Raw genomic sequence first — 288,358 nt, 5'->3', positions numbered from 1 at the left:
ATCATCTTTTCTTCCATTCTTCACTCCTTTCCTTTCTTCCTCCATGCCTGCGTTCCTTTCCTTCTTTCTTTCTTCCTTCCACAAATAAGCATTGAGCATCTTCTCTGTATCAGGTATTGTGCCAGGCACTGGGAATCCAACAGTGAGCATGCATATAGCCTCTCCCCTCATAGACTCACAGTTGGGAGGAAGTTCTGTCCCTTTGGCTGGTGACTTGAAGGGCCCTATGTGGGTGCCACTGCCACTTAGTTACCATTCCAGAACTGCTCTGTAGGCACTCCTGCTCCTTCCCATATTTCCAATCTTTCCCCATATCTCCATCACCTAACTTTCAATATATTAGTAGAGTTATCCAAAAGTTTACCTCCCAGGAAGGAAAGGATTGATTTTGCAGAGTCAACTTTCTTTCTTATGACATTTAATTAATATGCCATCTTGTAACACATTATCAGACACCTTTTTTTTTTTTTGAGAGAGAGAGAGAGAGAGAGTGAGAGCGAGAGTGAGTGAGAGCACAAGCAGGGGAGAGGCAGAGAGAAAGAATCCCAAACAGTCTCCATGCTCACAATCGTGAGATCATGACCTGAGCCAAAATCAAGAATCGGACGTTTAACCAACTGAGCTACCCAGGCACCCAAAGACTTTTTTTTTTTTTTTTTAACCTGGTAATTATATGACCATGAGGTTAATCATTTTTTTTCCTGTTCTTAGTACAATCCCTGCTTTTTACATAAATTTTGGCTTACTCACAGTCCGCTGCATACACTCCTCCTTCGTTACACACAGAGAAATACATATTTATACTTTATATGCAAAATATACACAACAGAAGAAACAAAATGGCCAAAAATATTAACATCTACTTTCAAAATTAATACAAATTTTGATGCATTTTATTATATGTATCCTTTTGTATTATAGTTACTTTTTAAATAGTTATTTTAAACTTTTCACTTTGACTCACGAACTTTTACAAATGTATCATTAACTAACTATTCTTTTTGATGCTCAAAAGAATCACAACGTGGCCAGTGGGAACCCTCTTATATTGGCTTTAATGCCCAATCAGCATGATTTCAAAAAATTTTGGAAGCATCCTTTTCTTGGATGTTATAAGCCCCTCTTGATTTTCCCCTGCTCCAAGACATGGAATTGACAATGCTTCAAAAAACCTTGGTTTCTTCTTAGGAGCAGAACAGAATCCAAAATCTGGATATTGGGTGTGTAAATCAATTTGGTAGTGAGTAAAGTTGTTTCCAGGTGACAGACCCAAAGATTTTTCTTTTTAAATCCATCAGTTTGCATTAAAACTTTCCATTTTTGGGGCACCGGGGTGGCTCAGTTGGTTAAGCATCTGACTTCGGTTCAGGTCACAATCTCACAGGTTATGAGTTCTAGCCCCGCATTGGGCTCTCTGCTGTCAGTGCAAAACCTACTTTGGAAACTCTGTCACCCTCTCTCTCTGCTCCTTCCCCGCTGTCTCTCTGTCTCTGACTCTGTCTCTGTCTCTGTCTCTCTCTCTCCCTCTGTCTCTCTCAAAGATAAAACATTTAAAAAATAAAATCAAATAAAACTTTCCATTTTTATCCAGCTGGAAATTACTTTTGTTCTAACATAAAAATATACTTCCTTAATTTACCATATACTTCCTTTTTTAACCTCTAGCCAAATCTATAATTATAACCTCTTCTTCTTTATAATTTTTATTTGAATCACCTATCACTATTCAGAAGTCTCTTGATTAGTGCAAATTTGTTTGCATTCTTTTTTTGGTCCAGAGTAAATTTAGTAAGAAAGGTTTTCCAGTTAACTGTTCTTATCTATACCCTGGTTACTTATAAATGACCTATGTTCTGCCTCAATTCTAATCCTTTTTGGAAGCACCTGGATGGCTCAGGCAGTTGAGCATCTGACTCTTGATTTCAGCTCAAGTCATAATTCCAGGGGTTTGGGATTGAGCCCTGCCTCAGGCTCTGTGCTGAGCATGGAGCCTAAGATTCTCTGTCTCTCCCTCTGCCCGTCTCCCCTGCTTGTGCTCCCTCTCTCTCTTTCTCGCTCTAAACATAATAATGATAACAATAACAAATAACCTTTTTTGCAAGAATCTTGATATAAATATAAAATAAATGAATAGTTTAGTATTGTAATCAAGTAAAACTTGATAACAAAGCAACTGACACATATTTCATGATTTGTTATTGTGCTAATAAGATAATCCAGCATGTATGGAAAAGTTTATATAAATGATGATAATTACACATGAAGATGGTATGTTAAGGTTCAGATGGTAGAAGAGATGGAGAAAAATTAGAAATACGGGAAGGAGCAAGTTACTCTGAGGGCCCACTGAAGAATTCTGGAATGGTAACTCAGCAATACCAACATAGTGCCCTTCAAGTCATCCGCAGAAGGGCCAGGGCCTCCTCCCAACTAGAAGTCCAGGAAGGAAAGGCCTACCTGCATGCTCATTGTTAGGTCCCCTGTGCCTGGCACAGTATCTGATACAGAGAAAATATTCAACACATACTTGTGGAAGGAGGGAAAGAAGGAAGGGACGGGGAGGGGCGTCTGGGTGGCTCAGTCAGTTAAGCGTCCACCTTGGGTTCATGTCACCATCTCATGGTTCGTGAGTTTGAGCCTGGCGTCGGGCTCTGTGCTAATAGCTCAGAGCCTTGAGCCTACCTCTTATTCTATGTCTCCCTCTCCCTCTGCCCCTCCTCCACTTGTACTCTGTCTCTCTCTCAAAAATCACTATGAAAAAAATTAAAATAAATTTTAAAATAAGAAGGAAGACATGGAGAAAGGAAGGAAGGGAGGGAGTGACTAATATATATGGCATGTTTATATTTCCAATCATTCCAAACAATTGGGCCAATACATAACAAAAAGCAATACAACCAATTATGTAATACTAAGTAAAACTTTAAAAATACATAATTTCAGGAAATTCTCTGTGAAAGGTGTAGGCATGACAAGTAACACTGATAGAGCAAGTAAAGTTTTTAAGTTTTAACTTTTAATTTTATTTTATTTTAGAGAGAGAGAGACAGAATGGAGAAGAGGGTCAGAGGGGGGGAAACAGAGAGATAGAGAGAGAATCTTAACCAGGCTTCGTGCTCAGCATGAAGCCCAACGCTGGGCTCTGTCTCACAAGCAGGAGATCATGATCTGAGCCAAAATCACGAGTCAGATACTTAACTGACTGAGTCACCCAGGTGTCCCAAAGGTTAATGATTTAAAGGAGTCAAGCTTCTACATAGTGTTCCATTTGTATGAAATGTCCAGAATAGGCCAAATCATACAGACAGAAAGTTGATTGGTGGTTGAGTAGAGCTTGGAAGAGGGGGAAATGGAGAATGACTGCTGATGGATTTCTTATGGGAGTGATGAAAACGTTCTAACATTGATTGTGGTAATGGTGGCACAGCTCTGAAGATATTGAAAACCATTGAATTGTACACTTTAAATGGTGAATTGTATGGTATGTGAATTTTATCTCAATAAAGCTGTCATGAAGGTGGGAGCAGCCTGATGTTTGCCAGTTCAGATTTAGAAGGTGCCACTAGCCCCCTGCTATGGTCAAGAATCAACTATAAATAACTCCAACCTATTAAAATAGCCAAACACAAATAACCTATAACCTTGGCCAGTATGAGGTGGTATTATTTTACTTTGGGATCTAGTGGTATTATTTTAATTTGGGATCTAGTAAAATCTGTAACCCTAGAAAAGTATCAAAATAAATATTACTTATAAATATAGAAATAATGAAAAAATAAAACTATGGTTTTAAAATTTTCAAATTCGATTTAAATGTAGCTCTAGCCTTTGTGATTATTTGACTTTTGTGTTTCTGTTGGTCCTTTGGTGTGTTAGGATGTTTGAAATGTTCAGAGAGGTGATCATATTGGATTTATGAATGTAATTTGAGTTGTTTAAGGGAATTTAATTACGTTTTTGCAGTGATCATGAAGATAAACTCCCCAGCACTCATTCACTCTGGGATAATTAGTAAAAGCCAAATGGCAGTCCCATTCTCCTTGCCAGCGATTGGTCTAGGAATAGGCATGTGGCACAGCTTTGATCAATGAGTTGTAAGTCAAAGTTCACCTAGGAATTTCTGGGAGAGGTTTCCACAGTTTTGTGCCCTGCCCCCCTACATCTCCCTAAGAGGAAATAAAAGAGTCTCACCTCCTTCTCTGAATTGTTGTGTCTGGATATGATAATGTCATGGCAGCAGCCACATTGTGACAAGCCTGAGGGTGCTGCCAATACACAGAAAAGGGCAGAACCCAAGAGAGCCACAACAAAATGGAGCTGGAGCCCAGCTGTACCACAGCCACAGCCCACCCCACCTCAGAGCTTCACGTTGTATGAGATAATACATTTCCTTGTTATTTAAGCCACTTTGAGCTAGGGTTTTCTGTTATTGTCACCCCACATAAATATAAGTTGCAACCCAGAGATAGTGCTACTAGGAATTTATCCAAAGGATACAGGAGTGCTGATTCATAGGGGCACATGTACCCCAATGTTTATAGCAGCACTTTCTTTTTTTCTTTTTTTTAAATTTTTTTTCAATGTTTATTTATTTTTGAGAGACAGAGACAGACAGAGCACGAGTGGGGGAGGGGCAGAGAAGAGGGAGACACAGAATCTGAAGCTGGCTACAGGCTCTGAGCTGTCAGCACAGGACCCAATGCAGGCTCAAACCCACAAACTGTGAGATCATGACCTGAGCTGAAGTCAGATGCTTAACCGACTGAGCCACCCAGGCAACCCGCACCACTTTTAACAATAGCCAAATTATGGAAAGAGCCCAAATGTCCATCAACTGATGAATGGATAAAGAAGATGTGGTTTATATATACAATGGAATACTACTTGGCAATGAGAAAGAATGAAATCCTGCCATTTGCAACAACATGGGGATGTAACTGGAGGGTATTAGGCTGAGTGAAATAAGTCAGTCAGAGGAAGACAGATATCATATGTTTTCACTGGCATGTGGAACCTGAGAAACTTAGCAGAGGGGGGAGGGAAGGGGAAAAATAGTTTCAAACAGAGAGGAAGGCAAACCATAAGAGACTCTTGAATGTGGAGAATAAACTGAGGATTGATGGGGGGCGGGGAAGGGGGAAATGGGTGATAGGCATTGAGGAGGGCACTTGTTGGGATGAGCACTGGCTGTTGTATATAAATGATGAATCATGGGAATCTACCCCCCAAACCAAGAGCACACTATATACACTATATGTTAGCTAACTTGACAATAAATTAAAAAAAAAAAAAAAAATCAATGACTTAAATAAAACACCTGAAAGCATAAAACTCCTAGATGTAAACAAGAAAGAAAGTTCCTTGATAAATAAATAAATAAATAAATAAATAAATAAATAAATGTTATAATCAGGATTTAAATGTAAAAACATAATTTAAGAAATTTTTATTTTCTATGTTTTATTAAGCTTGTAAATTTGATAAATTGTGCATCTGTCATCTTGATACTGGAAGTTGCAGTGTTCCTCTGCACACACAGAAGCCCTTGGACTTTAAAGAACCTAGAAATAGTGCCAAGAGATAAATTTCAAATATGGATTCATCCCCTGGGGGCACCTGGGTGGCTCAGTTGGTTAAGCGTCTTACTCTTGATTTCAGCTCAGGTCATGGTCTCACAGTTGTGGAATCGAGCCCTCTGTGGAGCTCCATGCTGAGCACAGAACCTGCTTGGGATTCTCTCTCTCCCTCTCTCTCTGCTCCTCCCCTGCTTGTGCTTTTTCTCTCCCAAAATAAGTAAAATAAACATTTAAAACCATTTTTTTAAGAGAGGGATTCATCCCCTTGATCCTCATATGACGACCTGCTGGTTACATGACACATGTATTCAACTGTAGCATTAAGTATAAACTCAGAAAAGACATAATCAGCAGGAGTCACAGATACTGACTTCTTCTGGTATCATTTCTGGTGGAGGAAGAGAGGTTATAGGAAACCCAAAGGAACAAAACACTAGTAGCCATGCTCTCCATCAATGACCAAAGAGGATTTCACAGGCCAAGAGTCCCCAACTCAAATGCCTTTAGGGTTCAGGCAATTTCCGTGACTGAAATTGAGTGGAAGTGAGGCAGAAGGAAATGGTGGTCCCATCTGCAGGGAGCACCTCCCCACTCAGACTGATGATGCTAATATGAGAAAAACCTACAGCTTCAGTGTTGCCAGATCTTCCCTTTTCCAAGAAAAGCCAGAAACCTGGATCATGTGAATTTTTAGACCAGGGTAACCAATTCAAGTTCAAAAACAAAAACAAGACATTGTGTGGCCAAACAGAACACATCTATAGGCTATCCATGGGCTGCCAGTTTGCAAACTCACCCCATACGTTTGCAGCATGTCCATAGAGTAGACAAGTGAAAAAGTTGAGACATCTGCCCTGTGTTGCCAGGGAGAGCAAACATTTCCCTCCCACAGGTGCTTTTTAGACATTTACATTCAGGGCCGCATAGCTGGAAAGATGTGATTCCTACCAACAGCCCAGCAAGGATTACCTGCAAAACACAAGGCACCTACGGAGTGATCTGTTTACTTGGGGCTGTTTAAATGTTGTCCTCTGCTTAAATTTTGAAGACCGACAGGACACACAATTTGCATTTCAATCCTTGCCAGAGCCAAGTTGGGTAACAGGGATTAGCCACCAATGTGATCAGTCCTGCTGAACTCCTTTGCTGTGTTCCTAGACTTTCTAAACTAGGAGCAACCATTCACTTGCAAATGAAAAACTGAGAGAGACTGAGACTGCTAGCCCCAGTGAGATAGGAGTCTTAGGAGAGCTGGAGTCTCATCACAGGGCTCTGGAGATTCCCAGCATCATCCGGCACAGTCGGTGGTCTGCAGGGATCACACAACAAATATTCTCTGGTTTCTTGAAGATTAGAATAAACCCAAGGCCTGTGAATGCCTCTGACTCACAGAAAAGTGTGCTCATTTTCATGGGTCTATTTGTGTATTATTTTAAAATACGTGTGATATGACACATTATAGCAGGAGGACCTTAGGTTAGATATTAAGAACAATTTCCTGACTAACAGGTTCTGAAACATTAGAGCAGGTTACGAATGAGGAAGTAGAGGCTCCATCTCTGCTGGACATTTCCGCTAGGGTAAACGCCTAATTCTGTTGGTCAGATGTTATCACTGAAGTCAGTGGTGTTTGTGTGATATGTCTTCTCTAGTCTGCTCTTCACTCTTTTTTTTGGTAAAGATTTTATTTTTAAGTAATCTCTATACCTAACTTGGGGTTCAAACTCACAACCCTGAGATCAAGACTCACATGTTCTACTGACTGAGGCACGCCCGGCTCTTAACTCTTTTTTTTTTTTTTTTTTTTTTTTTTTTAATGTTTACTTATTTTTGAGAGAGAGAGAGAGCCAGCAGGGGAGGGGCAGAGAGAGAGGGAGACACAGACTCTGAAGCAAGCTCCAGGCTCTGAGCTATCAGCAGAAAGCCCAATGCAGGGCTCAAACCCATCAACCATGAGATCATGACCTGAGCTGAAGTCAGATGCTTAACCGACTGAGCCACCCAGGCGCCCCCCTGCTCTTCACTCTTAATAAGAGCTGCCATTTATAAAGGGTCAACATGCTCACTGTTGTAAGTCCCTTATCTTCCGAAGTCCTCAAGGAAATCCAGTAAGATAAATCATCCCCATTTTACAGATAAGGAAGCTGAACCTCAAGAGATGAAATAACTTGCTGAAGTTCACCCTGGCAGGGCTAGAATTAGAACCTAATTCTGTGGCATGACTTCCAAGCCCAGGCCCTTTCTGTAAGGCCATGTTGCTGCAGGTCCTTTGGCAGAGCACCTATGACTACCTGAGGGGAAAAGAGACCAAAGGCAGGTTCAGGCAAAGAAAATATTATCCAAAACAGTTATGAGAGCACTGCTGAGGTCCAAAGAAGAAGCCAGTGTCAGGAATAAAGATAAGATGCCAACCAAGGAGGAGACAGAGACACAAAGGGGAGGCAAGGTCAGATCCTGGAAGTCAAGGGATATCCTTCTAGAAATGAGTTTGCACTGACTTGGACAGTCCAGGAAGTGAATTAGTGAACAGGGAGTTCCTTTTAAGCAACACCCAGCTTGTGTTGCCAAGCCTGTCAAGCACCAGGCTGGGTGCTGCTGACCCGCCCAGCTCAAATTTTCCTTTGGTGACTCCTGACTTGCTAACAATGCCCTTAGACAATTCCCATTCCCACCGTCCCACCCACCAGCAATTGTCTGTGATGTACAGGAGCTGAAACACTGTTTCCAACAACGACTCTGCAAGGTAGTCAGGTGTTTATGTTCAGGTTCAGAATACCTGTAACGGTGAAACTTCCCTTCTCTAAAACATTGTCCCTTTTGTTTCTGCCCTGCTAGGGCCCGGGTTCCCTGAATAGCATCATTGCTACAACATAAGAGAGGGCAGGCTGAAAATTAGTGGGCCCCTACAACCCCGATATATGACACGTTAAGCCACACTGCCTTTCCTACTTAACACTTGTGGCTGAAAAGAGTTTCTCCATCGTAGAATCAGCCAAAGAGCAGCTCCAAGAAAACTCTGGAGAGTTTTCAAGAGATAATCTGGGTCCCTTTTTTGTTCTATTGAAGTATAATGAACATACAGTGTTACATTAGTTTCAGATGTACAACATAGTGATTTGACAATTCTGTACATTCCTCAGTGCTCATCACCAGTGTGGCTACCATCTGTCACCATACAATGTTATTACAATCTTCTTGACTGTGTTTCCCATGCTGTACTTTTCATCTCCGTGACTTATTTATTTTATAACTGGAAGTTTGTACCTCTTTTTTTTTTTTAATGTTTATTTATTTTTGAGAAAGAGAGAGACAGAGCACGAGTGGTGGAAGGGGCAGAGAGAGAGGGAGACACAGAATTCGAAGCAGGCTGCAGGCTCTGAGCTGTCAGCCCAGAGCCCGAGGCAGGGCTGGAACTCACAAACTGGGAGACCATTACCTGAGCTGAAGTCAGATGCTCAACTGACTGAGCCACCCAGGCACCCCTGGAAGTTTGTACCTCTTAAGAGCTTGTTTTCCCAAACTCCAGTTGGCCTTAGCAGCTCCAGACTCTGTGCTCAAATAGGAAATCTAAGGAAATGAGCTTAACCACAGAGACACAGGAGAACAGACTCACTGGGCTGAGCTTCCAGCTGTTCGACTAGAACTCATAGCCACTTCCTTTCATCAAACTCAAAACTTCCTGGAAACTCAGGCCTCCGGGATCAGGAGGCAGGCTCAAACCTACCCTTTGGTCAGTGCCTTTGGGAAGTTTCTTCATTCAGTCTGTGCTTTCCTGAAGCACATTCCTCTGTAATAAGGTCAGGGAGAGAAAAATAAAGAAGAAAACAAACAAACAAACAAACAAACTTTTCTTTTTTCTGACTGGTCTTAGCTTGGCCAGGTCAATAAATCAATGCAAGGACACATCTGCCTGAAATTATTTCTCTCACCCCACTCTCCACTCACTATGGAGAAAACCAGAGCTGTCTTATCTATGACTCCAGTGGAAGGCTAAAGCTCTCCAAAGACTTCTCAGAGTTTGACCTATGGATTAACAGAATTCTGGGGAATGCTTTGGATGTAGGTTCATTCAGTTATCACACAATCATTTATTGGGTAGCACCTATTTTCTAGGTGCTGAGTTAGGAGAGGTGAGTACTCCAGAGATGACTACAGCACAGACCCTGCTCTCTAGCTGCTCAGAGTGTGGGGGGAGACAAAGCACGACTTAGATGAGTGTAGATAGAAGGGAGAAAACGCTAAATGCCTCAAGAGAGCGAGAACCACATAATAATCATTATTTATATTTGAATGGGACTTTCTGAAGTCCGTTTCCTTCTATCAACTCATTTGTTCCTCAGCACACCCGTGGAGGACATCTACAGTGATTCTTCTTCAGCATCCTCTCACTGTCCTGATAAATGTAACCCGACTTCTCACTGGAGAATCTCCATCTACCCACTGTCATCCCGTGTGCTGCTGCCAGGACAACCCCCAGTATCTGAGGTAGGACAAATCTCCTGGGTCACAGCCAATCTGAGCATCCAATTCTCCTGGCTGTAGTGACCACCTCAGAGACAGGAACATGACCTAAGGAAAGCAACGAGAATTTAGTTGGAACTTCTGCAAAAGAAGTTCTCAGGCTTGTCCCCTGCAGTTGAAGAAAAAGACTCTGGATTCTGGGACTACTGCCAGCCGTTTTGTCACTCTTTGAACTTGAGCCTGAAGGAGGCAGTAAAAGGCAGAGCTGACAGAACAAGAATGTAAATGTCCTGATGATATCATTTGAGCTTTGAATTCACCCATGCCTGAAGCCATCTCTGTCCCTAGACCTATGTAAACCAATAAGTGCACTTTTGTTAGAAGCAATTTGGTTTGGGTTTTCTGTCACTCCAAACAAAGAGTCATAAAAAAGGTTCTAACTCTGTGAGATAAATATTTCCATCTCCATGTTATAAAAGAAAAGCCGAAGGTCACATACGTAAAAAAGGGACAGCTAAGAAGTAGCAGAGCCTTGTCTGCAGCCCACAAGTCCTGATATCAATTTGCAGGACTTTGAAAGACAGGGTGGGGGCGCCTGGGTGGCTCGATCTGTTAAACATCTGATCTGTTAAACATCTGACTTCGGTTCAGGTCATGATCTCGCAGTCAGTGAGTTCCAGCCCCACATCGGGCTCTGTGCTAACAGCTCAGAGCCTAGAACCTGCTTCAGATCCTCTGTCACCCTCTCTCTCTGCTCCCTAACTTGCTCATGTTCTCTTTCTCAAAAATAAATAAAACAGAAAGAGAGAAAGAAAGAAAGAAAGAAAGAAAGAAAGAAAGAAAGAAAGAAAGGTTGGATTTCACCAGAGCTGATGGCAAAAGTACTATGGGTAAAAGGAGCCTTACATGCAAGATTGTGGATATGAGAAACTCAGGGGTAGCTGGACAATAGCAAGTACTTCGATTTCTCAAATGCATGGGGTGTATAAGAAAAGATAACAGAACATATATTTATGAATAGAATGTTTGGGGAACTTGTAATTTATTCTGAAGCTCAATAATTTCCAAATGACCAGAGAGAGAGAGAGAGAGAGAATGAGTGGGGAAGGGGCAGAGAGAAAGGGAAACACAGAATCGGAAGCAGGTTCCAGGCTCTGAACTTTCAGCACAGAGCCTGACGTGGAGCTCCAACTCACGAACTTGGAGATCATGACCTGAGCTGAAGTTGTATGCTTAACTGATTGAGCCACCCAGGCACCCCTCCAAATTCCACTGTATTAAAGATTGACTTCAAGTGACCAGAACTCAATTTTGGCTAGCTTAGTTGTACAAGATCTTGAGGATGAGGCTTATTGGCCCAGGAAAGAAGACTCAAAAGAACCCAGTGAGGAGAAAGCATCAAACTCTTTGCTTTGAGTTCCAAAATGGTAGCTTGAAACCAGGACAAGATCTCTCTGAGACTGAAAGCAAGAAAGGGAAATTCTCAGGAAGCAGAAATCAGAGTCAAAGCTAGCATGGTGAGCAGAATGTGAAGCTGGAACAGAATAGGCCTTACAGATTAAGGATGAGATTTTAACATTGGTGTGGCAACAGAAGATGGGGCCTTGTGCCCTGGCAAGTCCTAGACTTGTAACAAAGGTCCTACATGCTCTCCATAGGAAGATAGAAAAAACCTGTTTACCAGCCAGGGGAAGGAGCAAGAAAACTTGCCATTGGCCTGGGTCACAGGGAGAAAAACAATCATCTGTGATAAATTGGAACCCCAGGGCTGTTTCTGCACTAGCATGGGACCTGAACTCACAGGTATATCAGGTCCTGTGCATTATCCATCAGGTGCAGGTCACAAGATGTTGAGCAATATACAAACAAATTCATACCTAGATAGCATAATAAAATTGGAGAACATCAATTACAAGAAACAAAAATCTATCATCTATGAAAAAAGACGAGAGTACCTACAAAAGACTAGCAAACTGAATGTAGTAAGCTACTTATCAGCGACAGTTATTGCCAGAAGACAAAGAGGGATCTTAAAACTGCTAATCTATTGAGCTACAAAGGACAAGAATGAGAATCAGAAGAGTGCCAGGTAATCAAGCAGAGTGATGTTTTAAGAACCAGGCAGTAAGGCAGCATTATTTACCATAACCAAGACATGGAAACAACCTAAGTGTCCATCAGTGAATAAATAGATAAAGAAAATGTGATTCACAGACACACATGCATATATATACAATGGAATATTATTCAGCCACATAAAAGGAAATCTGTCATTTGTGACAACATGGATAGACCTTAAGGACATTGTGCTAAGTGAAATAAGGCAGAGAAAGACAAATACTGTGTAATTTCACTTATATGTAGAGTCTAAAAGATAAATAAATAAAAAACTCATAGATACAGAGAACAGAGTGGCTACCAAAGGTGAGGGTTAGAGGAGTGGGCAAAGCAGGTGAAAGTAGTCAAAAGGTACAAACTTCCAGGAGCATCTGGGTGGCTCAGCTGGTTGAGCATCTGACTTCAGCTAAAGTCATGACCTCACAGTCCATGAGTTAGAGCCCTGTGTTGGGCTCAGTGCTGACAGCCCAGAGTCTGGAGCCTGCTTTGGATTCTGTGTCTCCCTCTTTGTCTGCCCCTCCCTGGCTTGTGCTCTGTTTCTCTCTGTCTCTCAAAAATAAATGAATGTTTAAAAAAAATTTTTTTAGAAAGGTACAAACTTCCAGTTAGAAGATAAATAAGCCATGCCGATACAACATAGAGCATGATAACTAATTAACAATACTGCATCATATATTTGAAAGTTGCTAACATAATAGATTTTATAGGTTCTAATTACAAGGAAAATATTGTAAATATATGTGGAAATGGATGTTAACCAAAACTATTGTGGTAATCATTTGCAATATATACATATGTCAAATCATTATGTTGCACACCTAAAACTTACATGATGTTATACATCAATTATATCACTATTAAAAAAAAAAGGCAGTAACTTATGTCAAAACCAGCCAAATAGTCAAGAACATTAGGACAGAGAAATGTCCATTAGGGTTGGCAACATAGAGATCATGAGTGAATCTGACTTAATGGTTTCAATAGAGGGGTAGAGGACAGAAAGCAGGTGTGAGGAGGTTGACGTCAATACAAGGAAGTATATTTATATCTCCAAAACCCCTTTGCTTCAAACCCCTTTGCTTCACATAGCAATGACATTTAAAATGTAAAAAAAAATTTAAAAATTAAAAATAAAAATTATTTTTTAAAAAGACATAGCTAACTCTTACATATCTCCATGAACCAAAAATGGAATAGAAACACAGTACAACAAGTGGGGTGAAGTCTCAGGCTTAGGGATTCTAGGTCTAGAAATTGGACAGTGGCAGCTGGGCAAGAGTTCAGCTTCTGTGGGGATAAAGTGCTCCCCTCAGTGTAGGAGACTGATGCTCACAGCTTGAGACCAGAGGCTGATGTAGGCTCCACAGCTTATTTAAAAAAAAAAAAAAAAAAAAAGCTGAAGAAAATAGCTGTCAATTTGTGGGTGCTGACTTTATTTGAGCCCAAGGAGGTAAGAAACAAAGAGAAATTGTCAAGTCGTCTTGTCTACTGGCTCCATAACTAGATCTGCCATATCCCTAATATCCAGGGGTGGAAAATCATGATTAGGGGCCCTGGCTCTGGACTGATGACCAGACAGTCAGATGGAGGCATCCTGGGAAGGGAGGAGAGAAAGTAAGAGAAACAGAAAAATCAAACAAAAACAAATACTTTCTCACTCAAAAGCTTACAAATCGTAGTTCCAAAACATATGAAAGAACTAATGGTGAGGAAGCTAGACTTTGAAATTAACAATCCAATCACACATTTTCTCAAATTTTCTCTGGAAATTTGGAAAAGAGTATAAAAAGACTTTAAAATAGTATGTTGAAAATGTTCAGAGATGAATGTACACCATTTCAAAAAGGAAAGTGTGAAGCAAAAATAAGCAGAAATGAAACAAATATAAATGATAACCAATTAGAAATCCTTGAAATGAAAAATACCCTAGGAGTGCCTGGCTGTCTCAGTCAGTGGAGCGTGTGACTCTTGATCTTGGGGTCGTGAGTTAGAGCCCCACGCTGGGGGTAGAAATTGCTTAAAAAATAAAATAAGAAGAGAAAAATACCCTAATTGAAATCTAAGAGGCCATAAATGGAAGAAATTGTAGAGTCATCTACTCTCAAAGAGTATATTAGAAAATTGGAAGAGAGAACTGAGGGACTCACTCAGAATGTAGCTTGAGATAAACAAAAAGAAACAACAGTTAAAAATATGAAGGGAGTGCCTGGGTGCCTCAGTCAGTTAAGAGTCTGACTCTTGATTTTGACTCAGGTCATATCTCATGGTTCACAGGATCAGGCCCTGAGTTGGGCTCTGTGCTGACAGCACGGAGCCTTCTTGGGATTCTCTCTATCCCTCTCTCTGTCCCCCCACCCCGCAAAATAAATAAATAAACCTTTTTTTTTTCTTTAATGGAGTATAGGGGCACCTGGATTAAGCATCTGACTCTCAATTTCTGCTCAGGTCATGATCTCAGGGTCATAAGACCGAGCTTCTGCATCAGGCTCTGCACTGGGTGTGTAGCCTGCTTGAGATTGTCTCTCTCCTTCTACCTGTCTCTTTCTCTCTCTCTCTCTCTCTCTCTCTCTCTCTCTCTCAAAATATGGAGAATAGATTAAATATGGTTTAAAGGTTTAAATATGTATATAATAGGAATTCCAGAGAAAGAGAATTGAGAGGAATGACAGAAAAAAACCAATATTTGAAGAGAAAATTACTGAGTTTTTTTTTTCCAGAATTGAAGAAAAAGCCCTAGGAATGAAAGAAATTTACACTCAGCCAAATTATTATTCACACGTGTTGAGGGAGGGGAATCTCATCATATAAAAACTAAGAAATGTTGGGGCACCTGGGTGGCTCAGTCGGTTGAGCATCTGACTTCGGCTCAGGTCATGATCTTGTGGTCTGTGAGTTCGAGCCCTGCGTCGGGCTCTGTGCTGACAGCTCGGAGGCTGGAGCCTGCTTCAGATTCTGTGTCTCCCTCTCTCTCTGCCCCTCCCCTGCTCATGCTCTGTCTCTTTGTCAAAAATACATAAAACATTTTAAAAAATTAAAAAAATAAAACAAGAAATGTTTGCTACTCACAGGGCCTTTACTAGATGAACTACTAGATTTTTATTCTAACACATACATCTGTTCATGTGTTAGCATCTCCAAAATCATAATGTGTATTACAATCAACCGGCAACTTTTATTCTTAGTTTTGTTTTCTCTTTAAAATGTCTACATTTTTATTTGCTTAGTTTTCAATGTACTTATCCTAATGTGCCATTGGACATTCGATCAGCTGTGCAAATCTCCTCTCCAGGGTATTTATTCCCCTTAGGGAATTTATTCCCCTCCTCTATCTGTTCCATCTACTTGAAGAAGTCTCCCCTGGAGGCTTCTGACTTGCTCCAGAACGTACCGGCTGTTCTCAAAGCCTGTGTCATCATCATCACCTTAGATTTTCCACTCAACATCATTTTTGAGGTTTCCTTCTCTTCTCTCTTGTGATGAAGACCAGTTCTTCTGGTTCCCATTATTCCTCCCTCTTGGTTTATCTCCTTGTTTTGGTGTAGCTAATTCTCCTATTATGTCCCAACAGTGCACTGGAAATAACATTTTTTGAGACTTTGCACATCTGAAAATATTTTTTTCCTACCCTCACTTGATAGCTTGGTAGGGTTAGAAATCTAAGTTGGAAATTATTTTTTCCTCAGCATTTTGAAGGCATTTTCCCATTGCCTCATAGTTTTCCATGAGAAAACTGACAATTCAGAGGCATCCTGAGCCATGAGCCTTTGTGGAAAACTGTTCTTTCTGTCTAAAAAGGTTTTGGAAACATCTCCTTGCCCACACTGTTCTAGAATTTCTCCATGGAGTACCAATTTTTATTCATTGATTTCTGGCACCTGGGGATTTCCCTTTCTTGCTCCCAAGCTGCCTTGCTGATATCGTCCTGTCTCGGGGCTTTAAATACCATCTATAATGACAACTAGCAAGTTCTATATCCACACCAGACCTCTCCAAACCTGCATAGTTAGCTGCTCCTTGACATCTTCCTGGGTATGTCCAATAGAAACCTCAAACTTATCATTTCAAATCTGAACTCCTAATATTCCCCCTAAACCTGCCCCTCCCTCAGCCTTCGCTTCTCAATAAATGTCATTTTTCCACATGCTGAATCTGAAAACCTCAGAGTTACCCTCAACTCTCTGTTGTGGCACACCCGCATTCAGTGCTATCGGCAAATCCTCTCAATCCTACCTTCAAAACATACCCAGAAACCAGTGAATTCTCACCATCTCCATTGCCAACACCTGGTCCAAACCAGCATTGCATCTTGCCTCAATTATTAGTTTTCAATTCAGTGGTATTAGACTGTCACTGTGGTTGCCCCCAGTAAATTACAGCTGCTGTATTCATGTTCTTAAGGGGCCCCTCCCCTCAAATCTGGGCTGGCCCTGAACCCTGCATTAAATAAGAGAATGTGGGGGCGCCTGGGTGGCTCAGTCTGATAAGCGCCCCACTCTTGATTTTGGCTCAGATCATGACCTGAGCTGAAGTCAGATGAGCCACCTGGCCACCTGGGCACCCCCAGACTTTTACATTTTTAACAGACTGTTAAAAAACAAAAAATGAGAGGAAGAATACACGACAGAGACCATGTGTGACCTGCAATGCCTAAAATATTTACTATCTGGCATGTTACAGAAAATGTTTGCCAACCTCTGCCCAGCACAGTCTGGCCCCTTGATGACTCTGGGTTCATCTCCTCCCCTTGCTCGCCCATCCCTGGCACTCACCTAGCTCCAGGCAGACTGGCCACCTGGTCATTCCTTGCAGTTTCTTGCAGTTACTCCAAACAGCAAGGCACGCCCTTGTCCTGAGGTCTTTGTTCTGCCTTTTTCTCTGGAATGTTCTTCCCCCAGTTAGCTGTCCAACACCTCTTCCCTCAGGTCTTTATTTGAGTGCACCTTCTCAGTGAGGCCTTATCTGACCACCTTATTGAAAATTACTATCCCCCTGAATCCCTAACTCTCTCTGCTTTATTTTTCTCTATATCAGGTCACTGTTGAATATGTACCTTTTACTTTTTGTTGCATTGCTTATTTTCTATATTCTCCCACTAAAATGTAAATGTGTAGACAGGAATCTTTGCTTTCTTCACTGACGTATTCTCAGTGACTAGAGCTGTTCCTGGTGCATTGTGGGTACTCCATGTGTATTTCTTGCATGTCCTTATGAGTCATAAAAACAATCACATCCCTCTGTTTTCTGCATAGCACTTGTCACCAGCTGCAAATGCCATATGTCGTGGTCTGTCCATGAACTCCATGAAAAGTGGGAAATGCAAAGCAGTGCTCAACAAATATCAAGTGTCCAATGTAGTATTTATTCCATAAATAAATACACATCCCACACAACTTTTCTTTACAACTTTTTTTTAAAGTTTATTTATTTTGAGAGAGAGAGAGAGAGAACCCCAAAGCAGGCTCCAGGGGAGGGGCAGAAAGGGAAGGAGAAAGAATCCCAAGCAGGCTTCTGCGCTGCCAGCATGGAGCCCGACGCAGGGCTTAATCCCAGGAACTGTGAGATTGTGACCTGAGCCAAAATGAAGAGTCTGACACTTAACTGACAAAGCTACCCAGGAACCCCATCCCACACATCTTTTAAAAGAGTGAATGGGAGGGGTTCCTGGGTGGCTCAGTCGGTTAAGAGTCTCACTTCGGCTCAGGTCATGATCTTGAGATCCGTGCGTTCGAGCCCCGCGTCGGGCTCTGTGCTGACAGCTCAGAGCCTGGAGCCTGTTTCAGATTCTGTGTCTCCCTCTCTCTCTGACCCTCCCCCATTCATGCTCTGTCTCTCTCTGTCTCAAAAATAAATAAACGTTAAAAAAAAATTAAAAAAAAAGAGTGAATGGGAAGTAAGGAGGTAGAAACATAGTAAGTTAACAACTTTTTTTTTTTACTTTTTTTAAAATTTATTTATTTATTTTGAGAGACAGAGCATGTGGGGGAGAGACAGGGGCAGGTGCAGAGAGAGAGACAGAGAGAGAACCCCAAAGCAGGCTCCACACTGTCAGTACAGAGTCCTATGTAGGGCTCAACCTCACAAACCGTGAGACCATGACCTGAGCCAAAATCAAAAGTCAGTCGCTCAACCAACTGAGCCATCCAGGCATCCGAAGTCAACAACTTTTTCAAGAATTTTGCTGTGAATGGAAGTGGAGAAATGGAATGGTGACTGGAAAAGGATATAGGGTCAAGGGAGGGTTACAAATGGGGATAAAAGGAATAATCCAGATTGACACATACATTATTAGCATAGGAAAACGAAGAGGATTAGGGAAACAGTTCTTGAAGAGGTAAGCAACAGGATGCAGAGCCTAGGAGGAGAGGTTGGCTCCTAATGGGCAGAGATCTTTCCTTCCCTTGAACTGACATGTGGGGGGTGAAATTAAGGGGTGGGCGGGAGATTGGAGATTTGAGAAGAGAAGGCAGAAGAGTGTGGAGACACAGACCTTCCTAGGGAAATGTGAAGGGACAGCCAGGCAGTCATCGAGGGCTCATCTGGGGTCAATAATAATGAATTTCAACAAAAGCAGTCACCCCATTTGTAATTTTTCTTAAGCTGCATCCAGCTACTTGGTTGCAGGTACAGAGAAGACAGAGTTAGGTTCAGTCAGGGTGACTGCAGCAAAGCAGTGATTCTCAGTGCATGGTCCCCAGACCAGCAGTGTCAGAATCATTAAAAGCTGGTAAGAAATGCATATTCCCAGACCTCACCCCAGACCTCCTGATTCAGAAACTCTGCAATAGGGCTCAGCAATCTGTGCTTTTAGAAGCCCTTCAGATGATTCTAATGCTATGCCCAGTCAAGGCTGATCAGCACTGCAATAAAAGGAAAGAAGAATGAGAGAGCTAAGGATTCTTATAAGGGAATAATTATAATGGCAGGCTATAGAGTCTAAATTGTAAAAGAAAATAAGCCATGAGGGGGCTGATCAATAATGATAAAGTGGTGACATCAATGTCTTAAAATATAATAAGATAAATAATTATAATACGGTGGATTTATGTTCTATTGCTGCCATAGCAAATTACCACAAATTAAGTGGCTCAAAACAACAGCCATGGTGGGACACCTGGGTGGCTCAGTTGGTTAAACATTTGACTCTTGATTTTGGCTCAGGTCATGATCTCACAGTTCATGGGTTTAAGCCCCGTATCAGGTTCTGTGCTGAGAGCTCAGAGCCTGGAACCTGCTTCTGATTCTGTGTCTCCCTCTCTCTCTGCCCCTCCCCTGCTAGTGCTCTGTCTCTCTCTCTCAAAAATAAATAAAAATAAACATTTTTTAAAAATCATCTCTTTAAACAGGAAACCTATAGTAAGACTTTGTGTCTCCCCCTGCTCTATACATATTTCTGTTAGGTTTGAAGCACCACATTGGAAATGGGATAACTTGGCACATGTTGAGGTGTTCCAATTTAGATATATGTAGAATGGGTCCAAGGAATAATCACAAACTTTATTACTTCTTTCCGTTCCAGACTGCTGTTAAAGAATGGGCTGCTTCAGAGGCAGAATCCTGTGATAGCAAAGCAAAGAGAAGTTTGGTAGGAAATACTAAGAGTGGAAGCATCTTCTATCATCGGGGTACAAACTCAGGGCAAGGCTCTCTTGCCTTACCTAGCCAGTCAATTTAGATCTAGAATTCAGGTGACATGTGTTTGATGGAAACACATGTTTATTGAAATCAAAAAAATAAATCCTGGGGACACTTGGGTGACTCAATCAGGTAAGCATCCAACTTCAGCTCAGGTCATGGTCTCACAGTTCATGGGTTCCAGCCCCACATTGAGCTCTGTGCTGGAAGTGTAGAGCCCAGAGCCTGCTTTGGATTCTGGGTATCCTTTTCTCTCTGCACCTCCCCAACTTGTACTCTGTCTCTCTCTCTCTCAAAAATAAATAAACATTGGGGTGCCTGAGTGGCTCATTCGGTTGAGCGTTGGACTCTTGATTTTGGCTCAAGTCATGATCCCAGAGTTATGAGATCAAGCCCCGAGTTGGGCTCTTTGCTTCGTGTGGAGCCTGCTTGGAATTCTCCCCCTCTCTCCCTCTTTCCCTCTCTCCCTCTGCCCCTTTGCCCTGCTTGCACAAACTCTCTCTTTCTCAAAAAAAAAAAAAAAAAGATACAGTTTATTTTTTATTTTTTTAATGTTTATTTCTGAGAGACAAAGAGACAGAGCGCCAGCAAGGGGAGGGACGAGAGAGAGGGAGACACAGAATCCAAAGCAGGCTCCAGGCTCTGAGCTGTCAGCACTGAGCCTGACATGGGGCTCAAATTCCTGAATTGGGAGATCATGACCTGAGCCAAAGTTGGATGCTTAACCGACCCAGGGGCCCCAAAGCATTTTATTTTTTTTTAATTATATTGGCAGGGCACCTGGGTGGCTCAGTGGGTTAAGTGGCCAACTTCAGGTCATGATCTCATGGGTTATGAGATCGAGCCCCACGTCGGGCTCTGTACTAACATAGCCTGCTTGGAATTCTCTCTCTCCCTCTCTCTCTCTGCCTCTTCCCCACTGTGCTCTCTCTCTCTCTGTATCAAAATAAAAATAAACTTAAAACAAGTTATATTGGCAAGGCATATTAAAATTAATATTTTTATGTTCCAAATTCTGAGTATATTGGGTTAAATAAGATGCCTCTATGAAAGAAAAAGATACAAGTAACATTAATTTGTTAAGTCTTGGTAAAGCCTTTCTTGGTATGTTTCCCAGAAATTGAAAAGTGAATGAGTTTAACTGGGTAACAAATCCTTTTGAAAGTCAGGTGGTTTACAATTCCTTAGCTTTCAACAAAACTGAAAATTGAGTTATCAGCTGATAGGTTATTAAAATTAATTTTTGATAATAGGTTGCCATGTGATTTTTGGCACATAACTCAGAAGGGGCACAAATAATCGAGAAAGACTGCAATAATAAAACCCTTTCCATTCTCATTTACTTATTATTTTATTTATTTTGAGAGAGAGAGACAGGGCAAGCAGGGGAGGGGCAGGGAGAGAGGGAGACAATGAATCTGAAGCAGGCTCCAGGCTCTGAGCTGTCAGTACAGAGCCTGATGTGGGGCTTGAACTCACTAACCACAAGATCATGACCTGAGCTGAAGTAGGATGCTCTCAACCAACTGAGCCACCCAGGGACCACTCATTTACTTATTTATGTAAACAAGGTAATATTTAACCACCAATACATGGGCTAATAAAAACACAGGCCCAAGAGAGACATTTTCACTAAAATTTTTTTCTTGTTAATAATTATTTATAATTTATAATATATTGCTTTGATCAATTGTGTACTAATAATAATTGTAATGCTATTCAGTCCAAAAGAAATTTAGCACCTGTAACCTAATGATCATAGGAAATTTTTTTATTTCAAATCTTATATATTTTGTTATTACAAACAAGAATAATAAGGTAATCAGTAAAAGACTTTCAAGGATAAGAATATGTTACATCAAGATAAAATATTGTGGGGAGAAGGGCAATGGATTTTACAAACTCAAGAAAAAAATGGCACAAGATAAAATTCCAACTTTAAAGAAGAACTTGTTTGTCCGTTTTTTTAAAAAATGGATAATGGTAGGGGTGACTGGGCGGCTCAGTCGGTTGAGCATCCGACTTTGGCCCAGGTCATGATCCCACCCTTCGTGAGTTTGAGCCATGTGTTGGGCTCTGTGCTGACAGCTCAGAGCCTGGATCCTGCTTCAGATTCTGTGTCTCCCTCTCTCTGCTCCCCCACTCTGTCTGTCTCCCAAAATAAACATTAAAAAAATTATTTTAAAAAAATGGATAATGGAAAAAAATTTTTAAAAAATGGATAATGGTAGGCACTGAGCTGCCATGGTATTTAGAGTCTTTTTTTTTTTTTTTTTTTTTAAGTAGGCTCCATGCTCAACATAAGGCTCCAACTCAGGACCCTGAGATCAAGAGTCACATGCTCTACCAACTGAGCCAACCAGGCACCCCTACGATGGTATTTAGTTTCTATTAGATACATTTTTTATTAAAAAAATTTTTTTTATATGTTTATTTATTTTTGAGAGACAGAGCATGAGCAGGGGAGGGGCAGAGAGAGAGAAGGAGACACAGAATCAGAAGCAGGCTCCAGGCTCTGAGCTCTCAGCACAGAGCCCGACATGGGGCTTGAACCCACGAACTGTGAGATCATGACCTGAGCCAAAATTGGACACTTAACCAACTGAGCCACCCAGGTGCTCCTCTGTTAGATACATTTTTTAAAGGTTTTATACCAATTTTATTTTATTTAAAAAAATTTTTTTAACGTTTATTTTTGAGAGAGTCACAGAATGCAAGTGGGGAGGGGCAGAGAGAGAGGTAGACACAGAATCTGAAGCAGACTTCAGGGTCTGAGCTGTCAGCACAGAGCCTGATGCAGGGCTCAAACTCAAGAGCCGTGAGATCATGACCTGAGTCAAAGTAGGATGTCCAACAAACTGAGACACCCAGGCACCCCTGTAATAGCAATTTTAAATGTCAGTATATGAAATAAGCCAGAAATTATTATATCCTCTGAAATTATTCAAGCTTATGATACAAATTCTAAAACTGATTTTGGAGAACACAGAAACTCGAAAGTTCAAAGACTGCTGGCTGAAGACAATAGCAGGAAATATCTGGCCTATAGGTGCATCAATGTATCTTTGCTGAATTTAATTAGCAGCAAAGGTAAGACTAGAGGCAGGAGACCAATAGGAAATTGTTACCATAGTCCATTCACTCTGAATATTAATTGATGGCCTGACTGGCCAGTCTGTGCTGGGAGCTGTACTATGCTCCTGACATCAAATAATAACCATGGCCTTGCCTTCAGGAGTTCACAGGCCTGGAGAAAGAGAATGAGGGCTAAACACGGCAGGAATATCGAGGGTGGAGTTCAGCAGACAGGTGTCAATGTCTGTGTTTTTACCCATATTTTCCTTTTTCTTAAGTTTATTTATTTTTGAAAGAGAGAGAGAGAGAATGCATGCAAGCAGTGCAGAGAGAAAGAAAGAGAGAGAGAGAGAGAGAGAGAGAGAGAGAACCACAGCAGCTTCCCAGCTGTCAGCACAGAGCCTGATGTGGAGCTCTTAGATCGTGACCTGAGCTGAAATCAAGAGTCCAACTTAGCCACCCAGGTGCCCCAACCACCAATTTTTTAAAAACAAAAATAAGTCCTGCTCATTTTAAGAATTCAAATAACACCAAATATAAAAAGTGAAAGGTCATCTTTGTCCCACACCATCCTTCTTCTGCAACCACAGTTACATAACGGGATGATTTTTATGATACCACACCCCAAGTAGGAAAGGATGTGGAGTAAGTTATGCACACAGGCACATGCTCAGTGTAGGTTAAGGATGAAACTGCTATATCCTTTGTGTATCCTTTGCTTCTGGATTCCGGGGCCCAGTGAGCTTTGTGCATAACCCCTGCAGGCAGATTTTCTTCCTGGGGCAGTGCTAACCCTAGTTCCAATTCATCTCACCCCTTTCTGAAACTTGCATGTTTGAAAACCCTGCTGGTTAACCCAGTTGAATCTCTAAATGGTCTAATTAGTAGGTCTTCCCAGCACCCCCTCCAGGGGCCAGCACGTCCTGTCTCAGAACTTGACAGACCTCAGTTCACAGGAGGTGAGGGAGGGAAGGGAAGGATGAGTAGGCTCTCAGTCTACACAGCTGCACTACAGAGCTGTTTGGGAAGCTTTGAAGCTCGGAGCCCACATCTGCTGCCCTCCTGGGCAGGAAGAGAGCAAGCTGTATTGGCCAGGGGAGCACCAGCCATTCACTTCACTCTTTTTTCACTTTTCTCACTTCTGAGATGTTTGGCAGTTCATACAACAAAGGCAGATGATAAAGTGTGCCTATAGAGTGGAAAAACGTGCAGCCATTAAAAACACAGATTGTGGAAGCGCCTGGGTGGCTCAGTCGGTTAAGCAGCCAGCTTTGGCTCAGGTCATGATCTCCCAGTTCATGAGTTCTAATCCCATGTCGGCCATTTGCTGACAGCTCAGAACCTGGAGCCTGCTTCAGATTCTGTGTCTCCCTCTATCTCTGCCCCTCCCCACCTCGCACTCTGTCTTTCTCAAAAATAACAACAACAACAAAAAATTAAAAAAAATAAAAAACGCCGATTATGAAGGCAGTAAAATGTTTATGGTATGCTAAGGAGAAGTAGTAAATCGTAAGAACAGTTCTTAATATACAATTACTGTAATTACTATACTGCTACAATCACATAATCCTATGTGTACACATAAGAGAGCTGATATTAAAAACAAAATTAGTTATTGTTGTTAGGCCTATTAGTGGGATTATGAGTGGTTTTGCAGGTTTTTTTCTTCACACACACACAGACACACACACACACACACACACACACACACACACAATTTGCATTCTTTTTTTCCTTAAAAGGAACACGTTTTAACTTCCTGGGCACATCGGCTGAGGAAAATCCCAGCCCAGTGAAGTCAGCACCTAAGTTCCCCCAGAGACTCCGATGCCTGAAGGGAGAGGTCCTGGGCTAAGCATGTGCAGAGGGCTGCCCCAGAGGCCGAAACCAAGTGTAAATGAGACATGTGGTATTTGCATGACTAACCCAGGGAAAAAACCCACCAGAGAGTTATTTCTATTTAAGCACAGAAAAATGCAGAAGTAAATCTCCTTGAACCTAACTTGACTTTAAAAGGAAACCAAACTTGCCTCTGAAGTTTTTGCTAGGTGGGGGGTGGGAAGACCTTTTGTAAGGAGAGAGAGTCAAGTTCAGGCTCCAGTGACCTTCACCAGAGAACCAAACTCTTTCAAGGGCGGGGGGGGGGGGGGGGGGGGGGGGGGGGGGGGGGGGGTCTAGATTCCTCAGTTAGTGCAAAGGGTTCTGAGTTCATAAACCCACTGAGCCTTCACTTTAGACCAGCCCTGCTTAACCAAGCTAAGTTTGTGAACTTTGGTAATCATAAAAGCTACAGAACTTCTTCCAGAAAAGTGTACATCAGCCCAAAAATTTGAAACAATTTCAGGGTTTTCATTGATCCCACTCTCCCAAATCCTAAACAATCCTACTTATCCCCCAGATTAAGAACTCCTACTGGGCCCGAGTAAATACAATGTCTCACAAGTATCTAACATGAGCGCTATTTTTCAAGCCTGTTAATAGGACTGTAATGAATAAATACAAATTCATTTAAAAGAAATACTGGATTCAGAGAGTTGTTGTTGTTGTTATGTTTTCCAGAGAGACAGTAAGTGGGTAAGTCCTGGAGCATGTTGAAAGTGTTCTCCTATCCCAGGTGTCCCTCATCCTGCAGAAAGACTGTCTCTTGCTAGCGGGTCCCCTGCCCCAGGACCCAGGCATTGGAGGGCGTGGGACTCCGGATCTCAACCTTGGAGGATCTGCTAAAGCAGACCCTGGCTTTTCGGGATTTTTTGTTTTTGTCCCACCGAAATGCTGCAGCTGCTGGTTGGTTCACATGTGTTTTAGGTTTTATTCTCCAATTACGACCGGGTTTTCCGGACGTGGACTGTCAGCCCGAATCCAAAGAGTTACGGGCGTGGGCCTGAGCTCGAGGTGCAGCCACTGAGGTCGCTGCGGGCGAGCACCCCGGGGTGAGCCGCTAGGGGCCCTGGCGTGGGCGGCATGTCCTGCCCGCGAGCTCCCTCCCCTGGGCGCACCGGGGCGCCGGGCCCTGACCCGGGGAGTTCACCGGCTTCTTGCCGGAGGGGCGCGCAATGCGGGGCAGCAATGGCGCTGGGAGCTCTGGCTCCAGACTCGCCGTGACCTCGCGCTGGACCGCGCGGGGCCCGAGGCTATGCACTCCCTGAACATCCTCGATCTCCGCGGCTGGCGGATTAATGGGAAGAGGCAGGAGAAGGGTGCATAGCGCAGCCCATTCCCCATTGCTGCCAGCTCCAGGACCATCACCCCTCCCGGCTCTGCACTCATTTCCGGAGACGTTCAAAGACCCTGTTCAGTGATTTCGACACTGGCAACCAAACAGGGCTGGTTCTAGGCGCCTGGGGCTGGCTCATACGGGGCTCATCTAACAGTATCTGGCACACAGTTAAGTGTGTGCATCTGTTGAATAAATCAATTATTTTATTTTTCACGTGTGAACCGTGTCTGCTTCAACAGCACTCCCAACAGCGAGCCCCCTGTTAGGAGTGGGTATAGTCAGTGATGTGCGAAGAAGGGTGAGGAAACAGCTGGGGACGTGGAGGGAAATGTGCGGGCCCAGAGAGCAGCTTCTCAGCGCGCCCGAAAATCAGCTTCCACAACCTGTCCGGGCGTTGCGCCTCGGTGCGGCAGATTTCCGCGCGGAAGGTCAGAACAGCAGGCCGCCTGTCCTGGGGTCAGGGGGGTGGAAAGATGCACAGAAGAGAGGCCCAGGGGTGACACTCCTCACTCGACAGCAGGGTACAGGTCCGGCTCTACTGGGTACTAAAGACGTGGGATCGGAGAAGCTCAAGGCCAGGAGTCCTGGACAGAAGGAAGCCCCAAATCTTCCCGCGGGGTGCAGAGCGACACTTCCACTTGGCTGGAAAGGCAGATACCACAGTGGTGAGCGCCCTTGCTGCCCCGTCTCCGGCTTCCCTGGTCCTGGAGGACAACGTCCGCCTCCAGGGGGCGAAATGTTCCTTCCTTTCTTCCGCGCAGGGGTTGAGATCTAAGTTAGAAGCTGAGCTCAACGGAAAAGAATGAGACTGAGCCAACAAAACGTGTATATACATAATCCTGATGGGACAAAGAATAAAGCAGTACCACCAAACACGGCAGTAAGGAAGGATTACTTAGTAAGGAATGAAAATTGGAGGGGGGGAGGGCCTAAGCTCCACATTATGCATCAAAATAAACTCCAAGAGGATTAAAATGCGAAATATTTTAAAGAACATAGAAAACACTACATTAAGTGGGATAAAACAGTTAAGTTTGTGGCTAAACGTCAGCGTTCTCGAGGCTTTGTAACAATAGAAGAAACTTCAAAAGAAGACTAACGTTTACAAACTTAAAACTGGATTTTAAAAAGACAAAAGCTTGAGAAAAAAATGTTTGCGCCAAATAATAATCAGAAAATGCCAAAATGTATAAAAGCTTGTTTGAATGTAGAAACAATTAACAATAAATAGACAAAGAAGGAAAATAATGCAATTCATAAGGAGAAATAGAATTAGTACCCAAGAACATGGGAAAATGTTTGTGGTTCTTGACAATCAAAAATTGTACATTTAAGGGGTTCCTGGGTGGCTCACTCGGTTAAGCACCCGACTTCCGCTCAGGTCATGATCCCCCAGTTCATGGGTTCAAGCCAGCCCCACGTTGGGCTCTGTGCTGACAGCTCAGAGCCTGGAGCCTAGTTCAGGTTCTGTTTCACCCTCTCTCTCTGCGCCTCCCCCACTCACACTCTCTCTCTCTCTGTCTCTCTCTCTCTCTCTCAAAAATAAATAAACATTAAATTTTTTTTAAATTTTAAGTTTAAATTTTAAACTTAAAACAACCTTGACATAGTACCTTACATTTACTAAAGTAGCAAAGATGTTTAAGACTATAATGCATAATATTAGCAAAGTGGTAAAATTAAACAAAGTCATGATAGCTTCATACAGTTCTTTTGAACAGCAATATGATGATCTTCATTCATCCAGCAAATAGCTATTGAGGAGTAATGGAGAACAGACAAAAAACATACACTGCATGAGGTGGTGATCACTTTAAGAAGAAAAACTGCTAGTGATGGGACGTGCTGTTTGACTCTGGTGAGGGTAGACTTCTCTGATAAGATAGCATTTGAACAGAGACGTGAACAAAGCAAAAGAACAAATCTCGTTCATATTTGTGGGAAGAGTGCTCCAGGTTAGAGGGAACAGAAAGTACAAAGCCTCTGAGGCAAGAGCATATGACTGGTAGAACACCATTTGATTCCTTTTCAATCATGCAGAAATACTTGAAATATTTTAAAAATTGGTTTACTTTATATGCATATTACGGCAATGATGAATTCATTACACTGAAATGATATATATAGTAACCAACAAAACCTTAGCCTCCATGGAAGCTGACATTACAAAAAGATTGCCTCACCCCCATCCTCTTCCATAAGATACTACTCCTTCATTTTCAGTACACTCAGCACTTTTCTAAATGAAGTATCCAAAGATATGAGTATTGCCACAGTTCATGGAAAAGCTCTTCAAAGTAAAAACAAAACAAGTGTTGGTTTTTTTTTTTAATGGGTTTATCCTCTGCCCTGAATTCCATACTCAAACATCTGTCTGTCCACTTGACCTCTCCAAACGGATGCCACACTGAAATGTCCAAAACTGACCACCTGTTCTCCATCCCCCCATCACACATACTTCCCCCACACACACCACAAAGAAGACTCTAACAGTCTTCAAGTCTTCATCTCAGTTAATAGTAAGTTAATTCATTCATTTGCTCAGACCAAAAACATGGAGTCATCCTTGACTCTTCTTTCCTTTAAAATCAAGTCAGGCCATGTCAGTCCTCTATTTAAACCTGTTCTTGTCTCCATCAGATGTAAAAGCTGAAGTGCTCACCATGCCCTAAAGGCCCAGTCACCTTTCTGACCTTTTCACCTTATACTCACTAGCCTTTCCATCACTCCCATCTGTCAGACCAGCCTCCTTGCTGCTCCTCAAACACACCAGGCGCATGCCTACCTCAAGCCCTTTGGACTTGTTCCCTCTACCAGGAATGCTTTTCCCCTCCAGACTCTTGTGTGATCAGTGCCTCACTTCCTTCAGATCTTTACTCAGAAGTCAAAGCAACTTTCTCAGTGAGGCAAACATACAAAAAACACCCTGCTTTGGATCTTCCAGTTTATCAGAATCTAAAAATCTATCTATCTATATCTATATCTATATCTATATCTATATCTGTTTTTTCACTGACATATCCCCAGTGCCCAGAACAGTGCCTGCCACATGATAGGTGCTTGATAAATATTCACTGAATAAATGAGAGGGGGAAGGGAAAGAAGATAACAGTGTGGTAAAGATAAGAGACAAGGAGAAACATTAACAGAAAAGTAACTTAGGGATACTGCTTAAGAATACAGGTTGATAGTGCAAAAGATTCTGCAAAATATAAATGAATGCCTGGGTCACCAAGATAAAAGCTATGAGCCATATATTCTCTGACAAAGATTGGCTCCCTCCCTGGCTCCTAGTTTATTTACATCCAGCTCCATCGTCAGAATCACGGTCTTCTGAGGGGTAAGAACACCCAGAATCTACACCATGCCCTGCCCCACAGACACACATTGGCCCTGAAAGGTCATGTGGCAGAGCTGATGGGACAAAGGGATGCCCAAGATTTGTAACAGAAAATTCAACTCAAATTAGTTTAAATCCTAAAAGGCCTTTATTGTCTCAGAAGCAATGAGTACTTGACTAATGGTTTGATCCAGAAATTCCCAACATCTTCAGGAGCTTGGACTCTCTTGAGACTCCCTCAGTTCTGCCCTCTGCTGCGTGGTGGCCTTGTTTTACTCTATTTTTCCTATGGGTACAGAAATGGCTGCAGTTCTTTCAGGTGGTACATCCTTATACCACACCATCCATACAGATTACTGGGCTTCAATCTATTTGGGCCAATGTCTGTCATGTGCCCATCCCAAAGCAACTGCTGTGGCCAGAGAAAAGCCAACAGGCAGAGGAAGGCAGAGCTGGCGTAGGTCCTTCCCTGCACCAGTCAACTGGGCGAGGAGAATGAGGTCTCTCTAACTGGTTAAGGACATACTGTTGGGGCTGGAAGTGAAGTCAATCCTACCTAAAAAGCATGGCTCTTCTATAGAGGGGAGAAGGTGGCATGGATGAGGGACCTGCCACAAGACCCACAACAAAGGCATATCCATTCAGGGCTGGAGGTGCTGGATACCACTGTCTATTTCTATTCTTACTGGGGTCTAATTACCCATCCCTTCACCAGGGCCAAGCCATGCAAAGGCTCCCAAATAACGTCACTAAATTTCTTTTGGGAACCTGGTACAAATCCCTAAATAGCACAATATGGAGGTCATTTCAATCATGGTCTCCTTTGGTTCCTGGTCAATCAGCCGCACTGTGCCCCTTCCCTCCCTATCATCCCAGGCTAACTCTCCAAATGCAAGTGAGTTCAGTAACCTAGCTTCTCCTGCACTCTTGGGCTGATGCCGCTCCCTGCCCTGCCTGCCACTACCCCCAGCCTCCTGAGCCTATCACCTGGAACCTTTGTTCACCTACAGAAAGGAGCTCCTTCTACTTTCTGCCTTAACTGAAATCTGGCTGAAGATATGGCTTCCCTTGCTGACCTCTTGAGACATCCCAACTCATTCCAATAGCCCACTTTCCATGGTACAAGGAGGACAGTGATCAGCATCCTTCCACCCCTCACTGCCTCTCCTGGATCACCACTCTTCTTTGAGACTGCCATCTCTTCCTTGGCACCGCCATCTACCTACCTCCAGATATTCACCGAGGACTTGAGCCCCTGGCTCTCAGAGTTCTCGGGGGAAATGTTGCCACCATCTTAGATGACTTAGTGTCTCTGAGGATAACACATTCTACATCTTAATTTTAAAGTCTCTGACTCCCTTGTCTTCAACGACCTTTGCCCTTCTTTCCACTTGGGGCACTTATCCCCTTGGCCACACTCTGAGCCTTGTCATCATTTAGAAGTGCTACGCTCTCTGCCAAAATCCCATTCTCCAAACATAGTTGCTCTTGCAGCTCTTCTTTCCTTACTTCACTGCATCATTTGTCTCCTTTCCTTCCAACTTCTTGTCATCACACAACACTGAGCAATAGTGGGGAAAATTTCATCCACCTCTGGACTGGGGCCAGGGTCTCCAGTTTCAGCCCACTCACATTTGGATTCTCTCTTTACTATATCCATGAAGCTGCTCTTTCCAATGTCACCAGAAACTTCATATTGTTAAGATAAAGGGACACTTCAAGCCTTGTCATATTAGTCTTCTTCTCTACGTTGACCAGTTCCTCCTCATTCTTGAAATTCTCCTCTCCTGCACTACTGAGACACCAGTCACTCCTCATTTTCTTTTATCTTCTTAGAGGCTCTTTCTCCATCTTCCTCACTAATTCCTTTTCCTCCATCAATCCCATGAATATCGCTGTTCCAGGGTGTTGCCCTGGGTTTACTTCTCTCATTTTACAAATCTTTGTCAGCTTATCTCACAAAGGTTTCAATAACCACTCACTCAAATACCAATGATGCCCAAGTCTACACCTTTGGCCTTGCTCCATAGCTGATTGTCCTTTGGATATTGCTACCAGTGTGCCCCTCAAAGAACCTTAAACTCCACATGTCCAAAACTGAACTTTCTATTCTGTAACCTCAATTCTCCATTCTCTTCACTAAAACATCAGACCCTGTGTGAAATAGCAGAGTCTACATTAAGACCAGCAGGTGCTGCCTCTCTCCTGGACAGAAAAGGAAACTTGAACCATATTCATTATTATGAATTTAAGATGCATTAAAATGTCCCAAACATTCTTTTTAGTCAGGAGGTCGGTAAATATAAAACATGCATAATCCTGAGTTGCTCAACTGTGAATTCTTCTCCCACGAATGATTTCAGGAGGAAATGTTCTGCCGTGGCCAGCTACCCATCTTGGGTCGGCAGTTGACCCAAGTCATGAACTGTGGAAGAGGACCTAGGTGAGCAGGTCCAGTGCAATTGTTTGCATGTTCACAAATGAGTTTTGCTTTATAGCAAATATTAAGCTTTCTATGAGAAGAGACTGGGTCACACATAAAGCTAAAAATAGATGGACACTCCAGGAAGGTGCCTAGGTTTCTGGGTTTCATAGCCTCTCCTGAACTGTGGATTCTCAGAGTAAGGGACCAGCTTTTACATAAGTGAAGTTTCCTAGAAAGGTGGATGCCAGCTCTGGTAATGGAGCTCCCAAAAATGGCTGGAGGGCAAAACAAACCCTATTGACGCGGTTCCTCTGACAGATGCAGTGTAATCTGAGGTCTGAGGATGAACAAAGTTTTGGACAACATTAATTTAACCTATTTAATTTGTCATCTGTGTGAGAACTCTTGGTGCATGATGCAAGAAACTAAAATCTAACCAACTGCTTTAAGAAAGAAAGGACAGGATCATTGAGTGTTTCAAGCATCAACTAAACTAGAGGAATGGGAGTTTGACCTTGGTCAGATACAACTGGCACTGAAGATTCAACATCTGGTTTTCTTCACACCCTAGGTTCAACTTTCCTCACTACAGATTGGATTCCTTGGTGTGACTGACTGCCAATAGCTCCCAGGCCTCTCTCACATCCCACCTGTCCCCAGCAGACAGGGACTAGACTATTCTCTCTTTGCTCTGAGGAAGGATTCTGCCTGGCAGAGCCTGCTTGGGATTCTTTCTCCCTCTCTCTCTGCCCCTCCCCTGCTTGCTCTCTCTCTCAAATAAATAAATAAACTTAAAAAAGAGAGAGAGAATAGCATCTTTGACAGAGCAGTATTGTGTGGCAGACAGGCAAACAAGCTGTACATTATAATTATTGCCCAAATCACCTGGCTGCATACGTCCCTTTAGCTCTTAATGGAACCATGTGATGTAATCCTGTTCAGTAGAGGTCAAGTTCTATCAGTAGAATTCTTTCTGGAACTGCTGTGGTGTTACTTTGCACTAAGTAGTTATTAGAAAGTTGATGTTCTCACCATAAGGAACCAGGAAAATGAAGCAGGTCAGGAGGAAATGCTGGGAGTCTGCTGCTGCTGTCATATGTCAGTCTTGACACACCAGGAACCTCACAAAGGGATTAATCCAGGGACCCTAGGATCTTTGGCATACATTTTCCAATCACACAACACCTAGAATATTTATGGCTGCCAGTTTAGAGAAAAACGTTGCACCAGTTAAACACTTAATTGCAACCAATACCTCAAACTCACCTCAAAATAACTTACTATTTTGTAAAATTGCAAACTCACTTCAGAATACCTTGGAACCGAACCAGGATTGGCTTCAGGGATTGATACACTGTCAGGTCATACTGTCCTCCTTTCTCAGTTCTATTTCCATGTTGATTCACTCTCTTCTCCTATAGATAGGCCTTTTCTAAGCAGTGGAAAGCTTGACCAACATAGCAATTGGAGCATCTGCAAGGTTCCAGGGAAAACTGCATTTGGCCTAGCCCAGATCATATAAATGCCCCTGTATTCAAGGGAGAGGTCTTCATTACCAGAAATGTACAGGGATGATCACTGGATGAATCTTTGCCAGGTAGGTGACTTTTCAATTTGTGTTGACTGCCTATTATCAGATATTTTTAGGTTTTTTTTTTTTCTGATTATAAAATAAAGGCTCAGTGTTTAAAATCCGTAAAGTTCTGGGGCACCTGGGTGGCTCAGATGGTTAAGCTTCCGATTTCAGTTCAGATCATGATCTCGCAGTTTGTGAGTTCAAGCCCCGCGTCAGGTTCTGTCCTGACATCTCTGAGCCAGGAGCCTGCTTCTGATTCTGTGTTTCTCTCTCTCTCTCTGCCTCTCCACCACTCACACTCTGTCTCTCTCTCTCTCAAAAATAAATATTAAAAAAAATTTTTTAATACAAAAGTTCAGAAAGGAAAAAGGGGTGGGAAATATCCCATAATTCCACCACTTAAATGACAGCCAATGTTAGCCTTCTGTTCTCTGGTTTAATGCTTTAAAAAATATCGCTTATATATAATTTTGCTTCCTGATTTTTCACTTTAACATGCATTTCCCCAAATCATAAAAATTCCTTGAAACATTGCTTTAAAGAGCCATATCCTATACTCTGAAAACTTTTTAACCACCTCATTCAGAAGGAAAGAAGGCAGCGGAGTGAGTCAGCATTCCTCCCATACATGAGCTCTGTCCTCAGGCACTTCAGTTCATAGGATTCAGTCCTTTCAGAAAAGGAGCCATCATACTGGAATTCCCCTCCCCCATTTCCTGCATTCCTCTAAACACTTTCAAACTTGTCTCATCCACATCCATCTGCTCTAGGCTTAAAGGATTTCCTATGAACTTGGTTAGTGGTTCAAACACTTTATTTACTTTCTTTTTCTTTAATGTTTATTTTGAGAAAGAGAGTGTGCGTGTGCGAGAGTGGGGGAGGGACAGAGATAGAGAATCCCATGCAGGCTCTGAGCTGTCAGCACACGGCCTGACAAAAGGCTCCATCTCAGGAACTGTGAGATTATGACATGAGCTGAAATCAAGTCAGACGCTTAACCAACTGAGCCACCAGGTGCCCCTAGACAAACACTTTTTAATTTTTTTTAATGTTTATTTATTTTTGAGAGAGAGAGAGAGAGGGAGACAGAATCCAAAGCAGGCTCTGCACTGTTAGCACAGAGCTCGACCCAGAGCTCAAATTCACAGATCATGAGATTGTGACCTGAGACAGTCAGATGCTTAACTGACTGGGCCACCTAGGCGCCCCTTAATTTTTTTATGATGCTTTATATTTTTTTAATGTTTATTTATTTTGAGGGAAAGAGTGTGAGCAGGGGAGGGCAGAGAGAGGGAGAGAGAATCCCAAGCAGGCTCTGAGCTGTTAGCACAGAGCCCAATGTGGGGATTGATCCCACGAACCATGAAATCATGACCTGAGCTGAAATCAAGAGTCAGAGGCTCAACCAACTGAGCCACCCAGGTGCCCCCCAAGGCAAACACTTTAAATTTGAATCCTGAAACTTTGTAGCAATATCATCTGGGAAATTCCTTTTACCTATCTAAATCTCATATGCAAAACGGGGATTTTGTCATAGTTTTTATGAGGATTAAATTATATGTTTGTAAAACACTTAGCACATAATAGATGATCAACAAATGGTAGTAAAAACAGCAAAACCCAGTTCTCCTCTAACTATAGTCCTCTCCTCCCTTGCCCTTCTCTCTCAAGCCATGTTCCTTGAAAATGATTTATACTTGTTGTCTCTATTTGCTCATCTCCCATTTATATCCCAATTCACTCTAATCTGGCTTTTGTTTATCCCTCTAGTGAAACTGCTCACCAAAGATCTCCACTCTAGATGCCTTCAGGGAGCTTTGAGTCACTTCTTAATCTTTTCTGTATATAGTCACACTTAATTTCTCCTTCAAACTTCTCTTTTAGTTTCCATGACACCAGACTTCCCAATTTTCCCAATATTCAGACTGCCCCTTCTTTTCTCTTTGTTGCCTGCATTCTTTCTTTTAAATAGTATTTATCAACTTCCACATGTCTTGAAAAAGCAGGCTTCTTTGCTATAACATCTGAGTCAGAATTCCGTCTTTTCTACTTACCAAACTGAGTTCCTAAGTTATTTAACTTATCTCAGCCTCTTCATCTGCAAAAAGGTGACCCCTCTCTGGATAATCATCCTAATGGAGGCATTGTACACTGAATTTCCCATTGGCACAATGGATTGGTAGGCATAAATTGGAATTCCAGACCTGGAAACCCGTTTCATAAGAATGTCAAAACTCAAAACAAATATAATGCTCTTCAAAATATTTATTAACCATATAAAACTAAACAATATGAACTATGATATAAATGTTCCTTGAGGTATTTTTCTTCATAGGCTGGACTGGCCGAGGATTCTTAGACTCTTAGTTTAATGAAGTTTGGACAGAACATGTCATCTTTTCCTGGTAAATCTTCCTAGAGCATACATAGATATTTTTCCTTACTCCACAGACCTTTGAACTGCATTGAAAATTAGGGTCATCTGCCACAAAGAAAAAAAAAGTTCAATGATGTTCAGATGAATGCTTCTCAAAGTTTTTAAAAGCTTAATGTTGGGAAAGGGTAAGTTTCAATGATGTCTTACTCCTCCAGTTTTACAAAAATCTACCTTGCTGAGCTTCTGAGAGATTTCTAACAATACAACCAGGTTTGCAGGAGAAACTTCTAGATCCACTCACTCTGCAATGTCAAATCAGTTCATTGATGCTTTTTACGGTTCTACAAATGCCTTCAAAATACTGAATGAGGCAGGTTCCTCCAAATTCCTAGTTTCAGGCTTCACTTAGGATTTTCACAATATCCAAAACACTTTCAAAATTCTTTTTTGATCCATCCTCCTTGTCGACCGCTTTCATTGGCCTTTAAAAATTTCACAAATAAATATACCTTAAGGATGCAATGACTTATTTGATCTGTTGGCTAAAGTCAGGGAGATGCTTTGTGGAGATGAACTGGGAAGGAAAACTACTCTAATGTCAGGATGCTGCTTCTGCTTTAAGAATTAGAAGACAGCTTAAAGCATTAAGCTGTTAGCAATATTTTAAATGCCATTATTTCTTGACCTCTGGAACAGAGTGAAAATGAAAACCAAAGCTTCAGAATTGGCCCTTCAAGACATTAGCTCACTAATTAAAGGGGACTGCCTTGGATTCGTGACAAGTTAACGTAAGGCAACAATTCCATTTGCACTCAACTGCAATGTAGGATTCCTCCTACCCAACTGCATAGTCAATATTTAAAATGCTTCTTCCTTACTAAAGTAAGCTTTCCAAAACAGTTTTATCTGTTACATATGTCTCAAAAAATAACAGGCATTTAACTTTGCATTCCAGTTTTTTCTGGAAAATTCTTCAATGCTTCAATAGTAGCAGTTGTAGCTTCCTCCTGGTGTTATGCTAACAAGTTCTCATTCTGTTATAAAAACAAACAAAACCTGTTCAGTGTGCAGTGTTCCCAGCTAATGAAAACCCTATTCCCATGTGTCCATCCACATGTCCATCCCATGTGTCCTAGTTCAGGCCCTCTTTACTCTTACCCTGAGTCAGAACAATAGCTGTGAAACCAGTCTACATGTAATCCCCTGCATCTACTCACTGCTCTACCACCAGCATCTTCCCAAACTATGTAATTGTCCTTTGAGCTACCACTCTAACTGTAGAATCCCTCCAACATAGCACTTACTACATTTTATTGTCATTTTATGTTTACCTGGGTCTCCCCTATTTTATCCTGAGTACCAAGGGGCAAAGACTATTTTTTACTGGTCTTTGGGCTACTAATTAGCACATAGAAGGCACTCAATTTAAGTATCCGGTGGTGAATGAATATAAGCCCAACTCTCCTCAGCTTTCAAATGGTTTAAGAATTCCTTCTTAGAAAACCAATTTTTTCCTACTTAATCTTTTTAAACAATATGTGAAAATTTTACTGCAAATATCAACTTGATGAAAAACACCTGATTTTTTTTCTTTGAAGCTAGTGCACTTGAAAAATGTACCTTGACTTTGAGTGATCCCAATATACACCAATTATACTTTTTATAGCTTTGTCATCAGTGACTACTGAAATGTGTTACCTACTCCAGTCTTTGCAGCTTTTTAGGCTGTCACCCACACTGATCAGCTTTCTTCTCTACTGTTCCTGCCTACACTAATTCCTTTCACACCTCTAAAATGTGCATTTTAGCATGCCATAGGCTTAAAAGCTGAATAAAGTTATTAGAAATGTTTATAGTGGGAGAAATAGACCCTAATCAAACAAATCGTTTACCCATGATCAGAAAGCACAAGGATCTTGTAACATCTTTTTTTGTGTGTGTGTGACCTTACTCTGGTTCTAATCTACATTAGAAAAAGATGTCACGTAGAATTAGCACTGTTTATCACTTGAATCTGCACTCTTAATTCTTAAAAAATCCAGCCTAGTTCAACTGAGTTACAACCTCATTTTAAAGCTCTCTTCTGTGACTCAGCTCAAATTAGAAAATTATGAGTCATTACATCCACTTAATAATCTAAAGCTATTTTAACCTACATTATATTACATTTCTAGCAGATCAAATGTATAATATACAATGTGATGAACAAATATTAAATATGACAAATGAAAAACATTTATGATTGATGGACAAATTTTTCTTCAATCACAAAATGTAACTGATGTAGACTAAAGCTCATCATTAAACAATAAATGTTTCATATTCTATCAAAAATGTGTCCTCTGCTTTTAGTACTTTATATACATTATACTCTAAATGTTAAAATGTGATAGTAGACATAAAATAGTAGAAAACAGGCATCACAAGATTTAGACAATTATGGTAAGCTCAGAGTGACTTTTAATATGCCAATCAATGTTAGTAAAACACAAGTCAAGCAGACATGTGCAAACATGTTTCAAACCAAAATTAATAGGCAAACATACGACAGACAAATTCTATATTGTTTTTGCTTCTGCAATGTCTGGTTAGCCAGTATTATTAGTCAAATGGCTAATCATTGATAAAATATATTTTGTGAAAAGCTTGGAATAGTCAGAAGTCATTCTGGCATTACAAACAGCTATGTACACTATCGCCAAGATTAGTTTATATACACAAATATTGAAGAGAAACCGGGGAAAACATTTAAAAACAGACTAACAATACAATCAAGTACAAAACTTGGGTGGAGGGAGAGAACATTTTTAAAAAGGGTCAGGGAAGGGCATTATCAGGAAAAATTACAAAACCAGTAATAATTATACTACATTAATACAGCAATCCAAAAGGGGAAAAAAAAGGTGCATTACTCCAATGCACTAGCTTCAAAGTTCAAAGGAAAAAAAGGCAAATAGCTGCTTGTCATCAAGAGCAGCTACATATTTCACATAATTGTTTTCCAAAAAAGCCTATTAACAACAATGATTGTTTAATGCTACAATTTTACAGCAAGGACAAAACTAAAATAGCAGCAAATTCACAAGGCAATACTTCCACAGAATTATCATTCCATGGTTCATGCAGTGCCTACAAAGTGCTCCCAGTTGGATATACAAGTATAATTCACAATTAAAAAAAAAAAAAAAGAAATAGAAGATTGACACACAGGTACACTGAAGGCTGAGTAGTACTGAGTCTCTTAGCATTTCCCTTTTCGAAGGGAGAATATGTTTGTAATAAAGCCCTTGAGTCCTTTTTACAGGTCACTACAGGGAAAGTCACCTTTTATTACAATGCAACAGCAAACCATAAGCAGCACACCACCACAGTGGTTAACCCTGGAAAGGCTGGTGTAACATCCAACAGTGACTGACATCCTACAGAAGACAGACTAGTAAGACTAGACGAAAGCCTGATATAGCACTGGTCAAAATACAGCTTTCAACTGTAATTCACAAGTAAAAGTCCTAAAGGTATTTCAGTAAAACTACTGACACCGATTGAGAAAGTAATTTGCAAACTGGATTCTAGCAGTGATTTCAACCTAGCTTCCTCTTGTCACAGTTTTTTGGGGGAGGTGGGAAATGAGTAGTTCAGTATATGGTAAGGCTGACAGAGCGGTTCATTTTCTTTCCAATAAGTCGAGATGTTCTATTACTCTGGGTGGTGGACCTAGTGGTCATCCGATCAGTGAAGAGTGCTCTTTCCTCAGCTGCAGCTTTTGCCATCTGGGCTTTCTTGAGTTCTCTAAGAACATAAAAATAGGAAACAAGACTTTTCACCTATTGTTTTAATCCCAGGAAGGGATCATAGGAGGCCAAACATATAACTATATTGTCAGTTGGGAGATCTTAGCATGTCATCATTATTCTAAAGATATAACTGAGGAAAAAACTACAATATTAACTTTGCTTTTGCTCAAACAACTTAAATTTATGATTTTATTTTGTGCTCTCAAAATTAAAATATCATATACACTTGAACACAAGTAATAAAGATGCTAATAAAGAGGACAATAAATCTTACATAATTTCAAACAACACTACTAATTTATATTGTGAAACTATCTCTATATAATAGAGATAAAAGGAAAATTCTACTTCCTATTTGTATGAACTATGATGGCTATCAAACTAGTGGCAAATAAACCTTTTAATATTTCAAGACAGTTTTATTAGATTAAAATCAGCAATAAAGCAAATGAATTAGAATTAACATTCCAATCATTTTAGTGAAAATATCAAAGGTCATTCAGATCAAATATGAGACTCATTTACTAACCTAATTGACATGAATTTAATCCTTTCATAAAAATAAACAAAAAATGAAGGAAAATGTTAATTTATGGTGAGCGTTTAGGGGGGAAAAAACCTGTACAGGCTCACTTAGCTTTTGCCAAAGGGATTGGGGATTATTACCACTTGCAAATACTTGCTAGTCTTAAAATTTTTTTTAAGTCTAGGGGTGCCTGGGTGGCTCAGTTAAGCATCTGACTTCAGCTCAGGTCATGATCTCACAGTTCGTGAGTTTGAGCCCCATGTCGGGCTCAGAGCCTGGAGCCTGCTTCGGATTCGGTCTCCCTCTCTCTCTGCCTCTCCCCCACTCACACTCTGTCTCTCTCTCTCAAAAAATAAAATAAAATAAAATAATTAAAATTTAAAACATTTCTTAAGTCCATAATTTCAAAGTTGAGGAACAATACAAATTAATAGATCACAAACACTAATTTAAGGCAGAAATCCCCAAATTTTAACTGTATAGCATACCAGACCACCAGAGCCTTCACTGACAAAAAGCCTAAGTCATCTCATTAAAATTTGAAAATGAAAGTTAAAACATTCCAAAAACCCTCACTTACTTCTGCAAAAGTGAATTTTTGAATTTTTCAGCATTCAATTCTATTCGTAATTGTTCTGCACTTTTTCTAGAAGCAGATAGCAATACTGAATGTTTTACCAGTGCCATTGCTGAAGGTCTTTTCTCTGGGTCTGGATGAATCATAACCTTAAAAAAGATAAGTAAAATTAAGGTAAAGACAGGCAATTTAATAAAACATTAAACCATTTCAATAAAAAGTGCTTTATATACAAAAAAAAATGCTCACTTTTAGCAACTCTGTAAACTCTTGGGAAAGCACTTGTGGAATCCGAGGTAATCTACCCTGTCTGATTTCATGCCATTGATCTCCATTTCTAGGAAGAGGTTCAGCACCAGCAGCACACACCACTGTGAGGGCAAGGGCAAAAATATCCGCTTTTGGTAGATGGGTATAGTTCTGTAAAATTAAAAAAAAAAAAAATTTTTTAAGGGAATATAAAAACACCCAAAATAAGGTAAAATTACAGTGATGGCTTAAGTGAGAAATAGAACTAAATTGAAATATCCAATGCCACATTTAACTTTTAAGACCTATTCAGAGAAAAAGCTAAATTTGAGGAGTTTTTTTTAAATTACAAAGTAATACATACTTTGGGAGGGGAGTGGTAAATACATTTCTAAAAGTAAATGCCTTCTCTTTTTCAGTGGTTTGATTCAACTCTTAGAAACTCCTATCCTTCTGGGGGCATTCATATGAAAACACAAAACACATATATATGGACAGGTTACAAATATACATACACATATAAAAAGAACAATGGGATCATACAATTTATTTGTTCTACATGTTCCACTTGCATTCAAAACTCTTACCACGAAATATTTTGTCACTTTTTTTTTTTTTTTTGGTCACACTCTTTTTGAAACAGTACTATTAACTATATGTCATTACTTATTTTTGTTCCCTTACTGCTAAACACTTACTTACATTGTTCTCAAATGGGAATTCTGGATCAAAGGGTACAGGATTTTAAAACATTGATAGACACAAACTCTTTGATCTCCAAAAAGGTTATGGCATTTTATAGTTCCAATAGTAATGTATGAGAAATTGTCTTTTACCACAACTCCACCATTGTTGAATACTGTAAATCTCTGCCTCTACTGAATTTTGCTAAATTAAATACCCCAGCTAATGGTTTAGGCTTTTTTTTTTTTTTTTTTGACCATTTTACCTATTATTAGCTTAAAAATTTAATGTCTGCATTGTTATAAAGCAAACAGGATTATTAAAGAAAAAAAACTACCTCCTGCAAAACTTCATTAGCAAGAAAACGGCTATCACCCTCTTCAACTTGTGGACTAGAGATCCTTGTTACATGACCAAGATCACCTATAAGTATTAAAAAAAATAGAGTCAAGAGTTAAACAACCTCTTACTTTATTTTAAGGTAATAATCTGGTCATCTTTTTTTCTTACCTATTTTAAACATTACTTTGTTTGATGCCCAGTCATCTTCATCTCCTTCTTCAGAGGCAGCATTTGGGATTGAGGTTCGAGATATGAAAATATTGCCTGTCAAACAATTAATTATGTAAGCTGCACTAACAATTAATACTATAACCAAAGCTCAAAAAACAAGGCCATGCAACAGAATCATCACAAAAGCTTTCAAATACAGATTCTCATATGTTCTACCCCAAAAGCCAATGAGAGTAAGAATCTCAGGGGATAGGAACTGGGGTTATATTTTCTAGGAACATATTTTCTTGCCTAGTACTGATCTTTGAACACTTGGAAACTACTGCATTAGACCCTTGTCATCTACACATTGATCTTCGGCTTTAACTACTTAGAAACAATACAAAAAGTAATAATGTAGTAATTTGTGATGCTACAAAATTATAAATTTTAACCTAATGCTACAGGCTGGTGCAAAACATACAAATAATAGAACTTGAATTTGGCTAACCATACAGCATCTACATCCCAATGTAGCTCTGTGGTTCATTTCTGCTGTACACATACTTTTTTTCTTTAAATTCTAGTAAGTTTATGATTGACATAAGTTTCAGTGACAGTTTTCACTTTAACAGTTCTACCAATGTAATACTGAGTTCATAAATGTTATATTTACTGAAGTCATCTTTCCAACTTCACTTTATTTATAGGACAACTTACTTTACGATGGTATTTGTGAATTTGAAATTTTAAAATTCACATGCCTTACTATTTTCAACTTTTGGTACTTATAAGGGTCCACTGTGTTCGTCTGACACTTAATACAAGGTGTGAGTGATTTAAATCTTACTAATTCATATTTACTGCCTTCAGTCCAAATATTATATTTTCCCTTTTGAAAATAAAAATCTGAGTTGTTTATACATAGGTAAGAAATTCTTCATGTAACTTACAGAATTAAAGTAGGTTGTGTAAAATGATTTAATTTCTCATTAATCACACATTTCCACAGACAAAAAAACAAAAACCAAAAACTTCATTAAAGTCAACTTAAAAACACCTAGCTATGGGGTGCCTGGGTGGCTCAGTCGGTGAAGCATCAGACTTTAGCTCAGGTCATGGGCTTATGAGTTCTGTGCTGACAGCTTGGAGCCTTCCTTGGATTCTGTGTCTCCCTCTCTCTCTGCCTCTCTCCCACTTGTGCTCTGTCTCTCAAAAATAAATAAACACTGGGGGTGCCCAGGTGGCTCAGTCGGCTAAGTGTCCGACTTTGGCTCAGGACACGATCTCACAGTCTGTGAGTTCAAGCCCTGCATTGGGCTCTGTGCTAACAGCTCAGAGCCTAGAGCCTGCTTTGGATTCTGTGTCTCCCTCTCTCTCTGCCCCTCCCCTGCTCTGTCTCTCTCTCTCAAAAATAAAAACATTAAAAAAACTTTAAATAAACAAACATTAAAAAAAAAACCACACACACACACACACCTAGCCTAAAATTCATACTTGAATTCATCAACCTTTTAGCTTTAACTTCCACTTTGTAGGAAATACAGAGGAAAGAGGAATAAGCTAAATGATGCAAGGGAGGGGCACCTGGGTGGCTCAGTCGGTTAAGCGTCTGGCTTTTGGTTTTGGCTCAGGTCATGATCTCATGGTTTTGGGAGTTCAAACCCTGCACTGGCTCTGTGCTGACAGTGTGGAGTCTTCGTGGGATATTCTCTCTCTCTCTCTGCCCCTCCTCCGCTCATGCTGTCGCTCTCTCTCAAAAATAAATAAGCTTTAAAAAATTATAAAAAATTACGGCGCCTGGGTGGCTCAGCTGGTTGGGCATCTGACTTCAGCGCAGGTCATGATTTCAGTTTGTGGGTTCGGGCCCTGCATCTGGCTCTGTGCTGACAGGTCAGAGCCTGGAGTCGGCTTCTGATTCTGTGTCTCCCTCTCTCTCTGCCCTCCCCCATCCACATGCTCTCTCTCTCTCAAAAATAAACATAAAAAAAAAAAAAAAAAAGGATAGAAGCAGATGCAAAACATAGTCCTGAAATGGATACTAGTATGGACAAATCAGCCATCAAGAACCTGGGACACCTGGGGAAAATTTAAGCATGATCTGGGTATTAAAGGAGATGAAAATTTACTGAAACAAAAAGGTAGAGGTGACAGATGACAAGTTTTAAAACAGTATGTACATTATGAGGTTATTTTAACAAAATGAGAGGGATTTGCACTAAAATGCCATTGTAGCATGCACTTGCATCTTTTTAATATAAGATAATCATACTGCATGTGCCATTTGTTTTCTGCATAATACAGTAACACTTTCATGGTATATAGGCTAGAAATACCACGTTTGTATAGGACTTAAGTTTCCAAAAACATGTTCACATATCTCATTTGATTCTAACAACCCCATTACCAGTACCAGCATTACTTTAGGATTATGGTTCATAGCCTAGCAGAAGAGAAGGTCTTTAATTTTTTTTTTTTTAATGTTTATTTATTTTTGACAGAGAGAGACAGAGCATGAGCAGGAGAGGGGCAGAGAGAGAGGAAGACACAGAATCCGAAACAGGCTCCAGGCTCTGAGCTGTCAGCACAGAGGCCAACACAGGGCTCGAACTCACAGACCGCGAGATCATGACCTGAGCCGAAGTCGGACGCTCAACCGACTGAGCCACCCAGGCACCCTAGAAGAGCAGGGCTTTAAACAACAGATTCTCAGTCTCCCCATCAGAGTACTACCTAGTTCATGACTATACAGTTCCCGTAAGACGTGGCAAATTTTTCCAACTTTTAATAAAAATTAGTTTATTGTCTCAAATATTTTGGGAAAACAAGGGAAAAGGTGTCTGGAAATCATAAAACAATACTTACATGTGGCTCAAAGTTCTTTTAAAACTAACAATGAAAAAACACAGTAAGATGTATGTATATATACACATACATACATATAAAGTTTATTTATTTTGAGCGAGAGAGAGAGAGCACGAGCTGGGAAAGACACAGAGGGGGAGAGAATCCCAAGCAAGCTCTGTGATGACAGCGCAGAGTCTGACTGTGGGGCTCAAACTGACAAACCATGAGATCATGACCTGAGCCAGAATCAAGAGTCAGATACTTAACCAACTGAGCCACTCAGGTGCCCCATGGACGTGTATGTTTTCATGTTGTTTTAATGAAATCATTTATTCTCTATAACACTAAAGAACACAGGTCAGAGAATTTGTAATACTTACTAGGCTTTATATCCATGTGAACCAAAGACATTGAATGAATATACCTCAAGCCCCGGCCAACTTGCAAAAGGAGATCCTTCAACTCTGCTTCTGTAAAGTAACTCATGCTTCTATAGTTTTCACTTATGGCATCAGCTAAACTTCCACCTAACGAACATGGAAAAAATTAGCAATTTCTTCTTTCTGAAATATTTTTCTCCATCTTTACTGAATGTTCACAAACTCAACAAAGAAAGTGACATTTTATAAGACCTATTCCCTCCTCCTTGTTTGTGATATCAAAATCTTACTCTTTCAATAAGTAATATACTCACATAGGTACAAAATATAAAGTCTCTGTGTCATCCAGATACCCCAGCATCATACCTGGTTCTTTTTCCCAGAATAAACCAATGTTATTTGTTTCTTATATATCTTTTTCAATTCCTTTTTATACAAATGGTAACATTTTCATGATCTTGAAGATCATTCTTTACTAATACACAAAGACTACCTTGTTCTCTCCTAAGTCTCTATAGAATTCCACTGTATAACTGAATGGTAAGGAACTAACGAATCTCCTGAGGAACATTTTAAAATAATTTCCTTTGCTACTATATACTACGGTCTAAGAAATAACCTTGTACATTGGTCATACAACATACATTTAATATATCTCATAGAAAAAAAACTACTGGCTTTTAGAGTATGTATAATCATAAAACAATACTAGTATGTGGCTCAAGTGTGTGTGTGTGTGTGTGTGTGTGTGTGTGTGTGTGTGTGATACTAATCTTATATACAGGATAAACTTTTATAGCTAAGAGGGTTTTGGAAGACAAATCTGGGGCAATTTTACTTACACACACACAATCCCCCATAGAGAAGTCTGTACTAATGTATACTCCCATCATTAATATATGAGAATACTTGTTTTCCCACACCCTTGACAGTAGTCTATAAATTTTATAGGTAAAAACCAGTGTCTTAATATAGTTTTAACTTGCTTTTATAGAATCAAACCAACCAGCTAATTTGTTTATACTTTTAAAAAACTTTGTAAGTTTATACAAGTTTTATTAAAAACATTGTAAGTTTATAACTTATCTTAAAGGAAAAGAGGAGTTTTACAAAGCAAAACAAAACAAAAACCAAAACAAACCACATCTGTTTAAAGCTTAGTTAGGAATAATAAAATCAGAGCCAGGGTAATAAAATCAGGGAGGTATACTGATACATGTTGTTAGTCAGGAAAGGCTAAATAGCAAAATGTCCAATGTGTTTTAAAAATAAAAATAAATCACACACCTCGATATTTTAGGCTTAAGTATATTCTCCATACTTGTACAAATTTTGAACTTCAGGAAAAAGAGGGCTTAGAAGAGAGGTCAATAAGCTTGTCAGACAAGTGGGCTTGAAGTCCTAGACCAAGTTTAATAAGATAGAATACAGCTGCTTTTTAGTGGGTCCAGCACCTATAGCTAGGCCAGTTCCTTCTATCTCATTGCTGAAAGAAAGAGAGAGGTGAGAGAAGAGCAAGACACTCAACTGATATTTCAGGTTCTCTTCCCCTATCCATCAATATTTTTCCACACTTGTTTACCATGGGTAAAAATTTCAGTCTCTCACCAAACCAAGACAAAAGACTTAAAATGCAAATGAGTGTTTGAGATAATAAAGAAACTTAGTCATGGTAAAGGATTTCAATTAATCACCATGTACAAATGAAATAACAGAATCATTTCCCTGTGAAACTATGGAAAAGGATTTGAAGATCAGGTCTATTGTTAGGACATTCAAAGTTTTATGTGGAGAGAAGAATGGTGGCAAAAGGACACAAAAAAAGAGTTCACAAATGTATCTAGATCGCCTTATTTGCTTTCATTTACATAGAATGAACTATACTGAGGCAATCCTGTTTCACACAGGTCTATTTATTTTTTAAAGATCTGTATATTCTTTGTTTTATACTGTTCCAAAATAATAAACTGCTTCAGAAGATTATTTTATAATTTAACTTTATACCAGGACAAGGTTTTGTTTTTGTTAGGACAAAGTCTTCATAATGAGAGGTTAGCAAGACAACTCACCTCTCCCTATCCCCCCAGGACCAAGAGTTTTCTCAAAATTATTTGAATTACACCACCACATATTTATTTGGTAGATTGTTACAAATTTGTGATCCCGGACTGCTACGGAAATCCTTGTTAAGAGGACCAGCCACATCAAAGTGAGAGAGAGAAAGAAACTAGAAGATGGCATCTAGCAAACACGGAGTAGAGAAGACATGGTCAGACGGCCCTATATTAAGTGCAGTAACTGAAAAATGAAGGTTAAAAACGGGAAGAGTCCACAAGGCCATGAGAGACAGCTACACACATATTTTGATATGAATAGAAACATTTCAAGAGATGTGTGAAACAAATTAGCAGCAATGCTGTATACTGAGCACTTAATTCTTTCAAGTGTAGAGAATAAAATGACAGTTCAGTAAGAAATTAGGCATGAGAAAAGGCTCTTTTACTTCTGTTTTGTTCAATGTTTTTAAATACTGAAAATCTGAATCCACTACCTACACCACTTATTTATTCACAAGCTATGAGATGGCTGGTCTTATTTAAGGAAAAAATAATGAAAGTCAACAAAAATAAGTAACACAAACATAAATCATTGTTATCACCTCTCAACTATTCACTAAATTCTAAATTCTCTACTATTCAAATATACAGAAATGGAAATCCAGTGTATATAATGATTTACCTATTTAATAACAGGTATTTATAAGAACCAGAATTGAGACCAGGGTTTTGACTAAGGTTTAATGAAAAAAGGGGGGAACCAAGTTGGTCCTTAAAAGACTTGCTGAAATCGAAAGCTCTCCAGAAGTCCAAAACTGAACTTCTATAGATGCTTGTTTTGTTGGTTTGGAGGGGAAATGAGGGAGAGAGGCAAAGCTAGAGAACTAAAAGAGTGTAACATAATAAAGTCTGAGTGGATTCTAGTGGTACACTAGGCTGGATAAACGGGAATGGGGGCAAGATTATAGAATACTTTGGACAAATGGCTGAAGTTAGAACAATGGAGAGTCACTGTCACTGGTTTAAACCAGTATCAGTTTTAATAGCACATAAAATGAAATGGAAAAGGAAGACTAGATGCATTGAACCTGCGTTATTAACTACTATATCCCACATACACTATGCTACATGCTATGGATGCTAAAATATATATGGCAAGTCCACTGTCCTCTCCAAATCAGTGTGACTAACATGCACACAATATGCACAATTCTACTACTGAGGTAAAAGGGACGTTTACAATTTTTACTTAACATCAAGGTAGGCAATGAACTTGAAATTCATGTTAGGCTCCTTGATCTTTGTATTTTAAGAAATAAAAGGGGGGAGCGCCTGGGTGGCTCAGTTGGTTGGGTGGCCGACTTCAGCTCAGGTCATGATCTCACGGTTTGTGGGTTCAAGCCCCGCATCGGGCTCTGTACTGACAGCTCAGAGCCTAGAGCCTGCTTCGGATTCTCTCTCTCTCTCTCTCTCTCTGTCTCTCTCTCTGTCTCTCTCTCTGTCTCTCCCCTGCTTGCACTCTCTCTCTCTCTCTCAAAAATAAACGTTAAAAAATTTTTTAAATAAAATTTAATTTAAAAAAATTTATAAAAAAAGAAATAAAAGAAACACAGAATTAAAGTAGGATTTCAGATAAAAATAAGTATTTCCTCGGTGTTCATTTTTCTGAGCTCACAAGTTTCAAACAGAACAATGTATTACTCACCATTACAATACTCATTCTGTATAAGCATATGATCATCTTCTGCCCATGCAGAGAAATATCGAACTACATGAGAATGTTGTCCAAGCACTGCATGGGCATATACTTCCCTCAAAGCGTTCTGCCTAGGAGAAATTTGAGATTGATAGAATGGTACATCATTTTTATTCAAGCCTAAACTGAATTAATTTATCTGAAACTTCATAAAAGAAACTTGACTTGTTATCTATCATTATGCTGAAGAAATAACTTCCTTGAGAGGGAGGGTGTTAAGACTCTGTACCAGATTTTTCTAAAGGCTTCCATTAAAGAAAAATGCTAGTTACAAAGAAGGAACCTTGCTGGCCCTAGGACTTGGGAAAAACAAAACTCCATTTTACTGTGAATTCATGGATGCTCCCAGAAAAAAGAAATTTAAGTTAGCCTTCAAAATCAGACTACTCATATTATTTTACCAAGTTCAGTAAGAATTAATGGCACAAAATGAAAAGGATCTGATTAAATTATTATGGCTTCTCAAAAGTGAGAGAATTAATTTCACTACTTGGTTATGTAAAATCTTAACATTTGCAACACCATAGGGAATAAGAGTAAAAGACAAAAATTTTAATACGTACTCATCGACGGAGCCAGCCAATGGCTTTTTTGATCGCTTAATGGCATAAACGCATCCATCCAGCCTCTTCACACACTTAAACACAGAACCAAATTCTCCAGAGCCAATTTTCTCTAGCTCATGAAATTCTGTTGTATACCGTGACTTCATATTGCTTTCAGTAATTGTGATTCTCTGCAATAAGGGGTATATTCACAAAGACACGAAAATGATTTTTTGCTATAATAGCCCTATGTGTGAAATTTAAAAATCATTACGTTTTATGTTTGAATGCGTATTTAACATGTATATATGGTTACTTGTTAAGTAAGAAGTCGAAAATGAAATTTCAGAAACAATAAAAAAATAAAAAGCTATTTACTTTAGCAGGTCTTGTTTCATCTTCAAACTCATAATCACTGGCTTCCATATCTTCACCACAAGAACTGGAAAACATTATGTATGTTTCTATCAGATCTGACAGACACATCAACTAGAGATCCAAAACTTTATCTGATAGATGTACAGTGAAAATGCATTTTAATGAATAAAAACAGACAAGAAAGCACTTAATTTTGTAATCATAAGATATACCTCAGCTGATTAAAATGCTGTCCCTACTGAAAAAAAATGCAGATTAACTACAAGCCAATACCACTGCACATATCAAAATTTAAGTCTTTCTAAATAATAAATAACTCTCTCTGCCTGCTTCATTTTGACACCAGATTTCCTACAAGCCATCTAGGCTTTTTATTCCTTCCTTTCTTACACCACTTCTTCTCCACAGCTGATTACTTCCCACCTGCCTCTCCTGGGAAGCAAGTGCTAGTAACAGAAAAATTTCAGAGTATAAATTTCCATGTCATTCAGATGAAATTAAATTTTGATAAGTACCACAAATCAACCTTGGATGGTTAGGGAACCAAACTAAATAACTTACTCATTCCAATGTGTTCGCTTTCTTCTACGACACTGTCCTGAGGAATGAAGTAACACAGAATCTGGGGTAAAAGGATTAATATTCACTTGAGGAGTCTGTCGCATGTCAAATTCCCTTTTTCCTGATTTTTCTGTATCCATGAACAAAGAACCACCTCGGAGTTTAACAGAGCTGGAATCAATTCCTCGAGCTTTGGAGAGCAAACTCTAGGGCAGGAAAAGTAAAATTTTAGTATCTAAATTCTATAGACCGCTTTCTCAACCCAACCTTCAACAAGCTTTTCTCATGGCTGATAGTGCAGGTCAAAGCAACACACAATCCACCGCATCTCAAGCAAAATAAAGTGCTTAACTTGAACAGTGAAAGGTGGATACCAATCACCTTTTCTGAAAAAGACAGCCACATAAAATAGGTCTCTAACACTAAAAAGAATAGAAATGCAGACTAAAATTAAGTTTATTCTAGAGTTTAAACTCTTTCAATCCATCTAAAAATACAAAGCAGTCAGGGAGCCCCATAAAAGCTCCCTCCCGCCCCCCCCCATCCAAATAGGGCTTTCAAAACCAACTTCGCTGGACTCCTCCCCACGCTTCCAAAGGGATCTTGCCTTGGGCATGTCCTTAATACACAAGAACACTCAAAAAACAAAAAACCAAAAAAACCCACACTTCTTCCCAAGGTCTATGATTAACCGCACTGAACCCGACTCACTTACAAGGTCCATTTTCCATATTACTCTTATAAACATGATACTTGTCTTCAGTTCAGGTAGGGTTCATTTCAAAATCTGTTACTTCTCAAGTTCCACAAGTGGCAATCTGCATACTCACTTGCCACTCAAAAACAGGTGCTGAACACCTCCTTCATTGTGATAAGTTATCAGCAGTTTGAAAGCACAAGGGTCCAAACAACACCACCACTGCTGGCTTTAACAGTTGGGTTGTCCCCAATCATTAGTCAGGCTGACCACACATAGGCACTGCAAACCCAAGGGTGTAAACAAACGCTTACCCGATAAATATGCACGGATAGATTCTTAAAAGCTACCCTGAATTAAGGAATCTTTACGACTGGAAATGCTTGGAAGGCCAGCCTTTCCTCCCAAGTCGAAGCGCAGTCACCCTGCATACCTCCAACTTAACCCCTTAAGGCCACATGACACGAAACGGTAAGCGCATGAAAAAATTTTTTAACCGAACTCCTGCGTGTGCCGCCCAAATTACAGGGCACCTCACTGCGTTTAAAAGGCACCATATGGCTGCCGCCCTCGGGAGTGTCAGGTGGCCGCGCCAGCACCACTCCAACATCTTTCCAAACCACGTTATATCAGTGCCACACTCCGGGCTGACACGCTCGGCACGGCCCCGACTCGACCGGCGTGAAATCGTCAGCCACCTGGACGGCGCCGATCTTGAAAGATGAAGAAGTTCCAGAAGAGGCCCATTGTTCAGTTACATAATCTTAACGGACAACTTCTGGGCAGGGCCAAAAAGAGGGGCTGCCAACTTTTTGTTGCGGCTCAGGGGAGCGAGTGGGGGTGCGGCCGGGCGGTTATGTAACCGAATCCGGGGAGCGCCGCGCTCGGCTCCTGGCGCCGCGGCCTTTTTAAAAGGCTGGGCGGGCGCGGGCTCGGGGCGCCCGGGCCCCGCGTCCTCTCACCTTGGGCGTGTGCGGCGTGTCGAAGAGCCGCAGCTTGCGGAAGGTCTTGTGCGGCGGGGTGCCGGGGTGGTCCGGCGGCGGCGAGCAGGGGCCCTCGCTAGCCCGGCGCGCCCCGCAACCGCGCGGGGACGCGTCCCCCGAGCCGCCGCAGCGCACCGGCGAGAACGAGCTGCCCAGGAAGTAGGCGGCTGCCGGCGACTTGACCGGCGATGAGGAGCCGAAGCCCTCCTCCTCCCATGAGTCGCCCTCGGCCCCGCCGCCCGCCGCGTCCGCGCCCGGACAGGCGCCTCGCAGCAACATGTCCTCCTCCAGCTCCCCGGGGCTGCCGGGGGCCGGGCCGGGCGAGCGGCGGCGCTCGGGCCCGGGCTCTGTGGGGCTCCGCGCGGGCGGCAGTGGAGAGTCAGGCTCTTGAAAGGCCGAGTCCTCCCCCGTGCTGTGGCCGCTGCCCTCCTCCTCTTCCTCCTCCTCCTCCTCCTCACAGTCGCTACAGGGCGAGAAGATCAGCTTCTGCCGCAAAGTGCAAGAAGCCCCGGGACGGCGGGGCGGCGGCGGCTGCTGCCGGCTTAGGAAGCTCATCTCGCCCTGGGGCCGGGGCCGAGGACCGGAGAGCCGAAGCCCGCGGAGTCGAGGACTCGGGACGGCCTAGGGGGCGGGTCCGCCACGTGCGACTGGGCGCGCCTGGTCGCCGCGGTGGCGGACTTGCGCGGCGGTGGGCTGCGGCTCCGGAGCGCTCGGGACTGCGGGCGGCGGTGGCGGGGGTCGGCAGCGGCGGCGCGGACTGTCCAGCGGAGGCGGGGCGGCCCGGGCGCCGAGGCTGGTGTCCCCGCAGGTCCAGCCGCAGGTTCGGGCTCCGCGGCTTCCCGCGACCGTTAACCACGTGAGTGCCCAGCCCACCAATCCCCGCCCAGCCCGGGGTTTGAAAAAAAAGGAGGGCGCGACGTAGCCCGCGGGGGAGGGATCAGCTACGCGATTTTGGCGCGAACCCGCTGGCTCCGCCCGCCCTCGGCGGCCAGGCCTGGGCGGGCGGGGCGCCACGGGCCTATGAGGGAGTCCGACCTCCGGGAACCCAGCCGGGCACCGCCCGGTCGGGGCCGGACGGGGCAGCCGAGGCGGCCCTCTGGGAGGAGCGAAGGGTGCTAGGCTCGACTAGGCCCAGCCGAACGCCACCCTGGAGGCGGCTTGCTCGTGGTACCTCAGCGCTCTCGGGTCTGAGGTGGGGGCCAGGGAACACTTCTGGGTTCCTCCGGGTCGGGGCGAGCAGGAAACCACCGTGGCTCTCCTGCCAGTCCCGTGTCCTTTCGGTGCGAGCCGCTGGGGGCGTTGTAGGCGTGGCTGTAGGCAGTCACGTTCCCCGGTAGAGGTTTGAGCCGGAAATGGTGACTCGGGCCTCTGGAGCTTTGCGAACTGAGCGCGTTGCTTAGGCCGGACCCAGAAATCAGCAGGAAGGCCCACAGACGAGAGTCGGAGGCGGGGGAACGGCTGTGGGGAAGGCCTGTGGAGCCTCAGTTTCCCCCCAGGGTGGCTGTTAGGGTCGGGTGTGTCCCCAGCGAGGTGAGTTCCCCCAAGCTGTGGCAGTCCACCCGAGACTTGTCCAGAGTAAATACCAGCGGCACCAACAGTCGGCCCCAGCACGAAACCAAGTGCTCACCACGCGGCCACGGTGTTTATATTTGTTTGCCAGCACGTGGGCAAGTGTTGGCAAAACGGATTGGCCCACCTCACAGCAAACTTAAATGCACCTTGAGAAGAAATCACTCTAGTGCCCGGTCAAACTGTGATCTCATCTGGCCTTTAGAGTCGCACAGGAAAGTTTCTGGAATTTTTCAGATGTAAATAACCCCGTGATGAATATTCTGACTCCTCGCGTGGTTTTTTTTTTCTGTGTTGTTTGAGGTTTTTTGTTTTTTTTTTAAAGATAGATTCATAGAAGTGAGAATTACTAGGTCAAAGGATATAAACTGCCAGACTGACCTCCAAAAGAAAACAATTTACTTTCTCACTAGCAGTGGATTAGTGTACGCTGCTCATGAATTCTGGACATAAGTGGATATTTAATGTTTGTTAATGTAATTTTTTTAAATGTGGTGTTGTTTGTTTTTTGAGAGAGAGAGAGCAGGGGAGGGGGAGAGAAGGGGGAGACAGGATCTGAAGTGGGCTTTGTGCTGACGGCAGAGAGCCTGACTCTGGACTGGAGCTCACAAACGTAATATCATGACCTAAGCGAAGTCCATGGTTTAACTGACTCAGCCATCCAAGCCCCCTAATTTTGTTGCTTTGACTCATATGGTTGGACAGTTTTCATGTGCCAGTGGCCACTTATGTTTATTTCTATTGTCAGTTTTCTTATTGTAGCACTTTATGAATATTAACACTTGACCATATATGTTGTTCTAACACTTTTCAAAGACTGAACTCAAGCTGAATTTTTAATAATGGAAACACATTTTAGTACTTACCACATGGACCAAGAGCACAGTGTATATACATTGTATGTTAGCCAATTTGACAATAAATTGTATTTAAAAAAATACCACATGGGAAATTCCCTGATATCACATACTTGAAGATGCAGTGAGGGGAAAACAGCTGTCTTCTCCGGACATTTGCTTTTGTGTCTTTTTTGTAGGTTAATCCAAATTTAGTGTTAAGCTCTTGAAAGACTGGAACTCTACCCTTTTGTTATGTTTCAAGGGGAGGCATTCTCTGATCCCTGGTGGCCAAACCCAAGGAATGATTTTTAGCACTCTTCCTACAATACCTCCTCTTCTTCACTCCTGATGGCAATATAAGCCTTTGATGTGGATAGTTGACCATATTGAATTGCTTTTCTTAATTTCATGTAAGTGTAAATAAAAATAACTTTAGGGGCACCTGGGTGGCTCAGTTGGTTGAACGTCTGACTTTGGCTCAGGTCATGATCTCACAGTTCATGAGTTCAAGCCCCACAGCGGGTTCTCTACTGTCAGCACAGAGCCTGCTTCAGATCTTCTGTTCCCCTCTCTCTGCACCTCCCATGCTTGTACTTTCTCAAAAATAAAACATTTTAAAAAATTAAAAAAGTAACTTCAGAAAACTACTCTTTATTGATCATTAGCATGAGTTGTATGTAAAACTAGTGTGTTTCCTAAGAACTTTAAGGGGCACCTGGGTGGCTCGGTCGGTTAAGCGTCCGACTTCGGCTCAGGTCATGATCTCTCGGTCCATGAGTTCGAGCCCCACGTCAGGCTCTGTGCTGACCGCTCAGAGCCCGGAGTCTGTTTCAGATTCTGTGTCTCCCTCTCTCTCTGACCCTCCCCCATTCATGCTCTGTCTCTGTCTCAAAAATAAATAAATATTAAAAAAAAAACTTTAAAAAAAAACAAAAAAACTTTAAAGCCCAGTAGATAACTTCTCCCCAACTAGAATGTTGCTTCTAAGCCTGTTCTATGTAGGAATTCTGTATCCTCTGAGGCTATCCATGCAAGCTCACTTCCCCTCCCCCCTCACTCTTTCACAACACCCTGTTATTTCCTTAACAGGCTTATATCTATCTCAAAGTGTGTTGGTTGTTTATTTATTACTATCCCCTTCTAGAAAATGAGTTCCCTGAATATAGGAACCTTTTCTATTTTGTTTATTGCAGTATTCTAACATGGCTTACATGCTCAATATCTTCTGAGTGATAATAGAGCCCTTATTTAAATATTTGTTGATTGGCTTACTTTTCTATCCCAATATAAATTCAAATGGTACAGAAGTACCCCAGCTACCTCTTCTTGGAGGTAAATACTCTTTTAACATTTTTTTTTTCGACTCTTAACCATGCCACCTGTCTGCTTCCTTAAACTGGGAGGTCCTTGAAGTAGATTAGAGCAAAAGGGCCTGGCTTCCAAACGGGGAGGGAAGAGTTCTTGGTCCACAGAGCCAGTACTTTGAATTCTTGGCACCAAGTTCTGCCCACAGAATGGGAGAGGTAAATTTCCATAGAATGACTGAAGGAAAGAAAGAATTTCTTTAAAAGTTGGAAACAAGATTCAGTGGGAGAACCATTTCTTCTATAAAGCCTTTTCTTAAGTTTCTCCACTTCTAGGTAAAAGAGACACTCCGGGAACCAGGTTTTCTAACCACACTTGGCATGGACTCTGTAACAGTCTTTGTTTACTGGTCTGGCTTCCCTTCCTTCCACCCAGGGCTGAGATCAAGTTTTATTTGTCTTTAGAGCACCAGCGACCAGCAATGTGCCTTGGCCCCTGAGAAGGTACTTAATAAATGTTTCTGGAATAATTGAAAAAAAGCTGGTGTTCTTTAAAACAAAAGTGCCAAAATGAGTATGAAACCAAGGCCCTACCTCCTCTAGCTGAGAACATGGCACAATGTTATGGTTTAACTGCAGCAATGCCCTAACTGAAATTCTAAATGATTGTCCTGATTTTTTAAATTTCATGCTTCTCTGAGTACAGCACTCACTGTACTGGAGGGATGGAGTTATGCCCACCTGCCCGGGGCATATCTAATTCAAATTTCCTGTTCTTTCACCACCCAATGTTCCTAACTGAAATGTTGCTAGGCAACCTTTGCAGAATCCACAAGTTTGTGGTAATGTTGTAATAACTGAGTAAAAATCTTGCCTCTAGGTGTTGGGAGAACAAACAACCTGTTTATCCCCTTTAGACAGATGACTTAGCAAGTATAAGGCTTTAATGCCACTATTGTCAGCCCATTCACCTCCCTTAGCACCAAGATAAGCAAGATTCCTGCCTTGAAGATTTATAATTGAGATTCTAAATCACCCTCTCAAATACTTTTTTTTTTTTTAAGTTTATTTATTTATTTTGAGAGAGAAAGCTCAAATCCTGGAGGGCAGAGAGAGAGCCAAGAAGGCTCTGCACTGTCAGCACAGTTTGGGGCTCGAATCCACCAACCATGAGATCATGACCTGAGCCGAAGTTGGATGCTTAACCTACTGAGCCACCCAGTTGCCCCTCAAATTCTTTTAATATATGCAAGTACATAAATATATGTTCATATTCTTATTAACATAAGTCTTGCACTTTGAATGAAATATCTTTTAGTTCTTAGAGACTAATTTTTCACAGTCTGCAGACGTGTTTCATGAGAATAGCTAGGCTTTACCCAAAGCTGAATCTTTTCTAGTTTATGCTTTTGATTCTGGAGAAATAATAACTCTCTCTAAATAGGAGCCTATTCTGATAAATTTCTAATTTTTTTGAAAAAGAAGCCATGTTGGTCAAATGTGTTTTTCACTTAACAAATACTAGCAGGGGCAGTGGAGGGGGAGGGGGGTTGCGAGAGGTGCCTGGGTGGCTCAGTCAGTTAAGTATCTGACACTTGATTTCAGCTCAGGTTGCAATCTCTAGGTTTGTGAGTTTGAGCCCTGCACTGGGGGCTCTGGGATTCTCCCTCCCTTTCTCTCTGCCCCTTCCCCCCTCCCCCTACATCTATCTCTCAAAGTAAATAAATAAAATTTTAAAAATACATATTAGGGACGTGTCTGGCTGACTCATTTGGTAGAGCATGTGACTCTTGATCTTGGGGTCATGAGTTTGAGCCCCACATTGGGTGTGGAGTCAACTAAAAAAAAAAAAAAAAAGAGTCAACCAGGCGCTCCCCAGACCAAATCTTTAAAAACAAAACAAGAACAAATACTATGCTAGTAAAGTCCAACTGTCTTTTCTTCATCTTCCTTGTTATCTTTGCTTTTTCCCTTCCACTGCTTCTCTCAGCAAACTTCACCTTACTTCCACCCAGCTCTAACTGCCTGTTGGCCCTGGCAGTCCAGGTCTCAGGCTAGAATGTGGTACTCCTATCCCTGCTCCTATTTGACTTCTCAGGTCTAGGTTAGCTTTCTGTACTCTTGTCACTTGCCTTCCTACCCTCTGATGGATAACATTGTTTGAACGTTTTACCACGTGTTCATTAGCTCACCCTGAGAATACAGTATAATCTAATTTAATTTCTCTTTAGTTCAATGGGTTAAGTGTGAGACTAGTGCTGTCCCTTACAAAGAATGTTCATACAAAGAGTGTTCAATAAATGTTATGTGTTGCTTTTAATTATAGCAATGTTGTTTGAGACTAATCCATACTTGTTAATGGCTTTATAAATGGTCAGTAAATGGAACATGTAACTCCTGATGTCCCCAAAATAAGTTTGCTTAATATGGATAGACAGTTGAGATTGTATACAAATCAAGTCAGGACAGATATAGTACAGTTGATCCTTGAAGAACATGGAGGCTAGGGGTGCTGACCCCTTGCAGTCAAAAATCAGTATATAACTTTTGACTCCTCCAAAACGTAACTAATAGCCTACTGTTGACCACAAGCCTTACTGATAACATAAACAGTTGATTAACACATATTTTGTATGCTATATGTATTATATATTACAATCTTACAATAAGTAAGCTAGAGTAAATAAAATGTTAAGAAAATTGTAAGGGAAGGGGCGCCTAGGTGGCTCAGTTGGTTAAGTATCCAACACTTGATTTTGGCTCAGGTCATGCTCTCACAGTTTGTGGGTTTGAGCCCCACCTCAGGCTATGTGCTGAAGTGCAGAGCCTGCTTGGGATTCTTTCTCCCTCTCTCTCTGCCCCTCCTGTGCTCTCTCTCCCTCTCTCAAAATAAATAAGTAAATAAACTTAAAAAAAAAAAAAAAAGATTGTAAGGGAGAATACATTTTCAGTACTATATTGTATCAATAGAAAAAATCCATATATTAGTAGACCTGCAGAGTTCAAATCCATGTGGTTCAAGGGTCAACTGTATTGATATAATAAGAACTTGAGAAGTATGGCTCAGGAACAGTGGCCAGTTGAAAGCTTATATTTTAATGAAATAAACATTATTTCTTGTCCTGCCTAATTAATCCTTAATGACTACTAACATACTATTTCTGTTTATGCTTTTAACATTTATATAAGGTAGATCAAGTGCAAATTTCATTATATCCTTTAGGTGTGGATTATATTAATTATATCGGCTGCATACAAAAAGTTTGAGGACCTAAGATTTTCATTCAGTTTTTGCTTAGGGTCTTCAGCTGTGAGAGACCACGCTGGGGCACTCAAAAGCTGTATCTGCATGTATACAATACCTTGCCTATAACCAGCCTTCTTAGTGAAAGCAGCCCTCAGGCCTACTCCCAGTTATTTTAGCCCTTACACAGGCTTCCTAATCTTGAAAGAATTGATAGTCCACTGCAATCAGTCAGGCCTGTGGCAATGATACTAACTTCAAGACTTTTCCCCAGAGAAAATACTGACCACTGACAGTATCATCCCTAGATAAGAAAGGAGTTCTCAGTTAACATATTTAAAACTATAGTTCTGTAAAGCAGTTAGCCAAAACATCATGCTTCCTCTTTGATATTTTTAAAACTCCTTTCTACTGGGATGGAACTGAGTAGCAGCATTTTCTCCAATAATGCTTTGTTTTTCCTTTACAGAGGCACAAAGCACTGCTTTTCTCTATGCTCTTAGTGAGTTTCAATAACTGAAAAGGTCACTTCACAGAAATGTTATAAAAAGGAGAAATCATGAGTGCCCAACAGAATGCTGGTGCTCAATACACATTTGAGCAATTGATTAATTGCCTCTTGGGTTAGTGACATACTCAGGAAATGACCTGGATGACCACAAGGACTGCCAGTTGTTTGCTGACCACACTGTGATTATTTAAACCAGCTTTCTTCTTATTACTGCATCACAAAAGATGTGATGACTCTTCTTCAGTGAGTCAAGGGGTTCTGTCTCATTAGGAGAGGGAAAGGAGGAGATAAGGCAGACATCCCATGCTGCTCTTTTGTGTAGCAACAGAAGTGTTTGGGTATTGCTGTTTTGATGACTCAGTAGTGAGTCACTTTTAAAGTTCTGTAAAAGGCCATGTTCAGCTCAGACAGGATTAAGATGAGCTCATTGGGTAAAGAGTACCCAGTAGTGTGTGATACCATCAGGTGATTGGTGGTGTAAATATGAATGTGGAAAAATCATACCAGCAAAGATGAACTAGTTCCTAAATGCAGAAATCAACTGTACTTGGCAGTCATCTTTTCAATGCCTGCTGTGTTCAAGCACCATCCATGGTTCAAGCACCCACTCCCCATTACCTTTATAAAGGTCAGAATATGATAAATGTCTTCAGTGCTACAAAGATCTGGGGTACTTGAAGGAGCTGGGAAAGGGATACTGCCAGCTATATGGTAGGCACTGAGCCAGATGCTTTACATATTTATCTTATGTACTCTTTTTAAAAAATATTTATTTTTGAGAAAGTGTGAGCAGGGGAAGGGCAGAGAGAGGGGGAGACAGGATCCAAAGCTGGCTCTGTGCTGACAGCAGAGAGCCTGATGCAGAGTTCAAACTCACAGACTGCAAGATCTGTGAGTCACCCACAGTCACCCACCCAAGATCTCAGCCAAAGTTGGGTGCTTAACCAACTGAGTCACCCAGGTGCCTCTAACTTATTTAATCTTTAAAGGAACCCTTTGAGAGAGGTGTTTTTACTCACATTTTATAGAACAAAATGAAACCCAGATAGGTTCAATGTCTGCACATACAGCCATAGGGCTAATATTCCTGAGACTGTATTACTACTGGCTTAAAGATTAGCTCTTTCTACCCCAGCAAGAATGGGGTAAGGTGAGAGTGATAACTAATTGGAAGACTTGTTGAAGCAAGGTTGCTGGACCCAGCTGATGGGCCAGACAGTTATGTAGTGTGATGCTAGAGTCTGGACAGCAGGGCACATTATCTTGTCTGGTGGGAACGAGGGAAGTGGGATCCAAAGAGAGTTAGACTTGTGCCTTTACTTTTTTGTTTTAACATAGAAAACCCACATGTATTTTAAATTCTAAAATCAAGAAGAAATATTACAAAAATTGATACTGTTGTATGTTGTAGAGGATATGGGGAAATGCATTCTTGTCTACTATGGGGGTGGGTGTAAATTGGTACCATTTTTAAAAGATTAGTTTGATGTTTTCTGTTATAATTTAAGTATTTATACTCTTTGACCTAGCAGTTCTACTGAAATGTTTATATAGATCTGCAAAAAATATGTAAAAGAATATTTATCACTGTATCAGTTCATTCAGTGAATACTTAGGGAGAGTCCTCTATGGGCTTGGCACTCCTCTGGGCACTGTGTGAAACAAAACAGTGAAACAAAACAAAGTCCTTTCAGAAAACTTTTGAGGCCTCTGGTGGAGACAGACAAGGCATATAAATAAACAAATGTACAAAAAAATATCAAGTAGTGATAAGTGCTGTTAAAAGGGGAGAGGGTAAGGGATTATGAAGTGGTAGAGGGTTGGAGGGAAGTGCTATTTTAAGTAGTGTCATCTGGGAAGACCTTTCTGAGGAGGCAACATTTGAGCAGGAACCTGAATGAAGTGAAGGAATCAGCCAAATGGAGATCTGGAGGAAGTGTATTCTAAGCATTGTTTATAATAACAAAAATTGGAGGCCATCCAAATGTCTGTTAAATACTAAGTAATCACAGTCTGAAAAATAATAAGAGAGCTATATGTACAGAATGAAAAGATATTTAAGATATAATGAAAAAAATGTCACAAAAACTGCATAATAATTCCATTTTTAAGAAAGTAGCCTAAGCAAATATATCTATCAGAGGGAAGACATCTAGAGAAACACACAAAATGCCAAAAAACCTGTTACGAGGGGTGCCTGGATGGCTCAGTCAGTTAAGCTTCCGACTTCAGCTCAGGTCATGATCTCATGGCTCGCCTCATGAGTTCAAGCCCTGTATTGGGCTCTGTGCTGACAGTGGGGAGCCTGCTTGGGATTCTTTCTCTCTCTTTCTCTGTCCCACCCCCTGCCCCCAAGCTTGCATGTGATCTTTCTCTCTGAAAATAAATAAACTTAAAAAAAAAGGTGATTTAGAAGCTACTAGAAGGTGTGTGTGTGTGTGTGTGTGTGTGTGTGTGTGTGTGTGTGTAATGCATCTTCCCAGGCTGATGCCAGCAGAGGTGTACTGGGGGGTATGGCAACCTGGGACCTCGGGCCTTGGGCCTGAGGGAACCAGTGGGATTAGATGGTGCTGGAGTCACACCACTGGAGGGGGAACACTGCACAACCACACTCCACACTGTCTTTGGAATGCCATCCCATTTCTGTGACCTCCCTCTTGTCCCCAAGGAGTCACAGGGTCACAACCTATGCAGGACAACCATCAGACCAGACAGCAAGCATCCTTATTAGCTCCTTAGCAACCTTCTTCCGGAAAACTCATAAAACAATAAGCACAGTGAGGTCAGAGCACCTGTCCATCTCAGTCATCATTACCTTGGGAGCGAGACACGTAGGGTTGTCTCTGCAAAAGTTGGGGGAATATAGAGTGAGCAAAACAAAGAGCCTGCTTAGCCCTGTTTTACAGACACTGAGATGGATCTGGAGAAGGAAGGGGATGGATGATGATAATTTGCTGAGGGACACCTGGGTGGCTCAGTGGGTTAAGTGTCTGACTTCAGCTCAGGTCATGATCTCACGGTTCGATCCCCACATCAGGCTCTGTGCTGACAGCTCAGAGCCTGGAGCCAGCTTCAGATTCTGTGTCTCCCTCTCTGTCTTCCCCTCCCCTGCTCGCTCGCTCTCTCTCTCTCTCTCTCTCTCTCTCTGTCAAAAATAAATAAACATTAAAAAAAATTTTTAGGGGCGCCTGGGTGGCTCAGTCGGTTGGGCATCCGACTTTGGCTCAGGTCATGTTCTCACAGTTCTTTGTTCGAGCCCCGCGTCGGGCTCTGTGCTGACAGCTCAGACCCTGGAGCCTGTTTCAGATTCTGTGTCTCCCTCTCTCTGGCCCTCCCCCTCTCACGCTCTGTCTCACTGTCTCTCTCAAGGACAAATAAACATTAAACAAAAAAAATTAAAAAAAAAATTTTTTTTTAAAACCTGTTACGAGTGATTGCATGGATTGAGTGAGAGAACAAATCAAAGTGCCTAGGTGCCAACTGAAGAGAGAGTCAGGAGGAAAGCCTCTGAAACAGGATAGGGTGGACAGAATTATGACACAAGTCCTGAAGTCCCATACCTTTGCTTTTTCTGATGTACTTGGAGCTCTCCTCTCAGGTCCCTGATGTCTGAACCCTCCTTTTTCCTTGCTTCCCCACATCCCTATCCCCCTCCTCTAGTTTTGCTTTTGAGAAAGGAGCCTGCGATTCTGTTTTCTTAGCCTGGTACTCCATCTGGACTGGTTTTCCTGCCCCTTCCAGACAAGCAACTTTATGCTCTGGCTGCAGTCTGATGAGGTGCTGATAAGGAAGAGGGCTTCCAGAACCCCTCTGATTTATTATAGGCTCACTTCTAAGTGCAGAATAAAAAGGCTTCATCCTTGGTTACCAGCTTCAGAATATTAACTGAGCCAGGGGCTCAGGTCGGGGGATAGGATTGCTCACACACACTCCCACCAGTGTTGACCGAACCACCTGCCTTACCATCAAGGTTTTTGAAGCAGCTAAGCTGTAAGTGTTTGATGCCCACCCCTACTCCCATCCACCACTACCAAACTCTGCTGACTTCGGGGCGCTGTGTATCTGTATGCTTGTCAATCAGTTGTTAGAAACAACACAAGAGCACAGAGAAATGCCCAGTAAAAAATAAATACTCAAGAAGTCAGGGTGCCTGGGTGGCTCAGTTAAATGTCCAACTTCAGCTCAGGTCATGATCTCAGCTCAGGTCATGAACTCATGATCAGTTCCTGGGTTCGAGTCCTAATTCAGGCTCCGCACTGGCAGTATGAAGCCTGCTCAGGATTCTCTTTCTCTGTCTCTGCCCCTTGCTCTCACGTGCACTCTCACGTGCATGTGTTCTGTGGTCTTACATAGTTTCTGATATTTTTTCAGTTAATTATCTTGGATTTCTAGGTAGATAATCATGTAATTTATAATAATTTTCTTCCAGTATTTAGACTTATTTTTTATTGTCCAATTGCATTAACTAGCACTTTCAGAACAATATTAAATAATAAGAGAGGTGTTCAATGGCCAGTTAGCTCAGCTGGTTAGAGCATGGTGTTAGTAATAGGAGAGGTGGTGAGCAGCCTTGTCTTGCTCCTGACTCTAATGCGAATATTAAGAGTAATACCGGAGTAGGTTAGGTGTCAGGCTGGCTCAGTAGATAGAGCTTGCAACTCTTGATCTTAGGATGTGAGTTCAAGTCCCATGCTAAGTGTAGAGCTTACTCAAAAATAAATAAATAAATAAACATGGGGTACCTGGGTGACTCAGTCAGCTGAGCATCAGACCCTTGATTTTGGCTCCAGTTTTGGAATAGAGCCCTGTGTCAGGCTCTGCACCAAGTGTGGAGTCTGCTTGAGATTCTTTCTCTTTCTGTCTCTCTCTCTGCCCTTCTCCCCCGCTTTCGTGCTCTGAAAATAGTTAAAATTAAAATTAAAAAAAGTAAAGACAAGAGTAATACTGGTTGATGAATGTATATGTGTGTGTGAGTGCACACGCACAGGATTTACACCTGTGTTATGTTAAAAAGGTCTTTTCCTTTTATCAGAATATTTATGAGGAATGAATATTAAATGATATCATATTTTTAATGTTTCTCTTATTTATTCTTTTTCCTCTTTTGATTTATCTATATGGCAAATTAGATTAATGGATTTCCTTATGCCACTCTATCCTTCCTGACATAAATGTGCTTAGTCAAGTTGTTTTCAAATCCTGCAAAATAATGTTAGTATATTTCATTTAGACATTTTGCATCTGTAGTTTTAAATCGGACTGGTCCATGAAGATTGCTGTACAATCTTTATAAGATTTTGGCTTCGTGAAACACTGGGATGTTTTACTTCTTTCTCTGTGCTTTAGGATAGCTTTAATAGTAAGAAAATGATTGATTTCCTGAAAATCTGAAAGAAGTTGCTCATAAACATATCTAAGTTCTGCTTTTTTTTCTTCTTTCTTTCTTTCTTTTTTGGTATATAGCTTTTGACCACTTTTGTCCAAGATTATTTATCTGTTTAGATTTTCTACTTACTTTGAGTCTCTATTGGCCATTTATATTTCCTTCAGTATTGTCCATTTCATTCAGATTTTAAATAGTATTAGCATAGGATTGGGCAAATGTTGATTGAATCCCCTCCTTTGTATTTCTCATCATTTCTTTTTATTTTTATTTATTTATTTATTTATTTATTTATTTATTTATTTATTTTAAATTTTTTTAATGTTTTATTTATTTTTGAGACAGGGAGAGACAGAGCATGAACAGGGGAGGGTCAGAGAGAGGGAGACACAGAATCTGAAACAGGCTCCAGGCTCTGAGCTGTCAGCACAGAGCCAGACGCGGGGCTCGAACTCACGGGCCGCGAGATCATGACCTGAGCCAAAGTCGGCCGCTCAACTGACTGAGCCACCCAGGTGCCCCTCTCATCATTTCTTCTGTACCCATCTGTAAACCCTTTCTCATTCCTAATTTGTATATTTATATTTATGTTTTGCCTTTCTTTTTTATTATGTTAGCTAGTGGCTTATCAGTTTTGTTTGCTTCCTCCCATCCCAAAGAATAGATCTTAGATTTATTCATCAATTATGTTGTTTTCCTGATTTTGAAATAATTAATTTTGCTTTGTTTTTGAAAACTTTTTTAACGTTTATTCATTTTTGAGAGGGAGAGAAAGAGAGACAGAGTGTGAGCAGGGGAGGGGCAGAGAGAGAGGGAGACAACAGAATCTGAAGCAGGTTCCAGGCTCTCAGCTGTCAGCACAGAGCCCAATGCGGGGCTAAAATCCACGAACCATGAGATCATCACCTGAGCTGAAGTCAGACGCTTAGCCGACTGAGCCACCCAGGAGGCAACCACCGTGGGATCTTTTTAAGTGCAGGGCCCTGTGTACACACTCATGAAGCTGGCCCTGCCAGCATGCCTCTGGGCTCTGTTCCTATCCCTAACTCACCTCCCCGCCGAAGGTACCCACCCGCCTGACTTCAGATAGCAAGAATAGCTCTGCCTGTAGTCTTCTGTGTCTAACTCCTATTGCCTAGTATTATGTTTGTGAGGATCATCCGTACTTTCACATGTAGTTGAAGTTTATACATTCTCATTGGTGTATGGTTACAACTATGTAATTCAGTTTTGTAATTCAGTTTTGGTTTCTCACTGACTGAAGAATTGTTTAAGACAACTTGAAAACTTTTCTACTCTGAGCACACTAGGCCATGGACCAACTTCCTAGTTTTAGGCTCTTTTCCTCTGAATGAGTGGGTCCTTCCTTACTCATAGAATGTATAGTATGAATAAGAAACAGTGAGCTTTATTCCCTCCTCATGTTCTTCTGATACACAGTGAGAAAGAAAGAAGAAGTTAGCTGAATTCATTTTAACATTTACTGGCGTCATGATCTTTTACAACACTGGAGAGGATTTGGAATGGTGAAGGTGTGTTAGGAGAGCATTTCAAACCTTATGTGGTATTGGTCCTCTCTCTCTTTTAAAGAGTAGCCATTCTCCTTTTCGTTCAAGGCTGCCATGAATTTGGAGAGTGAGATGTAGGAGATCCTGAACATTTTGCCAGTGAGCTGCTTGCTTTCACTCTTCTCTTCAACAAAATGAGTAGTTTTTCCCCCCCTTTTTTTATTTTTTTATTTTTTATTTTTATTTAAAAAAAAATTTTTTTTAACGTTTATTTATTTTTGAGACAGAGAGAGACAAAGCATGAACGGGGGGAGGGTCAGAGAGAAGGAGACGCAGAATCCGAAACAGGCTCCAGGCTCCGAGCTGTCAGCACAGAGCCCGACGCGGGGTTTGAACTCATGGACCACGAGATCATGACCTGAGCCGAAGTCAGCCGCTTAACTGACTGAGCCACCCAGGCACCCCTCCCCGCCTTTTTTTAAAGATTATTTATTTTTAAGTAATTTTTACACCCAGCATGAGGTTCGAACTCACAACCCCAAGATCAAGAGTCATAAGGGGCGCCTGGGTGGCGCAGTCGGTTAAGCGTCCGACTTCAGCCAGGTCACGATCTCGCGGTCCGTGAGTTCGAGCCCCGCGTCAGGCTCTGGGCTGATGGCTCGGAGCCTGGAGCCTGTTTCTGATTCTGTGTCTCCCTCTCTCTCTGCCCCTCCCCCGTTCATGCTCTGTCTCTCTCTGTCCCAAAAATAAATAAAAAATGTTAAAAAAAAAATTAAAAAAAAAAAAAAAAAAAAGAGTCATAAGCTCTTCCAGCTGAGCCAGCCAGGTGTCCCCAAAATGGGTAGTCTTTTTATTTTTCTTTCTTTAAAAAAGTTTTTATTAATTAAACATTAATTTTTAATGTTTATTTATTTTTGAGAGAGAGAGACAGAGTATAAATGGGGGAGGGTCAGAGAAAGAGGGAGACACAGAATACCAAGCAGGCTCCAGGCTCTGAGCTGTCAGCACAGAACCCAACACGGGGCTCGAACCCATGAACTGCGAGACATGACCTGAGCCAAAGTCGAATGCTTAACCAACTGAGCCACCCAGGTGCCCCCAAAATGGGTAGTCTTAGAACAATAGATAGGTGGGAGGCAACGGGCAAGCATCTACTCACTCCCAACAGAAGATGGCTGGTGGTGATAAACAGCGGCTAAGTTACAATGGCTACAGAATGCCCCGAGAGAAGTGTACAGTTCAAGGCAGATGGCCTCCCCATATTTACTAACACTCTGTCCTGGACAGGCACCCTTCATTTAGCGGATTGTCACCAGGGCGGACCAGAGAGTGTGTGTGTCTTGTTCTACTCCTAACCCAGGGTAAACATACATACCTTCAGTGGAAGATGGCAGCAGATATACAAAGATGGAAGCAGGAGGATACATACCTGCAAGAGAACAAGTGGTAGCAGTGTTAATCACATGGTTCAGAAAATGAGAATGTCATCAGATGGTCTGTGGCTGTAGTTCTGCATCTATCCTCAGTTCTACTCACTACTCTCTTGCCTCAGACATAAGGCTGTCCATAGCTAGTGCTCCAGAATGGGAAATATCACACTGAACTACACGGTGCAAATAAAACTTCTATTTTATGATCCTGTTCTTCCAAAATTAGAGCATTTTTTTGTTTTTCTCTGGCCTTTTTTTCCTCCTTGGTTTTAAAATTAGAGTTATGGTGCTCCTGGGTGGTTCAGTTGGTTGTGTCCAACTCTTGATTTTGGCTCAGATTATGATCTCATGGGTTTGTGGGTTCGAGCCCCACACTGGGCTCTGCACTGATGCAGAGCCTGCTTCAAATTCTCTCTCTACTCCTCCCCCACTTGTACATGCTCTCTCTCTCAAAATAAACAAACTTAAAAAAAATCCGGGGCGCCTGGGTGGCTCAGTTGGTCGAGTGTGTGACTTCGGCTCAGGTCATGATCTCACAGGTCATGAGAGTAAGCACCACTCTGGCTTGTCTGCTGTTGGCACAGAGCCTCTTCGGATTCTGTGTCTCCCTCTCTCATCATTCCCCTGCGCTCTCTCTGTCTCTCAAAAATAAATAAAGCATTTTTTTTTAAATTAAGAGTTATGTACCTTTCTGTTACTGTTAATATACAGTCTCATTTATATTTTATTTTCAAAATCAATAGTTTTCCAGTCGAAAAATAGAGAACAGGGTAGATAGATCCTGTTCTCTTCATCTCTGACAGGGAAGAGAGAAGAGCAGATATATGACATGATCAAAATAGAGCACTAGTGGAGGACAGAGGAAGGTCTTTTGTGCCTTTTCCACTGCGCTGGCTCCTACCAGGGCATCAGCACTCCCGGACCGTCAAGGGAGAAAGTACATCTGCAGGAGGAAGTCACTACCTGACCATCCTCAGAGTCCCCCAGCTGGGAGGGTGGCCTCCCTCTTGCTGGGAAGGACTCTCGTGCCTCAACTTGCAAAGAGAGGAAGACCATCAAGCCAGAGCACCTATGTGCTTTAGAACTCTAAACTCAGTGACCAGAAACAACAGGAGTCCAAGGAAATCTCTGTAGAAGGTACAAATGCCAGTGGGCCATTTGATAGTGTTGCACTTGTGAGAGCTGCCAGTGTGGGTGGGGGCCTTTCCATGCCTTTTTATGAACTAATCCTGAGTAGAAGATCCTGGTTGCTGTTTCCTCACAGCCTGGACATCTGTGGTATGACTTCTCTGTTGACTCCCTTGCTCCTGAAGGAGCTCCAACGCCAATGCCAATGAATAGATGAGAATGAATGGGACATGGAGAACCAGAACAGGGATGGAGTTTCACCTCTAGTGGGCACTTCTCTTAGAAACCCTCCTGGTCCCTGGGCCGGGTTTGGCTGGACCAGTGGCTTTGAACTCTCAAGGCTAAAATACCCTGTGTAATTAGTTTCCTGTTGCTGCTGTAACAAATTGCCACAAACTTCTGGTTTAAAATCACACACACACACACACACACACACACACACACACACACTCACAAAGACACAAATTTATTCTATCATGTTTCTGGAGGTCAGAAGTCAGAAATTAGCTGCCAGGGTTAAAGTCAGGGTACATCAGGGCTGGTTCCTTTTGGAAGTTCTGAGGGAAAAATCCATTTTCCTTGCTTTTTTCAGCTTCTAGTAGCCACCTGTATTCCATGGCTTATGGCCTCTTTCTCCATCTTTGAGTCACATCACTCCAATCTCTGCTTCTGTCACCACAGGACTTTCTCCTCTGTCTCTTCCCATATTCCTCTTATAAGGACCACATCGGGTTCACTCAGATAATCCAAGATTGCCTCCCCATCTCAAGATCCTTAATCACATATGCAAAGTCCCTTTAGCCATAAACAATAACACTCACAGATTCTGGGGATTAGGACATGGGGGGGCATTATTTAGCCTACCAAATCTTACGACCAGTCCACCCCAGGAACTCCCAGAGCACCCCACTCAGAAGCCTCCCGCTCAGTGCTGAGGCTTGGAGGAGCCTGATACAAGACTCTCCCATAATTTATCTAAGTGGTCCTCCATTAAGCTGTTTTGAAACTTTTGCTATTATGAGCAATGTTGCTTCAAGTATTCTTGACATCACTTGACATCACTTCTCCACACGTGAATATATCCTTAGGGTACATTATTAGGAGTAGAATTGTTGGGTCAAAGGACATGTGCACTTTAAACCTATTTCCCTATATCCTTACCAATAATAAATCAACTTTTTAATATATGGGGTACCTTAATGTCTCAGTCGGTTAAGTGTATGACTTAGCTCAGGTCATGATTTCGCCGTTCGTGAGTTTGAGCCTCTTGTCGGGCTCTGTGCTGATAGTTCAGAGCCTGGAGCCTGCTTTGGGTTCTGTGTCTCCCTCTTTCTCTGCTCCTCCCCAACTCATGCTCTGTCTCTGTCTCTGTCTGTGTCTCTCTCTCTCTCAAAAATAAACATTAAAAAAATGAAAAAAAATTTATTTGGTCGATATGATTATAAAGCCAAAAGTGGCTGTCAGATTGGGCAAGGAGATAAAACTCGTCTCCTAGGTCTGATGTGGGCATGTCCTTCTCAGTATCATCCCAGCGATCTGAGGGAGGCAGTCAGGGTCGTTCTCTTCCCATCACTCACCCTGTTTTCTCCCAGCATGAAATAATTTCCTTCCAGGTAGAGAAAAGAGCACCTCGCCCTCTACCTCCAGCCCAGGCACAGCTGGTTGAGTCAGAAGGAGGTGGTGAAGCAAGTAGTGTATAGTTGTGGATTGCTCCCTGGACCTACATAGCACCTCCTGCTGGAGACTGACTTCAAGGCTTATCATAGTGCCTTTAATTCATTAACTAGTTGCTTTCTTTTTGACTCTGAAATACCCACAATAGCAAAGCCAGCTTCACAATAGCAAAGCCAGCTTCACAATAGCGAAGATCATTTTTGCATAAAAAAAAAAAATGGTCCACTTTTCTACTGTTCCTGATTTTCTGTTGAAAAGAACATTAAGCAATTTCTGGATGTTAGGAAAGCCCTAAAACAGCTGAGAGGCTGCTTGCTTGATCAGTTTATCTGGGTAAAAGATCTGGTGAATGTTAAGAGCTGCTCTCAGGACGCTTATCGATTAAAGCCTGCCACTGGCTTGGAGCAAAACTTTCCTATTTAAAAAGATAAGACAACCTCCTTGCCACAGCAGAGATTTTACCCCTGCTTTCTCCATAGAATTGTCTGGCTGCCACGGGGACTGAGTCTGTAACCCAGGTTAGAGCTGTTTTTCACAACGCTTTGTTAGTCAGGGTTGTACCTAATGAAGCAAAATGAAACCCCTGCTTGGGGACTGGAGGGTTCTCTGTGCCTCTCAAGCCAGGTGAGTTTAGAGCTGGAGGGAGCAGCTACAGGTCACCCACTGCTCTGCAAGGCCTCCAGGAGTTATGGGGGAGCCGAAGTTCCAGGTTATACTAACGGAGCCCATACTCTAAAAGGAGAAACAGATAATATATTTCCAAAACACAAGTCATACCTCTTGTGTGACAGTGAAAAGAGAAGGATTGATGGAAGAGCTTTCCCCAGTAGGGCAGGCTACATAATCTGTGGGACTCAGTGCAAAAAGAAAATATGAGCCTCTTGGTCAAAAAACAGGAAAAAAGTTCTGTTAAAGGTATGTATAAAGCCAGACACAAAAAGACAAATAGTGATGCCACTTATATGACATACTGAGAATAGTCAAATTCATAGAAAGTGAAAGTAGAAGGGTGGTTGCCGGGGGCTGGGGGTGGGGGGGAGGTGGGAGTTCTTGTTTCAGTTTGGGAAGATGAGAAAGTTCTGGTGATGGATGGTGGGGATGTTTGCACAATGATGTGGATGTGCGTAATAACACTGAACTGCACACTCAAAAATGGTTGAAATGGTAAATTTTATGTTATATGTATTTTACAACCACCGCCCCCCTGAAGGAATGCATGAGCTTTTTCCTTATTTTGAGGTCTCTCTCTCTTGACTTGTGATGGTGTTTTTTATTTGCTATCTAGCATCATTCTAGGTAAAGAAAAATTAATCTTAAATTTTTAGCATGAATTTTACCTTTCATCTTTATATTATGCAATGCCAGGGTTTTGTTTTGTTTTGTTTTGCTTTATTTTGTTTGTTTTTGAGAGGGAGAGAGAGCGGGGCAGGGGCAGAGAGAGAGGAAGATAGTCTGTGCTGATAGCAGAGAGCCCCATGTGGGGCTCGAACTCACAAACCATGAGATCATGACCTGAGCCAAAGTCAGACCCTTAACGGCTGAACCACCCAGATGCCCCTGTAATGCCAGTTTTAAATAAAAATATCATAGTGTTGAACTTGTATTTGAAATCACTGAAATTACATGATTCAAATTTTGTGGCTCTTCCTAGAGGGCACCTCAAGCTGGCTAGAAGGATCAAACACCAGCCAGGCTCAGGAAAGGTGGAAGGAGGAAGTGAGGACCCCCAGGTGCAGAGCCTATAGAAAGAGTCCTCTGGGTCATGGGACTTCACAGGTGCCTGAGGTGGTGCCGGTCTGGGCCTGACAGCTATCAGGTCCCCCTTCCCACAGGCCTACTCCTCCAGCCCATGAGAAACAGGCTACTCCCAGGGATCTTCAAAATTCAGAACTGGGACACACTCAGTACAGGGTGTGCACGAGGCCTCATCCCTGTCAGGACTTGGCTAACGTCAGCTGCCCACCTCAGCTCTGTGCTGCTGCCTGCCTGGAGTGAGGATGGCCGCCACCACGCCTGACTCCACAGGGGCATGTGCCTGACACTGACCTGTTGAAAGCAGAGGGCAATTGCAAGTTGAGGGAGAGACCAGGTCAGGTAAGGGAGTGACAGAGAACCCATCCACAGAGGCTGCAGGTGAGACTGTGTCCCATTGCTCCATGAGACTTCACCTGCAGAACACACATTCAGGGGCACCTGTGTGGCTCAGTCAGTTAGGTTAGGCAACTGACTTCAGCTCGGGTTATGGTCTTGAGGTTTGTGAGTTCAAGCCCCATAATGGGCTCACTGCTGTCAGCCCAGAGCCCTCTTTCGTTCCGTTCCTCTGTCTCCCTCTCTGCCCCTCCCCTGCTTGCATTCTCTCTCTCTCTCTCTCTCTCTCTCTCAAAAATAAATAAACCTAAAAAAGAAAGCACGCACAAAGATAAAACTATTAAGAATTCCAAGATTGCAGGGGCGCCTGGATGGCTCAGTCGATTAAGCGTCTGACTTTGGCTCGGGTCATGATCTCATGGTCTGTGGGTTCAAGCCCCATGTCAGGCTTTGTGCTAACAGCTCAGAGCCTGGAGCCTGCTTCAGATCCTGTGTCTCCCTCTCTCTCTGCCCCTCCCCCATTCACGCTCTCTCTGTCTCAAAAATAAGTAAACGGTAAAAACAAAATAAAAAAAAAAAAATTCCAAGACTGCAACCACAGTGCATTAAATCCCAAGTGCAGAGTCTGGTCAACTGTACTGGTCACAAGTCCATGAGGCAGCCTTGTTCCTCAGTCAAAAGAGAAGAGGGTATTTGGCTGGAGTATTCTTCGTAAGATCTCTGAGGAAACCTAAGTATAGAGAGTGCTTAAGTGGAAGGGGCTGAGGCAGCCTTTTTGCACTTCCCACATGCTCCCTTTCCCTCCTTGGCAACAGACTCCAGCTGTGCCCCTTTCCATTTTGCCCTCTGCTTTCTTACTGTTGGGATCTACTGATAGTTGACTGGTCTATAGTCTTTTATATATATATATATATATATATATATATATATATATATACATATATATATATATATATATCTTTTTATATTTATTTATTTTTGAGAGAGAGAGCGTGACTGGGGGAAGAGCAGAGAGAGAAGGAGACACAGAATCCGAAGCAGGCTCCAGGTTCCGAGCTGTCAGCACAGAGCCTGATGTGGGGCCCGAACTCATGAACTGTGAGATCATGACCTGAGCCGAAGTTGGATGCGTAACCGACTGAGCCACGCACGTACCCCAACTGGTCTACAGTCTTATGTGAGCTAGGAAACACTGGAACACAAATTCCTCGGAGTCCAGTCCATTTTAGTGCTGAATGCATGGTTTCCCGACATTACTTACCTAGTCCTGGAGCTGCCGTGCAGGAAAGGCAGCATGGGATATCACCCAAATGACCACCCCGAGGTGGAGGGGCACAGAGAGCTGTCCGGCCTTTGGGGCAGCTGCCACCTTTGGAGAGTTGAGGAAGCCAAGTTCTTCTCTTACTCTATTTCCTAAATTCTTAATGACTGCAGACTGTAGGCAATGTTCTTTTTCTCTGTAGTGGCCTCAAGTTGTATCTGGGAGAGTGAGGGGTTTTCTTGGACTCAGTTTTGCCTTGAGCAACTGCCTGGATCCCATTGCAGTTACGCTCCAACAGGCTCCATTTGTAAAGTACTTGTGTTTCATCAAGGGTCTTTGGGGACTTTCCAACTTTGGAGGGCTCCTTTATGCATCCTACACTCTGAAGAAACCCTGCACCAGCTTAACTAGCAACTGTCTGCACATCAGCTGGAGTCTTCCCTTGGGGGAAATGTGCCACCACCCATCCCCAGGAAGGCAGGTAGGGGACAAACCAGCAGCGTCCCTCTGCCCTTTTCTCTGGTGCCGGTAGGAAGGCATTTTCTTTGGAGCTGAGGGATAAACAGGCCTGCCAGCAGAGTCCAGCTCAGCCCTGTCCAGTCTAGCTGGCAAAGGAGCTGGGGTGAGGGAGAAAGCCTGGAATCTGAGCACAGGCAGTAAGGGGCCCAGGGAGGCTGATAGGGTGGGCTTGGTCCTGGGAAGCACAGCAGGCCTAGCTGGGCCCGGCAGAGGAGCCCCGTCAGCAGCCAGGACTGGGGCTGGGAGGCCAGAGCACCACCCTTTGATTTTGCAGATCCTCTTCTTCCTCTGCCTCCCCATATCAGCCCCTTTCTGAGCCTTAGCAGGCCTTAGCTGTGAGTTCTTTGTGTGCTTTAAGGTCTCAGGCAAGAGAGAAGACCGGATCTGTGTGTGACTAAGACCCTTTCTAATGTTAAATATCTGTGAAGAGCTTTGAAGGGAAAGCAACCAGTCGCCTGCCCAACCCTGAAGGGTTTCCCATTTCAGATAAGTAAGTCATGACCCTTTTTTAGCAAGACTTCAAAGAACCTCATCAAAGATAACATTTGTATTAAATACAACAGTACATTTTTTCCCTTTTTACCATAAAGCTTGAAATGAAACATGAGAGCGGCATTTCAGCTCTCTGGCAAACAAAGCACAGTGAACACGGTGAAGGAGGGATTACTGCAGGGTAAGCCTCCCCCTCCTTTCTTTTTTGGAACTTGGTGGACCCTAAGCTAAATTTCTGACATTAGACATGGTTTTTCGAGTGCTCTGGTCATTGGGCAATCAGAAAATACCAGAGCTCATCTTGATAATCTTTGCCGCAAGCATCATCTGAGAAGGCAGTTGTGGTGTGGTGAAAGCACACTGGACATGGGGGTCAGACTGGTTTCTCTGGGGTAACTGGGTGGCTCAGTTGGTTGAACATCCGACTCTTGCTTTCGGCTCAGGTCGTGATCTCCCAGTGTCATGAGTTGGAGCCCTGCATTGGGCTCCATGCTGACAGTGGGGAGCCTGCTTGGGATTCTTTGTCCCTCTCTGCTCCTCCCCCACTCATGCCTGTGGGCACTCTTTCTCTCTCAAAATAAGCAAAAAAAAAAAAAAAAAAAAGCCTGGGTTCTCAAGTCTTTGCCTTGCCTCTTCACAGTCAGAGGGCCTGGGTGGAGACACAACTTCTTTGGACCCTCTGTTTCTCCTTGTATAAATGGGGATAATGGGGATAATAAATCCCGTATATCTCACAAAATTGTTAGAAGAGCATAACAATGTATGAAAAAATACTTATTCTGTGCTTGATAAACAATATACTCTCAATATATGTGTGTTGGGTTATAACTGATGGCATTTGTGCTCTTTTCTACCACACTCTCTCCCACACCCATACCACGTTAATAAAACAAATATAAAGGTAACATTTTAAAAATTGCTGTATTCAAAATTAATAATAAACTTTAGGGTAAATAAGCTTTAAAACAAAAGTACATAAGCAAAAATAAATAATTTACACGGACCCACTAACCTAATTTTCAGAGGAAAGCCATGTCCAATTACAGCACTACTATCCCGGGCTCCAGCCTATGGTCAAACTTTGATAGTTCATTATTTTTAAAAAACAGTAACAAAAAAAACTGAACGCTAAGTAAAATCTTTAACAAAACCAAAGCACTGGATTTAACTTTTTAATTTTAAATAACCAAACTTTCTCATTTTATACATAATCCAATGTAATGGATCCAATTCAATATAATTAGCATTTCAGCTTGAAGAGTTGGTATTTTAACAGGGATGGAAAACTATAATGAATAGTTTTCAAACCGTGAGGTACAAAAAAAAAACCAGACACGTATACAGTAGAACAAAAACTGCAGACACTCTATTAACTTGGGGAAATATTTGAAGGCTTTACATCCTTTATTATCCATGATGGCTTCTGGAATTGATTGTTTGAAGTATAGAACCTTTAACATTTTAGATACAGCCTTTATTTTATTTGTCACAGTAAGTTAAAAATCCATCATAAGACTCCATAAGACTTTGCTGATCTTGCATGTGGACTCTAGGAGTTTGTGAACTGATAAAAGAGTAACATGAAAATTTACTGTATTGCCCTAATTTCATACATCCTTGTACACAATGAATCAGTTTGGGAATCTATTCCAAGGGTTATATACACAAAAGTGTCAAGAATAAAATGTTCTCCACTCTTGCATAAAAACGTGTACAGTATTTCAGGAATGGAAAAATTCTAATTTTCCTGGGCCCGGGTTCCTGGGTGTCTGCTGCCCGAAGACGAAAGGCTCCTCCTGCTGCGATGCTCCACTGTTCTGAGGATTAATCATCCAACCCTGGTGTTTCTCCTTGTTGGATCCTAGATGCTATTCTGATGGCTTCTTCCAGAGATGGCTGTTCTCCAAGCTGAAACAGGAACAGACACAAAGCCACAGTCAAGATAATACCGAAGAAACAGTATATGCCCGAAGTAAAATCTCTGTAATTCTGACACCTGGACTCGTTAAGATACGACTGCTGATCCAATCATTAAGAGCACACAAAAAATTCTTGCAGGAGAATAATGTAGTTTCTTACTTTAGGATTTTGCAGTTTTGTTTTGTTTAAGTAGGCTCCGTGCCCAACCTGCAGCTTGAACCTCATGACCCTGAGACTGAGAATTGCATGCTTTACCTACTGAGTCAGCCAGGCGCTCCATCTTTCTTTAGGATTTTCTTTTAAGCTTATGTTATTTAAGCTTATATCTTTTAAGCTTATATATTTATTTTGAGAGAGAGAGAGAGAGAGAGACAGCAAGGGAAGGGCAGAGAAGAGGGGAGAGAGAGAATCCCAAACAAGCTCCGTACCATCGGCCCAGAGTCCCGACGTGGGCTCGAACTCACAAACTGTGAGACCATGACCTGAGCCGAAATCAAGAGTCAGATGCTTAACCAACTGAGCCACCAGGCACCTCTTCCTTTAGGACTCTGATAAACCTTCACTCATGCAATGGACAAAAGATGCTCATCTTTTCCAATGGAGGTATTCAGAGAGCTTCCTGAGTCTTTAGCTTCTATACCATAAACTAAATTAAAAACAATGGTTGGCATTTTCCTGAGTGTGTTCTAACTCTTTTCCAAGTAAATACATGAAAAACAACTCTTCCCAAGGAAAGGTAATCTGTATTCTAGACTGTCTGCCTGAATCCAGTGACTTCCCCAAGAATAGTTTCTTCTGTCTTCTGATGTTCCCCCAACATAAAATAGGGCTGTGCAGTGATTCTCAGAGGACTAATTTGGGTCTACGTTTATACTAGGTTCATTTCCCAAGTGCTTTTCAGAATCCTGCCTAATTAGACTTATTTTGAAAGTAAAGATAGCTGGCTGGGTACATACTGGGATGTATACCAGAAGCTTTGTTTTTCTTACTATAAATCCCCCTAAAAAATGTAAAGATAATAGCGAACAAAGTGCCAGTCTCTTTGAAACCACCTCAAACACAGCAATTTCCTTCTAGTGGCTAAGTGACACAGATTAGTCTGTCCCCAGCCTCCCCTAAAGGTTCTGAATAAAGCACAATGTGCAAGGTTGAGAGCTAGGAAGTAGCTCTCCTTCCTGTTGACTGAGGACAGCTGCTACAGAACTCACCTGAACTGCAATCTGGGTGCCATTGGATGTTGCCACTAAGGTCAGAGGTCTGGTTTCTGTGGTTACTAAATGATGGCTGTGCTGTTGATGCCCCATTTCTGATGAGGCAGTATGGAATGCTGCCAAGTCCTGAGCCACAATTGCAACCTTAAACAAAAAATACACAAAATAAAGCTATGATTAAATACATTAAACTCCATTTAATGCAAGGAACTGTCTTGAAATTTGAAAGGAAAAACTCCCTTCTGACCACAGACTTGTAGAAGCCTAAAGTTGGAAGAGAACTTCTATATTGTCTATCTTAGACTCTTTTTTGTTTGAAGAAGTTGAGGCTCAAAAAGAAGGCATTTATCTAAGCTTATGTGAACCAATGACATAACAGGGTAGAGGACACTTGGCAGGTAGGTCTGCTACACCAGGCTTCATTAACCAGGACAGACGTGACCATGCTTAGGATCTCCTACCCTAAGTGGCTGCTTGGTATGTTACACATGTAGAGTAATTCATATCTCAAATGTCTATTTATTCCTGAGTTGGGATCAGTGAAACATAATATATACTATTTTCTCTTGTTTACCTGATGCATTTTTTTTAATTAAAAAAAACTTTTAAAAAATTTTATATATAGAGAGAATGAGCAGGAGAGAGGGGTAGAGGGAGAGAGAGAATCTTAAACAGGCTCCATGCTCAGCACAGAGCCTAAGGTGGGGGTCAATCCCACAACCCTGGGATCGTGACCTGAGATGAAATCAGGAGTCAGACGCTTAACCAACTCAGCCACCCAGGCACCCCTACCTGTTGGGACTTAAAATTAGATTTCCATTTAACTAGGAAAACTGAAAAGACTAGGGATTGACTGGAAGGGATGACAAGGGAACTTTCTGGGGGTGATGAAAATGTTGGGGATGGTGTTATATGCGTGTGTATGTGTAACAACTCACTGAATTGTAAATTTAAAATTTGTATATTTCACTGCAAATTTTACCTCAATTAAGAAAAAATAGATCGTGAGTCGATCTGAAAAACATGTTCAACCTCATTAATGATCAGACAAATGAAAATAAAAACAGAATTCAACTTCTGCTTGTAAATTACACAAGTATGTTAAAAATCTTCAATGCTAGCAAGAAGAGTACAGTGAACCAAGAAAGCTTTTAGATCCATGGTGCAATTGTTAAAACTTTTTGGAAGAAAAATTGGCAGTATGTAGCAAACAGCTTAAAATACTTTATATCATTAATCCAGTAATTCCATGCTAGAGTTTGTTCCTATGAAGATAATCAAAGGCTTATACAACAATTTATGTTTGTGGAATGAGTTAATGAGTTCCATTTGATAGATTATTTTACAAATGATAAGAATCCTTTTACAAGAACATTTAATTGGTATGAGAAAGTGCTCAGAATGTAGTGTTAGATGGATGACAGGCATACAAAATTATAATCCTAATTCTGTATACATACACACACACACACACACACACACACACACACACACACACACACACACACAAAGTAAGTAGTCCTAAATGTTGAGACTAGTTATTTTACAACAAAAGATTATAGCTGATTTTTAGTTTGCATCTCTATTTTTAATTCTTCTGGAAATATATTTGCAAGTGGTATTAGTGGATCATATGTAGTTCTATGTCAACTTTTTTTTTTTTTTTTTTTATGTTGGCTCTAAGACCGATGTGGGGCTTGAACTCATGACCCCAAGATCAAGAGTTGCATACTGTACCAACTGAGCCAGCCAGATGCTCACTATGTTCAACTCTTTGAGGAACTGCTATACTGTTTTCCACAGTACTGGCACCGTTTTACATCCTGTGAGCAATCCACAAGATGTCTCTGCATCTTCGTCAACACTTGGTACTGTTTTCTGGATAACAGCCTAAACTAATGGGGGTGAAGTGGTATCTCACTGTGGTTTTGATTTGTGTTTCCCTAATAACTAATGATGTTGAGCATCTTTTCATATGCTAATTGGCCATCTGTAAAACTCCTTGGAGAAATGTCTATTCAAGTCCTTTGCTCATGTTTAAATTGGATTGCTTGTTTTTTTGTTGCTGAGTTATAGGAAGTCTTTATTCTAAATATTAATCCTTATCAGATACATAATTTGCAAATATTTTCTCTCATTATGTAGAATGTCTTTTCACTCTCCTGGTAGTAGCCTTTAATGCACAAAGTTTTTAATTTTTAACAAGTTTAATTTATCTATTCTTCTTTCATTGCCTCTGCTGTGATACATAAGAAATAACTGTCATACATAAGAAATAATTTCCCAATCCAATATCATGAAGATTTTCATCTATGTTTTCTTCCAAAAAGTTAATCTTTATATATGATATAAGGTAAGGGTCCAACATCATTCCTTCTCACGTGGATATTTTTTTTACCAGCACCATTTGTTTAAAAGACCATCCTTTCCCACTAGTCAAATTTTAATTGTTGAGATTTAATGGACTATATATTTGATGGTTTACTTCTAGACTCTTTATTCTATTACATTAAGAATATATATTACTTTTATAATCTGAAATTAACAAAAAAAATTAACAAAAACTAGATACTGTCTGTACCTGCGAACTAGGTTTTCAAGGCACCTGGAAAACTGAGGCTAAGAAATCCAATGACCTTAATTTAAAAAAAAAAAAAAAAAAAAAAGGCAGGGAAAGACCACCTGCTTTCTTCCTGTGCATGTAAAGAAATAGGTAATTTAAGGGTTACAGATAATTCAAAGGTGGTGTCTGGACACCCCAAGTGGATAGTCATCAGCTGCCCAATGGCCTACAGTTGCAGCAGAAGGAGATGTGGCAGCAGCTGGTCCTCAAGGGAAACCCCCGCTCCTGTTGTGATATCCCTGCTTGCTGAAAGCTGCCTGCCTTCATTCCAGCCCTCAAAACTGCCTCTCCTAAAATTTTCCTAGTCCCCAGGCTACAGATAAGCTACAAAAGAATGCTTGGTTTAGGGCCACTATTCTTACAGACCTGCAACTATAACTGGTACAAGGTGTATTTACCCAGGCTGTGTCATACACCCAATCCAGGAAGCCTAGAGCCATGGAAATGACTGGGACCATTCCGTAAGACAGCCTGAAAGCTAGTGGCTGGGTTTCGAGTTAGTTTCTGTTTTTGCATCGGGTATAGTTAGCAAACAATAAAAATGCATGAATCTTTAGGTGTTCTGTTGAGTTCTGACAGTTAGATACATCTGTGGAACCACCACCTAAAACAAAATAGAGAACAGTTCCTTCATATTCCATTCCATCAATTTCCTTCCCCCAGTCAAGCAGCATTTTCTGATTTCTATCACCATGGATTTGTTTGGTCTGTTCTTGGATTTCATGTAAGTGAAATCGTGTAATATGTATTCTAGTGGAATTGCTGGGTCGTGGAGTATAAGAAACCACCAAACAGTTCTCCAAAGTGGTTGTATCATTTTACACTCCCACTAGCATGTACAAATATTTTAGCTGCTTCGTATCTTTACCAAATGTTAGTCAAGTCTTTTTTATTTTAATCATTTTGAGCACTTTTTTGTGTCATTGGCCGTTCTTGAGTCTTCTTTTATGAGAGGTCTGTTCAAGTGAGTGGTCAAATGATCTGCTCATTAAAAAATTTTTTATTTAGGGTGCCTGGGTGGCTCAGTCATTAAGCATCTGACTTTAGCTTAGGTCATGATCTCACAGCTCAGGAGCCCATGCCCCGCTTCGGGTGAGCCCCACTTCACTCTCTCTCACACTCTCTCTCTCCCTCTCTGCACCTCCTGGGATTCTCTCTCTGCCCCTTGCTCACTTGTGCACCCACCCGCCTCAAAACATACATTTTTAATTAATTTTGCTCATTTTTTATGGCCTATTATTCATCTTTTTATTGTTGATTTGTAGAAGTTTGTTACCTATTCTCAATTCCACTGTTAGATATATATAGCGTGAATGTTTTTCTCAGTTTGAGGCTTATCTTCTTCTTAAGAGGCTTATCTTACCTTTTTCCCAGTTTGAGGCTTTTCTTAATGGTGTCTTTTGGTGAGCAGAGTTAATTTTGACGAAGTTCAATTTATGTTTTTTTCTTTCCTTGGTAGTGCATTTTTAGGAAATCTTTAGCCAAGTTTGCAAAAGTATTCACTTCTCTTCTAGAATCTTTATGATTCTGAGTTTTGTATTTCAAGGTATAGAAGACTTTCTTTCAACCTTGTTCTTTTTTCTTGTTTTGTTTATCATAGGTCCTTTCCATTTTCATGTATATTTTAAAGTGAGATTATTTAATATCTTCAAAAAAGCCTCTGGAATTTTGATTGTGATGGTATTGAATTTATAAATGAATGAGAGCTACTAATTTTGACAGACTCTTTCATTGAACATGGTAAGGTACCTGCAGTGAATCTCAACATTGCTGTCAGCATAGTACAAGAAGATGTAAAATGTATTAATATCATGGATTTTAAGGGAAATGAAAAACTAAAACTACAGAGAGATACATGAGATTGGCAAAAATCCAAAAGTTTGGTACCTCTGTATTGACTATACAGAAGGGAAGAGGCGGTCTCGAATGCTGCTGGTGGTACTGTGGACTGTACAACACTAGAAGGGAAGCTTGGCACTACTTACCCCAATTACAAATGCATGTATCTTTTCACCCAGCAACTCCTCTCTAGGATTTACCTGGCAGACATACTCACCCATATGCAAAATCACATGAGCACACAAAGTTACATGTTTGAAACAGCACAAGACTTCGATTAGGGTGTTCATAGAGTAAAATATGAGACAGCTTTAAAAAAGAATGAGGAAGCTCTCTACATAATGAAATAAACATTTTCTAGATGTATCATTAAGTTAAAAAAAAAACAACCCAAGGTGAAGAACAGTATAGTTTACTACCATAAGAAAAACAAAAGTGGAGAAGAGGACTATTTCTATTATTTGTATATGCCTAATGAATGGCTGGAAGACTACACAAGAAACTAATAACAGTGGATTATCTCTATGGAGGCAAGAACGAGGTTGATGGAGGCAGGGGTAGGAGGGAGACTTTTCACTGCATACCTGTATATACTTTTTGATTTTTGAACTATGTGACTATATTATTCAAAATATTAAATAAACTTTGCCGATGAATTTTTCCTAAGTATCTGGTGAACACTTTATGAACCATTAATGAACCCTTAATATATACCTAGGCTTTATATTAAGTACTATGTACGTATTATCTCATTCAATCCTTATATCAACCTCATGGTGTAGATGCTACAATCACTCCTGTTTTACAGAGCAGGAAAACCTCAGACTCAGAAGGTCATGTGGCTAATAAGCCGTAAAACTGGAATTCAATCCAAAGTGTGTGAGATTAACCACCACACCACCCTGTATATCTATGAAATAGTTTTGATAATGATATATGTATTGATTAATATAAAAAAATAGCAATCACCTGCTGCCCTTCTGTGCCCTCAGCAGTAACCATAGCAACAGAGTGCGTTCCTGCCGAGGAGATGACTGCGTCGTGAGCTGGGACCGTGATAGGTGTGCCATCCTGCGTTACCATCGTGATGGTATTGCCAATGGCTTGCATGTCAGCTTGAGATATGTTGACCTGCAACACAATGCATTTTACATATCAGTCTGTTTCTTGTTCTATTTGGCAATTTTTAGTAAGGACTAGGCCTAGTCCTTAAATAAGTCTACTCTGTGGAGCAAATAAGAATTCTATAATGGAATAAACTCTTTAGAAAGAGATCGTCAGAAAAACTTTTTATTTTTTAAAGATTTTATTTTTAAGTCATCTTTATGTCCAACATGGGGTTCCAACTAATAACCCCAAGATCAAGAGATCAGGGGTTGCATGTCCTACTGACTGAGCTAGTTAGGTATCCCCAAACTGATTCTTTCTTTCTTTATTTAAAGTAGACTTCACGCCCAGTTCAGAGCCTAACACAGGGCTTGAACTCATGGCCCTGAGATCAAGACCTAGCTGAGATCAAGAGTTGGATGCCTGGGGCACCTGGATGGCTCAGTTGGTTAAGCATCTGACTCTTGATTTTGGCTCAGGTTGTGATCTCATGGTTTCGTGGATTCGAACCCCGTGTGGGGCTCTTTGTGCTAATTGCATGGAGCCTGCTTGGGATTCTCTGTCTCCTTCTCTCTCTGCTCTTCCCCTGCTCATGCTATCTCTCTCAAAATAAATAAATAAACTTAAAAAAAAAAAAAGAGTTGGACGCTTAACCGATTGAGTCACCCAGGCGCCCCAAGCTATTTCTTAAATGCACTTCCTCCTCTCCATCTCTACTGCCAATTTACACCCTTACTTTTTCCTTGTCTGACTTTCCACAATAATACAACTTCTTTTTAGGTATCCAGTCTAACCCTTTCTTAAGCCATCCTCTACCTTGACACCTTTTTAAAAGAACAAATTTCATTATGCTCCCTGTTCAAATCCCCAGGGCCCCCCATCACTAGAGTTTAGACTTTTTACATGGTATTCATGACCTTTTGCAATCTGGCCTTTAACAGCATCTCTAGACTCATCTTCCACTACTTCTAAACCAGCATCTGGCATTCCAGCCACAACTAATCATTTGCAGTCCCAGAGTGTCATATTCTCTTCCATTTTCCTGGCTTTTCCCTTCCCTTCACTCTGCCTGCCAAACGCATGAAAACTCCTCAAGATCCAACTAAATGGGGGGCACCCGGGTGGCTCAGTCAGTTAAGCATCCAACTACAGCTCAGGTCATGATCTCGCTGTCCGTGAGTTCAAGCCCTGCATTGGGCTCTGTGCTCACAGCTTGGAGCCTGGAGCCTGCTTCAGATTCTGTGACTCCCTCTCTCTCTGCCCCTCCCCCACTCGTGCTCGGTCTCTCTCTGTCTCGAAAAAATGAATAAATGTTAAAAAAAAAAAAAAAAGATCCAACTAAATGGCCATTCTCTAAAAGGGTCTCCAAGATTCCTTCAGGAATAATCATTTACTCCTTCCTCCAGGCTGCCACTGCACTTTACACATTCCTCAATTACATACCCATCATAAGAGGTTATTGTTCATTTAGAAATATCTCTCTCCTCGACTATGATACCCCCCCTTCCTATATTCCCCACATTCAGCCTACCAAAGTATCTGGCATTGGGTAGACATTCCATAAATGTTTGCTATTTAACTGACTAAAGGAATGGAAGAGAAATCTAATCCCTGAAGGAAATGGGAAGGTTACATCTGGAGAAAATACATCGGGATAAGGAAAATAGCTGCTCTGGAACACATGAAGGGGGATGAGGCCCACTTTATGTGGTCAGAGAGAAACCAGGAGTGGCTGACATAGCAGGAGGTTCCAGTCTGATAAACATTAGAATTACCCAACAATGGAACAGGCTGCTTCTTTTGAAACTGCCTTATCTGTTTGGGGGCTCCTGGAGAGGGGAATTCTCTTGGGAGGGAGGGAGGGAGGGAGGTTACATCACATTACTTCCAGAGGGCCTCTGTCTGTGATGATCTAATTCAAGAAAAAGTCTTAGGATTGATGCTAAATTAAAACCGGGTTAGTAAATATGTTTAATCTTGCACAGCAATCAGTGGACAAAGAATACTGTGAGGGTGAGGAATTAGTGCCATCAAAAGTGAGGGGGAAGGGAATGAATGGGATGGTACAAGCACTTTTAATTTCCAATCCTGAATATGTGCTGCTTCCTAGTTAGCATCAGCATGGTAACAGTTATCAACACAAAGGGCAGATTCATCATGGGAGGTAAGCTCTGAGAGAGACAAGTAAGGAGAGAGTTCTCCATGGAAAAGACAGTTATAGGAGGATAAAGAACCCCATATGCTCATTTCTACCAGGTACTAAGACAACCTTAGTTGGAGCCTAAAAATAAAATCAAGGGGCGCCTGGGTGGCGCAGTCGGTTAAGCATCCGACTTCAGCCAGGTCACGATCTCGCGGTCCGTGAGTTCGAGCCCCGCGTCAGGCTCTGGGCTGATGGCTCGGAGCCTGGAGCCTGTTTCCGATTCTGTGTCTCCCTCTCTCTCTGCCCCTCCCCCGTTCATGCTCTGTCTCTCTCTGTCCCAAAAATAAAAAAAACGTTGAAAAAAAATTAAAAAAAATAAATAAATAAATAAAAATAAAAATAAAATCAAGTCTGGATTATTTTAGGCTAGTGGCATCTAGAAACGTTCAGAGAATAACCATTATACTGCTTTTCCTGGGGAAATCAAGATACCTTTCTATGAATTCTGGGAGATAAGTTAAGTGAACTTCCATGACTCCAGGGAGGGAGACAGACACACTTCGGAAATTTTATAAGTTTTGCCCATCACTGACTTCCCAGGATCTTTTAATGATCAACCCCTCAGCCAAGGCTCTGTTGGTTTCTCAATCTCACCTCCTGGATCTAATCAGCTACTAAATCCTATCCTTTCTCTGAATTATATTTTCACACAGATCCTTTACTTTTCAAGCCCTCCATTTCACTGTGGTTCTGACCTCTACCACCTCACCTTTGAGCTATGCCAATAACACCATGGGAATGCTGGACTCACAACCATGCTGTCTCTCCTAATGTTCCTGTATGTAGCCTCTTTCAGCAGACTACTAGAAAGCCTTCGGGAGATCTAGCATTGCTTGCAAGCTGATATTCAAGGCTTTCCTCGATTAAGGCCCAACCTGCCTTTCATGCCCATGTTCAGAGAAACAATATTTAACTTGTTTGGCTTTTGGTGGATACTTACATGCTGAGTCCCATCCTGGGATATGAGTGTAACTTGTTGACTCAACCCAGACTGGGTTACTGTGGCTACTTGTGTAGACACAACATCATCCCCTTCTACACCTGTAACATATGTGATCTGGGACCCTTTAAGAACATCTTCATTTTGACCTATTTAAAACAAATGAATCATTTATTTGACCAACCAAGCAAGCTGTTTAGAAAACAGAGGATATTTTCTTTCTTTCTTTCTTTTTTTTTATCACTTTGAATATTTACTTTTTCCCCAAGTTTTTACTTTAATTCCAGTTAACACACAGTGTTGTATTTGTTTCAGGTGTACAATACAGTGACTCAACAATTCCATATATCATCTGGTGCTCATCATGACAAATGCTCTCCTTAATCTCTATCACCTATGTAATCCCCCATCCACCTGTCCTCTGGTAACCATCAGTTTGGTCTCCAGAGTTAAGATCCTGTTTCTTGATTTGTCTCTCTTTCTCTTTGCTTGTTTTGTTTCTTAAATTTCACATATGAGTAAAATCGTATGGTATTTCTCTTTCTCTGACTTATTTCACTTAGCATAATACTCTCTAGCTCCATCCATGTCATTGCACATGGCAAGATTTCATTCTTTTTTATGGCTGAATAATATTTCAGTGTGCTGGTATAACACTCTGAATTAGTGTTTTTGTATTCTTTAGGTAAATAGCCAGTAGTGTCATTGCTGGATTAAAAATAGCTCTATTTTTAACTTTTTGAGGAACCTCCATATTGTTTTCAGAGTGGCTGCACCAGTTTGCATTCCCACCAACAGTGCACAAGGATTCCTTTTCCTCCATATCTTCACCAACACCTGTTGTTTCTTGTGTTGTTGATTTTAGCCATTCTGACAGGTGTGAGGTGATATCACATCATAGTTTTGATTTGCATTTCAAAAACAGAGAATACTGTAAATATGACAGACATTTATACAAATTAAAGTGTATACATGCTATAGTCCAAATCATATGGCTTCTAGCACCTCCTTTTAATTCCTCTACCTTTACTTTTGTAAAGCCAAGCCAAATCAAAGCAGACCAAACCAAACCTTTCCACATCAAATTTAAATATTCTAATTTTGGGAGACCACTCTTATTCTTAATTGGAGTAATTATGTGATACTGTGCATGTGTGCTGGGGGGCAGGGGGAGTACTGAACAGGAAGACTGCCTGGCAAATACCCTTCCAACATGGCAAGTATGCTAAGTTCTTGCAGTCACTTAAGAAGCTTTTAAATATGATAACACAATCTTCATAAACATTAGCCGCAAAACCAGAACGGTGTGTAAACAGAACCTACTAATACTAAATTACTTACTCTTTAACACAAGTGATTGACCACAAGTCATCAGTACACAATGACCACATTGTGTAAAGACAATGTAATGGCACATTATCTGGGGAGAGGTTAATCATTTAATAAGGGACAGAACAGGAGCACCCATCCACTTCCTTAGGTCATGAAGAACCAGCAAGTAGACAGCAATTTCAACAGTCCATTAGTGCTATACTTGGCAACCAGGAAGTCTGCTGATCTATTTTTTCATCACTTTTCACCTCCCAGGAAGCCAGAAGGAGGGTAAATATGTTTTTTTCTTCCTTCAAAGAAGGACTTATGCTAATTTAACACTACTTCTCAAAAGTTAGTGGCTGATGCATGCATTCCTATGGCTATTGTCATCATGGTAAAATCTCCAGTCATTATTTCATGTCTTTTTGTTCTGTTTCACAGCTATTTATATACCATTATTCCAATGGGCTACCATACCTAGAGAATTGTATGAGAGAAAAGGAGTACAAATCCATCCCTATTCTTGGAAAAATAATCTTTGTTTATTATTTTTGAAATAAAATCTGTATCATTATATTACAGACTACTTTCTAAAATACAAGAAATTCAGACAATCTGAAAAATCAGCACTAAAGGAAAAGACTGAAGAAGCTTTAGAAAGGAAGAATTTCAAAACCTAAGCTTGTCCAGCCTATTTAAAAAAAAAAAAAAAAGCCTACTTTCTAACTGCAAGGATTCAGCAGTTGTTGGGTTTTCTAACCATGCCCACTTACAGTGTTTTGGCTAGAAAGTACTATAGCATTCAGGACTGAAGGAATTGTTATTTTCTCACCATCACATGACAGATATCTGAAAAAACAAATTAGAACTACAGGGAATCATTTCAGCAGGGAGTGAATGATCTGTTCTTTCCCTTACTCTCCAACACTTCAATATAAGAAGGAGAAAATATGATTTATTTTAATTTTTAAGTCTACTTTGTTTAGGAGGTACTCAGTGAAATAGGAGGATGGCCCAGGCTTTGTTTTATTGGGTGTGTGTGTTGTTTTAAGAAAACCTACTCACTTAGTTTACCTATTTACCTATGCTAAGTTACTTACGTGATATCATAGAATGTGATCCTCTAAAATATTTTTTCCTCAAGAGTTTATTCTTATGAAATGAATGTTTTTGTCTCCTTACAACAATACTGAATAGCACATGAATCAACTAAAAGTTATTTGGGAGTGCTCTGCCATTCTCATGCTTAAGATAAACATCCTTAGGGCACCCGAATAGCCTAGCTGCCCCTACCTTGCTCTCCAGCCTCATTTCATACTGCCTTCCCAGGCAGAAGTGCCACACTGGCCAGGCTTCTTTTAGTCTCTCCAATTTACTTTGCTCTCCCCAACCTCAGGGCTTTTTGTATTTGCCATTCCCTCTATTCAGAATGTTCTCTTACCTTTGCTCCTTATTTCCCCTCTCTGCGAAATCCCTGCGTCTCCACCTAATTAACCCCTATCCACTCTCTAGATCTCTCGTAGTAGCTGTTACTTTAACCTATGTAAGAAGTGTGTCTAGCTAACCTGTACTGAATTTAAAAATACCAGAAGGCTCACACTGCTTTTGCAGGGGATGTATTGCAACTATTTGCATTCACATCCAATTATATGTAGGGGTCACTTTATTAAGCAGCAAAATAACTCACATCACTCAACTTCAACTCAAACCAAAGCCTAGACTGCTCTAGACAACAGGGGGGCAGTGGGTAACACGTGCCCTGCTCTGCCTCCAGGTGTGCCAGGGTCCTCTGCTCCTGCAGCTCAGGCCACTGTCACTTGAAACACATGTGCTCTCAAAGTTGGAAGGTTCCAGGGCTTCTTTAGGGATAATTACAGCTTTTCTTGCCAAACGGAAGCCATATTCAAGAGGCAAAAAACCCTTCATCACGTATGTAAGCATGACCGAGGTCTGGCACCACAGCCTGGCCATTTCTCAGAAGAAAAATAGCAATTCAAGCTGGGTATCCTAAATCCATTTTATTCCCATCTTTCTGTTTCTTTAACAAGAGGAGAACTAAACAGGGGTAAAAAGAAAAAGAACCTCCCAGGCTAGATTAACTTCCCTTCTTATACATCCCACAGCACCAAGTACCATTTTTTGCTACCACTTATTACAGTTGTAAATTATATATTTGTGTGATTATTTGAATGAAACTTTATGATCTGAGAAAATGCTATGCATCATAAATTATGGTAGCTGTTGATTCCCAGAGAGAGAGATTTATTGGAAAGAACACTTACCTGGGGGAGGCTCAAAGAAGGCTTCCTGCTCCTCCTCGATGGGCTCAGTGTCATTGTGGGCCGTCCGTTTGTGCATGGCCAGTGTGGAGATCTGCTTGTAGGTCTTCCCACAGTGATTACAGTTGTATGGTTTGGAATGAGTGTGAACAACATGATGTTTGTACAAACTGGAATATTCTGTAAACCTTTTGTCACATCCAGGGACTGTACAAACATATGGCTTTTCACCTAAGAACATACACACATACACACAAAAATCAACTTTTACATATATGAAGGCATAATCAATCCATTCCTCCCATGGGGAAAAAAAGCCTCTAATGGCAAAAATAGATGTCTATCAAATCTCTCTTTTTTTTTTTTACAATTTATTTTTGATAGAGAGAGACAGAGCACAAGTGGGGTAGGGGCAGAGAGAGAGGGAGACACAGAATCCGAAGCAGGCTCCAGGCTCTGAGCTGCCAGCACAGAGCCTGACACGGGGCTCAAACTCACAAACCACGAGATCATGAACCTGAGCCAAAGTCGGACGCTCAACTGACTGAGCCACCCAGGCGCCCCCCCTTTTAAGTTTTATTATCTATTTATTTTGGGAGAGTCCAAGTGGAGGAGAGAGAGAGAGAGAGAGAGAGAGAGAACGAACCCAAGCAGGCTCTGCACCAGCAGCATGGAGCCATACCTGGGGATCGAATCCACGAACTGTGAGATCATGACTGGAGTCTAAACCAAGAGTCAGACACTTAACCAAATGAGCACCCAGGTGCCCCAATGAACTGTCCAATCTCTTTCTATACTGCTATGAGGCAGAACACAAAAAAAGACTCCCTATGATTTTGTCTTTGTTCAAAAGGCTGTCTACATTCTAAGTCTTATCTCATGCCCGAATACCACTCTTCCCTTCATTTCAAGGGATGAGAAAAGTAAGGATAGAGATGTTGCCCAGGGTAACTCTAAACTTTGATAAAACTAATTTATTGTTACCTATAACTAGACAAGTCAGTAACATTAATGCTGTATTAAAAATGACAATAATAAATGCAATGATTACTATAACAAATGCAGCTTTCCCTAAGGGTTTTATAAGGATAATAAAAAAGGTCTAGAAAGTCTACTAGACATAGTCTGAACACTTCAGTAAATCTAAAAGGACATATTCATATAATTTCTAAAATGTGCATACACATGTGTGCATACAAGTGCATGTCTTACTTTATTCTCATTTTATACCTTCCTTGGATAACTGCATTTTCTTGTATGGTTCTAAACACAGTAAAACCACCCATAAATAGTAAAAAAATCTTACACTAATATAATCTGTAACATAAATCTTGAATATAAAGTAATGGGAAATTGCTTCCTGTCCTCTGCCCAGTCTATAGTCTCAAACTAGGGCAAGGTTAAGTTCTTATCTTGGTAGATGATCATGGGAGACATGTGTTGAGGGCAAGCCCAGGCACGGAAAGGGCAGGCAATTCCAACAGAAAACCAGTCCCATTGATATTTAGGCTGGAGCAGAAACCGCCACTAGGTGGCACCAAACCACAGTCAAGATGTAAATGATTTGAATTGCACTTTGGAGCTCCCTACTGGTTATCTGCATAGCCTCAACTGGGTCATCTAACCAACCTTGCAAGAGTGGATTGAATTTTACAAGGCTGAATCTTTGTACTCCACTTACTGCATAATGCGGGCATTTACTATTATCATCTACCTGATGATCACTAGTCAATCTTTTCTACCTCTTGGGTCAGACCAACATTTCTAACTGCCTACTGCACCTCTCTACTTCAACAATTCTCAATCATGTACACATATGAAAGACCTGGGTTTTTAAAAATATAAACTGATGCCTGGGCCTCATCCCAGTAAAATTATGTCAGCACTGTGCAGATAGAATATGGAGAATTCTATTTTTAGAAAGCGAATTCAACAGGCAGCCACATTTAAGAACACTGCTCGGGGAGCCAGTCAGTTAAGCATTAGACTTTGGCACAGTTCATGAGTTCAAGCCCCACACTGGGCTCTCTGCTGTCAGTATGGAGCCTGTTTCAGATTCTCTGTCCCCCTCACTCTCTGCCCTTCCTCTGCTCTTGTATGCATGCTCTCTCTCTCTCTCAAAAATAAACATTAAAAAAAATTAATTAAAAATAAAAGCACTGCTCTTCTTAAATGTCCCAAAGATCAGTATAGCTAAACTTAATGTGAGCATCCCTCTTATTGGAATCTAATTTGCCCATTAAACAGGTGAACAGCAAACTTTCAGGTAATGAGTCTATATTCCATTTGCTTTAAATGGGTAAAATAATGTTTTCTCAGCCCATCTAAAAATCCCAGCCAATTTCCCCAAATATCATAAAAAGGCCCTTAAGCACCTGTGTTATAATCCACTAGGAATGTTTACATAATATTAAGATAATATAGATAAAATACCAATTATCTAGGGGTGCCTGGGTGGCTCAGTTGGTTAAGTGATTTGATTTTGGCTCAGGTCATGATCTCACGGTTTGTGGGTTCGGGCCCTTTGTCAGGCTCTTTGCTGACAATGCGTAGCTTGTTTGGGATTCTCTCTGTCTCTCTCTGGCTCTCCCTCACTCGTGCTCTCTCTCTCTCTCTCTCTAAAATAAAAAAATAAACTTAAAAAAACCCCAATTATCTAATTATTTAACAGTCAATGAACTCAGTAGTGGGTATATGTCTGTGTGTAACACACAATGATACAGTAAGTATCAGACAGGAATTCTGTTTTCCTTCTACACCACAAACATGTAAAAATCAAATCTCTTAAAGACATAAAAGGAATACAAATTATAGTAGCAAAATATCATTTTTCTTCTAATCTATGGTTTTCTTTTCCAGGCCTCTGGGTTTTCACAGTCTTTTCCGTTTTCTTAGAGAACACTTTAATAATGTAGGAAACATGGTGATGGACTCAGTCTAAAAGTCCATTTCCCCTGGGAAAGCCTTCCTTGAATACTTCTCCATTCCCACAGAGACGGCTGCTCCCCCTCTCTACTCCCATAACATCTTGTCCACGCAATGGGAGAAACTGCACTCTGTAGCAATTAACTATCTGCCATCTCTCCCCAGTTCTACTGCTCTGGACTATGTCTTATCTGTCTCTGTACCTCTGATGCCTGGCAGGGGAACACACAACAGATGCTCAGTCTGCTGACTAAATGAATGTATACATGCTAATGTGAAGTTTTTTTAAGTTGCTTAATCCCTCCCCACCATGCCAAGTGGTAGGAAGGAGAGAAGGAAGGAATTACTTGGAAATGGGTTTATGGAAGAAAGATGGAAGGCAAAGAAATCAAAAACTGTTACCTGTGTGTATCCTCACATGATTTTTATAATTGGTTGCACTGGCAAATGCCCTCCCACATCCTGGTTCTGTGCAATAATAAGGTCTTTCTCCTGTGTGTGTCCTAATATGCACTTTTCTGATATTTGATGTTGTAAAAGACCGACCGCAGCCTTCAAAGGGACATTTAAAGGGCCTTTCTCCTGAAAATACAAAAAGGAATAAATTAAATAGTGCAAAAATACATAGAAAATTGAAATGTCTTATCCTTCAATTCTGCCTAGGATCATACTCATAGAGTCCTTCTGCACTTCCCTTTCAGGTTTTTTTCCCCTATGAATAGCGTCTTCTACTCCCAGCTTAAATTTATATAGGAGAATCTGAATATTATTCAAAACTTATCATTGCACAACTTTCCAAGAAGGAATCATCCAGATGGGCATATTAAAAATGAGCTGAGAAAAGCAGAGAAAGAAATATCATAAAGAAATACAAAAGAAAAACACAGTTAGGGGTGCCTGGGTGGCTCAGTTGGTTAAGTGTCCGACTCGGCTCAGGTCATGATCTCACGGTTTGTGGGTTCGAGCCCTGTCTCGGGCTCTGTGCTGACAGCTCAGAGCCTGGATCCTCCTTCAGATTCTGTGTCTCCCTCTCTCTTTTCCCCTCCCCCCATTCATGCTCTGTTTCTCTCCGTGTCAAAAACAAATAAACATAAAAAAAATTTAAAGAAAAAAAAAAGTTAGGAATAAGAATTATGTTAGAAAAACACCAGAATCCCCAAAAGCTTATCTCCTATTTTATTTATTCTGTAATACTTCAAAGAAAAATGTATGTTTTTTAAAAATCCAGTGTCTAGCACATAATATGCATCACATATACTTGCTGAATATATTACTATTACTATTCTCATAAACTAAGCTTATGAAAAAGTCTATCCTGCCAATTATATTTCTTTTCTTCATACCTGCTTTATACAACCTCAGAACCCAAAGGGCCTCTAAACTGTCAAGCATGAAATAATAGCCTTTGCTTTTGATGCTTTTTTAGAATGAGTTCGAATTAAGCAACAACTCTTGTGATATATAAAAATCTCTGTGTATAGATAGATAAATAGATATAGATATTTACCCGCACATATAAAAGTGTGTTATTTTTCTTTTGGTCAAGTAAAATTAAGATTTTCCTGCTGGTAAAAAAAACACTCCAAAAGATTTCTGCCCTCAAATATGAAATCATTTAAAAAGGAGCAGGAATCTCTGATCCTTTCTTTAGAGAAAGTTTTCTTTCAATATGTTAACTTCAAGTAAGTACTTTGTCTTGGGTAAGTCCCTTCTCCTGTCTGGATCTAGACAACCTTAACCTTTTCCCGGCTCTGCTGTGTTGGGATGATAAGGAATCAAGAGTTCTAACAATTCCCATGGTGATATATACACTACTACACTACTCCTCTGACTCTATAGGACCTTGCTTTATTTTTGCACTGAAATCACTTGTTTGTAAAAGTCATCCCTAAAGCCCCCTTACACAACCCAACTTTTTACCAATGAAAATACTTACGATTTAAAAACTGATACACAAATATGTAGTTTGCTAAATGCATACTATCAAAGGAATCACAATTTCAACGTTTTGACCAAATATTAATAGAACTAGATTATGGTTTTATATAACTTTTACATAACAAGTTGGCATTATACGGTAAATCCAAATAGAATTTGCAGGAATTTGGAAAAACATGCTTCTGATACAATGGATAAAAATAAGTACATGAATGAAATAGAAGCAGAGACCTACAGCTTTGTTTGTAAACACTGTATAGTCATGTATTTTTTTTTAAGTTTATTTATTTATTTTGAGAGAGAGAGAGCACAAGCAAGCCTGTGAGCAGGGAAAGAGCAGAGAGAGAGAGAGAGAGAGAGAATATGAATCCCAAGCAGGCTCCACACTGTCAGTACAGAGCCTGATGTGGGGTTCGAACTCACAAACTGTGAGATCATGACTTGAGCTGAAATCAAGAGTTGGATGCTTAAGTGACTGAGCCATCTGGGTGCCCCCTGAACATTAAAAAGCAAAGCGTATCTGGGATCAAATTTGAGCTAAAAGTTAAACTTTAATGAATGGACAAATCCTCCATGGAAATTTGCTAAACTATTTCAGAATACTTAGTAGCACCTGGGGACAAAGTTATCACACTATGTTTAAACCATCTGTAGTAAAATTTCAAACTAAATTATTAAGCTATATATAATATGCTTAATCAATAGCTTGTAACAGTACCTCTTATCAACAGTTTCTGGAATCTTTCCAGCTCTCATCCAAAGCAAATAATTACCTTTATAATTGGTTTTCCAATTCTACAAATAATCAAGTACAAGAAAGGGAGGGAAGGGGAAATATAAACAAAGTACCCTTTAGGAAAAGGAGAGAAGGAAGTTTAAAGGGAACGAGATATGATCACAAGGAAGTAACAAGCCTTTCTTTCTGTGGGGCTGTTAGGAGTTCATTTTCTTAAGCAATAGCTTAATATAGGAGAAACAACGCTGAATTGAGAAGGAACTGGGTGCCTTAGGTTCTGGTCTCAGTTGGGCTAGTACATAGACATGCAATCCTAGGTAAATAAGCCTGCTGCTCAGATAATACCTGCAAACTGAATGGGCTGGTTGTCTATGACCATTGTTCACCTTTTTTTGGGATATGGACCCCTTTGAGATTCTAAAAAAAAATATGAGCCCTCTTCCTGGAAAGAATTTCTGGAGTTTAAGAGAAGTCCTTGAAGCTAACTCTGAAATGTCCAGGGACTCCTTCCCCAAGTCCCCTCCCTGCAGATTAATTCCTGACCTGAAAAAAAAAAAAAAAAAAGTCCTGGCCTACATACAGTTATTTGTTTATACCAGTACCTGTATGAGTTCTTATATGTTTCTGTAGATCTCCTGAAGTTTTGAAAGACTTAGTACAATTATCTTCTGAACACCGATATGGCTTTTCTCCTGTATGAGTTCTGACATGACTTTTTAATCCATAACCTTTAAGAAAAACGTAAAGAAATTTAATTATATGAGACCCCTCTAAGCATGCCCACTGAGATTAAACTATTGAAAAATATAGTAAACACCAAGGATATAATACTAGGCAAACACAACAGAACAACCATTAACAACGTGTAAGAGTGTAACAGCTAAGGACTGTCCTGCTGGAAATGCAATACTTTCATCTCTGTCTAGAAGAGGTTCTATATGTTTCTTTTTTTAAACGGCTCCAATCTTATTAGACGTTCACAACTCATACCCCAAAAGCTTGAAATGGAATCAAGACATTAAATGAGGACTAAGGTAGAAGTCAGGAGGCCAGGCCCCAACCCCTGCTAAGTCCTAGTTGCCCATGGTTCCCTCAGGTCTATCCTAACGTTAAAGTCTGTGTCAGCTTCTAATGCTCAGCTTTTACTTTTTTGCTAAAAGAAAGCTGAGTGTGGAGTGAAACACCAAATGCAGTAGGCAGAAATAGGCCTGAGGAGAAAAGTGAGAACAGAGAGAGAGAATAGAACAAGCAGGAGAAGAGGAAGTTAAGGGAGAGACTGAAAAACTGGTCACTGTGCATCCACAGATTCAGACAAAGGCAAGGGATCAGTTCCTACAGCTGGCCTGTCTCTGTTTGCCCCCTAAGAAAGACCAGGAAACAAAGAAAATTCATGTTTTTACCTGTTGCAAATGCTTTCCCACAGCCTAGGTGCTCACACTGATAAGGCCGGTCTCCTGTGTGTGACCTCTCATGGACCTGTCATGAAAATACAGGCATGATTCTACTTCCTTTAGGCAATTCCTCAGGTAGATGGTCTCAACATAGACCTGGTTTTTTTTTCCCTCTGTTGAATTACAGCTGACCTTTGAACATGCAGGGGTTAGGGATGCTGACCACCCCCCACCGCTGACCTCCTGTGCAGTGAAAAACCAGCATAGAACTCCTGACCCCCCCCAAAAAAACTTAACTACCAACAGCCTACTATTGAGCAGAAGCTGATAACAGAAAGTCGATTAACACATTATTTCGTATGTTATATTCTTACAATATAGTAAACTACAGAAAACGTTAAGATAATAAAAGAAAATACATTTACAGTGCTGTACTGTATTTATTAAAAAAATTCACATATAAGTGGATATGCACAGTTCAAAACTGTGTTGTTCAAGGGTGAACTGTATTTTGTTGTTTGTATGGGGTTTTTTGGAAAAACAAAAGACAACCTTTCTCAAAAACTGTAGCCCAACAGTTCTCAATATGCTAAATGCTATATGTTATGAAGGATGCATTGTAATTTTTTTTTAATGTTTATTTTTGAGAGAGAGAGAGAGAGAGAGCGAGCAAGCGAGCATGAGCCGGGGAGGAGCAGAGACAGAGGGAGACACAGAATCCAAAGCAGGCTCCAGGCTCTGAGCTGTCAGCACAAAGTCCAACGTGGGACCCGAACCCACGAACCATGAGATCATGACCTGAGCTGAAGTCGGACACGTAACCGACTGAGCCACTCAGGCACCCCAAGAAGTACTCATTTTAAATAAGGAACAGGAGCATTAGAGGTCTGAGTTTTCCTACAGTGGTCAAAGGTGTCTGTATGGAACATATACATAGCGAGAGCTAGGATCAGAGCATAGACAGAGGCCACGCAATGTAAGGTTAAGAGTGTGGCGGCTGCTGCTACAGGGGCCTTGCCAGGAGGCAAGGCTTCACCATGAGGTGTTTGCCTTCTCTAAGCCTCAAAGTCCTTTCTGTAAAGCCAAGACATAACTATATCTAGTGTAGAGGGCTGCTGTGACGAATGATCATGACAATGGCCAACATCTACTGAATCTTTACCATGCACCAGGTCATTCTTTTCAGTACTGGTACGTATACAGTATCTACTTATTTATTTCTCACAAGCACTGTGTGAGGAAGGTACTTTTACCATAAGGAAAAAGGTACTCAGATGCTAAGTAACATGTCATGGTGACACAGCAATAAGTAATGGAGATGGGCTCTAGGGCTGCGACTCCAAATATGCTAAATGTTTTTAGCCTTGCTAAAAGCAAGACTTCTGCTTCCTGACACACTAAGTTATTCAATAAATGTTAGCTATGGAGTTGTGGTATGTTGTGTTTAGCTGCAAGCAAAATACCTGGCCTATATATTTGAAACATGAAACACATTAACACCAACTTCTGCTAGATTTCAGCAAATCACTGTTAACAGAATGATTACACATACATCTCTCATAAAATTATATAAATTTCCCATTTGACAAAAATATATTCAAATATATAGAGTATCTACCATGTGCCTGGTGGTATTTTGGACATTAGGGAGACAGAGATGAAGAACACATAATCCAAGCGCTCAGAGTTGAGAGTTTCTGAAATCTGCGTATGGCTTCACGTGATCTGTGTAAGAGCATGAGCGTGTGTCTATATCTTGGTAAGTGAGGGAAAACAATGGCATTTGAATACTACAACTCTATCATGTTGGCATTTAATGTCCTAGGTACTGTCATAACTAAATACAGCATTTCCTTTATATATACCTTAAGATGATGAGCCGTTGTATATAATTTCCCACATCCATCATATTCACATCGAAATGCCTTCTCTCCACTCTGCTGAGACTTAGCAGTTACTCTTGTTGCATGTCCTTGTAAGACAATCTAGATGAAACAAAAAGTACGACTGAAATTATTTACACGGAAATAAAATAGATGAAATTATTATTTTCAGAATAAAAAAAGATAAAACTGCAATGTGCGTTTCCAGATTCAGATCATCATTTTACAAAGATTCTATCATGTTGAGCCAGCTAGGTTAATTCTGTTCTGTGACTGAAGTCAGCGGCTGTGGAAGAAATCAAAAGGAGATCCACAAGGGGGCATAGCTAGAGCTCACAGATCTATTCCCATTCTAGAAAAATCAACCCAAGTAGCATCTCCATTGTATGCAGGTATTCCATGATGTGCTCAAGGGATCTATCTATCTATCTAGATAGATATATTATATATTATTTAGGACATGTGCCCTAAAAACAATGTAAAGAGCACTTTCAATTTCAAAAGCATTTCAAAGCAATGGAAAAGAGAGGCTTATGACATTGGGGTCCCCTGCGGGAGACATTACAATCCATATGATCCTACTCCGTAACCTTTATTCAGTAGAAGATCATTTTTCTGGGACTCAACACCACGAGACTTCAAACAATTGTACTGATTTTAGAAGCTTTTTAAAGACAGCCACCTATTTTAGAAATTAAGATACCATAAAAATGGAAGACTGACTTTCTACTCTGCAGGCCCTGGGGTGACAGAGCTGTAGGTTAGGACGAGCTGTCTCGAAGTGAAAACAAGGGGTGGAGGTGAGCAGTCCAGACAGAAGGGAGAGTATGACCAAAAGTATGGAAGGGTGCCTGGAGAAAGCGGAAACTTACTATGAGACTGTCATGTCTATATGACAGAATGAATAACAGGAAAAAGGGAAGATTAGGACCACATTTGGGAAGAGCTTTAGATGCCATTCTGAAGAGTAAACCTCGATAATGAAAGCAAAGGCAGGCATTAAGAGTTTTCTTTAATGGGAATGCAAGCTGGTGCAGCCATTCTGGAAAACAGTATGGAGGTTCCTCAAAAAACTAAAAATAGAACTACCATACAACCCAGCAATTGCACTACTAGGCATTTATCCAAGGGATACAGGTGTGCTGTTTCGAAGGGACACATGCACCCCCATGTTTATAGCAGAACTATCAACAATAGCCAAAGTATGGAAAGAGCCCAAATGTCCATCGATGGATGAATGGATAAAGAAGATGTGGTATATATATACAATGGAGTACTCCTTGGCAATCAAAAAGAATGAAACCTTGCCATTTGCAACTACGTGCATGGAACTGGAGGGTATTATGCTAAGTGAAATTAGGCAGTCAGAGAAAGACAAAATCATATGACTTCACTCATATGAGGACTTTAAGAGACAAAACAGATGAACATAAGGGAAGGGAAACAAAAATAATATAAAAACAGGGAGGGGAAAAACAGAAGAGACTCATAAATATGGAGAACAAACTGAGGGTTACAGGAGGGGTTGTGGGAGGGGGGATGGGTTAAATGGGTAAGGAGCATTAAGGAATCTACTCCTGAAATCATTGTTGCACTATATGCTAACGAATTTGGATATAAATTTAAAAAAATAAAAAATAAAACAAGTTAAAAAAAAAAGAAAAACAAAAAGTTTTCTTTAAGTTTACTTATTTAAGTACTCTCACACCCAGTGCAGGGCCTGAACCCAAAACCCATGACCCAGAGATCAGGAGCAACGCATTTCTCTGACTGAGCCAGCCAGTTGCCCCAGGCATTAACATTTTTAAAGTAAAGGATTGACCAAGATCAGCTCTGTGTTTTAGAAAGAGAACTCTGGTAATGGTGTGAAACAGTGAAAGACAAAAGAGGCAAGGAGAGTAAAAGAAGCTTGTATGATCATGAATATGGAAGGAAAAAGTGATGAAAACCAGCCTAGGACAATGACCATGGAATTCAAAGCAATAGATGATTCTGCAGCTATTTTAACGGTGAAGACGGACAGAATCCAAATTTCAAAAGCTAAATTAATAGGCTAATGCTATAACAGGTATTTCAGGGCTCTATTGGTTATTTCAGTAAAGGATGTATATAGTCTTTGTGAAAAAAAAAAAAACCTGATATATTACCATGAGGGAAACGTCTCAAAGGCAACAGAGAAGCTAACACCAGTGAAATACTAACCATCTTCTAAAACCATCTACAGAAAATGACTTTATTACTATCTTGCTTAATGTACGTTCTGAGAATTAAGAGATAACCTTAGCTCTGCCATAAATTCACTGCGTGACCTGGAGCAAGTCATGTATGGCTTGTTTGCCTGTCTGTATAGAGAACACATTGTACTAAATCAGTGATTTTTTTTTTTTTAACATTTTAAAAATTCCTTTACCAGATGAAATCTTACACAGCAGTCTACTGTGCAAAAAGATAAAGACATTCCTGCTTCTGCTGGCCCAGGCAGGCATGGGTAGCTCTGCTAGTCCCTGAGGGACCTCAAAGAAACCCTAGGATCCCACCCCCGCAAAAATCAGAGCTTGAAAACTGCTGTACAAGAAGACAGTGCTAAGTCCCTTCTAGCTTTAGCATCTTAGAGTTCTGAGAAGGTGCAAATCCCACTGGTAAATAAAGGGCTGGATCTGAGACTGAATTCCAAAGTGACTTCGATAATACAAGAGGTTAACTACCATTTATTGAGGAGGTGCTTTATGTGATGCGCTGTGGTGGGTGTTTTGCATGAGCTGTCTTACTGGTCCTCCAAGACTATCCAATGAATTAAATATTTCCTGTGATTTACAAATAAGAAAAATGAGGCTCAGGGTAGTTAAGTAATGTAACTTGCCCAAGGTCCAAGGCTGGGAAATAGGACTTGAAGCAGATTAGCTCTAGAGTTCACTCTACTAATCCCCCAGTGTTCAGGATGCAGTAACCCAGCAGTAACGAACTGGCAGAGCTCTGTAGTCAGAGAGGGAGAGACCTGGCAGGTTTGAGAATAACTGGTCATTTTACTGCCTAGTTCAGGACTTAAAATTCCATTTATTATAAAGTCCTGATGCACACAGCAGACAGAACTTTTGTTATTTGATGTGGGTAAATTTCTCTCTTAGGATGTAAATAATTTATACTCTTGAGGAAGGATAAAATGAAAGCAACTTGAAGAATTTTTTAAAGTATGTTCTCTTTCAAGAAAGGAATTAATCAAAAAAGTATGGCAACAGAGGGATCTTTAGGGAACCATGAGACACCTCAGAATTGCCAGGAAGATTTAAAACACAAACAAAAAACCTCCAGAGATTTCTACCAATGATTACTATTGGGTAGTGGTCCCTTCACTTTTTATTTTTACCTCTACACCATTTGGATTTTTTTTTCAAGTATACATACAATTTGACTCGTTTTTTTAATGTAATATTTTTTTTACTTGAGTATAGTTGACACACAATGTTACATTAGTTTTAGGTGTACATCACAGTGACTGAACATCTCTATATGTTATGCCATGCTTACCACAGCGTAGCTACCATCTGTCACCATGTAACACTATGATAATACCACTGACTATATTCCCCGTGCTATGCCTTTTATTCCCTCAATGTATTCATTTCCATAACTAGAAGCCTGTATCTCCCCTCTCTTCCACCCATTTTGCCCATCCCTCCACACACCTTTCTCCTCTGGCAACCATCTGTTTGTTCTCTGCATTTATAAGTCTGATTCTCCTTTTGGTTTGTTAATTTATTTGTTTTGTTTTTTAGATTCCACATATAAGTGAAACCATATGGTATTTGTCTTTCTCTGACTTATTCCACTTGGCATAATCCCCTCTAGGTCCATCCATGTGGTCACAAGTGGCAAGAAATCATTATTTTATGGCTGCAAAATATTCCATTTTATGTATCTCACAATTTCCTTATTCATCTATCAATGGGCACTTGGGCTGCTTCCATATCTTGGCTACTGTAAATAATGCTGTAATAAACGCAGGGGTGCATATATGTTTTCAAATTAGTGTTTTCAAGTCCTCTGACCATTTTTTTTTAATTTTTTTTTTTAACATTTATTTATTTTTGAGAAGAGAGAGAGAGAGAGAGCATGAACAGGGGAGGGTCAGAGGAAGAGGGACACATAGAATCTGAAACAGGCTCCGGGCTCTGAGCTGTCAGCACAGAGCCTGACGCGGGGCTCGAACCCACAGACCGCGAGATCATGACCTGAGCCGAAGCCGGACGCTTAACCGACTGAGCCACCCAGGCGCCTCCCTCTGACCATTTTTAATCAGATTATTTGTTTTTCTGGTGTTGAGTTGTGTAAGTTTTTTATATATTTTGGATATTAACCCTTGATTGGATATATCATTTGCATATTCTTCTCCCATTCAGTAAGTTGCTTTTTTGTTTTATTGATGGCTTCCTTTGCTGTGCACAAGCTTTTCATTTTAATGTAGTCCCAACAGTTTATTTTTTATTTTGTTTCCCTGGCCTTAGGAGACACGTCTACAAAAAATGTTGCTGTGGCCAAAGTCAAGGAAATCACTGCCTATGTTCTCTTCTAGGAATTTTATGGTTTTAGGCCTCACATTTAAGTCTTTAATCCACTTTGAGTTTACTTTTGTGTATGGTAACAGACAAGCAAAGAAATAAAAGGCATCCATATTAGAAAGAAGTTAAACTTTCACTTTTTGCAGATGACATGATACCATACACAGAAAACCCTAAAGATTCCACAATAAACTATTAGAATAAGTGAATTCAGTAAAGTAGCAGGATACAAAATGAATATGCAGATTGGTTGTGTTTCTATATACATTAATAACAAAGAAGCACAAAGAGAAATTAAGAAAACAGGTACATTTAGAATTGCACCAAAAAGAATAAAATACTGGAATAAACCTAACCAAGGAGGTAAAAGACCGATACTCTGAAAACTATAGAATGCTGATGAAATAAACTGAAGACAATACACAAATGGATTTTCTAAAAGCAAACATGATTACCTTTTTTTAAAAAACCAAGTATACAGCAGCTATCTATATAGTAAGTTCATTGGTCATTTTGGGGTTTTTCTTTGTATTTTTCTGAATTAAAAAAAAAAAAAAACAACCTCTAAAAATATTATTAAAAAAAAAAATTCCTAGGTTCTATCTCAGACCTACTGATCAAATCTCTGGAAACTGATCTCAGCCATGAGTTATTATTTTATTATTAAAAAAATTTTTTGGGGGGCACCTGGGTGGCTCAGTCGGTTAAGCGGCCGACTTCGGCTCAGGTCATGATCTCGCGGTCTGTGAGTTCGAGCCCCACGTCGGGCTCTGTGCTGACAGCTCAGAGCCTGGAGCCTGTGTCAGATTCTGTGTCTCCCTCTCTCTGACCCTACCCCCATTCATGCTCTGTCTCTCTCTGTCTCAAAAATAAATAAACGTAAAAAAAATTTAAGAAAAAAAAATTTTTTTTAATGTTTATTTATTTTTGAGAGAGAGACAGAGACAGAGCGTGAGTTCAGGAGGGGCAGAGAGAGAGGGAGACACAGAATCCGAAGCAGGCTCCAGGCTCTGAGCCATTAGCACAGAGCCTAATGTGGGGCTTGAACCCACGGACCACGAGACCATGACCTGAGCTGAAGCTGGACGCTCAACGGACTGAGCCACCCAGGCGCCCCAGTAATGAGTTATTTTTTAAAAGTTCTGTAGCTCAATCTCATTTTTGTCCCTGATTAATAACTACTGATTAAATACCTTTCTTTTAGAGATGAAGAGGCTCAGAAAAGCAAGGTTCATTTCCTCAAGATCACATAGTTAGATAAAAGCATAGAAAATACATATGAAATATGATCCACATTCAAACTGCCTATATCCACAGGCAGGTTTGGGGGTAATTCTCCAGCCTACTTTCTGGGAGAATCTGCCACCCCACCCATAGACCCTGATAACCAGAAAAGATGGTGTATATAAGGCTGGCCAGTGGTCTATGCCCTATGTGGCCTAGCTTATAAAGTCAAGCTAATTTTGATAAGTCAAACCCACAAATTTTCCCTCCCTGGAACATGACCTAGGAAATAAAGGAAAATCTTGAGTTGGCTTTGGGTGGGAAGCCTGAGACAACAAGGCTGTGATGAGCTACATGTAAACTCAATGATACAAAAAGGAAGCCTGTCTGCAGAGAAAAGAAGGGAGCAGAGATGCCACGGAGGAGGCGAGGAGGAAGAGAAAGGAGTGGGATTAACCTCCGGTCCTGACTTCTTTGCAATTCTGGTTCCTGTGAAGCCCCACAGTTGTTCAGCAGTTCCTGTTCTCTGCTTCTTACAAGCTCTGCTGTATCCTCATAATATATCTCTTTTTTCCTAAACTGGCTTGACTGGCTTTCTGTGTTTTCCAACTATTAGAGCTCTGATTAAAAGTACCAAGCCAAAGAACTTTGATCTCCAATATAAATAAAATTAGTTTCAAATGAAGTCAAAACTAATGGCACTCATGAAAAAAGTCTTAGTATTCTAATACATAAAGCATCAACAATGTTATATAACGCTGACAAATTATGTTCTCATATATTAGCTAGAATCTTAATCAAATGAAAATCTTATTTGGTTTTCATAATCTCATAAGATGGGTAAGGCAAGATTATTGTTATTTTCATTTAGTGGATAAGAAATCTCAGATCCAAAAAAACCCCAAAAACCTCAGATCTAGAGAAGTCATGTAATTTGCTCAGTCACACACCTACTACATGGCAAAATAGAAACTCTACTTGGATTTTTTATTATACATGTGTGCTACTTGAACCCCATCAGCCTTACAGTTCTCACAAATGAACACATTGGCATTCTTAAGTAGAGTACTTTGGATCAACGTTTTCAAATTGGGCACCACTGATATTTTGAACAGGGTAATTCTTTCTGGGGGGGCTGTCTTTATGTCTTGCAGGACATATACCCACTAGATGCCAGTAATACTCCCCCAATTGTGGGGGCGCCTGGGTGGCTTGGTTGGTTAAGCGTCCAACTTCGGCTCAGGTCATGATCTCATGGTCCATGAGTTCGAGCCCCGCATCGGGCTCTGTGCTGACAGCTCAGAGCCTGGAGCCTGTTTCAGATTCTGTGTCTCCCTCTCTCTCTGCTCCTCCCCTGTTCATGCTCTCTCTCTGTCTCAAAAATAAATAAACGTTAAAAAAAAATTAAAAAAAAAAAAAATACTCCCCCAATTGTGACAACCCAAATTGTCTCCAGACATTGCCAAATGTCTCCTGGTGGGGGCGGCAAAACTACCTCCATATGAGCACAGCTGCTTTACAATACTCTAGGTCTTTTTTTTTTTTTTTTTTTTTTTAAAGTTTATTTATGTTGAGAGAGAGCCTGATCAGGAAAGGGGCAGAGACAGAGAATCTCGAGTGAGCTCTCTGCTGACAGCCCCAACCTGGGGCTCAATCCCGTGAACCATGAGATCATGACCTGAGCTGAAATCAAGAGTCAGAAGTATAACTGACTGAGCCACCCAGCACCTCAAACTCTAGGTCTTTCTTGTCTTATGACAAGAAATTTGGTTTCATGTAAGAGATCAGCTCAGCAGCACAACTAGTATGTTTATATTACAGATGGAAGAAAAAGTTCTCAACTATAAGCATCAAAATGAAAAAAGTCTAGAGCTTTGAAACAAGACTATTTACAAAAAATCTGCTTTAGCTACAGACTTTTTATTGTTCAGCCAGGCACAGAGTTACAGTTCTTAAGCATTCTAGCACAAGTAGGAGTACCAAGAGATAAGCCAAGAAGTTACAGGTGCTGTTTATTTGCAGGGGTTCTTTTGGGATATTTTGACCCTTTAATACTATGTACTGGGCTCTCAACCTCAAATATGATACTAAACTATATCAAAGGAGGGAGGTTTGGGGCACTTGGGTGGCTCAGTCCGTTGAGTGTCTGACTTCAGCTCAAGTCATGATCTCAAGGTTCATGAGTTCAAGCCCCACACTGGACTCACTGCTGTCAGCATGGAGCCCACTTCAGATCCTCTACCCCCCTTTCTCTGCCTCTCCTCTTGCTTGTGCACACTCTCTCAAAAATAAATAAACGTTAAAAAAAATAAAGGATGAAGGATTCGTGAATTTCTGGTCCAGCACTAAAATGATGAAAAGAAATTATGAATCACAAGTGCAAACCACATATATAATTAAAAATGTTCTTGGGGCATCTGGGTGGCCCAGCCAGTTGAGCTTCTGGCTTTGGCTCGGGTCATGATCTCATAGTTTGTGGGTTCAAGCCCCACGTCAGGCTCTGTACTGCCAGCTCGGGACCTAGAGCCTGCTTTGGATTCTGTGTCTCCCACTCTCTCTGCCCCTTCCCCACTACGCTCTGTCTCTCTTTCTCAAAATTAAACACTTTTTTTTTTTTAAATTTTTTTTTCTAGCAGCCACATTTAAAAAACAAATAGAGGGGCACCTGCGTGGCTCAGCCGGCTAAGTGTCTGACCCCTGATTTTGGCTCAGGTCACGACCTCACAATACATGAGTTTGAGCCCCGCATCAGGCTCTGTGCTGGCAGTGCAGAGCCTGCATGGGATACTTTCTTTCTCTCCCTCTCTGCACCTCCCTTGCTCACTCTCTCTTGCTCTCTCAAAATAAATAAACAAACATTTTTTAAAAAGTAACAAGAAACAGGGGAAATTAATTTTAGCAATTCTTTTATTTAACCCAGTATGTCTAAAATATTATCATTTCAACGTGTAATCAATATGAGAAATTATTGAGATATTTTATATTCTTTTTTTCATAATAAGTTTTCAAGTGCTGTATATGTATATTACACTCACAGCACATCTTAATTCTGAGTGGCCATATTTCAAGTGCTCAACAGCCACATGTGGTTACCATATTGGACAGCCTACATCTAGTCTGTAAAGGAGGGGTACAAAGAGCAAAGGAGAAAAGGCTACAGTTGCAAAAAATCCTAGTCAACTTCCTTCTGTTTCTTTGTCTATTACCACCAACACCAAACGGTTATATGTCTGCGGTAACAGGGCTTTTTATGACATTTTGCTTTAGCAATACTGAATTCCTAGTTATGTTTTTGGATCCAGAAATTAATTACTGCTGGCAACAGATAGACTTTAATGATAATAGTATATTATAATGTTACACAACCCAGTGGTAAATTCACTCATTTTTTACAAGACCCATTCTGTATTAGTTTACTACAAGTGTAACTCTGTCTCTCCTTAAAAATGTTCCATTATTTGGGGCGCCTGGGTGGCGCAGTCGGTTAAGTGTCCGACTTCAGCCAGGTCACGATCTCGCGGTCCGTGAGTTCGAGCCCCGCATCAGGCTCTGGGCTGATGGCTCGGAGCCTGGAGCCTGTTTCCGATTCTGTGTCTCCCTCTCTCTCTGCCCCTCCCCCGTTCATGCTCTGTCTCTCTCTGTCCCAAAAATAAATAAAAAACGTTGAAAAAAAAAAAAAAGTTCCATTATTTAAAAACTTAATTGTTAGTCACTAATAGGAGATAGACTCTAAGGCACTGACCTACATCTCTTGAATGTATTTACACTACGCTTGCATTTTAGTAGAGTATGTCTTAGGTGGATTTGACATCCTGCAGTTCAAAAAATAGTTCTCATTTTATGAATTCAAACACTTGAAAAATTTGCCAAGAATCACACAGTTGCAAAGCTGATGGGCTTGGTGAATTGCAAACTGTATTTATACTACTGCCGCTTCATGATACCATCTCAGAGAATAAACAGAAATACTAGCTATTCAGCAATGTTTAGAAGCATGAAATTTCTACCAGTGATTTCAGTTATTTTACCATTTATTATTATTATAAATGTAAAATCTTCTTGATAACCCCTAAAAGTATCACTCCATGTTATTAAGTGTGATGCTAATGCTCAAGTTAAAATCGTGGCCCTGAAGCAATAATTTTAGAATAGGAGTTAAGTATGATAAAACTCTCAAAGAATGCAAACAACTACCATAGGGGAGGAATCAGCAAAATATTAGAGATAACTGCTGATATTTTCTCAAGGAGCAGAATTAAAGCAAGAATGTGCTACACTAATTATATACAAGCTCCAAGACACCCACCCAAACATGTCCCCCACAAACACAAAATTCAAAACAGAAGCTTTAATTAATCTAAGTTTTGGATTTTTGACTTGTAGATGTCCCAGGAAGCATCTGTGACTGCTTTGTACTTCCTACAAAAAGCTTTCCACAAAACTTTTAGAGACACTGCTGCTCTGGGCTGTTGTCTGGATAAGAGATGACCAATGACTGGACCCAGGGTGAGCATCTAAAGCAAAGTCAGCCAACCCGTGGCCCAGGAAGCAGTCTGGTACAAAAACCATAAACAGTTTTACTCAGTAGGAACAATGATGACTAGCTAGGCTGGACCTTCTCTTCAGAAGTTGAAAAATAGGGTATGCAGGGAATCAGATGGGAGTGGAAGAAACAAAAAGACACAAAGAAGAAAGTAGTGAGGGTGAGTGAGTCCCCAAAAAGGTGGAGCCCTAGAAAAAGAATCCACAAACAACCATGGGTGGGGGCAGTCAGAAGACCATCTGGTCTCCAAAACTGCCTTGGATTCCAGAGCATAAACTTCATTTGGATTTCTGTGATATTTCTATTGCTTTAGTGCCACTCTGCAACCACACATAATGAATCCTGAAACCTGGGGTAGTTCAAGAAAGCTACTGCCTAATACATACACTCTTTCTCCGGAAAGATTTTCCTAGAGAGGCAATGATTTAGCTATTGCTTTCATCCACAGAAGGGCCTGGAAATGCTAAGGGAAAGAGATTCTTATATAAAAAAGTAGCTTCCCACACCTGCATTTTCTTCTCTTGCTCATTCTCTCCAATTATTCCAGTACCTGCTACACTTTCACTTCCATCAATGGACACCTGTAGGAATAAAATAAAGCTTAACAAAGTTTTACATTTTGGTATTTCTTTAGGTTGGGTGACAAGTACACAGGGATTCATTATCATTTATTTTTGTGTATGCTTGAAATTTTCTACTATAAAAAGTGGGGGGGAAACCCTTTTAGTCATATGAAAGATATATGTTCAATATAGGGAAAAAAACCCAGCCCTTCTGATGTAAAATGTAATTGAGACTTTCCTTCATGTTTTCCAATCTCTAATTTCTGTTTCTTAATTCATAAGCTGTTCCATCTATACCTTATTTTTTCTTTCGCGGCACTCATCCTTGAATATACATCTTTTTGTGAGTTATCTCTCACCATTTCTTTTCTAGAAATTCTTATTTCATTCCTTTTATCTTTATTCAAATAGTTTTTTCTACACTTCACTTCTTTTAAGATAAATGCTGATCTTCTCCTAGAGGCTTATCTGATTTTGACTTTGAATTGCTAGTTTCTTATTTGATCAAGTATGCTTTTTAATTTTATTTTAATGAAAAATAAAGAAGCCATATCTGGGATGTTCTTGACATTGTAAAATGCTGTACCTTTGCTGCATACTGTTCCAAAGCACTGATGGTGTCGGGGTCAATGGTGGCATCCCCGGTGTGCAGACCTGCTACTGTGCCGTCAGCCTGAATTGCCAAGATGGTATCAGACTGCGGGACTTGCACTGCGTGGTGGATGTATGCTGTGGTGCCGTCTTCCAGCTGAACTGCCTGTAATGCGCTCTGGTCATAACTATCTGGGGGAGTGGAAGAGAATGGCATTAAATTAAAGGAAGTCTGACAGAGTTATATGTTTAAAGGAAGAAGGGAATGAACTTTCACTGAGTAGTTCTATGAGCACCGGTCCACGTGCCTAACATGTGTGACTTCGTTTAATCCTCACAACAGTTCTGTGAGAGGTGGGTATATTCACCACTCTCATTCCATAAAAGGGAAACTGGAGGTTTGGGGAAGTAAAGCCACTTTTCTTAGGAACCAGAAAATTTCAAAAACTAACAATTAACAGTCAAAATCAGTATGCAGAGGAACCAGGATTTAAACTCATGTCAGTATGACTCCAAGATCCATGAGCTTTTTTTCCTTCTAAATAGTCACACCAAGATATATACAGCATTGTGAAATAATGAATCTAGACAATTACAATGAACCTGTGATTAAGTCCCACTGCTAAAGAAAAAAATTCAGGGTTTACTTGTTCTCAACTTTAATTAAACAAATTTACTTATAAGTTTAAGTATCCTAAATTTTAAAAAATTTCTCCCTTTGGTTTCACAACTACAGTCTTTCTAAAACATGTTATATCATTCTATAAAATATTTTATAAGGTAATAACAGCTAACATTTATTGAGCATTTACTATGTGACAAATATTGTTCTATGTGCTTTACAAATGCTTGCACACATTTTGTCCTCACAACTACCCTATGATGTGGATACTTATAATAATACTCATTCTACAGATGATGAAATTAAAGCACAGGGAGGTTAAATAATCTGAACAAGGTCACATAGCTAAAAGACGGCTGACCCAGATTTGAACCCGGATAGTCTGGTTGCAGAGCGGTGTTCATTACTCCTATGCATTCCACCTCAAAACCCTGGTCCTCCCTACACGAAATTAATATAAAGCATGAACACTTCTGTCCTATTTGCTTCAAATAAAGTTTAAGATTTTATTTAGATTTATTTATTTATTTATTTATTTATTTATTTATTTATTTATTTATTTTTAGAGAAAGAGCATGCAAGCATGGGAGAGGGGCAGAGAGGGAGAAAGAGAACCTTAAGGAGGCTCCATGCTCAGCACAGAGCCCAACGAGGGCTCAATCCCATGACGCTGGGATCATGACCTCCTGCACCAAAATCAAGAGTTGGAATGCTCAACCGACTGAGCCACCCAGGTGCACACAAATGGTGCTCTTTAGTTTTAAAGACCAACACGACAGGCAAAGGACTTTGCTTTAAAAAAAAAAAAAAAACATTTAAGAGGAAAAAAATCAATAACTTTCAAATGCTTAATTTCATATTCGAAAAGCAGCCTCTATTTAAAGTTTTCTATTCCAACCTGTTACTTGACAGTTCAAATTGCTAGAAAGTTTTTCCTTGGACTGTGCCAAAATCTGCCATATTTCAGAGAACAAACACAAATCTTCTTTTACATGAAAGCACTTCAGCATGTAAAGGCAGGTCTTATTTTTCCCACACTCCCATTTCTCTCTTCCTATTTCCAAAGTTATTTTACCTTTGGAGGTGTGGTGAATAAATGCTGTAGTTCCATCTTCTAGCTGCACTGCTTGACCATCCTCTAAACGCAAACTGTCCCCTGCTCAAGAACAATGCTTACATTTAGATCTCATGTCTTCTAAGTACATTCTGATAACTCAGCAGCAAGAGTCAATAAACCATTAAACACATTATAAAGACCTATACGTGCTTTATGAGTCCTTGAACGTTTAGTATTTTCAGTAAAGCTGCTCTAAGTAAGTGCTTAGTAAAAAGATATTAGAACACTTGTTTTGGAAAATATACTAGAGAATTAGGAGAGTTGAAAGAAGGGAAAAAAAGAAGAAAATGAGAGACATGTAGGAATTAGTTCAAGTGACAGAAAGATTCACTTAGGACTGTTGTCCATTTATCTCTGGAGCGTAGTCCAGTAACTTCTTTCGTATCATTTTTTTTTTTTAACGTTTATTTATTTCTGAGAGAGACAGAGACAGAATATGAGTGGGTTAGGGGCAGACAGAGAAGGAGACACAGAATCCAAACCAGGCTCCAGGCTCTGAGCTGTCAGCACAGAGCCCGACGCGGGGCTCGAACCCACAAGCTGTGAGATCATGACCTGAGCTGAAGTTGGCCGCTCAACCGACTGAGCCACCCAGGGGTCCCAGTCTTTCGTATCATTTTTGAGAGAATGTCTCAATGAAGTCAAAATGGTCTTTAGATCCTCTCTTTGACACATGCGGATCTCCCCTTTCAAAAGGAAGACTAGAGACCTGAACCAAGTTTAGGCAGTAAGAGGCAGCTGGAGGTAACAAATCGTGAAGCATGAGAATCAAGACGGTAAGTAAGTATCAAATACTTACTACTTTTAGGTATGGGTACATGTTGAACATAGGCAGCAGAACCATCCTCCAACTGAATGACCTGGCCATCTATGAGTTTTCCATCTGGAACAAAAGATTTAAGCCAATAAATTAGCACAAGCAAAAACTTTAAACTTTATACAATTTCAAAATGATATCAACTATAAAAACATACACTACTTAAGATCATGTTCATCTTGATTCTTCCCTCAATGTTCTGAAGCAATTCAAAAACACATCCAGTGATCCTATAGAAAGCAGAAAATCCTCCCTCAGCCATTCTTCCTCCCCTCCAACTTTCAGTTAAATAAGTTCAAGAGGAAGAGTGGCTCATCACAGCAAGCTACGTGAGCTGAATCTCTATTTACCTTTTGGAGCCACTTAGGAACAGTGACCCTGACTACAGAGAAGCTGAACCTGGGAATACTGGCAGATATGTCAGTGTATGTGAGGCCAGTTGTCATTCTCATTCCTGGGTGCCGTAAGTCCCTTGACTATGTATGCATGTGCTCAGTAGGTGTCCATAAAAACAAGGAGTTTGAGAATTGGGTTATTTCTTGGAGCGAAGGAGACACTGATTTACAGTTGATGCTAAATAAACAAAACCAAACGTCTATACTTCTATGCATGTTTTGTAAAAACATTAAATAAATAATAACCTCAAGTAAAAAAGCAAGAAAGGTCTTACTAGAAATAGGTTGGGGACACTCCCCCACTCTCCCTTTAATTTTCACACCCCAGAGTGTATTCCAAAAATCTCAAAGGGAGTCCCCAAATTATCAAAACAAATTTAAGTTAACCTGAAACTATTTAAAAATTACCATATGCAATGGTAATATGCAACGAGGCATCTTTAGGATGGACTGGGAAGGGGGGTAAGCTGCCAGGTGTTCGAACTCTGAGGTTATGAATTGCTGGTATTAACCCATGGGCTGTATATGAGGCACATACCTTTAGAATTGTGTTGTATATAAGCGGTAGAACCATCTGCAAGTGTTACTGCTTGCAAGCTTACACCTTCCATATTTTCTAAATTGTCACCATCTATTATAAAAAAATAGTTATTTTCTTTAGATAACTATCACATGTATGTGCTGTTTAAGTTAAAAAACTTTTAATGAAAATTAGGCATAAGGCAGATTGCTTAAGACTCAAATGGGATTTATTCTAGCATTTATAAAAAAGATTTCCCTGCCCTATTGCACCCAGTATCCACAGCAAGAAAAGAAAGGCTTAGTTTTGGTCACGTTTGCTAAACAAGGAAGAGGGAAGTAAACACAGTGTTGTGAGTTTTCATTCTCCCTTAAGATAAATGATATTTCCAAACCCACGTGATCCCTTCACACAAAACTGCTCACCTGCCACCGTTACTGCCTCTGTCAAGCACAGGGTAACATGTTGAGCCTCCATTCCTCCTCCAGGAAACTCTGTCATTCCCTGAGAATCTCGATTTATTTGGGCTAACAACATTTTCTACCTTGAAGAAAAATATAGGCACTTGAGAACAAAGAACAATGCATATGAAATAAAAGCTACAAAGAATATTTATCAACCACAAAAATTTGCTACAGAAGTAAACAGAATTCAAAATAGGCTGAAATTTCACTTAATTTTAGTATATGTGCTGCCAAAACGAGCACAATGAAATTTCACTTAATATGCAGGGTTAAGAGTATTGACCCAAAGTCCAGAGCACGCCTTTCATATTCATCAGTAAACTACTGAGCACACTGACAAGTCTTGCCTATCAGTTTTGTAACATATCTAAAGTTTCCATAATCAGAGTTCTTTGGGTTTAACATAGTTGAAGATCCCCACTTATTCCCACAGTCCTGTTGAGTCAGTCTTCAGAAATCTATCCTGAATCTGGCCACTTCTCAGTTTGCCATTACTTCCCTGATTCCAGCCACTACCACCTCTTGCCCACGTTACTGCAACAGCATCCTAACTGGTCTTCCTGCCTCCATTGTGACCTCTCCAGTCTCCTCTCAACACAACAGTCAGAGTGCCCTTTTCTGGTCAAAACCTTCTGGTAACTTAGAGTAAAACCAAAAGTCCTTATGCTGCCCTATGAGGCCAATAATCTTGTCCCTCATTTCCTACTACTCTCTACCTCATTCATTGCATTTCAGCCACATTGGTGTCCTTGCTTTGCCCCATAGTGGGTGTTCTGTTGCCTCAGGGCCTTTACATTTGATGGTCCTTCTGCCTGAAACATACTTCTCCGTATCTTCATTGGTATTCCCTGATCTTCTTCAAGTCTTTGCTTAATGTCACCCCAATGAGAGCTTCCTTGTTCACCTCATCTCAAACTGCACCTCCCACCTCCAAACCATGATATACCCTAACCTTCTTCCCTCTTTCATATTTCTGCATAGCACTATAACATATTACATGTATTTACTTATTTTGTTTGTTTCTTATCTATCCTCCCCACCCCACCCACCCACCTACAATACACCAGGATTTTTATCTGCTTGCTCACTGCTGACTCACAGGTCTAAAAAGTACTTGACACACAGTAGACACACAATTGGTGCTGAATAAATGGATGAATGATAGCTCTTTTACCAATTACCACCACAACCCCCTTCCTCCCTTCTCTCACTTCCTGGTCCCATCATCTCTGTGTGCCTTGGGTTGTCTCAAATAGGAGCTGGGATAACTTAGCTGCATTGAGCCAAGGAACTGGACCAGAGGATCTCTCGAGGACTTTCCAAGTCTAAAGATTTTATTTCAGTGTCAATATTTAAAAGAAAAATGTGCAGATTGTAATAATTTGCAATTATATTTATGTTTATGACTACTTAAAGCATTTTTGTTTTAGAAACACTATGAACTGGGGCAGCTGGGTGGCTCAGTCAGTTAAGTGTCCAACTCTTTTGGCTCAGGTCATGATCTCACAGTTCATGAGGTTGAGCCCTGCATTTGGCTCTGTGCTGACAGTACAGAACCTGCTTAAAATTCTCTCTCCTTCTCTCTCTGCCCCTCCCCCAGCTTGCACTCTAAATCTCTCTCTCTCAAAATAAACCAAAACAAAAAAAAAAAAAAAAACCTATAAACTGTATCCTTTTATTAAAAATAATTTTTTTTAATGTTTATTTATTTTTGAGAGAGAGACAGAGCATGAGTGGGGGAGGGACAGAGAGAGAGGGAGACACAGAATCGGAAGCAGGCTCCAGGCTCTGAGTTGTCAGCACACAGCCTGATATGGAGCTCGAACTCACAAACCACGAGATTGTGACCTGAGCCAAAGTCAGACGCTAAACTGACTGAGCCACCCAGGTGCCCCAACTGTATCTTCTTTGAATTAGAGCCGGGAACTGTGGTTTAGGCTCATAGAAAAGCATCACAGCTATGGTGAAAGTCAATCAAAGGCTGACTTTTTAGGGAGTCCTGAAAGAGTCCTATCTATAACTGTTCATAGAACAGGCTGAAACTTCAACACTTCCTTGCTACCTCTAAGAACTATCAGAGAAGCCTCAAAGTATACGTTGGTATACTGCTGTTAAGACCCCTGATGAGGGGGCACCTGGGTGATGAGTCGGTTAAGCTTCCAACTCCTGATTTCGGCTCAGGTCACAATCCCAGGGTTGTGGGATTGAGCCCCGAGTCAGGTTATGTGCTGACAGCGAGAAGCCTGCTTGGAATTCTTTCTCTCCCTTGTTCTCTGCCCCTCCCCTGCTTGTGCGTGCTTTCTGTCTCAAAAATAAATAGATATTAAAAAAAAAAAAAAAAAAAAAGACCCCTGATGAGAATAGGACTGGGACAGATAAATTTTTAAAAAAACTTCTGTCACTATATAACAGAAACAAATTTAGATAAGGAAATGGAAAGAAAAACACCTATAAAGATGTAGTAAGCATTGTGATTTTTATAGTATTCACCTAGGAAATGAATTTTTAAAAGGCAGATTACAAGGTACTTTGGGTCGTGATGTTAAGAAATGTCTGAAGTTGTCATTTTCACTCAATTATATATAATCTCCAAATAACTACCATATATAACATCAAAAGGTAACTGACAATATCTGTAATAAAAAAAAGTTATTTCTTGTCTGAAAGCTGGTCAACGGTTAAATTTCTTTTTTTTTTTTTAATGTTTACTTATTTTTGAGACAGAGAGAGACAGAGCATGAGCAGGGAAGGGGCAGAGAGAGAGGGAGACACAGAATGTGAAGCAGGCTCCAGGCTCCGAGCTGTCAGCACAGAGCCCGATGCGGGGCTCGAACTCAAGAACTATGAGATCATGACCCGAGCCGAAGTCGGACGCTTAACCGACTGAGCCACCCAGGCGCCTCAACTGTTAAATTTCTTTAGGAAGATTTCAACACCTACAGTTTCATTCCTAATGGAAAAAAAAGAAAAAAATGACATTAATAGAAAGATGAATAGACAACTATTCCCTGGACATGAACTGCTGGCAAATACATGAAGTAGTGATGGGAAAAAACATTCAGGGGAGTTCAAATGGCACTACAATTACCAGAGATAATAAGTGATGGCAGGTCCCTGTTATTTTTAAAGTTCTCAGAAAGACTCTGGGATACAAAGCCCTTTGTTAGAAAAAGATCACATGGGGGGAAAAATGATAGTGAAGAAAAGAAGTAAACAAGCCAGAGATCAAACACCCCATAGTTGCTCACATATCCATCATCATGTCTTGATCATTTCTGTCATTGACATTTTCAGGTTGTGTGGAAATGAACATGTAAGACAGACACGATACCTTTAGAAAGGGCCACCTTATGAAAGGTAGTCAATTTCATGTGCTTTAGTCATGAATCATGGGCCAAAATCAGACACAGAGGAGGCTGTCCTGAAGCACTACAGGAATCTCCATGAAGACAGTGTGTAATATATAAACTTTCTGCCTTTCTGGAAGATGATGATGATGCATGTCAGCCTAAGAAAAACAAACATACTATAGAAATGTAGCAAATGTTATATACAGAATATATAAAGAAATTTTAGGGGCAGCTGGGTGGCTCAAGCAGTTAACGGTCTGACTTCAGCTCAGGTCATGATCCCAAGGTTCGTGGGTTTGAGCCCCACATCAGGTTCTGTGCTGACACCGCAGAACCTGCTTGGAATTCTCTCTCTCTGCCCCTCCCCCGCTCTCTCTCTCTCAAAATAAAGTTAAAATAAAATAAAATCTTAAAAAATAAAATAAAATGTGAAGCCCTTATATATTTCAAGGTTAGCTTAATTTGTTAGAGACCATTATTACCACAAATTATTATGAAGACATAAATCTAATGGTCCAGGTATAAAAGCAAGAACTCTAACTGAAAGTAATCTTATCACAATAAAAAATGATACAAAAAGAAATCTAGATTAACAAATCTTAGATGTTTCTTTGCATGGAGCCACACAAACCAGGCCTTCAGAAATTGTCAAACTCAGGCCCTAACTTCAGGTCAATTTCACCTAACCATAACAGAGAAGCTAGGTCTTTCTATTACCTGCTCTCAATTCCAAAATTTCCTACTATAAAAAGTGCTCTGCGGGCCACTTGGGTGGCCCAGTTGGTTAAACATCTGACTCTTGATTTCACCTCAGATGGTGATCTCATGGTTCGTGGGACAGAGCCTCTCATGGGGCTCTGAGCTGACAGCTAGGAGCCTGCTTGGGATTCCCTCTCTCTCTCTCTCTCTCTCTCTCTCTCTCTGTCCCTCCTCTATTCACACTATCTCTCTTTCTCTCAAAATAAATAAACTTTAAAAAAAGGAAGTGCTATTTCATTTAACGCTGGTCATTTGTGCTACATTGTAGGACATCTCCTAACCTGGAATGAGGAAGTTCCTTAGTATACAGCAACATGAAAACAGTGGGCTATCCTGTACATTTGATGTTTACAGAATTAGTTATACTGCTTTGGTTAGCATTTGTAGAAAACTGTCTTTCAAGTCTCTTCAGTTTTATTTAAATATACACAGGGACTAAGTACGTTCCACTGATGAAATGTAATTCAGTTAAATACAGGGCAGTTAGGATGTGCTGGCAAATGAGGTCGAGTTTTCACAGGCTCCATAGGAGGGTAAAATATAGTGATAGAATTTATACTACCAATTTTATTTTTTTTAATTTTTTTCAATATATGAAGTTTATTGTCAAACTGGTTTCCATACAACACCCAATGCTCATCCCAAAAGGTGCCCTCCTCAATACCCATCACCCACCCTCCCCTCCCTCCTTATACTACCAATTTTAACTGGGAAGAATATTCTAGTGGATGGGTGAAATGCTGAAACTTGAAGGCTTTGCCAAAGTCCAGGACCATTCAGAAACTGAGTGTTTGATACTGACTGGCAGGTAGCTGAGATAAGGTCTACCAGGCCTAAAGCTAAAAATACTTATGAGAAAAAGAGGTGAGAGCAGAGATAAGAATTTAGAAATGAACAGCTAGGTCTAATCATCAGGAATGCCAATTTTGGTGATGGTTTGATCTTAACTGAACCATTGATATAAAAAAGAGCTTTAAAAAATATGTCTCTTAAACCTCAATAGAGTAGCACCGACAACATGGGTTGGTAAGGGCACACCTGCAGGCAGCAGGTTGCTAAGCATGCCCCGGTTTGCTTTTACTGAGACTAGGGAGTTTGAGGAATAGAAGCAGCAGGAGAAAGATTCTGGCATATTCAGAAGCCACTTCTGGCACTGCTCCATTAAAAAAAGGCATAAGAAAGTCATTTGAAAACTACTATGCTAAATTGCACTTTACTTCTCTAAGATAAACATTGTATATGTTAATATTTTATTATTCAAATTGCTATTTTTACATGGGTAAGGGAAGCAAAGCATAATTGTTAGACAATTATGAAAATTACAAAGGGCATTCCTGACACACAACTCCTAAACAAAATAGATCCTCTGTCCAAAAAGGCGTTGAATAGGACACTAAATGTGGATAGTTTAAACACACACCTCTAGACAGAAATAACTAGAAATAACTATTTCTGTAGGCATCACATTTACAAAGCACTTTTCAGATCTAATAACTTATTGATAGTTAAATGGAACAGTCCTGGGGCGCCTGGCTGGTTCAGTCGGGGGAGCATACGACTCTTGATCTCAGGGTTGTAGGTTTGAGCTCCACACTGGGTGTAGAGATTAATAAAATCTTAAAAAAAATAAAAATAAAAATAAATGAAACAGTCCTTCAGCGCCATAAGAGTTCTTGAGCTCTTCCAACCTTCTCTGAACTTCCAAAGTTGTCCAGCAAACTGTTTGTTTCTTCATGGTAACTATTTAAAATACGTTTTAAGGTTTAAAAAAATGTTTTAAGTTTTTATATATTTTTGAGAGAGAAAGAGAGGGAGGGCAGAGGTGCAGAGAGTGAGGGAGACACAGAATCCGAAGCAGGCTCCAGGCTCTGAGCTGTCATCCCCGACATGGGGCTCACACTCACAAACCACAAGATCATGACCTGAGCTGAAGTCGAATACTTAGCAGACTAGGCCACCCATGTGCCCCAAAGATTTTTTAAGTCATCTCTATACTCAAGATGGGGCTCGAACTCACAACCCTGAGATCAAGAGTCACATGTTCTACTGACTGAGCCAACCAGGTCCCTCTAAAATATTTTCCATTTGCCTCAAACCTCTCTATCCCTCACTCCCTTTCCTGTTATCCCCCATTCCTTATCCCTGACACCTCATTTTCAACAAATTAATCAGTCCCCAACTTCACAGAAAATATAGACATCATCATAGAGGAATTCTTTGCCAACAAATCTATCACTTGACTGCATTTCCACATGCTTCCTCCTTCTCTCCTGCCAGATTACCTTCCTACAAGGTAAAACTAATCCCTCCAACCTACATTTCATTTGTCTTTCCTCCTTAGGGATCACAGGGACCTCTTCTGAAAACAATCCCTCTCTCTTCTAATTCCTTCCCATCAAGAACTTAAAAAGCACAAAAATAAAATCAAATAAACAATCTCACATCTGACTTAGCTACCAGTCTCTTTCCTTTTTATCTAGACTAGATTACTTTAGCTAGATTTCCTTAACAGTCGTTACTAAGAATACCTCCTGATTTCTCATTATCATCTATCTGGTTTCTGTCCCTAACTCTAAGGAAATTGCCCTGGCTGTCATGAATCTCCAATTTAACATAAAGTTCACTGGCCATTTCCTAGGCTTTCACCCAATGAAAATGTATGTGTATCTTGCAGAAAAACTTGTACAAGAATTGTCTGTGGCAGTTTTATTCATAACAGTTCCAAACTGAAAAGAACCTAAGTGTCCATCAACTAAAGAATGGATAAAGAAGTTGTGATAAATTTATATAGTGGAATATTACTTAGCAATAAAGAGGAACAAATTACTATACATACAATAACAGTGATAAATCTCAAAAGTATTGTGTTGAGGGAAAAAAGCCAGATACAATACATATTGTATTATTCTATTAATATAATATCCAAGAACAGACAAAATTAATCTACAGTGATAGAAACCAAACTGTGGTTGGAAGATTGGGGGATTTTCTTTTGAGTGAGATGACCATCTGGGCGAATACAACTGCTAAAACTCATCAAATGCATACTGAAGATTATACCTCAGATTTTTAAGAAGTTTAAAAAAGGACCTAATATGACAACAGTTAAACATTTAAAAAATGTAATGGCTATTTTTCAGTTGTATCATACTTGATTCAATACCACTGACCTTTATCTCCTTGGAACATTCTCTTGCTTTGGCTTCTGTGGCATCCACATGCTTCTGGTTTTCTCCAACTTCCTAAGCTAACCCTTTCCAGATTCTCCTATGGGGTCCTAAATATGTAGGATCCTCAAGTTTCTGTCCTAGTTTGTTTTTTCATTTTATGCACTTTTCCTCTTGAACAATCGCATCCATTCGCATGGCTTCAAAGATCTCTGAAACTTGCAAGCTCTCTAAAATCTATCTAGTCCTTTCTCTTAAAGAGCTGTTGATCTATCTATATGTCTCATTGCTTACTGGCCTCAATGACCTCCGTGGTCCATAGTCACCTCCAACCCAACAGGTTTTCCCATGAAATTTTCCTGTTGCATTTCTACCTCTAACAAATGCAGTCACCAACCCAGTAGCTGAAATCTCCCTTATTCTCCAGCCAATCACTAAGAACTATCACTCTATTTCCTAAATACCTGTCAAATTCATTCACTTCTATTAGGCTGTCTTAATTGAGGCTACCATTACCCACTTGGATTATTACATCAGCCTCCTAAAGTCCACTCCTACCTTCCTTCAGTGTAATCTCCATAGCAGTCCAAGTGCTTTTAAATCCAATCATAGCAGTTCTATCTCAAAACCTTTAGTACTCTCCCATTGCCACAGAGTGCAAACATCACAATCTAGACTCTAGTAACTTCTCCAGCAGGTTGGACAGCCATTCCAACTGGCCCGAGACTGAGGAGTTTCCCCGAATATGGGACTTTCCGCTTTAAGTGGGGGACTTGGTTTTAAAACTGGAAGAGTCTTGAGCAAATCAAGACAAGTTGGTCTTTCTATCCTCTGGTCTTGTTCTAGCCATAACCTCCTCACATTCTACATCCCACCAATATATTTTTTTTAATTTTTTAATGTTTACTTATTTTTGAAAGACAGAGCACGAGAGAGAGACAGAATCCAAAGCAGGCTCCAGGCTCTGAGTTTTCAGCACAGAGCCCAATGCAGGGCTCGAACCCACAAACCTTGAGATCATTATCTGAGCCGAAGTTGGCCACTTAACCAGACTGAGGCATCCAGGCACCCTTATGTCCCACCAATATTGACGAAAATTCTAGTATTTAATGATACTAATATTATTTAATAATAGATTAATAAGTATTAATAATACTAATATATTAAATATCAAATGATAAAGATAATAACCCTTCCATAAAACTTACTATATGCCAGACATTACTAATTCATTTAATTCTTCTAGCAATCCTATGAATAAAGAACCATTTTATCCCAGTTTTGCAGATGAAGAAAATGAAACTCAAGAAAAGTTAAATGGTATCCTTAGAGGTGCCTGGGTGGCTCAGTTGGTTAAGCATCTGACCCCTGAGCCAAAGCTCAGGTCATGATCTCATAGTTCATGAATCCAAGCCCTGCATCCGGCTCCAATTCTCTCTTCTCTCCTCTGCTCTCTCTGCCCCTCCGCTGCTCACTCTCTCTCAAAAATAAATAAACTTAAAAAAATAAAAATAAACAGTATCCTTAACTTCACAACATAAGTAGCAAAGTCAATCTTCTAACCATTTGGCCCAGCAACTCTTACATGAGCTACTGGATTATTTGACACTCTCAGAAAAGCCCAAGGCTTTATATGTACTTTTTAAATATATAAACATATATTTATTCACCAAGTCTTGATAGAAGGCCAAGCAAGGCCTTTTTCTCTGAAAATTGCGTGTATGGATTTCTCTATTCAGCATCAACTTTTTTACAAAAATCACTAGCATGATGAATTCCAATTTGGGTTACTTTATTTTTTTAATTAAATAAATTTTTTTTAATGTTTATTTCTTATTTTGAGAAAAAGAGCAAGTGCAAGTGGGGTAGGGGCAGAGAGGGAGAGAGAGAATCTCAAGCAGGCTCCATGCTGTCAGCACAGAGCCCGATGTGGGGCTCCATCCCATGAACTGTGAAATCACCAGTTGGAGGCTAAACCACCCTGGCGCCCCTCCCCCATGATCTTTTATAGTTGTACTACTTATAGAACTAAACTCCAGTTCCTTAGTCTGACATTCAGGCTACTCTCCAGTCTGGGTTCTATCCATTTTTCAAATTTCATCTCCTATTATTCTCCTATAGGTCTTTACCTTTACCATGATCAACTACTAAAAATATATATACATTTGTTGGATAAATACCCAGGACTGATATTTTGAGTAGTATATGTATACATGTACATGTGTGTGTGTATGCACATGTATATGTGTATACGTGTGTGTGTGCACACAACCCTTTAGAGACACAGAGAAGTAAAAAAGAAGTTCTTGTCTTTAAGAAACTCATTCCATGGTGGGAGACAAGTGAAAACAGGTAATTAAACACAATGTTAGGGGAGGGACCACAATAATTAGAACAACTTGGTACCACTTACCAATATTTTATTTTTTATTTTTTAAGTTTATTTAAGTAATCTCTATACCCAATGTGGTGTTCAACTCATGACCTCGAGATCAAAAGTCACGAGCTCCTGACTGAGCCAGCCAGACATCCCTACTTATCAATATTTTAAATGCAATTTTCAACAAAGTAATTCTTCTTGGGACTTATTAGATAGACACTCTCTTAAGTGTGCAAAGTTCATTGTAGTATTATTTATAATAGCAAAAATTAGTCAACAATCTAAAAGTGCACCCAAAGGACAAATTAAATAAACTATAGGACATTCATAAATGAAACATGCAGACATGAAAAAGAATGGGATATGAAATGATAAGAAATATGTCCAAGATATATTGTAAGTGGTGTGGGGGGGAAGCAAATTGCAGAAGGTATTTATGTATGGTATGACTGCGTTTAGGTTTTTAAGAATGTATGTAGGGGCGCCTGGCTGGCTCAGTCAGTTGAGCGTCCGGCTTCAGCTCAGGTCATGATCTCACAGATTGTGAGTTCGAGCCCTGTGTCGGGCTCTGTGCTGACAGCTCGGAGCCTGGAGCCTGCTTCGGATTCTGTGTCTCCCTCTCTCTCTGCCCCTCCTCTGCTCATGCTCTCCCTCTCTCTCAAAAATGAATAAATGTTAAAAAAAATTTTTTTAAATGTATATAAACATCTGCATATGCTTGTATATACATTTGAAAATTCAAGTGGTTACCTCCCAGAAATGGGATTAGGAGATATGGTGGAGTGGGTAAGGGACTTTTAATTTTTACTGTACACATTCTATAAGTTAAAAAAAATATTTACCATGTATGACTCTCATGGCTTTAAAAAATAAAACTACTTTTAAAAAAGTTATTATAAACAGAGGCATTAACAGAGTAAGGAGCACCTAACTTTTCCTCAGGGATGCAAAGATGATGACATGGAAATTTGGGCATAAAAAGATAAGTAAACATTTCCTAGGAATAGGAAGAGTAGAAAGAGCAGTCTAGGCACAGGGAAGAGCTTTTAATTGTCACCAGCTCTTCCATGGTGCCTCTGTACCCAACTAGCCAGATCTCAGTCATCATTTGAATCCTATAGTATTTGCTGTTATTTGGCTTGGAGCCCAGGTCACTATGGATACTAGTCACATTTTTATTATCATAGATTCCAACTGTATATGGCTTAATAATTTGCTGGTATTCTAACATCTGACTCCTTGCTCAACTCCTAGGCAGTTAACCTGCTGCTGAATTCCCATTTTCTCTTTTGAAAAAATGGGAGAATACCCGTCTGATAGGACTGTTGTCAGAAGTAAAATAATGTTAAAAAAAAAAGTGAAACAATGTATATAAAGCCCTTAGCACTTCAGATGTACTCAAAATATGCCAGTTTGTGTGTGTGTGTGTGTGTGTGTGTGGTTTTTTTTTTTTTTATTTAACGTTTTATTTTTTATTTATTTTTTATTTATTTTTTATTTTTTATTTTTTTAACGTTTATTTATTTTTGAGACAGGGAGAGACAGAGCATGAACTGGGGAGGGTCAGAGAGAGGGAGACACAGAATCTGAAACAGGCTCCAGGCTCTGAGCTGTCAGCAAGAGCCCGACGCGGGGCTGGAACTCACGGACCGCGAGATCATGACCTGAGCCGAAGTCGGCCGCTTAACCGACTGAGCCACCCAGGCGCCCCTTTAACGTTTTATTTTTGAGAGAGACAGAGCACAAGCAGGGGCGGGGCAGAGGAGACACAGAATCCGAAGCAGGCTCCAGGTTCTGACTGTCGACACAGAGCCTGATGCAGGACTTCAACTCACAAGCCACAAGGTCATGACCTGAGCTGAAGCTGGATGCTTAACCAACTGAGCCACCCAGGCACCCCAAAACATGCCAGTTTTCTTTCTACAGGTGAGGAAAGTGAGGTCTATGAACCTCGTTTGTGACTGTAAGGCTTGTTTCGTTATCTACTGCTCATCTCTCCTCTTACAGTCTTTATTTTCCTTCTTTTTTTTTTTTTTTTTTTTGAGAGAGACAGAGACAGTGAGCAAGGGAGGGGCAGAAAGAGAGTGAGAAAGAGAATCCGAAGCAGGCTCTGCACTGTCAGCTCAGAGGGGCTCAAACTCACAAACCCTGAGATCATGACCAGAGCCGAAACCAAGAATTGGATGCTTAAACCGACTGAGCCGCAGAGTCACCCCTCCTTTAAAGTTTAAAAACTTTAAAGTTTTTAAAGTCCAAAACTTTAATCTCCACATCCAGTCTGCCCAATTAGACTACAAGCCTTCTAAGGTAGGTACTGTGTCCTATGGGTCTTTAAAATCTTGACACCTAAGATTATATGTTCAGGGCACCTGGGTGGCTCAGTCTGTTAAGAATTGAACTCAATCTTAGGTCAGGTCTTGATCTCAGGGTGGTGAGTTCAGGATCTGCACTGGGTTCTGGGCTGAGCATGAAGCCTACTTAAAAAAAAAGTTATATATTCAATACATATCTAATGAGTTTAACATAATTCATGTTGCACAGTGCTTTACAAACGTCCTCCATTGTATACATCCAGCCATGCTGACCTTCCTGCTTTAGCACATACTGTGTCACCTATCTAAAATATCCATTCTACCACCATCCCCTTATTCTTTACCACAGAACTCTAGCTCCTTCAATAGTACTTAACAGAATTTCTAAGTGAACTCTAAGTTCCATCATGGCTGGGCCTCCATCTATGTTGTTCACCTCTGAACTCTCAGTGCCTATAAGAATGCCTGGCGCATAGTATACACTTACTAAATATTTGTTGACCAAATGAATACAATTTGTATAAGGACATGGCTAGTTAACTGAGACAGGACTAAAGACTACATCGTCTTTTATTCCAATGCTCTTTTCATGGTGCCACACTTTTTATCATATGCTACTGTATTGGGTGTGTATATAGCATATGTAAACTGCAATTAATTTTAATAATTCCAACTTCTTGTGACCATTACATCCACACTATATATAAGATCTCTATTTTTCAATACATGGCCAAAGGCATCCATCGTTAAAGTTGTGCAAAAATCGGGACACCTGGGTGGCTCAGTCGGTTGAGTGTCTGACTTCGGCTCAGGTCATGATCTCACAGCTCATGAGTTGGGAGTCCTCCATCAGGCTCTGTGCTGACAGCTCAGAGCCTAGAGTCTGCTTCAGATTCTGTGTCTCCCTCTCTCTCTGCCTCTCACCCATTCACACTCTCTCTCTTAAAAATAAACATTAAACAATTTTTAAAAAATAAAGATGTGCATAAATAACACAATAATATCCCTGCTATGCCAGGTTATGTACAGCACTCAAAATATTTTATCATTCTAGAGCTACAGACACCTTATTTTTTCCCCCAGACATCTTATATTTTAAAATGTAAAGAAGTTAAAGAGGTAGGTACTTGGTATGTTACTGAATAACTCAGCTGAGAGACTAGGCTTGAGCCAATCATTGATTCAAGTCCTAACTTTGTTGTGTAATAATTGGACAAGTTACTCCAAACTTCAGTTGACTCACCTGCAAAACAGGGAGAACTCTAGTATTTGCCTTACGTTCATAATGAATAGTTTTATGTATATATGTAAGCCACTCAACAAACCATTTAACTCAGTGCCTAGCTGAAATTAAGTGCTAAGTAAAGTGGAATTTTAGGTACACACCCAGACAAAAGTAGTTTGGAGTTAAATGCCTGTGTCTACACATTAATGGACAAGTTATTCCCACAGGCTGCAGAGTTCCCACTGCAGCATAGTTTTAAATTGGGATTAGATTTATGGAAAACTGTGGATAAAAGTGTTTTATTGTTTTCTGGTTTGTTTTTTTTTTTTATGAGGGAGAGGGAGCTTTCTCAGTCTAAATCCATCTTAAAAGCAAAATCATTTTGGTAGTACAATAAAGTTTAAAACACTATCCTAGGGGCACCTGGGTGGCTCAGTTGGTTCAGCGTCTGACTCTTGATTTCAGCTCAGGTCATGATCTCACATTTCTGAGATCCAATTCCGTGTTGGGCTCTGTGCTTGCAGTGCAGAGCCTGCTTCGGATTCTCTCTCTCACTGTCTCTCTGCCCCTACCCTGCTTGCACTCTCTCTCTCTCAAAGTAAATAAATTTTTAAAAATAATAAAATAAAATAAATGCAAATTAAGCATAGGAAGGAGCAAGGACAGAACACAACCCAAGTCTTTAAGAAATCATTATGTCCTGAAACCAAGCAGGAGCAAAAAGACTCAGAACTAAGTAAAACCTCAGATTTAAAAAAAAAAAAAAACAAAAACTTGGGGCACCTGGGTGGCTCAGTCAGTCAAGCATCTGACTCTTGATTTCGGCTCAGGTCGTGATCTCATGGTGAGTTTGAGCACCACATCAGGCTCTATGCTGACAGTGCAGAGCCTGCTAGGAATTCTCTCTCTCAACCTCTCTCTCTGCCCTTCCTCCACTCTTGTTTGCTCTCTCAAAACAAATAAAAACTTTAAAAAACAAAAATAAACATAAAAAAACCTATATAAAAATTTCAAAATTAAGTAATGAAGACCTCAGGCCTCAGAAAGTTCTCCTTACATGATCATAAACTGCATACGTTTTATAAATATAAGCTAAAGTAATACTGGAGGCATAATTCTGCAATCCAGCTAGGTCATCTTTCCATGAAGAATGTGATGAATGTTCACTTCACAACAATATCCCAACTTATACCAAAGGGCTATGGACAATTTGCAAACCATCTATTTGATAAAGACTTTTATGTAAAGAAGTCTTACAACTCAATAATAAACAATCCAATTTAAAAATGGACAAAAGATCCAAATAGACATTTTTCCAAAGAAAATACACAATGGCCAATCAACACATGAAAAAATGCTTAACACCATTAGCCACTGGGAAATGCAAGTCAATAAGAGATACCACTTCATACCCAGGCTACCATCAGAAAGACTGAGAATAGCAAGGGTTGGCAAGATATGGAATAATGGGAACACTCAAACACTGCTGAGAGGAATATAAAATGGTGCAGACAATTTGGAAGAGTTTGACAGTTCCTCAAAAGGTTGAGCAGAGTTACCATACAACTAAGAAATTCTACTCCTTGGTACTTATACCAGAGAATAGAAAACACATGTTCACGCAAACACTTGTACACAAATGTTCACAGCAGCATTATGCATCACAAAAAGTGAAAACCCAAATGTCCACCAACAGATGAATGGATGAATAAAACTTATGTCCATGCAATGAAATAATACTTGGCAATAAAGAGAAATGAAGTACTGACACAAATTAAAACATTAATGAACTTTGCAAACATTATGCTGTGAAAAAAAGTCACAACAGCCCACATACTATGTGATTCCATTTATATAAAATGTTCAGAGTAAGCAAATCTGTAGATTAGTGGTTGGGGAAGGTTTATGGGTAAATGAGGAGTAACTTAACCGGTACAGTTTCATTTTGAAGTGATGAACGTGTTTTAAAATGGATTGTGGTGATGGTAGCACAACTGTGAATTTATTAAACCTACCTAATTACATACTTCAAATGGGTGAAGTGTAAGATATGTAAGTTATATCAATAAAGATATTATTTTAAAAAAATAAAAGGGGGCTATAGAAAAAACAGCCGACCAAGTATTTGTAGATGGCCAAATAATTAATTTCCTAAGTAGTCAAAATACGCCTGGAGAAATTAGTTATGCATCGTATTTAGTGATCTGATCATCTATTCTTACTAGACACTTTAACAATGAACTTAAACTAGGCACTAAGAGCAAGTATTAAATACTGCAGATTTCTGTTAACTGCAGATTTTTCTTAGTTCAGCAAACACGTATCACCCAAAGGACAACTTTGAACCTACAATTTTTCACCACATCCCCACTTCATTATTATACCAGCTGATTAGACACTTCTAAAAGCAACGGCTGAAGTTGATTTTAAACAAATATAATGGGGTTAGCAATGGTATTCTTTCCTATTTTTTGCTTAACTTCGTTAATGCGGTTAAAACACTTAAAATGTTCAAAATAGCAAAAGCGGAGGGAATAAAAATTGGTTCCCGTTCCACGGTAACATAGTACAAAGCAACTGAAAGATTCGTTAACTCTGGCCAAAACCGAGAAAAAAGGGCAAGGAAAACTGACAATTTCCAATATTCCATGTTAGGCCTCAGTAATCTAAAAGTGGAAGAAAAAAAAAAGTGAGAAAACAAGAAATCTGTGCACGATCTGGGCGGGACGAAATTCTGGGTGCGATCCGCAGGCAGGATACCGAGAGGGCCCTTGGCCAGTCCTGCCGCCGGCGCCAGGCTGGGCTGGGGCCTGGAGCTGACCGTGCCTCGGCGTCCCAGCCGGAGGAGCTTCGCCTAGGCGGCGTCTGGGGACTCGCCCCGCGCGGAGGTCAAGCCGAGAAGCGCCTCCAGGCTCCCGAGGGCTCCACCCTCCCCTCCTTCACTCCCTCCCCCTCGGCGGTCCCCTGAGGGGAACAGGCGGGGCGCACCGCGCAGACACTAGGTTGGGGTGGGGGGGGAGGTTGCGTTCTCAGCGAGAAAAGCTCCGCCGCCCTAGAGTGGCGGCCGCGGGTTATTAATAAACTCCGCTTCTGCCCAGGCGCCGCTACCGAGGCCGGCCGTAGGATCGGCAGGGCCTGCGGCGAAGGCTGAGCAGCCGGAGTCAGAGCCCGGGCCCGAGCGGGCCCGCGCCGCCGCGCTGAGGGCGGCGGCCGGGCGGAGAATAATGCACACTGGGTAAAAACACATTTATATACGAACCTCCGAGAAAATTTTCCAACAATTCCTTCGTCCGACCACCATGCACCAGGACAGGAAACAGCCGCCCGGCCCCCAGGCCCCGTAACCCGCATAGCCAGTCTGAGGCCCGCCCCCAGCCTCCACTGGGCTGGCATTACGTCGCTCACAAGACGCTTCCTGCTTGCCATTGGCTCAAATTAAGGCGACGCGAAAGGAGACCGCCTTATTCACGCCTCCTTTTCTTGACGTCAGTTTAGTCTGGCCTTGCAGCTAGCGCCTGAGTGGCTTGTGCAAAGTGCGGAATCAAAGTTCCTGTGTCTGACTGGTTGGCAGAACCGCTCATCCTAGACCGACACCGCCTCGTTGACAAGTGATTTATGCCGATTCTGGGGCCTCAGCGGGAGGCGCCATTTTGTAGCGAGGGAGGGAGGATGGTCCTTGTGACTAGCCGGGAGGGAGAAGGGGTGACAGGCGCCATTTTCCCCACAGGGGCTAGGAGGTGGCCTTGGCTCTCCCGGTGGGCTTGCTGGAGTGCGTTCTGGAGACTGGTTGGGCTTTGCCTAGCGACTGCCGAGTGTCGCCCCGTTGGGAGGGAGGTTGTGGGGAGGGCTAGTACAGAATAAGACGCCTGACCGCTCCCTGGGGGCTCTCGGTGCCAGTTGAGGCCTTTGGTTTCGGGCGACGGCTTTGTTTTCCAAGAGCTGCTGTGTGCCGGTCCCTGGCTGCTAGGCCTGCCTGCGCTTCTCAAGTCGCCGGGGCATCATCATTCGGTGGGAGAGTGGGCCTCCTGCCCTTGCCGAAACTGCGAGGGAGCTCGGCAACGAACGGGGCGGTAGTCCTAGACTCTGCTGGGAGACCCTTCGGATGCTTTTGCGCTTTCATGTTGTTTACGTTAAAAATCTTAAGTCTGTATTGGTGTCGCTACCCTCGTTTTTTACTTTCCCTTTTGTATGTGTTGCTAATTAAAGGAAAGTTGAAAGGGTGGGAAAAACATTGACTTGGGCTCCCCCAAACCGTTAAGAATGAATACAAATTAGTTGTGAAGTTTAGGTCATAGTTTTTTGTAGCTCTCAACCCAGACTTTTTCTAAACTATTGGAAATACTAGTGTTTTCAGGAGTATTCAGTGTTTATTTGCTTTGACAAAGCTGTGTAAAGATGAGATGGTGTGAAGACTCAAGATGTGTTAAACCGAGCATTATAGGTGTAGAATGAGGGGGTTACTAAAAGAATAAGGTGGCTGATGGATTTAACACTTTTGTGACCTGCTTAGAAAAACTGGAGAGAGCTGTATGGTGTTTCATTTAGTGTCTTGGATTTCAAATGGTGATTATGGCTAAAGGATTAAAGCAAAAGGATGTTAGAGTGTTAGAGGTAGCTAGCCTGTGGAGTCTAGTTTGAGACATTAACGTTACATTTTTTTTGGCGGGGTGTGGAGGCCGACTCACCGGCCCGCCGGGTTACCTAACCAAGGCACAGTTGCATAATCGGTGCCCAAACTCCATTAGAAGGTAAATAGGACTTTGAATTTATTTTGAATACGTATTGTTTAGGAATTTAAAGTAGTTACTATTTTTTACGCCCTTGTAAAGATGAAAAATGTGACACAAAACTAGATTAGGTTACTTGAAGCTGGAGGAATAGGCTTACAAAACAAATTTGTGCCCAATGGATACATTCCCTTTGTCACAGAGATGGAGAGTTTGGATGAAAAACAAGATGTTTTAATTAATCTTTCAGTACCTTCCGGATGTTATACTTGTATAAACAGAAGTGTCATTAAAAGAATCTGTACTTTTATGCAGTTTAGCCAGTTATACTACTGAGTCCCTTGCCTTCAGTCTACTCATTAAAACACAGTATAATACAGAATCTCAAAAATAATTTAAAAATCACCCTGTAGTTAGTTGTAGATTGCAATTATAGGATATCTTTATATCCCCAGAACCTTCTGAGTGGTTGAAAAATTGGTGGTGGTGGATAGGGTGCTATAATTCTAACCTGATTGAGAGAAAAAACCTTAATTCTGATTTTGTCACAGGTAATGATACTTTGTGTTAATAGTATTTACCAGTGACTGTAGAACAGAGTTGAAGTACACGTGGTATTCAACGCCATTCATAATGTTCAGATTTTCCCCAATCACCTGTCTTCCATCTTACTACATCTCAAATTAATGGCTTAAAAATATTTCACTTCCACTCAGTGCTATTTCAAGCTCTTAGATAAAGCTGGACCATTTCCCCAATTTCCTAAATAGGCTTGACGTTTCCAGCCTCCCTTAAAAACTTCCCATCATGTTTTTTAAAACATTCCTTTCAGTACTCAAAACTTTCTGCAGAACTGGTTGATTTTCTCATATCAAGCCCCATGTTGGACTGCACCCTGGGTGTGAAGCATGCTTAAAAAAAGAAAGAAAACGGGCGCCTGGGGGCTCAAGTCAGTCAAGAGTCGACTTCGGCCCAGGTCATGGCCTTGCGGTTCCTGGGATCGAGCCCCAGGTCAGACCCTATGCAGACAGCTGGGAGCCTAGAGCCTGCTTCGGGTTCTTTGTCTCCCTCTCTCTATGCCCCTCCCCTCCTGTGGCTCTGTGTCTTTCTCAAAAATAAACATTTTTTTTTAAAAATTAAAAAGAACAAAGAAATGATTTCTGGGAGAAATTGTTATAGCTCACTTTACTAAATTCTGTAATAAATTTGAATTTTTTTATCATGAATTTGTAGATTTTATTTTCAACACTAACAAATTTAAAACCAAACTAGTTTCTTGCTCTCCTCTGGGAGTTGTGGCTGTAGATGTGTCCTAGTCTCAGAATTTGTTAACTCATTGGTAAGGTAAAACCACTTATTTCACAGTGTAATTAGGAGGATATATGTAGAAGTATAGATATGATACAACTGGTAATGTTTTGTTAGTGGCTAATTGCACAATTTCCCTTATTTTAAGCTCATCTCTAATGCCAATATGAATGCATTTTTTTTTCTTTTTACCAACTCTATTGTTGGATCAATTTGTCAACCTTTTTTGAAAAGATCACCCAATTAATGAGCTTCAGGGTTTACCAATTGTTAATGTGTGTTGTTTACTTTAGTGACAAACTAAAGGGAAAATAACACCCTCAGTTTACAAAATATAAATCTTCTGAAGCCCCTTAAGATTCCAAGTGTCCTTCTGAAACTATCTCCATGACATTCTATCATTTTGGCTTCTAATTATATTTACCTAAATCTGAAGTACAACATTACAGAAAAAAAGAAAACCAATTAATATACATAGTAGATAGTGAGCAGTCGAAGAATGCAACCAGTGGTTTTAACATGATTTTATTTTTCTGGGAAAACATTCTCTTGAGACAAGGTGGGATTTTTTTTAAGTGAAGTTCATGTCTCCAAATAAGCAGTATGATTGATACACCATTTTACAGAAAAACACTAAGTGCTGTAACTTTTTTGAGAAAAAAAGTTTGGCTCAGTCTTAAATTCTTAATACTATATATTACATCAGAAGATAAAACAGAGCTACACCATTTATGGAAAACTACAGGTAGTAGGGCTGCTGTTAGGGTGATGAGATTTAATTTTTTTTTTTTTCAACGTTTTTTTTTATTTATTTTTGGGACAGAGAGAGACAGAGCATGAACGGGGGAGGGGCAGAGAGAGAGGGAGACACAGAATCGGAAACAGGCTCCAGGCTCCGAGCCATCAGCCCAGAGCCTGACGCGGGGCTCGAACTCACGGACCGCGAGATCGTGACCTGGCTGAAGTCGGACGCTTAACCGACTGCGCCACCCAGGCGCCCCTAGGGTGATGAGATTTAAAATATGAACGGGGCACTTGGCTGGCTCAGTTGGTGGAATGTGTGACTCTTGATCTTGGAATCCTGGATTTGAGCTCTATCTTAGGCCTACAGTTACTTAATAAAAATTAAAAAATAAAGAATGAACTAGTAACAAAGTATGAGAGTACAATCCCTAAGATTGACTCCAATCTCTAGACTATTTACAACTGAATAACCGTGAGTAAAACTGTTTTTACTTTAGGAACATTTCATGCTTTTTAGAGAACTTTACCCAAATTTGACTTAAGAAAACTGAAAATTGAGGGGCGCCTGGGTGGCTAAGTCAGTTAAGCATCAGATTCGATTTCAGTTCAGGTCAGGATCGCACAGTTGGTAAATCCAGTCCCGCACTGACAACATGGAGCCAGCTTGGGATTCTCTCTCCCTGCTCCCGCCACCCCCCCACCTCTGCCCTGATCACTCTAAAAGTAAATAAACTTAAAAAATAATATATTTTGAAAAAAAAAAAAAATGGAAATAGGGGTATTCATATAAAACTCACCATTTTGAACTATACTTGAGTAGTTTTTAGCATATTCACAAGACATGCAACCTAAAATATTTTCATCAGGGTACCTGGCTGGCTCGGTTGGACTCTTGATCTCAGGGTCGTGAGTGTGAGCCCCACATGGGTATAGAGTTACTTAAATAAATAAAACCTAAAGAAAAAATAAAACATTGTCATCTTCACCAGAAGAAAACCTTCATCATCCATTAGCAGTCTTCATTACCTTTCCCACTCCCACAACCACTAATTTGTCTCTGGATTTGACAATTCTAGACATTTCATATAAATGGAACATTTTGACTTGACTTCTTTCACTGTTTCAAGGCTCATCCACATTGTAGCATGTTAACAGTACTTACTTTTTACTGTTAATATCCGACTGGTATGACTATACATTTTGTTTATCCATCAATTAATGGTTATTTGGGTTTTCACCTTTTGGCTATAATGCTATGAACAATCATGTCCATGTTTTTGTGCAAACGTGTTTCATTTCTTGTGGGTATGTACATCTAGGAGCATTTCTGTGTTCCACTATTTTCAGTCTTCTGAGGAACTGCCAAACTTTTCTACAACAGGTAAGCATTCTCAGCAATTTGAGTGTGCCAGTTTCTCTACATCCTCTTCAAACTTGTAATTGTTCACCTTCTCGATGATAGACATGCTAATCGGTGTGAAATATCTCCTTGTGATTTCCCTAGTGGCCAGTGACATTCAGCATCTTTTCCTGATACAGGTCATTTCTTTGAAGAATTTTTTTTTTTTTTTTTTTTTTTTTTTTAAATAAGCTCTGTGCCTAACATGGGGTTTGAACTCCTGAGCCCAAGATCAAGAATCGCATCTTCTACCAACTGAGTCAGCCAGGCAACCCAGGATTCCCATTTTTTCAATTGGGGTTTTTTTGTTGTTGAGTTGTAAAGATCTTCTGGGTTGTCTTTTCACTTTGAAGCAGTTTAAAATTTTGATGAAGTTCAAGTCACCTATTTTAACCTTTTGTTGCTTGTGCTTTGGTGTTAGATCCAAGAAACCGTTGCCTAATTCAAAGTCACAAAGATTAATGCATTTTTTCCTAAGAGTTTAAAGTTTGAGTGAGGTCTTATATGTAAATCTTTTAACCACATTTATGTACGGTGTGAGGGTACATACCCAGCTGTCTCAGAATCACTTGAAAAGATTATTTTCATATTGAATGGTCTTGGCACCCTTGTCAAAAATCAGTTGACCATAAACTTAGTTTTATTTCTGTATTCTCAACTTTATTCCATCAGTCAGCATAAAATGTCTATTCTTACACCAGTACCACTGTCATGGTTGAGTCCCTTGCATTTCCATACAATTTTACAATTATTTTGTCAATTCCTGTAAGAAAAAAAAAGTAGCTGGGATTTTTTAGGGATTACACAGAATCTGTAGATCTTGGGAGTGTTGCCATCATGATACTTTCAACTCATGAATATGGGATGTCTTTCCACTTAGGTCTTTTTCCAACAGCGTTTATAGACTTTATGTTCAGCTTTGCTAAATTTTTGATGCTATTATAAATGCAATTTTATTTTCATTGCTATTGTATAGGAATATAAGGGGTTTTTTTGAATATTAATCTTGTGTCTTGCAACTGTGATTAAGCCCTTAGCTCTTTTCTGTATGTGGATTCCTATAAGCTTTCTATAAGATCATGTCATCTGCAAAGTTTCACTTCTTCCATTCCAATCTGAAAGGCTTTTATTTCTTCTTCTTGCCGAATTGCCCTGGCTACACAATCTCAGGTAAAATGTTGAACAGAATTGGCAACAGGTTACTTGCTTGTCTGGTTCTCGATTGTAGTTTTTATCCTTTCATCATTAGGTCCTTTAATTAGCTTTTTAAAAAAGGTTTTTGAGGGGCACCTAGGTGGCTCAGTAGCTTAAGCATCTGACTTCGGCTCAGTCATGATCTCATGGTTCATGAATTCAAGCCCCACATTGGGCTCTGTGCTGACCGCTCAGAGACTGAAGCCTGCTTTGGATTCTGTGTCTCCCTCTCTCTGCTCCTCCCCTGCTTGCACCCTCTCTCTAAAAAAAAAATAATAAATAAAGAAAAATAAAATAAAGAAAAAAAAGTTTTGGTAATGCCCTTTTTTCAGGTTGAGGAGTTCCCTTGTATTTCTAGCTTTAGTTCATTAAACGATTTTTTTAATCTTTTATTTTTTAATGTTTATTTATTTTTGAGAGAGCAAGCGTAAGTAGGGGAAGGACAGAGAGAGAGGCACAGAATCTGAAGCAGGCTCCAGGCTCTGAACTGTCAACTCAAACTCAGAGCCCAATGCAGGGCTTGAACAACCATGAAACATGAGATTATGACCTGAGCAGAAGTTGGATACTTAACCAATTGAGCCACCCAGGTGCCCCAAAAAACTCTTAAAGAGCACCTGGATAGTGGCTCACTTGATTGTCTGATTCTTGATTTTGACTCAGGTCATGATCTTACAATTAAGAGACTGAGCCCCATGTTGGAATCTGCACTGTGGTGGAGACTACTTAAGATTCTCTCTCCCTCTCCCTCTGCCCTGCTTGCGTGCGCACATGCTCTCTCCCTCTCCCTCTGCCCTGCTTGCGTGCCCTGCTTGCGTGCGCACATGCACTCCCTCTCAAAAAGAAAAAAAAATCTTTTAAGACTCAGATAGGAAGCATTTAAATATAGGATTCAAATATTGAGTGTAACTGACAAATTTCAATCTATACACAAAAGCAAAATCTAGACGTATATATGATCACCTATGCTTAGAAGTTACTTAAAAGATACTTTCCCCTTACATACTGATAAAATCCCGGATTTCTAGCTGGGTATCTAGTTCCCTTTGTAAGAACCACATGCACCAAAGTGCAATTCCAAGAGTGGCCAACCTCATCAAGGGTAAAATCTAGATTTAGGCATGCTAATAAAGATTCACAGATAATCTTCACCAGAACTTAAAAGTATACAGAACAAAACTGACATTTTTATAATGGATAGGTTTTAATGTAATTTTAGGTCATTCATTTTACAAACATTTATGGAATGCCTACTATGCTTAAGGCATTGTGTTAGATCTTCCCAAAGATGTGGTTTAGTCCTATTAATACAGTTCTTAATGACCTTTTCTTCATGCTTGCTTCAGGGCCTACATCTGGGGCTGAATAAAGGCATATAGTCATAGGGTTGTGGTTTGGCCACCCCTGCTCTACACTCTGGTCTTTTCCAGAGGTGAGCACAGCAATCACTATCTTGATAAAGTGTGTAGCTTAGTAATCACCATTTATACCTGGAGAGAAACAGATTAACTTTTTTAAACAATGATAAATGAATACATTTTTAAAAAATAGATGGTTTAAGTTTACCCAAAAGTGAAGTTTCTATGCTTTCGTTGAAAGCCGTTAAACAAAACAAAAATTGAAACCTAAACCAAATCATAATTAACTTCTAGAAATTAAAAAGTTTAAGTTATAGGTTAGCGAAACTGTGGAAAAGGCTGTATGTTGAATAAATAGTATCTACATGCAACCAATTACAAGTCTGTAAATACTCTTGAAGTTATCCAAAGTTCTACAACCTTGTCCAGAAGCACTGACAAATACCAAGGTGCATAATCTGTAAAAAAAAAAAAACAACAAACCACCTATAATTTGATGTTAAATTTAAGGAAATACTGTGAATAACTGAGATATATATATTTGATACATTAGAAACTAACGCTGGAGTACTAGTTAATATTCACGTAATTTAATTTTAAGGTCTTTACTTTCAATTAAAATCTGTAAATGGAGATTAGATTGTATGACAGAGGAGACAATAAAAATTCTCAAAGACATAACAATACGTTTTCTTGGAATAAAAGCTCAGCAAATGAGAATTTTCATACTGTGCATGGGAATAACTAAAACCTTTATTAGATATGGTTTTCCAATAACAATGTGAAAATTGGAATTATCAATTCAAAGAGCATTGAAGTCTGAAATTTAAAAAAGTAGACTAGATATTAAGGGATAAAAGGTAAAGGAAGACGAAAATGTTTAATACTATTCAATATATCCCCTCTGTACACAATGTTGCATATATACAACTACTCCATTTTAATTTTATTGATTTTTATATAATAGTGAAATCCCCTTAAGCAACCTAGGGTATACAGATGGTGTCCAACTTGGGGGAAAAAAGTAGAAACACACTTGATTAACAGTTTTCACCCACACATTTTAGACAGACAATTTTTTTTCTTTTTTTGCCAAGATTTTCATAGTAAATTCATAAATATAGGAAATACTTTCACTCCTTCAGTGTTAAAATAGAAAACCACACAGTGCCAACAGTAGTGGCTTAATTATTGGCATACAAGAAAAGCACAACACCAATGGGTTTTCTTCATTACGCATTTTAAATATCAATATGTGCATTTGTTTCATTTTTACAATTATAAATTTCCTAGTCTGTTATAGACAACAGCATTTAATAGTTTTGAATCCATTGAGATGTTGCTTTCAATTTGAAATATTGTGTGTATACATGTATATAAAAAAATAACCCAATGTATGACTCATCTGACAGATGTTCAAGATCAATAAAGGCTTATTTTTGAACATGCAGTTAGGAGAGAGGGAAGCAAGCCAACCTCTCCATTGTCTTTGTTGCTGGCTTGTTTTTGCAGTGGTATCAATAGTGGTTTTTGGAGGGAACCGTGTGCCTTCAGCCTATCTATCTAAGATCAGATACCACAATCAACAAGAGGGGTAGGAGAGATAAGGAGAGGAGGATATGGGCAGGTATTAAATGTTAAATTTTAGAAGTGTGCATTTTGCACTGTTTCCAGATACAGGATAAAAACAGGCCAATAAGGAAAAAGTTTTATAATTAGGAAAAAACTGCCATCAAATCAAGACATAATAGCCGAATTAAGTTCTTTTAATAGATTGCATATATAGATGTTTAACCATACTCTTTTATCAACTCTTTAAGAGTAGAACTTTATATCCAATTTACATGCTTCAAATATCACCTTTCTTATTTGATACAGTAAGGTCTTGTATCCAAGTATCCACTTGTACACTGAGAGCTTTAAGAAAAAACAGGACACAGAGGGAGTTGCCATTTTTTAGCAGCAATGAAATATCACTAACCCCTTTTAACATACCGAATTCAAGTCACTATCAGAGGTGAGTGCACCACAAAGTCACCAGGTACAAAATTGCTAGTTCATTTTTAAATTAATAACTTGAAATTACCCCTGCCCCCCACCCCATTACATCCCTTCTTTTTATAAACAGCAAACATTTTGCTATTTTATACATAGGCTAGCAGGCTTGTTTCAATATGAAAGTGCTAATTCATTTACAGATTTGTTTTAATCAGTTATGTAGTGCTACAATAAATGTTCAATAATCTACATAGGAACAATCTTTGATGAATGAAAATGATGAAGATTGAATAAGGCTATCGATTACCTTATCTTATTTACATATAAAGAATAGATACCCAATGGTGAGGAAGAGACAGAAATCGGACAAATACTCATAGGTATAAAAATTACATCTACCTTTGAGCTTATACTGTAAATGAGACATTTTAAATAGTCCTGTAGCCCATGCCTATTTTTTCCTCAGAAAAAGAAAAGCTGCCTTCATGACATCCCCTCGTTTCAGATTTCCACAGTGTCACTTGAACTTTCAGTCAGAATCTTACTTTCTTCAAAAAATAAAGAAAATACAGCCCCCAAATTACCTCCCTCCCCCTCCCCCCTGCTGAAATCCCTCTGGTTTCTTTTTCAGTGCCAAGTTGCATGATCAGGTCCCACCTCCTGGGTTTTTTTGTCCATCTATTGATCAATTAGTTTAGAGTAGATAACATGAACCAGTTCTGGAACCGCTACTAGGAGGAACACAAGCTCTTCACTACAATCACACAGCAGGAAACAAAGTGATAATTCAATTCATCCCTGGTGCCGGGCCTCCAAAATTGAAAGAACTTGGCACAACTGGAGCACTGAATTTGTATCCTCCATGCTTCTCAATCATTTTGGATTCTAAAAAAACAAGTACGTGGAAGTTTAATAGAGTATTTGATCTTCTTACTACTTTGAAGAAGAGAAGAAATTGACAGACATTAACAAAAGCTTATTAACCCACTAGTATTAGCTAGGAAGTTCCAAAGTTGTCCTCTTCCCCCTTCTCTTACATAGAAATAAAAGAGGGGTACATTATATGGAGAAGATAAACTCTACTGTTGTATGCTATAGACATTAGCCAACTTTCACTTTCTGATGTTAAAAAAAATTTTTTAATAAACCTTTTTGAGTCAAATACTAAATCAGGATTTAGTCTTCAAAGGGAGTAACAGCCAATGAATCTAGTGTTGGCAAATCCAAATATAAAATACCTTAATAAGAAGCTATGCTTTCTCTATAAGGAGGATACTTCTTTTTATATTAAACTAGTTTGACTAATGGTATTAAAACCTACAGAAAATTGTTAGGCTATATATTATCTAAAATGTCCTTTTCTAAAATGCATACTGAAATGTTTAAAGATGCTAAGATGTGATGATGTCTGGGATTTCCTTTAATATATTTCTAAGAAAATGCATAGTTGTCATAACCTAAAAACTTGTTTACACTTTTAATAGAACTTTCTACTATCAAGCCATCACCGTAAGCTTAAGCAACTTTATCAAAGCTATTGTATACTGAAAGTAGTCTCCGATTACACTTAAAATCAGTGCCCTATGGGTAAAAACAATTCATTTCTTTATTCCTTCACATTTCCTTCCTTCAGAATTCCTATCACCTGCAACAATTGTAGCTTTTATATAATTTTAAATCATTTAATATAAAGATTTTAAAGCTCTATCAAGTCATTAATTGCATTAAAGAGGGGTTGTGGTCAATTGACATACCATGGGCTGCTCTTCTTTGATCAGCCAGAGTTGCTATATCCTGTAACTGTTTTCTTTGCTCTTCATTAAGACCATGAGTCAAAGCCTGATACCACACAGGATTACGATTTTGTATAGCTATCAAAAAGAAAACAAGGGGAAAAAGGGATATTATGAGAGACCTGGTAGTTCCTTTCTATTCTGTTCCTTCTACTTCACCTCCAATACTGACATTCTGATCTACTTTATATTTTCCCAATAATAAGTGAAGTTACTTTATTTGTGATAGGGAGGAAAAATTCTGGTTTGGCTTATGCCTCAAAAAAATCTAATCATTCTCATAATTTATATCTCTAAGCAAATAAAGAATCAGAACTGAAACCAGGTCTTATATAATTAAGTAATAGAGTAGGGAAACTTTACAAGTACCTCAACCATTTAAAAGATTCAGAGTTAGGGGTGCCTGGGGGCTCAGTCAGCTGAGTGTCTGACTTCAGCTCAGGTCATGATCTCACAGTTTGTGGGTTTGAGCACTACATTGGGCTCTGTGCTATCAGCTCAGAGCTTGGAGCCTGCTTCAGATTCTGTGTCTACTTCTCTCTCTGCTCTTCCCCTACTCATGCTCTGTCTCTCTCAAAAATAAATGAACATTAAAAAATAATAATAATAAAATAAAAGATTCAGAGTTAAAAGCAACTGGAAAATGATCAACTTGAAAAGCTATTGTGTTTCTGTAACCTTGTATCAAAAATGCTTTGTCATGGGATTGGAAGAGTAATGCCTTGGTTATCAGAAAATTTATTCTACATCAAAGTTCTCATATAGAACTGACAGTCAACATAGTCGTTAACTGTGGAGAAAAGGGTGTTTCAAATATAGTGCCAATTTGAATTTCTTAAGCTGGATGGAACACTGATGTTATATTTTGTTGAAGTCCAAGTAAAAGATGGTAAAGCCACATACAATGTGCTACAGGAAAAAAGAAAAGGGATTCTAAGACCACTAATGTTAAAAATGGTCAAATTCTCCAAAGTTCATTATGGTTTTGGCCAGGAAAAAAAAGATACACAAATACACAAACACACAACAAACAGATGTAAGAGTGGATACCTCTGGAAAATGCTGAAAGGCTAGGAATCAGAAGTGGGAAAGAGGAACTGTCATTGTATAAACTTTGAACTACACCATTTTCTTATAATGTGCATGTTTCAGCGTGACAATCTAAATAAAAGTGAAATAATAAAATGAGGCAATACTCTGAAACTCTATGGTAACAGGAGAAGTGACTTTGTATACTTTAGCTACCAATCCCTAAATCATATTCTAGTTTGGGTTTGATATACCTAAATCCCTTCTTTAAGTGACAGACACAAACAAGAACAGATGGATTCAGGAAAATGGATCATATAGACCTAGCTGAGTTACATATAACAAGTTGACTTACTTTGAAATATAGCTTTAAATATCTGATACTCATCAACAGGGTTATCTTCATCATCAATGATTGTGGAATAGCCTTCCAGAGCAGTCTCCTCAGCATCATCCTCTTCCCAGTCTTCATCATCTCCATCTTCCCCTGCTTGCTTAGCCAAAATCTCCAAATATTCTTGCCCATCTTCATCAATATCATCTTCATCACTCCCCAGTTCCTCTACCACAGAGTCATAAATAGGTGCGTTTGTTAACAGTATTCTGTTACTCAACAAAGTGACAGTGACCACAGTCAATAAATTACAAATCACAATTGAATAAATTCAAGTTTCAGGAAGTAGCGTTTAAATACTCAGCAACAGGGGCACTTGGTTAGGTGTCCAACTCTTGGTTTTGGCTCATGATCTCATGGTTTGTGAGACCAAGCCCTGTGTCAGGCTCTGTGCTGACAGTGCAGAACCTGCTTGAGATTCTCTCTCTCTGCCCTTTCCCTGCTCACATGCACGCTCTCTCAAAATAATGAAACAAATTATATATATATGTATATATATAAAATCAGCAATAGAATAAAAAATTTCTTTTAAATTTTATTTATTTTTAATGTTTATTTATTTTTGAGACAGAGCATGAATGGGAGAGGGACAGAGAGAGAGGGAGACACAGAATCCGAAGCAGGCTCCAGGCTCTGAGCTGTCAGCACAGAGCCCGACGTGGGGCTCAAACTCACGGACCGTGAGATCATGACCTGAGCCGAAGTCGGACGCTTAACCGACTGAGCCACCCAGGCGCCCCTAGAATAAAAAATTTCTCATAGAAATCCCAAGAAACCCAACCACAATTCTTAATACTAGAGGTCTGAAAAAGGATTACATAATATGAGATTCAGCACTTATTGTTCTCTGGAACTTATGGTATATACCAAACCAAATGCCAATAAAAAAATTACAGTTTATGTTATATCCATAGAGTAGCTTTTGGGAGTTTGTTTTTGTTTTTTAAACCATTACCCAACTTTCTATCAATTTATACTCTTATAGTCTAGTGTTCTACAGATGAAATGTATTAGCCAACATCTAATTGACTTAATTTTATAGCGTAGGTATACTTAGGTGTTAGCGCTAACAGACGATAGATGTTTGCCCACACTAAAAACCATAAATGCCTAGAACTGCTTTACATGTTGGAGATCTATCCAAAGTTCCTGCCTTCATACACCTTACTCTATTTGGAAGATAAGGCAGTCTTTCTATGAATGAATGAACATGAAAGCATTAGGCTATGATCCATATTTCTTTAGGAGACGGGCTAAAAAACAAGTCCAATGATATTTCGAAGTTGGTAAGTCTGGCTTCCTCCACCACAAATTCCTTACCGGTTTCATCATCATCTTCAGCTTCATCATCATCATCACTGTCATTTTCGTGTTCTGCATGGCAAGCATATGCTCTTTTTAATCCATTAAATAAAAGGATAAAAGCTGGCAAAATCTGTCCAGAAACCTGATTTAAAACTTGTGGTATTTGTTCCATATCAATAAGAGCACACAGGCCCAGAACACACATCTTTCTGTCGTGAAGCCTAAAAAATAAATAAAATATTTTCTTTTTTTTTAATAAGCAGTTTCTCACCAAGTTAAATAAACAAAGATGCAATGTATGTCACTTACCCCAAGAAACAATCAACATCATTAAGCCACTGTGTAATAAAATGATTTGTAACTGGTTCAACATTATTAGGGAAACGAAGATTTTCTAAGGTGTTCAGAAGGAGATGTGGATTATAATACAAAGCTGCAATGGCAACTTGCAGGCACATTGTCCGAAGTTCACTTGTCTTCACCTCTCTTGTCAGTCTCTCTAAAGCTGCTTCCACAAATAAGGGAATGCACTATAAAGAGCAAAATATTCCAAAACTGTTAATAGTAATCTAACCATCCTACCCATATTAACTTGTTGCCTCAACCAACTTCTTTTTATCCCCATTGGATGACCCAATAGTTTGTATTGTTGAGGGATTCACTGAGAAATCTAACTTTAGAGAAGACAAATCTTCACTGAGCCTCACCACAATAGCCAGGTGGATTCACAATATTCTTACTAATAACCTTATTGTAGTAATCACTCCACAATATATATGTATCAATTCATCATATTACACACCTTAAACTTATATGACATTATATTTGAATTATATCAATAGAGCTGGAAAAAAAACTCCTACTGAAACTGACCATGGAAATTTAACAACTAAATCTTTCTTACTGCGAAGTAATAATGTGGCAAACAATACTCCCACAGCATACTATAAAAAAAAAATCTCACTCTGCATGATAACAAGTAGCCATAAAACTTGTCATATTTTCAGACATACTAAACATATGATCATTATATATTAACTTTAAGCCAACAATTAAAAAAATGTTATCTATAGTGTCATAATAAATAACATACAAAATATACAAAAAATACCCCAAAAGAAAAAAACTGGAGGGAAAGATTCTCTCTCTGAAGCCTCAAATAGGAAACATTAATCATTGCCTCACTGACCTGGTCAATGCCACGCCCTTTGCACTGTAGAATGATGACCTCTAACAATTTTGCTGCATGACACTCTGCATCTTCTCCTGCAACTCCTGTAAGAACCTGATCAATACAGAATATAAAACTGCAATGAGTCATCATGAAACCTTTAAATCAAGGAATTTCTCTGTCCCCTGTCTAGTCTCTGGAGTTTTACTTAAGATATTCTAATTCATATATATGATTGCAATATTTATTACACAGACTATAATCTAAAACAACAGTGAGGATTTGGGAATTACTGGTTGGTCTTATTTTAGCACTCTTACCTCCTGGTCTAATCAAATCACTTCCCCTATAGTGTCATTCTGGATTATTGCATGTTGAAAACTACTATCTTCTCATACAACCCTGGTAGCTAAAGCACCATACCTTTCTTAAGGATATCTGGCTCTTATGTAAAGTGAAAATAAAAAAAGAAAGAAAGAAATAATAAATTTTAAGAAGCTAACATTGCTAGGAAAGCCTCTCACAAAATAAAAAATAGTGTCATTGAAGTGAGAGAGAAGAAAAGGCAGCCTGTTGATGGCAAATGCTGTGCCCAGACAAGAAATTTTTGGACTTGTGCTAGTTAGCGTTAGAGGACTCGAAGTGTTAAGGATAACTTCTGGAAAAGGCAAATAAATGGTATGGATATCAATATTCCCAGAGTAGTAACATAAACTGTGTAACTGGCAATAAATAATAATATACCAGATAATGATTTTGTGATGAAATGTTCAAAAAGAAAAGGATCATCGAGACAAGCCCATCTAAAAAATGCCATAGAACAAAATCATTTTTTTAAATGCTTGGTATTAAACACCCTGCTGCCTCTCAACACTGATAGAACTGCAAATGCTACTCAATTATATTGACTGATACTGAAGGACCCCAATTCAAAGATTTTATTCCCTACCTTCTGTTTAAGAAAAACATTATATAAAACTAACTAACTAACTGGGGTGTCTGGGTGGCTCAGTCCATTAAATGTCCAACTTCTGATTTTGGCTCAGGCCGTGATCTCACCGTTTGTGGGTTCAAGCCCTGAATCGGGTTCTGTGCTTGGGATTCTCTCTCTCTCTCTCTCTGCTCCTCCCCAACTCATGCTCTCTCTCTCTCAAAAATTAATAAACATAAAAAAAAAGTTACATTCACCATACACTTACTTGTGATTTTCCAAGAAATGGCACAGTACTATTTGACTTTCATTTTAAATAAATCCTTGACTTTTGCTTTGGATTCTGTGTCTCCCTCTCTCTCTGCCCTTCCCCTGCCCACACTGTCTCTCTCTCTCTCTCTCACTCAAAAATAAACAAACATTATAAAAAAAAAATCCTTGGCTTTTACAATCTTGCTATTTACTAAATAACTTCCGTATAGTCTCCATAAACCTGTAACCTCCAAGAATTTTCTTTATAATAAACACTTCTAACTATTCCTGATCGTTTCAAGTATCTCTCAAATCAGTTGATTCTTTCCTTCTTTTGAATCAAAGCCTAGCAAAGAACTAGGCTAAGGTAAGTAAGTTCCAGGCACTCTAAAATTCAAAAAAATTTGTAACTCCAATTAAATGTCAGGGCAGACAGAAGACAAACACTTGTCAAAGCCATTACTGTGGCATCTAGAACCCAGTCTTTTTTAATTTATAGCTTTTAAAGCCCTTATTCTGTCAGACTCATATATTTGCCATAATGTATCATGTACCTTCATTCTTCACAATTTCATACTTTTTGTAGTACCAGCCTGATGAAATATATCCTTACATTTACTAAAAATGACCTACCTTTTTACACATACTATATATCATTTCAAGATACTTGGTATCCGACAGAAGTGTGTCTGTATCAACTGTTACGTAATTATGAAGCAGAGGCATCATATCTGTATTAATAAAAAGCATAAAAACATTAAAAATGAATTAAACCAAAAAATTAATAAAATTTAAATATCTTTACTAATATAAATGCTTTGTTTCTGAAAAAATCTCCTTAGAAAAAGAAAGCAAATATGAGACTGTCTGGTCCCTTATAGTTGGTCTGTATTATACAAAGATGATTATTATACAAAAAAGACTAATAGGGGGCAGGAAGGTGAGAATATGTGTTAAAGAAAACAAACCTAAAAGGATAACTAAATCAAATATAAAATGGGTATCAATGTTATTGTCCTTGAGCATTAACTGCTATTGATAACATCTAAACAATGGAGCACTTATGATATTCAAAAGCATATGTTTAAGTTATATACTAAAAATGAATCAAATTGGGGGAATCCTCAGTATTTCTACTGAGTTACTGACTTACCTGTAAAGTAATCAAACCCATCTTGCTGAAAAACCTCAAACACCAAAGGTAGTAGCTGCCACATTTGTGGAGATACTTGTTGACAAGTCAAACTATGTGCTAAAGAGAAGATCTCCTCATAGAATTCTAAAAGAGAGTATGGAGTCATTAGGACAACGCTTGCTGATGTAAAAAAGCAGCAAATTTTAAACACAGAGGTATATACCTAAGACATGCTGTTGTAAAACAGTTCCAATGACCTGTAAGCAGATGCCCTCAAGCTGCTGGGTTATCTGAAAGAGGAGAAAACAAATTGTATGTAACTGTCCCACACCACTGAATAAATTATTAAATAACATAAATATAATTCACTGCTTATTGAAATATATAGTATTTTAAGAAATCATTTTAAATCTTTGCTTTGAAGTGACTCATAAAATTGTGGGTCAATAAGGAATTTAAATTTAATGAAATACCATTATGATGAAACAAACAAAAGCAATAATGTGTAGTTTACCTAAAAAGGAAAACATAATATCCTAGGAAAATGTAAATAATTATGAAAATAAAGGAGCCACATCATTTTGCAAATAGATTACAGACCTTTTTGTGTTTATATATAGATTATCGCAGTCCAGACATCACTGTCAGTGGCTTACAGCAAAATTATTTGAAAGAAGGCATTATTTCTACCACTCCAATGCTTAAGTCACCTCTATTTATGTAATTACAGTAGATATAGTGAATCATGCCCCAAGCCATTTAAGAAAGACTGAAAATACAAATTGCTCTTTAATTGTCATTATGGTCCTCAATCAGATCCCAAATCCCTGGAAGGCATCAGAATGTTTAAAAAGTGGGGAGACGAGACAATAAAATTTACTAATTGGGTATAGAACCAGGACATCCATTTCAAATACATATACTTACAACATTTTCAACTCTTCAAATACATAGTGAAAACTGATTTGTTAACCATAAGGCAGCTACAGAATTCCTCATGGCTTCTACCTATTTCCAATTACAATATAGAATATAAATAGCTTACAAAAAATTTCATATTGCAAAAGGCAATTCACAGATAACCTGAAAACATGATTTATGCATATAAATATCTGCACTGGAATTCTAAACACTAAATTCAGGACACTGGTTATTTCTAAGGGAAAGAAGTAGGGAAATAAGATTGGGAAGTGGTACCCCAAGGGCCTCAATTACATCTATCTGAAACTGCTTTTCTTATTAGAAATAAGGTTTAAAGGATATCCTACGAAATTTTAAAATCTAATATACTTAGGTGGTGGTTAAAGGGTATTATTGGTTTTGTTTTTCTCTTTCTTTATCCTTTATGTTTTAAATTATTTCATTTTTATTTTTTTTTTAATGGTTATTTAATTTGAGGGGCATGCCTGGGTGGCTCAGACAGTTAAATATTCGACTCTTGATTTCAGTTCAGGTCATGATCTCACAGTTCATGGGTTTGATGCCCACATTGGGCTCTGCACTGACAGTGCGGAGCCTTTTTGGGATCTTCTCTCTACCTCCCCCACTTGCTCTCTCAAAAATAAATAAATAAACTTTAAAAATATATGAAGTTTATTTGAGAGAGTATGCATGTGAGCTGGGCAGGGACAAAGAGTCAAGAGTCAGGAGCTGGGACGTTTAACTGACTGAGCCACTCAGGTGCCCCAAATTATTTCATTAGAAAAAAATTCATGATTACAATTCTCTTTCTAAAAGACAACTATAAAAGAAGAAAACTAGAAAGATGATGGTAATGGTAGCACAACAATGTGTGCTTAAAACCACTGAACTATATACTTAAAAATGGCTAAGATGGTAAATTTTATGTTATGTGTAGTATATCATAATTAAGAAACAAAAGCAGTAGTACAGTTGAAGAATGGCTCTAAATTCCCTAAAACCTGATTCAAAACCTTGTAACACTGGATCATTTTCTTACCTCTTTATGATCTTCAACTACACTAAGAAGTGTGTCAATGGTATTCAGGATTCCCATTGCAGTAACTGCTTTGTCATCACTTCCTTCTTCATCTGGCCCAGTCTGAATTACCTGATTAAATGTCATTGCCTAGGTTCAAAAGAAAATAACTTAGGCTTACCATTAAAGCAGTATAAACACATTTTGGTCTAAAACTTCATTTTTAAAATGTTCTCACTGGGACAGAAAAACCAATCAATATCACCAAACTGGTTAATAATAATTAAGAGCCTGGCTCTACAATCAAACAATATGGCTCTGCGATTTAGTAGGTGACCTTAAAGTTACTTGACCCGTTAGTCCTAACATCTCATTTGAGAAATTTATGATAGAGAACTGTGAGGATTAAAAGAGGCAAGGCATAGAAAGTGCTTAATATTATGAGTATTTTTATTAATTTTACTGGCTAACATTCAACAATGCCCAGATATAGGTATATTAATCAAAGTTTTTTGTTATAAAATTCAATCATTTTCAAAGAAACTTCTGAGAAGTAAAGGGTGGAGTCATAGCTAATAATGCACAGGGTGCCTAGGGGACACAGTCTGTTGAATGTCTGACTTTTCTTTTTATTAATGTTTATTTACTTTTGAAAGAGAGAGAGAGAGAGAGAGCACGCGCGCACCATGCACATGTGCATGGGAGGGGCAGAGAGAGAGGGAGACAGAATCCCAAGCAGGCTCCATGTTGTCAGCACAGAGCCTGACCCAGGGCTTGAACCCACGAACCATGAGATTATGACCTGAGCTGAAATCAAGAGTTGGACACCTAATCAACTGAGCCACCCAGGCACCCCGAGTGTCTGACTCTTGATTTCTTTTCGGCTGTGTCATGAGTCCAGGGTAGTGGGATTGAGTCCACGCTCAACGTGTAGCCTGCTTGGCATCGTCTCTCTCCCTCTGCCCCTCTCCCCCACTCACACTCTCAATCTCCAAAATATTTTTAAAAGGGGGGAGGGGTGTGCCTGGGTAGTTCAGTTAGTTGAGTGTCCAACTCTTGGTTTTGGCTCAGGTCATCTCACAGCTCTGTGGGTTCAAGCTCCATGGTATTCAAGTACTGCACTGCCAGTGCAGAGCCTGCTGGAGATTCTCTCTCTCCCTCTCTCTAACTCATGCTATCTCTCTCTCAAAATACATGCACTTGAAAAAAAAAAAAAAAAAAAAAAGAAAGGGGGCGCCTGGGTGGCTCAGTCGGTTAAGCGTCCGACTTCAGCTCAGGTCACGATCTCATGGTCCGTGAGTTCCAGCCCCGCGTCGGGCTCTGGGCTGATGGCTCAGAGCCTGGAGCCTGCTTCCGATTCTGTGTCTCCCTCTCTCTCTGCCCCACCCCCGTTGAAGCTCTGTCTCTTTCTGTCTCAAAAATAAATAAACGTTAAAAAAAAAAAAAAAGAAAGAAAGAAAAACACCCCCCCCCCGCCCCCCACCCCAGTGTGTTTTGGAGGTGTACACTTGAAGGGTGAATCCCAGATCCACCGTTCTAGCTTTGGCAAGTTACTTAACCTTTTCATAGTTCACACTTTCTCTCAGTTAGGAATATTCCTGGGGCGCCTGGGTGGATCAGTTGGTTAAGAACAGATCCTTGATCTCAGCTCAGGTCATGATCTCATGGTTCATGGGTTCGAGCCCCACGTCGGGTTCTGCACTGACACCGCAGAGCCTGCTTGGGATTCTCTCTCCTCTCTCTGTCCCTACCCTGCTTGCAGTCTCTTTCTCTCTCACAATAAACTTAAAAAAAAAAAAAAAAAAAAAAAAAAAAAGGAATATTCTTCACATAGGACTGTGAAAGTACTAAATGAGCCTAAATATACGTCAGAGGCTTAGAACACTACCTGATACACAGTACACTCTGAAAATATTTGTTGTAAGTAATGAATAAGTGATTGGTTCAAAAAAACATACCAAATGCTGTGTCATTTCTACTGCAATAGGAGTAACTTCTTCACTATACTCGCAGATCATTTTCTGAATTACGTTGGTAAGATCATCATTTTCTGTTTCTCTTATAATATGAAGAAGAGCCTGCATTACAGGTCTGATGAATGGCGTGATGTATTCTTTAGCTGTGAGAAAAAAAAATTGGAAACAAAACTCCTTAAAACCTTATATATATCAAAGAATAAACATAGGCACCTTCACAAGGTATCAAGTTCCTAAGATGCCTTGTACAATTATGTATAAAAACACTATATTATTTTTGAGATAAAATCCTTTACCCTTTTCTTGATTGCTGATCAACACTTGAAGTGCAATGGCAGCTTCCACTTTCACAGGCATTTCCCTATCATCTATCAGACATCTTCGAGTCAGCTCTAAGGCCGTTTGCAAATTCTGGTCACTTTTGAACTTCACTTCACAAAAGTAGTGAAGGACCCAGCAAGCCTTTTTAAAAAAAATGCAATGAGTTACTATAGATATACTATATTAAATTGCCACAAGCTACAGTACCTCTATTCCCAAAGTTTTGTGTGTGGGAATCTGGAGGCTGGCCAGTGGTAGAGATGTCCAAAGAGACAACACTAGACCAGTACTATGATCCCAACTTACTCTTTGGCTGCATGATGTTTGTGTGGATAGCAAGATCTGAATGCAAAACACAGGCAGACACTGCTATCAGACACAGATGAAAACTATGCACACATTATATCAGCCATTTAAATACTTACATGAAACAGGAGTCTAACATGAAATATGGCTTTTAAGGTGAGCATTAAAAAGTTTCCACATAAAAGTCCACATAAGCAGTTATTCATTACAAGACAAAAATGTATAAATTAATACAGCTTTAACACATACCCTCGCTCTCATATAGCCTAGTTCACTGCTGAAGAGAGGGAATACGTGATTCTGCAACATGTATTCCATCTGATCTTTGTAGATCTTTTTCTGTCAATATAAACAACAATTATTTTTGAAAGAATTCCAAATGTAATCATCTTAAATACCAAATAAATACACTAATGTTAAAAATCACTACTGATGTCAAACCATACATTTATTCTGATTCTTTGTACCTCAGTATCAATATCTAATTTTCTCATTCTCAAACGTAACCATCAAAAAACACAGAATACCTTTTCTTTCATCCTTTTACCTCATTTGCTTAGAAAACAATTACACCAAATCTTAACAGTAATTATGTTTGAAGGATGGAAGTGTGGTTAATTTTATTCCTTACCTTATAATAACTATCACAATGAAAAAAACCTCTCTGGAAAAGTTCTAAAGGAATATAACATACACTGAGAAAAGACCTTGCTTTCAAGGTAATCTGGATATCTAAAAAGGCTCTCATTAGTCTCAAAGTAGGGTCTTTTCTAAGTGGTAACAAGCTTTTAAGAGTTCCTGGAATTGCATATTACATCACATTAAAAACTAATAAACACTTCAAGAACTGAAGACTAAGACATGGGAACTAAATGCAATGTGGGATCCTGGACTGGTCATGGACCAGAAAAAAGGACATTAGAGGGAATTCTTGCAAAACATGAAAGGGGTCTGTAAGATTAGTGAATAGTATCCCAGCAACATTAATTTCCTGGTTGTGAGAATTGTGGATGGCTATCTAAGATGGTAGGTAACATTAGGGGAAGAATAATGAGAACTATTTTTGCAATTTTTCTGTGAGTCTAAAATTACCTAAAAATAAAAAGACAGAAAAATCTGAACTTGCCAAGATCACTCACTCAAGATTCCCAGCCTTCCATACAACAAATAACCATTGTCTTTAATTTATAAACTAACAGAAGGATGGATAGACAGATATAGAAAAGCTGAAAAATACACAAAATATACCTACAAATGGTGACATGGAACAAGGTTCCTGGGAGTTGGATGATTCTGTGACTAAATATTTACTTGAAATTTGTTATCATTTATTAGCTTTTAAGCAAAAACAAATTTCAAATTTATGAAGCCAGACACAATGTGTACAATTAAGCTGAGGTTCTTAAACATAAATCTAACCCAGGGTCATTATTTACTAGAAAATTTATGTCACAAAAAGCATGATGTTCCTAAGTTGCAAATGGATACATTCATGTTTATAAATTTCCTTAAAAGATAAGTTTTTCAAAGAGAAAACCCCACTATTTTACAATTACCTTGCAATATGAAAATAACTCCTACAAAAAGAAGTATCTTCAGCATAAGCAGCAAAAGAAAATATTAACTGGACATAATTTCAAAATCATATTAAAACTTGTACTTCAAAGGGCATCAAGTAAAATGATAACCCACAAAATGGCAGAAATACCTGCAAATCATTATAAAAACCATCTAGTATTTAGAATATACAAAGAACTCTTAATAATTCAACAATGAAAAGACAATCCAGTTAAAAGTAGGTAAAGAATTTGAAAATATCTCCAAAGAAGATAAACAATAGCCAATAAGTACATCAAAAATGATTCTCAATGTTGTTAGTCATCAGGGAAATGGAAATCAAAACCACAATGAAATATCATTTGACACCAACTAGGATGGCTATAATAAAAAGGATTGCTAAGAATCAGTGAGGACATAGAAACTGGAACCCTCATACATGGCTGATAAAAATATAAAATGATACACCACTTCAGAAAACAGTCTGGCACTTTCTCAAAACATGACAGCAATTTGAATCCTAGGTATGTATTACCCAAGAGAAGTAAAAATATTACATGCACACAAAAACGTGTATATAAATGATCACAGCTTCAAATGGAAACAATACAAATGTCCATCCATCGATGAATGGATAAATACAATGTGGTATATCAATACAATAGAACATTATTTGGCAACAAAAAGGAATGAAGTACTGACACGGGCCACAATATGAACTTTGAAAATATTGTGCTAACTGAAAAAGCCCTACTCCTAATGGAGCACATTCCCTTTACATGAAATGTCCAAAATAGGTAAACCTGTACAGAAGACAAAAAGTAGATTAGGGGTAGCCTAGGGCTGAAAGCTCTGGAAAAAAATGGAATGTGACTGCTAACACTTTTGGGGATGATGGTTATACAACTCTGTGAATAAAACCCACTGAATTATACACTCTAATGGGTGAGCATTATGGTATGTGAATTGTATCTCAATAAAACTGTTAATAAATCACTTGCACACAAAAGAAATACCTTGAGAAGTATTTCAGCTAAAGATCCAATCATATGCAGGGCTCCATCTTTTTTTCGAGGATCAGCATTCGGTTCTGTAAGAATCTGATAGCAAAATCCCATTGTCTTTTGCAGTACCTAGATTAAAAAAGAAAAGTAATACTTAAGTGATTTCCAAACAATCCTTAACAAAAACAAAAAGACAAAATGACTTACATGGCTAACATTAAAAGCTGAGCACACACCTGAACAAATTTTAAATATTAAAGCAAAAGTTACCTAAACAACCTACCTCTTTCCTCTTGCTACAAGCTGTGAACAAAAGTGTTTGGGCAGCGGTAGTAGGAGAAATGAAGTCTTCAAACACATCTAAAGAATAAATTTAAAATTAATACGAAACCCAGTAATTTCAATTTCTTCAACAAACATTTTCACAAAATTTACAAATGATGCTCTGTAAAAAAGACCTTAAAAGTTGTCAGATGGGTATTCTGATAAGTTTATTCTAAATGCTAACTTTTAAGTCCCTTGAAGTTTGCTACAACAGTACCTTTGCAGAAATAAGCACTGCCTTTCAAATCGCTCTCATTTTGTATCTCCTTTATCTCCAAGATGAGGGTGGCGAACTATGGCCCTGGACCAAATCCAGGCCATCAACTGTCTTTCTACTGCCCATAAGATAAGAATTGTTTTTCATATTCTTAAATGGTTGAAAATCAATAAAAATAAGATTTTGTGATATAAGTAAATAAAAAAGTTGTCTAAATCTACATGCAAGGTATGAAAATGAACCCAGATTCCTACATAATTTTGCAACAGCTTAATTTCATGTCTTTTCTGTACAAATTAAAATGTTAATCCATCAATTTCTCCTAGTGATTATTTTCTTTAATACAAAACACTACAAATGTGAGAATTTCCACAATATGGTCACAAAAGAATAATCTGCAAATACAAAAGATTTTGGTAGGAAGAACTAATACTCAACATGAGCCAAATTACAATTCCTTAGTTCCATGCAGAGACTCCATGTGATATAGCTTCCAATATGCATCTTCTCAATTCCCACACATATGATGACTGACATGAGATCCAAAAGTATAGTTTAGACACTTAGTATTAAGGTGTAATCTTGAATTTGCAACAATTCTGGCATATGCCAGAAACACATCCACAAACTGTAACTCAGTAACACTACTATATTTGTGTCTGTTAAAAACGCAGATCATAGGGGTGCCTGGGTGGCTCAAGTGGTTAGTTGTCTTGACTTTGCTTCAGGTCATGATCTCAGTTCTCACAGTTTGTGAATTTGAGCCCGGCGTCAGGCTCTGTGCTGACAGCGCAGAGCCTGGAGCCTGCTTTGGATTCTGTCTCCCTCTCTCTCTGTCCCTTCCCTGCTCATGCTGTCTCTTTCCTCTCTCTCAAAAATAAACAAACATGAAAAAAAAAGGGGGGGGGGGGGCGCTTGGGTGGCTCAGTCAGTTGGGTGGCCAACTTCGGCTCAGGTCATGATCTCATGGTTCATGGGTTCAAGCCCTGCGTCGGGCTCTGTGCTGACAGCTCGGAGCCTGGAGCCTGTTTCAGAATCTGTGACTTCCCCTCTCTCTCTGTCCCCTTCCCAGCTCACGCTCTCTCATAAAATAAATAAAGGTTAAAATAAATAAATAAATAAATAAAGACAATCATGCCATAACTAATGAATAGACCCCAAAAAGTGGGGGTCTATAAAGATTTTTCAGTACCATACCAAAGATGAGGCCTTAAAACTCCCCTAGGTTTATTATACAAACTTAGTTACTGACATTTTATTTCTAAGAAAGTGAAAATTTACCAAACTTCATGCGTATATATTCATAAGGATCTTCTTGCCAAAGTTCCTCATCAGCATCTGTATAGCACATCAAGGGAAAAATAACATCTTGGATAATGCCCTGCGATTTAAAAGTTAAGAAAAGTAACCTTAAGTCAGTCTTCAAATTTAAACCTGGAATTTTAAGTGCTAAAGCAAAACCAACGCTATAATATGTATTTTAAGCTTAATATCAAACTTTAGTAATGATTCTCAGATCAACTATTACCCTTTGTGAAACAAGTAATTATAAAATAAGACTTATGTGTATATAGGTAGCAATTAATATTCTGAGAAAAATACAATATGAAATTTTAGTCCATCAAATCCTATCGTTGTAATAAAGCAAATACATTACTCATAGAAATAGTATATAAGCTAATTATCCCCAAAACTAATCTGGTGAAGCAGTCCTTTGCTTACTCCAAATTATATAATTAAAATGTTATAATCTTAAGCCAACCAAAAGAATTTAAAGGCAAGTTAAAAAAAAAAAAAAAGAATTTAAGGGCAAGCTTTAAAATAATAGTTTTAAATTAAAATTTAAAAAAATTCTGAATATTAAAAAAGTACCTTTTAAAAGTTTATGTCAAGGTATGGTCTCATTCCTACTATACTCTCAAAACAATTAAAAGAACTAGACTAACATAAGTCAACAAAATATGCATTTTTCAACATTTATGATAATTGTTATTTCCATTATATTTTCCAGAAAAACATTTCAGATAGAAAATTATTACTTGTATATGAGGCTTCAGATTCTTCCAGGTGAGGGCATGTGAAACTCCTTGATTAATATAATTTAATGTCTGCTGTAAAACTCGAGGAGCCATATATTGCTTCTCCTTGTACTGATATAATACCTTTAATAAAACCTTTGAAAAAAATTTTTGAGCAAAAACCAAAAGTTAAATAGAAATTTTAACCACTTCTAAGCCAGCCAAAACACCTGACACACATATCTTAATACCCAAATCATCATTATAAAATAACCATATTTTAAAAAGAATTTTTAAAATTATATATTAGAGAACCATATTTAATCCCAAGGTATTCCTATAAACAAACTGAAATAGTACTATTTCAAAGGGCTAGTTTCTAATTAAGTATAGTAAGAGAAAATCATAGGTTACTTACTGAACATATCACAATCTTTTGTGACAGCCCAATATTATTAGTTACCTCCCTGAAAAACCTTGCCCAAACCATGTCTGCCATGAGTTCTAATTCTAATTGATATTGTCAAGATTTGGCCCACAGACCTCTCACAGGTCTATGAGGTCAAAACTATTTTCATAACAATGCTAAGACTTTATTTGCCCTTTTTACTGTGTGACATCTACATCGATGGTACAAAAGCAATGGTGGCAAAACTTCTGGTGCCTAACATGAATAAAGCAGTGGCAGGCACCAAAGTGTACAAGCAGCTGTCATACTCTTTATGGCCATATTAAACGCAGAACAACCTCTCCTTAAGAACACTCTTAATGAATCAGAAATATAAATATTATTAAATGAGGAGTATATGTGTAGCACTTTTGCTACATACCAAAGTACAGGGGTTGGAAGAAAACATGAAATAAGTAATAGCTTTTCCCATCAAACACCACCATATACTTGAAAGAAAACCTGACAAATTGTGGTTATTTAGACTTGTGTATCTTTCCTCAAAAATGAACAAAAAGTGCCTTTTCCCTTCAAGGAAAATAACCAAAAATACATTCCTGGTGCTAAAATCTAAGCTTTCAAACAAAAATTAGAATTCTCAAAATCTTACACCTAAACACTTAGATCTACTTAGTCAGCTTTCCAATATTTAAAGATATTTCTAGTAACATCAGTGGTGACATTAATGTGATTTTTTATTTTTCTTTAATGTTTATTTATTTATTTTGAGAGAAACCGTGTCAGTGGGGGAGGGGCAGAATGAGGGGGAGAGAGAGCCCAAGCAGGCTCTGAGCTGTCAGTGCAGAGCCGGACAAGGGGCTCAATCTCAGGAACCGTGAGATCGTGACCTGAGCGAAAATCAAGAGTCAGACGCGTAAGCAACTGGGCCATCCAGGAGTCCCTGTAATTGCTTTTTAATATGAATAATGCAATGTATTAACATTTGGAAAATATTCATTAACTCAATTTTCCAAATGACCGTATGTTACAAAATCATGTATGGATAAAAGATCCATTTAGAGTGCAATATAGGGGTGGGAGAGAGAGGAGGGTGGGTGATGGGTATTGAAGAGGGCATCTTTTGGGATGAGCACTGGGTGCTGTATGGAAACCAATTTGACAATTTCATATATTAAACAATAAAGTGCAATATAGATCAACAGGTGTTAATGTAACAGAATATAAAATATTTGTTCTTACAAACTCTATACTGCAATTAACCTTTAAGAAACTACCACTTGGGACACCTGGCTGGCTCAGTCTATAGAACATGTAACTCTTGATCTTGGACTCATGAGTTCAAGCCCCAGGTTGGGTGTAGAGTTTACTTAGAGAGAGAGAGAGAGAGAGAGAGAGAGAGAGAAAGAGAGAAACTACCACTATCAAATTTTGATGTGGTTATCAAAGAATTTCCACAACTATGTGAAAGTCTATTAAAACATTCTTTCCAGGGTGCCTGGGTGGCTCAGTTGGTTAAACGTCTGACTCTGACTTCAGCTCAGGTCGTGATCTCACGGTTTTTAAGTTCAAGCCCTGCACTGACAGTGCTGAGCCTGTTTAGGATTCATTCTCTCTCTCTCTCCCCTGCTCATACTCTCTCTCAAAAATAAATACATAAACTTTAAAAAAAAAAAAAAAAAAAAAAGCCTTTCCTTTTCCAACTTATCTCCGAGTCCATGCACAGTTATTTATGTCCACCAAAACAAAAGACTGATTACATAGGTAGATGAGTATATAGCTGTCTTTTCTTAAGCCAGACATTAAAAATATTAGTAAAAATGTTTAACAATGCCATTTCTTTTTGCTAAAAACTTTTCATTTGGGGAACAGTTATTAAAAAAAAAAAACATGTATTGTGTGTTAATATATAAGAAGTTTATTATTTTTAAATGAATTAACTCTTAAATTTTAATTTCTAATATGATAAATACCACTAGGTATAACTCACATAAATAGACGTTTGTTGAGGTTCTCAAAAAGTTAAAGAGAATAATAAACACCTAAGACCAAAAATGACAACTGCTACAGAGTTCATGCAGCTTTGGATACCAATGAACTATGAAAAGCAAGACAGAAATTAACCTAATAATGCCATGTTTCAACTTAGAAAAATTCTTAGACTTACCTGCTGGACACCAACTGCAAATGCCTTCAGAAATACTTCAGCAAATTCATTATACTCCTTGGAAACATTGCCAGGGCTTCCATATCTAAAAAAACATTATTAAAACACCCACTGTTTCTTTCTTTTTTTTTTTTTGAATGTTTGAGAGGGAGGGAGAGAGAGCATGTGCGCATGCAGGGGTAGGCGGAAAAAGGGAGAGAGAATCCCAAGCAGGTTCCCTGCTGTCAGCATGGAGCCCAAAGCAGGGCTTGATCCCACCAACTGTGAGCGGTGAGATAGAGATCACATCAACTGTGAGCAGGGCTTGATCCCGCCAACTGAGCTGAAATCAAGAATCAGATGCTAAACTGACTGAGCCACCCAGGTGCCCCCACACTGTTTCTCTATATTGCTTTATATATCAACACTTATAAAACCAAGTGCTTGAAAAAATAAACTTAAATCATCATATACTGAGAGAAACTTACCTTTCAAAAAGCCTTGCTAAGATATGTAAAGCCCACTTCTTACATTTCCACCATGGTAACTCAGGTCTATCATCTTCTTCAACTTGAAGTGTTTCCTTTAAAGAGATATTTATTTAAAAATAAATAAATAACGAGATAGTTTTTTTTTTTTAAATGAGTCTTTTTTTTTTTTCTGGTTTATTTATTTATTTTGAGAGAATGAGAGAGCGGCAGAGAGAGAAATGGAGAAAGGGAGAATCGCAAGCAGGTTGCATGATGTCAGAACGGGCCTGGGGTGGGGCTCTAACTCACAAACCATAATATCATGACTTGAACTGAAATCAAGAGTCGGACACTTAACTGACTGAGCCACCCATGTGCCCCTCAATTTTCAGTTTTCTTAAGTCAAATTTGGGTAAAGTTCTCTAAAAGGTAACATGAAATGTTTCTATAGTAAGAACAGTGTTACTCATGGTTATTCAGTTGTAAATAGTCTAGAGATTGGAGGTAGTCTTAGAGACTGTATTTACTCAAGAAAAATGAAAATTTGTGATTATACGATTTCTGTAAGAACATTCATAGCAGCTTCATTTGTACTACTAAAATCCTGAAACCACCAGATGTCCATCAACTTGTGAATGAATACATAATTGTAGTATATCCATAAAACAAAATATTACTTGGTAATAAAAAAGAACAAACTACTACAATACAACATGAATATATAAGAAACAAACTATTACCACACAACATGAATACATACCATAAATACATTATGCAAAAGAAGGTAAATACAAATAATTACTTTTATTAAGTTCTAGAACAGGCAAAACTAATCTATGGTGCCATAAATAAGAATGGTAATGGTAGGAATGACTAAAGCTAACTACCAGCAAATATTTTAGGCAATTACATGGATACATATAACTGCTAACTCACTGGGATATTTATTTATAGTATGTGCATATTTATAAATTATACCCAAAAAGTACAGAGTATATAAATGAAAATTTTAAAATTATATTTTGTGGGGCTCCTGGGTGGCTCAGTGGGTTGAGCAACTGACTCTTGGATTTCAGCTTAGGTCTTGATCCCAGGGTTGTGGGATCAAGCACCATGTCGGACTCCACGCTCAGTGTGGAGCCTGCTTAAGATTCATTCTCTTTCTCTCTCCCCCTCTCATGCTTTCTAAAATCAAAATGAAAAATTAAATAAAAAAATAAAAATTATAGGGGTGCCTGGGTGGCTCAAGGGGTTAAGCATCTAACTCATTTAGGCTCAGATTATGATCTCATGGTTTGTGAGACTGAGCCCTGCTTCAGGCTCTGCACTGATAGCGTGAAGCCTGCTTGGGATTCTCTCTCTCTCCCTCAATCTCTCTGCCCATGCTCTCTCAAAATAAATAAACAAAATTATATGTTGTACCTATTAAATGTGTACAGTTTCCTGCAGAGTGGGAGAAATGTCCTATTTATTTCTTCTACACGTTTTTTTTTTCTTTAAGATAAAAATTTAAGCGATAAACCACAGAACACGAGGTTGGTCTCACTTATGCCACTAATAAAATTATTTTAGATAAATTACATAACCCTTCTAGGTCTCTACTTAAAATAAATCCAGAGGGGCGCCTGGGTGGCTCAGTCGGTTAAGCGTGCTACTTCGGCTCAGGTCACGATCTCACAGTTGAGTTCGAGCTCCGCATCGGGCTCAGTGCTGACAGCTCAGAGCCTAGAGTCTGCTTCGGATTCTGTGTCTCCCTCTCTCTCTGCCCCTCTTCCATTCATGCGTGCGCGCGCTCTCTCTCTCTCTCTCTCAAAAATAAACATTAAAAAAAATTTTTTTAAATAAATTCAGAGGGAGTTTTTGAGGATTAAATAAGGTATGTAAGAACACTTAAAACATTTTATGTATTTGGGACCTATGAATTCCCCTACCTCTCTAGAGAACTAGATTATAAAGAAATATAGCTGTCATTTTTAAAATTGTGATTAAATTAAAAACACAGCTGGACAATTCTTTCTGTACTACAAATCACTGAATCGTATACTTTGAAAAGGTGAATGTTACGGCATGTGGGCTTTATAAAGTTGTTATTTAAAAAAACAAGTAATGTAACTAACTACAAAGTTTTACTAATTTGCCAAATTCTTCCCCTGGTTCATAAGTGTCTGATAAATTAGTAGGTTAAAATCTAACAATGAGTGTCTTTTAAAATTATACATAGTTAACATATAACATTGTATTAACTTAACATGTGTAACACAATGATTTGATATATGCATATATTGTGAAATGATTACCATCGTAAATTTAAGAAGGTAGTCAAAAAATATAAACTGTCAATTATAAGATAAAGAAGTCCTAGATATGTAATGTTCAGCGTACTGACTATAGTTAACAATACTGTACTGTATACTTGAAGGTTGCTAAGAGAGTAGATCTTTAAAATTCTTATAAGAAAAGAATTTTGTAACTATGTGAGGTGATGAAGAGCGTGCAACTCTTGATCTTAAAGTCGTGAGTCTGACCCCCACCTCTGGGTGTAGAATTTAGTTAAATAAAATAAAACCTAAATAAGATTTTTAATATTAATAAATAAAAACTGAAAAGAAACAGAAGAATAAAGATAAAGAGATATATATACGTACCTAAATAATAATATATGAAATAACCCTTTATAATTTTTTACTTAGTATATGCACATATGTAAACAAAGTGGTCTCTCCATCTAGAATAATTTGTATTATGAATTATATAAACTCTTAAAAAATTTACAGGAAAGATCAGTTAAAATTTTCAAAAGATACTTAAGTATTTTAGTAATGTTAAGAACACAAGGAGACTTACTTACATTAGGTACATCTCTGTTCACTACAGTCTTTAAAATTTCTATCCATTCTGTCAGGTTCTGTTGGTTTATCAGTTCCAGTGGTAGTGTATACTGAATGAAAATCAAGAATCAATTATTTAAAAATCCTTACAAAAGAAAATCTCACTTCCTTTAATTCTTCACAAAACCTACAAAAAGTATTTCATTTAATCCATAATTCCTGTTTTTAGTACCCAACCAAATTTCTCATTTGGCTGATCTGGTCAGTTATCTACAGTGGAGAGTTGTGGCAATGACAGTAGGCATCCTTGTCATCCAAATTACTGGGAGTATGTTTTATTTTCACCACAGGAGTGACATTATGGACTTCTAGTGAATGTCTTTTATCAAGTGAAGAAAATCTCTATTTCAGGACTCTTAAGAGTTGTTTTAAGTAGGAATGCTTATTAAGTTTGATCAAATGCTTTATCTGATATTCTTAAACATGATTACAGGTCTTTTTTTTTTTTCATGTAGTATGAGTTAATCACAAAAACTGATCTGTTGATCCACTCTGTTCCTTGGATAAATCCTCTTAATGGGCTCATAAAATCAATATCCTATTTAGAATTTTAGGATATCTATCTATTTTCACAAGTGAGACAGGGCTATATTTTGATACCAGGGTATGCTGGTGTCAAAAAAATTAGTTGGGGAGGTAACTATTTTGTCCTATGCCCTAGAACAATTTATAAAAATAACAATCTAAAAAAGTTATAATCTTACCAACTAGAAAACAAACAAAAACAGTATAGATAGTATATATCCGAATCACTTCAAGTGCCCTTTGCTTAAGACTGGGAGATAAGAGATTGTCTAAATCTATTAAATCTACAGATTTAGCAAAGAAATGCAAAATCCAACCAAACAATAGAGTCGGTTACAATCTTTGGGGAAGTACAGTTCTATTTAAATTATATTTTAAAAGTTAAGCAAGGGCATGGATTGAACCAAAGGTCCTAGTAGATGAGATGAATCCTTCTTTGGCTACATGGCACAAAAAGAACCAGACTTTTAATACTGATCAAAAATGGTTTCATATAAATAATTACATCCCACTGAGAATATACATACAATCACTTTCTTAGTGGATATCTTTTATTGCAGACTTAGAATATGTAAAAATGATGAAGCCCATTATTGTGTGCCAGTCAAGTAAATCAAAAGTACTAGCATTTTTGTGTTAAGCTTAGGAATAGGTTTTGTAATTACTTGGACAATCTAGGTACATTTGGCATATCAGGTTCATGCTAGATATAAACTGTAATTTCAGTAATTGATTTTCAAACTTTGTGAATGCTTAAGGTGAAAGGCATAAAAAATTTTTTACTGATTTTGTAAATAGTGTTAGATGGTTTAAGGGAGCTTAAGATTGACCAGTTATAATTTAAGATCTATTGGAGTTGTTTGTGTATTTAGGGAAGTGTGCTTGGTAAGACTTTTAATGTACTTACAATTTTGGCGATTTATATTTGACTAGCAAAAGATCTACTTGATCCAGATTTTCACATGAAATTAAGACATGGAAATTCTTTATCTTTTAATGTAGCAAAGACAGACTTATTACATATAAAAACGGTTTTATAAAAATTACCTGAACAAGAGCATAGAAGATCTTGAAAATTTGTTTCTGGATAAGGACAGACTGATCAGACTGATCAGAAAGAAGCTGGATAAAACGGTCCTTCAGAACTGGCAGAAAATGCTGCATTGCTGCTACCAGTGGACTCCGTTCCTCTGGTTTCTTGTACCTTTGGGTAGGAATACAAACTAATTCTGTAAGAATTTATTTAACAATTTTATTTATATGTATGAGTTACAAAATTAAACTGCTTGTTTGTTCACATAAATATATAAACAAATACTTCCTAAGCAACTTTAGATTCCTAGAAAGAAAAAGAAAAACCAACTACGGAACCAAATCACAAGCAAAAGCAACTTAAGAAAACCCTGAAATAATAATAAAATATTTAAAATTTTCTGAACATTCATTATGAAGCCGATAATCTTCAAAGCTCCATTAGCATCCTTACTTCCATGGTTTGAGGAAACTGGGGCACAAAGAAGTATCCTTCCCTGTATACTCATCGAGGTATAAACCTCATCAGTCAAGATCAAAGGTCTGTCCTCTTAACCATGTCACTATGCAATCTCTATTTGTGAATACTGATACAAATGAGGAGCTACAATGACTTGACTTTTAAATATTAGCAGCTGACATAAAATCAATTGTATATTACCATCCTTGTTATTTACATACCAAGACCATTAAGGCAGAAATGGCATCTATAAAGCAGAAAATATTCTACTTCTAAAAGTACTATAAACAGGAAGGTCTTTTGTAACCTATCTGGCAACAAAACCTGACCTCAACAGGCTATTTATGACCTTCACTTATCCCATCTAGAGTGGATATTCACACATTTCATAGCAGATATAATAATGTGTTTGAAAAAAACAAGAATGTGTTTGACTACTGAGTGATGGTTCAATTTCAAAAGGAGTGTTTAACCTTGCTACCTTTCTAAAATCCAAAAAATCTTGAATTTGGAATCACATTTGTTCAAGGATGTGGGTAAAGAATTGCTGACCTAAGTGAGAAATTTCCGCATAGAGATTTCTCGGCATTTTAACAGTATTATTTAAAAAGGTCTGTTGGTGGGGCGCCTGGGTGGCTCAGTCGGTTAAGCATCTGACTTCGGCTCAGGTCATGATCTCACGGTCTGTGAGTTCGAGCCCCACGTCGGGCTCTGTGCTGACAGCTCAGAGCCTGGAGCCTGTTTCAGATTCTGTGTCTCCCTCTCTCTCTGCCCCTCCCCTGTTCACGCTCTGTCTCTCTCTGTCTCAAAAATAAATAAACGTTAAAAAAAAAAAAAAAAAATTAAAAAAATAAAAAGGTCTGTTGGTTTTTTAAAAAATTAAACTATACTTCAACTTAAAAAAATTGTCAAATATGCTTCAATGAAAAAAATTTTAAATAACTTAATGGATTAGAAATATAGGAAAGACACCCCAGCTTCATTAAGGAATAGGAAGAAAAGCTCTGCAAAATACAGACTAGTTGTTAAGTCATTATTCTAAAAGACACAATTTATCTTTTCAGATTAATCTAACCCACTTTAAATTGGTGTTCCCTACCAGACTCCAGTTTTATCTACTGGTAGCCTTCCTGAAGGAAGAAAATGTATTTAAGAATTGAATATTTTGAGCACATTTTTAAAAGGTAAAGGTAAAAAAGCCAGATTCTTTTTCTCTACTGGATGAAATTAGAACCAAAGTAAATTGCTCACAATAAAAAAACACCAAGACAAATGTTCTCACTAATAACAACAGAGACTATTAAACAATAAACTGACATTATTTTAAGTACTATTTTAATGTGCTAAGAAATTACATGTAGCATACATTTTAAAACATTATCTGCACAGTTGAGTCAAAAAAACCACAAGTTTATGAAAGGAAGCCATTTGCACTCTCCAATCTGATTATATAAACTACAGTAATTATAGAAAATATTTCCTTTAAAAAAAATATTTCCTTTTAACAATAAAGGTAGAACTATATTAGGTGCTTCTCTCCACTTATCCAACCCAGATGATCACTCACATTAAAAGGGTTTGACTACCCATTTCATATTACACATTCTTCTTTCCTACCTCCCTCTCTATATCAAGGAGAGGACTAGAAGTTAGATGGTATTAGTTGCTAATCTAAACTAACTAGTATGTGAAAATAATTATGATAGGAAACAAATCACTACCCCGTAAGACCTGAAAAGTTCCTGAAAGCATGAAAATATGACACTAATAAAAGCGGACTACCACAAGGCTACAAAGTGACAATCTGGTGAGCCAGGCTCACCAGAAATCCTAAGTACTAGTCCATCACTTTTCTCTTAAAAAACAAACAAAAAAAATCTTCAATGGTATATCAGCATCTAAAAGAATCACATCCAAATTCTCCATCATGGCATTCAAAACTCTCTTTAACATGGTCCCAATTACCAGACCAAAATTATCCCCCACCTCTCAACAGAAATTATCCATACCATTTAGTGGTCTCCTCACTACCCACTAAAGACAGTATCTCATTTCCACCTCTGTACCTTTGTTCATACTACTCCGTATGGTGTGACATGCTTTCCTCTTCAAATGCTCCTTCTGTGCTCCTTCAACTGACAAGCATTTCCTGAGGATCTATGCTCCTGAAGACCACCACAACTTCCAATTTCTCCATGAATTTTCTTACAACTGCTTCAGTCCACACAGATCCCTTGTGAACACCTTGTGCTCCACAATCAACACTGGCGGAAAATGAACTGGAATTCCAATACTGTAGCAGCCTCCTATGTCTCCCATTAAAAAAAAATCCCTGTCACACTCTCTCCTGCTAAGATTATAGGACAGGAGAGACTTGAACCTCCTCAATGACAATAGCAGATTATTGTTATTCTCTCTCATTTTAATCACTCACTTACCAGAACTACAACAACTGGCACTCTGACAGAGGTTGGAGCAACAGCTGGAACATTCCTTAGCAGGAAGATGGGTAGCTGGTGGGAACACAAGAAAACACCAGTACCAATGCTGTAAATGGTATATTTCTCTCCTGCTCAGAAGAAAAGCAGCAGTTCATCAGCTACTTTGAGCTGGGACCCAAAAAGGGTATTTATATTGGAGGCTAACTACAAGCCCCAGAATTAGAGGGCTCACAATGGCATCTGTGTAGCTGTTAGGACTGGAAATAAAGCCACCATCATGGTGTTAAGTGTTCCTCATGCCTTCCTCATAATTTTCTAGTATCAAAACTTTTAAGTGCCTACAAATTTCATTACTTTCACTATACACTTGGAGATAATCCCTTCAACATTTGGCTTACCACCTTTAGTGCTATGCCTCAACTTCCAAGGTTATGTATTTTTTCTCATCCCTAAATCCAAATCTAAAATGATCCCTTAACCTAAAATGTGTCTTACTGATACTACTTACTTATATGAACTATAATTTGTTCAAATATGCAAACACTGAAACAGGATCCCTCAAAATACAATGATTAAAAATGATCATATGAAATTTCAACATATCTTTCTTAAAGGATCTTATCAAGACCCCAAATTAAGATAAAAAATTCACAGAAAGCCAGAAGTTAAATAAAGAGCTCTAATGCTCAAAGTACTCTGCTACCCTTCACATTTTAAAAAAGCTCATGTTTAGTTTAGGCCTTTAATCAGCACAAATTGATGAGCCCATATTGAGGAATTAAAGATAACTCAGTTTTTGAATAGGGAAACATAGCAAGAAAAAAGGGCACAAGGAGTTTCTTAGTTGAATCAACAGAAGCAATTGTAGAATTAAAATAAGAATGCTATTTCAAAAAGAAAATACTGAATTAAAATCAACATATAATTCACTAATATTTATATACCAAATGTAATTTTAGATGTTCAAACAGACTACCTTAAAATTTCCATGCTTTTCCTACTTCTCAAATCTCTGAAGGAATTGAGAGACACTTACTCATAATTTTTCACAAGCTGATAAAGGCAAAGAAGAATTCCTAGCCAACAAGCACTGTTATCAGACTGAAGATAAAAGCCAATTTTGTCCACAATGGCAGTCCAGCGGCTTGGATAATCGTGTTTGATGATATGGTGAATGCATGTAGTAAGCTGTACCCTGAAAGTCAAAAATAAACAATAAAGAGGAAGAAATGCTACCTAGATAAAATTCTGCTCCAAGAAAATTGCTGTTTAGACAAAAGTAAGCCACTGAGCAAAATCTACCTGTTCCTACTGATTTAAAAGAAACCCAACAAATGTTACAAGGTGATTTGGGGGCCCCTGGGTGGTTCAGTCGGTTAAGCGTCTGACTTCAGTCCAGGTCATGATCTTGTGGTTTGTGGGTTTAAGCTCCACATCAGGCTCTGTGCTAATAGCTCAGAGCCTGAAGCCTGCTTTGGATTCTGTGGCTCCCCCTCTCTCTGCCCCCTCCCTTGTTTTCTCCCCCGCCTCTGTCTCAAAAATAAAAAAAATTTTTTTTTAACTAAAAAAAATTTTTTTTAATGTCTATTTACCTTTGACACAGAGAGAGACAGAGTGCAAGCAGGGAAGGGGTAGAGACAGAGGGAGACACAGAGACAGAGGGAGACACAGAATCCAAAGCAGGCTCCAGGCTCCGAGCTGTCAGTACAGAGCCAGACGCGGGGCTCAAACTCACGAGCTGCAAGATCATGACCTGAGCCAAAAGCCGGCTGCCCAACCGACCAAGCCACCCAGGAGCCCCCTCAAAAAAAATTTTTTAATACAGGTGATTTTATTTTTTTATTTTTCACCCCTATCATCAACTGACGAGTTTCATTTAGAACATAGTTATTCTCATTAAAAATTCTGCAGAATCATATAAAAATAAGAGCTTTTAAATATCAAGACTATAAAATATGGGGCACCTGGGTTGCTCAGTCAGTTAAGCATTCGACTCTTGGTTTCAGCTTGGGTCATGATCTGGCGGTTTCGTGAGTTTGAGCTCCACATTGGGCTCTATGCTGGCAGCATGGAGCCGGCTTGGTATTTTTCTCTCCCCATCTCTCTGCCCCTCCCTCACTTACATGTCTCTGTCTCTCTCAAAATAAACTTAAAAAATTAAAAAAAAAAACCAACAACCAAGACTATAAAATATAACATATATGACAGCATTCTAAAGTTTTCTTTCACCTGTGTCCACCTGATCACACTATGTTTCACAAGTTTTACAGGAAGTTTAAAACCTTTAGGTTTTATAAAGTGTAAAAATCACAGTAAGAAAATTAAATAAAAAGAAATTTGCCTGTAACAGCATTTGTTAAGTTTACTGCTATAAAAATGACAGGTTTTTAGGGGCGCCTGGGTGGCTCAGTCAGTTAAGCACCTAACTCTTGATTTCAGCTTAGGTCATGATCTTATAGTTATGTGAGATCAAGCCCGAAGCAGGGGCTTGAGATTCTCTATCTCCCCCTCTGCCCCTCTTCCCTGCTTGTGCTCTCTCTCTCTCTCTCTAAAATAAAAAATTAAAAAAAATTAAAAAAAGACAGGTTTTTATGTTCTGGAAAGACCCCCTCCCAAACTCCACAAATTATATACCTGCAACAATGGGTAAGTTTTAAAAATATACATATACCTGATGAGCTCAGGAGAGTGGATAATAGCTTCTACAATATTTTCTCGAATACAATGTCGATCTTCTTCTGGAATAGTATACGGAGATATATCTCCTGGTGCTGTTTCCCGATCAGGCCAATACTGTGTTATCATATTTTTCAAATAGATAACACCTAAAATGTAGATAAATTTGACAACAGTATTTACTGTGAAAGCATTGTGAATACCCCTATAAGTGTCCACACCTCAATTTATTTCTTTCGGACCAACCATTATCAGTAAAGCTATCCTTTTTTAAAAACAAAATACTGCCTTCTATTATTTTAAAAGTTGATAATCAAAATACAAGTTTAATTCTTAGCTACTGTTATGATCCATAAAGTTATTATTAAGCATATAGCCTTAGAGAACTCTGCAAATAAACACACTGTACAAACAAAACTGCTAAAGACTTTTTACATCACATTTATTCCTAATATTTTTTATCCTGTTTTCTGTCGGAAAGCTATTTAATTTCACCTTATCAATTTTCTAAACGAAGCCTCTAAAGATAAAACCACATACACAAACCAATATAGCTTCTACAATTAGTAACACTACTATAGACTGAATGTTTGTGGCCCCCCTCAAGTTTATGTCAAAATCCTAACCCCCTAAATGACAGCATTAGGGGTGAGGCCTTTTGTAGGTATGTGACAGCATTAGGGGTGAGGCCTTTTGTAGGTGATTAATGCCTTTAAAAGAGAAACCCTAGAGGTTCTTCCCCTTCCACCATGTGAGGTTCTAAGAACCAGAAAGTGGGTTCTCATCAGACACCAAATCTGCTGGCTTCTTGATCTTAAGACTATTCAGCTTCTAGAATTGTGAGGAATAAACTTCTGTCATGCAGTCTATGGTATTCTGTTACAGCAGCCCAAACTGACTAAGACGTACAAAGGCTGTTATTTTTATCATAGAAAAATTATAGTATAAAAATCTCTAGTCTACAAATTTAAGCATTTCATTAATATGCAATTGTACTACTTCAAATTCATTTTATTTTATGGGAGAATTTGCTATGTTCAAAAATTACAGATTACCTATTTTGCGTTACCGATCACACTGCTATCTTGAACATTGCTAGTTAACATGAACTAGATTGCTAACAGTGCTTTTAATCCAGTCCTCCCCTTCCCATGAGAGAACCTTCAATCACAAATGCATAAGATGTACAGGAAAGGGAAATTATTCAAAATTAATCAATTACTAAATTCTAAAAAATACCAGCTCTTCTCTGATTAGTAATTAACACTTACCTGGAGTTTTACACCTATTTGAATAAGGATAACTAATACATCTATGATTTTTACATTCTACTTTGTTTATCTTGGGAATTAAAATAATATCCCACCTTAAAAGTATTGCAAAAGAGATTAAGACTACACATTAAAATACCCTTAGTATTGCAAAAGAGATTAAGACTACACATTAAAATACCCTTCAACAAAAGTTTTAAGACAAACTACATCTACAGTAAAGAACACTGACTCAGGGAGCCTGGGTGATTCAGTCAGTTATGCATCTGACTCTGGATTTTGGTCGTGATCTCAAGATCATGAGACTGAGCCCCAGTTAGGGCTCCATGCTGAGTGTGGAGCCTGCTTGGGATCCTCTCTCCCTCTCTCTCAGCCTCTCCCCCACTCAAAAACATAAAAATAATAAATAATTAAAAAAAAAAACATGGACTCAGTATATGTAACATATTTAAGATTACTACTATTTCCAGAATTTTTATTCTTCCAAAACAGAACAAAGATTAAAATTAAGACTTGATACACTCCTATGTCCTCTGCATAGAGCCTCTGAGTATTTATTTCTATCATCTAGCAGCTGCTATCACCATATGCCCTATACTAAAGAGTAGCATTCAATTTTTTTTTTTAAGTTTATTTATTTTGAGAGAGAAGGAGAACGTGCACATGGAGAAGGGGCAGAGAGAGAGAGAATTCCAAGCAGGCTCTGTACAGTCAGTGTGTAGCCCAACATGGGACTCGAACTCAAGGACCATGACATCATGACCTGAGCCAAAATCAAGAGTCGGATGCTTAAGTGACTGAACCACCCAGGTGCCCCAGGATCATTCAATTATTATAAGAATGCAACTTTTAAAGTAGTTATTGTATTTTAAAATTTTTACTAATTCCACAGTTTGGCTGCTTCTGGTTTTGTACATACTAAACAACTTTCTAGCACAATTTAATTTTGTTAATGCACATAATCATGTCTCAAAATATTAAGGTCCCTAAATGCCACTTACAACATCTTAAGTAAAAATTTCATATTTTAAAGTCAAAGATTCTTATTTAAAAGAATAACCAAATGGGAAAATGCCAACTTCACTGGTAAAAGAGAAAGGACAGTTAAAATAAAGATTTATATCTGACCAGGGTCCAGTGAAATCACTATATTTTATAAACATAAAAAATATTCTATTATTGTGCTACTTGTATACCAATATTGTAAAAAATAATAAACTTATAGGCATTCATTTATTTTTTAATTACTTTTGGTGTATCAGGCAGTATTTTAGGTACTGGGAATACAATTGTTAATGAAACAAATCTAAGATTAAATGCTAACAATTGAGAAATGGTTCACTGCCTATGGCACATTATGGTAAATTATGTAGCCACTGAAATATAAGTTTTAAAACTAACACTATGTGAAGAAAAGGGAAATGATTACTATACATTAAATGAAGCAAAAAAAAAATTTAACGAAATTGATGTAGGGAAAAAGAACAGCAAGAAATAATACCAGAATATAACTGGTTTTCCTAGAATGGTGCAATTATTAGTATTTTATATTTCCTATAACAAAATTAATACATCTGCAAATAAATTTAGTAACAGGACCCTAAAGATGGGAATTCCATTATTTTGCATACTAACAGCTAATATCAGAAGTAGTGTACCACATTTTCACACACTATTTGGTACTGAGAGAATTGCTCAATATCTTGTTGAAACTGGAACTAAGAAATACAGTAGTCCCCCCCACTTCTGCAGTTTCACTTTCTGTGGTTTCAGTTATCCGCGGTCACCCACAGTCAGGAAGCAGATGAGATGATCTTTTCTGACGTATTACCAGAAGGCCAACAGTAGCCTAGCATCATGTCAAAATGCCTACATCATCTACCACACCACATCTCATTGCACAGGCACTTTATCTTCTCACACCATCACAAGGGTAAGTACAGGAAAAGAAGGTATTTTGAGAGAGACCACATTCACATACCTCTTATTACAGTATATTGTTATAATTGCTCTAATTTTTATTAGTTACTGTAACTAATCTCTTACTCGCCTAATGTACAAATTAAACTTTATCAATAAGCATGTATGTATAAAAATAAATGTAGTATATATAGCATTTGGTACTATACACAGTTTTAGGCAATTACTGAGAGTCTTAAAATGTATCCAGCATGGATAAGTGAGGGCTACTGTAGTATTTTTTTAAATGATTTAAACAATAAAGGCAAAAATTAAAGGAACAACTGATAAACAAAGAGGTTTGTATCTTAGAAGCATCCACTGGGCAAATAAACAGGGAATGAACAATCTTTTAATAAACCTTATCAATTTCTCTTTTTAGCTTCTCTTTTAATTCAAGGAAATATCACATTTTTTTCTGCCACCAAATATCGAGGCACTAGCTGTTTGTAGTAAACACAAGAGGGCAAACCAAGTTTCAGGGAAGAAAATCAATGAAGGGCCATCCCAACATACCTCTGCTATTCAACTATGAACCTTTTAAATAAATGACTTACATAAACCCAAGAAAATAATTTAGTAACTTGCCTGCCTGTCTCACAGGTAAATCCAGTTGTTCCGACATAGTAATCTGAAGCAGTGTTGAAACAAAATTCAGAGACTTGTGTGCCTACAAACAAAAAAACAGGTTTTAAATTTCTGCAAATAAATATTCTCAGTACTTTATTCCACTGTTTGGCACAAAAGGCTACCCACCTGGAAGTTGGTCCCAGCCTTATTTCCCATCACTCACCAACTATGAACTAAAAGAAAAATTTAATAACCTAACTCCTAAAATATTTTGGATGTTTGTATTTGCCTTCCCGTTTATCCCAACTAGCATTCTTAACCTACACTGGCACCAACAGCTCAAAAACCATATCCTCGGTAATGTCTATTTCCCCAATTCAGTAATAATTTCTCAGTAGAGATGTTCTACTAAGTGGCTACACACAAACGAAGTCAGTAAAAATTAACAGCCTGGAAAGTGGTTTACAAGGGGCTAATAATGTTTTATTTCTGAATATGGCTATTTTACATAGTGTGTTCAGTTTGTGAAAATTAATCAACTGTACCTTTATGACTATTCTGTATGCATGTTACATTTAAATACAAAGTTAAAAATCAATAGCTTTGAACATATGATAAAAGTAGTATACAAACTATAGGATTATTTAATACACTTATATGAAATTCCAGTGCAACATACACAGAAAATAATGAAATATATCCAAAATGCTACTATAGTTGTATCTTGGGTGGTAGGATTATAAAGAAGCTATTCTTCACACATTTTCTATTTTCCAGTTTATACTATGGACCCTGGTCACTTTCATTAACAGTACTAAAAAGTTAAAGACTCCTAAAGTTGTCATATTTGTTTCTGGTTTTCTAAAAAAGAACTGGGGGAACCTGGACGGCTCAGTCGTTTAAGTGTCCAATTCTTGATTGCAGCTCAGGTCATGATCCTAGTGTCGTGGGATCTGGCTCCATGCCTTGCATGGAGCCTGCTTAAGATTTTCTCTTTCCCTCTGCCCTTCACCCACGCACCCACTCTCCCTTTCTCTCTCTCTCTCTCTCTCTCAAAAAAGCCAAAACAACAAAAAAGGCAAGACTACCTTTACCTGAACATTAACAGCAGCATTATTTATAATGCCCTCAAGTGGAAACAACCCATGTCTACCAACTGATGAATAGACAAGCAAAATGTGGCTTATCCATACATAATGATTAAATATTTGGTAGTAAAAAAAATGAAGTACTGATACATGCTACAACATATGTGAACCTTAAAAATATATTGTGTGAAAGATGCCAATACTCCAGGACTGGGAGTTGGCAGGGGGCAGAGAGGGAGATGGAGAGTGACTGCTAACAGGCACAGAGTTTCTTTTTGGGGTGATGAACATGTTCTAAAGTTTGTGGTGATGGTTGCATAATTCTGAATATACTAAAAACAACTGAATTGGATACTTTAAGTGGTTGAATTCAAGTTATAAAAAAAACTGAACTATGAAAATAAGTGCTTATTTTATTACTCTTTAAGTTACTTTGCCTTCAGAAACACAAGCACATATCTCAAAAGTGCAAGTGAGGAAAAAAAGTGTTCCTTTCAGACAACTGAGCTAGACCACGTGGTAAGAAAAAAAAGGATGTTTCTGACAGCAGAAACAGCACAAGCAAACTCAACCTGGGACATTTATATTTATATACCTGCCCCGCACAAATTTCCATCCAGCTGAAATCCCTAATGCCTTGTATCCTCCCAAAGAAGGTAACAAATAGACATAAAGTAATACTAAATATCAGACATGACATTCTCAAGAAAATCCAGAGCAAAAGTAGATTAGCAATTACCTAGACCTGGGATACAAGATTAAACTGGAAGGAGGGAGTTTACTGAGAAAACAAAAATATTCCAAAACTAGATTGTGGTGACAGTTGTACAACTTGCTAAATCTACTGAAAATAAAAATCACTGAGTTTCACCTAAAACAGTTGTATTTTATGGCATGTAAATTATACCTCAATAAAGTTTAAAAATGAAGGAAAAAAAGACCATGGATTGGTACAACTGTAAAACAGAGATCAAATAAAGATACATTTTAACTGTTCAAACAGGAAAACCTCCTTTTAATCACTAGCCTCATTCTTCATCACAAAAACCTTTTAAAATCTGAGTAATTGGGGTACATGGGTGGCTCAATTGGTTAAGCATTTGACTTCAGCTCAGATCACAATCTCACAGTTTGTTGAGTTTGAGCCCCAAATTGCGCACTGAGCTGATATTGAGCCAGCCTGGAATTCTCCCTCCCCCCTCTTGGGTATGCGTGTGCGCGCTCTCTCTCTCTCTCTCTCTCTCTCTCAAAATAAACTTAAAAAAAATAATAAAATCTGAGTAATTATGTTATCACTCTCAACAGTTTGGCAAACATTGATATGGGCCTCAAGATGCTACAATAAATCTTTTAGAGTATGAGTTAGAGATGCTGACACTAATTATAGGCCCTTCTTCAAGCTTCTCGTTTCCAGCAATCAGAGAACCAGAAGAACTGAAGCAACAAATGGGTCATCATACATCATTAGGTAGAACTACAACGGCTAATACTAAAGTTTAAAAGCTGCTAACCACAACACAAAATTACCTTTCAAGACAACTTCTTACCTTCTCATTGTCATCAACCCAGACAATTCAACATTCACCCTTAAACCCATTTCATCAAAATTTTTCAAAAGCCACAACCTGAATTCCATTTCCTTTAACTCCACTCCACCTATTGGTACTTACAATGTGTCAGACACTACAGAGATAAAAGATCACTATAAGGTAGGTTGGGGTATTAATTCTATTTCGACGTAAAATTTTGAGTTAGGTCCAAAAGGACTTACCATATAGATGAGATTGGGGTGGGATTTTTAAAAAGAAAAGAAGTATGGGTTATATTCAAGAGATTATTAGGAGAATGAAAGACAATAATGAAAGACGAAAATGAATAAATTGTGACATCAAGATCTAGTTAAGTGTGAACTTTTTTTGAAATTTTTATACAACCAGATAAGGAAGATAATAAGGTCTTGAAGCAGTATCAAGGATTTAATTCTAGGATAAATGAATATAAAACATCACAGGTGGAAAGCTATTATTATAACAGGTAATAATAGGCCTGAAAAACTTCTACTCTAGGGGCAGCTTCCCCCACCTCCCTAAGTAAGTCTAACTTTACAAAAGGAAAAAATGATTACACATACCCACATAAACAAATTTCGCCAGACCCTTTAACCTACAATCTTATCCCCACCCCCTTACTAGCTTTCTACTCACTAACTCTGTATTCAGAAAATTGTTTTCTGTAAGGTTACCAATATTTTAAAAGCTTTTTCCATCAAAAAAGTCTAAATTTTGCTTTAACCTCCCTCATTTAAAAATAACAACCCTTTCTTTTTCTAATAGCTTTTTACTTAATACATAAGTAATTCGTGTTGACTCGTAGAAAAACTAATCATTGAAGTAAAAAGGAAACGAAATTACCCACAACCAACCTTCTTACTTAAAACTCCTTTTCTTGGCTTCCTCCTTTTATATACAATTCTCCAGTCTCCTTTTTTCTGTTTCTCAAAGTTCCAAAAATAGGAATGGCCAAAAGTGAAGCCCTCCAGTCCACCCTACACCTCCAGATGACACTCCCTCCCTCTCAATTCACCAAGAAAAGTCTCCTTTCCATTGTTGCTTTCTCTCCTAACCTTCAATTCCACATTCCCTATTGCCTGCTACACATTTTCCCTCTGATATTTACCAGCTCCTCAAACCCAACTTAAAATTTAAGCCATGTTTTCTCCAATATCAGTTTCCCCTCTAGACCTACATTTTCCAATGTAATTACCTAATGTCAATATCTTTTAAAGCTAACTCTTTAAGAGGTAACTTTTTATTATTTCTCTCCAGTGGAATGCAATCTGAAAGACCTTCAATTAGCTACTGTACTTAACACTATTTATAAGGAAAAAGATGCGCATAAGGGCACTGTGACATCAGAATACATAAATGAATACAGCCAGATAATTTCAAGAGCAAAGGGATTTCTAACTTTTCTGTTTTACTAGAGAATTTGACAAATATCCCGATTTTATCTACCTGAAATATTAGGCATAGTGAGGTTACATCATCATAGTGATAGAATCAGGACCAGCCTGAGGCTCTTCACTAAGTCTTCCAGCCTTTCATTAAATAGCGGTACTACATAAATGCTTTCCCACTAAGGAGTTTTAAAAAACTTAATTATAAAGGACTTAGTAACCAAAAGAAAAAAAAACCCACTTTAAATCAAATATCATTAATGTGCCACTGATAGAAGCAAACAATAAGTAAAATAATATATGCATCTACTCTATCTGAAAAAGAAATTTTTCTTATAAACATTAATATGGCAATATCTTTCTTTCAGATCTTTAACATGCTGTGTCACTGAATAACTTCCTATCTAACAGCCAAAGTATCCAGACTTTCCCTCTCCCAAATTCAGAAGAGTATCTACTTAGAGATATTCCTAATTAAGGAATTTTACCTGCTCAGGGTACAGACAATTCTGTCTTCCAAAAACACATATTTTATTCTCATAAGTATTTTGCTGAATTTCTAGACATGCCAAATTGTCCTATAAACATGCCATCATTTTGCACTTTTCCAGATCTAAGATTTTCATTAATTGAACATTTCAAAAGTCCTTTAATTAAACAATCAAATTCACCATTTATAAATAAAAATTTATCACTTACACTAGTAATTGTAATCATCTGTGAAAACCCTAGAAGTGACTCAGGTAGTTTATGTATTTAAAAGATAAACACAAAATATCAAGAAACATATCAAAGCTAAGTCCACTTACTTTTTCACATAACGAATGTGAGAAACAGCATGTCTATCACATGACCATCTTATAGCACATTAAGCTTAGGAATTGAAGGTTTAAAATGCTCCTAGGTAAGCTTTCTAATTCTACTTATGGCAGTTTTTCTTGCTGCAAGTGTAAGAGGGGAAGGGATACTGATACTTAGATTCTATCTGCCTTAACCAAAGTCAGATTTAAAAGTATCTTTATCCAAAACTTACACATAACTCTACTGTAAGTCCAACCACATGTGTTATGAGGGCCGTGTTGACTATGAAACTCCAGAAAGGTAGGAATCAAGAATCTTTCCATCTACTTAACTCAGTACCTACCACAAAGACATTTGCTATTAAACACACCAGACTGGAAGCTGTCATCCTAAATAAACGTTTCAAAAAAATTTTCCTGACATTACATTTAAAACTTAAGTTCAAATGTAAACTTCATGAGAGTGAGGACTTTGTCTTATGTATGGTATCAGACCTCCAGCATTAAAGATAGGATTTGCCACATGATAGTCACTCAAATTTTTTTTAAGTTTATTTATTTTGAGAGAAAGCATGAGGGGGAGGCCAGAGAGCAGGAGAAAGAGAATCCCAAACAGGCTCAGCACTGGCAACACAGAGCCCCAATGTGGGGCTGGAACTCATAACCTGAGCCAAAGTCTAACACAACCAACTGAGCCACCCAGGTGCCCCTCAAATATTTTTACAGTTTATTTATTTTGACAGAGAGAGAGAGAGAGCACGCGCGCAAGTGACAGACGGACAGACAGCAGGAGAGGTGTAGAGAGAGAGATTCCTGAGCAGGCTCCACCCTGTCAGTGCAGAGCCCAAGGAAGGCTGGATCCCACAACCATGCGATCATGACCTGACCTGAAACGAAAAATCGGATGCTTAACCGACTAAGCCACTCAGGTGGCCCTCTTCCAAATATTTTAAAAATAACAGAAGCAATTATTTGTTGAACGTCTATGCTCAGCTAATACTCTGAAGATTTAAAAAAAAAAAATCTTCATCTACAGATTTTATTCTCATTGGAGATTAAGTTCAAAGTCAATGCACTTTTAGAGTAGAAAAGACAGCAACCATCTAGTTCAAATAAAATTAAAATAGTTAAAATTTAAGAATATATACAACTACGTATTAAAAAGGTGAGTTTTGAGTTTACAAAGTACCACAGAAGGTCAGAGTAGGAAAAGATGGCATTTAAGATGGTATTGATGAGATTTGTGAACAGGAAAACTTTCATTTTTAGGTTATAAGAGCTTAATAGGAGGAATGAGTAGCATGAGCAAAGGTTTGTATGGAAAGGTTTCCACTGAACAACACTGGCAGCTAAAGCAGGAAGAACTGCAGAGACTGTTGTCTATTATAATAATCTGCCAAAAACCTTCACAGATGTCTTAACTTTATCTTATAAAGGAAGAAACAAGTTTTTCTGAGTGAGAGCAAGAGTAGGAAGTAGGAGTCTCTGGAAACATAACAAATAATTAATGTTGAATGAACAAATACCAAATGTCACATATTTTAATTTCCTAAAATTTTTTAGAACTGTACTTCTAGATCTATAGAAGTCAATTAATCTCAAAGTATATAATTTACATGTCAAATGAGTTTCCTGTACACAAATCTACTTTAAAGATTAAAAGACATTTCTGGCTATTATTCAAGTTCTTATTTCTCCATGCATACAACAAAATATTTACTGAGAGCCCACTGAGTGTCAGGCACTGTGCTCATAATTGTGCCAATTTTCATGATACAATAATGCTATCTACTAACAATCTCAGTGTCCAAATAAGTACTTGTATTCTTTCTCCATTTTCCACTAAAATATGAAACTACTATAGTTAGACTGAGACAAGAAATAAAACGTATCGTGTGGTAGAGTGGTTAATCAATTGGCACTGATGCAGTGGTTCAAATAACCTGGAGAGAACTTAGCAGGTTCCAAGCACTTTGCTGAATTTTTTACATGCATCAACTCACATGACACAGTGATATACACACTATTACTACTTTTATTTTGTACATAAGGAAAATGATGCTTAGAAGTTAAATAACTTTCCTAAGATCCTCCAATTAGTGCAGAATGCTTCATCGTTAAAAAAAAAAAAAAAAAAATCAAATAACTAAGGAGGTTTTCAATTATATTTCCAAGAATGCTTGTACTTTTTAATGGTTTCCTCCAGTCTTTGAGGCAAAGTTTGTTACATGAAGAAATTTCAAATTGAGACATGATAATGTAGTCCAAAATTATAACAGCAATAAAAAAAAAAAAAAAAGGATCAAAATTCATGCCATGCTACAGTGTAAATCAGTGGTGAATACTAAAATGTGTCTTGAAAATATCTGCCAAAAAAACAGTCTCCTTACTGTGGTCTCCAGCAGTCTCATGGAAATTTCTTAATTTTATCTATATGAAATATAAAAAACATATAAATACTCTAAAAATTCTCTAATGAGAGATGGTATAACAGCTAAAGTCTTACTGTTTGTTATCTGTCATAATAAAGTCAGTAAAGCCTAACACTAACAAATCAAAGAATTGCAGTGACAAAAGACAAAAATTCCTCACTTCATTAAACTTGAAAATTATACTGACGAGAATAAGTAAAATATGTATGACAAACCAGTGTTACAGAGAAAAATAAACTAAGGGAGGTATAGTGTGTCTGGGGTGTCATAGCCAGGGGAACTCCTTAGTGATATGGAGACAGTTGAACAATGATAGAGGGAAGTAAGGAAACAAGCATAAGAGATAACTGAGTAAAAGAGGTTCCACACAGATGAAACAGTTAAGTGTAATCACTGCGAGGCAAGAGCACTTTGTTTTTGTTTTATCTGCACTATTAATACTTTGATAACATTTACAATTTTTACAGTTCATGATTACTTCGCTTAGCTGAAAAGATTCACTCAAATGTCAATCTTTTTCTTTTAACGAAAATGAACCAAAATATAACTTGCTGAAAAAAAACAAAAACCAGTATGGAATGATTGCTTCATCCTGTCTTATCCAAAATCAAGAAGAGCCTGATGGAAATAAAATGTTACTTCCTCATTCTTGCTACAGTCAAGCTTCTTCAAGACTTATCTGGAATCTATTTCCTAAATTAAGGTTCTGCCACAAAAAAAGTCAAAGCAAGAAAGTATTAAAATGGGAACACTTCATTAAAGTGGAATGAAGACTAGAGATGAGAATATTCTAATTAAAAGAAAAGTTACCTTAGGAAACTTACTAAAATTGAGGTGTGATAATTGAAAGAAATTTGCAAAATGTGAACAGCTAACAATTACAGAAATACAGGCTAGACACCAAATTTTCTTTCACAGAAAAGCAGTGTTCACTACTCCAAAGTATTCCAAAACTCTAACAGAAGCTTAACAGTTAAGTAAAAAATGCTATGAGTACTATTTTGATTATTCATCTTCCAAAAATCAGATTGTGAAATATTTATCCTAGGTCTCAATTACAAAATGTCATCATATATAACCAGACATTTAATAACTGCTTGAAGAATGAATGAATTTCAAATTTTTCTATTAGGGAATCAACTTTTTTTTTCAAATAGTAATTTTTAAAATTAATAATTACACACAGCATGTTTTGGCAGGATAATAAAGTCATAGTAGAAATCACTGTGACTGAACTTTTAGAGTGCCTAAACTTACACATGTATTAATACTTCATAAACAAAATGTTAATCTTAACCTGTGTCTATCACAAAAATAAATCAAAATAAAAAGTGATCCATAACTACCTCCATAGTTTCATAATGGTTCAATATGGGAATTTGTTTCAGTGCATTATTTTATATCCAAAAGAAATCTAAGCTCCTCCCAAGGTGACTTTGAGCCTAAAAATTTGAGCACTGGGGCATGACTGGCTCAGTGGGTGAAGTATGGGACTCTTGATCTCAGGGTTGTGGGTTGAAGGACCACCTTGAGTGGAGAGAATACTTAAAAACATCTTTAAAAAAAAAACAAAAACTTGAGCATCACTCTTGGTATGATCTAATGATGGTCTCATTTATATACATAAGAGTTAACTTTTTTAGGGGTGCCTGGGTGGCTCAGTCAGTTAAGCAACCAACTATTGATTTCCGCTCAGGTCATGATCTCACCATATGTGTGGCTCCCTCTGTGCTGGCTCCCTCTTTCTCTGCCCTTCCCCTGCTCACATGCTCTCTCTCTCTCTCTCTCTCAAAATAAATAAACATTAAAAAAAAAAAAGATTTAACTTTTTTATTTTGAAATAATTTTACACTTAATTTGTCTAAACTCTGTGGGTGGTCTTCTTAAAACACAAGTTCCTTGAGGGCAGAGATCTCTGACATAGCATTGTACACTGATGCTGTCCTGTTAGGAATGCTCCTGTGGCTTCTGCAAAGTCAATAATAAGTAATGTTTTTAAATGAGTTACTTACCAGTTAAGAGAAGCATAAAATAACTGAATTTCTACTTTAAAAAGGGACTTCTTTTTCCGTTTAAAAATAAATGTACACTGAACTTCACTAAAGCTTGCACTCAGTAGTATACCAAAAGCCAATTATTAACTGGCATAGGAATTACAGGGGTCCTTTTAAGAAGCCTTTAAAATACTCACTAAAATATAAAAACTTGCATTGATTTAGAAATAATGAAACTTAAGGTAGTACAATAGTATGCCCACATATTAAAGCTGTTTTCCAAAGGGTGGTCCCTCGAAAATACGGAGGAAAAAAGGAACCAGTCATGAGTGAGTGGATATGGAGCTTGGCACATTTCAAGGCACTCGGCCTTACAGTGTCTCACTTGACCGTCACAGCAACCCTGTGGCCTGATGTTATGAATGGGAGATACTCAGCATTAAAAGGTTAAGCGACTTGCCCAAGGTCAGTCAAGAAAATTAGTGGTTCAGCTCTACCTAGAAGGGTGCACTTCACCTGACTTTCTACTACATTGTCCTGCCTCCCCGACTGAGGCATTATTAGAGTAAAAGAGCAGTGAATCAGACTGGTATCCAGCACTACCCTCGCCCTGCCAAAGAGGCGGGGGCTTGCCTCTGAAAGCTTTCCCTAACAGCTCAGTCGCAGAGAAGAAAGTTGTGCCGATCACCGATCAGCCCACTTAAGTGACAGGATGACAGCCGCAGCCCCCAAAGGACCAGCTTCTGCATTCCCAGGAGCCCCTCCAAACCCGACGCCAGCGAGACTGCTCCCGGAAACGTCTGAAAAACCTTTCAGCGAGTTTCGCCCCCTCCTGGGCGCGAGGAACGAGCTGGGTATGAGCCAGAGGGCGGCCGGCCACCCGAGCCAGCCATGTGTCCAGCCCGTCACGCCCGCCTCGCCTCAGCCGGCTCCTCATGCCTTGACCGCAGCCAGAGGCCCAGCTCAGGATCCGACGCAAAGGCTGCCTTAGCCGCCGCCACCACCGCAGCAGTCTGAGGCGCCCCGGCGCGGCACTCGCAGTTAGGTTCCCGCCCCACCCCTCCAGTTGGGCCCCTCAGCGACGCCGTCCGCGCTTCTGGCCAGGCCCGGAGGGCTCGGCCTGCCACAGTCCACCGCCCGCCCGGCGTCCTTACTTCATTGAGCTGGCGCTCCGCGGCCTCACGCAGGGCTGGGTCCATGGTGCCCCGCAGGGCCTCGATAATGGTGTTGGGGTCCATCGCAGCGCGGACTCGGTCAAACCCGGAGCTCGGGTGCTACTGGGCCAGGAATAGCGCCGCTCACTGCGCACATGGACCTGCCGCGCTCCGCAGCGGCAACCGGCGCGAAAGGAAAGAGAAGCGCCAAGGCCCCGGATAGAACCTCTTCGCCTCGGCGTGGAGGCGGGAGATGCTCCAGCCACTTCCTGTCGGCGCGCCCGCGGGGCACCTTGGGAGACGTAGTCCGCGTGAGCTTTCCACATCCCACGTGGCCCTGAACTGTTGCTCCTACAGGCAACTCTTGCTTTTCAAAAAGGGAAAATGTTCAAACTCCACAGTAAAAAAAATTAAAACAAACCCAAGGATTTCCCATAATAATATACCTCTGGTGATTGTGAGGTGAATCTAACGCAATGTATGATGCAATCCATTGCTAGTAGCTTTGTAATTGAAGGTAATCTTTTGAAAAGCAGTTTGAGATGTGTTTCTAGATGCCATAAAAGTATTCATAATCTTTGCCCCAACTATTCCCATTAATGAGACTTTATCTTAAGGAAATAACACAAAAGATTAAATCTGATTTATGTGTAAAAGATATTATAACATTACATATTTAGGATTACCAAATATTAAAAATATGGTTTTTATTGAGCATCCAAATTTTGGTAGGAACTTTCTATAAATCAACTGTAAATGCAGAATAAGAGCATAATCCCTATTGGAACACTACCTTCTTTAAAACAGTTAAAGCAACAGTTTCAGAAAAGTTAAATAACATGCCCAAGGTCACTTAGGTAGTAAGAAGTTCACCCAGGATTTCAAACCTAGGATGTTTCTGTTTTAAAAGATTTCATTCTCTTTACTGAATCACTCTGCCTTTCAAGAGAAATGTCGAGTGATATAGGAATTGTTAAGCAAAGTAAAAGAATTCAGTCAGTTAAATATTTCACAGGCATTAAAAATTACAAATATCATATACTTTGGGGCTCCTGGGTGGCTCAGTTGGTTAAGCGGTCCACTTTGGCTTACAGTTGGTGGATTCCTGCATCAGGGTCTGTGCTGACAGCTCAGAGTCTGGAGCCTGCTTGGGGTTCTGTGTCTCCGACTCTCTCTCTGTCCCTCTCCTGCTCACAGTCTGTCTCTCTCTTTCTCAAAAATAAATAAACGTTGAAAACAAAAATTAAAAAAATATATGTATGTGTATATATATATATATATATATATATATACACATACATAATATACCTTGTAACAACACAGAAACAGTTATGTGAGGATATGGCTTTGTAACATGGACAAAGACTTGGGAAATAAAGCTGGCAAATGAAGTTAATTTATTTTCTAGGATGGTGATATTTTGAGTAATTTCCTTTCATAACTGTCTCGATTATAATAAAGTTATGTAAACATATATCCTTAAAATGAATCATAAACTTTAAATGCAACTTGTTAAAAAATCACTTATTGTTTTCAGTTTGCAAAAAAGGAGAAAAGGGGCACAAAAGTCTTTCCCTGGAATAGTGGACTTTGCAATATTAATATCCCTTATATGCCAACCACTGTGCCTGGAAGTGTGGTTTACATAATTATCCCTAATTTACAAATGAAGAATCAAGGCTCACATAAGCTACTTAAATTGTGAAAGGTCATAAAATTTCCATAATATAACCTGTTGTTAGCTCCATCAGTGTACTGATACAACCTGTTTGAGAATTTCTTCTCCCTGGGGCATCTGGATGGCTCAGTTGGAAGAGCATGTGACTCTTGATCTTGGGGTCGTGTGTTCAAGCCCCACATTGGGTCTACATCTTAACACTACTTAAAAATAAAAATAAACCGAAAAAGAAAAAAAGAAAAGGTTTCCTCTCCCTACCCATCCCTCGATAGTGAGGGCCTTGAAGATAAGGATTATATTTTATTCACTTTTGTATCTTTACCTCCTACCATGAAGCTTGAATGTCTATTAAGAGTTCAATAAATGTTTTAGTTAATAAATGAAAAAGAATAAATGAACTAGTAATGACTTGTGGTGGCTCAGCCAGAATCTAAACCTCAATTTTCATGATTCCAAAGCCAGTCTTTTTTGCACTACTACATATCTATTTTAGATTCCAGAATTGACTTATCCATCATGAAATTGTGACAACTACAGCATAGCACAATGCATGTAAAAGACCTGACACATAAAAAGTGATCCAAAAATATCAATTCCTTTCCCCGAAACTGAAAGGGAGAAGTGGTGATGAAAAATATGGTTTCTAAGCTATAGTACTGGGAATTGGGAGCCAGCAAGGTTTGCAGATCCAAAGCTGGAGTGGGGCCTGTGTCTCATTCCAATTCACAGTGTATGTGCTGCCCAAGTGAGCACTAGGCAGTGTCTCATGCTTCAGAGAGAATAGAGCTCATAGGGTACTAGATACCATCTGGGGAACCAGAGTTCCTTTATTCACACAAGGAGCTTTGTTCCAGGACACTTCAGAAGCTTAGCTGGCAGTGTGATTAGCACACCCAACTTATTGTAGGTTTGTTTGTTTGTTTGTTTGTTTGTTTGTTTGTTTGTTTTTGTCCAGCTGTTGACACAAAGAATGTGACTCTATAAGACTGGAAATTTAGATGTGAGGTCCTCCAGGGCAGGGACCATGTCTATCTCTCCATGACAAATGCAGAAGTGAGCATGTGCTCAATAAATAAATGTGTGAAGATTAAAGAAAAAGTGCTATGTTAGGCCAGTATAAGCATAAATAGATAACCTTACCTCACTGCTCAATCCCAATTCCCAGAGCCACTATAGCGAATATAGTGACTTCTTGGGCAAGATTAGTCTAAGGAAATCAGAAAAGTAGAAAATGCAAAGTTCTGAGCTGGTTTTGAACTGGAATGGAATTGGACAAAAATAGAGGTAAGGAACAATATAAGAGGTGATTTGGTTATCTGAGCTTATAAACGATGGTTCTGTTGTTCACACAGAAAAACAAAACAAAACAACCCATGTCTTCCTGCAGGTATGAAAGAAAAAGAGGGTTCAGGAAATGACCATTCAGCTGTAACATAAGAAAATAAAAGAATGAATTTTCCCTGTACAAGCCTCCATTAGAGGCTTTCATGGATGAACACTTGTGATAAGGTTTTGATGATAAATACCGAGCACCCAAAGTTATCTTAAGGCCTAGACTGATCTGTCTGAGGTGACTGGATTTTGTCAAGACATCCCATAATTACTGAAACTTCACATCCTATACATCCTATGTTAGCCCCATTTCAGATATCAAAAATATTTTAGACAAAATTTTTCATGAAATTTTGTTTTTTCACTAATAGTAATCATTATACTTATAACTGAGTGGAATTCATTTTTACACCTTGGTAAGATTTTTGTTCTAAACAATTCAAAATGTAGGCGTTTAGGGTGGTTGGCTGGCTCAGTGGTCGAGCATGTAACTCTTGATCTTGGAGTTGTGAGTTCAAGCCCCATATTGGGGGTGGAGTTCACTTTAAAAATAAGTAAGTAAAATAAGCTTTTCTGTGACTTATCCTTTCCCAGGTGTCTTCTCACTCCTGGGACCACAATGGGAAAAAAAATGTAGGGGGCTAAAAAAAGACCTAGAAGCTAAAAAAAGAGTGATTATGTTCTGAGGCACTGTGCTGCCTTGGGTAAAACGTTTATCTCACTGGTCCTCATTTTTTGTTTCCACCTGGGAAATGAATAAATAATCTTGCCTGGGCTCCCAAAATTATTCTGAGAATCAAATGAGTCTGGGAAGTACTTTGTAATTATAAAGCTCAGAACAAAAGTAAATTGTTATTGGCATTAAGGAAAGGGCTGAGGAGAAAGTCAAGTAAGAGGGTAAGGAAGGAGAGTTAAAGAAAGCGAAGAAATGAGGACTTTCTGCAGAGCATCCTTCACAGCAGCTATAATGCTGAATGTTCAGCAACTTGGTATGTATGTGTCTAAGGGTTAGTATGTGCAAGACAAGGTAAAGACCATGTTGTACTGAAATTGTCACATGAAGACCATTTCTTTATTGTATTTCTTTTAAGTACACTGACCTACACGAAATTGAAGTTTGTGCCCTAAACCATAAAAAAATTTTTAAAGATCAACTTCATCAAGGTATAATTTACATAAAATTCAATGAGTTTTCATACAGTTATACACTTATTTCACAGTACCACAGTCTACATATAGATTATCTCCATCAGTGCTTCCCAGTTAATCCTTAAATGTTCAGCTCTGTGCCATATACACCCACTGATGTGCTTTCTATCACTATCAATTAGATTTGCCTTTCCTACAATTTTATATACATGGAATCATTCAGTAAGTAGTTTTTGTGTCTGGCTTTTTTCACCCACTATAGTGTTTCTAAGATTATTTACATAATGTTGAGGTTATCAGTAGTTCCCTCCATGTTGCTAAATGGCAGTCTGTTGCCTGCATATACAACAATTATCCATATATCTATTGGTGGACATTTGGGTCATTTATAGTTTTTTGCTGTTGTGAATTAAGCTGATACGTACATTTGTGTACAAGTCTGAGTGTGGATATACATTTTCATTCTTCTGGTAAATAGGAAAGAGTGGAATGGCTGATTTGTTTTAAAGATTTTTTTTTTTTAAGTAATCTCTATACCCAACATAGGGCTCGAACTTACAACCCTGAGATCAAGAGTCACACGCTTTACCAACTGACAGCTAGGCATCCCTGGAATGGATGATTTGTATTCTAAGTGTATATGTAACTTTATAAGAAACTGCCAAATCATTTCTCAAATTGGTTGTACAATTTTACATTTCCACAAGCAATTTATGAACATTCCATTGTTCCATATCTCTACCAACAGTTTGAATTCTCAGTCTTTTTATATATATATATATATATGTATATACATATATATATATATTTTTTTTAGTGTTTATTTATTTATTTTGAGAGAGGGAACACAAGTGGGGGAGGGGCAGTGAGAGAGAGGGAGAGAAAGAATCCCAAGCAGGCTCCGCACTGTCAGCGCAGAGCCCGATGTGGGGCTCGAGCCCATGAACTGTGAGATCATGACCTGAGCCAAAATCAAGAGTTGGATGGCTTAACCAACTGAGCCACCCAGGCGCCCCTGAATTCTCAGTCTTTTTAAGTGTATATAGTAGAGTGAATGTGTAGTGGTTATGTCATTTTGTATGTCACAATGCACTATATGCATTTCTCTGATGACTAATAACATTGAGTATCTCTTCATGTGCTATTAACCATTTGGATCATCTTTTGAAGTGTCTGTTTTGCCCATTTTTTAAATTGGGTTGTTGTCTTACTGCTATTGAGTTCTAAGATACTCTGGGTACAATTTCGTCAGATTTCTATATTGTGAATATTTTCTTTTAGTCTGTGTCTTTTCATTTTTTTAACTTATCTTTCAAAAAGCAGTTTCCTGTTTTGATAAAGTCCAATTTATATATTGATTCTTCTATAATTATGCCTTTTGCATTCTATATAAGAAATCTTTCCCACCTCAAGATTGTTAAGATTTTCTCCTATGTTTTCTTCTAGAAATCTTGCAGTTTTAGCATTAATGTTTTGAACTGTGGTTCAGTTTGAGGTGTCTGTGTGTGTGTCTGTGTGTGCAGTGTAAAGTAAGGGTTGAAGTTATTTGTTTCTGCACGTGGATATCCAGTTAGTTAGTATAGCTTAATTTGTTAAAAAGTTTGTACTTGACCACTGAATTACCTTGGCCCTTTTTTGAAAATCAATTGACCAAATATGTGTAGATCTATGTTTGAATTCTCTGCTCTGTTCCATCGATCTATTTATCTATCTTTATGCCCGTATCACAATGTCTTCATTAATGTAGCTTTCTAAAAGTCTTAAAGTCAAGCAGTGTAAATCTTCTAACTTTGTTACTCTTTTTCAGAATCGGTTAGACTATTCTGGGTTATTTGCATTTCGAAATACATTTGGAAAATTCAGCTTGCTAATTTTCAATTTTAAAAAGTCTGTTGAGATTTTGATAGATACTGCATTTAATCTCCACATCAGGGGTGCCTGGCTGGCTCAGTCAGTGGAGCATGTGACTCTTGATCTTGGGACTGTGGGTTAGAGCCCCATGTTAAGTGTGTAGATTATTTTTAAAAAATATTAAAACAGGGGCGCCTGGGTGGCTCAGTTGGTTGAGTGTCCGACTTCAGCTCAGGTCACGATCTCACGGTCCGTGAGTTCGAGCCCCGCGTCGGGCTCTGGGCTGATGGCCCAGAGCCTGGAGCCTGCTTCCAATTCTGTGTCTCCCTCTCTCTCTGCTCCTCCCCCGTTCATGCTCTGTCTCTCTCTGTCTCAAAAATAAATAAACGTTAAAAAAAAATTTTTTTTTTAAATCTTAAAACAAAATATACAGGGGTGTCTTGTTGGCTCGGTCAGTGGAGCATGCAACTCTCAATCCCAAGGTCGTGAGTTCATGCCCCACGTTGGGCATAGACCTACTTAAAAAAAAACAACAAAAAAACACTACACATCAACTTGGGTAAAATTAACATCTTAACAATATTGAATGTTTTGATCCTTGAACACAGTATATATCTCCACTTATTTGAATATTTAAAAATTTTTTCTCAGCTGTATTTTTAGTTTTCAGTACACAGATTTCACACATATTTTCTTAACTGTATCCCTAAATATTTCATGTTATAGTCAATGATATTTTAAAATATCTTTCCAACTGTTTTTGCTTATATCTAGAAATACAATTGATTTTCATATTTGACATTGTATCCTATAGCCCTGCTAAGCTAACTTATTGATTTTAATAGTTTCTTTTCTAAATTCCTTAGAATTGTGCATATAATAAGGTATCCTGCATATAAAAATGGTTTTAGGGGCACCTGGGTGGCTCAGTCGGTTAAGTGTCCAACTTCAGCTCAGGTCATGATCTCAGGGTTCGTGAGTTCAAGCCCCCCGTCAGGCTCTGTGCTGACAGCTTGGAGCCTGGAGCCTGCTTCAGATTCTGTGTCTCCCTCTCTCTCTGCCCCTCCCCTGCTCATGCTCTGTCTCTCTGTCTCAAAAATAAATAAAACATTTTAAAAAATTAAAAAAAATAAAAATAAAAATGGTTTTACTTTCTTCCCATTCTTTAGCCATAAGGTTTCCACAGATTCTGTCAAATTGAAAAGATTCCCTTCAATTTCCAGTTTTCTTAGAGTCTTTAATATGAACAGGATGTTGAATTCTGTCAAATATTTTTCTAGAGCTATTGATACCATCATATGGATTTTCTTTATTCTTTTAATGTGGTGAATTATACTGATTGATTTTCACATGCTACATTCCTGGGTTAAACCTCACTTGTCATAATGTGTTAACATTGGAAAAAACTTTATATATTGCTGGATTCCATTAGCTACTTTTTTTGAAGACGTTTGCATCTATCTGCATGAGGGATATTAGTCAGTAGATTTTTTGTTTTTTTGTTTTTTTGGGTTTTTTTTCCTAAATGTCTTTACCTAGTTTTAGTATCAGGAGTATGTACTCCTTCCTCTTTTGTTTTCTGAGAGAATATGTGTAGAACTGACATTATTTTTTCCTTAAATATTTGGTAGAAATCAGCAGTGATACTATCTGAGCCCTGGAGTTTGCTTTTTGGAAAGATTTTAAATTATGTAATGTAAGTTTTAATAGATATAAGACTATTTAGATTTTGGGGAAAACACACTAAATGTTTATTCTGTTGTTATTATTTTTTTAGTTATTTCTTTAACACTCTTTTTTCGATGAACTTTTAAAAATTGAAGTATGAACTATTGGGGCCTCATCAATATAAAAAGCTTCTGCACAGCAAAGGAAATAATCAACAAAACTAAAAGGCAACCAACAGAATTGGAGAAGGTATTTGCAAATGACATATCAGATAAGGGGTTAGCATCCAAAATCTATGAAGAACTTATCAAACTCCACACCTAGAAAACAAATAATCCAGTGAAGAAATGAGCAAAAGACATGAACAGACACTTTTCCAAAGAAGACATTCAGTTGGCAAACAGACATGAAAAGATGCTCAACATCACTCATCATCAGGGAAATACAAATCAAAACCACAATGAGATAGAGTCTCACACCTGTCAGAATGGCTAAAATTAACAACTCAGGAAACAACAGATGTTGGTGAGGATGCGGAGAAAGAGAAAACCTTTTGCACTGCTGGTGGGAATGCAAACTGAATCTGTTAGAGGAATTCTTGGGATGAGTAATTTATAGATAATTTTCATTTATTTTCAGTTAACTCTCTGGTTATTTTTCTTGTTGGCAGAGATTGTAAGAGATTAAGTCACATCTTATAGAGTACAGACACTGGAAAACAGTATGGAGGTTCCTCAAAATCTTAAAAATAGAACTATCTTACAACCCAGCAACTACACTACTAGGTACTTACCAAAAGGATACAAAAATGCTGATTTGAAGGGGCACCTGCGCCCCAATGTTTATAACAGCACTATGGACAACAGTCAAATTGTGGAAAGAGCCCAAATGTTCATCGACTAATGAATGGATAAAGATGTGGTATATACATACAATGGAATATTACTCAGCAATCAAAAAAAGAAATCTTGCCATTTGCAACAATGTGGATGGAACTAGAGTGTATTATCCTAAGTGAAATAAGTCAGAGAAAGATAAAAATCATGATTTCACTCATGTGGAATCTAAGAAACAAAACAGGTGAACATAGGGGAAGGAAAGGGAAAGTAAGATGAAAAGACAGGGAGGCAAACCATAAGAGACCCTTAAATATATAGAAGAAACTGAGGGTTGCTGGAGGAGTGTTGAGTGGGGGGATGGGCTAAATGAGTGATGGGTATTAAGGAGGGCATTTGTTGGGATGAACACTGGGTATTACATGTAAGTGATGAATCACTAAATTCTACTCCTGAAATCATTATTACACTACATGTTAACTAACTTTGCTTAAAATAAAATTTTTAAAATTAAAATAAATAAATAATAATAAATAAAAAAATAAAAATTGAAGCATGGGGCGCCTGGGTGGCTTGGCTGGTTAAGCATCAGACTTCAGTTCAGGTCACGATCTCACGGGTCATGAGTTCAAGCCCTGCATTGGGCTCTCTGCTGTCAGTGCAGAGCCTGCTTCAGTTCCTCTGTCTTCCTCTCACTCTGCCCATCCTGCAACACACACTCTCTCTCTCTCTCTCAAAAATAAATAAGCATTTAAAAAATTAAAATTATCAAAATTGAAGTATAATTTACATATAATATTGTGTTAATTTTAGTTGTACAACATAGTGATTTAATAATTATATACATTCCTAAATGCTCACCATGATAAAGTGTAGTTACCATGTGTCACCCTACAGGGTTATTACAGTATTATTGACTATATTCCCCATGACTTCTTTATTTTATAAATGGAAGTTTGTATCTCTTTTTTAAAAATTTTTTTAATGTTTAGTTATTTTTTTGAGAGAGAGACAGAGTGTGAGAGTGGGGGAGAGGCAGAGAGTGAGGGAGCCAGAGTCCAAAGCAACTCCAGGCTCCAGTTGTCAGGACAGAGCCAGATGTATGGCTCAAACTCATGAACCGTGAGTTCATGACCTGAGCCAAATTCGGATGCTTAACTGACTGAGTCAACCAGGTGCCCCTGGAAGTTTGTATCTCTTAATCCTCTTTACCTATTTAACTCATTTGCCCACCTCCACCCCTTTAGTAACCACTAGCTTGTTCCCAGTATTTATGAGACTGTTTCTGTTACATTTGTCTGTTTGCTTTGTTTTTAGATTCCACATATAAGTGAAATCACATGGTATTTTTCTTTCTCTTTCTGACTTATTTTACTTAACCTAATACCCCTTTCTCAATCTATGTTATCACAAATGGCAAGATTTCATTTTTTTAATGGCTGAGTAATATTCCATTATTTATATTGACAGAGAGAGGAGGAGATCTAAAATTTCCTAGCTTTGGAGTCCCTGGGTGGCTCAGTCAGTTGAGCATCCTTCAGCTCAGGTCATGATCTTGTGGTCTGTGAGTTTGAGCCCTGCGTCAGTCAGGCTCTGCACTGACAGCATGGAACCTACTCGGAATTCTTTGTCTCCCTCTCTCTCTACCCCTCCCCACCCATGATCTGTCTCTTTCTCTCTTTCTCTTTCTCTCTCTCTCTCTCTGTCTCTCTCAAAAAAAATAAATGTTAAATTTTTTTTTTTTAATTTCCTAGCTTTGACATCACTTAATGCTTCAATGTTTTATTCTGTAAAATAGGAACAATAGTAGTTCTATCATTAGATTATTGTAAGATCATGTATACCAAACAAGCCATGCACAGGTACAGGAAACTCAACAAGTGATCATTTGAACAGACACCTCACCAAAGAAGATAAACAGATGGGAAATAAGTACATGAAAAGATGCTCAACATCATATGTCATTAAAGAATTGCAAATTAAAACAATGAGATACCAGGGCACCTGGGTGACTCAGTCTGTTAAGCATCCAATTCTTGATCTCAGCTCAGGTCATGATTTCATGTTTTGTGAGATCGAGCCCTGTGTCAGGCTCTGTGCTGACAGCATGGAACCTGTTTGGGATTCTCTCTCCCTCTCTCTGCCCCTCCCCAGTTTGTGCACACTCTCTCTCTCTCTGAAAATAAAATAAATAAACTTAAAAAAGAAAAAAACAATGAGATATACCACTATACACCTATCAGAATGGCTAAAATAAAAAACACTGACAACATCAAGTGCTGGTGAGAATGTAAAGCAACAGAAACTATCTTTCATTGCTAGTGGGAATGCAAAATAGTACAGCCACATTGGAAGACAGTTTGGCAGTTTCTTACAAAACTAAACATATTCCTACCACACAATCCAGCAACTGCATTCCTTAGTATTTACCCAAATGAGCTGAAAACATATTACTATACAAAAATCTGTAAATGAATGTTTACTGTAGATTTATTCATAATTGCCAAGCTTGGAAGCAACTAAGATATTGTTCAATAGGTAAATGGATAAATAAACCATGTACATCCATGCAATGGTATATTACTCAGCAATGAAAAGTAATAAGCTATTAAACCACAAAAAGAGGAACTTTAAGTGTATGCTGCTAAGTGAAAGAAGCCAACATGAAAAGACTACACACTGTATGATCCTAACTATATGACATTCTGGAAAAGGCAAAACCATGGGATAAATGAAAAGATTAATGGTTGGCAGAGGCTCAAGGGGTGGAAAGAGAGAAGAACAGATGGATTACAAGGGATTTTTTCGGTAGTAAAACTATTTCACATGAAACTGTAATAGTGGGTCCATGTTCTTATATATTTGTCAAAACCCATAGAATGTACAACACAAAGAGTGAATCCTAATGTAGACCATAGACTTTAGTTAATAATATGTCAATACATGCTCATTAATTATAACAGATGTACCACACTAATGAGAGATACTAATGAAAGGAGAAACTACGTAGGGAGCAGTGAAGGGACAAATGGAACCCTTTGTACTTTCTGTTCACTGTTTCTATAAACCTAAAACTACCCTGAGAAAAATAAAGTCAATTCAAAAGTAAACAGTGGTAAAATGATAAAATTATATAAGTAGAGAACAAATTGGTGGTTATCAAGGGTTAGAGATGGTAATGGAGAAGGGGGGAAAGAAGTTGTGTGACTGTAAAGGGGGTAGCACAATGGAGATGTGGTGATAAAATAGTTCTATATCTTTATTGCAGTGGTAGTTACACAAATCTATGCATGTGATAATATAACACAGAACTACACACATACATTACACCAATGTCAATTTCCTGATTTTACTATTGTGCTACTTAAGATGTAATGGCAGGGCGCCTGGGTGGCTCAGTCAGTTAAGCATCCAGCTTCACATCAGATCTCATGTTTCATGGGTTTGAGCCACAAATCGGGCTCTGTGCTGACAGCTCAGAGCCTGGAGCCTACTTCTGATTCTGTCTCCCTCTTTCTCTGCCCCTCCCCCACTCATGCTCCGTCTCTCTCTCTCTCAAAAATAAATAAAAATTTAAAAAAAAGATGTAATGGGGAAACTGGGCGAAGAGTACACAGGATTTCTCTGTACTCTTTTTTTTTTAAAATTAACAATATTATATTAGTTGCAGGTGTACAATATAGTGATTCAACAATTCTACACATTACTCAGTGCACATCATGATAAGTGTACTCTTAATCCACTTCACCTATTTCATCCATTCCCCCACCCACTTCCCCTCTGGTAACCACCAGTTTGTTCCCTAAATTTAAGAGTCTGTTTTTTTGTTTTTCTCTTTTCTTCTTGGTTCATTTGTTTTGTTTCTTAAATTCCACATATGAGTGAAATTTTATGGTATTTCTCTTTCTTTGACTTATTTTTCTTAGCATCATACCTTCTAGATCCATCCATGTAGTTGCAAATGGCAAGATTTCAACTCTTCTTCATGGCTGAGTACTATTCCATTGAATTATATAGATACATATACAGATGATGTAGATATGGATATAGATATCCATCTTCTTTATCCATCTTCTTTAACCATTCATCTATATGGACATTTGGGTTGCTTCCGTATCTTGGCTATTGTAAATAATGCTGCAATAAACACAGAGGTTTATTGCACAGAGGTGCATATATTTTTTAGAATTAGTGATTTCATATTCTTTGAGTAAATAATAGTAGAATTACTGGATCTTATGATAATTCTATTTTTTTAAGTTTATTTTTATTTATTTTGAACGAGACAGAGGGAGCATGCATGTGCACACACACATGGCAGCAGGGGAGGGACAGAGAGAGAGAGAGAAAGAAAGAGAGAAAATCGTAACCATGTTACATGCTGTTAGCGTGGAGTCCAACTCGGGGCTATCTCACAGACTGTGAGATCATGACCTGGGCCAAAATCAAGAATTGGATGTTTAACCAACTGAGCCACCCAGATGCCCTGGTAATTCTATCTTTAATTTTTTGAAGAATCTCAATATTATTTTCCACAGTTTCTCTGGACTATCTTTGCAATCTCTTGTGAATCTGTAATTGCACAATAAAAAAGTTTTTAAAAAATTTTTTAAAACATTTATTCATTTTTTGATAGAGACAGAGCAGGAGTGGGGGAGGGGCAGAGAGAGAGGGAGACACAGAATCCCAAGCAAGCTCCAGGCTTTGAACTGACAGCACAGAGCCCGACACAGGGCTCCAACTCATGGACCGGGAGATCATGACCTGAGCTGAAGTAGGACGCCCAACCGACTGAGCCACCCAGGCGCCCCTAATAAAAAAAGTTTTTAAAAATAGATAGCATAACCAAGAGAAATCTAAGTAGATATAAATGTTAAATGCCACTTAGTATCCTAAGTGGGGTCCTAGAAGGAAAAATGGACTCTAGGAAAAAATAAGACATCTGAATAAAATATGGCCTTTAGTTAGTAATAATATACCAGTAGTGGTTCATTAATTGTAACAAATGTACTATACTAATATAAATGTTAATAATAGGGGAAACAGGGTCTGGGGTATAGGGGAGCTTTCTATACTATCTTTGCAATGATTCTGCAAATCTAAAGTTCTTCTAAAATAAAATTGTTATTTAAAAATAACAAATAAATAGTGGCAAGCTAATAAGATACATAAATCTAAATCTAAGTAGGACTTATATCCAGAGTAATAAAGAATTCCTACAAATCAGTTTTTTTTAAAAAAGACAGACAACTCAATTTAAAAATGCACAAAAAATTAAATAGACATCTCAATAAAGAGAAAAACAAAATTGACAAGAAACGTAAAAAGATGTTCAACGTTATTAGTCATCTAAGAAATGTGAATTACAACCATTAGGTAGCATTACTCACCAAAGAACCTCTAAAATTTAAGGACTGACAATTCAAAGGGTTGATTAAGATGTGGAACAACTAGAACTCTCATGCTTTTCAGGTGGAGTATAATTTGGTACAATCACTGGAAAAATGTTTGCCAGTGACTACTAAAACTAAGCATACAAGGGTATGCCTGGCTGGCTCAGTCAGTACAGCATGTGACTCTTGATCTTGGGGTTGTGAGTTTGAATGCCATGTTGGGTATGAAAGAATACTTAAAAATAAAACCTTTAAATAAATAAATAAAATTAAGCGTACATATGACCCCGGATATACATCATAAAGAAATTAATGTTTGTGTCCATCAAAAGACCAGCATGAGAATACTGATGGCAGTTTTCTTTGTAATTGCTCAAAACTGGAAATGATCCAAATATCCATTAATAGAATGGATAAATAAATTAATACAATAGAATGCTACACCGCAATGAAAAAGGGCAAACTATTGATATACACACAACATGGATGAATCTCCGTGACAATGTTGAATGAAAAAAGTCACACAAAAGACAGTACATATTGTATGATTCCACTTATATTAAATTCAAAGACCTGCAAAACTAATCAATGGTTGTAGAAGTCAGAATAGAAGCTACCCCTGGAAGAGATACTAACAGAGAGAGGGCACAAGAAAACTTCTGGAATGTTTTCTATTTGTGTAGATAGTGGTTATAACTGTTATATACACACATGCAAAAATTACCTAACCCTTCATTCTTAAGTGAACCTCAATTTGTATACTCCATTATGTATGTTATAGCTCAATAAAATTTTTAAAAGAAACAATCAATAGCATTTGCCTATGTCAACCATAACCAATTAGAAAAGATAACAGAAAATAAGATATGATTCACTATAACACCATATTGATTTCTGTAAAACCATAGTAATTAAAAACATGCATCAACATCACTGGCTCAGAAACAGATAAATAGGAAAATGGGACAGAACCAAAGCTATAGACTGGATCCTTATATAAATGGGGATTTCATAAATGACAAAGTTGACACCCCAAAGTAATAGGGAGGTACAGGTTGTAGAGTGGGTAGTTTTGGAAAAAATTGGTTCTTTATAAGTAAAGAAATAAAACTGGCTCCCTCACACTATGTACATAAGTGGATCCCAGATAGATCAAAGACGTCATTTTGAAAAGCACAATTCTAACTAATAGAAAAAGTGTAACAGATTTTTTTTTTTTACTTAGAAAAAGGGAAAGGTTTTTGAAACCCAAAACCAAAAATGTGTCTACATGAAAGTAAGGACTTCTGTCTAATAAAAGATGACATAGACAAGGTCAATAGACAGATACCAGACTCTGTAAAGATATTTACCACATCTAAAACCCACAGAGGACTATTACTATGGGTTGTCACATACGTGTGGAGTTTTTGAAAATCAGTAGAAATAAAACCCGAAAGAAAAATAAGAAAATGTTATTAAAAGGCAATTCATGGAAAGGGAGGCTTGAGTTACAAAATGGGACATACAGAAATGATCAAGGTCACTAGTAATTAGTGAATCATAAAACAATGAAATACCATTTTTATTCTGTTAGAATAAAGATAAAGTTGTATGATACCAAGTATTTACAAGTATATGAGGAAATTGGCACTCTTGTGCACTGCTCATGAGAATATAAACTGGTTCAACTATTTTGGAAAATAATCTGTTAGTGCTTTGCAAAATCAAATAGTGCTTACATACTATAAGGCTGTACTCCCAGTCCTAAGGTTTATATTTCAGAACTTAGTCTTCATGGCTTTTTGTTGTTATAGGGGGAAGTAGGAGGCAACCCAGATATCTATCACTAGAGCACCGGAAAAGATAAAAGTAATAAATTCACACCATGGAACGCCATGCTGCAAGTAAAAGCAACAGTATCTATGTTCCTATCTATAGCCATAGGAACAGATCTTTGAAAACACACTGTTGTGTTGGAAAGGAAGCAACTCAATGAAATTTATAGCATAACGACATTGACGTAAATTACAAACCCATACACATGCCAATTCTGATCACAATGGAATAACTATAGGAATATCCCTCTCACTGTGAACAACTATAAAACTGTACCAAGTATGTGAGGTATTGATTTTTCGGCAAAGATAAAGAAAAAGAGAGTGTAGGACTGTGATCCCTGAGAGTAAGGAAACTTACAAAGTGAGTCCCATGATTGTCCATTTACCTGTCTAAGAATAATTCTTACCTATAGTTCACAGAACTAAGTTCTGATAGAACACAGGGATCCTGCCAACCTGAAAAGGCAGAGATCAGAGTTCAAGACAGGTGAAATTATTAGAATCTTTGGGATGAAATTTCATGGAGGAGAGAACTTTATCGAGATGATCCCTGGAAGTCTGTGTAGTGGTCTCCCGTGAGAACACAGTTGCTGGTTGTACTGCACACACACACACAGTGAGACCATTGAAGTCTTGCCAGAGACAAGCTCCTAGGAGCTTAAGAATGGAACAGAGATGCTAGAGATCAGGCAGTCTGGGTGTCCTTGGAGTTTTAGCCCTGAGAAAATGGAGAAATCTCGTCAACACCCCTGGACTTCAGCTGAAACACTAGAAAGGAAGTGCCTTAGGTGTAAAGACCATGTCTTAAAGAAAAATCTACACTGGATTCACCTTAACAAAATCTAGAAACAGGCCCTTAAAAATGTCTAATGTGCTTTTAGGAAATAGACATGGAAAAATTAGTAGTAAAGGGGTATCATGTCTGCAACTCAATCTCAACCTTTTTGAAAAATATGTGGAAAGAGAATGATAAAGCAAATGAGGTAAAATGTTAACATTTGGAGAATCAGGGTAAAGGATATACGGGAATTATTGGAGTCTTTCTGTAAAGTCTGAAATTCTTTCAATGTAAAGAGTTACAAAAGTAAAACATAATGAAAAAATATATCACATTGTCACTTAAATTTTTTTTTTTTTTTAAATAACAGAAATTTATTCTCTCACAGTTCTGGAGGCGAGAAGTCCAAGATCAAGATATTAGCAGGGCGGTGTGCTTGGCCGGCTCGGTCAGGAGGAGCATGCAACTCTTTATCCCTGGATGGGTGTAGAGATTACTTAAAAAAAAACGTCAACAGGGCTAGTTTTTCCCAAGGCTTCTCTCCTTGGCTTGGAGATGGTTGCCTTCTCACCATGTCCCCACATAGTATTTCCTCTGCATATCTGCTTCCCTGGCATCTCTTTTTGTATGTCCTAATCTCCTTTTCTTATAAGAACAACCACCAGTCAGATTGGATGAGGGCCCACCCTAATGACTTCATTTCAATTTTGCCTCTTTTAAGGCCCAATCTCCAAATATAGGCACATTCTGAGGTACTGATAGAGCTTCAACATGAACTCGGTGGGGGGACGCAACATAACATCTCTAATCATCTTATTTTTTCTAAATCCTCTTTGTTTTTTAAAATTTTATTTATTTTTTATTTTTTAAAGTAGGCTCCATGCTGTGCATGGAGCCCATGTTTTTTGAAACTTTTTTCAAAATAAAAATCAACTATGATTATGGATTTCTTTCTTTTTTTTTTTTTTTTTTTTGGTGGCAGGGGGGTAGGGAAGAGTGCAAGTGGGGGAGGGGTGGGGTAGAGAGAGGGGACAGATGATCCGAAGCAGGATCTGCACTGACAGGCTGACAGCAGCAAGGCTGATGTGGAGCTCAAACTCACGAACTCAGAGATCATGACCTGAGCTGAAGTCAGATGCTCAACCAACTGAGCCACCCAGCTGCCCTGATTGTGGATTTCTAAATTTGTCCTTATAATTCTGTCAATAAGTTTTTTACATTACATATTTGGGGCTATGTTATTTCCTGGTGAACTGAAACTCTTTAAGTTTTATTTATTTAAGTAATCACTACACCCCACGTAGGACTTGAACTCACAATCCTGAGATCAAGAGTTGCATGGGTGGCTCAGTAAGTTAAGCATCAGATTTTGGCTCAGGGCAAGATCTCTCGGTTTGTGAGTTCAAGCCCCACATCAGGGTCTCTGCTGTCAGCACAGATCCCGCTTCGGATCCTCTGTCCCCCTCTGTCTTTTCCCCTCCCCCACTTGCGCCCTCTCTCTGTCTCTCTCAAAATAAATAAGTAAACTTAGAAAAAAAAGTTGCATGCTCTTCCAACTGAGCCAGCCAGGCACCCTGAACTGAAACTTTTATTATTATGAAATAATTCTCTTTATCTCAGTAACTTTTCTCATTAAAGTATATTTTACTTGACATTTAAAAATTTATCCTCACACAAAATAATATTATATATTCTACAAGGATTACAAATATTGGGGTGCCTGGGTGGCTTAATTGGTTGAATGTCCAACTTTGGCTCAGGTCATGATCTCACGGTTCGTGAGTTCAAGCTCTGTGTCAGGCTCTGTGCTGACAGCCTGCTTCAGATTCTGTGTCTCCCTCTCTCTCTGACCCTCCCTCACTCACACTCTGTCTCTCCCTCTCTCTCAAAAATAAATAATAAATTTTTTTAAGGATTATAATTATTTAGGGATGCATATCAAACATATTAAAGTGCTTGCCTGTGGAAGGGAATGAGATGCTAATGTGAGAGATGAAAGGAGGAAAAGTAGAAGAGTCTCACATGGGCTGATGATGATATGCACTAAGAACTGAGATTATATATAATTAAGTCAACTTTTCACATCTGTGACCCAAAAATTAAAGAATGAAACAGAGAAAGAAAGCGAGGTAGGGAAGGTAGAAGGAAAAAATATTAAGCCTAGAAAGATGGAAGAACAAACTATAGCTCAAAATTGCTAATTTTTTTTAAGTTTATTTATTTATTTTGAGAGACAGAGGACATGTGCAAGCAGGGGAGAGGCAGAGAGAGGGAGGGAGAGAGAGAATCCCAAGTAGGCTCCATGCTGTCAATGTAGAGCCCGATGCGGGGCTCCATCCCATGACTGTGAGATCACTACCTGAGCCAGAATCAAGAGTCAGATGCTTAACCAAATGAACCACTCAACGCCCCCCCAAGATTATTAATTTTTAAGGTGTTCAGGAGGACTTTTCAGATGACTGTATGTCATGGTTTCTGAACTTAGAGGATGAGAAAGAGATGCTTCTGCAAATGGAGTTAAGACAAAGAATGTTTCAGGACATAGAGTAATGAGAGCACAGAACACGCTGGAGAGGAAAGGGGAGGACAATAATGAGAGTTGAGTTCAGAAAGGTCAGTTAGTGTGAAAACGTTAAAGTATTATATCAAACTTTGTGCTATAGATAAAAATACTTGTTAAGACACTACTGTGGAGGTGCCTGGGTGGCTCAATCAGTTGAGCAAATGACTCTTGATCTCAGCTCAGATCTTGATCTCAGGGTTCAGGTCCCTCATTGGTCTCCATGCTGGGTGTGGAGCCTACTTAAAAAAAAAAAAAAAAAAGACAGTACTGTGGAGTGGTTTAAAAGCTCAGACTTAAATAAAAAAGACTTGGAATTTAATTTGAACTGTCCCATATGGCAGGGATATGATGGGGGCAAGTTATTTAATCTCAAGGAGACTCAGTTTCTCATCATGAACATTTAAATAATAATGATATTTATCTCAGTGAGTTGTGAAAAATGAGTAAATGCACATGAAGCTCATGAAGCTCTAAATACTGCACCTGGCATATAGTAAATGACATGATAGTTATTATTATTGCTATTATTTTGTCATCACCATCATTGTCATCATCATGATTATTATTTAAACCAGAGAATTACCTATATTTTAGAAAGGGCATTCTGGTAGTACTATGAGAGCTGACTTGGAAGGAGTGAGACCAAAAGCAGGTTAACCAGATAAAAGTGAGCTGCAGTCGATAGTAAGGATCTAAGTGTTGCCAGAGAGCAATATTTCAGGAAGTAAAGTTCATGGGTATTTTATATACCTCTTATGCACCACTTCAAATCCTTATAGTTACCGCTGTACTGACCAATTCCGTGCAGTTTTCATCTATCTTCACATCAGGGTGCAACTTGACAACACTTCATTTTAAGCCTGCAATTTACCTCTCACTTTCTGCCCTAGGACTTCTCTATTTCCCATCTCGGGCTCCTCGGGGCACCTGCTTGGGTATTTGTACATGTGTAAAACTCAAGTGCCCAGGCGGGTTTAAGCCTTGTGGGGCAACCCTTACCCAAAGAAAACAGGAATGGGCAAATGTTTCCTCTCTCTTCCCTAAGGTGGACGGTCCTGAGATACATTTCAAATAATTCCTTGGATGTCCTCATGGGATCTAGCACCCAGTTATCCAGAACAGTGGCTAACTCCATAGCCCATCTTTGTCTTGACTTTTACCTCTTTTCTTGTTATATTTTCATATATTTACCTATTGTTATATATTTATATATATAAAGGTTGTCTTTTACTTCTGCCCTCTAGAATCACACTATAAAATAAACACATAAGCCTTTGTCTCAGGGTCTGCTATCCTGGCAACCCAGGCTAAGAGCATTGCTATATAAAATAGTCTTAAAAAGCAGACCCTAAGGGGGTTCCTGGGTGGCTCAGTGGGTTCACTGTCTGATTTCGGCTCTGGTCATAACCTCATGTTCAAGAGCTAGAGTCCTGAGCTGGGCTCTGCACTAACAGCATGGAGCCTGCTTGGGATTCTCTCTCTGCCCTTTCCCTGCTCGTGCGTGCACACACACACACTCTCTCTCTCAAAATAAACTTAAAAAAAAAAAGAGAGAGAGAGAGAGCAGACCCTCAGGAAAGAATTGTATCACCTAATGAGGACTTCATTGCTGTTGATAACAAGTTTAGTTAGAGGGCTTAGATGACCTCTGACCTGCCCAGGAATCACATTTACTAAGAATCTCACCTGTGGTTGATTGGGATGTGGTGCTGGTGAAAGGGAAGTATTGGTTATGTATACAATGGCTGTGGCACTTGAAGAGCATAGGACAATGATAGCTCTGAGATTATGGTTGGAGTTCACTTTTATTAGCACTGGAAAAGTGGAATTAAAAAGGAAAAGGACAGGGACGCCTGGGTGGCTCAGTTGGTTAAGTGTCCAGCTTTGGCTCAGGTCATGATCTCATGGTTCGTGAGTTTTAGCCATGCATCAGGCTTTGCGCTAACAGCATTCTGGAGCCTGGAGCCCACTTCGGATTCTCCCTCTCTCTCTCTCTGTCCTTCCCTCCTCATACTCTGTCTCTCTCTCTCTCTCTCAAAAACAAATAAACATTTAAAAAATCAAAATAAAAAAAGGGAAAAGGACAAACTCCTCTAAGCCAATCAACCACTCTATGCTATGAAAGTGAAGGCTTCTATGACAGCATTTCAGGAGACCCTCAATGCCTGTAAAAAGCTGTAGCCTGTGCTGAAAATCAGGCCTGTATTATGATCATCAGAGTACTATTGCTTCAAAGCCTCAACAGATCTATTACATCAAAGTCAGTCCCTGATAGAAAGTGGAACTCTGAGATCTAGGATAAAGATAATTAGATGGGTAAGCATGAGAATTTTGAGCCCCTGGATTCTCTTAAATCCTCCAAGCTAGTAGAAGCAGGAAGGAAGAAGCCTAGCTAGGAGAGGTCCCTCCCTTCACCTGAGGATCCTGCTAAGATCTAAGCTGAGGCAGATGTCTCATAAGATGACCCCTTCCTTCTTAAGATCTAAGTCTGTCCCCCTTCACTGCTCCAGGCTCATACTAAACTAGAGTTTAGTTTTTTATAGTTCAGAAGCTAAAAATGGTTTTTACATTTTTAAAGAGATTATACAAAAGAATATGCAACAGAAATTGTATGTTGTCTACAAAGTGTAAAATATTTACTACCTGACCCTTTAAGTAGTTGTTTGAGAAACAGTTTCCAATGTGTAACTGGGACCCAGTAGAGCCCAACTGCTTTTCCATGGGACATGAGTGACAATGCAATCAGAGTTCTCAATCACATGCTGCATGTTACAAGATCTGCTATGTCATAAGGTCAAGCATTCCGGGGCATCTGGTTAGCTTACTTGGTAGAGCCTGCGATTCTTGATCTCAGGGTTGTGAGTTTGAGCCCCACGTTGGATGTGAACAAATCAGGAGACTATAGATGCTGGAGAGGATGTGGAGAAATGGGAACCCTCTTGCACTGTTGGTGGGAATGCAAACTGGTGCAGCCACTCTGGAAAACAGTGTGGAGGTTCCTCAAAAAATTAAAAATAGATCTACCCTATGACCCAGCAATAGCACTGCTAGGAATTTACCCAAGGGATACAGGAGTGCTGATGCAGAGGGGCACTTGTACCCCAATGTTTATAGCAGCACTTTTAACAATAGCCAAATTATGGAAAGAGCCTAAATGTCGATCAACTGATGAATGGATAAAGAAATTATGGTTTATATACACAACAGATTACTACTTGGCAATGAGAAAGAATGAAATATGGCCTTTTGTAAGAACGTGGATGGAACTGGAGACTGTTATGCTAAGTGAAATAACTCATACAGAGAAAGACAGATACCATATGTTTTCACTTTTATGTGGATCCTGAGAAACTTAACAGAAGACCATGGGGGAGGGGAAGGAAAAAAAAAGGTAGAGAGGGAGGGAGGCAAACCATAAGAGACTCTTAAAAACTAAGAATAAACTGAGGGTTGATGGGGGTGGGAGGGAAGGGAGGGTGGGTGATGGGCATTGAGGAGGGCACCTGTTGGGATGAGAACTGGGTGTTGTATGGAAACCAATTTAACAATAAATTTCATATTAAAAAAATAAAATATTTATTTTTATTTTTTAAATTTTTATTTAATTTCTTTTTTTAATTTGCATCCAAGTTAGTTAGCATATAGTACAACAATAATTTCAGGAGTAGATTCCTTAATGCCCCTTACCCATTTTGCCCATCCCCCTCCCACAACTCCTCTAGTAACCCTTGTTTGTTTTCCGTATTAAAGAGTCTCTTATGTTTTGTCCCCCTCCCTGTTTTTTATTATTTTTGCTTCCCTTCCCTTATGTTCGTCTGTTTTGTACCTTAAAGTCCTCATATGAGTGAAATCATATGATATTTATCTTTCTCTGACTAATTTTGCTTAACATAATACCCTCTAGTTCCATCCATGTAGTTGCAAATGGCAAGACTTCATTCTTTTTGATTGCTGAGTAATACTCCATTGTGTGTGTGTGTGTGTGTGTGTGTGTGTATGTGTGTATATATATATATATCCCACACCTTCTTTTTCCATTCATCCACTGATGGACATCTTTCCACACTTTGGCTATTGTTGATAGTGCTGCTATAAACATGGGGGTGCATGTGCCCCTTCAAAACCGCATACCTGTATCCCTTGGATAAATACCTAGTAGTGCAATTGCTGGGTCATAGGATAATTCTATAAAATAAAATATTTTAAAAAATAAGCTCAAGTATTCCATTGTACAATAGAAATGCTAGATTTGGGATTGGGTCTAAGCAGGATGAGAAGGCATGAGTAAATTATAATTAACAAGTGACCTAAATTCCTGTGTCACTTACCTCTGTAGTACTATAAAGCCTCTCTTTCAATTCACTTCAATGATGGGGGCAGGAAACTTAGGCCTGGTTCACAGAAAGATCAGCTACTATGTTGGTCCTAATAAAAAATGGACTATGCTAAACCACAACTCTACTCAGGTGCAGTCCTAAAGAACCCCTTGGTGGTGAAGGAAAAGTCTCCGAGCAGGTAGAGTTGAGAACAGTATACTTGTTCATCACTGTATATGGAGGGATAAGTGGCCTGAGATATGGATATATATGGATTCTAGTGGTGAATGTTTTATCTGGTTAATAAGGGTCCTGGAAGAAGAAAAATTGGGCGATGGGACAAAGAGAACTGGGGAAAGGTAAATGGGTGGAATTAAAGAAATATGCACAAAGTGTGTAGATCTTTGTGTCTCATTATGATGCCCACCAGAGACTAAACATTACAAAAATGCGCTCAGATACCAGGTAGGCAGGATGTCTTGTCCTATGGATGCCAGCCAGACTCTCCTTGGCCATGCCAGTGCTTAAACAACAGGCCTCTTAAGGGAGTGGCCAAAATAGCAGGGATGGAGACTATACAGCAGAAGAGACTAATGCGGAGCACTCAATATCACTCCATCCCTTGAGGAAACCAGCCAGACACTTGGTAGCAGATTGATTCCATAAGATCCCTTCCACCCTGGAGGGGCAGCAATTAGTTCTTACTGAGATTGACAACTAGTCCAGAAATGGAGTACTGATATGAACATAAAACTGATGCTGCCGAGGGCGCCTGAATGGCTCAGTCAGTTAAGGGTCTGACTCTTGATCTCAGGTTTGTGAGTTCAAGCCCCACATTGGACTCTGCACTGGGTGTGAAGCCGACTTTAAAAAAGAAAACAAAACAAAACAAAACAACCTGATGCTGCCTACTGTGTAGTAAGTAATAAATTCCTTTGCCTCTGGCCTAGGAGTCTCAGATCTTCTGTCAGCATCCCTATAACTCTGGCTTGTAAATAGAGCTCTTGACATATACCTATACAACCTGTCTGTGTGGCTGGGCCTCACCTCATGCCTGAACCCAGGCCTCTCACTTCCTACCCTAGGGCTTCTGTAATGCCATCTTACAGTATGCCCACAGAAACATGCTTGGCTCTTATGCATGTGCAACCTGGAAGCGCAGGGAAGTTAACAGTCTGTGAGGCAATCCTTGACCAATGAGGAAGGAGAGTTGATTCTTCTCTTTTTTCTCTTGGTCAGATGGTCCTGAGATGCATTTCATAAACCTCACAGTCCCACAAGCCAGTCTTCCATAGTAGGAGACAACCAAAAGCCTTTCTTTGTATTGGCTCTTTCCCCTTCCTAGTTTTAGTCCTCACTACTGCTCTCTGGAATTGTACTTCCAAATAAATTACCGGCATTATGTCTCAGGTTCTACTTTGGGGGAAACTCAGACTATCACAATGGAACTTCAGATGTAGTAGCAAGACAACTTAAAGGTTTGTGTTTTTTTTTTTTTTAAGTTTATTTATTTTGAGAGAGAGAGAGTGTGTGTGTGCGAGCTGGAGAGGGGCAGAGTGAGAGAGAGAGAGAGAGAGAGAGAGAGAGAGAGAGAGAGAATCCCAAGCAGGCTCCCCACTGTCAGCACCAATCCCGACTCAGGGCTCAAACCCACAAACTGTGAGATCATGACCTGAGCTGAAGTCGAGTCTGACACTTAACCAACTGAGCCACCCAGGAACCCCAAGACAACTTAAAGTTTTTAAGCCTGAGTGACTTAGAGGGTGCTCAGCATTGCAGTAGGAAGAACATGTTTGTTACTGAAAACATTAATTTGAAATATTGGGTATATCTTTTTGATGCCCAGGGCACAGGATGTGATGCTTACCGGGTATCAAGTAAAAGATAGATCTTCCTTTCAGCTGACATATATTAAAAATCCGCTATGTGCAAACCAGTTTTGGTTCAATGCCATGTTCTTGAGGATAGTTGACACCATGAAACAGGGAGAAGATAAGCAATATATCAGTAGAAGGAGCAGTAAATAATGAAGCATCTACTCTGCGCATGTTTAGCTCTGCTGTGAAGGAAACATATAATAGTCTTTGTATTTACTTCAAGGTGCTCATAATCTAATAGAGATGATGTTCTTATATAATACAGAGTTGGGCGTGATGTTTAAAAAAAAAGACTTATTTACTTATTTAAGTAATCTCTACACCCAACATGGGGCTCAAACTCACAACCCCAAGATCAAGAGTTGCATGCTCCTCTGAGCCAGCCAGATGCCCCGGGAGTGAAAAATATTCTTAAAAGCGGCAGAAATGGGGGCTCTGAGGAGAGAGGGGGTCTTTACTTGCAGCTGAGATATTAGGGATAGGTGGCTGGAGGAGGTGGCATCTGAGCTGGACTCTGGATACAGAGCGCTGAAAGCTGCAATAACAAGACTGAGGGCAGAACAATGCAAGCAGAGGAGACGACAAAGACACAGAAATAGGAGAGCATGCTTTACGACAATGTGGTAGTTAGGATCTTTGATTGCAAAGATCACATTACTTTAAGTGATAAAGATTTCTTCCAACACTATGTGGGAAAATAAAGAAGACAGGAATGTCACTCATGCAGGACTGAGGCCTCACGAAAGATTGAATTCCATCTGGAAACTAGAGGTTATACCAGATCCAAGGCAGCTCAAGGGATCAGGTATTTTATCTGGATTCCTGTCTATGGTCTGTCACTATATGGGGATTTTCTCACTGTATCTACTACCATTTAACTTCTCATTTTGTTTCTACATACTCAAGACAGTCTATTCTTTATTCTGCTGTGTCCTAACTTCTAGTTACACCTGTTTCTCTGTATGCCTTTCATCTTCTGACCCTGCTATTAACCACTTTACTGTCTGGGTCTCAAATTCAATCTTTGCAAGAGAAAATTTTATTGATCTAGTTAATTATTATCAGTCGTATTGAGCAACTCCCTTGGGCAATTGGACAGGCTATGAACAGAATGGTCAATTAGATGTGTCAAAGGTGACAGGGTCCTGTGGTATAGAACAAGGTGACCTCACAGCTGTGGGAGTAGAAGTCACCGCTCAAAAACCAGGCATATTAAGTAAAGCAGCTTGGCCTGATCTTAGATATAACAAAGAGGAATAAACCTGGGACAAGATAATGATGGCCATAAGTGCCAGGATAAGTCACTTAGATTTATTTGACTAGGCCATTAGTTCCCAACCCTCTCAGATCCCTTTTTGTAATGCTCTCTCTACTATTCCTAAATGGGGTACATACATACTATAGTCTAACTACACATACACACATTTTTAAGAAAATCAACAATGTTCTGTTTTACCAGCCCCCTCCAAAGAAACAAAAACAAAACAAAAAGGAAAGTTATTTATAATAAAATAATATGTACTTCAAAATGTAATTGCTCGTGCATGGCTATACCAGAAGTCATAAAGCAGTAGTCAGATGCTTACAACTATACATAGCAAAACTATAAATGTTACAGTTGCAATTTGAACTGATATAAGCTGGTTGTGTTGGTGACTCAGATGCCATCAACAACACTGCAATCAGCAATGCAGCTTTTTAAAACAGTATCATCAACCCCTAGCACAGGGTCCAGTTAAATTTGTGTTTTTTGAGATGATAAAAAATCTGAAAGCAGAAGATACACATTAAAGATTTTAAAAAGACAAGTGTCTGATTCAGAACAAACTTCAGGAAAATTTAAGACTCCTAAAAGACTATAAGCTCCAAGCTCTGGGCTGTTTTCATCTTTGGTTCAACTCCTACTCCTACCCCGGTGCGTATAAGTAGTACTCACTCAATATGTGATTTTGAATTGAATTGATTTGAATCAAATAATTTCTCCAGCAAAGTACCCACAGGGCCCTTTGGCATCACATTATCTTAGGGCAGAGCTCCAGAAAGACCATATTAGTGGAAGTGACTCCCTCACCACAGCTATTTCCCATGTGCAGGACCCTGGAGTCTGAAGCAGAATTTCTAGGTCCAGGTCTATTGAAAACAAAACAAAACAAAACAAAACAAAAAACTATATTCTATTAGGTCATCTTAAGATTCACTAGCAACAAACCCAAGGACCCACAATAACAGAAGTCTTTAACAAAAATCCATTATATGTAGCTAGCACATGTGTTCCAAATTTTGGTTGATTATTTAAAAAAAAAATCTTCAGGGGCGCCTGGGTGGCTCAGTCGGTTAAGCATCCGACTTTGGCTCAGGTCATGATCTTGCGGTTCGTGAGTTCAAGCCCCGCGTTGGGCTCTGTGCTGACAGCTCAGAGCCTGGAGCCTGTTTCAGATTCTGTGTCTCCCTCTCTCGCTCTGACCCTCCCCTGTTCATGTTCTGTCTCTCTCTGTCTCAAAAATAAATAAAAACATTAAAAAAAAATTAAAAAAAATCTTCAGTACATAGCATAGTGTCTGGCTCATAATAGCCACTTAACAAATATGTGTTGAATAGATGAATAACAACAGTTGAAAAAGTGCCTAAGAAGGAGAAATGAAAAAGGCAAATTCTAGTGTGTATCACACCAGAACCAGATCTAGGACTCAGATTAGTTTTGAAGAACTGTTCAGCTTACTGACTCAGGCCACACATTCAAAACAAAACAAGAAATAAGTAGTATATTTGCATACTTACAATGTAGTACTGGAGAGTTTAAGATGAAAAGTAGCAGCTTCTTGATCTCCTTCTCCCTGCCCCCCGCCCCCACCTTCACTCCCACTGTCTCCAATAGGTCCCAGTGTCTAAATATAAACTTTGTTCCAAAGATCTTGTGATATTATCTCTTTTCAATTTTATCCATTATCTCTAACAACTAAATCACTGAGTTGATAGAAAAGGTTTACACATTTGAGTGATTTTTAAATCGGGGAGGGGGAGAGTTTGTGAGAAAATACGTCTATTATTTCAGCCTTGGTAGCCATGGTAGATGTGCCTGTCACTGCTCAATACACAGCTATTGTTATCTTTAATAGCAGACAATATTTATAACACTTCTGAACTACTATGTGCAGGCATCATTCTTAGCACTGTACAAATGTTATCTCATCTAGGTCTCACAACAGTTATATGATGTGTTATTATTATCCCCATTTTTCAAATGAGAAAATGGAGACTGAGATAGGTGAAATAATTTGTTCCAAGTCACACAGAAGACTGTTAACAGTGGCACTTCAACATAAAGGGCTTGATGAAAATCTGAAAATGTCTCAGACACAACTCTGAATTCCACTTCTGTCACACTCCTGCAAAGGTCTAGCCTTTTCAAATGTATACCTTAAAGCCTTAAAGAAAGGCTGTGATTATCCAAGTGGGATAAAATATTAAAAGAATATTTGGGGAAATTATGGCAGCTCTTAAAAAGAAAATAAGCTTTCCTATAGTGCAATGGTCCACAGCCACTTTTCCACATTAGATTCCACCATTTTGCCCAGTGAGGTTTCCTGATGGAGGACAAACATGGACAATCGGAAACAAGAAAAGAGCAATTCCAGTCAATAATCTACAAGCACACCACAGGAGGATTACTTAGTAGTTTATGCATAATGCAGTTATTTAAAATAATGATCCCGAAGATCTGAGAGACATGGGCAAATGTTTATATAACATTACCTTAAGACAGTAAAATAGAAGATGATACCTCTGATGCAGCTATATAAAAAACTTAATGTGAACAAAAATGTAAGGGGAGAAGCAAAAGTAATTGTGGTTTCTAGTTTCAGGGACTATGTAATTGGGTATGATTCCCTCCCCCCTTCCCCCCCCCCCCCCGGGATTTTTATAGTATCTTTTTTGACTAAAAAAAGAAAACTTGAATAAAAACAGCAAAATATAAAAAATGGGCTTCTGGCCTCAGTAGCGTAGTAGTGGGGAGAAACTGGAGAAAGATCTATGAATCAAGTTTATCAGGGACCTCTAGAAAGTCCCTGTGCAATGTTCCCATCCTGGGAGAACTTTATTTTCTGTAAACCTTTATTGCAAGGTTTATCCTCTCTTGGGATTCCGGATTTTTCGCTTTTGCATTAAAAAATAATTGTGTGTGTGTGTGTGTCTGTGTTGTTTTAATTATTATTTATTGCATTTTGGAACTGAGGCAGACAAATCATTTTTGGTCCCGGGAAAGTCCCTTTTGATCTTCAAAATCTGCCCCGTCTTAGACCCAAAGCTTGTCTCTTTTCACAAGGTCAGTAGCTTCCACCGAAACGTGCGTACAGGATCCGCTGCTTGGGGCCATCTCAAGACTTCAAATTTCAGTCTCGGCTTCCAGCGTGTGGGCGCGATCCCGAAGCCCTGCGCTCAACCGCGTCTCCGCGGGGCCGTGCGGATGGCTGGCCGGGATCCGAGCGCAGCCCCGGCGCCCTGGAGCTGCGGCGCGCGGCCCCCGCGGGCGTGCCCGCTCTGACTCAGCTCTTCCGGCCTCCGCCAGCCGCCGTCCGCTTCCCTGCGTGTGCCGACGCCGGGCGTCACGGCTCACCAGTGCGGGAGCCGCCGGCCGCCGGGCCCTGTCTTCGCGCGCTGCGTTTCTGCCCTGCGGTGACTCAGCCGCTTCCGCCCCGGGCCGCGCGCTGAGCCGCCGCCGCCGCCGCCGCCCCCGCCCCCGCGACGCGCCTTCTTCCGCCCTTAGGTGCGGGCCTTCAAGGTCCTGACCGCTCGTTTAAGCGTCCCTGTGCGGTGCTTGGGCCCTGCAAGGTCCTTCTCCGTAAGTAGAGGAGTTGAGGCCTCAGCTCAGGAATATTCCTCAGCCTGCAGTGCAGAGAGTGGGTAATCTTGACCCGGGCAATTGAGGTCTAGGTCTTCAGAGCCTGACGACCTATATTGGAAGTTCAGCACTGCCACTTGCATGGCGTGTGACCCCCAGAGAGTCACTTCATCTAGCCAAGTCTCACTTCGTACGTGGGCGAAATGGGGGTGAGTCCATACCCACCTTAGCGGTGTTGGCACTTCTAGCAAATCTGGGGAACTCAGCGAATCCCAGTTTTTGTTATTTTTCTTTTGAAATACCTTGTAGATGTAGTTCTTCCTCTCCATGCCACCGCAGCCATCTTGCATTTCTTACATCTCAGTGCTGGGTCACTGCAGGGACTTCCTAACTGGTTTTGCCACATTCCCATCCAACTCACACAATGACCTGGTACATTGTTACACAGCACACTATAGTCTTCAAGACCCGCTTAAGAAAATGTAACACTTTTCCTATTGTCCTTTCCTTAGTATTTAAAGCATAAAGCCTGGCTCATTCACAACCCCCATGCCTCCCATAAATATTTTATGCTTAGTCTTCATCCTACATTGTGGTACATAGATTCTTGTCCTGCAGAAGCTGGGGGCAGGGAAGATAAACACATAAGCACATACTTATAATACTGGGTAATAAGTGCTCCCATCTAAGTATGAGCAGGACAGGGAGCAACTACAGAGGGGAAAGAGGAAAGGTTTCACTGAGGAAGGGGGTGGGAGTGGGGTTGGCTTGACAGATGAGCAGTGTACCAGCACTCTGATAGTGTATCCAGCAGTACCTTGGTTGGTACACAGCCTGGAGGTTGTATTGTGCTCTGGACTGTTACTGTTGTGGAATGCTTGCAACACTGAGCCCCTTTTCTTGATTTTTTTCAAGTCTAGAAGTACTATAGGAAATAAAATTTGGGTTGAAAAATGAACATCGCAGGGGCACCTGCGTGGCTCAGTACATTAAGCATTGGACTCTTGATTTTGGTTCAGGTCATAATCCCAGGGTCATAGGATCAAGCCTGACATGGGGGCTCTGCACTGAGCATGGGGCCTGCTTGGGATTCTGTCTCTGTCTGTCTGTCTCTCTCTCTCTCTCCTTCCCTCCCTCCCTGCCCTTTTCCCCTGCTCTCTCACACACACACACTCTCTTTCTATATAAAAAAATTTAGAATGCTATGGTGTGTGTTGGGTGTCTGGGTGGCTCTGTTGGTTAAGCGTTAAATTAGGCTCAGGTCATGATCTCATAGTTCATGAGTCCAAGCCCCTGCGTGGGGTTTGTGCTGACAGTGCAGAGCCTGTTTGGGATTCTCTCTCTCCCTCTCTCTCTGCCCTTCCTCTGCTCTCTCTCTCTCTTTCTCTCTCTCTCAAAATAAATAAATAAAAACCTAAACAAAAAGAATGCTATGGTGTGTATCTCTGGGAATTAGGATTATAGAATTAAGGTTGTGTCAGTTGGGTTCTTTACGAAGCAAATGCTGAGCTGGAGTTAGTGAAAAAGTTTGTTGGGGAGCTACACCAATGAAAAGAAAGGGGAGGAAGTAGAATTGGGCAGATGTAATATAAAATCTTTCCCAGCCCAGCAGGGAAATTTGGAGCAAAGACTGCCAACTGGAGGTGTCCTATGATGGGCAGAAATAAACAGGCCTTTGTACCACCACCTTCCACAGTCATTGGTTGGGGCCACTCTGAGAACAGACTGACCTTGGCTGGATAGCTGAGGATGACCAAAAAGTTAACAGCTGAATTTTGTCACTGCCTGCAGCTGGACATTACCTTTTCTTTTTTTAAGTTTATTTATTTATTTTGAGAGAGAGAGAGAGTGCACACACAAGCAGGGGAGGAGCAGAGAAAAGGAGAGACAGAATTCCAAGCAGGCTCCATGCTATTGCCATCAACACAGAGCCTAATGTGGGTCTCGACCCCATGAACCATGAGATTGTGACCTGAGCTGAGATCAAGAGTTAGACACTTAACCTACTGAGCTACCAGGTGCTCCAGTAAGTCCTTTCTTGAGGGGAAATCTGACCAGTGCATCTCTCTAACTGCAATGAAGGGTGATTTTTTTTTTAAACCTATTTTTAGACATTTTTCTATGATCTCCTAATTTTGGCCCCAAATATGCCATGTTTTTATAATGCAAATTTGAAAATTGTAAATAGACTCCAAATAAATAAATATTCAAAAGGGATCTCCTTAGGTAAAATACATGTGTTTTTAAAACATTGATGATTTTTTTTTTTTTTTTTTTTTTTTTTTTTTGGTCAGAGGTCATTACTATCCCTTTCTGGTTTGCAGGCTATGTTCCAAGTAGGTAAGGTTGCCAGAGCTGAGTTCTAGTATCTCATCTGCGTGATAAGAAAATCTTATCTCACCAAAATTGTGAAAATATTATTATTCCTCTTGATTGATTAGTTCTTTCATTTATTCAACAAATATTTGTTAAGTCTCTACCTGTTAAACTACTATACTAGGCACTTTGCTCAATGTAAAAATTAATGAGATGTTGATCATGCACTTACAAAGCTTATAGTTTAGTAGATGAAATAAGTCATGCCCTTAATATGTTAAAAATGTACATACCCTTGGAGTTGCAGTTCTGCAAGATGAAGAGTTCTGGAGATCAGTTGCACAACCATGTGAAGGCACTTAACACTACTGAACTTTATACTTAAAAATGGTTAAGATGGTAAGTTTTATGTCAAATATATTTAAAATTATTTTTAAAATATTTTATTTTATTTTTATTTTTGAGAGAGAGAGAAGGAGAGAGCAAGCGGGGGAGGGGGAGAGAGAGGGGGATAGAGGATCCAAAGCAGGCTCTGCGCTGACAGCAGTGAGCCCGATGTGAGGCTCAAACTCACGAATCGCGAGATCAGATGACCTGAAGCAAAGTTGGACGCTCAACTGACTGAGCCACCCAAGTGCCCCCTAAAAAAAATTTTAAATGTACATACCCTATGACTTAGTAATAATACTTCGAGGTATGTATTCCAAAGAAACTCTCACCCATGTGTACAAAGAAACAAGTATGAGGATGTTCTCTGCTCCATTGTTTATAAAAGCAGAAAGATGGAAGTAGCCTAAATTTTTATCAAAGAGTAATGGGTAGTAGTGCCTGGATGACTCAGTCAGTTAAGTGTCCAACTCTAAGTTTCAGCTCAGATCATGATCTCATGGTTCAGATGGTTCGTGAGTTTGGGCCCTTCATTGGGCTCTTTGCTGACAGTTCGGAGCCTTCTTGGGATTCTCTCTTTCTCCCTCTGTCTGCCCCTCCTCCACTTGCACTATCTCGGTCTCTCTCAAAATAAATAAACTTAAAAAAACAAAGAGTAATAGGTAAATAAATGTATATTCATAAATCAACCTGAAATAGTCTCAAAAAAACTTTGGGTGATAAAAACAAGATGCAAAATGACACATTCATCATGATACCATTAATGTAAATTTGAGGACACAACATCATAATCCATTGGTGATGGATACATATATGCATGCAGATAAAATTGTAGAGACTAGAATGGAAGGATTCACACAAAACTCATGTTAGCAATTGCTACTGGACATTGAGGGGAGAAATGGGACTAAGTGGGAGAGTGTGTGGTTAAAAGAAACAATTTTATCTGTAATATTTCACTTCTATTAGAAATATGGAAGCAAATATGAAGCTTAAAAACTGGTGATTATAGGGGCGCCTTGGTGGCTCAATCGGTTGAGGGTCTGACTCTTGATTGCAGCTCAGGTCATGATCTTGCAGTTGATGGGTTCAAGCACCGAGACAGGCTTCACGCTAGAGGTGCGGAGCCTGCTTGGAGTTCTCTCTCTCCCTCTCTCTCTATCCCTCCACCACTCATGCACATGCGCAAGTGTTAGTTCAGTAGTATTAAATGCATTCACATTGTTGTGCAACAAATCTCCAGCATTTTTCATCCTGCAAAACTGAAACTCTAAGGGTATGTACATTTTTAACATGTTAAATAAATAAACGGATAATAAATATGTTTAAAAAATTGGCAATTCTCGGTGGTGAGGTTATAACAACTTTTATTACACTGTCTTGTACTTGTAAAATGTATTACCAAATTTTAAATTAAAAAAAAATGTTTATTTTTGAGAGAAAGTGCAGGGGAGGGGCAGAGAGGGGAGGGACAGAGAGAGGAGGGGACAGAGAATCTGAAGCAGGCTCTGTGCTGACAGCAGAGAACCCAACACAGGGCTCAAACTACAAGCTGTGAAGTCATGACCTGAGCCAAAGTCGATGCTTAACTGGCTGAGCCACCCAGGTGCCCCAAATTAAAAAATTTTTATTTAAAAAAAATAAACGACTACAAGTTTTTTTGTTTGTTTTAAAGTAAATGATGCATACATAAACAGAGATACAGGTAAAGTTCTGTGGGAGCTCAAAAAAGACATTATCAAAGGCAGAATAGGAGAAAGAGGAGATCAGAACATGTGAACTGAGCCTTCAAGGATGGAGAAGTTGGAAATAGATGAGTAGGGGACCGTGGAGTGGTATTCCAGCCAGGAGGAGTGGCACAAAAGAGGCATGGAGACAGGAAAGCAAGGGACTCTTGAGTAGTCAGATTGGCTAGACCAGAAGATACCTGGAAACATGTAGCAGGAAGTGAGGTCTAAAAGGTGGTTTCAGCCTCATCCAAAAGGACCCTTCTATGGGAAACCAAAGAATTTCAGCCTATTCTGTAGGGAGTGGCTTGTGACTTATCATTAAGGGTTTTGAAGTTGGCATGACAGGATCAGAGCAGGAAGATTAATCTGATAGTGAAATATAAAATAGTTAGAAATAGAGAAGGACCAGGGGCGCCTGGGTAGCTCAGTCGGTTGAGTGTCCGACTTCGGCTCAGGTCATGATCTCACAGCTTGTGAGTTGGAGCCCCGCATCGGGCTCTGTGCTGACAGCTTGGAGCCTGGAGCCTGCTTCGGATTCTGTGTCTTCCTCTCTCTCTGCCCCTAACCCACTTGTATTCTGTCTCTGTCTCTCTCAAAAATAAATAAACATTAAAAAAAAAAAAAAAAAAGAAAAGAAATAGAGAAGAACCAGAGGCAGAAAGAGCAGCTAGGAGGAAATGATTGTACGAATCCAAGGGAGAGATGAATGCAGGCCATCTCTTCTCCTTCCCCCTTTTTTTCACAGCTTTACTGATCCTGGTGCCCTTTTGACCACACACAATATTCTCTGAAAAAGCATGTCTGCCTCTGGGCGGATGTTTCCCAACCATTTTTCATGTCCCCACATGCAGTTGAGAGTTATAACATGCTCTCCTTAGTTACAGCGGTTCATTGAGGCAGGGTTTCTAGGGACAGCTGGTAGAAATGTGCAGTTTGGAAGAGGATTCAAGTGATTTGCTGATCAATCAGAACTTTCATCCTGTATAAACGCTGTCCAAAAATGTTCAAAGGTTCCCATCGCCTGGGTCTATTGAAAGATTCTAAGTCCCTGAGGACAGGATAGAAGCTGCACCCCTCAGCACACCCCACCCCTGAATTGGCAGCAGTTAACTCCTCCAGCTTTAGCTTCCTGTTCTATGTGGATTCTATACTTCAGCCATGTTGCTGTGCCTTGTAATCCTGCAGATAGAGCCATTTTCTCACTCCTGCCTCTTAAAAAAAACATTTTTTTAAAGTTTATTTATTTTGAGAGTTAGTGAGCAAGAGAGGGGCAGAGAGAGAGGGAGAGAGAGAATCCAAAGCAGACTCTGAGCTGTCAGCACAGAGCCTGATGTGGGGCTCAAATCCATGAACTGTGAGACCATGACCTGAGCCAAAATCAAGAGTCAGATGCTTAACTGACTCATCCATCCAGGTTCCCCCGCCTTTTGTTTTGTTTCGTTTTTAACTGGAATGCTCTTTCTCCCAATCTCTGCTTACCAAAACTTTTGTTCTTTCAAGGGCCCAGATTCAACTTCTTCCATGAAGCCTTTTTTTGATCACCCCAGAAAGGAATTATCTCCTTCCTTTGAGTTATGGAGGCTTCTGCCAATCACAAGACAGCTTACACTGCCTCTCTGTCTTTAACATTGTGTTTCTTTCTTTAGTTAAAATTTGAATCTCTGGTGGTAGTGATCAAGTTTTTTTGCTTTTTTTTTTCCTCTAATTTTTTTGTTTTTTTAAGTGGGTTCAACACCCAATTTGGGCCTTGAACTCATGAGCCTGAGCTCAAGAGATGATCTATGGACTGAGCCAGCCAGGTGCCCCTTGTTTTTATTTTTTAAATCCCTTAGCCCAAAGTCCTTGCAGCTCAAGATGTTATGTGTTTTTTTTTTTAATTTTTTTTTTTTAGGTTTTATTTATTTATTTATTTTGAGAGAGAGAGCATAAGTGGAGGAGGCACAGAGGTAGAGGGAGAGAAAGAATCCCAAGCAGGCTCCACACCAGCAGCACAGAGCCTAGTGTAGGGCTCACACCCATGAACTGTAAGATCATGACCTGAGCTAAAACCAAGAGTGGTCACTTAACTGACTGAGCTACCCAGGCGCCCCAAGATGTTTTGTAATTAAAATAAGCACCATTTATTGAAAACCTTTTAGTGCCAGGCACCATATACATTATATCTGTTTCTCATAATAACCCTAGGATGTAGGTAATATTATTCTCATTTTACAAAAGGAGAAACAGAGGCTCAGAGATATTAATTAACATGCCCCATATAGGCAGCTAGAAAATAGAAGATTTAAGATTGAACAGGGATCTGATAGGGTCTGAACCTTGTGTTGTTTTCATTGTATTATGCTGCTATTCTTATGTAATAGTTGAATGAATGAAAGAATACATTTTTGGGGCACCAGGGTGACTCAGTTGGTTAAGTGTCTGACCCTTGATTTCAGCTCAGGTAATGATCTCATGGTTATGAGATTGAACCCTGCATCAGACCCTGTGCTGACAGCATGGAGCCTGCTTGAGATTCTCTCTCTCCTTCTCTCTATGCCCCTCCCCCACTCTTTCTCTCTCACTCTCTCAAAAGAAATTAATAAACATTTAAAAAAAAGAAGGGGGACCTGGGTGGCTCAGTCGGTTGAGCATCCGACTTCAGCTCAGGTCATGATCTCATAGTTTGTGGGTTCAAGCCCTGAATCAGGCTCTGTGCTGACAGCTTGCTCAGAGCCTGCAGCCTGCTTCAGAGTCTGTGTCTCCTTCTCTCTCTCTGCCCCTCCTCCACTCATGCTCTGTCTCTCTCTGTCTCTCAAAAATAAATAAATGCTAAAAATAAATAAATAAAAATAAATAAAAATTTTTTTTAATTTAAAAAAGAATACATTTTTGAGCATTTTTTTTCAACTTGCATTTCAACTTGCAGCATTTTTCTTCACTATATTTTCAGCCTAAAGGTTTAATCAGCTGGTCAAACAGAAGGAAATACCAGTCAGTCTTGTCAGCTGTATTAATTTAATTTAATTTAATTTAATTTAATTTTATTTTATTTTATTTTATTTTAAGTAGGCTCCACACCCAGTGTGGGACTTGAACTTGCAACACTGAGATCAAGAGTTGCACACTATCCTGACTGAGCCAGACAGCCCCAACTGTATTAATTTTAAAGTAATAGAAATCCAAGTCCTACTGACTTACACACTAAAAGTAAATATGTTGTCTGATAAACCAAGGAGTCCATTGATGGATTGCTGGCTTTAGAACTGGATCAATGTTGTAACCAATTTGCTTCTCTCTTTCAGGTTTGCTTTCCTTTGAGTTGACTTCATTCTCAGGCAGGCTTTCCCTATGTGGGAAAAAAAGATGGCCACCAGCAGCTCCAGGTTACATTCTACCAATTTAGTAACCCTAGCAGAAAGCATCTCTATCATTCTCAGGTAAGACTGTCATTGGTCCAGCTTGGGTCACGTGGACATTTCTGAAACACTCATTGTGTCTGAGGTGTGTTGTGTTGCTCTGGTTGGCCAGGACTAATGCTGGAGTTTGGGTCAGCCCAACCAGAATTTTATGGATTGAGAATGGGGATGGAAAAGTCATGATATCAGACCAGAAGGGATGATGGGCAGGTAAAATGGATGTCCATCACACACACATCCATTGAACTAGTGGGACTCAACAATCTCTGATACAGGTTGCCTATGCCTGAATAGACACTATGGGTGATTCTCTGATCTATCCTCAAAGGGCTCACTACACAGGGCTGTGCTTTTCCTAGTTTGGTCTCAAGGGTTGCACTGTTCTGCAGACCAGTTATATAACAAAGCATTCTGTTCAAGGGAAATGGCTCATGCCTGGCTTGAGTTCTGTGGTGGCCTGGGCCAGCTGAGTGAAAGAGACAGGTATCTAATACCACAAGGGGACACAGTGTCAGCTGCAGAAGCACTGAGCAAGCCAAATTCGCCATTGGGAGGGCATACTGACAGATAGCAAGCTGTAACATAGGCCAGCAGTTGGTATCTGAAGCCGAACAGAAAATGATGTGTTGTCTTACTGAGAAGAATTCTGAGATAGTAGATACTCAGGATTTCAGACAAATAGATAAGTCTGGTCAGCTGGTAGTAGGACCCCAGTCACTGGACTAAAGTTCGGGGACATTCCAGTCCCAAGGAGTGGGTAATTGAAAGGAACAGTCAGGCATGCCCCAGTTGCAGGGTTATCAGGATTGGATGTAAGGCACTAGGACTGGGTCTGGAGTCCAAGGCAGGGCTGAGTCTTAATGAAACTGAAGGTCATCTATCTGATAGAACTTGGGTATAAGTTCAGACTAGCAACCCTAGCTAGAGTGAGGGACTAAAGTGCCATAAATTCCTCCTTCTGTGTGGGATCTAATGACCAGATCAAGCCTGAGCCTACAGGTGCTATTGATGGCCTCAGCTAAGGGGAAGGAGGGAGACAGAAGATGGCCCCACCACAAGGTCTAACAAATTACAAAATATAAAAGGCATGTGTTCTCTCATTGGAATGCATAACTTAGTAAAAAATTAAATTGAAAAATTTCAGCTGGAATGTATTAAGAAACAAAGAACTGGGAAAGAAATAGATGCACTTCTAATTGGATGTTAAACGAGATATCCCTATTTCCTTAGTTCAGAGCTTAGAATAATAGGTTACAAGTGCCCCCGTGTTGCAAGGAGATGTGTCAGATCATTTAAGCGTGACTTGCTCAGGGGGTAGCCCCCTAATTGGTTCTAAAACCTGTAGACTGTCACCCACTTTTGTCCTGAGAAAAGAAAATTAAGGAGAAGAGGGTTTTTTTTAAGTTTATTTATTTATTTTGAGAATGAGAGTGTGCAGGCAGGAGAGGGGCAGAGAGAGAGGGAGGGAGAGAGAGAGAATTCTAAGCAGGCTCAGAGCTGTCAACGCAGAGCCTGAGGTGGGGCTTTAACTCACAAACCGTGAGATCATGACCTGAGACAAAACCAAGAGTTGGACGCTTAAATGACTGAGCCACTCTTGCACCCTAGGAGAAGAGGCTTAAAAAGCAAGGATTTCTTTGAAGACAACTTTCAGAGTGCTGTGTTTGTCTCACTTTCTAGTCAAGGGAAGGGAAAGAGTGGGGATCTGCCAGGAAAGGAGACTGACTGACATCTCATGGCCATGTGTGCTGAGTGGAAGAAATGCCCCCGAGGTAGCTGGGAGGTAGAGCAGAGTGTATGGAGACAGAGTTTTTGGGACAATCTGACCTGAGTGTCCAGAGTTGTGAGGTAGAGGGACTGATGTTTTATCTCAGTCCTGAGGGCTAGGTCAGAGGCTGGAGGACCAAAGACTGTAAGTTAAAGGGATTGGAAGGGAGAGTTGACAGAGTGAGTTTGAAAGGCAGTAGTAAGAAAGAATAAATTAAGAAAGAATAAAATTGTTCTTTCCTTTGTATAAAAGGGAAGACTGAGTTTTCTTTTTAGCTGTGCCACAAATTAGCTGGGCGAGTGTGGAAAACCCCTTGATCTTTCTGGGTCTCAGCTTTCTTTTCTATAAAAAGAAAAATTGGATTAGAGTGTCTTTTTTTTTAATTAAAAAAATTTTTTTTTAATTTTTAGAGAGAGAAAGTGAGTGGGGAGAGGGGCAGAGGGAGAGAGAATCTCAAGCAGGCTCCATGCTCAGCGTGGAGCCTGATGCAGGGCTCGATCCCATGACCCTGGGATCATGACCTGAACCAAAATCAAGAGTAGGACACTCAACCCAGTAAGCACCCCTGGACTGGACTGTCCTCGAGTTACCTTCCATGACTTTCTAATTCCATGGGTGTATTCGGCTGAACTCTATGGTGACTCCTGGACTAGAGCAGATTATTATAGTATATATACATTCTATTACACTAGATGCTAGAAATTTGGGTCTCAAGGGTACAGCATTATCCCCTTCCCTACCCCCCTTTTCTCTTAACAAGTATTTAAAAGATGAACTAACTTAAAAACTTCATAGGAAAAAGTCACCCATAATACCACCAACCTGACATATAACTAATTATATTTTGGTACTTTCCTTTCCAGATCTTGACCACTTACACATGTATTTTCTCTGGGTGCAATCACTACCACACACTTTTTGTGTTCTTATAGCACACCAGTTCAATAATAAACTGTGCATGACCAAGAGGAAAAAGCTTAGAGTGCTTCCAATTATTGCACAATAAGAGTAGGCAAGGAACAAGCTGGCCTTTGATAATACAGTCTTTTGGGGCACAGGACTACTCTGCTGTAGCCTCTCTTTCTTCTTAAGTCCCCTTCCCCCCATCCCCACCCTCACTTCCTGATCCCTTAGCAACAACAGGAACTCAAGAGGCCCAGTAGGGCTAAGCCACAGCAGCCTGTGATCTACATGACATTCATTCTGAGGTTGTTTCTGGGTTAGAAATACCAGATGATCCATTTAGCAGACATCACGACAGCCACCAGAGAGTTATGTCAAGCCCCGAAAACCACAGAGAAAACTAGTATCAAGGGGGATAGAGAGATGTACTGGTGATTCTACTGTTGTTAAGGTAGGAATGAGGAGATGTTTGCAGATGATCAGTAGGGTGATGACACTCCACCCACTTCAGTGCCAACATTTCTGCCTCCATCCCTATGACTTCAGTCTTAATCACAGGAGCACAACTGAGTCCAGCGCCATCAAAGTCAAGTTTTTGGAGCAGCCTTTGTACTTCCTCACCTACACAGAGAAGGAGATGGCTCAGTTTAAACCTTGAGATGCTGTGTCTTATAACAGTCTGGTATTATGGAAACTTAAAGAACAGAGCTAGAGGTAAAGGGCAATGGGGCTACAGAAGCAGGTAGGTAGGACTGGTTCATGGAGTCCCTGGGGCTTGCAGGGGCGGAGGAGTCTCAGACAATTTGAAGCAGGGATGTGACATGCTCAGATTTGTGTTTTAAAAAGATCACTCTGGTAAAAGTGTGGGTAATTACTTGAAAACGACAAGACTGGAGACAGAGACCTGAGGTTATCATAATTCCGTTAAGACATTAAAATTTGTAGAAAAAACAGGATTTCATCATTAGAAGAGAAAAAGGACAAAATGTGCAAGATGCTAGAGAGAATACCATCCCTTTGGAGAGTTCCACAGCTGAAATATCTTCTATGTGTGTTGCCTTCTTATTTGGCATTGAACATGCTAAAGAAATATGAGTTCACATTATATTCTGATTACAAAAACAATTGATACTCATTGTAAACATTTCAAACATTTCAGAAATATTTCATTTAGGAAGTAAAAGTCCTGCACAATCTACCCCTTACCCCTCACCCCGAGGTAACAGCTGTTGCTAGTAAAATACCTTTCTCACAATGGGAAATCCTGCTCTTACCAAAGGACTTGAAATGCCTTACAACCAGATCTCAAAAGGCAATGCAATGCTCAGATTCCCCAAAGAGTAAATGATGAAAGAGTATTCAGAGAAGGAAAGCTATACAGAAATAACTGGGTGAAAAAGATTAAATGCTAAAGGAGGTAATTCCCAATTATATCTCCTGCTCAAGGGTTCACTTGCCTGAAGCTATCTAGGGTACTTGGCTAAGTGGGTGGCTAGTGTTCACTTCAGTGGAATAAATAAGCTGTAAAAGTTTACCTTCATTCTTGTTAACTGTTGATATGTTGCAATTTACTTTTGGAAAGAAAAAGTGTATTCCTGAGGCTAAAAAGGGTTTTCTATTCCTAGCAGGTGTGTTGACCTGGTAGATAACAATAGAAAATAATTAAGATCACAGGAATCTACCCCCAAAACCAAGAGTACACTGTACACGCAATATGTTAGCCAACCTGACAATAAATTATATTTTTAAAAAAGGGAAAATAATTCAGGATCTTTGTGCCCATGTGTACTTGTCAGATTGGGATATTAACACCTCCTGACTCCCTAGACAGGTAATGAACCAATTGGGTGATTTCTTCTTGGTCACTTGCTTTTGAAATGACAGGGGAAAAATCTAGATTTGAGGCCTTTTTAAGAAAAGAATTGTCCATTCTAGACAATTCTTGGAGAATTTCTTTAGAAAGAAAGCCTTTCTTGGAACCCATCCTGAGGTTTAACAATTTTTACCATCAGGAATCCTGAACTTTTTCAGGGCACCTGGCTGGCTCAGTTAGTTGAACCTCCAACTCTTGATTTTGGTTCAGGACATGATCTGAGGGTCATGGGATCGAGCCCTCAGTTGGGCTCTGTGCTGAGCATGGAGCCTTAAGATTCTCTCTGTGTTTCCCTCTGTCTCCTCTCCCTAACTCATGTGTGCTCTCTCTCTCTAAAATAAATAAATAAGTAAAAAGAAATAAATAAAGTAATTAATTAATTAAATAAAGAAAATAAAAATAGAAAGAAAGGAAGGAAGGAAGAAAGAAAGAAAAAAATTCTGAACTCTTTCGATTGCTATAACAGAAACTTAATTCAGACAATCTTCTGTGAAAAAAGGAAGGTTACTGTTTCATTCCTCTAACACTTGACAAAGGTAGAGTTGGTTTCAGGTATTCAAACTTCTTTGGGAATTATAATTAGATTCGAGAAATTCTACTTCAGTACCTGCATGATGCTTGAGTGGAGGAGGCACATTCTTAGAAGTTGTGGAATGGTCATGTTTGGCCATATGCATGGTCAAAACATTGAGAGCTAGTCTTTGATGGCAGAGGATGCCAAAACAGCTGTGCAGAAAGAAATAGAAAGATGGTAAGGGGATGATGCTTTGCTGAAATACCTTTTCTTTGCACTAGTTTGATGTGAATTTCTCTTAGTTGCAACCCAAAGAATCATGACTGCTATGGATTGAATATTTGTGTCCCCTCAAATTTCATATGTTGAAGACTTTAATCCCCAATATGATGGTATTTGGAGGGGGAAGGCCTTTGAGAGATGATTAGATTTAAATGAGGTGATTGGGTGGAGCCCCCATGATGGGTTAATGCCCTTCTAAGCATTGGAAGAGATACTAGAACTCTCCTTCTCTGCCAGATGAAGAAGGAAACAAGAAGGCAGCTGTCTGCAAGTCAGGAAGAAAATCCTCACCAGGAGCCAAATCAGCGGGCACCTTGCTCTTGGACTTCCCAGCTTCCAAAACCGTGAGAGATAAACATCTGTTGTTTAAGCCACCTAGTCTAGGTATTTTGTTATGGTAACGTGAGCTGACTAGGACAATGACTAAGAAAACTACTAGAGAAAATTAGTAATAGCCTTTGTTGTATACTCTCTAAAAGATGTAGAGAAAACATCTATGCTTTGAGAGGGAAACCTCTCAAAGGTCATCAATTTCTAGTTGCCAAACCCAATGATTCTCATTCAATTTCAATTTCCATTCTTCTTTGCCATGTTGACTGTCCTTGCCTTCTTTTTGTTTTTTTAAGTTTGTTTATTTATTTATTTTGAGATAGAGGGAGCACAAGCAGGGGAGGGGCAGAGAGAGGGAGAGAGAGAATCCCAAGCGAGCTCCACGCTGTCAGTGCTGAGCCCAACTCAGGGCTCAATTTCACTGACCACAAGATCATGACCCGAGCCAAAATCAAGAGTCAGTTGCTTAACTGAGTCACCCAGGTGCCCCATCTGTCCTTGCCTTCTTGAATCTCTTCTACTTTGGCCTCTGTGACTGCCCCCATCCATGGATTCTCCTTTTACTTTTCTGACAGCTCTTTCTCTGTATCCTTCAGTCTTTTCTTTTCTCCACTTGCCCTATACAGGAGATCTCTGAGATTTGTTCTTGGACATCCTATCCTCTTGCTCTACCCACTTTGCTGAATAATTTTATTTACTCCCACAATTTTCTGTCTCACTCATAGGCTGTTCCTACGTATCATTTCCTCATTTATTATTCATAGCCTTGAAGTTTGCTGAGCTTTAGGTCCTGATTTTTACTGTCCTGGTGAATACCTCCACCTGCATAAGATGCAAAGACTATAAATATGTCCCAAACTGAACTTCTCCTTACCCTAATCTAGTCTCAAAACACTTTTTTAGTTACCAGTACCTCTAATACTGGCAATCCACACTCTCTTCCAGGCTCTAGCTCAGTTTTATAGGCTTCCTTCACCAACACCACTTCTCCTCTACCCCATTCCATTCTCACTTTCTTGTCTAAATCCTGCCTTGTCCAATATTCATTTTCCTCCTTTTGCTTTGTTGACTACTGCTTTCCAAGAACATGCCATACATTTTTATGCTTCCATGAGTTGCTTATGGTTTCATTCTCCTTGGAACGCTGTTTCCCCACTGTTACCTATCTAAATCCTACTCATCTTTCAAAATCCAACTCAAATGCTAATTCTAATTCTTCTATTAGCATGTGTGCCTCCTGACACACCTTGTCAAAACCAAGCATTCACCTCTTTGGGCTCCCACAGAACCACCAGAACAAGTACTATAATCCTTTTGGAGTTATTGTGAGTTATGTATTTTCTTTTCTCTCCTGGTAGAGTGTGATTTTTCTTGAGGGAAGGAAGCATCATAACAGTGCACTGCACAATTCAGATGCTCAATAACATTTGTCAAATTGAATCAGAGAAGAAAATAATTGAAAAAAATGAAGATATCTTTAATAAGAGGCAATGTTGTTTAAGAAAGACATTAATACTTTGGAGGACTATTCTCTTATATAAAGTCTTTAGTGTTAAAAAAATTGAGTGACAGGGGCACCTGGCTGTGTCAATCGGTAGAGCATGTGACTCTTGATCTTACGGTCGTGAGTTTAAGTCCCATATTGGTTGTAGAGCTTCCTTAACAAATAACAGTAGAGTGAGAGACAGGCAGTAGCACACAGGGCAGATGCCTTCTTAACTCTTCTTAGCAGGTGATTTTCATTTGGCCTTTACCCTGCAACCCAAGTGGGCCTTCCCTTTAAAATGTTTTGTTTGAATAAGCTGAGATTTCTTAAAATTCATATCTTGAGAGATTTTATTGTTTAAACAGAAGAGAGAACTCTGAACTCACACATTATCACATTATATGGTTTTGATATGTGGTGGGCTCCACATATATTAGTAATTGGCTTATGACGAAATCTAAACCTATCAGGACAGAAGAAGCAGTAGAACATATTAAGTGAAAGCTTGGCTCTGGAGCAGGACTGCCAGAGCCTGAATTAGGAAAATTAACTTCTCTGTGCCTCAGTTCCCTCTTGCATCCAGTGGAGATTGTAATGGACCTACTTCACAAGGTTATTATGAAGATTAGATGAGCTGATGTATGCAAAGTTCTTGAACAGGCTAGGCACATGGTAAGCATTCAGTAATTATTCTGTGTTATTATTATTTTCAATTACCACTTTAAACTGGGATGGCAAATCCCTGTCTCCTGTACCTTAATGACACCCCTGGAAGATTCTATGACTTGACTACTACAATTCAGTTCAATCTGGTTTCAAACATCAGTCTCATGATTGGTTCCAAGTTCTCTGCCTCACCCAATACAAGCTAGACTTACTGGCAGGAGGACACTGTTTGACTTTTTCAATCATCCTCCTGTTGTAGTGACCTAGAGGGTGCCTGGAGGGTGGGTGGCGTTGGATCATGTTCTGGGGCACTGGGTCCCCTTCCCAGTTCTTGGGACTGGGTCAGGAAGAGAGATGAGACAGTCAGAGCTCTCCTTATATAGCTAGCTTCCTCTTGTTAGGAATGCATCCCTGAAACTCACTGCTGTGGTTCTGTTTTGTTCTGCTCCTGCTGTGGCCTCTGATGAAATGGTAGCCTCCACTGGATGGGTGCACACTGTTTAGTTTTACCCTAGGTACCTCTTTAGCGTTAGATTACTGAAGCACAGTTGATGCTGGAGAGAAGACTGGAAACGGTGCTTGATTTTGTTGTTTTATTGTTCTGACAAGAGGGACAGCTTACAATTAGAACACTCTTATTTCCCACGATGCCTGCTGAATAAGCCTCCAGGGAGGATGTATAATAAAGCTCAGTGTGGCTAAAGCAGATCACAGACCAGAAGCCCAGATGCTACTCAAAGGGTTTCTGGATCTCAAGTACCTTTATATTTTTATTTTAAAGCTTTTTTAAATGTTTATTTGACACAGAAAGAGAGAGAGAGAAAGAGAGAGAGAGTGAAAGGGGGAGGGGCAGAGAGAGAGAGGGGGACAGAGGATCCAAAGCCTGATCCTGGGCTCAAATTCATGAACCAGGAGACAATGACCTGAGCTGAAGTTGGATGCTCAACTGACTGAGCCATCCAATTGCCCCATGGATCAATTACTTTAAAGAGAGTGATAACCCAAAAATAACATTTATTGAATATCTACTAAAGCTAGGTACTTATGCCTAAAGCTAGGTATACATTATCTATTGTATATGATAAGGATTACTAGTTCTATTTTACAGATGATGAAAGTGAAGGTAAGAGGAATTAAATCAATTGCCATTATTTTTGAGGGCCTTGCTCCTTACATAAAAATTTCCACACTGATCCAAAAAGATTTCAGAGAGGAGAGGTGTTTGAGTGGCTCAGTCAGTTAAGCCTCTGACTCTTGATTTCAGCTCAGTTCTTGATCTCACTTGTTCATGAGAGGGTTTGTGAGATGGAGCCCTGAGTTGGGGTCTGTGCTTGCTGTGGAGCCTGCTTGGGATTCTCTCTCCCTCTCCCTCTGCCCCTCTCCACTCACAGACTCAGTCTCTCTATCTCTAAAAAAAAAAAAAAAAAAAAAAAAAAAAAAAAGATTTCAGAGAGGCAATATTACCAAAGTCATATTTTGGACATTTAGGATAAAGCTGTGATTGCTAATGTTAATTTTTTTAATGATGCAAATATACATATTTACTTGGTATTAATTCATCACAAGTATAAAGGCCATAAAATATCTTAATTTTTACCATTCTTATAGTATTTTCCCCCAGTATTTATTTATTTATTTATATTTAAAACTCCAGTATAATAAACATACAGTGTTATATTAGTTTCAGGTGTACAATATAGTGATTCAACAATTCTATACATTACTCAGTCCTCATCACAAAAGGTATGCTCTTAGTCCCCTTCACCTATATTGCACATCCCCCTATATTGCCTATCCCCACCTCTCCTCTGGTAACCATTAGTTTGTTCTCTATAGTTCAGAGTCTGTTTCTTGGCTCGTCTCTCTCTCTCTCTTTTTTTTCCCCTTTGCGCATTTGTTTTGTTTCTTAAATTCCACATATGAGTAAAACCCTATGGTATTTGTCTTTCTCTGACCGACTCATTTCACTTAACATTATACTCTCTAGCTCCATCTGATGCGGTTTTGGAGTGGTGGTGGAGTCTGGAGCCTATGGCCAAGAAAAAATTCTTGAGACATCTTTGGAGCAAAAGGTGATTTTATTAAAGCATGGGGACAGGACCCATGGGCAGGAAGAGCTACACTGGGATTGTTAAGAGGGACTGGTTATATATATACCTTGGAGTTGGAAGAGGTAAAGGCCAAAGGGAGATTTCCACAAGGACTTTGATATGCTAAAGATGACTCATAAGATACTGGAGGCCTAGCTATTGTCAAGCTAAGGTTGTTTTTCCCTCTAGCCAATCATTAACATTAAGATAGTTGGGAGTTTCTGGAGAAATGGTATATTCCTCCTGCCTCAAGTATTAGCCAATGGGCTGCAGGTTATAAAGGAATTTAATTGTATCTACCATTTCCGTCTTGTCTTTGTTCCTCACATCACTATGGAAGGGATGGTGATGATAGGGCTCCAGGAAGCGGAGTCTATGGGTTTCTAGAGACTAGGCTATTGATAAGATTGCCTTTTTTTCTGGTGATTTACAAGGACATTTATAAACTGATGGAGACAGGAATATCACACATACCCCACCTGAGGGAGGAGGGTTTTGCGGGGTGTCAGCTTGATTTATGGTCCCTCATCACATTTACATCATTGAAAATGGCAAGATTTCATTCCTTTTTTATGCTAAGTAATATTCTAATATATATATATATATATATATATATTAGAAGTAAAATATATATATATATATATGAAGTAATATATATATATATATATATATTAGAAGTATTACTTCTTATATATATATATATATATATATATATTACTTCATATATATATATATATATATATATATATATATATATTACTTCTTTATTCATCTAAAGATGGACATTTGGGATGCTTCCATATCTTGGCTATTGTATAATGCTGCTATAAACAAAAGGGGTACATATGTCTTTTTTTTTTTAATTTACATCCAAATTAGTTAGCATATAGTGCAACAATGATTTCAGGAGTAGATGCCTTAGTGCCCCTTACCCATTTAGCCCATTCCCCGCCCTTGCACAACCCCTCCAGTAACCCTCAGTTTGTTCTCCATATTTATGTTTTTGTATTCTCTGGGTAACTACCCAGTAAGTGGAATGACTGGATCATATGGTAATTCCATTTAATTTTTTGAGGAACCTTCATATTGTTTTCCACAGTGGCTGCACCAGTTTGCATTCCCACCAATAGTGCACAAGGGTTCTTTTTTCTTCACACTCTCACCAACACTTGTTGGTTCATATCCATCTTTATAGTCTTTTCACCACAGAGAACTAAAGAAAAGGATGATCTTATTGATACTAGTTCAATTGCCCCCCCGCTTTTTTTCTTTTCTGGTGGGCACTTTTTCTATCCTATTTTTTTTTTTAATTTTTTTAACGTTTTTTTATTTATTTTTGAGACAGGCAGAGACAGAGCATGAACAGGGAGGGTCAGAGACACAGAATCTGAAACAGGCTCCAGGCTCTGAGCTGTCAGCACAGAGCCCGACACGGGGCTCGAACTCACGGACCGCGAGATCATGACCTGAGTGGAAGTCGGCCGCCCAACCAACTGAGCCACCCAGGCGCCCCTTTCTATCCTTTTAAAATGTGTCTTCTCAGGGCGCCTGGGTGGCTCAGTTGGTTAAACGTCCAACTTTGGCTCAAATCGTGATCTCATGGTTTGTGGATTTGAGCCCTGCATTAGGCTCTGTGCTAACAGCTCAGGGCCTGCTTGGGATTCTCTCTCCCTCTCTCTCTCTGCTCTCTCTCTCTCTCTCTCTCTCTCAAAATAAATAAACTTTAAAAAAAGTTTTACTGAAAACTATAGAAAGCTTATGAAAGAAATTGAAGAAGACACAAAAAATGGAAAAACATTCCATGCTCATGGATTGGAAGAACAAATATTGTTAAAATGTTGATATTGCCCAAAGCAATCTACATATTCAATGCAATCCCTATCAAAATAACACCAGCATTCTTCACAGAGCTAGAACAAACAATCCTAAAGTTTGTATGGAACCAGAAAAATGACCCCAAAGAGCCAACGCAATCCTGAAAAAGAAAACCAAAGCTGAAGAAGGCATAACAATTCTGGACTTCAAGCTGTATTACAAAGCTGTAATCATCGAGACAGTATGGTACTGACACAAGAACAGACACTCAGATCAATGGAACAGAATAGAGAACCCAGAAATGGACCCCAAAAGGTATGGTCAACTAATCTTTGACAAAGCAGGAAAGAATATCCAATGGAATAAAGACAGTCTCTTCAGCAAGTGGTACTGGGAAAACTGGACAGCGACACGCAGAAAACTGAACCTGGACCACTTTCTTACACCATACACAAAAATAAACTCAAAATGGTTGAAAGACTGAAACGTAAAGACAAGAAGCCATCAAAATCCTCGAGAAGAAAGCAGGCAAAAACCTCTTTGACCTTGGCCGCAGCAACTTCTTACTCAACGTGTCTCCAGAGGCAAGGGAAACAAAAGCAAAAATGAACTATTGGGACCTCACCAAAATAAAAAGCTTCTGCACAGCGAAGGAAACAATCAGCAAAACTAAAAGGCAACTGGCAGATGGGAGAAGATATCTGTAAATGACATATCAGATAAAGGGTTAGTACCCAAAATCTATAAAAACGTATCAAACTCAATACCCAGAAAACAAATAATCCACTGAAAAAATGGGCAGAAGACATGAATAGACACTTTTCCAAAGAAGACATCCGGATAGCTAACAAACACGTGAAAAAATGCTCAACATCACTTGTTATCAGGGAAATACAAATCAAAACCACAATGAGATAGCACCTCACACCTGTCAGAATGGCTAAAATTAACAAGTCAGGCAACAACAGATGTTGGCAAGGATGGGAAAAAAGAGGAACCCTTTTGCACTGCTGGTGGGAATGCAAACTGGTGCAGCCACTCTGATAAACAGTATAGAGTTTCCTCAAAAAATTAAAAATCAAATTACCCCATGACCCAGCAACTGCACCACTAAGTATTTATCCAAAGAATACAGGTGTGCTGTTTTGAAGCACATGCACCCCAATGTTTATAGCAGTGCTATTGACAATAGCCAAAGTATAATGGAATATTACTCGGCGATCAACAAGAATGAAATCTTGCCACTTACAACAACATGAATGGAATTAGAGTGTATTATGCTAAGTGAAATTAGTCAGTCAGAGAAAGAGAAATATATGAATTCACTCATGTGGAATTTAAGATACAAAACAGATGAACATAAAGGAAGGGAAGCAAAAATAATATAAAAACAGGGAGGGGGCAAAACATAAAAAATAATATAACATAAACATAGAGAACAAACTGAGGGTTGCTGGAGGGATTGTGGGTTGGGGGATGAGCTAAATGGGCAAGGGGCATTAAGGAGGATGAGCACTGGGTGTTATATGTAGGGAATGAATCACTGGATTCTACTCCTGAAATCATTATTGCACTGTATGCTAACAAACTCAGATGTAAATTTTAAAAAGTTTTACAATGTGTCTTCTCCATACATGTGTAATCTCTTCATCTTAGTTGAGCAAACTTTTTCATTATTAATTTGCATGTTCCATTGAATAACAGTATGTTTTAGGGAGACTCTTGCAAGAGCTAATGAGGAAAACATGTATAATGGTTTCTAAGATTTGCTAATGGTTTTTGATTTCCTCTGATCTCAGATCCAAGTGGTGAAACTAGCATTCTGTGTTTTATACACTCATACCATGTAAAGAAACTGGGGCCAAGAGCACAGTTAGAAGTTGGCAATGGACACAATAATCCCAATTCATTTCTTTTTCTTTTTGGCAAGAAGATAATTCACTGAAAATTAAAAATTTTTCTTTTTAAATCTTTAAATAAATCACCCTTCCAAAGCTCTTTCTCTTAGTCACTTGCTTGCCATCTGTGAACCACCACCAATTCAATTATAAATAAATATTTATAAAAATCCTGCTGTGTACCAAGCAGTGCTGGAATACTGTGGTCACCAAGGGAGACAAGGTGCTTGCTTTCATGGTGCTTAGGTCTTACCTAGGGAAACGGACAATAATCAGATCAATAATAAAATTTCAGATGACGTGACATGAGGACAACAAGACTAAGTGTCATGAAGCAGAGTGATGAGAAGAGGGTAATAGCAAGTAGGATAGTCAGGAAGGACCGACATTTGACTGAAACCTGAATGACGAGGAGGCAGCACCTCAAAGATTTGGGAAAAGAGCCTCTCCAGCCAAGGAACTAGCAGGCACAAGGGCCTGGGAATTATTTGGCAATTTTAATGTTTTGGATACTGAGAGTATGAGTCCTCTCTTCATTCCCCCCAACCCTCACTGACAGAACCTGACGGCAAGTACAGTGTAAGATTGAAAGATTGTGTTTAACTTCTGGAAGTTAAAAGGCCTGTAGGGAATATGCAGAAGTCAAGAAGAAAATAAAGGTGAACTGAAGCCCAAATTGTAGTCCAGGCCTACTAAGAAGCTTTCCTATAATGAAGGTAAATTCTACAATTTGATTCCATTTTATTGATTCAATGATGTTATTGACTAGCAAAGAATCCACCCTAAATCACTCTTCTGTGCTCATTGCATCACTTTATTTATAACTAAATGTTTCCTGAAATAAAGTAGAAAACAACTACTTTGCTCTCCGTATTTATGCTCCTCAACAGAGATCCCATAGTAGACTTTCTTATATTTGTGGTAAACTACTTTTAACCGTGCATCAAGGCAATAAAAATAGTTTTCATATGATTATGCCTTTGGAAATCTGGCACAAAATGTGATTTCACTTAGTGAGTGTGGTGTGACAGCTGTAAATTGCCACATTCCAGCTTAATGCTTCAATATTGTATTTTCAGTGTGGCTGAGTTGCTGGTTTTTTCTGGCTTTGATTGCATTTTCCACAGAGAAGCTGGCACTCAGACAAATCCCCTGAGACACCCTCACAAAGAGATGCTGACAGATCTCTGTCTCCCAGAGGTTCTAACTGGGCAGTGTTCCATCCAGACATGCTGGGCATGAGCCTGGGTTATCTGTGTCTGTTGGCCTATGGGAGGGTCTTCTCATTTTGTTTTGCCAACATCCAAGAGATATAGAGAGCCCCTTGGGATGGGAGTTCTGTCCTGGGGCCAACATGCTCTGGTAGGAAGGCACTGGACCAGTTTAATAGGGCAAAGAGTCTTATTCAAAGAAGCCAGAAGTATTTGAAGAATCAAATTTGTCTACCCAGTATGTGGGTGGGTCATTGACTAAGTGCTTAATAAATAATTGGTAGAGTGTTCAGGCATTCTCCTCAATACTAGTGATGTATAGCTGAATACCTAATTCAAAGAACTCACCCTAACTTGTTTGGGGAAGTAGCCTGTAGTGGCCAACCCTTTTTTGGCTGCCCCTTCCCAACCCTAAGACTGCTTATAACCCATTCAATGAATTTTCAAGTAGTTATTATCAAGTACTTCTTATGGGCCAGGGACTGTGGTCTGCCTAAGATGTGCAGAAATGAGCAAGACAGATTTTTCTAGGATTAGTATTGTACACACCAAAATGTTATAATGGTTATCTTAAGGGGGTAGAATTAGATGGAGACATGGTGAAGGACACTTAATTTTTCATTTTGAACTTTACTATTTGAACTTTTTGTGACAAGCTGTTGGCCATGATACTTTTTTGTATCTCGACAAAAATCTTCCCTGGGTGCCTGGATGGCTTAGTTGGTTAAGTGTTGGACTTCGGCTCAGGTCATGATCTCACAGTTCGTGAGTTCAAGCCCCATATTGGGCTTTGTACTGTCAGTGCTTCAGATCCTCTGTTTCCCTCTCTCTCTGTCCCTCCTCCTCCTCTCTCTCTCTCTCTCTCAAAAATAAATAAACATATTTTAAAAAGTCTTCTGAGCAACTGTTTGTGTCACTCTTCTGAGCTTTGAGAACACAGCAATGAATGAAACAGAAAAAGTGCCCTGCCCTCACAGAACTTCCATTCCAACTGGAAAAGCACCACAAAACAAAACAAAATAGTCCATACAAGTATGCCATATAATGATGATCAATGACATGTCCTATGGAAAAAATAAATACTTTTTAAAAATAAAAGAGTTAATCTGATTTGTTCAGATACTCTTGACTCTTTGGAGACCAGGATTCTTCACTGGCCTGGGCAAATAGCATTGACGGAAGTGGGCCAGAAGGCCAACGCTCAAAGCCTTGAACCATTTGGACTCATTCTGCACTCTTTCCAGCCAGCATAAATGAAAAGGCAGTCTGAGCTGCCTACATTCTTTGGGCATAAGAGTGATGTCAGTCCAGAGAGTCTGACCTGGCTAGTTGCTCTTGATTGGAGCCCAGGCCTTTCCCCACCCAGTCTGGGGACAGAACTCACTGCTGTGCCAGTATTTGAAGGTACTGACCCTGCCTACCCCACATTCATTGCCTGCTTCTTCTTTCCAACTTCACCAGCTGGTTTCCAGGGACCTGATCCTGCTGGCTTTTGGCCTGCCCTGTCTGACAGCTGCCTGAACACTGGGACTTAAAAATTAGTTCTAAATGCCTGAGTCCAGCCACTACATTCCAATCTATTTTTAGGACCAATCCTCCTTCTTTGGCTCCCTGAGAAACCACTCTTCTTTTTCTGTTTCTTAAACTACTTCCATTCCCAGCTCAGACTGAGGTCTCCTCACCTGGGAATGCAAAGGTTAGGGTTTCCAGTTCCCGCTTACCAGCCAAGGAGAAGATGCTGTTTTCACTCAATTTCTCTAGTCTGAGAAGAGGTAAGACTTGATATGATAGTAAGTTAAAGAAAGACAGCCAAAATTGTATGCACATGGACATTACAAACATTTAAAAATTATTTTTATTTTAATCATGAAAGTGACACAAGCGTATTGCAAAAACTTCAGAGAATACAGTAAGAATAATTTATATTTTAATTATTATTTTCTTCTTGATCTGTTCTTGTGCTCAGAAATTTGTTGTTATTGGTTAAATATATTATTCGTGCACACAGGATAAAATTCAAGTAGTAAAACATCACTGTTCCCCTGCCATCCGGTTCTTCTCCTGAAGAGAATTGTTCATAATATTCTTTTATAATCCTTTTTATTTCTGTAAAATCTGTAGTGATGTTCTACTTTCTTTCCTGATTTTGGTAATGTGGTTTTTCTCACTTTATATTTCAGTCAACCTAGGTAAAGATTTGTCGATTTTGTTGATCTTTTTTAAAGAACCAGCTTTTGGTGTTGTTGATTTTCTTCATGTTGTTTTTCTATTCTCTTGTTTTTGCCTCCACGCCATTGTTCTCTTTCTACTGCTGGCTGTGGACTCAGTTTGCTCTTCTTTTTCTAGTTCCTTAAGGTGTAAAATCAGGTTGTTAATTGACTTTGCCACTCTTTCTAATATACATGTGTATGTATTATTTTTATTTTATTTTAATTATTCTACAGTATAATTGAGTTTTTGCAATGCTGTTTTATGAATTTTAGCAAATAAACAGATTTACATAACTAATGTCACAATCAGGATACAGAAGATCTACTTATTTTGTTAGTTACTGAGAAATGAATTGCAAAATCTTCAACTATAATTGTGATTTGTGCATTTATTTCTTTCATAATTGTTACCAGCAGTTGTTGATATGATATATAAAGTTACTTTCTCCTTTTGTAATTAATCATATTTTATGGTGTATTGAAACTATGTAAATATTATATTTTCATCAAAATTTTAATTTATTCATTGATTTTAAATTTTTATTTATTTTTTATTTCATTTTAGAGAGAAAAAGCACATGAGTGGGGGAGAGGAGCACAGGGAGAGAGGGGGTGGGGGGAGAGAAATCTTAAGCAGGCCCCAAGCTCAGAGCAGGGTCAGGCTTAATTCTATGACCCTGGAATTATGACCTGGAATTATGAGCTGAAATCAAGAGTAAGACACTCAACCGATGGAGCCACCTACATGCCCCTGATTTTTTATTAATATAAATTCATAATTTCATATTTTATCCGATGGGCTATAGTCTGTTAAAAATATCATTATTTATTTTGCAGCTCACATTACATGCGATTTCATCACTAGAGCTTCTTCAAGCTTGCTCGAGTCCCTTTGATATGTCCCTGTCATTCTTTGAGCACTTCCTTGTTTCTTGCACAAGATGTTCCAGTCTCACTTGTATTTTTCCATGCCCCAAACTTGCAATCAGCCATTTCTCCAAGAAATGGAGAATGTTATTTAAAACCAAGTTCTTGACACTAAGTATATTGATTGTTTTTGGGTGTCATTGTCCCCAAGCTCTTTCATTTTTTATTTTTATTTTTTTTTAAGTAAACTCTATGCCCAGTGTGGGAGTCAAACTCATGACCCTGAGATCAAAAATCACATGCTCTAGGGGTGCCTGGGTGGCTCAGTCGGTTGGGCGTCCGACTTTAGAGGTCATGATCTCACCGTCCGTGGGTTCGAGCCCTGCATCAGGTTCTGTGCTGACAGCTCGGAGCCTGGAACCTGCTTTGGATTCTGTGTCTCCCTCTCTCTCTGCCTCTCCCCTGCTCAAGCTCTGTCTCTGTCTCTCTCAAAAATAAATAAATATTTTTTAAAAATTTAAAAAAAATCACATGCTCTACCATCTGAGTGAGCCACGCACTCCTACCCCCAGGCCCTTTTAGTAGACACACTTATTTATATTTATATTCATTCCTACATCGATCCATCATCTATTGATCTACCTATCATCTATCCATGTACTGAAAACTATGATTTTGCACCAATACCTCCAATTTCAATACACATCACGGGTTTCATTCCACTTTTCTACCTTTCCATGTTTCTAACTCTAATACTGGTAAGAAAATCCAGGCTTCTATTATTCCTAATACTATTACTTATTTTTTATCGATCTACTAGTCTGTAACCAATCTCTTATTCCTGTACCCCTCTCTCTCCTGTGTAGATGCCCACCTTATCCCACTTGAACTCCAACAGACACCTTGCACCAGGTTGCCCTACATGGAGGCACTTTCACCCAGTTTTGCCTCTGACTTCTTGTGCCATCATTGCCTCCTGTGGGGACACTCTCCTCATCCTCCTTTGGCATTGAAAACCTGGTTTGAGCTGCTCCTTCTGAGGGATACCCTTGTCACCTGGTGAGCAGAGAAGAGTTAATATAGCAGACCTGAGACTGCTCTCCATAGAAGAGCCTGCTTGAAAGGTTGGCCTGTGGCTAGCATCTGGTAACTTGGATTTCAGGAGGGTTTCAGCATTTCCGTGAGAAGGGTGGCTCACTGTGTCCCAACTGTTTGTATAAATAACATGCTTTATACTGAACAAACTGCTTTCCTTGTGGGTATCTGGGATTCTGGCTAGGCATAGAGTGCCTATATGACCAACTTCCAACAAAAACTTTGGGCCCTGAGTCTCTAATAGGCTTCCCTGGTAGACAACATTTCATACATGTTGTCACAATTTGTTGCTGGAGGAATTAAGCATGTTCTGTATGACTCCACTGGGAGAGAGAACCCTCAGAAACTTGTATCTAGTGGATACAAGATATCCTCTGGACTTTACCTCATGTACCTTTCCTTTTGCTGATTTTGGTTTGTATCATTTTGCTGTAATAAATCCTAGCCATGAGTATGACTATGTGCTGGGTCCTGGTTAATCATTGAACCTGGGGGTAGTCTTGGGGACCTCTGTCAAACCTGGCTTGGGTTCTGAAAACTTGGAATGGGCTGCCTCTCTTCACTTGCCTGGGTTTTAAGCTTCTATGCCAAACCAGCCTCCTCATTCTGTCTGGGCTCTGACACCCTATGCCAGCCCACCCCACTTCAGGGACACTGTCCTCACACCATTTGTTTCCAGTGATTTTAGCTATTGTGATTATAGCTGCTACGAATATTTGTGTATAACTCTTTTTGTGGACACTTATTTTCAGTCTTGATGGGTGAATACTTAAGAGTGGCATTGAGGGGTCATAAGGTAGGTGTTTATTTAGTTTTATAAGAAGTTGCCAAACCTTGTTCCAAAGTGGGGCTGTACCATTTAAAACTCCCACCAATAATGTATGATTACCAATTATCTTCTAAAAATTACATGAGGAAAAGTTCTTTTATAGTTACCTGTGTTTTAGCATTTGGGGCACTCTTCATTCCTCTGTAGGTCTGCATTTCCTTCTATATAGAAGGAAAATTATATATATATATATATATATATATATATATATATATAAATATAAATATATACATACATGTATATAAATATATACATACATATATATTTATATATATATATAATTATTTTTGAGAGAGAGAGTGAGCAGAGGAGAGTGGCAGAGGGAGCGAGAGAATCTTAAGCAGGCTTCATGCTCAGCAGGGAGACTGACATAGGGCTTAATCCCACAACCCTGGGATCATGACCTGAGCCAAAATCGAGAGTCAGATGCTCAACTGACTGAGCTAGGTCAGCTAGGTCAGGTGCCCCTCCCACAACATTTCTTATGTTCCAAGTCTGCTGATGACAAATCTTTCATCTTTTGTTAAACTGAAATATCCTTATTTTACCTTTATATTTTAAGATATTTCTGCTGCATTTAAAATTCTCAGTTCACAGTTTTGTTTTCTTTAAGCACTTTAAAGAAGTCATTCCATTTTCTTCTTATTTGCGTTATGTTTTATAAGAAGTCCACATTTGTTTTTATTGCTGTTCCCCTGAATGAAATGTGTCTTTTCCCCCAAGTCCCCTCTGGCTGTTCCAAAGATTTTCTTTTTATCTTTGACTGTCAGTATTAATATGATATACCTAACTATGTTTTTCTTTATGTTTATCCTGCTTGGGGTTCAATGAATTTTTTGATCTTTGGCCTTATTATTTTTTTTTTCAACAAATCTGTAAAAACATTGGCCATTATTTCTTAAAGTACTTCAGATACTTTAATTCTTTCCTCTCTCTTTCTGAAGTTCTAATTAGTTCTATGTTAGACTCAGCCTTTTTCTTTCTGTGCTACTTTTTGACAGATTCTTTTGCCCTGTCTTCAGGGTCACTGACTGGTCTTTTGTTCAATGTGTCTGGTCTGATGTTAAATTCATCTAGTGAATTTTTAATATCAGATATTGTATTTTTTAATTCCAGAATTTTTATTTGGTTCTGTTTTATGGGTTACATTTCTTAATGACCTCTGCAATCAGACAGCACAAAGAAATAAAAGGCATCCAAATCGGCCAGGAGGAGGTCAAACTTTCACTCTTCGCAGATGACAAGATACTCTATATGGAGAACCCAAAAGATTCCACCAAAAAACTGCTAGAACTGATTCATGAATTCAGCAAAGTTGCAGGATATAAAATCAATGCACAGAAATCGGTTGCATTCCTATACACCAACAATGAAGCAATAGAAAGAGAAATCAAGGAATTGATCCCATTTACAATTGTACCAAAACCCATAAAATACCTAGATATAAATCTAACCAAAGAGGTGACAAATCTATACACTGAAAACTATAGAAAGCTTATGAAAGAAATTGAGGAAGACACACACACACACAAAAAAAAGGAAAAAGATTACATACTCCTGGATAGGAAGAACAAATATTGTTAAAATGTTGATATTGCCCAAAGCAATCTACACATTCAATGCAATCCCTATCAAAATAACACCAGCATTCTTCACAGAGCTAGAACAAACAATCCTAAAGTTTGTATGGAACCAGAAAAATGACCCCAAAGAGCCAACGCAATCCTGAAAAAGAAAACCAAAGCTGAAGAAGGCATAACAATTCTGGACTTCAAGCTGTATTACAAAGCTGTAATCATCAAGACAGTATGGTACTGACACAAGAACAGACACTCAGATCAATGGAACAGAATAGAGAACCCAGAAATGGACCCCAAAAGGTATGGTCAACTAATCTTTGACAAAGCAGGAAAGAATATCCAATGGAATAAAGACAGTCTCTTCAGTAAGTGGTACTGGGAAAACTGGACAGCGACATGCAGAAAACTGAACCTGGACCACTTTCTTACACCATATACAAAAATAAAATGGTTGAAAGACTGAAACGTAAGACAAGAAGTCATCAAAATCCTCGAGAAGAAAGCAGGCAAAAACCTCTTTGACCTTGGCCGCAGCAACTTCTTACTCAACGTGTCTCCAGAAGCAAAGGAAACAAAAGCAAAAATGAACTATTGGAACCTCACCAAAATAAAAAGCTTCTGCACAGCGAAGGAAACAATCAGCAAAACTAAAAGGCAACTGGCAGATGGGAGAAGATATTTGTAAATGACATATCAGATAAAGGGTTAGTACCCAAAATCTATAAAAACGTATCAAACTCAAAACCCAGAAAACAAATAATCCACTGAAAAAATGGGCAGAAGACATGAATAGACACTTTTCCAAAGAAGACATCCGGATGGCTAACAAACACGTGAAAAAATGCTCAACATCACTCAGGAAAATACAAATCAAAATCAAAAAGAGAAACCACCTCACACCTGTCAGAATGGCTAATATTAACAAGTCAGGCAACAACAGGTGTTGGTGAGGATGCGGAGAAAGAGGATCTCTTTTGCACTGCTGGTGGGAATGTAAACTGGTGCAGCCACTCTGGAAAACAGTATGGAGATTCCTCAAAAAACTAAAAACAGAAATACCCTACGACCCAGCAATTGCACCACTAGATATTTATCCAAAGGATACAGGTATTCTGTTTTGAAGGGGCACATGCACCATCGACAATAGCCAAAGTATGGAAAGAGTGCAAATTTCCATCGATGGATGAATGGATAAAAAAGATGTGGTATTATATACAATGGAGTATTACTGGGCAAACAAAAAGAGTGAAATCTTGCCATTTGCAACTACATGGATGGAACTAGAGGGTATTACAGTAAGTGAAATTAGCCAGATAAAGACAAATATCATATGAGTTCACTCATATGAGGACTTTAAAGTACAAAACGGACGAACATAAGGGAAAGTAAGCAAAAATAATATAAAAACAGGGAGGGGGACAAAACATAAGAGACTCTTAAATATGGAGAACAAACAGAGGGTTACTGGAGGGGTTGTTGGGGGGGGGGATAGGCTAAATGGGAAAGGGGCATTAAGGAATCTACTCCTGAAATCATTGTTACACTATATGCTAACTAACTTGGATGTAAATTAAAAAATAAATAATTAAAAAAAAATAATTTCTTACCTTGTCTTTCTGCTGCTATTGGGACACTCCTCAATTCTATCACCGAGAAGTCAGAATAAGCTTTGTAAATACTAATCTTAATATGTCCCTTTCCAGTTAAAAGTTCTTCAATGACTTCAGGTATCTTTGAGCATTAAGTTCATACTTCCAGCACTTTGTGACAAGTCCTTTGTCTTCTCTCTCTCATCTCATTTCTTTCCATTCTCCCACTCTTTGCTTGCACTTATTTGTCAGAGATTAGTAGTAGCTTCCAGCTTTTGCAAGTTTCCTTCTGCTTTTGCTAATTCCTACCCGTCCTTTATTTATATTTAGAGAGAGAACAAGCTTGTGAGCAGGAGAAGAGGGGAAGAAGGAGAGAGAGAATCTTTTTTTTTTTTTTTTTTTAATTTTTTTTTAACGTTTATTTATTTTTGAGACAGATAGAGACAGAGCATGAACGGGGGAGGGTCAGAGAGAGGGAGACACAGAATCGGAAACAGGCTCCAGGCTCCGAGCTGTCAGCACAGAGCCCGATGCGGGGCTTGAACTCACGGACCGTAAGATCATGACCTGAGCTGAAGTCGGCCGCTTAACCGACTGAGCCACCCAGGCGCCCCGAGAGAGAATCTTAAGTAGACTCCATGCAGGGGTTTTATCTGGCACCCTGAGGTCATGACTTGAGCTGAAATCAAGAGTTGAACACTCAACTGACTGAGCCGCCTAGGCACCCTTCCTATTCGTCCTTTAAATCAGCTTAATATTCATTCTACCTAGGAGACCTTCACTGCAACCCACTCTAATTTAGCTACCCCTCTTCTGCTAGTGCATTCTATGTACCTCTCAGTCAGTGTTATCACACGGCATTAATGAGGTTGTTCATCTTTTCCTAATTTGTTGGCTATTTAACTTTTTCTTCTGAGAATTGACTATTCATATCCTTTGCTTTTCTGTTGAGTTGTGCTTTTGTTATTAATTTGTAGTAATTATTTAATTTTTAAATTAATCTCTGCACCTAATATGGGACTTGAACTCACGACCCCAAGATTGAGTCATATGCTCCATGGATTGAGCCAGAGAGGCACCCCCCCCCCCCCCAATTTGTAGTAATTCTTTTTTACGTGGCAATATTTTTTCTCAGTCTATTCCTGGGTTTTGGGTTTTTTTTTTTTTTCTTTTGGTGCTTTTGTTATACTTTTAACTTTTTTATGCAATAAAATATATCAAATGCTAAAAAATCGTTGTATCTTACTGAAGACTCTCTATCCTGGGATGCCTGGCTGGCTCAGTGGGTGAAGCATGTGTGACCCCCAAGTTGGGCATAAAGATTACATCACAAAAATAAATAAAAATACAGAAACAAAACAAAAATACTTTATCCTAAAAATATAAATTTACTTTCTTAAGTATTTTATATTTTTGTTTTTTATACTTCTTTGAATTTTTGCCTTTTCTTTTTTTTAAAGTTTTTTATTTTGAAAGAGTGCGCTAGTGTGGGCACACAAGTAGGACAGGGCCAGAGAGAAGAAGAGAGAAGCCCAAGCAGGCTCTGCACTGGGGGCTTGATCCCACCAACCATGAGATCATGACTTGAGCTGAAATCAAGAGTCAGTCGCTTAACCCATGTGCCCCACTTTTTTGAATTTTTGAATAAGCATTTTCTACATTATTAACCTCTTCATAAATATAATTTTCTATGGTTGAACATTTATTCAGCGAATTTATTGAATGCCCACTTAGATGCTGGCACTCTGTCAGCTGCTGGGGGATACAATGGTGAACAAAAAGACAAGGCCCTTACATTGTAGAGGTGGCAGACAATGAACAAGTAAACAAATAATCCAAATAATAATTGCTTTTAATGACGATCATGAAGGAAATAAAATGGGGAGCTACCTCTTAGAGTGGTCATTGAAGGTCTTTAAAAACATTTTTTTTTTAAACGTGTATTTATTTTTGAGAGACAGAATGCGAGTGGGTTAGGGGCAGAGAGAGAGGGAGACACAGAACCAGAAGCAGGCTCCAGGCTCTGAGCTGTCAGCAGAGTCCCACGCAGAGCTCAAACTCACGAGCTGTGAGATCATGACCTGAGCCCAAGTCTGACGTTCAACCGACTGAGCCACCCAGGTGCCTCTGAAGGTGTTAATGCAAGTAGGCAGAGGTTGTGTACATAAAAGTTCCCTTCGATAAGCTCCCATAATTTAGTCAACTATTGTTTAGCGTTGGGTTTTTAGGTTGCTTCCACATTTACCATTATACTAATAAATAATGCTGTTAGGAATAACTCCCTGTGTATCCTTACTTCCATGAAATAGTTTCTTAGAAATATAATTACTGGATAGGAAGAGTATTTTATACAGACTGCCAAGTTGCTCTCAAGAGGAAATTCCAATACACTCACCAATAAGCTGAACACTGTTCTGAGATTTAAGTGTGGAAAAAGTTAACAGTCAACAACGGCACGTTTGGGCTCAGTGAAAGAAAAAGCTAAATGAGGTGACCTGGGTTTGCTAGTGAGGGGCGACAGGGTGAGGCAATGGGAAAGCTTCTAAACCCTTTTCTGCCATCCTGTGACCTTCACAGGTTATAGCTCCTCTCTGATCCTTAACTTTCCTTAAACTCGATCGGTTCGGATCAGGCTTTGTATTTTTCAACATTTTCAGACGAAACATCTAGACCCGACAGAGTGAAGACAGCCGCTTGGAGAATTGGTGAAGTCAGTACGCTGAATCACCATTCGCTGCGAAACGCCAACTAATCACTCGCGGGCACTTCCGGCGGCCGGGACAAAGGGTTTGAAGTTTCAAGGACCGCACTTCCGGATAATTAAAGCTGCGCATTAGATGCCTCTTGTCCTCGAGCTACAACAGATTCCGGGACTGCGACTGCGCATGCTCCATACAGTCGTGAGCAGGGGCGGGGCAGTGAACGGGGTGGGCCAGGGCCCTGACTTGTCTCGCGGTTACTGGGCGAGCGTGAGCGCGCGAGGCACGGGGGTGGCGCGGGGCGGAGCCTACTCCGAGTGGGCGCTGTAGGTTTCAGCAGAGCGTCGCTGTGCTCTCCGGGCTGAGGTCGTCTCAGGTGAGGTGGTCGCGCCGGAAGTGGCTGTGGCTGCGGCTGTGCCCCCTGGTGTAAGAAGCCTGAGGCGGAGGTGTTGTTAAGCGGGGGCGGCATCACTTCTCTTCCTTCACCTTCCCTGCAGCAGCCATGGCGAAAGGCAGAGTCGCCGAAAGATCGCAGACGGGGGCACTCCACACGACCCCTGTGGGGGACAGGGCAGCGGGGACGCGCGGTCTCATGACGCCAGGCAGCGGAGACTACTTGAAGGGTGAGTAGAACCGGAATCAGAGCTGGGGTTGGCCCAGAGGGGGTAGTGTGCCGGAGGGGCTTCGGAGTAGAAAGGACCCCGGTCTGTCCCAGGGATTTTCGAGGGGGCCTGCTTGGCACCCAGGGGCGCGGGAGCAGAGAGGGTTAGGGACCTGGGCTTGCTTGGGCCGCTGCCCACCTCAAGGCCAGACACTTAGGAGGTGGCTCGTAAATGCTGTTGTAGTTGAATTCAATTAAAAGAAGTGATGACACTGGCTTGTTTGAAGCTCAGGGAGGTTGTAAGCTTCATAATATTGAAGCTAGACAGAGCTGGAAGGAACTTCAAGACTCTTGCTTTATTTTCACTGATGAGGAAACTGAGGCCCAGAGTGGATATGGAACTTGCATAAAGTCACAAGATTAGTCAAGTAGTAGTTAAGAGCAAGGATTTAACTATGTCCAGGTGCCACTTCCAAGTGGCCTGCTCAACCACTTATGACTTTGGACTTGTTATCTTTAAAAACTCAGTGTCTAAACTGTACAGTGGGGATGACAAAGGTGATAGTAATAATAGCTTGCCGTGTGGATTACACAAAAATAATGGATGTAAAGCATTTAGTGTAGTGGCTTGTGTGAAGTGGAGACTAAATAAATGTTAATTATTATCATAGCTGAGATCTCCCATTCTCAAGCTTTTTTCCATTACACCATTCTGGCATTTCTCTGAACTTTAAATATTATTTTAAGAAGAAAGCATACCTCGAAGCTAAATACTTTGATTCCATCTTGGCATAGAGATTTTCACTGCTTTTCAAAAGTTAAAATGATTAAATTCTTTAAATATTTTTTAAAAAGCCCATAAACTTGAAGGGATCGTAACAAATGGCCATTGTGGAACACCACCGGTGATGGGTAGGGAGAGGGTCTTTGAAGACTGTCTAGCAACATCATAAGTATAGACAACAATAATGTATTGCACACTTTAGTTTAAAATGTCTTTAGTCTAATTTGACTTTTTAGGCTTTATGTATTTGGGTATTTCTCCATCTTATAGACAGTAGAGCCAAATAACTTCAAAACCCCAAAAATGAATTGTTGTTTAAGTATAAATCCACTCTAAATTAAAGGAACATTGTTTTGAAGATGCTGTTATGGAGAGTGACAATAATCCAAGTGTGTCCTGAAGACTTCTTCAGGAAGTCTTTCCAGATAGATCATTTCTAAAGATTGTCATTTGGTTTGCAGTAGCAGTCAATTTTTTTTATTACTGATTTTTGTTGTTTTAACCTAAAGCTATTTGGAAAATAAAACCTTGAAACCTCCAAAATGCTTTTATAATTGTTTATCTTTTATCATTAGAATAACCCATTCAACACAATTATTTTTATGATGCTATCAAACGACTTCTGTGCACTACACATCTATAGAAGGATAGAGGGAGATGTGAAGGCATGCCTTCAGGAAGAAGTAGGGTTTGCATTGTTAGAGAGAAGGTAAGGGATTCTGGGCGGAGGAAACATTAAGCTGGAAAGTTAGTGTGAATCTTTATGTCAGTAAACTTATTAACATTAATTTGTCAGGAATGGAGGATTTCTGTTGGGTATAGTAGGAGATAAGGTTGGCCATGATCAAAGTAATGTTGGTACAGAGGGATTTAAGTGCAAAGTTAGTGTTGTGTTTTTTTTTTTTAATGTTTATTTATTTATTTTGAGAGAGAGACAGCAGGGGAGGGGCAGAGAGAGAGGGAGAGAGAGAATCCCAAGCAGGCTCCTCACTGCTAGCGCAGAACCAGATGTAGGGCTCAAACTCACAAACCGTGAGGGATCACGACCTGAACTGAAACCAAGAGTGGTTGCTTAACCGACCAAACCACCCAGGTGACCAAACCACCCTGGCACCTCATTGCAAAGTTAGTTTTTTGATCCATCCTGTTAATTAGTGATTTCCAGTGTTTTCTTTTTCTTCTCTGCCTCTCAGTTTCTGTCTCTGTGTCTCTCTCTTTAATTAGTGTTAGGAATTCTTTCTCTGGGCAAAAGATTTTGTAGATCCCTTACATGATAGGGTTTGGTTGCTTATGGTAATGGTAATGAGCTGGTGATGTGGTGTCATTAGTAACTATTTAGCAACCAATTTTCCAGATTATGAAAAGCAATTTTTGTTAATTGCAGATGGTATCTGGTTTAACATCTCAAAAAATTAAAGGTTTTGGAGAAGAGATAAAAATTTTAATAACTTTTTTTAATGTTTATTTTTGAGAGAGAGAGATAGAGAGCAAGTGGGGGAGGGGCAGAGAGAGAAGGAGAAGAGCTTGATGTGGGGCTGGCTGAGTGTTGTGAACTGTGAGGTCATGACCTGAGCCAAAATCAAGAGTCGGACGCTTAACTGACTGAGCCACCCAGGCGCCCCAAATTTTAGTTAACTCTTGATTGAGAAATTCATCTATGTAACTTTGACAAATAGTTGTCATTGTGTGTATGCTTGAACTACTTTACATTCTACATGCAGTGTTTGGTATGTTTTAGTGGATTCCTTGCCATGACTCTGATCTCTAGTCTAACATCTGAGCCTTACAGACTGAGGACCACTGTGAAGACTTGACCAAGATAATAACACTGAGAGTCTAATTCTTGCATGATGAGGAAGAGTAAGTAAGAAGCACTTATGAGGCTCTTGATCTAATCTACATGCAAGAGTGCCTGAATGAGGGTATTTTATTTTCTTCTGTGTTATTTGTTCTGGCTGATTTGTTTACTAGCAAGTCATAGAAGTTTCCCACTTCGATTCAAGAGAACTGCTAGGACTGTGTTTTTTAAATATATATAGATCATCATCCTTGTGAGCAGCGAGAGCCCTGTGAGATCAGTTTGATGGGTAATGATGAGTCATTTTAAAAAATGGAAGAGAAAATAGAGTGCTTCATATGTAGTAGGGCATAAGTGTTCTTTGAATTTTATTTTTCGTTTTATAGATTTTTGTGTGTACTAATCATGATATAAAGCCGTTTATTATGATTGCAGCCAAAAATGTTTGAGAAACATTGTCTCAAAGTTGATTTTACTACTTTTAGAAGACAATATTGTTCAACTTTGGATAATACACCCCTCTCAGATGCCTGTTCTAGATCCTGCCTTGTTTATTTGGTTCAGTAAATATTCTTTGAGCATCTGCTGTGAGCAAGGTACTGGCCTAGAGGAAGAAAGAAGCTCTGATTACTGATAACCGGGAGTTAAGACTAAAATTGGCAACTGGATGTCAACCAAGGTGTTAGTATAATTTGTTGAGACAGTCTCAACCAAAATATTATGTATCAGGATTTTTGTGCTTATCAATAGAAAATACAATTGAAACCCTTGCTGAAAGAAGGTTGATTGATATATATAACTAAAAAATTGATAGATTAAGTGGGATTCCCTGGCTTCAGCCTGGAACCAGTGGCCCAATGAGCCCAGTGATCAGGATCAGATTGCTTTCATATCTTTGATGTCAGCTTTACCTTAAGGTTGATTTCTTGTGAAGGTCCAGGTAAGCTAAATACGTCCTTGATAACTTTGATAATGTTTTTCCTAGCATTGCCAATAAAAAATCTAAATATTCACACTGATTAGACTGTCTCAGATCAAATGCTTGTCCCTGAACCTATCACTGTTATCAGATTGGCTCAACCTGATTCATGTTTGACACCTAAAAAAATGGGAGTAGGAATGAGGCTAACTCAGTTTTCCCAAAGATGGATCTCTGTGATGGGTCACTCATGATTTTTCTCTATTTGTGCTCAACCATCTTCGTGAAGAAGGTGAATTTATATTACTGGTATTGGGTTAGATTAGATATAAGAAAAGGGTAAGGATTCTAATCAATGGTGTTGCTTCAGATGATATATCATGAAATCGAGGTTGGGCATGGAAGGAAGAAAAGTGAGGAGCCCAAGAGAAGGGAGAAAATGGAGGGAATAAGCTCACGAAAGAATAAAGGTGATCAAGGAATAGCATGTTGGAATTTAAAATGTCCAAGGTAGAGCAGTGTCGGGATGTGAGAACTTAGTGTGTCGCTGAAAGTGGGTGGCTAAAGTTGAATAGAAATGAACCTTAAAGACTTTTGAGCCTGGGTGGATCATCTAAATGGATGATGAATCTTTTAGGATTACGAAGAAATTTATTATAAGCTTGATCTCAGTCTTTGGTGAATGGAGGTGGGAAGCATCTGAAAGTGGTTAACTGAGTCTGAAGGTATGTGGATTGAATGGTACCACAATTGCAGGGCATAATCCTTAGAGAATGAGCTTTCGTACAAAATTGGTAGTGCCATTTTGTCTGGTACCTACAAACATGTTTTGTGTGTGTAATAGTCGATTATTTGTATTTTATAGTTATCTTAGCTGTTTACATTTATACTTGATGATACTGCTACCATTTTTTTATTTTTAAAAATTAAAAAAAATTCTAAAGCCCTTGAAATAAAATTTACTTACAAAAATACTGCAGTAGATTCTTGTGACCTTGAACACTTGTTAGAGTTTCTGTAAAGAGATGGGTCTTTTGCTTCTTCATGGTAGAATCAAGTAAGTTTAGAAAACATTGAATGTTGAGAACCTGATGACCTGATGGACCTGATGACCAGTAGAGTCATTCCTAAAATCTTGCAGATTTAGGAAGATTTTGCTTTTCAAAGGTTTTTTTTGTATGTATGTTTGTATGTCTGTATTTAAGAGAGAGTGAGCACGGGAGAGGGAGGGAGAGAGAGAGAGAGAGAGAAAGAGAATCTAAAGCAGGCTCCATGATCAGTGTGGAACCTGACTCGGGTCTTGATCCCATGACCCTGGGATCATGACCTGAGGCGAAATTAAGAGTTGGATGCTCAACTGACTAAGCCCCCCTATGCCCCTCAAAAGATTTTGATATGAAAATAGTAATGAAAATAGGGAGCTACTATAGGGCCATTAAGGTTATGACTTTTCAGAATAGATATATGCATATTAGGAGTTAGAGAAAAGGTGATCTTAAGAGGAAGAATTGAAGATACTGGGTGCATACAGAAGAGACAATTCTTTGAGCAAAATCTGGAAGGAAGTGTGTTGGCATTTAATGCAAAGATAAGGGGAAAGGATCAAGGGAGGATAATTTGAGGAACAGATCTTAAGGTAGAGATTGGGAAGCTCACTGAAGTGTGGAGGGAGTGTCATTGTTTGAGAATTGATGAAGATAGAATTAAAGGCTTGAAGAGACTTGAAATAGCCCTTTTGGAGTGTGCTGTGAAAGGATTATTTGCTAGTGATAACCTTATTTGAAGATAGAAAAAATTGTGAATTTGTAGGCTAAGAGAACATAATCTTGACTTTCTCTAGTAGTCTAATAGTAATTTTCGCCTGGGAGGAGGTTGGAAAGCAGAATATGGGGATAATTCAGATTGGGAATTAGTATGATGGAAGATGTGAAGGTTAATGAATGTGTAAAGTACTGTTGTGGATAGCTCTAAATGCTAAATGACATGGTACATTATAAAAATGTATGCTATACATGTAGATGTATAATTATTATTAAAACAAGATTTTCAACTTTTATTTGTGTAGAACTCTAAATCAATTACATGCTAGTCTCTGGACTTAATAGAATTACACTCAAGAATAATTGTTGAATCATAATATCTAACAACCCCTAGTTACCAGTTAGTGTGAAAGAAAGGAGAGCTTCAGGGGCGCCTGGGTGGGTCAGTCGGTTAAGCAGCCTACTTCGGCTCAGGTCATGATCTCGCGGTCCGTGAGTTCACGTCCCGCGTCGGGGTCTGTGCTGACAGCTGAGAGCCTGGAGCCTGTTTCAGATTCTGTGTCTCCCTCTCTCTGACTCTCCCCTGTTCATGCTCTGTCTCTCCCTGTCTCAAAAATAAATAAAACGTTAAAAAAATTTTTTTTTTTAAAAGAAAGGAGAGCTTCAATATTGAAGGTCATTTATTTTCTGCATTCTCATCAGTTTGTTTTCTGTGTTACTGTTGAACACAATGCTTGACAAAATTTGCCTAATTTTAAAGAGTGCAGAAAATAGGTATCAAGTTAAACATGGAGGTTAATTTTATTCAAATGTCTATGTGTTTCATCATCCAACTGTAAGACAACAAGTAGCAGTCAGAAATGTGTACTCTGGGAGCATTCAGGGTAGTGTTCTGTAGTCCAGTTAAATGTTGCCCGACACCTTTCTTCCCTCTGACTCCTTACTTAGGACTGGCAAATTAATAATGGGAAGAAAATACTATAGTTTAACTTTAAAGCTAGCTTGCTTAATGTCCTACTTAATTTTTTTTTAAAGATTTTATTTTTAAGTAATGTCTATACCCAATGTGGGGCTCACTCACAACCCAAGATCAAGAGTCTCTTGTTCTACCGACTGGGCCAACCAGCCACCCCTAATTGTTAATTTAAGAGAACTGTATAACCTGTTGAAATCTTATTATATTTAACTACAGTATGGATTAGAAAGCTGTAAATTCTTCTTATCTTTTAGTCTTCAACCAAGTTTCTACCTGCTCTGTGAATCTTGCCTCCATTACTCCAGCCCAGTAATCTTGCTTTCCTATATACTCAAAACCCCTTTGTGCCATTCATTCCTTGGTAATCTAGCTAATGGTGCTATCAGTTTCTTAGAAGCAGAGATTGAGGAAAACATTTTGTACATAATAGATGCTCAGCAGATCGTCCTAAGCAACTCTACATTTGACTGCATACCTTGCAGAGCAGAAGTCCTAAAGGAAAGTACCGAGAAAGAGGTGGGGGTTGGGGGGATATCAGCCATTTATTCTTACAATTCTTGTGTGCACAAATGTCTCCCATATGAAAAAAAAAAAAAAAAACAAAAACAGTGGTTTTGAAGAGTTTAAAAGATGCCAGTAATATTAAATTATTTGTATCAGTCCTTTTTGTACTCTGGACTTGATTCAAGCAGGGAAGTAAGTGAAAAGTGAAGGCTGAGCAAGTTAATTCCAGGTAGATTTAAAAGTAGCATGCCTTTAAGAAGTAGCAGGCCTTTCGAATAATTGTACAGAGTATGTGTGTGTACATACACTTTGCTTTGATGTCAGCCCATAGAAAACTATGCCATAAACCTCAATGTTTATATATTACTTTTATTTCTTTTCCTGTGGATTACCTCTTTATTTAACAAAGTAGGAAAATAAAATTTTAGCCTAGTGAGAAGTTTGTGTTTCAGTAGATTTTCTATTTAAAATCACATTTTTGGGGGCGCCTGAGTGGCTCAGTCAGTTAAGCATCTGACTCTTGGTTTTGGCTCAGGTCATGATCTCACGGTTCATGAGTTCAAGCCCCACATCAGGCTCTGTGCTGAGCTCCCTGAGGCTCCCTCTCTCTCTGCCCCTCCTCTGCTCTCTCTGTCTCTCAAAATAAAGAAACTTTAAAAAAATAAATAAAAAATTAAAAAAAATACATTTTTGGTTGAATTGGTTTTATTGCACACTGATTTTTTTTGTCACTTTTGGCTGATTATTCTTTTCTTTTTAGAGTGAGTAAATATGATTTCTTAAATTCTCAAGATAAGCATTGACTTAGATATCATAACCAAGGCAAAGATATGGACAATTAGGCATTTGTTATCATAAGATTCTGCAGAGATCTTTTCATATTATGCCTACCTCAGATGTTTAAGGTCTCTGTTCAATTTTCTGTGCTGCAAAACATACAAATACATTAGTGGATTAATGAACTATAGTGTTCAGTGGCAGGCATCCTGGTTTATTACTCCATTGAAGCCATCTTTTGTAGTATTTTATGATCCCATTGCTTCCTGCAGTAAATTTTAGAAATATGATATGAGTGGAGTGCCTGGGTGGCTCCATCAGTTAAGCGTCCAACTCTTGATTTCAGCTCAGGTCATGATCTCATTGTTCATGAGTTCAAACCCTACGTGGGGCTCTGTACTAAGTCTGCTTGTGATTCTGTCTGTCCCTGTCTCTGCCCCTCTGCAGCTCATGCTCTCTCTCTCTCAAAATAAATAAACTTAAAAAAAAAAAGAATATTTAAAAAAAAAGTATGATATGAGCAAGTAAATTTCTATTTGTAACTTGGTTTTTTAAGTACAGTCTTTTTTTAATAGTTGAAGTAAAGTCTTTTTTTTAACTTTAGTGTTCACATACTAGAGCTTGATAAACCTAATGTTGTCTTTCAGAAAGTCAGCTTTAATGAACAGATAAGAACAATTTGTATCTGGTATATCAAAGCACCAAACCTATGCAATTTGTGTTATAGCAGAAATTATGAGTTGATTATACATGGATATTAAAGGGCTTTGGGGATATACTTTATGCCATTCAGTTCCTTAGGAATTTTTTTAATAGTGCAACCTCCTTAGGGCCTCTATTTACTTACCTATAAAATAGGCAAAGTGGGCCATATTGTTTTCTCTTAAGTTTTAATGTACATGCAGATCACCTGGGTATCTTATTAAAACACAGATTCTGATTTAGTAGTTTTGGCATGTTTGCCTGAGAATGTGCATTTTTTAATGTTTATTCTGAGAAACAGAGAGAGTGAGCTAGCAGGGGAGGGGCAGAGAGAGGATCTTAAGCAGGCTCTGCTCTGTCAGCATAGAGTCCAATGCGGGGCTTGATCTCAAGAACCAGGAGATCATGACCTGAGCTGAAACTAAGAGTCGGATGCTTAACTGACTGAGCCACCCAGGCGCCCTCTGAATCTGCATTTCTAACAAGCTCCTGGTGATACCAATTCATGTAGTTCACACAGTACACCTTGCGTGGAGCTAGGTGGTTTGTATTGCTCCATGTTTAACATAGAATTGGGCAAAATCTTACCAATTCAGTTGTAAAATATATAAAACTACAATAAAATGAGACAAGGTATAAAAATGAAGTTTGTCTTTTAGTTAAGGCTTTTTGGTTGAAAGGAGCAGAAATAAGTTTTAACTAGCACCAATAAAAAAGGAGATTCTTGCAAATATATGAGACAATCTCGGGGCTCCTGGGTGGCTCAGTTGGTTAAGTGTCCAACTTCAGCTCATGTCATGATATCGCAGTTTGTGAGTTCAAGCCTTGCATTGGCTCTGTGCTGACATCTCAGAGCCTGGAGCCTGCTTTGGATTCTGTGTCTCCCTCTCTCTCTGCCCCTGCCATGCTCACTGTCTCTCAAAAATAAACGTTTAAAACTTTTTTTTTTTTAAAGAGGCAATCTCACTGGCATCCGTGAGCAAGAAATGAAATATAGCTAGGCTTTAAGGGAAGTGGAAAGTTAGAAGTTAACAAGTAGGTTAGCTATAGCTCCCACTTGGGCTCTCTGCGTTTTTGTTTTAACCTCCACTCTTACATTTTCTGGTACATGTCTTTGGCCTGCCTTGTCATTATCTGTGGCCTTCACTGCTTGATCTTTCAGCCTCAAGACATACCACCTCTTGACAACAGTATCTCTTTTAGTTCAAATTTTCAAGAGACAATTTGGTCAGCCAATAATGAGTTTCTACTTGAGTCAGGTGTCCAACCTTGGGCAAGTTAGCCTTCTGTTGTTTGGGAAGGTAGTGTTGGAATCAAAGGGCCAACGAGATTAGCCCCTTTGAGAGGAAGGGGAAGATGAGAAAGTTTCCCTGAGGAGGAGGGTGTTACTCAACTGTGCAGTGATACCTATCTAATACGTTTATATAAATGTTTGAGAAGAAGAATTTGCCAAATGAACGAATAGAGTACAGGCATTTGTTTTAGGATACTTCATAAAAAGTATGTATAAAAGTTACACAGGCAGTAGTTAGGGAGGGGCATAGTGGTAGATTCATTCTCAGAGAACTAAAAGTAATTCTTATGGTATACATATATTTTTTAATCCCCTGAGCATTAAAAGTATGTACATGGAATAATGGTAAATGTGCACAATAAAAATTATGCCACCACTTCTGTTTCCACAGAGAGCACTACTAAGGTATCTTGGCCTTGCCTCCCCACTAATGACTACTTCCTGATAAAAACAGCTCATTCTTGCTCATTCTTCTACTTGCCGTTTCCTGGATCTCATTCCATACTTTTATCTTTTTATTTATTTATTTATTTACTTATTTTTATTTTTTATTTTTATTTTTATTTTTATTTTTAGAGAGAGAGAGCATGTGAGCGGGGGATAGGGGCAGAGGGAGAGAGAGAGAGAATCTTAAACAAGCTCCACACTCAGCAAGGAGCCTGACACTGGGCTCGATCCCATGATGCTGGGATCATGACCTGAGCCAAAATCAAGAGTCAGACGCTCAACTGACTGAGTCACTCGTGTACCCTGTACTTTTATGTTGCATATAATTTTTTAGATAACACGAAGAGTACCTTGTAAGGGAATGTGAACAAATTCTGCCATTCTTGGAGTCCCAGAGAGCCACCCAAAACATTTGAGGCTCAACTATATTCTGAAGCGTTTGGTGTAAAAAGTACTGTATTAACATTCACCAGTTGTATTAGTCAATTTCTGGGTTCTTGTGACAGTTGAAGTAATTGCCGCTTTACCTCATTTTTCCTAAGAGGGCATTCTGTCTATGTTGTCAGCTCCCAATATAAATAAATTTGAAAGTCAGTGACAGTAACTAGAGCAATGCCCTCTTTTGTCCTTTGGCTTATCAGCAAATCAATGCTGCAAATTCTGGTGTTCTGTTTTTTCATGCTTCTGAAATGGGTATTTCCCCCCGAAGCAATATGCCTGGTTAATAAATGGCAAATACATTAGTAGTTAAATTTCTATGTTAAAACTGAGCAAAAGTATGAACAGTTTATTGGGGAGGAAAGTCGTTAAGGAAATTATTTGCTGACTTGGAATACTGTCTTTTAAAAGTATTTATCTTAATTATAGCTTTTTTTTTTTTTCCCTTTCAGAAAAAGCCTGTGCAGAAGCTGGGTCAGCAAGAATGTCACTTCTTATATTGGTGTCCATTTTCTTATCTGCAGCTTTTGTTATGTTTTTGGTATATAAAAATTTTCCTCAGCTTAGTGAGTAAGTATACAGAAAGAAACTGAAAAATGCCTAGACATTTATAGATAAAGTAGATTAAAAGTTAAACTAATTTGAAGCAACAGAACTGTCATGGTGAGTGTATATTAGCTATCATGATTTGTAGCAAGTCTCTAGTGACACTTATTTAAATACTCTTTCCCAAATATGCCTCCTGATTTTCTGTGCAGGGTTTTCCTAGCACTGCTCCTGTAATTAAAGCCTCATCTTTCTAATGGCTTTCAAATTAAAAAAATATATATAACTATATTAAGAAATAGATTTTTATGTCATGATCCTGTAGGCATGTGCCTGTCCCTTGTACCCCGCTCACTTGCATACATGTATACATACAAAATTAAAGTTTCCTGAAACAGGTGGTGGTCTCTGATATTTTCTAAATTGTTCTATTTATTTAATTTTTCATGCTAGTAGTGACCAAGCAAGCTTATTTTAAAATCCATAAAAGACACCTGTGGTTTGAAAACCATTGATGCTCTTCTTCTCTGCTTTCCCTACCTTTCCATCTATGTTTTCTCCCTTCCTTCTTGTGATCAGTTTGTCTGCTTCTATTCATTCATTTCTATCCCCACCGCATCTCTCTCTCCTAGCTCTTTTTCTTTTCCCTGTTTTATGGAAATGATATGACCTGAATAGGTAGTTTTCGCAGTGAAATGGACTTTATAAAAAAAATAACTTGTATTATCTTAAATACATCCAAAACTCCTTAGCCAAAACCTTGGGGTGAAATGTGTTTCAGAATTTAGAATTTTTCCATTTTTGGACAGGTAACATGGAACAAATTCTGTTATGTAGTACCTCCAACAGGATCTGGGGAAGGATCCCATTATCAAATTCATTAATATTTTTTGCAGAGGAATGGGCATGATAAAAGACTATGATATTTAAGTGTGGGTCAATTTTTGCTGACAAAAATATGAAGAACTTTTGGTTTTCAGAGTTTTTTGAATTTTAGGGAAGAGATTATGGAGCTGAAACATACTTTAAGAAGGCAAAATATCCCAGGGCTGTTTAACCACAGTAATACCAACCTATGTTAATCATAGATTACATAAAAGACTTACTAAAATGTAGTTAGACTTTCAACCAGAGCCAGACTAGTGTGGTAATGGAGAACTGTGAAATATGATTTCAGGGTGTTTGGAAGTTCCCGTTTCCTCTAAATTCCTTTCAATAACAATTCCTCATGCTTGAAATTTTTGTAATTAAACTTATTTTTATTTTCATACTTTGATTTCTTATGTCAGTGTAAATGCTTTTGGGAGGCTAGCATGTTATATTGTTAGGTTACTATTAGTGTTATTGAATTTTAGATCCTTTCTGGTTTTGATCAAGGAGGAGGCAGTTAAGAGCTGACTGAAAGAGAGCAAGAATATATAGATTAAGGTTGTCTTTGCTCCCAATCTGCTCTAAGAACGATAACATCACTTGTGTACAAGTGTGCTGTTATACACTGTTAATGTTCCACTTATTTCTTTGTGTGTGTGTGTGTGTGTGTGTGTGTGTACACACCCCTATGAAGAGTTTTTTGGTTTTTAAATTTATAAATGAGAAATCACAGTTTACCTACTATTTTTATAGAAATTAGGCAGCAGTCTGTCATTGTTCTGCAAGATTGGTTAAATTTTATCATGTAAACAAATGGGCACAATATACATTAAACACAAACGTAATTATTTGAGCCTTTTATAAGTAAGAAATTCAGTTCCAAATAAGGCACCAAATATAAAGTAAGATTAATAGAAAAGGAAAAATGTGTAAGTTTTTATCTGAACTTTGAGTTGAAATATTCCAGAAGATATGTGAACTGTAAATTCATCAAAAATTTTACTTAATTTTAGTTGTAATTAATTATTGATTTTAGCTTCTCATGAGGATTACCCAAAATGATGTTAAATATGTTTTGAATATGCTAACATCAGTAGTTCACTTTTTAACTCAAAATTTATACCAGTGTTGGAGCAAATGCTTTTAATCTAATTTAGTTTGGGTCATTCTGAACTTTCATACATAGATAACATGTCTCAAGAAATTATATTAAATCATTAAAAACAAATAGTTATAGACTTTTGAACTTAAAACTTATGAATTTATGGTTAATATAATACAGATCAAAGCGCCAAATCATTTTGGATAAAACTTCATGTTTTGAACTTGATTTTGATATTAATTATCTTGGCAAATTTCTGCTTTAAAATTTTTCACTTTAATTTTATTTCTTTAGAGAAGAAAGAGTGAATATGAAGGTTCCCAGAGATATGGATGATGCCAAGGCTCTAGGAAAAGTTTTATCCAAATATAAGGACACCTTTTATGTACAAGTACTTGTAGCTTATTTTGCTACATATATTTTGTATCCTTTTAACTGAAAAAACTGTTAATCTAGTTTTGTTCAAGAAAGAAGTCTTAAAGGGTCTGTTTAGTTATGCATAACTATTTTTTTCTTTTAAAAGTTATTAATTTCATGTAACATTAAATAAAATATTGAAAAATTAAATGGAAAAAATTATCACTTTATCTCCTCAACTCAGTTATTATTTTTGAATATTTACTACCAGTTTTTTTGTATTCTGCTTATTTCACTTATCATAAACATTTTCCTCTCCTCTGCATTATTCAAGATAATTATCTATTTAATTTATGATTGTATTAGTTAATTGATTATTTTAATTTAGTTTATTTGTTTTGAATAGTCACCACAGCATAATTTTTAAAAATACTCCCTTAGGTTTGAAGATATAATTTGTAATTAATTTTTTGCTTTTATACATGTTGTGTTATAAATCTTTCTGTTTGTGATTTTTTTCTTCCATTTAATGGTTTCTTTGTAAAAAGATCTTAAGTGGAAAATTAGTCATTCAAAGGATATAAATTTTTAAAATAACTCTTGGTATATATTTCTTTATTTTATAGAAATATATGTTGTATTAATTAGTCAGGAAAATAGCTTTATTCTTCCTGCGTATTTTCAAACTGCTTATGCTACTGGTGATTAGTCTTCCAGTTACAGGCTTTAACTTCAATCTGATTTTTGTATCTTTTATTTTAATCCAACCTATTTTCAAATCTTCTCATTTAATGAAACACATTATCTCGATTCTGTAAAGGTAATCATTCTCCTTTTGAAACCAACATTTATTTTTAAAAGTTAAACTAGTTACTTTATTAATTCTCTCAAACTCTTTATATTCTTGCTTCCTGTTTTATTTCCTGAATTTCTTTTGGCTTATGGGACTTCGCAATTAAAACTTTTTCTTGTAAAATTCATTAGCATTTTCTTTTCTTGGATTTATAGTAGACTAGATATTATGTATTTAACATATATATATGTTTTTCTATACTTGCCTCCTTATATAAATGTTGTCAGTATATTCTTAAATACCCTGAAGCAGTTATTCCTAGCATAAACAGTTTGTTATTAAGTATGTTAACAAAAACTTTTGCTGATAATACAAACATTCCTTTATCTACCTGGTGAGAATACATTTTTATTTAGGCACTTTGTCATCTTACTTATTATGAGAAAAATCCAAATTTGGGAAAAATTTAGAGAATAATTATTATGCATCTGTCTTTCAGCAGGTTATTTGGCAGCTATTTGTAAAGTGATTTAATAATACATAAACTGTTTTAAGAAATCCATAACTGCTCCCCTTTCCTACTAATTCCATTTTAGAACCTATCTGGGAAAACCATAGTGTTAGTGTTAGACTTAAAGGTTATTTTGCCTCTATACACTTTAACCATAAATTAAAATATTTTCCTCAAGTAAGATAAAAACTTGATTCCTTTTTTTTAATTTGGCATTTATAAGGTTTTTGTGAACAAGGCATACAGTTTTTGTTTACTTTGGAAAGTCATCTTTTTTTTTTTTTTTTAACCCTACTTTGCCTCTCAGCTTTGGGAGGGATAACATGTCTGAGGGATAAAGGAGATACCCACTCATAAGGTCAGTCAACCAGTTAGCATAAATGGATCTTCACAATCTCTGGGGTTATAAATGTTATAGCCTAGTTGTCTTAATATCCATATGCAAATTAGTAGAAAAGGATAAACTGTCCTATAGAAAGTGAATTGAAAGTGTAAGAAGGGTTTTATTATTACAAAATACAGGGGCACCTGGGTGGCTCAGTCGGTTAAGCGGCCGACTTCGGCTCGGGTCATGATCTCGCAGTCCGTGAGTTCGAGCTCCGCGTCAGGCTCTGTGCTGACAGCTCAGAGCCTGGAGCCTGTTTCAGATTCTGTGTCTCCCTCTCTCTGACCCTCCCCCATTCATGCTTTGTCTCTCTTTGTCTCAAAAATAAATAAACGTTAAAAAAATTTTTGAAAAAAAAAAATATTTGGTTTGAAGTTTTAAATTTTATCAATTTTTAAATTTTTTTTAATGTTTATTTATTTTTGAGAGAGAGAAAGACAGTATGAGCAGGGGAGGTGCAGAGAGAGAGACAGGGAGACAGAATCCGAAGCAGGCTCCAGGCTCTATGCTGACAGCTCAGAGCCAGACTTGAACTCAAGGACCGCGAGATCATGACCTGAGCCAAAGTCAGACGCTTTACCGACTGAGCCACCCCAGGAGCCCCTAAGTTTTACATTTTAAATATTGGTTAATAGTAAAAATACATATATTGGTTAATATTGTCAATTCAGGAGGTTTTATTGCATATTGTTATTGTTGCCTTGATATGTAAGTGATTGTAATGATTTTACATCTCATTTTAGATTTTTATAACATAACTTGTTAAGTTCATGTTGTCTTATAATTTTCTATTTTCACTTTTGAATCTTAAGCTCTTTATTAAAAAGATACTTTTTAAAATTCAGTGAACAAAAAAGAGAAAAGACTTTATCTTAGGGCATATAACTGATACAGTGTTAATTAATAGAAAGAAATATAATTGAACAACATGTAATTTTTAAATTTTCTAGTTGACATTAGAAAAAGTAAAAAAACACTTGAAATCAATTTAAGTAATACATTTTACTTGAACCAATATGTCAAAATATTATCATTTTAACACGCAATCAGCATAAAAATTGAGGTATTTTTACATTCTTTTTTCACACTAAGTCTTTGAAATTTGTGTGTTTTGCACTTATAGCACTTGAGTTCAGACTACGTACATTTCAGTGTCTCCATAGTTACATATGGCTAGTGGCCACCGTCTTCAGCAGTGTAGTATTAGTACCTTCACTGGTATTATGTAATGTCAAACTTGAATATAAATGGCTTTTTACATTATAATTATTTTATTCATAATCAGTTTTTTAATTTACTAATTATATTCTAAGTACAAATCTAGTGTTTTGAGCATTCAAAGGTAGAACAACTATTTCCATCTGGGGCACTAGGGAATTACGGGTAGAGATGGCACAGTCTCATTCTGAGCAGATCTAGAGCAGAGCTTACAAGCACAGGGTGTGGTTAACAAGTGATCAGTCATCCAGTTTAGTTGGACTATAGGGTATGAAAAGGGGAGGATAGAGACACAAGTGTAGGGAGATAGGACAGACACTGCACTCAGACTGTAGAGGACTTTGAGTACCAGGCTGAGGAATTTAGAATATTCAGTGGTATTGGGTAGTCACTGAAGACTTTTGAGCTATGGATGACATTAAATGTGTCACCATCATCTCTTTTTTTATTTCCCTAAGGCTAAAATCTTAGGGTAATTTAAAAATTTCTTTTATTATGGAAAATTTTAAACCTACACTAAAGTAGAGAAAATCATACAGTGGACTCCTGTGTACCCATCATCTAGCTTCAGTAGTTATCCATATTATACCAGTTTTGTTCTTGGTGGTTACCTTTCTTTGGCTTTGTATTTTGGGCTGTTTAGAGAAAAAAGGGAATAGGTAGAGGACTCTGTTTAGGGTTGGGAAAGGAAGATAACATTTACTTTGATTTAGGACATGCAGAATTTTAAATATTCAAATAGAAGTATCTGTACCCAAATGTCAGTAGGGAACTGGTTGCATAAGCCATGGCAAGTCTAAACACTGGAGTGTACTTAAAAATGAGAAATGTCTCGGGGCGCCTGGGTGGCTCAGTCGGTTAAGCGGCCGACTTCGGCTCAGGTCATGATCTCACGGTCCGTGAGTTCGAGCCCCGCGTTGGGCTCTGTGCTGACAGCTCAGAGCCTGGAGCCTGTTTCAGATTCTGTGTCTCCCTCGCTCTGACCCTCCCTCGTTCATGCTCTGTCTCTCTCTGTCTCAAAAATAAATAAACGTTAAAAAAATAAAATAAAATAAAATAAAATTTAAAAAAAAATGAGAAATGTCTATGTGGTTAAGGCATTCTTACCTCCAGGATATAATGTTAAATGAAAAGAGCAAGGTGCAGAATAGTAAGTCAGTATGCAATGTTTTATCTAAGCAGGGGAGGATGATATGAGTACACACATACACAAGGAGATAATTTATCTGTTTTTGAAAAGAAAAATTATTTTTTTTAATGTTTATTCATTTTTGAGAGAGCACAAGCAGGGGAGGGGCAAAAAGAGAGAGAATCTGAAGGAAGCTCCAGGCTTAAAGCTGTCAGTGCAGAGCCAGTCGTGGGGCTCAAACTCACAAGCCTGATCATGACCTGAGCTGAAGTTGGATGCCTAACCAACTAAGCCACCCAGGCGTCCCAAGAAAGGATATTTTTAAAAGCCAATACAATGTTTACCTGTGGGGGGAGAGATGACAGAGGGATGGAAGTCATTCTCTAGATGTACTTTATTGCGTAGATTTGACTTTAGAACCAAGTAAATATTTTACATAATTATAAAATGAGTTAAATCAGGGTGAAAAAATAAACAGGAAAAAATCATTACTTTTGGCCATGAGACGGGTGGATGAGTAAGTCAGGTTGCCAGGAGACAGGGAGAGAATCTCCTCTGAGGAAGTGAAGGTGAGGCACACTAGCTGGATAGAATACGTTGGTCAAGGAAAGCCTAGGTTTTCTTGAATTCATAGGCATCAGAGTGGGTTTATACAGCAGGGATCCTGTGGAAGAGCAAGAAACTGAAGATGAAAGAAGCCAGAAAAAAGAAAGGAGATTGAGATGAAAACATGAATAGAGTAGGAGAATGGGTGAAGATAGAAATTTTAAAAGAAGCATAGATGTTGAAGGAATTCACTCTGACTTGTAAGTAAATCATGTTAGGGGTTTTTAAAAGGGGGTAGGGGGATTCCAGACTAAAACTGGGAGCAAACAGGAAGTAGTAAAAAGCATAATTCTTAAAAGTAAGGTTTGTGATCTTTATTCTGTAACCTCTATCCTTTTTTTTAATGAGTAGTGCATTGAGGTAAATGTTTATAAGTTAAATTAGAAACAAGTAATTATCATACCCTAGATTTCCACAGAAACCATGTTTCTTGAACACATTTAGGAGTAAATGCAGTGCATTAGAGAAGCATATAAGATTACTGAAGACCTTTGTTCTCTCTCTCTCTCTCTTTTTTTTTCCCCTCCCTTTTGTTTCTTTTGCCAAAGTGCCCAGTTCTTTATCTGGAACACATTGGATATTTGTCTTGGTTTTTCTTTCAGTAACACACTCTTAATAGCATTGTATTTATAATAATGCTAGAAAATGGTCAATTTAGAGTTAAAGGCATCATAACTGATGGTTTTTTAAACTTTTAGATACAATTTTGCTTTCTTAATACTGAGATACAGATACAATCTTATTAACATGATAACTTCTGTATTGATACTTGTTTTCTGAAATGTTTGATTTGTCTTTTAAAAATTCCATTGTATTATGTTTTAATCCTTAACTTAGAAGTTAACAGCTTGCAAACATTTGCTATTCCAGGCTCTATATTTCTCAGTATACTCTCAGGGTTTCTTTATCCCTTTCCGCTAGCCTTATTTCTTGTTTGTTTGGTAAGTATATAAAATGAATTTGGGAGACTAGAAAAAAAGTAGCTTTTGATAGAATGATGAGGGAGAAGGATGGCATCTGGTCCCACTAGTTTGTGTAAACATAAACTCATTAGTTTTAAGAGGTGATTAATGTTTAAGTAATATCTTTTAACTCCCCCCATAAGCAGATGTTATAGTTTGCTTTTTTCTTAGAACAGGGGCATCACAGACTTAAGTCCAGAGCTGGAGGTGGTATTTTCAAGCATAGCAGTTGAAAAAAAATTCGCTTTTAAATTTTATTCTTAGGCTAGTTAGATGCTATTATTAACTATTTGGATGTAATCACTAAGTTTAATCATAAGTGCCAGTTTGTTATAGTTATTCTCAGTTATAATTTGGTCTGAGAAGGGACTGGATCAGATGGGTTCTTGTTCTGTGCACGAGAGATGTCATGTAGAGTACCCTCCCTTAACCCCCCAAAATATATACTATTTGAGCTTTGCTTTAAGTGACTATATCCATGTGACTAAGATGGAAAAGTACACAATGCTTATGGCTTTTTGTTATTTCCTAGTGTTCTGGACTCGGTGCCTCATTCTGCTATATGCTCTCCTATTTAGTTGGGAGGCCAGTTGTATACAAATACCTAACAGAGAAAGCAGTAAAATGGTCACAACAGGTAAACATGTATTTTTTTTTAAGTTATTTAGTGTCATTCTGTGCCTAATTGGGAGGTCAGTGTATAGTCCCTACATAAATTAACCCAGACTCAGGGCTTTAATAAAAATGATTTTTGACCAAAGTAAATTATAGTAGTAGTAGGCAAATAATGAATGTTAATCATTTCAAATATGCAGTTTCTGTACTGTAACAGTAATTGTAATTCTTCATTCCTAGTAAGGTCAGTCAGAGCAGAGAAGTCATCATTCTGGTGAAGACATTCATATATTTGGACACCTCACCTGTTTTGTGTTGATGCAGTCCACTGTCAGTGGGTCACTGAAAAACTTTTATCAACCAACTCCTTGAATGTATTTCATCAGTAGAAATGACTGTTCTCTTTAGTCAGGATTTCTACAAAGACATGCAATGACAAATATAGGCACCACTACACGGAAAGGTTTAATATGATGTTGCTAAGAAAATCTTATTTTTAGAAAGATTTGGAAGAAACAACCTGTTAAATCTCAAAGGAATTCCAGAAATCATTCTGCCTTACCCTTTTGTTTTACAAACTAGGAAATGAGAAATTAAGCATTTTGCTGAAAATCACAATCATTATTTGTAAAGCAAGATCTAGAAGTATAAACTGCTTTTATTTAATTGACTAAATATCTCCCTATACTTGTTCAATCTCACTTATCTAATGAATGAATCACTTACGTAATATATATCATAACACAAAAATAAAGATTAAATTAGAGGCTAGGTTTACTGATGTGCTATACTAGCCTTTTACATTATAGGAAGTTAAAAATTAATCACATGATATGTATCTTATGTATAGTTATAAATTTAATTTTGCTCTTTCAGGTGTAAAGGGTCATTGTTGAGCCATCTAATAGTGCAACATTAAGCTATATGTACAATTAAAAAAAAAAAAACCTCATCTCATGTTACTTAGCTTTGGTAATGAGATCATTGTCATTTTCAGGTTCCTATGTTGATCATTTCTGCTGGATAGATTCTGAACTGTCAGGGAATGAGAATTTGAAATAAGTATATTAAGGAACTTTTTTTCGTTATTGGCCTTATCTTGATCCTAACTGGTTTCTTTCTTATGACAGGTTGAGCGTCATAGAGAACATCTCATTAACTACATTATATTTTTGAGAATAACACCATTTCTGCCAAATTGGTTTATTAATATCACATCCCCTGTGATAAATGTGCCATTGAAAGTTTTTTTTATTGGCACTTTTCTAGGTAAGGCCTCTGGTTCACGCTGTGTTAGAACTCGTGTACATACCTAACAGTGTCCAGCTGGGCTAGATTTCATGTTCTTTGCACATATTTCAGCACAGAGCCTGGCATACATAAATAGCTATCCTGAAATGTTTGCTGGATTGTGTTGACTTAAGTGTTCCTTCTTTTAAATTTTTTTTTAATGTTTATTTATTTTTGAGAGAGAGAGAGACAGAGACAGAGCATGAGTGGGGGAGGAGCAGAGAGAGAGGGAGACACAGGATCCGAAGCAAGCTCCAGACTCTGTGCTGTCTGCACAGAGCCCAGTGTGGGAACTGCGAGATCATGTCCTGAGCCGAAGTCGGACACTTAACTGACTGAGCCAGCCAGCCGCCCCTGTGTTACTTCTTTTAAAGAAGACTACTTTATTGGATATTTTTTTAATCCTAATAAAAGTGCCCGTTTTGAATAATTTGTTCCCTTGTCTTCTCATCACATTTTGAAATACTGAACTTTAATTTTCAATAGAGTTGATTCTATTTTCTTTTTATTGACATTAGTATTATGGGCATTACGAAAAATATGGGGGAAACAAGGATTCTTGCTTTCAAGGAGCTGGCACTTAATTCTGAAATTAATTAGTGAACATAAAGATGCATTTATGTATTTTGTGAATTCTGATGGTTCTTTAGTAAGAGTATTCTGCTTTTCTTTCAAATTTAATTTGAGTTGTTTAGATACCAACAAAGTGAACAGACCTCTTGTATTAAGTATTGGTTAAAGTTTAAGTTAATACTTACAGATCTTGAAAAGAATAATCAAAATCAGTTTTTTGTTGCTGCTTTTAAAGAATTCATTGAGAAACTTAAAAATCTTAGGGATATTTTGGATTTTGTAAAATAATGTTACAGAATCAGAAGAGAGAATTTTGTCCCCATCTCTTTAATTTTACAGATGGAATACCCGCAGATTTAGTTAACTTCAACTTTGGCTAAAGTGACTTTTCCAATTTGTTCTGGTTTTTAATAAAATGTAGTGGTTCCATCCATGCTGTGGTATAAACTGTTCTTACTCATATTTTGAGTATCTTTCCATATCTGAGTATCTCCTACCACTTCATTTTTATTTTAAGTATATTCTGTCAAGGATGAATGACAGTTTACTCAATCTTATTGTTGAACATTTAGATTGTTTCCAGATTTTTTGTTGTTTATAATGCTTTGATGAACATCCTTGAGCCTAGGTCTTTGCTCAGGTACATTAGTAGTATTTCCTAAAGTGCAAATTGCTGGATCAAAGCACATTCTTTTTTTAAAAGCTGTTAAGAAATGTTCTAAATTATTTTTTAGAAAATTTTCTTGGGGCGCCTGGGTGGCTCAGTTGGTTAAGCGGCCAGCTTCAGCTCAGGTCATGATCTCCCGGTCTGTGAGTTCGAGCCCCGCGTCGGGGTCTGTGCTGACAGCTGAGAGCCTGGAGCCTGTTTCGGATTCTGTGTCTCCCTCTCTCTGACCCTCCCCTGTTCATGCTCTGTCTCTCTCTGTCTCAAAAATAAAATAAACGTTAAAAAAAAAATTTAAAAAAAAGAAAATTTTCTTGAATTTTTAAATTCCTTATCCTCCAGAGGTAAGTTGAAAGATTGAATTCTTTATATGGAAATAAACTCGAGGGGCCTTATTTATTTTTAATGTTTATTTATTTTTGAGAGAGAGATAGAACACAAGCTGGGGAGGAGCAGAGAGAGAGGGAGACACAGAATCAGAAGCAGGCTCCAGGCTCTGAGCTGTCAGCACACAGAGCCTGACACAGGGCTTGAAACCACAGTCTGAGATCATGACGTGAGCCAAAGTCAGATGCTTAACAGACTCAGCCACCCAGGCACCCCGTGGGGCTTTAAATTAAATAACAATGTACTAAAACAGAGATTACTATATTCTTGTAAGAAATTTTATACACACAGAAAATTTTAATTTTTTAAAATTTAAACATGGGTTTATTTGAATCAGTTTAAAATAGTACATTACAAAGTGTTAGAATAATGTCAGTGCTGTTTTGAGTTCTGAATAATTTTGTGAATATAAAATATATTATATTATAAAATTTTATTTTTTAAAAATGGTTATGTTTTTCTTTTTTCTTTTAGGTGTTGCACCTCCCTCTTTTGTAGCGATTAAGGCAGGAACAACACTGTACCAGCTTACAACAGCAGGGGAAGCTGTTTCCTGGAACTCAGTATTTGTTCTAATGATTTTGGCTCTTCTTTCTATTCTGCCAGCCATCTTCCAAAAAAAACTAAAGCAGAAATTTGAGTGAGAAATCATCTGGGTTTCAGTTTTCCTATCATCATCATCATCATCATCTCAGGATTGGCAGGCTTAGGTGTTAAAATCACCTCTTCAGTAATTGAAATGAGTTTGTAGAATAAAATTTCCTGTCACACAGTTAAAATAATTCATGTAAGAGGTAAGGGAGAGAAGAAAGTAAAAGTGGAAATTGATATATTACGAAAAGTACTGTCAGTAGTTACGATAGACATCTTCTAAATTACTACTCCAATGGTAGCTGTAGATAATCAGTAGCTGTGTAGTGGGAAATTCTTGATCCAACTGATTCAATTTAATAGTTTCATGAACTGGCTATCATATTTATTCTTGACTTGATAATTTAATATTTTCCTCTCTTTTCCCTTACTAATAACTGAAATAGGGAAAGCAAATACAAAATACAAAAGGAAAGATTCTAGGTTTGTAAAAATAGTATTGCAGTTCTTGCTAATGTTAGCCTTCTTCAAGAGCGTAAACTTGAAAACTAAAGCTCAAAAAGGAGATTTACGTTTTCTTCCTTTTTTAACTTTGAGGTAATGGATTTGTTTAGAAGGTACATCAGGTGGACTACTGAATTTGGAAAGGATATCAAGCTGTATCTGTTGTGTAAATTTTATTTTTGTTTATTCCTGTTCTAGATTATCATGGGTTAGTCTGAAATTTAAAATTCTGGCCAGTCTATTTCCATCTTTTTCTAGCTTTCACAGTATTTCTACTGTGCATATAAAAATGGCAATTACATGATAATTGTATTATATTGGTGTTAATGATTTATATTCAGATAATATTTTGTTACACAGTTCCCCTTTGCTATCTCAAAAGGGGATCAAAAACAAACATTCAAAGTATGCAGTTTTTAGATGATAGATTAATTATATTACTTTATATTTTGAAACGGAAGCAGTGGCAGCGCAACACTTAAGTGGTTAAATATAGTTTATTTGTTTCAATAACTGTAAAATTTACCTCATTTATTTATTGGTCTGGTCATTAAAGTATGTATTATGTAATTATCCTTTTTATGCATGATATAAGAATGCCTTGTTTTGGGGTTTTTTGATAGCTTTTTTGTTTGGGGCTGCTTTTGATTAATGCAGTTACCCAATTTAGTGTGTTTACTTTTTATAACTCCAAGTAAAATTAAATCCTTACATGGTAACTACTCTATTTAAATGGTCCTGGAAAAGCTTAAACAGCTTTCTGCTGCTTGCTTAATGGTAATACCCTTGATTTCCTGATTCTAGGACATAGCTGATATCTAAGGTACTTTGTCAGTTTTACCTTCATCCAAGACTGTCATGTTGAAAAGTACTTTAGCTGTGGGAGAAATCCTTGTATGTTTTTATTGTGAGAGGAATGGTCATCCTCAAAGCCTGTTTCTACTACATAATGTGGACTGATTATTTTTTCTATCACAGTATTAACAAATGGATTTATTGTAAATACAAAGAAAATATATTAATTAATATACTATTCTTACGTCACCTGGCCTTTTGTGTGAAATTATTTGTATTCATTTCTAGCAAGGTTTTTTTTCCTTCCTTATTGGCCAGAGATTGAGTGATAAAGCTTTTGTTATTTTTACAAATGAACTTAAAAACAGAAGTCTTTTTGGACAAAGTTCACTAAATATTACTGTATAAAATGTAATTGAGTACATTTTTATCAGACTTTAAAAATAAAAGTAAGAGCTTGGACTCAGGAGAAGCCTATTTACTCCAGTGTGTATATATTATGTTTATTCTCAGAGTATTATCCCTATCCTTATCATTGATTCTATCCCTTCGTGGATTATTTTTTTCTGAGTTTCTTAGAAAACTGAGCTGCCACTTGGGTGGGGTATATATTCTTCTCCCAAGAGAATAGCCAGTCTTTTTTAGATTCATCGTAATTGGCTGCACCCTAAATGTAGTCAGTGGTCTATATTCATGGATATGTAGACTTGGTCTGATACCAGATTCAAGCTTCAGCCACATCTTGAAGACAATTACATAATAATAACCACCAGAGAGCAAGTATGTGTACACTGGGAGAGGCAAATAGGCTAACTAGGTAGCTGACCCACTGAGACTGCTAAATAATTAGTTAATGGCCTTTCTCTGGAGTTCTATTTGAATATAATATTTCCAAGATACTTAATAAATGCAAATTAAAATGTAATAAGAATAAGAATAAATTGTACTGAAAAATTTAAATGTAGTACTTGGGATTTATTTCATGGAAGTATTTATGTTAAAACAAACTTGCATTGAATAAAAAGTAACATTCTCCTACATTTCTGATGCACATTTTCACCTCTAAGAACAAAGAAAATTTTGAAGACCTTTTATTTTTATAGTTGGCTTTTGAGAGTCTTAAATCAACTTCAAATTGTAGAGGTGGGGCGCCTGGATGGCTCAGTTGATTAAACATACATCCGTGTGCTGACAGAGTGGAGCCTGCTTGGAATTATTTCTCCCTCTATCTTGCCCTTCCCCCACTTATGCTGCTCGCTCTCTCTTTCTCAAAATAAATAAATTAAAATTGTAGAGGTAAGTAAATACAGGTAAACATCTAAGTTTCTAGTTTATATAATGATTTCTTTATAAAAATTCTTTGTTCTTTTGAAAATGGTTAGAATAAATCAAAAGCACTGAAGCTTTCCTCATGTTTAAGTGATCATTCACTGCTTGTAGTTTAGATGTTTAGAAAGTGGATCTTAGTACAAAAATATTTTACATATTTTCTTCCTTACCTGGGAAAAATTTGCTAGGCTGGGTGACATTAGGAGGGATTGTTTAAACTCTAGGCCTCATTTTTCTCATCTGGAACAAGTGAGTTCTAAGGTCCAGGTTCCTTACAGCTCAGACATGATAGAATTCTGAAATTAATGAAAAATATTAATAAGCCCCTTTTTTAAATGTTCATTTGTTTTGAGAGAGAGACCGCACGCATGAGTGGGGGAGGGACAGAAAGCGAAGGGGAGAGAGAATCCCAAGCAGGCTCTGTCAGTGCAGAGACCGATGCGGCCTCTATCCCCATCGACCCTGGGTTCATGACCTGTGCCCGAATCAAGAGTTGGATGCTTAACCTAATCGGTGGCACCCCAATAAGCCCTTCTAAATAAAAATATTTAAGCATATCTTGCCTTCTATAGCTTGTTTTATAGCTTATAGTGTGCTTTCACGTACATTATCTCATTTAGACAAATTAACCATTTTATTTGTAATGAAATATTTCAGAAAACAAAAGGGCTATTTCCATTTGCTTACTTTGCTAGTAATACAAAGTAGGGTAAGATGGAAATTGTATAGGGGGCTAAAAGGACTCTTCTAATAGAAAAGTTTTCTTGTCCTGGAAATATTTGGTATGAAAAGCAGAAACCATAATATCAAGTCTTACGATGACCACTATGTATTAGCAGGGACTGTATTTTGAGAGTAGAAGGTGGGGAGACTCCCTGAATTCCTAAATCCAAGGTTCAGTATCATCCAGCATCTGGAGCTGTGCCAAATGGGTACTCTTGTCATGATGACTGAACTGCTAGGTAAAGAGGGCTGGGGAGTAGAATTGACTCAGTATATTAACCATGAGAGTTCTGGAGCACCACCTCAAAATCTGAGGGGAGTTTTAAAAACTACTCAGATCTGGGGCGCCTGGGTGGCTCAGTCGGTTAAGCGTCCGACTTCGGCTCAGGTCACGATCTCGCGGTCCGTGAGTTCGAGCCCTGCGTCGCTCTGTGCTGACAGCTCAGAGCCTGGAGCCTGTTTCAGATTCTGTGTCTCCCTCTCTCTGACCCTTGTTCATGCTCTGTCTCTCTCTGTCTCAAAAATAAATAAAAACGTTAAAAAAAAATTTTTTTTTAATTAAAAAAAAAAACTCAGATCAACATAATAACATGGAAGTCAAGGGAGGGAGGGAATATACTGTTCAAGTTTGTACATTTTAGATGGCAAACTAGTCATATTTTAGCATTGTCTCAACTTTCTAGAGTGAGTCTCTAAGAATCTTCATCATGCAATTATAGTCTGGAAGATGATATTTTGTCCAGCATTAACTGATACTTCTTTGAGAAAACAGGTTCTTTCCTGGAAAACTAACAGGCCCAAGGCAGACATGAGTGTGGGTTCAAAACACCTACTTTACTTTGACCTTTGAGACAGGATTTCCTGGTGACTAGGTCAGCAATTGGGCTTGCTTTTAAATTGTTAGAATACCAGTCAAGGTTTGTGATAGTTAATTTTATGTGTCAACTTGTCTGGCCAAGGGATACCCAAATAGCTGGTTAAACCTTTTTAGGTGTGTCTGTAAGGGTGTTTTCAGAAGAGATTAGCACTTGAATTGGTCAGAGTAAAGCAGATAGCCTTCCCCAAGTCATTGAGGGCCAGAATAGAACAAAATGGTTGAATTCACTCTGTCTGACTGTTGAGACATTGATCATCTGCCCCTGCCATTCCTGTATCTCAGGCCTTCAGACCTGGACTAGAAACTGCCATCGTTGACTCTCAAGCCTTCCAACTATGCCACAGGCCTTCCTGGGTCTCCAGCTTGCAGACAGCAGATGGTGGGCCCTCTCAGCCTCCATAATCACACTAACCAATATCTTCTAACAAATCTCTTTACATATCTATATATCTATATCTGTATCTATATCTATGTATCTCCTCTTGGTTCTGTTTGTCTGGAGAGCCCTAATTCAAGGTTCTAAGCTACTGTTAACTAGAGACGTGAAGTAGCAATACATATTGCAGAGGAAACTTGGAACTTCTGGCTAGAACATGCCAAAATGTTATATAAGTAGAGGCTTTGGAAGTGATGAAGGAGTAGTGATTGATACAAAACATTAGAATTTATCATCAAGAATTATATGTGGTCTTAAAGGTATAAATGCTCATGTCACTGTACTGGTATACATGACTTCTCATATAATGTATTTGGTAACGTGGATAATCATTAGAATTTATACATACAGCTTCTGGCTACACAAAAGTAGAAGGGAAGAAGAATCTATGTAAGGCTTGGGAGATTTTACATCAAGTCATGTGATAAGGGTGCTATGGGGATGCATCGTAGAACATCAATCCTAACTGGACTCAAACCTTACAGGAGTGAGGGGTTAAGTGTAGGAACTAAGACCACCAAAAACCTGAGAAGCAGTCAAATCATCTTTCTTAGGGCTGTAATCTGGGTGGAGGAGAAGCAGGATGAGAGACTGGTCATCAGATAGTAATTCTAACCAGTCTTGTTGGGAAGGGAGGCCTCAGTTCAGACTTGAGCTGGAATTGAGTTCAGAGGCCCACGGGGTAAGGTTCTGGGCAGTGGAAATAACCACATTCCTGTTTGGTCAAAATGCTGCCTGAATGCTACCCTGGACATCAATTTACTTTGGCTATGAATGTGTGGAAAGGCATGGTTATGAACAAAACAGAAGCCTAGGAGGCCTTAGAATACACAGGGAAGGTTCTGAGAAAACAAAGGGCTGCTTGGGGGTGGGAGAGCAGGGGTTGGGATCAACACTAACCCATTTGTTACTGTTGTGGTGAAGCTGGACATTTGGGGGGCAGGTTGCATTCATGTCCTGGTAGTTTATAAACTGATTATTATTAGGTTTCATTGATTGCAAGCAACAAAACTTGACTCTGGCTTGAGCAAAAGGATTTTTATCAGCATCTCTGGAGGCTGGAACCCAGAAACACTGGAATAACCTCATAGCAGGATGAAAGGATACTGCTGATGGAATGAATAAATTACTGTCTTAACCATGTTGTCAGTTGCTCTGCATTCACATTCCAGGAGTCACATGCCCACCATTCAGCCAGGGCACCTGATTATAGTTCACCAGACTAATGCAAAAAGAAGTTGGAATGCAGACAGAGAGGAAAAATGGATTCAAGGTAACTAAAAAGCAGCAAATGGGAAATTTGAAAAGAGCTGCAGTGACTGAAACTTATGAGTAGAAAATGTGGAGGTCATACATACCATGCCATGTCCTTTCCCCTAACAGTGACAGAGACTCTGAAATGAAACCCTAAAACCATCAGGAAGTCCATCTATGATATGCTTTCTTGGCAAGGGACAGAGACAAAAGAGAGACCTGGTTCCGAGGGTGAGGAGAGTGGCAGGCAGAAGACCCTGCCTGGGAACTCACCCAATTTGGAGGTTTTGCTGTTTATGCAATAAGAATATGCAATACAGAACTCTAAAAGTAAAAGTCCCCCAGTTTTGCCTCTCTGTCAGTCTTTATCCTAAAATGGCTCCATGCACACATCCAGTTTTTTATGCCAAATAGTAGCCATTCTTTATTCTCTCTTCATCCAAATACAGTTAGTTCATCAGCAAGACTTATTAATTGTACCTCCGAAACTCTTGAATCTAACTTCTTCCATTTTTACTGCTAGCATCCTAGTTAGTCCAAGTCCATCATTACCTTTGTTCGGAAGTACCTCAATAACCTCCTAATTTGTCTGTCTTGTCCCAAGCTTGCTTCCTAAACTCCAGTTTTTACACAGCAGCCAGCACAATCTCTTCAAAACTCAAGTTACCTATCAAAATGGTGAACTAGAATAGCCTGCTGGCTTCCTCTCCAAAATCAACCCTAGAGAAACGATGGAAGCAAGAGAGAAGCACAATTCTGAGAAGTCAACAACAAACCATGAGAAAGCCCTGGGGGGAGAATGAAAGCTTTAGTTAGCTCTGTGTCTGTGTGCATGTGCGTGTTCACTAATATTAGCAGCTATAGCCATGGTGGAAGACTAGAGGGCAATGAGACAATGGAGTTTTAAAGTTCTGTTTTTCCCTTCCTGCATTAAATGATAGCTCAGACTTGCCATGTCACCAGAATAACAGGATGGTGCAAAAGCCCTGTTGGGGTGAAGAATTGGTAAATATCACTTCTCTCTCCCTGCTCCTCCATCAAGGACTGGGCAATCATAAACTAAGGAGACTACCTCCTACACTGGGGTTTCTGACCAAGAGTTTATAGGTAACCTGTTGTGAGCCCTTTTGGTTCCACATGTCCTTGGTTCTGCCTGTACAGACCCCCACCACTGTGACTTCCTGCAGAGCCAGCTCCTGGATGAGGAGATGAAACTCAGCAAGAAGCTGGCCATCACCTGACTAATCTCTGCAGTCTTGTTCCCAGACTGGGCTGGGCGAGGATCTCTTCGAAAAGCTCATCCTCCTCATTAGATTTATTTACTCTTCTGCTTCTCTTAACATGGGAGATCCTTGGGCACAGGACCTTTGCTGGTGGGAGGGAAGGTTGATGAGGTCTCAACCAACTGGTATTGCTTGAAGAAATGAAGGGGTAAAGGAACTACAAACCCTCAGGAGGCGGGAGAGCAAGTAGTATGAGTGTGGACAAAGTGTAGTTGGAGGGACAAGATGTGGGGCCAGCATTGTGCAGCTTCAGGGAGTGGAAGCTGGGCCTGGAGCTTTTCTATTTACGGTCAAAGCCCAGATCTGAGGCTTCATAAGAAGATCTTGAGCAGAATGGACTTTTCAACTCATACTTTGAAAAAAGAGAAGTGCTGTTGAAAAAGCTCTGAACATGAAGTCTGGGAGTTGGGACCATCACAGCAAGGGATCAGTGTCATCAAACTACTCCAGGTTTGTTTGTTTGAAGAAAGGGTTTAATGAATAAATGCATACTTACAAGTTGTGCATTGTATTTTTTTTAATTGACCAGATGTTTTAGCTTAGTTTCATCTTATTAATGGTGGTATGGTAGGGGTGTATTCCAGTAGAACGTGTGATGTTTGGGAGTTGATTTCAAGCAAGTTGATTTTGAGCAAATTCTAGAAATTTTAAACGGAAAAGAGAACCTAATGAAGGGAATTGTAGGTTTTATGAAATTATTGAAACGTTTGGAGGAGCAGGTGTTAGACTGAAGATCAAAGAATGATTCCTAGAAAACTCCAGAACTGGCAGTAATTGTGTTCAGGAATTCACCAAATAGCTATGATTCAGAATTTAGGAGGACAGGATCTAAGCTACTGTATCAACCATTGCTGCTTCTTAGATCCTGGAAGAAAGAGGCTGCTACTTTTGTCGCCAAAATTTTGTCACATCATCCACAAAGCTGGAGATGGACCATTGGCATCTCTACAATCCTTCCTGCCAGTGGAACACTGCCAAAAGCAGCAGGAAAATAGCCTTTGTTTTTCTTTTCCATTCAAATTTCTTGCAAGGGCATCTAATTTGTGAAAACTGTTTTGCATGCAGAATTCTAGTTTTTAGAGTTTGTAGCTTTCCAGCCTCTGCAATATAGAAATAATCAGGGCCACCTACATAATTTGCAGGGCTCAGTGCAAAAATGAAAATGCAGAGCCCTTTATTTAAAAAGCAGGAAAAAAAAGTTACCATTAAAGGTAGTAAAATATAAAGATTTTTCTTTTCTTCCAGGGTCTCCTCTTGACTTGGATATGGTGTTTGTCTTTTCTTTCTTACTTTTTTTTTTTTTTAAAGTAGTCTTTATGCCATGCACGGAGCCCAATGCGGGACCTGAACTCATAACCCTGAGATCAAGACCCAAGCTGAGATCAAGAGCCAGCCGCTTAACTGACTGAGCCACCCAGGTGCCCCTAGTGTTTTTATTTTCTATTTAATGCTGTTCTAAGTAAAGAAAGATTAAAATTGTAATTTGTTAGCTTGAAATTTACATTTATTTTTATTTTGTGCCATGCCAGCCTTAAATGCAAATATTAAGAGTATTTAACTGCATGTGGAATCTCTGAAATTATACGGTTCTACTTTAAAGCTCATCCATGCATATGTATTTAATTCTAGCATGAATAGTAGAAATGCTGCAGAAGGTAACTCAACTGTTTTTATTTCATTTCTGATGTGAGCACATTCTACCAACAGCTTCTACTTTCAACTTAGTGATGAGTAAAGAAGGACTCAAAGGAGAAGGAACTATGGGTTGCCCTATTTTTCCCTTTCCTTCTATGTTATCATTTTTAGCAAGTGATTGTTGCAAGGAAGACACATACATAAAAATGTGATAGCATTCCTCTGTCGTTCGTGTCTTAGAATGCCATTGCCTTCTTTCTGTGTTAGAAACTGGGTGGCTCAGTTGGTTAAACATCTGACTCTTGGTTTCTACTCAGGTCACGATCTCACAGTTCATGAGTTCGAGTCCTGCATTAGGCTCTATGTTGACAGTGCAGAGCCTGCTTGGGATTCTCTCTCTCTCTCTCTCTCTGCCCCTCCCCTGCTCCCTCTCTCTGTCTCTCTTTCAAAATAAATAAATACAGTTAAAAATTTTTTTTAAAGAAGCAAGTTCTGGTTTAAATGGAAAGCATGTCCTGTCAGGACAGTCAGCACCCCTGCTTATGCAGTTGTGGATATAACATGCTAGTTTTTGGGGTTTCTTTAATGTTTATTTCTTTTTGAGAGGGACAGAGACAGAGACAGAGCATGAGCAGGGGAGGGACAGAAAGAGAAGGAGACACAGAATCCGAAGCAAGCTCCAGGATCCGAGCTGTCAGCACAGAGCCCAAAGTGGGGCTCAAACCCACGAACCGCGAGATCATGACCAAAGTCAGAGCTTAACCGACTGAGCCACCCAGGCACCCCATAACATGCTAGTTTTGCTGAGCCCTCAGGTATCACAGGCACACTGGAATTGTCTGCTCATGGAATATTGCAAATGCTGTATGGGAATGAAGCAGCAAGGAAGAGCAGGTGTGCACATTGCCCATATAGCATCTGCTCATGTGCACGCCACTTTGTCCCATCAGACTTCACTTACAAAATACATGTTCAGAGATAAAGTTATTAAGAATTTTAAAACAGCAACAGCAAAGCATTAAACCAAGTTCATGGGCCTTCTGAATACAGAGCCCTGTGCATAGGTGAAATACCCATGAAGCTGGCCCTAGGCATAACAAAAGGAGGTAGGAATGGATGTTGACTGTGAACCACTTTCTACTTTTGTGAAGCCCGGTTATGCTTACTGTGTCCTGCTGTTTACTGGCACCTCTTTGGGCAATGTAGAAAAAAAGCAGTCCCTCTGTTAGACCTTACTGATTTTGAGTGAACTAGAAAAAGGTGCCCTTTCTTAAGATACTTTACTGCCATCTGTTGGAAAACTGTCATAACTTTATAAATTAATGGTGACTACAATGAATGGTGTCTCTTGGGCAATGCTCGATCTGTAAAAATGTGAGTGGCAGCCCTGCCTGTTACCTTCAGGGTCCCTGGGCACCAGAGGCATACACGCTGACAACTCACGACCTGAGCTTGGCAACTTCAGTGGGCAGCGGGCAGGGGTTGAGGTGGCAGACCTACAGGTGGCCCAGGCATACCTCTGAATTCCAGCCTCAGAAGCATTCGGTTGAGAATCAAGACCAGTTGTTCCTCTTTTTACATTGTCCCGCCCCTTGGCAGCCCATGAAGATTGTCACGGTGGGGGCTTTTGTCCAGTTCCAACATCTGACAAAGCCTAGTGGATGGAAATAGTATTTTTTATCTAGAGCAAGACTATACAGGCGAAAATAAAATGTAAAAAAATTTCCTTTTTTTTTTTTGGCTTTTGGCTGGAATTACATTAACTCTTTGTGATCCACATATCTTGTGCTAATGAAAAAATCTTAACATCAGATAAATGTACCTTTGTTTATAAAAAATAGGAAAACTGACTATAAATGCAATTTGTTCAGAGATCTTTCTAATTATAGGGCCCTTGGGGTGGGAAAGCAATAAAAGGACTCCCAAAGATGCAGTTGTTGGAAACCCTGCTCATGCATAGGCCCTTCTTCAGAGATGTGGGTAAGCCAAAGACTTGAGGGAGCAATGGGTCTGCCTGAGGTCACAACATCTGAGTAAACTGCAGAGTTAGGATTCTGACTTGGGCATCAGAATCAAGTGGCTCCTGAGCCTGGCACCTTTTCAATCCCCAAGAGTGGAAGAGTGGGCATCTGCTTCTTTCTTCCTCCTCCTTCTCTTCTTCTTCGTCCTGAAATTTCATGAACCTTTATTCAGACTCAGAAAGAACCCAAACCATTTCATTAACATTTGCCAAAAGATTACTGGATATTGTGACTGCATTGCATTTAATAACAGTGGCTAAGAATTCTTTTGTAAGCTCCATACTTACTAGTGAACCAATGATATCTCTTCTTTGTCCACAGAATACATTAAACTGTACTCTTAAAAGTGGAGCATCTCCTTATGCATGGGTAAAGACAAAGTGTTCTCCAAATACGGTCTAGGACATATTGCTCTGAACTTTGGAAATACAGTTTATTTTGTGATTACAGTTAATTTTTTTTTTAAGTTTATTTGGGGCGGGGCACAGAGAGAGGACAAGAGAGAGAATCCCAATCAGGTTCCACACTGGCAGCGCAGAGCCTGACACAGGGTCAAACTCATGAACCGAACTATGAGATCGTGACCTGAGCCCAAGTTGGATGCTTAACTGACTGAGCCACCCAGACACCCCTTGATGTGCTGTTTTAATTCTGTCAATATTATTACTGTAAATTTAATCATATCAATAATTAAATACCATTAGTTTTCTCTATAGTAATTCTGGTATCATTTTTCTGTCACACTAAAAGCAGATTGATATAACTTGGAAAACTGATAGTATAACTGTATGTTTTTGTTTACAGTCAGCTGGGAAAAAAGTTCTAAAATATTCAATTATCAATTCTATATGTGTTTTCCCATTTTTTATTAAGGTATCATTTACATATAGTTAAATTAACCCTTTTTAGTGTATGTTTTCATGAGATATGACAAATAGAAACAATTATGTAACCTCCATCACAATCAAGTTGTATTACAATTCCATCACCCCCAAAGAAATTTTTGAGAGTTCAGCCACAGTTAAATATATCTTCCTTTTGGGATCTTGTCCAAGGGCCTTTCACTTCCCTCACTAGACCATCTGGCCTTTCCCAGGAAGTTCTTAGCCCTCAAGTTGATGGGAATAGCGAGGCCACTGTGTTCACAGTCCAAGGGAGAGGGCTGGCAACAGCACGTATAAGGCCATGTACCCAGACTCTCAAAAGAGTCCTCAACCTAGTAGGATTGAGGGGAGGAGTAGACCACCAGTGAGTCACTCCTGGGTTTGTCAAGAGGCAAAGGTACCCTATACTTACCTGTTTTTGCCACTCTGCCCTGCCTTAACCTCCTCAGGTACACACAACACACAGTTATTTACATGTGCACATACACAAAAATATCTCTAATATACATAAATACATACATATACATGATCAACCCTATGCACAAATGTTCACTGACATATAAACTCAGACATGTACATAGACATGCACATGCATGTGCTGATGAACGACTTCTGGGAAAGTTGCAACATGTGTGGACATTATCTGCAATTTACTCTTCCTGTTGCTCAACTTCATACTTCCCCATGCCAGAAGACATCAGATGCTGCTTGATTCTGACTCTTCCTTGGGGCTTCTCTCTTGCTATAGGTTATGGTAGCTAAAGGGTGGTTTCTAATTTTCAACCAATTCAGGGAGTTTGTGTCATTGAGAGACAGAACGAGCCTGATGCTCATTATGAATGAGATATTGGGGGCTGGTGGGACAATAGGGCATGGGAAAGTAAAGCCTGTGTGACTTCTTTTGTAGACGTGGATCACTGTGCAGAAGCAGCTGGCTGCCAGAGATGGCTGTGAGGGTATCAGTCTATATCTAGCTGAATTTGTGTCTCTAGTCTTAAGAAAGCCCATATTGTAAAGCTTACATTTCTCTGGATCATCAATAGGATGGTGCACATGGTGAATTTTGCACATGGTGAACTCTTCTCTGAGCATTGGAGAGCATTTTGAGCACCTGTGGGTTCATCAGCTGATCTTTCTTGAATACTCCTCAGCTGTGAGCTGGGGAATGGGCAGGTTCTACTTGGGTGGAGTCAAGTTAATTCCGGTCTTGCTAGAGGAAGTGCCCCTGCTAGTATAGGCCATAGACTATTTCTGGAAGGATAAACAAAGCATTGTGAACATTGATTGCTTTGGGGGAAGGAAACTGAGTAGCTGGTATCAAGGCCCTGTTTGGTGAGATGGGGAGGGCTCTGGGAGTTCTCAGTGGAAGACCCTTAGAAGAGGCAGGGCATGAGCTCAGCCCTGAATGGGGTCAATAAGTGAAGGAGGACAATTAATCTGGTATTAGCTTAGAATCCAACATTGGCCCTACCTCCTTTTCAGAGGTTCTACATAGAATCAAAGCAAGAATGTATAGATGAAAAGGTTAGGGAGGTTGTCCCAACCTTCTTGCCTATCTAGTATGTCAGGCCAGCAGAGGGTCCTCATATTTGCCTGGCACAGTGTCCCACAACTTGCTTTTCCCTTTGGGCCCAGGACAGGCCTAGCTTAGAAGGAGAAGGTGGGGATGCCCCTGTTCCCTGAGTTTTTTGTGGACAAAGACCATTGACCCAGTGATTTTTGGACCCACATAGCTTTTCCTTTTGGAATTACAAGTCTGAGTTGGAGCGGCAGGGCCCTGTTCTAAAGCCTGAACTGCTAGGGGTGTTATCAGGGAGGGTCAGGGAGAAGGTTTTATACATGTTTGCTGACACAAATCAGAGAAAATGAGGTGGGAAAGGAGGTGCAGGGCAGGAGCTATAAACATGTGGTTCACTTTGGACTTTCCAAATTCTGAGGGGGGATGGGTAATGGACACTTTGGTCCCAAGGAGGGTGGCCGCTTGGAAAATAGTGAACAGTAAGGCTTGACTAGAGATATAGATGGTGTGAAGGGAGATTCTTGGAAGAATAATAGGATGGGTGGGTTGAGCCTGGATCAAAGAGAGCCTTAACGGTCACACTAGAAAGAGTTAGTATCCTACTAGCAATTTAGCATGACCAGAGTTACATGGATGGCACATTAATCTTGTGTGAGTAGGAGAGACCGGAGAAAGGGGATGGCATTTAAAAAGTTTTAATATTATTTATTTTTGAAGAGATGATACATTAAAATGGTTTAAAACTCAAAAAGTACAAAACAATATAAGATGAAACGTTTCCCTTCTATTTCTTATCCCAGCCATTCAGTTTCCTTCCCTAGGAGTAACCAACTTTAATAATGTCTTATTTTTCCAAAAATAGTATTATGTGTATACAAGAAAGAAAGTACATAGTTCTTTTATTTTCTCTTTTTTACACAGACACTAACATATTATACACCCTTCTTTTTCTTACATGTTTCATCTCATTTAATTAATGCAGCAAACATGTAAGCCAGTAATATCTCTATTTTACAGATGAGGCAATCGAGGCATAGAGGGGTTAAAAATTTACCTAAAATTACAGATTTTATAAATGGTAAAGTTGAGATTTGAACGTGGAGAGTCTGATTTCAGAGACCCATATTATTATAGGAATATATTATAATATCAATATTTATTGCACCAAAAATCCTAGTGGTAAAATTTATAAATCAGGAAACTGATCCCTTTCACATCAACTAAGAAGTGCTATCTTAGCATAAGTGTCTGTAAGGTAATTTTCAATTATTGACAGAATTTTCAGTTCTAGTAAGAGCTGTCTTTCGTCTGTCTCACCTAGAGCCTTCTGGTCGCAGACCTCCTCCGAGAAGTTTCCTGTCCATAGCAGAGGCTCTTCAGGTTTTCCTCGGTCATTAGGTTCACAGTCTCAGTCCATTTGAGGAGGAACATTGGTATTATAGCAGCAGCATTTACTAAGGAACTTGATCCTGTACAGAAACTTTTCATCGATAGGATTAGAGAATACAGAACTAAGCACAGGCATCTGGAGGACGTGTTGATATTGGCCCAGAGTACCAGCAAGAGCCGGAGAGGGAGTTTTTCAAAACTTAACCAAATGTATGGTAAAGCAGACATGAATACGTTCCCTAACTTCACATTTGAAGATCCCAAATCTGAAGCCATTGAAAAACTCCAGTCCTGAAGAAATAATGTAAAATTTATTTGGTAATTTGTCCTAGATTAGTTGCACAACTGGTCAGAAGTATCAGAATAAATATGTATTTCTCAACTGTCAAAAAGAAATAAAAAGCTGTCTTTCAATACATGAGTTTATTTTCTCTACATTAAAAAAAAAATTCTCTGATGGGGCGCCTGGGTGGCTCAGTCGGTTAAGCATCCAACTTCGGCTCAGGTCATGATCTTGGTGGTTCAGGGGTTTGAGCCCCCCCATTGGGCTCTGTGCTGACAGCTTAGGGCCTGGAGCCTGCTTTGGATTCTATGTCTCCCACTCTCCCTGCCCTTACCCTG

General features: G+C 39.1%; 4 protein-coding genes, 2 long non-coding RNA genes, 1 other non-coding gene and 1 pseudogene across 14 annotated transcripts; 3 read left to right on the top strand and 5 right to left on the bottom strand.

Annotated features, from left to right (window-relative positions):
• Window positions 1-35,477: 35,477 nt before the first annotated feature.
• WEE1 (WEE1 G2 checkpoint kinase) lies at window positions 35,478-53,326 on the bottom strand. 3 transcript variants are annotated; one of them, XM_042905678.1, is made up of 12 exons: window positions 52,303-53,326; window positions 50,644-50,849; window positions 50,083-50,146; window positions 49,723-49,895; window positions 49,109-49,230; window positions 45,347-45,493; window positions 42,138-42,233; window positions 41,965-42,050; window positions 40,944-41,114; window positions 40,698-40,843; window positions 39,498-39,586; window positions 35,478-35,624 (listed from the first exon to the last, which is right to left on the bottom strand). In XM_042905678.1, exons 1-12 carry the CDS (start codon window positions 52,876-52,878, stop codon window positions 35,548-35,550), a joined length of 1,953 nt encoding a protein of 650 aa, XP_042761612.1. In that variant the 5' UTR covers window positions 52,879-53,326; the 3' UTR covers window positions 35,478-35,547. The 3 variants fall into 3 exon arrangements, with proteins under 3 accessions (XP_042761612.1, XP_042761611.1, XP_042761613.1); XM_042905677.1 differs by lacking the exon at window positions 35,478-35,624 and adding an exon at window positions 35,671-35,902 and having other exon boundaries at window positions 52,303-53,324; XM_042905679.1 differs by lacking the exon at window positions 35,478-35,624 and having other exon boundaries at window positions 38,241-39,586; window positions 52,303-53,323.
• Window positions 53,327-76,182: 22,856 nt separating this feature from the next.
• Window positions 76,183-131,533, bottom strand: ZNF143 (zinc finger protein 143). 5 transcript variants are annotated; one of them, XM_042904437.1, is made up of 17 exons: window positions 131,447-131,524; window positions 118,326-118,502; window positions 114,956-115,074; window positions 114,549-114,641; window positions 113,598-113,681; window positions 112,757-112,840; window positions 111,055-111,251; window positions 110,412-110,486; window positions 99,565-99,684; window positions 97,709-97,784; window positions 96,911-97,036; window positions 94,037-94,216; window positions 90,713-90,940; window positions 87,117-87,265; window positions 83,836-83,997; window positions 78,402-78,548; window positions 76,183-77,181 (listed from the first exon to the last, which is right to left on the bottom strand). In XM_042904437.1, exons 3-17 carry the CDS (start codon window positions 115,065-115,067, stop codon window positions 77,098-77,100), a joined length of 1,917 nt encoding a protein of 638 aa, XP_042760371.1. In that variant the 5' UTR covers window positions 115,068-115,074; window positions 118,326-118,502; window positions 131,447-131,524; the 3' UTR covers window positions 76,183-77,097. The 5 variants fall into 5 exon arrangements, with proteins under 5 accessions (XP_042760371.1, XP_042760373.1, XP_042760372.1 ...); XM_042904439.1 differs by having other exon boundaries at window positions 114,956-115,070; XM_042904438.1 differs by lacking the exon at window positions 118,326-118,502 and having other exon boundaries at window positions 131,447-131,533.
• Window positions 131,534-139,778: 8,245 nt separating this feature from the next.
• Window positions 139,779-186,092, bottom strand: IPO7 (importin 7). The gene is made up of 25 exons (XM_042904649.1): window positions 185,856-186,092; window positions 175,450-175,531; window positions 171,627-171,780; window positions 169,992-170,150; window positions 166,070-166,226; window positions 164,458-164,547; window positions 161,628-161,722; window positions 161,161-161,245; window positions 158,609-158,743; window positions 157,851-157,950; window positions 156,312-156,388; window positions 156,041-156,157; window positions 153,717-153,806; window positions 153,137-153,302; window positions 152,823-152,983; window positions 150,886-151,014; window positions 149,149-149,215; window positions 148,944-149,069; window positions 148,424-148,521; window positions 146,626-146,721; window positions 145,746-145,966; window positions 145,452-145,657; window positions 144,093-144,299; window positions 142,670-142,786; window positions 139,779-141,800 (listed from the first exon to the last, which is right to left on the bottom strand). Exons 1-25 carry the CDS (start codon window positions 185,937-185,939, stop codon window positions 141,703-141,705), a joined length of 3,117 nt encoding a protein of 1,038 aa, XP_042760583.1. The 5' UTR covers window positions 185,940-186,092; the 3' UTR covers window positions 139,779-141,702.
• LOC122201534 lies at window positions 153,385-153,568 on the bottom strand. Its single transcript, XR_006194231.1, has one exon. It is a non-coding gene; the product is annotated as a small nucleolar RNA SNORA23 (small nucleolar RNA).
• A 29,879-nt stretch (window positions 186,093-215,971) lies between the features above and the next one.
• On the top strand, window positions 215,972-229,476 carry LOC122200576. The gene is made up of 3 exons (XR_006193860.1): window positions 215,972-216,165; window positions 223,671-223,805; window positions 229,362-229,476. It is a non-coding gene; the product is annotated as an uncharacterized LOC122200576 (long non-coding RNA).
• Window positions 229,477-249,748: 20,272 nt separating this feature from the next.
• TMEM41B (transmembrane protein 41B) lies at window positions 249,749-274,728 on the top strand. 2 transcript variants are annotated; one of them, XM_042904573.1, is made up of 8 exons: window positions 249,749-249,865; window positions 249,990-250,112; window positions 260,942-261,059; window positions 263,302-263,430; window positions 268,854-268,947; window positions 269,501-269,605; window positions 270,714-270,852; window positions 272,972-274,728. In XM_042904573.1, exons 2-8 carry the CDS (start codon window positions 249,992-249,994, stop codon window positions 273,139-273,141), a joined length of 876 nt encoding a protein of 291 aa, XP_042760507.1. In that variant the 5' UTR covers window positions 249,749-249,865; window positions 249,990-249,991; the 3' UTR covers window positions 273,142-274,728. The 2 variants fall into 2 exon arrangements, with proteins under 2 accessions (XP_042760507.1, XP_042760506.1); XM_042904572.1 differs by having other exon boundaries at window positions 249,750-249,865; window positions 249,987-250,112.
• On the bottom strand, window positions 269,627-284,087 carry LOC122199461. The gene is made up of 5 exons (XR_006193515.1): window positions 284,021-284,087; window positions 283,442-283,578; window positions 280,786-280,927; window positions 275,887-276,012; window positions 269,627-270,618 (listed from the first exon to the last, which is right to left on the bottom strand). It is a non-coding gene; the product is annotated as an uncharacterized LOC122199461 (long non-coding RNA).
• Window positions 284,088-285,773: 1,686 nt separating this feature from the next.
• LOC122201256 lies at window positions 285,774-288,032 on the top strand (annotated as a pseudogene).
• The last annotated feature ends 326 nt before the right edge of the window (window positions 288,033-288,358 follow it).

This window comes from Panthera leo, chromosome D1 (genome assembly GCF_018350215.1).
Source record: "Panthera leo isolate Ple1 chromosome D1, P.leo_Ple1_pat1.1, whole genome shotgun sequence".
NCBI classification, from domain to species: domain Eukaryota; kingdom Metazoa; phylum Chordata; class Mammalia; order Carnivora; family Felidae; genus Panthera; species Panthera leo.
The sequence above is the reverse complement of the archived record's forward strand: the minus strand, read 5'-3'. Positions and strand labels throughout refer to the sequence as shown.

Bases quoted from the DNA above. Each gene is read 5' to 3' on its own strand.
- TMEM41B (XM_042904573.1), top strand. From the start codon at position 249,992: ATGGCGAAAGGCAGAGTCGCCGAAAGATCGCAGACGGGGGCACTCCAC. The intron at 250,113-260,941 runs GTGAGTAGAACC...TTTCCCTTTCAG, and splicing joins CAGCGGAGACTACTTGAAGG to AAAAAGCCTGTGCAGAAGCT. The intron at 261,060-263,301 runs GTAAGTATACAG...TTATTTCTTTAG, and splicing joins AATTTTCCTCAGCTTAGTGA to AGAAGAAAGAGTGAATATGA.
- WEE1 (XM_042905677.1), bottom strand. From the start codon at position 52,878: ATGAGCTTCCTAAGCCGGCAGCAGCCGCCGCCGCCCCGCCGTCCCGGG. The intron at 50,147-50,643 runs GTAAGTTATTTA...AATGTTTTCCAG, and splicing joins AAGCGAACACATTGGAATGA to TTCTTGTGGTGAAGATATGG. The intron at 39,587-40,697 runs GTAAGTGAGGGT...TTATGTTCTTAG, and splicing joins AAAAATTCACTTTTGCAGAA to AGAACTCAAGAAAGCCCAGA.
- ZNF143 (XM_042904435.1), bottom strand. From the start codon at position 131,488: ATGGTGGTCGGACGAAGGAATTGTTGGAAAATTTTCTCGGAG. The intron at 114,642-114,955 runs GTGAGCAGTTTT...TTTTTATAATAG, and splicing joins AGAGGCAGTAACGGTGGCAG to ATGGTGACAATTTAGAAAAT. The intron at 113,682-114,548 runs GTATGTGCCTCA...CTTTTGTTCCAG, and splicing joins TATACAACACAATTCTAAAG to ATGGAAAACTCATAGATGGC.
- IPO7 (XM_042904649.1), bottom strand. From the start codon at position 185,939: ATGGACCCCAACACCATTATCGAGGCCCTGCGGGGCACCATGGACCCA. The intron at 161,246-161,627 runs GTAAGTTTCTCT...ATGTTTTTTTAG, and splicing joins TTAGCAAGGCTTTTTGAAAG to ATATGGAAGCCCTGGCAATG. The intron at 144,300-145,451 runs GTAAGGAATTTG...ACTCTGTGGTAG, and splicing joins TGAAGATGATGATGAAACCG to AGGAACTGGGGAGTGATGAA.